The sequence below is a fragment of the Delphinapterus leucas genome, chromosome 3 (assembly GCF_059928025.1).
Source record: "Delphinapterus leucas isolate spDelLeu-1000000601 "Yukka" chromosome 3, BTC_Dleu_Yukka2, whole genome shotgun sequence".
NCBI classification, from domain to species: Eukaryota; Metazoa; Chordata; class Mammalia; order Artiodactyla; family Monodontidae; genus Delphinapterus; species Delphinapterus leucas.
In genome coordinates this window covers 15,864,531-16,152,888 of record NC_143131.1, presented here as the reverse complement: position 1 = coordinate 16,152,888, position 288,358 = coordinate 15,864,531, and the positions used below count along the sequence as shown (strand labels likewise).

General features: G+C 44.2%; 1 protein-coding gene across 7 annotated transcripts; it reads left to right on the top strand.

The window, feature by feature from the left end:
* Positions 1-53,230: 53,230 nt before the first annotated feature.
* Positions 53,231-271,311, top strand: MYO10 (myosin X). 7 transcript variants are annotated; one of them, XM_022581422.3, is made up of 41 exons: positions 53,232-53,744; positions 102,179-102,277; positions 151,636-151,794; positions 166,648-166,835; positions 176,313-176,447; positions 177,859-177,983; positions 178,470-178,483; positions 178,603-178,687; positions 179,480-179,583; positions 187,898-188,027; positions 189,374-189,492; positions 190,440-190,586; positions 191,644-191,744; positions 191,856-191,922; positions 192,441-192,533; positions 192,951-193,019; positions 193,962-194,044; positions 196,172-196,280; positions 198,639-198,719; positions 234,313-234,437; positions 234,530-234,644; positions 240,346-240,452; positions 241,518-241,751; positions 242,115-242,160; positions 242,902-243,768; positions 245,125-245,248; positions 248,731-248,974; positions 252,012-252,107; positions 254,878-254,971; positions 255,675-255,730; positions 257,328-257,470; positions 257,729-257,923; positions 258,994-259,151; positions 261,312-261,435; positions 261,861-262,158; positions 262,796-263,003; positions 263,693-263,829; positions 265,145-265,265; positions 265,684-266,136; positions 268,218-268,409; positions 269,837-271,311. In XM_022581422.3, exons 1-41 carry the CDS (start codon positions 53,724-53,726, stop codon positions 269,936-269,938), a joined length of 6,168 nt encoding a protein of 2,055 aa, XP_022437130.2. In that variant the 5' UTR covers positions 53,232-53,723; the 3' UTR covers positions 269,939-271,311. The 7 variants fall into 7 exon arrangements, with proteins under 7 accessions (XP_089764822.1, XP_022437130.2, XP_089764821.1 ...); XM_089908696.1 differs by lacking the exon at positions 151,636-151,794 and having other exon boundaries at positions 53,231-53,744; XM_089908695.1 differs by lacking the exons at positions 53,232-53,744; positions 102,179-102,277 and adding an exon at positions 127,860-131,816.
* Positions 271,312-288,358: the final 17,047 nt, after the last annotated feature.

The window sequence follows — 288,358 nt, the reverse complement described above, 5'->3', positions numbered from 1 at the left end:
CCATGCTCCATGTCTCTCTCTCTGCCTGGGGTGCCTTCCCCCATCTTCCTGTTCTAACAAACATGTACTGACCCTCCAAGACCCAGCTCAAGTGTAAACCCCTCCTACATGCCTTCCACAAGTCCCTCAGCCAAAATTAGTTGCTCCATTCTCATTTCTGTCAAACACTGTATAAATTCCTCTATTTTAAAACTCATGAGAGTTACGTGTATGCCTATCGTAAAACTCTGGGCCAGGAGTGTGCTGGAAAATATTTATCACAGAGTTCACCACCCAGCACCCCTCTGTATTCCCAGAAGCTAGCACGGAGCTAGAAAATGGTAGATGCCCAAAACTTCTAGGTTGCTCTCATTTTTTCCTAAAGTGGTCCCATTCAGGTTCAGCTTTTGGCCGGTTCACGAGGTAGAGAATAGGATTGTCTTCAGAAAATACTCTACTTTCCGTACTCCTTCTTTGCCTTGATGCTTTTACTCTTCCCAAGGCTCTTCCTGGCAGTAAAACTGATTCAATAAACTAATTCAAAGAAGACATTAATGAAAAGCTAGGTGTTAACAGTTAAAAATGTACATTAGTGGGGCTTCCCTGGTGGCGCAGTGGTTGAGAGTCTGCCTGCCGGTGCAGGGGACGTGGGTTCGTGCCCCGGTCCGGGAAGATCCCACATGCCGCGGAGCGGCTGGGCCCATGAGCCATGGCCGCTGAGCCTGCGCGTCCGGAGCCTGTGCTCCGCAATGGGAGAGGCCACAGCAGTGAGAGGCCCGTGTACCGCAAAAAAATAAAATAAAAAATAAATAAAAAGAAGAGGGCAAATGAAGATGTTAAAGAGGGCCGTGGCGGGTTGGGACCCAGGCATACCGATCGTGATTGGAAGCTGCGAAAGAACATAGTTTTATAGTTTCAGGCCTCGATTCCATTTACCCAATTTGGCTCCCCGTCTTAAAGGATCAGATATAAATGGATCCCAAACTGACACTACAGTCTCCCTGAAAGCTCTTCAAACTCTTCCTTTTACTCTCATTCAGCCTAATTGATAAATTACCATACTTTGGATATAGCACAGATGTTCAAAAATAACACAGCCCTGTCAATGCAGTTAAGCCTAAGAAAAGTTCATCAGGCAAGCCTTAAAAATGCAACTAAATGTGGAATATTCTTGTGTGGGAAAGGGTAAATTTAGCGTCTTTGCAAAGCTTGCCCTCTTGGCTGGAGTGGAAACAAGTAAACCAATATCAGCTCTTGAGAGTTCCCGTCTTCTTAGTTTTGCCGGTGCTCCCACGAATCAGGTAGCACGTACTATTATCCCCATTTGTCCAAATTGAAGTTTTACAATTTTTCCAGCATCAAACACCAAGGGCCCCAAATTGGAGCCCAGCTGATCAGTAGGAACCAGGAGAAGTCTGGAAGTCTTTTTCTCCTTGATGTGTCTTTTCTTTCTTCTATGTATGTATGTATGTATGCATTATGTATACGTGTATGTATGTGGCTGCGTCGGGTCTTAGTTGCAGCACGTAGGATCTTCGTTGCAGCACGTGGGCTTCTCTCCAGTTATGGCGCATGGGCTCCAGAGCGCCCGGGCTCAGTAGTTGCGGCGCACAGAGACGCACGGGCCTAGTTGCCCCACGGCATGTGGGATCTCAGTTCCCCGACCAGGGATCAAACTTGCATCCCCTGCATTGGAAGGCGGATTCTTAACCACTGGACCACAAGGGGGGCCCTCTCCTTGATGTGTCTTTTCTTGATGACATGTTTATTTAAAAAAAAGTTTCTCTTCATATTTCTTCCTCTTTGATTATTGTCTTAGATGATATTTAGTACTGCAACCATTTTCTTTTAATTACCAAGTAGTATCCATTGCATGGATATATCACAGTTTGCTTATTTATTCTCCTATGGATGAACACCTAGACTGTCTCAAGTTTTTGGTTATTATGAAAGGCACTGTGAATATACTTATATAAAATTTTTATAGACATATATTTTCACTTCTCTTGGATAAATATCTAGGCTTGGAATTTTGTTTGTAAATTAGATGTATGCTTAGTGTACAAGAAACTGTCAGATCTTTTCCCACAGTGCTTGTGTCATTTTACATTCCCTTCAAAAATGTATGTGAGTTCCAGTTGCTCCACAGTCTTTCCCCGACATCTGGCATTGTCGATCTTTTATATTTTAGCCATTGTGGTATATGTATAGTGGGACAGGTGATTTTTTTCTTTTTTTTTTTTCTTTTTGTGGTACGCGGGGCTCTCACTGCTGTGGCCTCTCCCGTTGTGGAGCACAGGCTCCGGACGTGCAGGCTCAGCGGCCATGGCTCACGGGCCCAGCCGCTCCACGGCATGTGGGATCTTCCCGGACAGGGGCACAAACCCGTGTCCCCCGCATCGGCAGGTGGACTCTCAACCTCTGTGCCACCAGGGAAGCCCTGGGACAGGTGATTTTTAAAAGCACTCATTTCTGTACTTTTTGTGTGGACCTTATTAACTACCCCATCTTAGTTGCAGGTTTCTGTAAAATTATCACTGGAAATGCTGAACATGGGGAAGAATAGTCCCATTCGAAGATAAACTCCATGAAAACAGGTATTTACAAAGCTAGCACATAATAGGAGCTTAATAATATTTGTTGAGTGATATGAATGAATAAGTGAATGATTGTACATACCCAGACTTACTGAAATAGGGACACAGAAAGACTGTATCTGTGAGCACATCTGTGTAATCCCCTTCCAGGCTCTTCCAAGTCATGCTGACAGCTGCTTTTCTTCTCCCTCTGGTGTATTTTTGTTACATCCAAAGAGTATAGTCTAGTGTAAAGACCATTCTCTTCTTTTTTTTTTATTGCCAGTGTCTGAACTGAAGTATCTAGGGGACCCTTCATCTACCTGGGTCTCATCAGCCTAATGTGTAAAACAAAGGGGAAGTTATCTTAAAGTTTTCTATCACTAAGGTAGAGTAATTCTGATTCCTTCCTCACTCCATCTAAAGTCAAGATTCCCATGACAGCCTTGCTTGTTTTTTCACCCTTTCCTTTGAGGATCTACACAATAGGGACTGGGACTCAGGATTTGCTAAGAGGTTTCTGCACATTGGGAAATTTATGTTAGAAAATAAATAACATTGGGGACATTTCTAGCTACCAAATAACCTTAACTCATGTTTTCTTTTGAGCTAAGCTCTTTCCTTCTTCATCAAATTTCACAGTTGAATGAAGGATGCCGTTTACTCAATATAAAAGAGGGCTTCCCTGGTGGCGCAGTGGTTGAGAGTCCGCCTGCCGATGCAGGGGACACGGGTTCGTGCCCCGGTCCGGGAAGCGGAGCGGCTGGGCCCGTGAGCCATGGCCGCTGAGCCTGCGCGTCCAGAGCCTGTGCTCCGCAACGGGAGAGGCCACAACAGTGAGGGGCCCATGTACCGCAGAAAACAACAACAACAAATATATATATAAAAGAAAATTACTTTTGGTCTTCTACTGCAATGAATAGATACTGTTATTTCTGGTAAGAGTTAATGGAATACTAATAAACCTGACATTTATTTTAAATGTTCCCAACCCTCTGCTCATGTCCCACAATTTGCTGCCTAATTCTAACCAGGGCAAAGTTTACAAATCCAATTACCTCATAAACAACGTTCAATTTGTAAGTTATCAGAAACCATCACAAGGGTTAAGTAAAAAAATGTTTTAGGCTTGCAAGTTCAAAGGGTAATATGAAGCAATAAAAGGGGTAGGTGATGTTTTTAAAACTGTGAGAAAAATATTAAGTATGTGAATAACGGCCATAGGCAAATTATCTTCAAAATACGTAAAAATGCTGCTTTAAAATGCATTTTCTTTGCAAAGATGGCAACCCGTGTTCCTGGAAGTTGGTAACAGGACTATTGGAGCTTTGGTTTTGAATGAGAGCCCTCCTGTCTGAATGAGCAGAGCAGAGCCCAAGGGGTAATTCTTACCTTTAAAATCAGAGAATGTGGGCAGTATCATACTAATGTTGTGAAATGTATTAAACCTTGCTTTTTGGCCTAGAAAATGATCAGTTTTTGTAACTTTTCTCTGAGTGATGAAGCAGAATGGGTGGTTTTAATCTTTTTGTATCCATAGGTTCTATTTGTATCCATTGGTTCTATTTGTATCCATTAAAATCAAGCTTGTTAATTGGATTCTCAAATCTTTTTTATCTTTACTAATTCTTTTGTTGCTTGATCAATCAACAATTGTTGAGAGTTTTAATTATTTTATTTAATTATACTTTACTTAATTATAATTAATTTTTAATGTAATTTAATAATTATTGAATTTTTTGGACAAATTATGGATACATACGTAAGATCCCTAAACATCCATCTTTGGGAAGATGGCTAATTATCTGCCCAAACCTGGGCTTCCTCTCATCATAACTTTGTTGCTGGGAAGTACTCGGGAACCAGGGACTAGGTGAAGCTGTACAATTAGAGCTCACCGATAGAATGTGAGCAGAGATAATATAAGTTTCTTCCTGCCCAAATTGGTAAGAAGCAGTGGACCTTCTCCTACTGCCACCTTCCCAATCTTCCAGCTTGATGGAGCTAAGCACAGGGACCTTGGAAGCCACATGATAAAGAAAGCAGACCTGCAAGATGTAAGGAGTCTAGTTCCCTGAATCATCTTTGGGGGAGAGACATCCACCGATCAGGAACACCCAATTTGAACTTGACACAAGTGAGGAAGAAACATATCATGACTGCGCCATTGCACATTTTGGAGTTTGTTTGTTATGACAGCTAGCATTATCCTTTCTAAAGCATTACTCCTATTTTAAGCCAAAATACATTACTGTCCCTAAAGGTACGAGCTTAATTTCTGATCCTAAAAGCAAATATTTCAGAACAGCAACAACAAAGCCATTTGTTAATTGCAAAAGTAATCATAAACAAATACATGTCTAATAAAAGAGTATTTATTTTTAAGATAATAACCACTCTGTCTTTCCTGTTGAGTCGTCTGTGAGACCCCAGAATGTTCTTTGTTCCCTCAAATTATTTTAGCATGACTTAATCTCACTAGTCATTCAATTCTCTACCATCATCTTTTCCAATATAAATACTCATGCTAAAGATATTCCTAATAAGTAGATCTCACAATTCCTCAATTTCCTCTTTAATAATGTTCATCTCCTTTCCATTGAAGATATTGGGTAAGACAGGTAACCACTCATTGCCAAGGGGGAAGGTGGTGGGGGAAGGGTGGATTGGGAGTTTGGGATTAATAGATGCAAACTGTTATATATAGAATGGATAAGCAACAAGGTCCTACTGTGTAGCACAGGGAACGATATTCAATATCCTGTGATAAACCATAATGGAAAAGAATATGAAAAAGAATGTGTATATGTGTATAAGTGAATCACTTTGTGGTACAGTAGAAATTAACAAAACATTGTAAATCAACTATAGTTCAATAAAATAAACTTTTTTAAAAAGGCAGGCAACCACTCAAATCCATCAGTCACCAAGACATTATACTCTAGTATTCTTTGCCTTCTCTTTTTCCCCTTCATCTTGTCCTGAGTATAGTATGTTCTATCATTATGAATTCTAGTCTTTCACCCCATCATTATTATCCACATCTATGCTTCCAATCATAAATGCTGAGCTTACAGCTCACCCCCATGGATATTTTACTAAATGCTAAGGATGAGATACTGAATACCCTGAGTCACAGGTCTCTAAAGGGGAAAGAGAGTTGCAATAAATATCCAGGATGAAGCAGTATTGGAGAAACGTTTCTATCCCCTTCTCCACCTCTTTCTTTCTTTCTTTCTACACGCAGGGAGGAGAAGTGCTTTATCCAGATGACCCCAAGTCCAGAGTCCTCTCCCCAGTCCTGTTCCCATGCTGGGGGCATGTATGACTCAGAGCCACAGGCCTGTTGTCTTTCTGGAAACAGACCTGGAGGTCCATGCCCACAGCTCACTGTCTCCGCTATGGAATCAGCATTGCTCCAAATGGGTCTGAGTTCTAGACTCAGGGGGCTGTGTTTATGCAGATTTAGGGTAGGGGTAGTAGGGTTTACTGAATAATTTCCTGAGTCAAGGTGGATCTAGCCTAATGCCCCAACAATGTATACCAGAAGTCTTGTACATGGAGGTAGAAGGTCCCTGATTCTCATCTAAGTCCTTGTCTGCTCAGGACCCCAAGCACAAAGAAGGACAAAGTATAAAACACAGACCCTGGTCTGAATATATAGCCTAGAGCAGATACGGATATAAAAATCAGTAGTTATATTAACGTGTGTGTGTGTCTGTGTGTTTATGTTAGATGTGATCATAGCATATGTATTAATTGCTATGGAAACAAAGAAAAAAGAGAGTGGATGAGATAAAACTCCCTTTGCCCAGGAATGAGTGGGAAATAGGAAAGAAGGAAAGATCAAGAGAGATTTCCAAGATGAATAATGTCTGTGATAAATCTTTGGAACATGAAAAAGTTAGCCAGCAAAAAAGTGAGATGGCTTATCTGGCAGAAGAACAGTATGTGCAAAATATGGAACCAAGAGAAATCATAGCACTTTCAGGAATTTTAAGTAGTTTGGATATGACAAGGGTATTGGACAGGGAGTGGTTAAAAAAAAAATCAAGATGAAGCGACAGAGGCCAATTCAGAGAGACCTTTAGGTCTTCCCTGGTGGCGCAGTGGTTGAGAGTCCGCCTGCCGATGCAGGGGACACGGGTTCGTTCCCCGGTCCGGGAAGATCCCACATGCCGCAGAGCGGCTGGGCCCATGAGCCATGGCCGCTGAGCCTGCGCGTCCGGAGCCTGTGCTCCGCAACGGGAGAGGCCACAACAGTGAGAGTCCCGCGTACCGCAAAAAAAAACACAGAGAGGCCTTTAGAACTAAATTTTTTCAAGTTTTGGTCTTGGATCGTTATTGGACTGTGGAATCAGTTTAGTGAGTCATGACAGTTTTCAAATGGACAACATCAGAGTATTTTTGCACTTAGTAAATTTAAATATTTTTTCGTGAAATTTGGGTAGGGAGGTTGGTACCTGTGAGTGTTTACTAACCCATTGTGTGAAATGCATTTGTCACCATACAGCTGTTGCTCTCCTCTGGGGGACCCCCCTCCCCAGTGAAAATGCCCACCGCAGTCCAGAAGTCCTAGTCCAAGACACACAGCTGCCAATCAGCTTGTTTGGTGCCTCACTCTATCTACCTAGCTAGCTATTTAGTGTATAAAAATAGTAATCACTATAATCTCTAGGGTATTTTAAAGATAAGCTTCTGTCCCTAATTCTGACTTATAACTCGGGGAGTATCTTTTAGTCACCAATAGATGAGCATCTCATCAATAATAATATCGTTCCTTTTCATAATTACGACCAATCAGTCCGTAGGTTAGCACAGGAAATTATTTAGATAGTGTTTTACTTAGGCACTTTAGTAATTTCTAAATCATTGTGCCTCACAATTGGACATATTTAAGTAGCCAAAGATCATCAGATTTTTGAAGAAAGTCTCTAAGACAAAGGCCAGTATCAACAAACGAAGAAGAAACAGAGACAATCCTGAGAACAGAATGAATTCTGTAAACGGCAATTAATATCCTTAGGAAGAGAAGAGAAGCTATTGTAACAGAGAAGAACAAACATGACTCCATACTGGATCTCTAACCCTTGTTCTCTGTTGCCTGTGCTTGGTCATTCTTTTGTTAAAGAATGTTGCCTATAGGCTGAAATATACAGGATTGCTCATTTTCAAGGCTCTGGCCTTTAAAGGTATAACACTTTTCCATTCATGTAGAGATAAAAAGTTGCAGAACAGAGAATAACATTTGTCTTGTTGGAGGTTTATAGGAACATCATGACCAGACCTATGTGGACAGCTGTAAGAATGAAGGATTCTGGCACCAAGAAGTCTGCAACAACCAGCCACACCCCCTACCCTTTTAGTATAAAAGAAGCCTGAATTCTAATTCAGGTAAAATGGTTCTTTGGGACACTAGTCCACAATCTTCTTGGTCTGCCGGCTTTCCAAATAAAGTTGCTGTTCCTTGCCCCAGCACCTCGTCTCTCAGTTTATTGACCCATCATGCAGCAGGCATTACGAGCTTGGACTCTGTAATGCTATCAATCCATTTTAAAAATAGAATCATTAGAGAAAGAAAAAGAGATGTTGGAAATGAAAAAGAGATTGGTGAAAAAACACTCAGGAGATGGGTTGAAAGATAAAGTTAAAAAATATCCCTAAACAAGAGAAATATCCCCAAAAGATTAACAATACTGAAACCACTACACATGTATAACTGGGATTGAACAATTAAATAAATGGGTGGCAGATGGTGGGAGCCAGGTTTCTCTCTGTTGGAGTGGGACGTTACAGACAAACAAGGGAAGGAGGCTAGAATAATCCATGTGGTACTGGATTAGAGTTGGAGGCATCAGTATGAACTCATGTTTAACTTCATATAAAGGTGGATACATGCAGAAATACTTATAGATGTACGTATATACAAGGGTTCAAATATGCACACACATTTCCTTGCTCTGTTGGCTGAGTGGACCACCTAGAAGCAATGACAGCCCAGTAGAGCAAGCACACCTCACATTTCTAGTGCCAAGATAAAAAAAGAATTCTTCAATTTAAAAAAATCATGCCGCTTAGAGAAATGACTGATTCTACGACTAGTACAGGGAATGTACAGGATGAAACTGGAGCATCTTATAGTGCTGGAAAATAGAAAGTGCTTTAAAAAGAACATGAAAAGTGGGGACTTCCCTGGTGGCATAGTGGTTAAGAATCCGCCTGCCAATACAGGGGACACAGGTTTGAGCCCTGGTCCGGGAAGATCCCACATGCCCCAGAGCAACTAAGCCCGTGAGCCACAACTACTGAGCCTGTGCTCTAGAGCCCGAGAGCCACAACTACTGAGCCCACGAGCCACAACCACTGAAACCTGCGCGCCCAGTGCCTGTGCTCCGCAACAAAAGAAGCCACAGCAAAGAGAAGCCCGCTCACTGCAATGAAGAGTAGGCCCCACTCGCCGCAACTAGAGAAAGCCCATGTGCAGCAACGAAGACCCAACACAGCCAAAAATAAATAAATAAAATAAATTTATTTTTAAAAAAAGAACATGAAAGGGGTATGTCAAAAGGACAGTAGCCAACTGAAAGAGGTCTCAATGACCAAAACTGAAACAATTCAAGTAACAAAATAAAGTAGTATTGGATTATAGTAAATAAATATCCATTAATATATACCGTTATAGATAGATAGATAGATAGATATAAATAGATAGTGGCTAAATCTCTCATGCAAAATTCCAAATAATTTATGTACATATTCCACCCCTTGGTATAGGTGGAGGAACATAATTACCCCTTAAGTTTAGGTGTCACAGAAGAACCTGCTTCCAGAGTATAATATGGAAGGGAGTAAATTTTTGTGTGTAGAAATCTTACATAAAAATCCCTCTGGGGCTTCCCTGGTGGCGCAGTGATTGGGAGTCCGCCTGCCGATGCGGGGGACACGGGTTCGTGCCCCGGTCCGGGAGGATACCACATGCCGCGGAGCGGCTGGGCCCGTGAGCCATGGCTGCTGAGCCTGCGTGTCCGGAGCCTGTGCTCCGCAACGGGAGAGGCCACAGCAGTGAGAGGCCCGAGTACCGCAAAAAAAAAATAAAAACCCTCTGTCCGTCCTGTCTTGCATCTATGGGTTTCCAGAACATTCTGCCCTACCCCTAATCTGATAACACTATCTCAGCCAGGTGATTAAGGTTAATATCAAGAGTAATAAATCATGTCCCTTCCAAGAACTCATAACTCCAGTCAAATCATGAGAGAAACATCATATGGATCCCAACTAAAGGACATTCTACAAAATACTCGATCAGTCAAGAGTCCTTGAGTCTGTCAAGAATATCAAAACAAAATAAGAAAAGTCTGAGAAGCTGTCACAGCCAAAGAGGAGCCTGAGGAGACATGATTTAACGTGATGTGGTGTCCTGGGTGGGACAGAAAAGTAATACTAGATAAAAAGCTAAGAAAATGTGAATCAAGTATGAACTTTAGTTAGTAATACCGACAATATTGGTTAATTAATTTTGACAAATGTACTATACTAACGTAAGATGTTATTGATAGGGCAAACCGAGCATGGAGTCTTTGTAAAGTCCTTAGTACTATCTTCAAAACTTTTATGTAAAGCTTAAAAAACCTTAAAATTAAAAGTTTATTTTTTAAAAACTCCTAGAATGTAGCACAAAATGGGAGAAAAACATCAAAGTAAATATTTAATGTTATTTCAAAAATTAAAATACACTGAATTAAAAAAAAAGTTATTGGATGTCTTACCCAATGCTTATATATAATTTAACATTTCCAGTGTCATATTTAAAATATGGGGTCTCTACTTTAGAATTCATATAAAAATTCTGCAATATATTCAGACAGAAGATTATGGGGGAAAAAAATATAAAATTTATGAGTTTTTTAAAAATCTAGCATCCTGCAGAGAAAGCATTAAAATTGAAAGCCTAGGAAAATATGACAACCAAACCCTCTGATCTAAATTAGGTGAGATGCATTAGACAAGGCTCAGGGCTTGGATTCTAGTTTGTGTGATCCTGGCTAACACTCTAGACACTTATAGACCTCAAGTTTCTCCAACTAAATAATGAGTAAGATTATCCTGAACAATCCCTAATGTCCCTTGGCCTTCTGATGGCCCACCAGTCTATCAAGTGTAATGGGAGAACCAAGAAGTACCTTGACCTAGCGCCCAAAATATTTAGGCTAGAAAGTGAAAAATAATCTACCAACCGTAAGAGTTGATTTGCTTGAATGCGACAATTTTTAAATGTCTTCAGTAATAATCTAGACACTTTATGACTTTGTATCCAAATGTTTTATCAGAAACAGAGAGGATTGGCTGACTGCATACACTGTTTTGTCCCTAAAAGCCCCAAAAGGAAATACATAGCAGAATTTTAGAAGGTTTCCAAATACCCACCCAAACCTTCACTTCTCAAGCAGCATTTGGAATTAGTCTAAAAGTATTTACCATTTTTGGGCTTCCCTGGTGGCGCAGTGGTTGAGAGTCCACCTGCCAATGCAAGGGACACGGGTTCACGCCCCGGTCCGGGAAGATCCCACATGCTGCGGAGCGGCTGGGCCCGTGAGCCATGGCCGCTGAGCCTGCGTGTCCGGAGCCTGTGCTCCGCAATGGGAGAGGCCACAGCAGTGAGAGGCCCGCGTACAGCAAAAAAAAAAAAAAAACAATTAAAAATAAATATAAAAATATTTACCATTTTTTACAGTGCCTTTGGTCTTCAATGTAAAGTGACCTGTAATATGGCATCTGACCCCATTTTGATGTTTGACCCCGACGGCTCTCACGTGCCACCACTCCCACTTTTCCTTCTTCCCCCACTTCCCATCTTGTCTAGCTGATGAGGAAGCCTAGGCGCTCCCCTTTCTGACACCAGTGGGAAGTTCAAACCACACAAGCTCTGGGACGCATGTGGAAATCCTCACCTCTGGCTATCTCCAAATATAGTAAAAAGCCAAGCTGGCCTCCTTTCCCTGCTCTCTGAAGCCCATTTATTTGTTTTTGTTTGTTTTGTTTTTTGCGGTACGCGGGCCTCTCACTGTTGTGGCCTCTCCAGTTGTGGAGCACAGGCTCCAGACGCGCAGGCTCAGCGGCCATGGCTCATGGGCCCAGCCGCTCCGCGGCATGTGGGATCTTCCCGGACCGGGGCACGAACCCGTGTCCCCTGCATCGGCAGGCGGACTCTCAACCACTGCGCCACCAGGGAAGCCCCTGAATCCCATTTTGAACCTGTTTGGGAGCCTGTCCTGCTCCCCGCAGAAAGCCTCACTATGTGAGCGATCCAACTTTTCCTACCCTCTTGGCGCTTGTGTGGTATCATCAGCCTTGGCCTCCCAACCAAACCTGGGGTGGGATTCCTTCAGGCCTCCACAGGATGAGCACAAGAGAGGGGGACTTTTTCTTTCTGTTTTCATGAAACGAACAAGTAAAACTCACTTTCCAGGTGATTCTGACTTACAATGACTGTGCCATCTCACAAATCATCCTGACAGGATTGTGACTAGAGGTAAAATACGATAGTTAAGTCATGTCTTTAGAAAGACGAGAAGCATCTGTTTGAAGTACCTAGTTGGGTTTTGCACAGGTTTATTTAGTTAGAACAAGAGTAAGATGGCAAGTCCATTTCTATCTGTTAATAAACAAACACTAGAAGGTTCGACAACGCTTGTGGACAATCTGTTCATAAAGTAGCTTATGATTCAATACAACCCATCCGTCCTGAGTGAAAAAATGTCCAAGGGTCTGATCATTTGACAGAAACTCTGACAAAGAAAGGATTAGATGAGGCTTTAACCCTCAGGATTTTTAAAATAGAAAAGAGCACAGCTGGCTTTTAGATCATCAGAGGGTGTACATTATTTAGCAACTCCTTTTATAACCGTTTGCGCTACAGGTGCAATAAGAGAATGCTAATTTTATCTGCCAGGGTATTTCCATTTTGTATACGTGTGTGTCATATGATTCTTTCTTAAAAGCCTCGTTTGAAAGCTTCAGTCAAGATGGTTCTGACGAGGTAGAACTGGGGCAAAATGCTTTTATTCTATCCCGGCACGAGTGGGGTGCTCTGCCGCGGACAGTAGAGAATTTTCTCATTAATATTTCTAAGCTCTGTAATGCTTCCATTTTCAGCTGGATTAAAAATAAAAGACGTCCTAATAGCCCCAACAAAGTATTTTTATCAGGGTAAGAGTAGTAAGTGGCTGAGGTAGCTCCACTGGGATTACTGTATTACATTCATGGAAAACCACCAATGCAACCCAGGCGACATTCAAGTTTGCCGTTAAAAGTAATATATAGTTGTCTTGTGCTGAGGTCAGACTAATCTGGATAAGAAAGAAAAATGCTCTAAAAAAATAAAAGAAAGAATGAAAAGAAAGACAATATTCCCCTTGTTGGCTTGTTCCTCAAGCTGGGGCCCGTTCAATACGCACACCCCACTGCTTCCTGCTGGCATGGTGGGAATCAATCTGTTCTTTGTAGATGTTAAGAAATTGTGGAGGCATTAAAAGGGGAAACACTGAATAGATCTAATGTAGTTGGAGACAAAGGATTTAAGTGATTTGGAGGGAGAGGGCAAGAGCAAAACTGGTCAGGATCTGGGGTGACCGGTCTCCCATTGGAAGGAGTCTGGGACTTTGAGGTCACACAAGGGTCCACCCAACAGCTCAGAGGTTACCCCTGTTTCTGCTACTGTTAATGTTTCATGTCACCAACCAAATGCAAACAACTGATTTCACTTGGGTCTAAGTTTAAAAGGGACTTTCACAAAACACCTAAAATGCAGTGCTTCTTAAATGTTTCATTTTTAATTAACCTTTGTGTGTGTCTGTGTAATTTACTCATCCTGCATGCAGTCATGGGAATATATTTTTCCTTTGCCTTTTAGGAAACTCAGGCTCTGTATACATCAGTGCTAAGGTGCACGCCTATTTTAGGTCTGAGGTACAAAATTGTTTTAATGATGACTTAACCGTGACTGTTTAAAAGTTTCATTCCATACTAGAGAATAAAACAGAGGATTTTCTTTTCTTTTTGAGTGAATGACCAAAGCATTATTTTGCTAAAGCCATAAAACTCAACTGTAAATCATGCCACGCAGTAAGTAGGTCACTGAAAACTAAAATGATATCAGATGTAGTCTAGGATTTCAGTTCAGCAAGATTATCTTTTTGTAATTGCTGTAAAAAAAAAAAAACCTACTTTTACTAAAAGCTTGGGGGAAAGTTAGAGTGTTTTTAAAGCTGTGTTATAAGCAGAAAGTTCTTCTTCTCATGCCAAGTATTTATAAAACCCCATCGGTTCACCTTCCTGCTTTAGTAAAGTTGTTTGCTGAATAGAATTTTACTGACATTAAGGGTTGTGGGTCTTATGGAACCACAGGGCCACTGTTAATATGGATTTTCAACCAGGCACTTGACTTGCCTTTCCTAGACCAACTCTATATACTATTAAGTAAGCAAATAATAAATGAAGGGAAATTACTCTCTATGGGATTCCAGCCAAAGAAGGAAAGATAGAATTAGAATAGGACCCCTTCACAACCTTTATGAATGAATAGCCCTAACCATTGACCATCAACGGCTGCAAACATCTCTAAAAGAGAGACCACCATCGGCCATGTGCCTTCGGAAGGATATGGCCCACACTCTCTGTGAAGTAATCTCGGCCCATCTACCCCCGCCGAAACAAAAACTGGACCTGAATCTGAAAAAGCCTTTAAATCTAACACGATATTTATAGGAAATAGAAGGAATAGAGGAAAATGAAGATGCAATTAGCAAAATCCCCCTATGCAATACTCTACAAGATAAACAACCCAGTTTTTTCAGCAAATAGATTATAAGGAATGAGAGAGAGAGAAATGGAGGGGGCACCTAATATGGATTAAGGGACAGTTAAGATTAAGAGACCCATTACAAGATACAACTTTTGCATTCTGATTCATTCAAACCAACTACAAAATAATGTGACATGTAGAGGACTATTATAATCGACCATGTATTATACTATAGTTAAGCAACCATTATTATTATTTGTAGGGGTAATAACAGTATTTTGTTTATAAGAGAGAGAGAGAACCCTAACCTTTTAGAGACACAGGTTGAAACACTTACTGATTTTTTTTTTTTTTTTTTTTTTTTTGCGGTACGCGGGCCTCTCACTGCTGTGGCCTCTCCCGTTACGGGGCACAGGCTCCGGACACGCAGGCTCAGCGGCCATGGCTCACGGGCCCAGCCGCTCCGCGGCATGTGGGATCTTCCCGCACCGGGGCACGAACCCGTGTCCCCTGCATCGGCAGGTGGACTCTCAACCACTGTGCCACTAGGGAAGCCCTGATTTTTTTTTTTTAAATCAAGTTTTATTTGACCAAACACATACTTGGGGGATTACTTCCAGGAATTTCCCCTGACTATTCCTCCCCACTCTCCCCAGCCCCTCCATCACATCTCAGTGATACCTTGTACATATCTCTATCTTTGCACCTACATATTGCATAGTAATCTCTTCAGGTAAGTGTCTTTGCCACTGGACTGAGCATGACAATAAGTCAAGTGATAACTGACTTGGTATCCCCAATGCCCGGCACATGGTGAATCTATAAGTGAGTGAATGCAGGAATGGTTCATTAAAACCAGTATTTTATTTTCGGCTTATACATGTGTATAGCAGCCGCGGAGGGTTTTTTTCCCTTCTTTTCCACTTTATTGAGGTGTAATTGACAACCAAAATTGTAATATATTTAACACGCACTTGATGATTTGATACAGTCACTGAGTTTTGAACTCTCCAATGCAGATACAAAAGGGTCTCTGAATCACAGGCAACAGACCTACCACACCAGCCTTCTCCCTCACTGTTTTAGCCATGTCTTCCTCTAAAGAAGCAATGATTAATGGTAATAACAACTAACTTTTACGGCCTAATTCCCACATGCCAGGCACTGTTCTGAGCACTTTACAGGTTTTAAATCATGTTTCATGGCAAACCTATGATGTGAGATCTATTGCAGTCATCCTCCTTTTAGAGATGACAAACCCGAGGCTCAGAGATGTGGGCAAATGCTTGAAGTCTCATCTTGTAAAAGGCAGACACGGGATTATTGCCAGGAAGTCTGGCTCCAGAATATCTTTGCTTGAGTATACTCGGCAGCATCCTTAAGATGACCAGATTCCTGCTAATCTAGTACCACAACTTCACAGAAAACAGCAACTCTTAGCCATGGCAGTTTCAAGCACCTGATTCATAAGTTATCATTTTACCCCAACCAGAAAACACTCAGAAATAAATGCAACCTCAGGAAGACAAATAGTATAGATCCTTATCAGAATAATTTGACTTTCTTCAGGTATTTACTTGAGTCAGTCAAGTTGTTTTACACTTGAGTCCAGATATTTTGCCCAGCTAGTTAAAGAGCATCTTTGCTCAGGGTGAGATCAGAAGTAGCACTGACCGCAATTGTAAGACACCCATCATCTGGCTGGGATCAAAAACAGATTCCCGATTTAGCTCTTCCCTTTCCACCTCTTGCCCCCATAGGGCTTTGCCTCCTTGTTTGGAACAATATCACAGTTAGTCAAGGTTACAAAAACACTGAACATTCCTCCCTCGTTGAAGGAATTGGGGGTTGGTCAAAAATCATTGTTGAATAAAATACACAAGATAGAGTGGGATAGAATTGACTTGACTCCCTTTTTTTTTCCCCAAGGAAGAAAGAGTCTAACTGACTCCAGGATTCTTGGCTCGGCCATTACTCAAGCCCCAAAGACTTCAGTTATCCAATGAGTCAGCGGCCTTCACCACACTTTAAATAAAGGCCTTCTATCTGATATTTTTCACATGTGTTTTACTCCCAATTGTGTACCCTATAAATGCTAAGCTGTTGAAATTTCTTTCTGCAGAGATAATGCCCCAACAGTAATTTCAGGAGGACTATTGCCTGTTCTCTGCTAAGGCTCAAACAACAAACGTTCCAGTTTATTCAACGGTAACATCCTGTAGCCAGTCCTAGAATTACTCCTTTTTTTTTCTTTCTTTTTTTGCCTTTATTTATTGTGGTAACGTATACATACATAAAACGTGCCATTGTAGCCATTTTTAACTGTGCAGTTCAGTGGTACTAGTATACTCCCTTTGTTGTGCAACCATCACCAATATCCATCTCCAGAACTTTTTTTATCTTCCCAAATGGAAACTCTGTGCGCATTAGACACCAACTCCCTACCCCCTGCCAAATCCCTAGCAATCACCAACCCACTTTCTGTCTCTATGAATTTGTCCTTTGCTTTTTTGATGGTTTCAGTAAATGTCATGATCATTGTAAGGGTAATGGGTTACTAGAGCAAGGAAGCCTCTATCTTTTTATACTTAATTTTCCATTTTTTCAACCTACAATTATTAAATTTGTAAATGCTGTCAGTTCTGATTCTGTGTCAGTCCACTGCCCACCAGACTGCCTGAGGTGCATTTTTATAGTTCTTAATATAATCAAATATTGGACAGGAAAGAGAAAGGGGCTCTGCTTAAAAGTATCCTAGAGAAATAAGTTCCACCACTGGTTTCCCAAAATTTTTTAAATGATGTGTATCTCGATGGCATCTCTCCACATGGACACAGCCATGGAGAATTAAGACTTTTCTGGGAATTCCCTGGCAGTCCAGTGGTTAAGACTCAGTACTTTCACTGCCGTGGGCCGGGGCTCAATCCCCGGTCGAGGAAATAAGATCTCACAAACCACGTGCCCCCCCCCAAAAAAATAAAATTTTCTAAGTTTGAGACAGTTGATTGATTACTCACTTAACAGGTTTTAAAATAAATAACATTTTCTCTTTCTCACGTGTCTTTGAACTAATACATCAGAAAACGGGCAAAATAGTGAACCTCAGAAGGGAAGAATCAGGGAGAAGCCAGTCAGAAATGAGCAACAACTTCTCAGCCCCCGAGGGCAAACGGAGAAGCAGAAAAAGAAATCGATTGCTCTGTGTTAAAGGCCAAGTGAACGGAAGGCGGCACCTGGATTCTAAGGCAGAGGGGGCGGGTCCCCGAGTCCATTGGCAGGTGAAGAGGTAGCCGGGTTAACATGTGTGACTTTGGGCTTGAAGAGCAAATTCCGTAAGAGTTATTTTTTTGTTCTCATACAAATAGGGGGTGAAAAAAAAGAGTCTGGATAGTCAAATCTATCCCAATCCCAAATCCCTCAACTCTGTAATAAAGTAGAAATAAAAAGGGGGTCAGGGGACTAGTGAGCAATGGGGGGGGTTCTTCAATGTGTTTTCAAGGGTCTAATTTACTTTTTTAAATTTCTGTTGAAATATAGTTGATTTACAATGTTGTGTTAGTTTCAGATGTACAGCAAAGTGATTCAGTTATACATATACATATATATCTATTCTTTTTTAGATTCTTTTCCATTATAGGTTATTGCAAGATATTGACTATAGTTCCCTGTGCTATACAGTAGGTGCTAGTTGGTTATCTATTTTATAGATAGTAGTCTGAATCTGTTAATCCCAAATTCCAAATTTATCCCTCCCACCCCCTTTCCTTTGTGTTAACCATAGGTTTGTTTTCTGTGTCTGTGAGTCTATTTCTGTTTTGTAAATAAGTGCATTTGTATCATTTTCTTAGATTCCACGTATAAGCGATATCATATGATACTTGTCTTCCTCTGTCTGCCTAACTTCACTTGGTGTGAGAATCTCTAGGTCCATCCAAATTGCTGCAAATGGCATTATCTCATTCTTTTTTTATGGCTGAGTAATATTCCATTGTGTATATTTACCACATTCAAGGGTCTAATTTAATAAAATGCCTTTTATTATCATTAGTGTCTTGTTTTTGAAAACGTCTCTCACCCCCAAATATCATTGGAGTGATACTACACATATTTTTAACATCTTTAAACAACCTTTCTATGTACTGTTTTATTAAACATATTTAATATCATTACATTACGTTCAGTATCACTTATACGTGGTGTGTGTGGGTATGAGTGTAGAGAGATCTAAAATGTGGATTAACAAATGAAACACTGCTTTTGGATATTACTCTCCCGGTAGGCAAAGTTATAAAGAAAAGGGATTTTTGCCTTGGTGAGATTCTCCTTAGGGTAAAAGGCCAAATATGGATCATTCAGTGGTCCCACAGCCCCTTCAATTTAGTCCTGAGAACATTCCTGATGGGGTAATTACAGAGAACTTTGTATGAGCACAGTTTCTGCTCACCATTCTACACGCTAATTATCCTTCCAGGGAGCAGGGTTTTGCCCAGAGGTTCCTCCGTCTAGACCCCCAGTCACTTTCCTCTGAGGAAAACATTCATCTCTTCCTTCCAGCCCAGGCCTAAACTGTGTTGAATTGTTATGCTAGAGGCTCTTGACAAGTCTACAAACAATTGTATTTGTGATGCGAGTTTATCCCTTGAAGGCAGACAGAAGAGATTTTCAGAGCTTTCAAACTCCTTTCAGTGACAACCCCCAAAAGCCCTTGGTCTTCAAAAGTGATCAAAATCTCAAAGAGTTTTATAGTAATTCTATCACCCAGAACCACTAAACACTTGCTGAAATAAAGCAGAATCTTGAGGAAAAAACCTACCAAACTAAAGGGATAAAAAGATGTGATGGGTCGGTGAACAAAAGCCTAGAGCCCTTAATTTTTTTAGACAAAACAACTGTAAAGCTCACGTCAAACATTTCCATTTTTCTTACATGCACTGGACACAGCCAGGCTTTTTCTGTCTTCTGAAAGTGTTTTTTCCCTTGCTTATCCTAACATCTAAATGTAACCTCAAAGAGAACACAGTATCTCAAGTCCCAAACATTGTTTCTCTGTTGGACCCACTTCTCTCTCCAGCTGAGAAGTTCATCGTATCCTAATTTAGTAGCTATTCTTTTTCACGTTGCAGTAAACATCATCATAGACACAAACACAAGTGGCAAGTAGTGAGAACGTCCCTGCCAGTAGTATCACAAGCACCCCGCTGGCAAACTTCCTTCCTCTGACTTCCTTCAGCATTTCAGGGATGTGTGAGCTTTTGCCATATGACAAAGCACACTGCCGTCTTTCATGGAGTAACATCCCTCTCGCTTTCCTGCTCCAACGACTGGGTCTGTGTCTGGACGCTGTGAGCCAGTGACCTGGACCAACAATTGGTTCGGGGATGAGTGTCCATTAGGGGAGAGAAGAGGTCGTTTGTAAAGGAAATCTGCTGGGGTAAGTGCGTTGCTCAGCAAGATGTAATGAGTATCCAATTCACACAGAGATCAATTGTTGTAATAGTTTATTGGCGAACAGAGCATTAACAGCTTTGGAAGGGAGGAGAAAATACGTCCTTTCTCCCTCCCAGCTATCTGGCAGCGAGCATCCTGACTTCTGGTTGGAGAGGATGGGGCACAGCCAAGGATTGTCTCCCATTGTCCTGGGTGTCGCAAAGCCCCCAGCCTGGGCTACAAGACAGAAAAGGGATTTCTAAGCAACACGGTACAAATTTTAAACCTTTTAGATTTTGTTATTCCATTCAACTGAAGCTCTTTAATAAGTAAAATATAACTACTTTTTTAAAGTTCCCTTCATGTGTATCTCAGGACACAAGTATAGCTAATTAAGTCTTCCCATATTTTAAAGTCTGATTTCTGCTCTTAACTGTAAATTCTTGGAGATAAGAGAATAAGACTAATTGGTCTGCACGGTCAGGGTCCTGGCAGAATCATTTGCACATAGTCGCCTCTGAATTAATCTATTTTTTGGTTTTGTTTGTTTGTTTGTTTGTTTGGGTTTGGGTTTTTTTTGGCCTCACATTGTGGCTTGCGGGATCTTAGTTCCCCAACCAGGGATTGAACCACTGGACTGCCAGGGAATTCCCTTGTTCTTTTTTTGAAAAAGCACATTTGAACCTTTTCATTTTCTTGTCCACTTGGTTCATTCCATTAATTTCCTCTTCAATTCCATAGTTCTCTCCTACCTCTGTTTCCTTGATTTCTTCCTCTTCGCACACTTCAACCCATCTCTCCCCTTTTCCTTCCAATGTTCATTTCATAGGTGTCTGTCTTGTAGCATTAACTCAGGCTTTCAGAACAGGTCTTGAAGTTATGATAGAACTAGCAGGTGCTTATTGAAGAAATTGATGAATGAATGAAATGGCCATTCCTTCAGGTAATCTGGGTCTGCTCCAGAGACTCAACACAGAAGAGTGAGAGGGGAAATGTAGTGGAAAAGTGAAAGAGAAATGGATTCTGTTGGGAGAGAAGACTGACCACTTCCCCTCTCTCCTGTTCTTCTTGACTAATGGGAAGAAGGGGACAGGCTTGTTGAAATAATTGACAAATCATGCCCAGCTGCAGGAAATGAGCAAACACATAAGAAAAAGTCCCTAAAAGAATAATGATGGGAAAAAAAATAGTCATATGCCAAGCAAAACTTACCAGCTCTCCAAGGAAAAACTCATTCATAAATTGGAACAAATGAGTGTCTACCTACTTAAAAAAATATAAGAGAAAGAGCCTTCCACGTGTAACCTGTACTACAAAGACCACAAACACTGCCATCAGACAAAAGACAGGGGAGGGAACATCTGTGAAACGCCACAGCTAAGCATCAAATCACTTCACACGGCCAAGAGGCCACCACCATACAGGTGCCTCCTGTATACATCCAACTCTCAGAACAGATATCAAAATATCCTATAATAAGAAACGTGAATGGTTCAACAAGGCAGCAGCATTCTATGCTGTACGAGGAAGAACATCTATCTCCTTTTCCTTTACTTGTCTCATTTGAACACAATGAATTTAATTTCATCATGGTGTCTTCCTGTCCTGGGCAATTCCACGTGTGGACCACACCAATGTACCAAGGTATCAAGGGTTATCTCTGTCCGTGTTGCTACATGTTTCAGCACCACACCCCATGTTAGTCGTAAAGCTCAACAGAGCACAAATCTATGCAGAGGTGACAGGCAAAATTCATTCTAGGAGGCTTGATTTTCCCTCCCACCAACTGTTAGCGTCATTGTGGTTCAACTGGTAGTAAGATCATTCCCTTCATCCACATTTCAAAAGAGGTCCCTGTAGGGAGGAATGAGGGCAGAAATGGCAAAAGGAAGAGGGAAGGGAAAGAAAGATCATGTATCTCCATTTTTTTTTAATGAAGAAACAAATGAGAAAACATAAAGTCCTTTTTTGAAATTCATCAATATAATTTCTTTCTTGGTAAGTAAAATTTAAAAATCAGTAACCATATGGCATTATACGTACTATTTTTTTCTTTTTAACAACTTATTCTTCTGTCATGTCCAAGACTTTGAACCATGGGCTCCATGCAATTCTTCAATTTTTTTTTTCCTGTTTTTTTCTTTCCTTAAATTTCTTAACCTGACTCAAACCACGTCAGCTTCACAGGTTTTCAGCTGATGATATAACTTCCAAAAAACAAACGTTGGTGGAAGGAATACACTTTTATCCACTACATTCATACCCCGGTCTAGACTCTTTACTGCTCTTCTGTTTCCTAAACTGTTTAAAGTAAATCTTAAGAGAAAAGTAAATATTCTCCAGAGCGACCCTACTCAGTCATTGGTGGTTAACTCATACTTTCTAAAACCCAGGTTTCCAAAGAGAAACAAAAGGTATTAGTCCCAAACCGTGTGGCTTTATTTTAAATAATTCCATTTTAGGCCATATTAAGCCCACTCATGGATCATTTTCTCTTCTCAAAATATCAAAGCACTTTATAGAGATGTACTAATTTAGCCTCATAAATCTTTTTTGAAGGTGAAAAAAATCACACTTGTTTACAGAAGGACAAAATTTCTGTTTTCTCCCTTTCTTTCTTTCCTTCTTTCCTTCCTCTTTCTTTCTTTCTTTCCCTTCCTTCCTTCCTTCATTCCCTCCTTCCTTCCTCCCCTCCCTCCCTCCCTTCCTTTTTTTCCAGTGGTAAAGCAAAGATGACAGCTCCAAACAGTGCAAAGTGTTGGAAACATGGTGATAAGACTACTCTTTACTCTCACTAGGAAATAGCCAGGCTGACCTATACCTTCTCTTCATGGAGAAAAGAGATACAGAAGGTTTCCCATGAAAACCACTCTGGTGCAGTGGGAGCCCCAGAGACACTGGACTCGCAGACTGAAACTCAGTCTGTTGGGTTCCCGCAGGACTTTCCTCTTTCTGTAATTGTCCAAATCTCAGCCTGCATTTGGCAATTTGGGGCCTTTCTTGCCATTGTGATTCTGGTAGACTCTATTTTCCTGCAAACTTCCAAGGCTTCCCATGCTTCCCAATTAAATGAAGTGTACCCAGATGGGGAGGGAGTGAATCTTTTAGAAAATAGATCAGTTCTCCCCTTATACCTTCTTTCTCTTTCCTCTACCTCTTGTCCTAAAATAATCCCATTTATCCTTTCGATGTTTTAGTGTCATTAAAATTCAAATGTTCCAATGAGGGGATGGGGGGCGTGGGGAGTTGCTGTTCACCAGGTACCAAGTTTCTGTCACGCAGGATGAAGTTCTAGAGATCGAATGAACGAGATGTGCATGCAGTTAACAATACTACATGGACACAACAATTTGTTAAGAGACTAGATCTCATGTTATCTGTTCTCACCACAATAAAAGAAAAGAGAGAAATTAATATGAAATGACTCAAAAAAGTTTCAAACAGAAAAAAAAGTCCTCTAAGAAGAGTTAATATGTTAAAGTGATTGGGGACCTTGGATAAAGGATCTAAGAGAAACAACAAAATAAGAGGAAATGCAAGCACATCTCATAAATTGTTTCAACATCTATGCTGAGAGATTAAAAGCAGGCAGAAAACAAAAGGCCTTTATGAAGGATTTAAGAGATAAATTGTATCCTGATCTACAACTGCAGTGTTGTTACAAAGGGTTCTTTAAATATTTCTGATGGGAATGAAGTGAATTATGGCTGACAAGTGGGGAAGGAGGAATGGAAAGGGCAGGAGGTTGGGTAAATAAAAACGGTGAATGTCCTTGTCAGCCAGCCATACCTGCCTCACCTCTTCAGTGAGGTTTTTCCTCTTTATTTAAGATTTGGGAGTTAATTATCCTTTGCATAATTTGTTTCTCACCTCAGTAGAATCTAGTTTAGAATTTCTGAACGTTCTGATTACCCCTACATTCTAAGCATTGTATTTTGAAAGGTATGAAATTATATGGGATTCTCATATAATTCATTAAAAGACATTACCATCCTCTGAAGTTTATAAAAAGCTCTCACCACTCATCATTCATCCATCCAGTCATTAGATGAGTTTTGATTCGGAACCAAACACAGCACCAGGCAGTGTGCTGTGGGCTGAATTACGTTGTAGACGGAGTCCTTTGTAAGGAGACTTGGGCCGAGTAAAATCCACACTATGTGACTTCTTTCAGACATCAGTGTTGTTCATAACTAACATTTCATGAGAACTAGCTAACTGCCAGGCCTGCATTCTATCATTTAAGCTTCACAAGTCCTCTGGGCAAAGAGCGCCCGTTATTCTACACTAGGAAAGAGGAAACTGAGGCCCTAAGCTGCTGAGCAATTGACCTAAGGCGCCAGAGGAGACTCACCCGCTGTGTCTGGCAGCTGCCACCCACCTCTTGGCAGAAATAGTGGAGAAAGGCTGGATCCCAGTTCTTCAGTTCTGCAATCCAGCTTTTTTTAAAGGCACCAACAGTAAAATATATGTGTAGAAAATCTGCTGGACCCCAACATGCACAGAGCCCCCCTCCCTGGTTCTGCTCCTACATGCTAATCCAGGGGTCAGAAAGCATTTTCTGTAAAGAGCTAGCTAGGACCATTTGGGGTTGTCCAGGCTCTATGATCTCTGCTGAAACTATTCAACTCTGTCTTTGGAGCTCCAGAAAGCAGCCATAGACAGTTCATAAATGAACGGGCATGGTTGGGTTCCAGTACCTTTATTTTTAAAACGGCCCATGGGCCTGCTTTAATCCACCCTCTTCTGGCAAGTTGTTCTTTCCTACAGGGTCTCCTTCAACGTCAAAATTCTTAACCTGGGGTCCTTAGGCTTCTAAACTCCCTGAAATCAATGGCAAAAATGTGTTTATAAATCTTTTTGTTTGCATGGGGATTTTTCAGGGGTAGGCTCCATAGCTCTCATCAGATTCTCAAATGTCCTAAGACTCAGAAAAGGTTAAACCTAGGTCCTCAGTTCCAATACTCGCTTCCGCCTACAGGGCCGGCTTCATGGCCTGCGAGGACCCTTAAAACCTGCTGTATTTTTACTGTTACTTTTCCCTTTGATTTCTGGGTACCACTCACACTAAACGATTACCTGGGCCCCCAAAACATGTGCACAACTTTCAAGTGTCTGAGCCTTTGCATATGCTTTTCAATCTGTTGGATGTGGACTTCTGAGATAATTTGATTCAATTCATGAACACCTATTTATGAAGCAGTTTCACACAGCCAGGCCATATGTCCTGGGAATAGAGAAACAGATCTTATGATTGAGTCATTTAGAAAAGCAAACATGCAGTTACCATTTCAGAGTAAAAAGTTGCTGTCTGAACCCTCAGGAGGGGTGCCTACCCCAGATTTGAGGGCATCAGGCCATGTTTCCTGAAGGAAATGCTGGTTAATGGGGACCTAAAGAATGCTTAGGATCCTATCTCTGGAGTCAGAAGTTTTTTGAACAAAGAGAAAGAGGGTGAGTGGAAGAGAAGTTACATGCAAACATTTGTAGACAAAACACAGGTGAGTCTGTGAGAACAGAGTACAGGATGGTGAGGGAAAGATTAGACCAGAGAGGTTGGATCACAAAGGATCTTGTGTGCAGATTAAGTGTTTGTTCTTTCTTACCAAGAAAATGAGAGGTCCTATGTGGTCGGCTGACCAGCAGCTTCACTGTAACCGGGAGCTGGTTAGAAATGAAATCATGGCCCCAGCTCAGAACTACTGAATCAAAATCTGCATTTCAGCACAGCCCTGGGTGATTCCTATGCACACAGAAGTTTGAAAAGCTCTTCTTTATCGCGGGTGAACTCCGTTCCCCGTTTCACCTGACCAGCTCCTACTCACCCAAGTTTCCCAAATGGCCCTCGGGTAACAATCCTTTGGTTGCTTTGTAATCAGATTCCTGGGCTTCTCCCTGGACCTTCTCATTCTTCAGGTCTGGGTTGGAATCAAAGAACCTGTTTTTCCAGAAGTGTTTCAGGATGATTATTACTTTAGGAGAGTTTGGGACCACACGAGCCCTGACCCCCAGCTCAGCAAAATGAATTACTTCCAGGTTCCTACGTTTCTTTATCCTCACTTGTATCACAGCATTAATGGGCTGCTCTATAATTATTTTGTTTACGTCTCTATTTTCCTTGGTAGACTCTGAAGTCTTCCCTTCTGATTTCCTTTTGTGTTGCCACTTCCCGGCACAGGGCCTTCAACTCAATCACTGCCCAAGTGCATCCACAAATAACAATAACCCCACATGACCCATCCTCTGGGCAGACCAAAGGTCAAAGGTGGCATTAAAACGAAAGTAGCTTCAGTTTTAACGAGCGATGTATCAGCAGGATCTTGATCTGAATATTCAAACCAAGGTCAGGAGAGTGTTCCTGTTACCAGTTAAGTTGAAACTCTTCCTCGCCCTAAAACTGGACACCTCATCTCCTCTTAACCGCTGATGATCAGGGCAACCCTTGCCTGCCTTCCTCCAGACCCCTGCCCTTCCTGCAGCCATCACACCCTGGAAATGCCTTCCTTCCACTGGCCTTTCAGGTCATCTAACAACTGCATTTGACCATTTGACCTTCTGTGACATCAAATGCCTCTAGGCGACCACAACTGCATGAAGAAGTTATTTCCTTCTATTTGTTCTAAATTGCCTTCTTAGCCAGTTAGCCTAATTTAAGGAATAACTTTTAAAGAAGAAATTAATTCAATCTTTTTGTTGTGGTGGGGATAAGGAGAGGCCAGGGGATATAAATGTTTTTATTTTATTATTATTATCTTTTTTTTTTTTTTGCTGTACCGCATGGCATGTGGGATCTTAATTCCCTGACCAGGGATCGAACCCGTGGCCCCTGCATTGGAAGCACGGAGTCTTAACCACTGGACCGCCAGAGAAGTCCCTAAATGTTTTTAAAATCCCCTCAGAATCCCTTATTTAGTTTTAAGTATTACACATATTTTTTTTCTGGGTATATAAATAATATGTGTCCATTTTGCAAATTTTGGAAAATAAAGAAAAATGTAAAGACTATAAATCTTACTACCTAGAATGTTATGGTTATATTATTTATTAATAGGATTTAGTTTCAAATAGTCACATTAGCATTTTCTCATATGTAAATCATTTTGTCATCTAAGCCTCCTGTAGCTAGATTCAAACGCAGGTCCTTGCAATGCTTCTGACGCCTGAAATATTACTGCTTCCCAGGCAGAAAAGTGATGTGAGGAACCCATACAGCCAAGACAACCTGTGGCTCCAATGGAAGGGAAGAGATGGGAACTACGCTCCCATAAGGAATTCTGACTTTGGCAATGAAATTGCTAGGAGGATTTGTCACTCCAACTCTGGGGTTAAGGAAGAAGCAGAAACACAGGAAGGACAGTATGAAACATCCAACTCACTTCCCAGATGTGATTGTCCTTGAAACAAATCTGTGTAAGTACTTCTTGGGACCCTTTTTCAACCATTTTCCTCGTTAACCAGTTCTGACTCCGAATTTCTCAAGTCTCTGAAATGTATTGGATTAGGTAAGTGATAGTGTACTCTCTGTTTAGTCTGACAGGGAAGAAAGCTCACAGGGTGATTCATCACTTTAATTAGTCCATGGGAGAGCTAGTTTTTGATTGGCAAGCTGAAATCTCTTCCCTAAGAGGATCCTCGAGAAAAGCCCAAAACGGGCTCTCTCGAGATTGGGTTTCTTAGGGGCTTCTTTCTTTTTCTTTAAGTGTCTGTGACTTTATTGTTTTATTTTTTAAGGGCCTTCATTCATTACAAAACATCTAAGTGATGAAGAATACAAAGATTAAACTATGAAATCATCTAACACCCAACACCTAGGCTCTGCTCTCCTGTCTAAGTTTATATTAAATGTCTATGCCAAGGTTCACTCCATCGAGTCAGGGATGTAGCCTATGTTCATGAAGGTTCCTGCAGGACTCAGCCCCACAGTTCAGTGATGAGCCCTGGAAAATGGAAAAGCTTGACATATCCTTTGCTCACTGCTACATTCTAGATCAGTAAGGTAGGGCCTTCGCTCCTGCTACCTTTCCCTTATCTTTCCCCTGGACCTACCCCCTCAGTCTTCTTCTCTCCAAATTGGGGAAGCTTGATGAGCATTTTTAGAGGCTGAACGAAACCACACCAGAGTCTTCTGTTCCCCTGCTTGGCATCCAACCCCATATTGTAGGTAATGACATGAGGCTATACCTTTTGCCTTGTTTGGCTATAGCTGAAGCTATAGAGTTGGTTGACATTATTATTCATTCATTTCACAAATATTTTATCTACCCACTACATGCCAGGTGATGAGCTAACAAGAGCATAAAAGAAGAAGGAAGAGATTATCAGGGCAGTATTTCAGAGAGTGTTAGTATTTAAGGTAGTGGATAATTAAGGAGCAAAGGATTCAGCTAGGGAGCTGGCTAAGAACTGAGATTCTCAGGCCCCACCTCTGTGACCCTGGCATTATTAACCAGTCCCCCTGGTGATTATGATGCGTGTGAGGGTCAGAGAAACATGATCTCAAAGGATGGCTGGAGGAGAAGGAGATAGTAAAAGAGACTGCAAAGGCATAGAGGAAAGAAGGAAGTCAGACTGTGAGAAGATCTAGCCTTAACTCTTAAGCTCTACAGTTGACCATGGGACTTAAAAATAGATGGGATAATTCACAGGGTTCACTCCAGAACTCACTGTCCTCCCCTTTGGACCACTTGAACCTCAGTTTACCTAAGGCAAAGCTTTATTCTCTAGGTCTTCTGTTTCAGCTCCTCCTTCTAAGACCTCTGAACGGGCACCTTCTTGCCTCCAGACATCTGGATTGACTTCTTCTAATCTGAACTACACATGTTCCCTTTACCAACCAGTGGGCCAATAATGAGCCTCTTACTGGCGTAGTCCCAGGACCTCCCACGCCTGGGAACAACGCTGTGGTCACTCATCCACTAGCTATCAGGACTAGATGCAGGAGAAAAGACAATCATGGAGGGGACGGGAGACGTCATTTATCAAAATCTTCTACCCAAAGCAGGATTCTCTCTGACCATATCCTTGACCAGTGGGTGATCCAGCAGCTTGGAATCTCCATCCAGTGGTACCAAGACAACCTGTTCTAATGTCGAACAAGCTTCACTCGTGTCATGAGCCAAACCCTCTAACTCACTGATCAAGTTCTGGCTTCTGTGTCCTCATAGAGCAGCCCCCACCCATGTCTGCGAGACCACCCTTGTATATGAAAGCTTCTGTTGTATTTTCTTTTTCAGGTTAAACCTCCTCAGCAGCTTCAGCCACTCTGAGTATGACGTGCTGTTGAGCCTCTTTATTATTCTGATTGTTTCATCTGGAAACAAAGGAACTTTGCTTTAGATTCTGCATTAGTGTTATGGGAGGATGGAATTATATGGATAACCCAGGTAAATTGCACAGAATAAAGTAAGTGCTCAATAAATGCTTTAATACTATGTAAGATTTCCCCTTGTATAGCAGGGCATGGAGATAAATAATCTATAAATTAATTTGCTGGTCAATAGTACATGAAAAAGGGGCACCTATTTTTAGGGCACCTAAACTCTTGTGGGAGATAAGGTAAACCATGATGAGTTAAGTATAATCCAGATGTTGTCTAGTCCTTGGGGAATTTGATTGTGACTCCCTTAGAAATGTGAGGTTGCGTGCCTTTGTATTTCTTTCTCCCAGACAGATGGCGTAGATTCAACATGACTTAGGTTGTAAAGATTAGACACATCTTGATTACTTTCTGTAGCATCACTTGGCTATCTTAATTGATAGGAGATTAAAAGAGGCAGATCATCAGAGAAACTCGGAGAAAATCACCATTTCTTTTAGTTTTCTGTATCGAGAAGACAACTTTTCCATGCAAGGATGTATTTAGAATTTCCAAAAGGAAAAAAGAAAAAAAAAGAAAAACTTCTAAGTCACTAATCCAAAATATTTGATATTCTTTTCCGAGTAACTTTTAAAGACAACAAACTTTTAAAATCTGTCAAAGGAGAGCAGGACTGTTATTTCTGTTACTGATATTATGTCTGGTATTTGTTGGCTTACTTGAATTGCCATAAAATATTTATGTGAAAAATATCTAGGGGCTTCCCTGGTGGCGCAGTGGTTGAGAGTCCGCCTGCCGATGCAGAGGACACGGGCTCGTGCCCCGGTCCGGGAAGATCCCACATGCCACGGAGCGGCTGGGCTCGTGAGCCATGGCCTCTGAGCCTGCGTGTCTGGAGCCTGTGCCCCGCAATAGGAGAGGCCACAGCAGTGAGAGGCTCGCGTACCGTAAAAAAAAAAAAAAAAAAAATCTAAAAGGCTGAGGCATGACAATTGAGTTTATTTTATTGATCAGTTTATCAAAATAAAGTCTTCGTAAATATCTATCAGACTGAAGTTTATACTGATTTTTTTTTAATATTTATGTATTTATTTATGGCTGCGTTGGGTCTTCCTTGCTGCACGTGGGCTTTCACTACTTGCGGCGAGCGGGGGCTACTCTTCGTTACGGTGCGCGGGCTTCTCATTGCGGTGGCTTCTGTTGTTGCGGAGCACAGGCACTAGGCACGCAGGCTTCAGTAGTTGTGGCTCGTGGGCTCTAGAGTGCAAGCTCAGTAGTTGTGGCCCACCGGCTTAGTTGCTCCGCGGCATGTGGGATCTTCCCGGACCAAGACTTGAACACGTGACCTCTGCGTTGGCAGGCGGATTCTTAACCACTTGCCACCAGGGAAGTCCCTATAATGATTTTTGAATGAACAAAAAAGTTATCTTTCATATGTCTTTCATAACATTATCGATGATATAGAGCCTATTATTATCCTTATTTTCATTTATAAGTCTTTTTTTGTGTGTGATATGTTATATTTAGTGAAAAAGGAAGCTCATCTGACTTGTCTGTCCATGTCTCTCCCTTCCCCCCTTCTCTCTTTAAAACAGGATATCTGTCATTCATTTGGTTTCGAGAATGCTGAGACAGTGTATAATGAAAGCCTGAGTATCCAGGCTCTTTCATCTGTGTGCTTATTTTCTGAAGTGCATTCCTTCACAAAATCATGGTCAACTCCACCCTTCCTAAAATAACACCATGGTACTTCAAGCTCTACCTCACCCCTCCCCACTACCCTAATTGCACATAAAACTACTGTTGTAGCATTTGAGAATAGGGGCTGTCAGGGCTGGCTACATAATTTATGGGGCCCGGTGCAAAACAAAAATGCACGACCTTTTGTTCAAAAAGCAAGAAAAAAAGTGCCACTGAAAGCACTAAAATAAAAAGCTTTTTCCTTTCTGTATTCTCTCTCTTGACTTGTCATGGTGGTTTTTTATTTGCTAGCTAATGTCATTTAAGTAAAGAAAAATTTAAAATGTACATTATTAGCAGGGATTTCACTGTCCCTCTTTTGACTGTACAATGCCAATCTTAAATAAAATATCAGAGCATTTGACTCATAAGCAGAATCACAGAAATCACACAATTCATATTTCATTGCTTGTACACACATCATATATATTTTATTCTTACAAGGATAGTGGAAATGCACAAAACTCACTGAACCGTTTTAATTTCACTTCTTGCTGCACACATGTTTGACCACCACTTTCTGTCTTTGAATTAATGATGAGTAAGGAAGGTTGAAAGGAAAAGTAACCAGGCTCTGCCCTGTTTTTCCCTTTCCTTCTATACCATCACTCTTAGCATTCGTAGTTGGTGAATAAGGGAAATAACATGAATAAGAAAGGATATGATACAGTTCCTTGGTGGTTGGTTTCTGCGTTCAAAGCAAAAAGAAGTGAAGCCACTTGGTATATCAGCAGCCCCTCACCCATTTTACCCAGTCAGAGAAAGTGAACACACTTACCTGGTGCTCATTTGGAGCCTCACTCAAGTCCCATGCAACCTGGTCCTCCAGAATTCTGTGCTCCTGGGGCAATCCGAACACTTTGCAAATGGAGCAGCAAGGAATGGCTGAGAACAGGGATGCTGGGCATTTCTCCATTGTCGTATCAGACTTCACTTACAAGACGCAAGTCCAAAGACAGAATCATTAAGAATTTCAGGAAGGTGACAGCAGAGGATGAACCTACGCATGGAGCCCTTCTCAGCACCAGGCCTTTCTGAGTGTGGGCTCCTGAGCATGGGGCCCTGTGAAATGGCACAGGTCATGTGCCCAAGAAGCTGGCTCTATGTGCTGTTATGTTGGAGCCCAGTGGCTGTTCTTGTGTAATAGGTGGCCTGTAGACAGTTAGCAGGGAGTTCAGCAGATGCTCAGAAGGCTAAACATAGAATTACCAAATGACCCAGAAAGTCTACTTCTGGGTCTCTATCCAAAAGAATTGAGAGTAGGGACTCAAACAGATACTTGTACGCCTATGTTCATTGAAGCACTGTTCGCTTCAGTGAAAAGCTGGAAACAAACGTCCATTGACGAATGAGTGGCTAAACAAATGTGGTATATATGTACCATGGAATATTATTCAGCCATAAAAATAAAGGAAGTTCTGATATATCACAACATAGATGAAACCTTGAAAACATTATCCTAAGTGAAATAAGACAGTCACACAAGGACAAATAACGTATGATTCTATTTGGACGAAATATCTATAATAGGCAAATTCCTAGAGAAAGTAGACTAGAGATTACAGGGGCTGGGGGAGGGGGAACGGAAGTTATTGGTTAATTGTTACAGAGTTTCTGTTGGGGAGTGATGAAAGCATTTTGGAAACAGATAATGGTGATAATTGTACAACATTGTGAAGGTACTTGATGTCAATGAATCGTACACTTAAAACTAGCTAAAATGGCAAATGTTATGTTATATATATTTTTCCACAATATTTTTTTTAAATGAATAGGAGCAAAACCCCAAACAATCCAATAAAAATTAATGGGCGAAGGAACTGGATAATTTTTCTGAAGAAGACCTACAAATGGCCAATAGGTACATGAAAAGGTGCTCAACATCACTAATCACCAGGGAATGCAACTCAAAACCATAAGGTGGTCTCACCTCACAAGTGTGGGTGAGAATGTGGAAAAAAGGGAACCCTTGTGCACTGTTGGTGGGAATAAAAATTGGTGGAGCCATTATGGAAAATAGTATGGAAGTTCCTCAAAAAATTAAAAATAGAACTACTATATGATCCAGAAATTCCACTTCTGGGTATTTAGCTGAAGGAAATGAAAACACTATGGTAAAGAGACATCTGTACCCCCAAGTTCATTGCAGCATTATTTACAATAGCTAAGATATGGAAACAACATCACTGTCCATTGACAGATGAATGGATAAATAAGATGTGGCATAAATATATATATACATGAATATTACTCAGCCATGAGAAAGAAAGAAATCTGCCCTCTGCAACAACATGGATGGATCTTGAGGGCATTATGCTAAGTGAAATAAGCCAGACAGAGAAAGACAAATACTACATGGTATCACTTACATGTGGCATCTTAAGAAAAAAAAAAAGGCAAATAACAGAGAGTAGAAAAGTAGATGCCAGGGGTTGGGTGGGGGTGAGGGAACTCGGGAGAGGTTGGTAAAAGGGTACAAAATTTTACCAACAAGTTGGATACAAACCTCCACCTACAATCTGGATCGTTCCGAGGGGCTAGCATAAAACTTGGTGACTATTGTTGATAACACCGTATTGTACACTTAAAATTTGCTACAAGAATAGAACTTAAATGTTCTCACACACATGCAAAAAAGATAAATATGTGAGGTGATGGGTGTGTTATTAATTAAGTAGATGATGGGGATCCTTTCACAATATGTGTGTGTATATATATATAAAATGACCATGATGTACACTTTAAGTATCTTATAAATTTATCAATTATACCTCAATAAAGATGAAATAACAGTAATAAAAATAAAATAAATACATAAAATTAAAATGAGTAGGAAATGAAGAGCCCAACATCTAACCTTTTTGGTCAATGCCTTTTGGTTTTTTGTTTTGGTTTTGGTTTTGGTCAATGCCTTTTGATCACAATCACCTTACCTCACAGGCTAATCTTCAGCTCTGTTACTGTTACTACATCACTCTGCTTGCTCCAAGTTAAACTTCATCCTCTTAATTATAGAGAGTGTGCAACAAATTTGTGAACCTGGATTGGAAGTCAATTTGGGGAGATCATTTCGATAGTTCACAGGATTCTCCGGAAAAGAGACCCAAGTGCCTAAAATAATGCTTTCTTAAATCTAGAGCAAGTTCACCTGTATCTACATACGAATCACCTGAGTAAACTGCTTAAATGTATTTTTAAAAAGCTCACCAGATAGTGTTGCCAAACAAGATACCAATATTGCAATGGGACCTACTCATACTAAAACATTATTTGTTTTTATCTGAAGTTCAAATTAACAGGGCGTCCTATGTTTTTATTTGCTAAATCTGGCAGCCTTATTCCTTGGTGATCTTGAGGCAGATGGGACACATCTGAACTGCCAGGTTTTCCCATGATGAAGCAGTTTTTAAGTCCTGAAAGCCTTTTGATGAGCAGGTGTGAGATTTTTGACAGTAGTGTCTCTCAAGTCCCTGAACATTCTATACTGCCAGTCACTCCCTGCTTGAGAGGGTCCTCTCTCTGACTTCCAAGAATCTTCCTGATTTCTTCCCGTCCTCAAGGCCTTCTCCTCCTCAGCCCTTCTCAGGGGCGGATCCTGGCTTTGTGGGACCCAGAGCTTATGCAACTTGCAGAACTCACTTCATAAAAAATAATACCCAATACGAGTACAACAGGAGGCCAAAAGTGAGAATTATGGAGAATGAACACAGAAATCACCACAAATTGCAAATTTAAAAAAACTTGTTATTAACGAACACTCATCTCTAAATAATGTTTTCCTACATTTTTTGTCGGCCTACCCTTTAATCACTTCTTCCAATGATAGGTTGTTTGGTAATAATATTTTCTATAGAGAGACTAAGAATGGTAATTCAGTCTTTCTCTAGCACGATGAATAGAATTTGCTTTTTATTATTGATAGTGTAGAAGAGTTTCTTTCCACTTCACAAAGAATAAATGGCAATGTCATGTACATTATTAGGATTATTGGAAATTTGTGCAGACTTTGTTCAAATTTCTTTTACATTGAGCTGGGAGATTTGGAAGAACTTTCCACAGACTTGCTTCATTTATTTCAAACTCAGTATTTCCTCTGCTTCTGGTGCTGGGCAGCATGGGGTCACAGTCACATCTTCATAACACCTCTGGTTTCACGTCCACAGGTTCCATCCCAGCAGAGTCAGCCATGTACAAGGCAGGAGTATCCTCTGATGCGATTCCTGCACTCAGCACGCATTCACTTAAAGACAAACAGAAAACATTCCCAAACACACAAAAATACATCTCATCTGTGATGGTTAATTTTAGGTGTCAACTTGGCTGAGCCATGGTGCCCAGATATTTGGTCAAACATTGTTCGGGGGCTTCCCTGGTGGCACAGTGGTTGAGAGTCCGCCTGCCGATGCAGGGGACGCGGGTTCGTGCCCCGGTTCGGGAAGATCCCACGTGCCGCGGAGCGGCTGGGCCTGTGAGCCATGGCCGCTGAGCCTGCGCATCTGGAGCCTGTGCTCTGCAACGGGAGAGGCCACAACAGTGGGAGGCCCGCGTACCACAAAAACAAACAAAACAAAACAAAAAAAACGTTGTTCGGGATATTTCTGTGCAGGTGTTTTTTGATCAGATTAACATTTAAATTGGTAAACTGAGTAAATAGGTTACCTTCCATAATGTGGATGGGCAACTGCAACCTCTGAAGACCTTGATAGAATGAAGGCTGAACTCCCCTGAGTAAGAAGCAGTTCTGCCAGCAGGCTGCCTTTGGACTCAGACTGCAAGCCTTCCCTGGGTTTCCAGCCTGTAGCCCACCCTGCAGATTTTGCACTTGCCAAGCCTGCACAATCATGTGAGCCAATTCCATAACATAAACCTCTCTCTCTCTCTCCTTGTCTCTCTTTCTCTCTTTCTCTCTCTCTCCATCTATATATGCACACACACACACACATAAACACGTGTATGTGTGTGCGTGTACACATTCTACTGAATCTGTTTCTCCGGAGAACACTAACACACCACTTAACTCCCCCTGACACACATTCCAAAAATGCTCCCACCACACCAGTGTCCCAGAATGTACAGCAGTGTGACAGAGTAGTCTCGGAGTGAAAACATACAACAGTCTTCAGCTTATAGCGGAATCGATTACAGTGAAAGTATCTCACAAAATGTTTACAAAACCCTGGAACCACAGGAACAGAGGGCCAAGGTCCCTCCCAGGCCTTAGAAGACACTGTACCAGGGAGAGGCCCTCGAGCTTAAGTTAGGTGAGCTCCTTGTTCAATTCCCCCCGGTCCTACCTGCAAGGTGGGGCCTCCACCTCTTCTCTGCAGCCCTCCTTCCTACTCAGCTCTCACTGTACAGTCTGGGTACTAATTCTCCCCCTGCCACCAACGCAAAGACAGCTCTCTGACTATACTTCCTCCCCTCTATCACCCTTTCCCTTTCAATGGGGCCATTCCCATCAGTATCCAAACCTGCATGGTTTCTCCATCTTAAAATAAAACCTCTCTTTTGTCTTTACTTTCCTCTCCAGGCACCTCTCCGTTTTTCCGCTTCCCTTTATAACAAAACTCCCAGCAGCTCTTTATTTAATGTCATCCTGTCTTCTTCGTCCACTGTCTCTTAAACCCATTCCAACTAGCTTTATAGAAAATAGAGGAACCAGAAGACCCCGAGAGCCTTGGACCCGCTGCACCAGCTGCAGACCGCTTACTATCTTATTTTAATGAGAGAAACAATAAGCTTCTGTCTCACCAAAGCCCTGATAGTTGGGATTTTCTATTTTATCATGTGTTCATGTACAGCTGGCCTTCATCAGTGGCAATCCTGACTATGTTGGGATGAGAGTGAATTCTGACCCAGAAGATTTGCCCTAAAAGGGCTCTACCTACTGTATGTGCTTAAAATGAATTTTTTGCTTGGGTTTTGCTGGGCACTTGGGTAATCTATTAGTTTGCTAGGGCCGCCACAACAAAGTTCCACAGACTGGATGGCTTAAACAACAATAATGGATTTTCTCGTAATTCTGGAAGCTAAAAGTCCATGATCGGGTTGTCAGCAAGGTTGGTTTCTTCTGAGGCCTCTCTCCTTGACTTGCAGATGGATGTCTTCTTGCTGTGTCCTCACGTGGTCTTTCTTCTGTGTGCCCACCTGTTACTGGTGTCTCGCTGTATCTCTAAGTTTCCTCTTCTTATAAAAACACAAGTCACATTGAATTAGGGCTCACCCTAAGACCTCATTTTACCCTAATCACCTTTTTCAAGCCCTGTCTCCAAATACAGTCATATTTCAAGATACTGGCAGTTAGGACTTCAACATATGAATTGGCGGTGGGGATGGGTGTCAGTGTTACATAATTCTGCCCATAACAGGGAGCGCACATTGAAAGTCTAAACCACCATAAGAGCTGTTTGTGTTTATGAGTTCCCACGAAAGTTCCTATTTTTCACCCCACGTCAAGGCCTTAATTGACACATTTTCTTGTCAGTACCTTTGATGAGAGTTGAGAAGTTTCAAGGCTGTGCATTTCTGAGGGGGTAGCCTTCGAGGAGTCATGTTTTATCCAAAAGTCTCAGCTGTAACTCAAGGCAGCCTTGTCTCCCATCCCTCTTTGGCATGGGGACTCACTTGCCATTGCGGTTTTTACCTTGCCTTTCTTTGGACCTTTGTGGATTACCTGTACCTTTTAAATTTTCTTTTAAAAACACCCTTTGGGGTTGGGGGGGAATAATTTTAGATTTATGGAGAAGCTGCAAAGAGAGTACAGATTGTTCCCTTTGTGTTAACATCCTATGTTACCTTGTACATTTGTCCAAAATGAAGAAACCAGCATTGGTACATTACTATTAAGTAAACTTTAGACTCTATTTGCATTTCAGTAGTTTTTCCACGGATGTCCCTTTTCTGTTCCAGGATCCCACATTACATTTAGTCCTCATGTCTCAGCCTCCTGGGTCTGTGACAGTTTCTGTCTTTCCTTGTTTTTGATGACAGTTTGAGGAATACTCATCAAGTATTTTTGTAGGATGTCTCTCAGTCTGGATAGACGTGAATTTTAAAGGCTGCCCATGGTGTTGTGCCCAACATAATAACGTGTTCATGGTGAGAGGTGCTATCTCTTTAACATGGTGCTGAAAGAGGAAGCCTCTGCCCTCTGATCCTACCCTTTGATTCTACAAGCTACCCAATACCCTGCAAATAAATTCCTTTCCCCTTAAGTTTGCCAGGGCTGGGTTTCTTGCTTAATTCAAAGAGCTCCATGACTAATTCACAAGCCATAATAGACCTCCCTGTCGCTGTTCTCACCCCTCCGCCCCATGTTTTTTTCTGGCAACACCAAATTAATATATTTTTAACATATTGAGATTCCTGCAAAACTCTTCATGGCTTTCTCCATTTGCATCATTCTCTGCACTTATTCAGATGCCAGTGTCCAGACCACTGGCATTTCATTTCTTCTGAATATTGTGTTCGGCTGCAATTTCTCTGTTTGCTCTGGGGCAGTGATCGGCATGAGAAAGTAGAGGCAGAAGGCGTCTAAACAGAACTCTGTGTCCCAGAGGCAAAGCAGCTGAAGAGGCGGTGGGATCATCTCCAATCAGGTAAGTGGCCAGGGGCAGAAAGGAGAAAGGTGTCGGGCACAAGGGCTCACAGGTGCTCCAGGCCAGGTCAGGGCTGTCCCCGCTGTGAAAACACAGCTGCCACTGCCTGGACAGGCGGGACAGCGGGCTCAACATGCTCTGGTCCACTGCCAATTGTAAGGTCAAGTGTGGAGCGAATGAAACTTGTCCCATCTGTTGTCTTAAAAAAAAGAGGGAAGGAAGTTAACTTTTTTTTTTTTAAAAAAGGGCTTCAAATGCTTGGCTTTTTATTTATTTATTTATTTTCGGCTGTGTTGGGTCTTCATTTCTGTGCGAGGGCTTTCTCTAGTTGTGGCAAGCGGGGGCCACTCTTCATCGCGGTGCACGGGCCTCTCACTATCGCGGCCTCTCTTGTTGCGGAGCACAGGCTCCAGACGCGCAGGCTCAGTAGTTGTGGCTCACAGGCCTAGTTGCTCCGCGGCATGTGGGATCTTCCCAGACCAGGGCTCAAACCCGTGTCCCCTGCATTAGCAGGCAGATTCTCAACCACTGCGCCACCAGGGAAGCCCGGACGTTAACATTGTTGAGCACCCACTACGTGTCAGGCCTCACTTTCTGCATCTTATTCAATCCCGGGAATTAGGGGGTAATTTCCCAGCCTCACACTAAGCAAATTGCCAAGTTCAAAGTTGTAGAGAGGTAGGGACTTCTCTACCTGGTGGTCTAGTGGTTAGGACTCTGTGCTTCCACTGCAGTGGGCATGGGTTCCATCCCTGGTGGGGGAACTAAGATCCTGCAGGCCACGTGATGCAGCCCCAAAAATCTAAAAATTAAGAAAAATAAAAATAAAACAAAATTGTTGAGAGGTAAAGCCTGATTTTGAACTCAGTTCTGTCTTATTCTGAAGTTCATGGTCTTTCCAGGGTGGGACAGAAAAAAAGAGCATAAGCTTGAGAGACCTCACCCAGCTGTGTGCCACTGCTCAACAGTGGGAAGGTGGGCAATGGCTTGAATTCTGAGTCCCAATTTGTTCCTGTCTAAAATGGGTAGAATGAAACCCCCCTTGCTGATTCGATAATGCAAGCAAAGCATTTAGAGCAGCGCTCAGTACAGACCAGCTCTTGTTAACCTACCTTAGCCCTTAGTGGTAATAAGAATGCTAGTAGTATTGGTGTTATGATTAGGCCGGGCCAATGTTAAAGTAAAAGTGCTTGTGATAACACTGCTATCACTCCTTCGTTATCATCTCTTCACTTATGCGACAGTGACAGACATTCCTCCGGTGCTTGAGATACAGCAGGAGATAAAATAAAGACACACCCCTGCTCTCAGGGAGCTGGCATTCTAATAGAGGAAGGCAGACAACAAAGACGTAAACACAGTAAACAAGGAAAGCAGGGATCAGCATATCTTTTTCTTTTCTTTTCTTTTTTTAAAATTTTCATTGGAGTAGAGTTGATTTACAATGTTGTGTTAGTTTCCGGTGTACAGCAAAGTGATTCAGTTATGCATATACATATATCCAATCTTCTTTTAGATCCTTTTCCCATATAGGCTATTACAGAGTATGGAGTAGAGCTCCCTGTGCTATACTGTAGGTCCTTATTAGTTATCCATGTTTTGTATAGTAGTGTGTATATGTCAATCCCCATTTCCCAATTTATCCCTTCCCCCCTTATCCCCTGGTAACCATAAGTTTGTTTTCTACATCTTTTATAGCACTTACTATGTACTAGGCACAGTTCTTGAAAGGGCCAAATCTAAATATTTTAGGCTCTGTGGGCCATAAGGTCTCTTACAACTACTCAATTCTTAGTGCAGAAGCAGCCACGGACAATCTGTCAGTAAATGGAGGTGGCTGGTTCTAATAAAACTGCATTTCAAGAACAGGTTTTGTGCCACGTTCGGCCCATGGACCATAATTTGCTGACCCCTGAGGAAAACAAAGAGAATGTAAGATAATTTCAAAGAGTGATAAAACACTATGAAGCAAGTAGGTGGAGCAACGTGATACAGTGTGACAGGTGTGTCAGTGCACAATTAGATGGGCTGGTCAGAGGACACCTGAGCTGAGCCCTGAACAAGGAGACAAGGCAGCCATGCAGAGTGAATGGGGTGATGTGAAGGTGAAGAGATATTGAAGGTACAGGAAACACACATGCAAAGGCCCTGAGGCAGGATCAAGCTCCAGAAGCCCAGTGTGGTCGCAGGGTCAGTCCTGCAGGGTTTTATCAGCCTGAAAGGCACTGGTATTTGATGCTAAGTGTAAAGGAGTCCCTTGTAGAGTTTAAGTGCAACGTAGTGTTGATTTACATTCTAAGATATCACTCTAGCTTCTGTGGAGCAGAGAAATCACTGGTGACACTGACAGTGGAGAGGAGGGACAGTTGAGGGAGGAGGTGCAAGAAGTCAGTGGGGGGCCCCAGGAGAGAGAATGCCTTGGGTATGTTTTGCTGTGAAGACCATGGGGTGGTAGCTGGAGGACGATGTGCCTTCACTGAGAGGTTTAGAGATGGGGCTACTAGAGCATGTTGTGAGCTGATCTGAAAGGCGTCGTAGGGAAGATGATGGTGGAGTGAGAAGGATGAGGAGAGTAAGGAAAGATGGGACCAGAGAGCATGAGGGGGAGGTGATGCTGTCTGGTGGGAGCAGAAGGTAAAGTGCAGGTAGAATGGTGGCCTCGAGAGAGAAGAAGGAGTCGTCCCCACCTGTTTGCAGCTGAGATCTCAGCGAGTGTGGGGTCCCCAGCCTAGTTCTTCTGCATCTTCTTCTCTTGATGCCTTCTCACTTGGACCTGACCCTGTGTCACCATGGAGACACTGCCTTTTCTCTCCTAAACCCTCTTGCCCTATGATTTACAGTTGACAGAATCTCTTCATCTCTTGCTCTCTGAAGGCTGCAATACTCTGGCTTTCAAGATAACAATGAGTTAACCCAGTACATTTATCAGAGCAAAGGAGCAAATCTCCTGCTCTCCCAGTTTACTAAGGAGCTGAGCCCCCGGAGGGCATCTGATTTGAAAACTCCATCCATCCTTCTTTCCATCGCACAATCTCCATCCTTCTTTATCTTCCTCTTGCATTCCCAAAATTCCCTTACCCCTCTTCTTCTTTTTTTTTTTTTAATGTTGAGCCTTCTTTTAATTTATTTATTTTTATTTTTTGCTGTGTTGGGTCTTCGTTTCTGTGCAAGGGCTTTCTCTAGTTGTGGCAAGCGGGGACCACTCTCCAACGCGGTGCACGGGCCTCTCACTGTCGTGGCCTCTCTTGTTGTGGAGCACAGGCTCCAGACGCGCAGGCTCAGTAGTTGTGGCTCACAGGCCTAGTTGCTCCGCGGCATGTGGGATCTTCCCAGACCAGGGCTCGAACCCGTGTCTCCTGCATTAGCAGGCAGATTCTCAGCCACTGCGCCACCAGGGAAGCCCTACCCCTCTTCTTGAAGATTCCAGTGAATACCCTCTCCTCTGTGATGGTTAACTACTGCTACAGCCATGGAGATTCCTCCTCCTGTCTCCCACAAACCTTTACCTTGTTAGCAATTATGCCAAGTTTTTGAACATGTGTGTGTCATCTCCTTAACCCGATGGAGATAATAAAAGCTGTTATGCATTACTTTAGTTTTTGAGTCTTAACACCCCCCCCCAAGGGAAGTGCAATAATTTATGAAATAGTAGATATAAACAGGGGTATGCTCATCCTGACTCATGAGAACAAATTGTTAAATTTTCAAAAATGTTGTGAGCCAGTTGTTAAACACAGCCATTAGTCAAAATTAAGTTATATGAACTTACAATTAAATAAATTATATTAAAACCCCAAAGAGTAACTACTCAACACTTACTGCTTACAAATTATTCTAGCACATTTTTACTCTTATCGATGCACTTGAAGTTAGTGATGTCTCTTGTATGGTGGAAATACTGAATAATGAGGCGCTTCTGTGGGGCTCTTCCCAGCTCCACATTCAGTGAATCCCTGAAATCAGACACGGTGTGAGCATTTACACCACAGAAATTGGCAAATGCTGTGGTGTAAATCAGGGCTACCCTTTGCATAGATAGGACTAGTCAAACATGGACTAGCAAACTACTAGTTGTAAACTAACTTAGCTTAACAACTACTAAATAGCTGTAAACTAACTTTGCCTCCTATAGCTCTACACATGCACTCTCTGCCCTAACCATCCTTGGTACCCTTTGCTGAACATGCTTTTCATACCTCTGGGCTTTTCCCTTTGCCTGGAATGTGTTTTCCTCTCTTCCTTACCTGGTAGAAGCCTGCTCATCCACTGAGCCCTGCTGCCAGTGCAGCTCTCCAGGAATTTTCTCCTGATTCCCTGTATTAGTTTGCTAGGGCTGTCATAACAAAATATCGCAGACAGGGTGACTTAAACGACAGAACTGATTTTCTTGCAGTTCTGGAGGCTAGGAGTCCAGATCAGGGTGTTGGCAGGGTTGGTTTCTTCTGAGGCCTCTCTCCTAGACTTGTAGATGGCTGCCTTCTTGCTGTGGCCTCATGTGATCTTTCTTCTGTGCAAGCATCCCTGGTGGCTCTTTTTGTGTCCAAATTTCCTCTTCTCTGAAGACACCAGTCATGCTGAATTAGAGCCCAACCTAATGGCCTCATTTTTTATTAATCACCTTTAAAGGCCCTCTCCAAATACGGTCAAATGCTGAGGCACTGGGAGTTAGGACATCAACATATGAATCTGGGGAGGGGGACATGATTCCGCCCATAACACTCACCCCGGTTTCACTTTTTATTTTAAAGGTCCCCTTTAAACTTTGTGTATGCTTCTACTATAGAAATTTCCAGTCATTTCAAAATTCTCTTTTAGTATCTCTCTGCAACTGGTCTATTGATTTCCTTAGAGACCCTGTCTTACTCATCTTTATATCTTCTAATACCTGACATCACAGATAAAAAAATGAACATTTAAAAAAAATAATTGAACAGACATAGAAAACAGAATTATGGTTACCAATGGGGAAGGGTACAGGGAGGGATAAATTAGGAGTTTGGGATTAACATATACATACTACTATATATAAAATAGATAACCAACAAGGACCTACTGTATAGCACAGGGAACTATACTGGAGCACAGGGAACTATCTTGTAATAACCTATAATGGAAAAGAATGTAAAAACAGACAAAATAATTGAAAGAAAGGAAGCATAGCACAGGGAACTCTACTCAATATTCTGTGATAAGCTATATGAGAAAAGAACCTGAAAAAGAATGAATATATATATATAACTGAATCACTTTGCTGTACATCTGAAACTAACACAACATTGTAAATCAACTATACTTCCATAAAATTAAAAAAAAAAGGAAGAATAAATGAAGTTCGGCTCTGATAAAAGAAATATACATTTTATTATTTTTCAAAATAAGAATAAATAACCTTATGATTATATAGGTATCAAAAAATTCAGGAAATATAGAAAAGGGTCAATAATAATTTTTGATTGCCCTGCCCTTGTTATCTAGAGATAACATCTATTAAACATTTTTGTTTTTTTTCTTTCTGTTCCCTAGTATCTAATTCGTTCCTTCTCCCAAGTAACAGTTTTTAGCTGGGTAAATAAAAGCCCAGAGTAAATATCACATTTCTCAGTAGTCCTCACAGCTGGTAACTAAGTTCTGGCCAACAGTGAGCAGGTGTGCTGTGTGACAACTCCTGGGAACCTGCGTAAGAGATCGTGGGCCTGCTCTTTGCCCCCTCCATCAGTCACTGCCCCCCACGGCCTCTTGCAGCCTAGGAAGCTGAGGCCGCCTTCTTGAACTGCGAGGCTGTGAGCCACCACGGCCCACTTCAGAGAGAGAGCTGGAAGGAGTCGGTGTCCTTGGAGACTTTATGGAACATCCCAACCCTCTGGGCTTTGTTTATGAGAGAAAAACAAACATGTCTGCTTATAGCCACCATTTGTTTTTCTTAAATTTCTATAGCCTACAGATGAAACATGTTATTTTGTAACTGTTACTTATTCCTATCACCACATCAATAAATATGGATATTATGGTGGATTAAAAATGGCCACAGAGGAGTACGCTTTGGTGGTTCCTAAAAAAGGGAAACCCAGAATTACCGTACGGCCCAGCAATTCCATCTCTAGAGATATACCCAAAAGAACTGAAAACAGGTATACAAGTATTCACAGAGCCACTATTCACAATAGCTATAACACGAAAAAACCCAAATGTCCATCAAGTGACAAATGGATACACAAAACGTGGTCTATCCATACAATGGAATATTACTCAGCCATAAAAAGGCATGAAGTACTGGTACAGGCTACAACATAGATGAACCTTGACAACATGATGCTAGGCCAGTCACAAAAGGTGCGCAAGCTTCCATTCATATGAAATTTCCAGAATAGGCAAATCCCTGGAGACAGACAGCAAATTAGTGATTGCCAGAAGCTGGGGATGGGTGCGAATCTGAGTGACTGCTTAATGGTGATGAAGTTTCTTTTTGAGGTGATGAAAATATTTTGGAACTAGATAGACAGCTGTAAACATTGTGAATGTATACTAAAAGCCACTGTATACTTTAAAATGGTGAATGTGGTGTTACGTATATTTTAACACTCTCCCCCCCTCCCCACTTCTCTCTCCAAAAAAGAAAAAAAAATAAAGATAAAAAGGCCACAGATGCTTTGCAGCTCCTTCCATCAAGAGAGCCTGGAATCTGGGATGGCCTTAGGTCAGGCTTTGACCCAAAAGTGGCAGAAGCAATGTCATGTGACTTCTATGCAAATCCTCAGAAGGTCTTACAGTTCTGTTCTTGCCTGAATGGAATTCTGAGTCCTCCACAGAGTGAAGAAAGACAAGGAAGAGAGCTGCCCGCTGTCCCAGCTGTCCCAGCGAGGCTCCTGCCCCAGGAGGAAGGCCATGTCCCATCACCAGCCACAGCTGGTACCCATTTGCCTGCAGCTGCCTCTGAGAGCCCAGGTGACAGCGGCAGTCAAGCCCAGTCGGGCCAGAGAATTGTGAGAAATAATAATAAGTCATTGCTGTCTGAAGCCATTTCGTTTTAGGGGGCTTGTCGTGCAGAAGCAGATAACTCACGCCAACAAGATATGTTGCTGGGCATTTACCAAATTTACCATAATTTACTCAACCGATCTCCTGCCAAGGGGCATTGAAGTTGTGTCCAGCTTTGTAACTATTCTAAACAACTCTATCCTGGACTTTTTTTATATAAACAATTTTCTGCACTTATCTGCTTTTTCCCTAATACTCTCAGCAGCTGTACACTTGCATTTAATGGAAACTAAGAAAAACAAATTCCAAAAATATTCTTCACTCATTTAAGAAGCAAAAGCAATAGTGGTGATTTCAGGTGATTTCAGGTGGGGAAATCAAAGCCATGCCAGGTTGCTAAAGAGAATTTATAGAGAGATGGCCCTGGGATGCATCCCATGAATTATACCCTCAAATTTCTCACTTGTAGGCCAGCCTTAGGCTGTTTTTTGGTACTGCTCTTCCCTTAGGATGTGGGGACCCCTGTGTATATAAATAACTTGATTTAAAAATATATTACAAAATGCATGAGCCCATGTAATGCACAGTGATTCCTCCATGAAAATTGACAATAATGAATCTTTCAGTATTTGTTTATTCCTCTGAGTGTACATAAAGATTCTTCTAGGGTCCGGGCACCAGCTCTTCCAATTCACATCCAGGAAACATATCCTCACGTTCTTGTTGTCAAATGTGCCATCCGTGGCTCATTTCTTATTTCTCATAATGAGAAAAGGATAGGGAAACTTCTTCACAGTGTCACGGCTGTTCAGAACCTGGTTGTTTTAAAACGATATAGAAATTCTGACCTCTGCAGTTTCTTCATGTCATTTATTTAGTGCTGTTGCATCATCGTTTATGACATCACATCATACATCCTGTGCCTGTGAAACTGGCTGCCAGTGACACTCTCAAAGGTTGTCACGGTGCTGTGTTGATGGTGGCCACAAATGCAAGTCCAACCCCGAGTATGCAAGAAAATGTGAGTGATAATTCATCTTGGCGTCATGCTACAATAACCACTGAGGATTTTATAGCAGAACCATTGAACAACACATCTTCCAATTAAATCTTCTCTTGAGCCCTTCAGGCTGCAATCAAGGCATTCTGAGCACACGGTCGATTTCAATGTTGACTGCACTTTGCTGTCCACACACCAACACCAACTGGGAGGCCAGGGAAGGGGACCATGAGTGCAGTGGGGAGAGTGGTTCCATTCATGCAAGAAATGTCCATCTCTCATCTGGCTCAAGTTAAGGTCCACCTACAGGAGTACAGCGACACCACACGGATTTGAGGCAAGTAAGGACATTGATAGCAAGGGCCGATTGACACTGCAGGGCAGCTGTCTAGAAAATCAAGGAGGAGATGGGTGCAGTTAACCCAGGAAGACTGCCTGACACGAGAAGCAGCGCCAGCGGAAGGACTACAATGACCCTCCTGCGTGCCAGGGGTGGAACGCACGCAGGGCAAAGACGGCTGCCACCTCCCCACTGCCCAACGATGCTGTAGGCTTGGGCAGTACCACTGCCGGTTGGAACACATAGGTGAGACCTGACCCAGGAGTCCACACACAGGCTAAGCCCAAGGTCACTGGGGGACTGTTGGCGAAGAGTACTGCAGTCCTCCTGTGTCCAAGGTGAATGAAAGTCACTCAAATCAGCTTGTCAGCATTATTCTGGTGGCCCAATTGCTCACAGTCCTGTGGAAAACACATTGCATTGGCCAGCAGGAAAATCTAGGCGGCTGTCTTCCTGGGACTGAGGTCCAGCCATTAGCTCCACGAACAACCCCATAAATGCCAGCTCTGGACTTCTGGGTGACACCATGTGCATGGTAGAGGGCTGGTGAGTACCCCAAAGGGGAAAGGCAGAGACTGAAGACCACATAGGACCTGATCTGGGTCCTCTCTGGATGGCACTGCTGGCCTCAGCCAATCCCAGGTACCAAATGGGACTTAGACCATTTTGAGAAAAGCACCCCCAAGGACAGGACTCCACTTTCCTCAGTCTAAGGGTGTCACTCCTCCAAAGGTATTGGCAAGTGGTAGAAAACAAAATCCACTTCAGAGAATTTAAGCAAGAGGAGATTATTAAACAGTATTACACAGCTTGCCATATCATTGGAAGGGCTGAAGGAATGAGCTTTAGGCTAAGCTTCCAGAAATAATTCTTAGAACCACAGCACAGAGGAGGCCTGCCTGGCCACAGGCTGCTTCACTTACCAACTTAAGAGCCCCACTAGGGCAGCCTAGGAGTGATGTCCCCACAGCTGACCACTAAAACATACCTTCTGCCCCCAGCTCTGCCACCAACACTGACGCTCTGAACCTCCCCTGTGTCCTCATGTAGTTTGTTCCCCAGGTTAAACCTTGAGTGGGTGCATCCAGTTGGTAGTACTGAAGTCACATGTTTGGCACAAAGGAAGCTTGAAGATTATCCATTGGGTTGGAGGGATTCCCAATGTGAGGACACTCTAAGCATGTGGATAGGACCATCAGAAGATACGGGTCAGCCCTGAATGATGGATATCAACTCCATCAAGATGACTGAATTAGGGTTATTCCATTCATATATATAGGGAAGTTGGTAAAAGTGAATGGAGGGCGAAGAAGGGTTAGTTTGGGAGCACGAGAGATGAGAAGGACCTCACCAGAAGAAATCGAACAGATGGTTGGAAACGTGGGGCTGGGACTTCTTTGAGCTTGAGTTATGGGTTTGGGAATCATTTATGAAGAGATGGCAGCTGAAGTACTGAGAATTAATGGCAAGAATGTGAGAGTGGAGAAGAGAATGCAGGCTTAGGATTGACCATATTTTGGAGGAGGGAGAGAGGAGGGGAGCCTGTAAAAATGACAGAGGAAGAGGTCAAAGAGATGGGAGAACCAAACAAATGCAGTGCTTTAAAGCTAGGTAGAACTGGCTACATAAAGCTAGGTAGAATGGGGCTCAAAGCAAAATGAAAAAGCAGGGCCCCTGGTTCAAAAATCATTAGAATTTTAAGACAACACAACAGAGTATTAAACCGAGCCCTGGGCCCCTTCTGAGCTTAGGGTCTTGTGCAACTAACTCTATAGCTGCACCCCTGTGAAGCTGGCCCCAAAGCTGAGAAATGAGAATTTCAAAAGAGGGGTGATGTCAAGGAGGATGAAATTTGAGAACAGGCTGTGGAATTTGATTATTTCAAGGTCATGGTGATCTTCAAGAGAATGGGGTTATGATCTCCACTCATAAGAGGCTGAAGGGTAAATTGCTTGGGATGAAGTGTAGACAGTGGAAAGCTAGGGGTCTGAAGGGAGATGGCCCAGTAGTTCAGGGAGCAATTGGGTTAAGAAGCAGCCATTCTCAAGTGGAATAGACACAATCACATTTATTGGCTCAGATAATGTGAGCAGGAAAGATTGAAGATGCAGGAAGAGGGGAATATGTGAGGGCACAGGGTCTGGAAGTGGTAAACATGTGATTAACAACAGAGATGGAGACATGGTAAACTTGAGAAAGTCATCCTGGGAGCTACTCTGTTCTAAGAGAGAGACTGTGAAGACAAAAAGAAATCAAAGAGAAAGGGAGGCGTCAAACGTACTCCAAGTGGGCAGAATATCATCATGGAGGGTTTCATGGATCTTTATACCATTTATTTATCACACCCAACAGGACCAGGACTCCACACTTTAAACGGAAATAGATTCATTTATGAAAACAACTCTGTGTTTGTGTGGGATATCAATTCAGAAAGCATTCTTGCTGTAGTGCGAAGTGATGGGGATTTACTTGGCATTGATTGTCCATTGAGGGCTCTCTGATTAGGTAAATTACATCTTAGCCGTAGCCCATTTTGTTTAGAAAAATGACTGCTAGCAAATCAGTTTTTCAGTATCTTATCCCTGCTTCATTTCGAAGTTTACTTTTTTGTACTTGTTTAATTCTACTACAGTGTGAAACATATCAGGTATTTTTCCCCCCGGAGTTTTATTCTTTCACAACTGTTTTAAGTTTCACATGAAAAAACAAAATGAAACAAAACTTCCTCAAGGGTTTTTGAATTGTAAGTTATGAGAAATAAAAGGAACACTTGTTTAAAAATTTAAAGAACACGAAGATTCCCTTAATATTTGCTTGTTCAAAAGGCAAAAACACGTGGATTTTTAAACGTCCAAGACTATAAGTGAACCGAAAGGAACTGCTGTTTAGTTAAGCATGGAAAACAGGATTTTAAGGTGGTGTCAGTTATTAACTTCTAATCTGTGTGAAAGAAACTCCAGAACTTTCTCTTCTCGTAACTGGTTATTAAACCATTAATCTGACTGGAGCAATTAGAGCGAGTGTTTTATAAAAACAAAGGTAATGAAGAAGACTCTATACACTAAGACACATCCAGATTAGGAACTGCCAGCAGCAACACAACAACAGCAAAGGAACTCAATTCGAAATCACAAAGGAAATTAAGACAAGCTGTGTCAACTGAAAACAAACAAACATGTGGTGGAAACAAAAACGCAAGAGGATCATAGTACTTATTCACATACATACCTGTACAGAAATCTCCCTTAAAGTGGGGAAATGGTCCCATCTATATACAAATAAATTTCTGTCACTTATGGGTTAAGTTTTGCAGCTAAATAAGAGAATGTAACTTGAGCTTTTTTTGTTTTATTTTGCAAATGTAACACTCCGTGAGCATGTTTGAGAAATAAGTAGAATAATTAAGAAGGAACTTTGGGGCTTCCCTGGTGGCGCAGTGGTTAAGAATCCTCCTGCCAATGCAGGCGACACAGGTTTGAGCCCTTGTCCGGGAAGATCCCACATGCCGCGGAGCAACTAAGCCCGTACGCCACAGCTACTGAGCCCGCGTGTACAACTACTGAAGCCCGTGCTCCACAACAAGAGAAGCCACCGCAATGAGAAGCCCACACACCGCAACGAAGAGTAGCCCCCGCTCAACGTAACTAGAGAAAATCCTGAGCGCAGCAACGGAGACCCAACACAGCCAAAAATAAAAAAATAAATTTTAAAAAAATTAAAAAAAGAAGGAACTTGGCTTCAGAGAAATGTGCCCATTCTCGCATTAACATTTGTGAGCCTCTGTCACTTCTCAGAGGGCATGGTTTAATGTTTTAGTCCAAACAGCTTTGACCATTGGGTAACACAGCTCCTTAAAAGGAAGCACTTACCTTTTCATTGCTTCCCCTTCTCTGTCCAATTTTGTCAAAGCCCTTGTAAATTTAACATATTCCTTTTAAACAACTGATTCCACCCCAAATACTTGAAAGTTTGATATCCTGTTTAGAATGCTTAAAACAACATGCGCTTTGCTGTTTGTTCAGCAAATAGAATCTTACTGCTACTGTTTATCTTTACAACTTTTCGAGACTGTACATTTATATGGAAAATCTGATGACTTCTGAAAACATAAAGTGATGACCCTCAAACATAGAATTGTCTACTTGGGTGATTACTAAAATGCAGATTCTTAGGCACCCAGCCCACCCTTGAGCTTCAGAGTCATGTGTTTTTTGCTTTTGCTTTTTGACAATTGTCCTAGGGGATTTTGATAAAGTGGTGTAAACTTTTAAAAGAAATATAATTCAGTAAAATTCAACCCTTATGTATTGGATCTGCCTCACAATTCTTTTGAGGCAGGTTGGGGGTATGTAATTATTCACCATATCTTCTTAATCAATAGGGAAGTAACTTTCAAAAATAGTCTATTTTTTTGAGCAGTTCTAACTTTACAGAAAAATTGAGGGTAAAGTGTCCCTATATCCCAGTTCCCTTCATTATTAACATGTTGTATTAGCGTGGTACATTTGTTACAACTGATGAGCCAGTATTGGAAAGTGACTTTGAAATGACCATGGCCAAGGCTGCCAGTGGCTGGGCTGATGCTGGGAACCAAGCCACACCCACATCCTCATTTGAACCAGCTGCCTGTACTTTCTCTCTTGAAAGATGTTCTATACAGATTAACACCATCATGACTGTAATTGCTCTGCGCCAGTATCTGAACACAGATGGCAGCAGGACTCATTTGACTAAGCACTATGGTGCCTGGGATGGTTGGTATTTATCCTGGCTCCATCTTAACTTTCCACGCAACCTGGGACACAATCTTTAATGGCTTACATGTGTAAACCTGTGAAACAGGGCAATCACAGAGCACATCATGAATTAATTTAACCTTGACTCTTTCCAAAGGGGAGTGGAGTGGGTACGACGATATTAACGCTGAAGAGCTGCTCTGAGATAGGTTACAAACATGCTTGAATTTTCACACAAGGATTAGGGGGATGATTCATTCATTCATTCAGTCAGTCTCTGAAACAGGCTGGGGATACCAATTTGAAAGCACAGTTCCCTCTCAAAGAGCTTCTATTCTCCCAACTGAAGATGGGTAGGACACCAACAAAAAGACCCTTGCAGAATATAGTTTTACTCCAACAAGATATAGTTTCCTCGGTAGTTGTAGGAATAAGCCACGCCCGGTGGTTAGGTGGAGCTGGAAGTGGCATGAGTAGCTGGACATCTCTGGGTAGGCTTCCCATGGAAGAAGATGTGACTTTCTGACTTGAGTCTTAAAGGATGGGAGCAGTTGGCAAATCCCCTAGAGAGAACTTTTCAAACCATTTGTGGTGAAGAACCAGTTGTTTTTGTTTCCGATCTGCCAGGTACCAATAGGAAAACCCTGCTGTGCCAGGTATGAGTCACCACGAGTCTGACAACACCCAAACTGGTTTATACTCGGTTCAAAGAGTCCACAGATCATGTGCTTGTATGTCGTGGCATTTTATAAATTGCTACAAAAGTTTCTAAACCTTTGCTCTCAATTTCTCTACTTGTTACAGACAGGCTCCAAACAGTTTGCAGAACAGCACAAGGCCAGGTGCCATCCTTTGAAGGCACCTGAAACTTGCTGGAAATGCAGATTATCAGCGCTCATCCCACTCAGTTCCAGTCTGCATTTTAACAAGATTCCCAGGTGATTCCTGTGCACGCGAAAGTTTGAGGACCTGCCCCAGAGAAACCAGGACTCAGTACCAGGGGGGTTTGATCCTTCATCCATCTCGCTTCCATTTGACTACCTGCTGCTTCCTTTAGGTCCAGGAAAAGTGCAATTGGCCACGTCCTCTTCCAGTTTACAAAACTACATTTTCCCACTGCGATGAAAACATCTTTTATCCTGGGTGCAGGAGAGAAACTCCACACGGGTAGGCAGCTTCCAGAAATTCTGATTAGCCTCCCTTCTCCGCTTTGATCTGGCCCAACAGCCGGGGCAGCTCCACGGACCGCGCTTCCGTCCCCGGGGTCGCTCATCTGCCGAGCTGCATTAATGAGATCCGCGTTGAGCCGGTTCCAGGGCGTGCTAAAGATCAAAGGCACACACACACACAAATCCCCCAACCCCTCCTCCTTGGTGACTATTTGGTCTTTCTCACCAGAGGGAAGAGTCAACTCCCCCGCCCGCACCTAGGTGGGGAGGCGGGGAGGAGCTGGGAGCCGCTGGGGCCCCGCCTTCCCCGCCCGTCCCGGAGCCTGCGGCGGCCCGAGGCGCAGGGTGGGCGGGGCCTGGGCGAAGATGGGGGCGGGGCGCGCCGGCCGCGCGAGGCCGAACCTTGCGGAAGCGCGGGGAGGGGTCGGCTGAGGGCTGGGCTCCTGCAGGGGGGGCGTGGTGTAGGGGCCGGGTGGGCCGGCTGAATGGGCGGAGCTAAGCCCTTGGAGGGGCGGGGCGATGCGAGCGAGTGGGCGGGGCCGTATGAGCGGGCTGGGAGGGCCGTGCTCTCCTGTCCGCAAGTCTCCGTGTGGCCGTGAGCCGGTGACCCTGGGCGCCCGAATACTCACCGGGGCGGCGCTCGAGCTGGGAGAGCCATTTCGGGCTCGCTTTGTGGCCGTTGTCCATCCTGCCCGCCCCGAGTGCCTCCGGCCGGAGCGCAGAGGGAGGGGGCGCACTCCCCAGCCCCCCGCCTCCCTCCCCCAGCCGGGGGGAAGAATGTGCCACCAGCTGTTCTCCGCTCGCGAGCGCGGCGCCCAGGAGTGAGGAACTTGGAGAAAGAGGAGACAAAGGCTGCAGTTGGGACGGATGAGTTAGAGACTTGGGTTTGGGCAAACAAAAGGTGCGAAAGACGAGAAGGGGAGAAGGAGATGGCAGCGGGGGAGCCCCGCGGGCTCGAGTTTCTGGGAGTCGCGCTGTGACACGCATGGTTTCCCCGGACCTTCTGCTGGGCTGACTTCCGCGAGCTGGGAGCCGGACTCGGGCGAGTTGGGGAGCGCACGGGAACAATGGACAACTTCTTCCCCGAGGTGAGTGCGCTCGCGGCCGGGAGGGCGGGCGCCGGCGTCCCGGGCCGGGCTGCTTTCCGTGAGCCGGGCGCGGGCTCCTTTCCTGCCCGGAGGGAGGGAGGTGCTCACCGCGCCGCGCGCACACACGCTACCGCGCGCACTTAGCCCTAGAGGGTGAAACTTTCTGGGAGTCGCCAGAAATCAAGCCCCGGGGAGTCTCCGGCTGAGTAATTCCTGGCGGAATTTATTTTGTCCCGCGCTCCCACTTGGCCCCGGGATGCAGCGAAGGTGAGCGTCCTTTGGCGGGGGTGGCTGGCTCACCGGGTGTCCCCGCGGCGACCCGCGCGAGGTGAGCTGGCGGACGAGGGGCCCGGCGGGGAGATGTGCCTGCCCGGCTGTCTGGGTGCAGGAAGCCCAATAAAACGTTCATCGAGGACTTGCCTTTCTCCAAGAAAGGTCTGGTCTGGAATTTCCTTTGCAAAACGTGCCGGCTTCCTGTGAGAGGGGTGCAAACACTTCCAGAGGAGACGCTTAATGAAGTGTGAGAAGGGAGAGACGAGGGTTTAATCGTTCACTATGTTCTCGGCCTGTCGGACCTTTGGGGTCTAGGTTCTAGTGCTCACCAAGAAGTGCTCTTCTAGGATCTGAGATCATTCCAGAGGGTGAGATCAAAAGATCATGTATTTGTGCTGACTGTCCCTGGCAGATTTGGAATTCGAATTTAAAGAAAATCTTTAAGAGCGAACATTGGTTAGTTTTGAAAGATTAAACTGATGCTCCTTTTAGGGTCATTGAGGGCGGGACACCACGGTTACTTGAAACCCTTGACTTGAGAACCCTTTTCTCTGGGATCGAGAGTTACCGTGGTTTCTTGGCTCCCTTTCCTTTCTTGGTTGTGTTTATTTAACAAATTCTATTTAAGTTTGAGGTTTGAAGTGGCTCAAAGTAAACTTAGTTGGCTTAATGAGTCTGATGTGTCTTTCATTGAAAGCCAGGGGATGTTTTGTAAATTTGGAACCTTCCAGCAAATTGGATTGGTGAGGGTTTGCCTCTATGTTGGCTGACTTGCTTTCTCAACTGGATTTATTATTTCAAGTCATTGTGCTTTCCGGATGCCCACTTACTTTAAATAGCCTGATGACTATTTATAGTGGCCAGAGTGGTATATTCTTGTGTAATAGTAATATCCCTTTTTTTTTTTTAAGTGGTGTCTCACAGGTGATATCCACATTCATGGTGAGAGGTGGACTGGAAAGGAATTCATCATTCATTAATATATATTTCTCCTTTTTTTAAAAAATGAGACCTATAATTGTGAGACTGGCATTTGCTAATCCATAGACCTTCGTTTTCATGCCTGTAAGAAGGCACCAGAACTTTCTGCAGGAGTTGCAGGTTAACCAGTGATGAAAGACCAGTGGGCTAGTTTAATTGCTTTCATCTGTAAGAAAACCTGAGGCTCTGCCTGCGGGACTCTAATTCTTAACTTTTTTTTGCGGGGGGAGGGAGACCTTTATTTTTCTCTTGTGTTGTGAGTTCTTTAGGAAATTTGATGAGACATAGAATTTGTATTCGATTTGTTGGGGTCCTCGTCCCCATGAAGCCTGTCTGTAGACTGCAGGGGGCCAGTGACCTCCCCTTTGGAAGAACTCTGCCCCCTAGTGGAAGTGGGGAGAACTGCAGGATAACATGGGGCAGCTGCAACCTCCTGCCCTGGTATCCTCCCACTGGACTTTGAAGTACTGTTTCTCCTTACATTATGCCTTGGTTCAGTGTAAGGAGACCTAGTTGTTGGATTTTATATCCATGATTAATATAATATTGAAGTTGGCCTTCAGAGATCTTCTCCATCCCCTGCCTTTCCTAGATGAAGAATCTTAATCCAAAGACGTTAAGTCACTTGCCCAAGGTTGAAGAGATTGTTATAGAACTCACAGCCTTTCTGCTCTGTTGCTGGTGACTTTAGTATTGGGGGACATTTTTATTCAAAGTTATACTTTTACTCTTGTGATGTATTTCTATTACAATGTTAATTTCTAATCAGAAATTAACTTCTGATTAATTTATTTCTAGTCAGTAGTAATTTCTAATCAGAGTTCCTCCCCTAACCATAATTACTTTGAATGGGAAGCCAGCAGGGCCAGAGAGGCTATACAGTGCTATCAATTGAAGACATACTCCTAACATAGATCCTGTCTCTATGGATCTCTCTATGGAGTAAGTGTGGAAGTGATATATTTCCAAGGACGGCAAAATTGTAAGGCCTCTTGTATCACGAAGTGGTGTCCTGTTCTTTGGTAACTTTTCCCATTGTGACTTAGGGATAATAACTTATTGCTTGTTGGACAGCAATTTGAAGCTAATGTTAACAATTGAAGAAAAATTGAATGAGGTGTCGCGTGTATTAGCTTTATGCGTGAACGGCCAAATAAGAAGGAAATGAGAGCTCCTTGTGACTCGCAGGTGCTATTTAAAGCTAGACCAGAGTTTCTCAATCTAGGTACCATTGACATTCTGGGTCAGTCAATTCTTTGGTGTGGGGGAACTGTCCTGTGTAGAGTAGGATGCTAAGCAGCATCCCTGGTCTCTACCCGCTAGATGCTACTAGCACCCCCAAGTTGTGACAACCAAAATGTCTGCAGACATTGCCAAATGGGCCACAGAGGACAAAATCATTCCCAGTTGAGACCCACTGAGTTAGACCCACGAAGCAGTTGCCTCGTGGAATTAATTCCCGTGCGTGTTGCAGGCACAGCTTTCTTGCCTACTTTACGTAGCATCAGGCATCTGACTGCCGATCACCTGGAAGCTTGTGAGGCTTGTGTCCGGAAGCTGATGGCTACTGACCTCAAAATGTACCCGGGGATTGGAGAAACTGAGCGCCCTACACTCCCCGAGTTGCAGTTTATTCACGGCCTTAGATCTTTATGACATCTCTCGAGTGAACTGTGTGCGCACTTCTTGGAAATTTGCTTTTTCAGCATTTAGAGGTAAGTTGTTAAAAAGTTACTTCACGAAGAACCTAAGGTTAGGTATGTCTGTAACCAGAAGCAATTTTTTTTTTTTTTTTTTGGCGTTACGCGGGCCTCTCACTGTTGTGGCCTCTCCCGTTGCGGAGCACAGGCTCCGGACGCGCAGGCTCAGCGGCCATGGCACACGGGCCCAGCCGCTCCGCGGCATGTGGGATCTTCCCAGACCGGGGCACGAACCCGTGTTCCCTGCATTGGCAGGTGGACTCTCAACCACGGCGCCACCAGGGAAGCCCACCAGAAGCAATTTTTAAAACAAACTGAAAAGGCTCAACCAGCAAAGTGGCAAGACGGCTGTGCAAACGTGTTGATGTTTTGAAGTGGCCGCTGTTTCCAAGTCCCCAGTGCTGGGTACAGTGCCTAGAATACTGGAGGGGCCAGTCAATGCCAGCTGGACACGTAAACGAGCGCGACTTCTCTGTCTTGTTTTAGGAACGGGAATGGCATGATGGCTGTTCAAGCGAAAGATCTTTTGAAGCTTATTAACTGGACATATATGAACACTTTGATTTTTCAGAAGTGTGTAAAATATACACAAGTAAGATACTCATAAACACATAAATACAAACATAAAGCAGGTATTAATGTTTTAAGCACTAAATTGTTAGTGGACAGCATTCCAGCTGTACCTGTTTCTTACAGCCTGGTTCACCCTGGGCTGGAACAAACGCACCTCTCCAGATGTTAAGTGGAAACACCTTCCTCATTTCCACTTAATTTGGGGTGGTGTCTTAATTTCGGTTGTTACCTGGAGTTCAAATAGTTTTTTAAGCTGGAACAAGTTCTTGAGCCTATTTTTCTCCCCTTTTTATAGTGTTTTGTTTGTTTCACATCTTACTGATATTTTTTGTCTTGCTAAAAGAAATAAGACTGTTGCTTTTGGCAGCTCCTTCCTCCCCCTCCCCCCAATCATCTCTCAAGGGCAGAAGGCAAGCACTGAGGACTTCCTTGTCCCACCACATCCTGCAGGCCACCCCTTTGACGACTGTAAAATGGAATCATCAGAACATTCCCTGGTGTCCCCTTTTCCCACAGCGGAGTCACAGTGCCTTGCCCTTTCTGCACACCCCGCAAGGATTCCTGTTGTCACTTTTGGGCCCTGCCATGTTGGGTGCAGCAAAGGCACGGAAGCAGCTGGGAGCAGGGAGCCCTGGTCTTCTGGGCGCTCACCTCTCCCCAGATCAGGCCCAGAGCAGTGTGGGTAGGGCCAGCACTGTTTAACCAGAGCTGTGCAGGGAGAGTGCCGAGTGTTTGTTTTTCCAGCTCTGCTGGCTTTTAAGTGAGGTCACCTTTAAGGACACAAGCCTTGAATGCGCTCTTCTATGGAGTGATGGGAAATAGGGTACCTCCTTATAAATGCGTTTCAAAATTTCAGAATAACTTCTACGTAATTCAGTAAGTCCCCTACATAACGAACGAGTCCCGTTCCCAGAGCACGTTCAAGTCCAATTTTGTTTTTAAGTCCAACAAAGTTAGCCTAGGTACCTAACACAGTTGGCTCCATAGTACTGTACTGTAATAGGTTTATAATACTTTTCACACAAATAATACATAAAAAAACAAACACAAAAAATAAAGAAAACATGTTAAATCTTACAGTCCAGTACCTTGAAAAGGACAGTAGTGCAGTACAACAGCTGGCATCCAGGGCTGGCATCGGGTGAACAGGCAAGAAGAGTTACTGACTGGAGGAGGGAGAGGAGGTGGGAGATGGTAGAGCTGAAGGATCGTCAGCAATAAGGGACGGAGGGCAAAGCTGCAGTTTCACTCGTGCCTGACATTGACGGAACACACATTCGCATCTTTGAAAGTTCGCAACTTGAAGGTTCGTGTGTAGGGGACTTACAGTCTCAGGTCATTGATTTGCAGGGCACGCTCAGGCAGGAGCAGCCAGTGAAGTCTACAGGAAGCTGGGCCACACTTCCCTGGGCCTGAACACCCCTGGGCGGGTTGAGAGCCTCCTCCCTAAGAGTAGAAGAGATGTGGCCTCTGGGAGGCTGGCTGTACCCTCCACACCTATGGGCTCTCAGCCAGGTTATCTGACCTTCCTGGGCTTCCTTTCTCTGTCTGTAAGTGAGCATAATAGTGTTGACCTTGCATGGTTATTAGAATTCGAGATAAGATTTACAAAGCTCTTGGCACCTGGTAAGTGAGTAACAATAAAAGGTTAGAGTAACTTAGAAATTAAGAATGAGTGGCCTTTGATGGTGACTGAAATCCCAGTACTCTATGGTGCAGGGAAATCTTGGTCTTCGAGCTGTTGCCAGTATCATTTCTGGTGCTAGATTGCACTTATTAATTTTCTCCCTTTGGACCAATATACTTCTGGCTGATTTTCCAGAATTCTGTCTAAAGCATGTCTAGATTGCTTATAAAGTCAAGCTCACGTTCTTAGTCCGGTTTCCAAGGCCTTCTGATCTTGCACCTCTCTTTAGTCTTTTCCCGCATGTGAATTCTATTCCAGAGGGTCTCTTACCAGCCCTCCTCCATACCTTCGCATGTGCCCTTCTCTCCGCTGATCGGGTGTCCTGCCTGTCTAGCTCCTTTTTGAAACCATCCCCCACAACTCTAGTTCATGGTCACTCCTCTCTTTCCTATGAACTTGACTCTACTTCTTTCTGTCCTGGTTGTGTTAGGAATTTACCCCTTTTAGCTAGAGGCTTTACTTATTTTGTTTTCCCTTCTCAGATGAACAGAGTCTTGAGAGGTTAAATAATCCGATTTATAAGTTTCATCACCTCGTTTGCACTCAAAGGTCCTTAAGGATGGGCTTCTATCCTTGTGTAGCTGTTATTTTCCTCTCGAGTACAGATTTTTTTGTGGTGGGAGGGGAGATGCTTCTAACTTTTTCCCTTGATTATGAAGCATTTTACAGTTCTTTGAAGACAGTAAAAAATATGTTTGCTGTTTATCGAGTGCTTATTGTGTGCAAGGCATGTTTCTGAGCACTTTCCATTCAGTAATTAATTTATTTAACAACCCTATGAGTAAGGCTCCATCGATGAGGAAAGTGAGGCAGAGAGAGGTTAAGTAACTGGCCCAAGGTCACACAGTTAGAAAGCGATGGCCAGGCTTTGAACCCACACAGGATGTCTCCGGAGGGTCTGTGCTCTTCACTGCCGCGCTTTACTCTCCTGGTGGTGACATTTGTCTTGTGCTTGCATCACTGTTTCTTTGATCAGGTGCGTAAGACCTTAGGCAGCTAGTGAATGATTTTTGAGTTGAAAACTGCACGGGGGTTTGGGAAAACAAGTGGCCCACGCCCCAGAAACACTGCAAACCCAGCAGGAAAATGTTCATCAGCTTTTGAACATGCCTCCAATTTTTATTTGCTGTGCCTTTTACTTAGGAAAGACAATTACCTTCTGTTTCCTTGTAAGATGTGGTTTCTAAAGCTGCCGGCCCCAACCTCATGAGGATGGTAGGGAGATTTAGGTGATAAGGCACTTAGAAAACTAGATTTTTGAGAAGTAGTTATTTTATTAAAAGAAAGGATAGGACTTATTTGTCTCCCTATTCTAAGTCTCAATTATCAGAGTATTCCTCTTGGAGGTTTTCTGATGGAATCTTCTCTTTCGATTAAAGATTCTGGCCGCCTTTCCAGAGTTTCTCTATATCCGTTGTTTTACTTGTTAGCTTATTAATGCTTGTGGGTGATCTTTGACAGGAGAGCGGAACATTTCTCATAGAGCATTCCTTGAATAAAACATTTTGCTACCTCACTAAAAGCTGTTTGGAAAATGTGTCCGCCGGGCTTAATATATGAAACTTGAGTCCCCAGTTTAAATCTAGCCCCTCGTGTCACATGACATCACATCATCTGACTCTGCCAGTTACAGGAAAAAGTGTTAGAGTTCTTGTGGCAAAGCCATGCCACATCTCTTGAAGCACAGCCAGAGCAGGGGAGGACCAGATGGCAGTTCGGCATTTCATAGTTCTATCTTCTCCCCAGCTTCAGTATCTACTCTTCAGATTGAAAATTGCCTCTGTAGAAAGGCATTTAAAATTGTGGTAATTAAAAGAAAAAAGAGAGGTTTATATTAGAAAAGGTCGGCAATGTTGAATTTTTGTATTTTGTGGTAGGGATGTTTATCTTTATTACCTGTCAGTGATTAAAGGGCAAGGTAAAATGAGATTTGGACGTTGGAATAGAAAGTAACTTTTTCACTTGGCCTCTTACCTAATACTGGGTCCCAAAAGAACTCCATAATTCTTTTAAGTGTCATTTTTGGGGGTCAGTTAATAACATGTAAGCAGTATCCATTGACAGTGATGTACATTGTGGAGAGAAGTGGACTTACCTCTGGGTAGAGTCTGTGTTCATGCTATCTACTTTGTGTATTAAAAGTCTTTTTAAAAGTTTTTCTGGTAGACTTCGTGCTCATGTGTGTGGCTACCATTGATTTTTGGGTTTTATCAGCTTCATAGGTACTTAAATTGGGTTGCTAGGAATATATGTAGAATTAGGAGTGTTCTTGCTTAAAAACAAAAGCTTTGATAAACATAGGTTTACAATATTACTTTTCCATGTCATTCTTACATTTTTTTCTTTCCTTAATCCTGCAAAGAGTATGTGCTAAGTCTAGAAAATTTAGAAAATGCCGTAAGCAAAGGACAAAACCTTTCTGTCCTACTCTTAATGTTTTGTGGTATATGCTTTCTTTGCCTCTGTATCTGTTTCTGTGAAAGCACACCTGTAATATTTTTCACTTAAGAGTTGCTTGAGAGGGCTTCCCTGGTGGCGCAGTGGTTAAGAATCTGCCTGCCAATACAGGGGACACGGGTTCAAGCCCTGGTCTGGGAAGAGCCGACATGCTGCGGAGCAGCTAAGCCCATGCACCACAACTACTGAGCCTGCGAGCCACAATTACTGAGCTCGCGTGCCCGTGTTCTGCAACAAGAGAAGCCACCGCAAGTAGAAGCCTGCATGCTGCAACTAGAGAAAGCCTGCGCTCAGCAACGAAGACCCAATGCAACCAAAAATAAAATAAATAAATTTAAAGGCGTTACTTGAGAAAAGCTTTAAATGGCAAGGATCTTGCATGTATACAGACGGGCCCCTGTGATTTTCAGGGCCGGGGACAGGAGTACAAATGCAAGCCCCATATCACATCTGTAAAATATTTAAGTTATAAATCAAGCTTCCAAACTGGTAAATAAGTGTCTTCTATTCTCCTACCTTGATAAATATACCTTCATTAGGACACAGTCGAAAAATGTCTAAAGCTATGGGTTTTATTGCCCAAAGTCAGACTATGAAAGATGAATGAAGATAATTATAGTTGCACATGTGTGGGTGTCCTATTGATGGACCAGTGATGTCTGCGTGAGTAATAGACATATACTCCATAGTAAATTTTCCATAGGTCTACTTTTCTTGCCCATATTTCAGCAGAATCACTAATTATATATGGTTACAGTCAAGATTTTCACAATAATTTATGTGTTACTGACAGTAACGCTAAAGTAAAAAACCTTTCTTGAGTCATTGTGGTTCTTTAATTAATTTCAGTTTGGGGATGCTTTGCTAAGGCAGCCAGTAGTTATTGGCATTGTCAACAAAATGCATACAGCAATATTTAGATTAAAAAAAGGAATAAGATAACGTATGATAGGTTATGGGTACTGCAGGAAGCACAAAATATTTTAATTTTATTGTATAAGTCATATCATTAATATTGTGAATTTCCACTGTTTCTTAAAATATTCCTCAAACTTTTCAATCCTGTGTATGTTATAAAGAAAACTGAAAACAGAAGTTAATTTGTTAAAAAATCTGTTTTCAGATGAGACTAAACCTTAATGCATCTCAGCCAGAAAATAGTCTACATATAAAAATGTGTGAATCTTTTTCTTCCTAGTCATGCAGATGTTTTTATTGCCTTATATTTTCTTAAAATACCAATTTTGTTGCCTGTTTCACATGTAGTTCCTGTTTGAAGAAATTTTTCTCTAAAATTTTTAAAAACACATTTTTTTAAAGTGAAGTGGCCAAATTAGGTTTTTGGGGGGGTTTGGAAGCTTTTGCTGAGATTAATAGTAAGCAATAGTTTATATCAAATAGTTGCTGTTACTGCAAGTTCAAAATTAATATAATATCATTTTCCACCAAAGACCGTGATTTACTCTTTATTTGAGGAACTTCTGTTTGTTTACCTTCTGTTTTCTTTGTGATGCACCGTGTACTGGTCTGAGTGGCCCTGCATTCTTCCTGGACATGTATCCCTATTTATGTGTCCGTTATAGGTGTTTCTAGGTGTTTGCTATTATAGAAAACAGGACACATACATTCTCGTACCCAGGTCATTGCAGGCTTCTCTGATTATTTCTTGGGGATAAAATTTTCCAGGAGTGGGGCTGTTTGTTCAAAGGGTTCGCACATTTTTACTTAGACTATTTGGCAGCAAAAGTTTTCTGAGAGGTGTCGGTGCAGATTACAGCAGGCACAGCTGAGACACCCTGTCATGATGTATTTATGGTAGCAGGGATTTTGTAACTTCTTATTAGAGTCTTAATGACATGCATTGTTTCACAGAGGAAACACATAATACTAGATTTCTGTATCCACTTGTTAGGTTCTTCTCTGAACCAGAGTGGAGGAAGGAGGCATTTTTCTGGCTTAATTACGTTGATTGGCATCTGACCCCCAGAAATCCCAGTGCTGGTACCTGATGTTCATTTAAGGCCAAAGCCTACACAAGGGACCTTGCTGTATACTGCCTGGGGAGCCATTGGCCATTTGTTTGGGGAATCGTTTGTATGGATTTTTCTTTTAATTCTTATTCCTTTGCATTGTAAGTATCCCTGTGAGTTAACCCTGGGCTACAACAGTTACTTGGTGGTGGTTCTAACTGTAGGGATTTAGGTAACGTACAACACTGTTGATGGGTGTGTGTTTGTGTCTGTGTGTGACTGGAAGGCTTATTATTTCTATTAATTACCCCTGGGAGATCTTTCCATGGACTTTGAAGTAGAAGTGTTGAGTTCTGGGTGAAAATAACACTCCACCTTTTACAACGTATACCACTGTCATTTAGTACAGGTTTGCTTCTGTTTATCTCTGCCCACATTTTGTTTTTTTAATGATGTACGCTAAGGGCCAAAGGGTATGTACAACCCTCCTGTAGCTTTCAGCCTCAGATTTTCAGAGGTGGGTAAGGGTGCCCTCTTTCTTTTTTTTTTTCTTTTTTTTCTTTTTGCGGTACGCGGGTCTCTCACTGTTGTGGCCTCTCCCGTTGCGGAGCACAGGCTCCGGACGCGCAGGCTCAGCGGCCATGGCTCACGGGCCCAGCCACTCCGCGGCATGTGGGATCTTCCCGGACTGGGGCACAAACCCGCGTCCCCTGCATCGGCAGGCGGACTCAACCACTGCGCCACCAGGGAAGCCCAAGGGTGCCTTCTTTCTAGGCCTTCTCAACCTTAGCACCCTTGACATTTCGGCCGGATCAGTCATTGTAACGCAGGGCTGTCCTGTGCTTTGTAGTGTGTTGAGTGGCATCCCCGGCCTCTGATCACCAGATGCAGTAGCACTCGCCTCCCTGAGTTGTGACAACGAAAAACATCTCCAGACATTGCAGATATGCCCTGGGGAGGAAGGGGGAGTAAAATCACTCCAGTGGAGAATCATTGTGCCATGGCCACACTTTTGTAGCCACAGCTTAAATTTGGATTACTCCCAAACTTTCTTCACCCTTCCTCATTTATGTCGATTCCTAATTGCTTTTCATCTCTTTGGGTGAAATGCACACATTTATCAGTGTTGAAATTTTATTCTCTTTAGGATCCAAACTCTCCCCGTGAGACTTGGACACTTAGAATCGGTTTCATCATCTAAGTTGTGTTGTTGCTTCTGGTGGGAATATTCACGTCCAGCTGTACCCTCTGCCCTAAAGCTTTTGTTGATCTCCCTCCTAGTGTTTTACTTCATATTCCTAAAGTCCTCTCCTTAGAGCATTAGGGAAATATTTATTATACCGAGTAATCAAACTAGCTGTTGTTTTCCACTAGGAAAAAAGGAGGTCATATTTTCTCAAAGTTTTGAGAACATGTTGAGGTAAGTTATATTTATTGCCCTCTCCCTATATATTTTATACAGTTTTATTCTGACACGTTTCGCTTTTTTTTTTAAAAGAAAGAAATACAGACTCAGATCTTGCCAAAATAGAAGAGACGTCCTGTGTACCTGTCACCCAGCTTCCCTGGGGGTGATATCTTCTATAACAATAGATAACAATAGTACAGTATCAAAACCAGGAAATTTTCATTGGTCCAGTTTACAGACCTTGTTCGGATTTTTACATCCACTCATCTGTATGTGCGCGTGTGTAGTTCTAGGCAGTGTTACCACACCTATAGATTCGTGCAACCACTAGCACATCCAGAATACACAACTCTCCCATGCTTCGTGCTGCCCCACGAGAAACAGTCCCACCCTCCCCCCAGTCCCTAGGAAGCACTGATCTGTTCTTCTCTATAATTTTGTCATTCAAGACGGTTATATAAATGGAATCAGTGTGTAAATTCTCTGAGATTGGCATGTTTCACTCGGCGCCCTTGAGACCCACCCGTGCTGTGTGCATCAATAGTTGCTTTCTATTGCTGCGTAGTATTCCAGGGTACTGGTTCTTTTTTTTTTTTTTTGCGGTACACGGGCCTCTCACTGCTGTGGCCTCTGCCGTTGCGGAGCACAGGCTCCGGACGCGCAGGCTCAGCGGCCATGGCTCACGGGCCCAGCCGCTCCGCGGCACGTGGGATCCTCCCGGACCGGGGCACGAACCCGCGTCCCCTGCATCAGTAGGCGGACTCCCAACCACTGCGCCACCAGGGAAGCCCCTGGTAGTCTTTTAATACCTGTGCTAACATCCATCATCATTCTGAGGCTAGCAGTTATTTGCGTAATACGCTACTCTGTCCCATGGCTGCTGAGAGCTCAGATTCTCGTGGCCCTCTTGTGTACTTATTGCAGTATATTTCAGTGCTGCTGTCAAAGAATGTTTTGACTGCGGACTCTGTCTCAAGCAGTTTGAGGTCGATTCAGTCGAACCCGGTGTATTTGAACCCTTGCTCACCATCCTACCTACCAGCAGATTCCTACTCGTGGTCTCTTTCCCCGAGACAGAAGCTGTGTGAAATCAGTGACTTTTGATGGCTAGGCTGTCGAGGTCAGAAACATGTGACAGCCCCACCTGGACCAGCCAGGCGAGCAGTGTTGGAGTTTGCTCCAGCCCAGACTTCTTGGGATGCGGAACAAGAATGCTACAGGAGGGCTTCCCTGGTGGCGCAGTGGTTGAGAGTCCGCCTGCCGATGCGGGGGACATGGGTCCGTGCCCCGGTCCGGGAAGATCCCACGTGCCGCGGAGTGGCTGGGCCCGTGAGCCATGGCCGCTGAGCCTGCGCATCCGGAGCCTGTGCTCTGCAACGGGAGAGGCCACAGCAGTGAGAGGCCCGCGTACCGCAAAAAAAAAGAATGCTACAAGATATTCCAGTCATCCACCAGTATCTTGGCAGGCCGGGATGGAAATGGAAGGGGGTTTCTTTGATGTAAGCCAAGACTTCCACGGCCAGGGAAAGTGTCCTGACTTGTCGGGTATGTGGTCGTGGCCACTCTGAGGGATCGTGGGTGGAAGGTGGAACAGACAAGGCCCAGCCTCCACCCTGCAGGCTGGGAGCCACAGAGCACAGAGCAGGGACGCACCCTCACTCTGGTCCTGGGTCTGGCCAGTTTGGGAGGAATGCCCAGTGCAGATGAGCCCAGGAGAGAGGGGAGCATTTCCCAGTTATTTCTTACTGGGCTCCTTCTTACAGCCTACTTCTTACTGCTTCTGGTCCCATGATTTGAAAAAAGAGTTTATCAGGCACAGGGGAGCAACACGTAGAGAGGTAAATCCCGTGGAAAGGAACTCCTGTTTTTAATCCCCCCCCCCCCCCGCCCCGCAGTGAGGGGCCACGTGACAGCTCCCCCAGTCCAAGGACACGCAGCCTGAACTCCCCTGACGCCTACTGCCAGCTTCTGAGCCAGCCCTCCACCTAGCTCTGCTGTCTCCACCCAGGATCCCTGACCTTGCTACCCTCTTCCTTTTGTAATTAAAATTTGAGCCGAGAATGAGCACGAGGTCCTAGAGAGACGCCCTGTGCTCTGCTCTTCGCCACCTAGGTTGTCTGTCACAGGGTTTCTCCACATATGAATTTTCTGTCATTGTAACTCCTGTTTTATATGAATAATGCCCACCTGCTCTTGTTTTTCTGCCAAGTATGTGTCTAGAGTATGACCAGTGAGTGTTTCAACAGCAAGTAGGTAAGCTGTTGCTTCTCAAGTGTAAAAGAGGGATTTTGTTTGTTTAAACTGGTTTATATATGAGATTAATATATATGTACATGTGTACCTATGCGCATGTGTGAATATCTGTAATATAGATACACATATACATATGTTACATATTCATATATAAAACATACATGTTCAGTTTAGCATCATGGTTGCTGACTGAGGCAGGCAGAACTGTTGGTGTGCGGACTGAAGTATCTTATACCAACCAAGGTCCTGTTGCCTAAGGGTTTTTGTCCACACCTAGTAGATGTATTGTTTGCTGTCCAGAAGCAGAATCTTTAAGAGGCAGTGTTTATGAACTGCTTACAGTTTTCTAAGAAGATGAAAGTTACAAGCAGCCTCCCCACTGTTTTAACACCCTACTTGCCTTATTAGAATGGGGTCATCAGAATACTGCCTTGTTAATCCTGATGAGTTTCCATAAGTTTTTCATTCCTTTGGGGATTCTCACAAAAGTAGATGCCAAGTTCAACTTCAAGGATATGAAGTCAGGTGCACACTGTAAATTCTGGCATTAATTTTCAGACCTTGAGAACCACTGAAATTCTTGGATGTGTCTCTTGGGAATGTAGCTTTTTCAGCTGTAACAATTTCCTTCTTGCCTTTGGGTAGGTCTGGTGGGCTAGCTTACTGTATTTTGGGTTCGAAAACCACGTTCACTTAAGGTTCTCTTTGAAAAGGCCAATGTGCCCTTTCTATAAATATTTTAAAGATGGAATCACCTGTTTTTCAAAGTATATATCAGAATAAAAAACATCTGATAAAATGAGCTCTTGGCTGTGAAGTGAAGAGGATTGGCTTTTGCCGTACAGTATTTTGGATAGCAAGTCAGGGACTCTTTGCATACGTTGTGAAGGGTAAATTGTGCATCTGTATTTTCACCATAGTTATTATTTTTCAGTATTTTACCATAAAAATTAAAACATGAATCATCAGTGTTAAGAGTAAAACAGGTAGCAAAAAGTGGTCTAGCTTGGCTGCCTTAGGCCTTGCCCTTTTGTGGATTGTATGCAGTGCTGAGAAAATGTGCTTCTGAAATTAAAATCTCTTTCAAGGAGTTCAGATGGCTCTTCACCGGGAATGTAACTTTATATTTATTCACTATTGTCTTTGAGATATCAGGTAGATTCCTTTTCCCTGAGGCACAGAGAACTAGGTTCCTTTACCCGGGGTTTATCACCAAATGATGGGGTCAGAAATATGACTTAGGTTGTGTCCTTTTGAGTCTCTTAAAATCCCCCTGGGCTCTTAAACCTCCACCGGATCCCTAAATGGGGATCTTTAGAGTTGGCCTGTGCATGTGAAACAAGGAAACAGGATATGTCAGAAGAATAAAAGGTCCCTTGAGGGTGTTCTTTTGCATTATTATAAAATGTTTGATGAAGTTGAATAGCTGTTCCCTCAAGGAAAGTAAGTTTTTGGAAGCTAATTTTAAAAAATGTCTTTTTCACACCCAGCTTAGGACAAAATTACCTTTTAAAGAGAAAAAAAATGTATATTCTAGCAGTGTATTCTAACTCAAGTCAGTGGTTTATTTGTCCAAGGAGAAAATACGATGTAGATTTAGGATTTAATATAGTGTGGGATTTTGGTGATAATTTGAATACATGGAATCTGCATCATGGCGTAGCCCTTGTGCTCTTTCCAGCCTCCACGCCGTCTGCATTTTCTTTTGTCCAGTTGTTTAACTTGCAAAAGTGTATTGATCACTCGCGTACCTTGGGCTGGGGCTGTGCTAAATTCTTGACATGGATTAATTCATTTAATCTGCCCCGTAGCCTTATACGGTTGGTACCAGTCTCATCTCCATTTTACATATGAAAATAGAGAGTCTTAGAGAAGTGAAGTAATTTGTTTAAGTTCACACAGCTGGGAAGTGGTGGAACCAGGGTTTGGACCCAAAGATATTCAGCTGTGTATGGAACTAGAAATGCAGCTGAACAGTAGTTTGTAGAGAAGGAGGTAAAGACAGAATCTGTGTGGAGAGCTTTGGGAATGTGTATTTGCTTCTCCATAGAGAGCAGACCAAAGTCACAAGATACAAGCCCCAGAAGAATTACCTAATTTGCCAGCGACTGCAACAGGGGATAGAAATTTTCCTATAATCAGACAAACCAAAGACATAGTCCTTCCGATTGCTTTTGTGATGGCAGCAACTGAACATTCATCCTGAGTGACAGGCATAGTAGGAGTTGTGTTTGGAGAGAAGATTTCAAAGAATAGCTTCACTGAAATATTTGTAGGTTTCTGGAGAGCATCTCTATGGAAGGCGAAGGTCACACTGAGTTTCCTAAGTCATTTTTCTTGGCTTTGGTCTGTTTCTGATAAACTCCAGATTCCCGTGAAGCAATGTTGAGAGAAGGCGTATTTGCTATGGAATCTGTGTGCAGTTTGTGAATCTTGCTTGTCATCTGTGGAGCTGATCGCTTTATGTCTGTCCTGTATATGTAGGTGGCACTCAGCTGACTGGTCATGGTTTAGGACTGTTCACATCTTCCTCAGCAGAAATAGATGAAAATGCTATTTCATTCAAGTTTAAGGATGTATTTTTTTCTTTTTTTGGTAATAGAGACTTTCTTCTTTTAGAGCAGTTTTAGGTTCACAGCTAGTGCTAAAACTTTAAAAAACCATTTTGGACATTGACCTTTCAACGGATGTGAGATTTTCTTTCTTTCTTTTTTTTTTTTTTTTTTTCCGGTACACGGGCCTCTCACTGTTGTGGCCTCTCCCGCTGCGGAGCACAGGCTCCGGACGCGCAGGCTCAGCGGCCATGGCTCACGGGCCCAGCCGCTCCGCGGCATGTGGGATCTTCCCGGACCAGGGCACGAACCCGTGTCCCCTGCATCGGCAGGCGGACTCTCAACCACTGCGCCACCAGGAAAGCCCATGATGTGAGATTTTTAAAAGATAATGGTTTACATCGAAATCAACTTTTCAAAGCTGTAATTCAGTTAAGGTGGTGATATGGTAGCTGCTAATGTTTTTCATTCCTAAGGAGATACAGATTTTGTAGTTTAAAAAAGAAAGTGCTAGCCTGGTTGAATCAGCAGATATGTTCTTGGTCATAAAGTGTACACTTTGGATGTTGCCAAGGGCTGGGTGCATCATTAGGGATGGAATTAGAAGTCTGTTTTATATAGAATAGTGATTCTCAACAGGGAGCGACTTTGGCTCCCCGGGGACATTTAGCAATGTTTGGAGACATTTTTGGTTGTTACCACTGATGGGAGGAGGGGGCTTACTGGCATCTAGTGGGTAGAAACCAGGGATGCTGCTAAACATCCTAGAAAGCACAGGACAGTCCCACACAACCCAAGTTGATTCAGTCCAAACGTCAACAGTGCCAAGGCTGGGAAATCCTGAGTTAGAAGATTGACTTGATTCTGTAACCCTTTTTTATTTTATTTTAATTTTCTGTGTTTTCTAAGTAAAATTTTTCCTGTCAAAGCAGCTTCTGTAGTGTAATTTTTAGGGATATGTGTTTGTGTATGATGCATTCGTCTGACTGTTATTTAATTTTAATATCTGAATTCTATTATAGCTTAGTAATCTATCTAGATCGATTGTTACATCTTAGTTATATTTATTCCAAAATTTTCTAAATAAAACATTTATACATATATATAAATCTATGTATTTATGTAGTGGGGTACAAAGTAATTTGTCTAGGCCTTCTTAACTATGAGCTTCCACTTATCCTAAAAAGCAAAGGAACAGGCCGTAGGACAAGTTTGGTCACAGAATATCAGGAAATGGATGTGTATATTTCTGAGATGGAAGAAAGCTAGCGGGGGCCAGCACTCAAGATCTGCCCCCTGGCTCTCTGACCTCTCCTGTCGTTTGTCAATTTCCAAGCACTTGGGGTAGCAACCCTGACAATGAAAGAGCCAGCTTCTTTGAACAGGATAAGTGAACCTTTACCAACAAATCCCACACCTTCTCTTTTCCGCTTCTCGCAATTTTGATGAGTGTGATTTTTATTTTCTTTCTGCTTAATTTTCACCCAGTATGTTGTTCTGTTGCAAGCCATAGTAATGAATCACTGAAAGCTTGGTAAAGGTAGTTGAATCAGCAGGCAGAACTTTTATTTGCTGGAAATCAGTGGAAGAACACTCACTGTTTCTCACCAAACCTTCAGGCAGGAGGGAGATTAGGTTGGGTTCATCTTACAATTCTTGGATTTAATTTGTGGTGTGGGAGTGAGTTTTTTGTAAATTTTTGGCTTAACGAGGTGTAAATGACATATAGAATTGTAAGATATTTAAAGTGTACATCCTACTAGGAGTGAGTTCTTTCCATGATTCTTCTCACCCTTTTCTCCCCTCTAGCTGGTGGACCAAAAAAGGAAATACTTATTTTCTATTCCTTCGTTGCTTTTTAACCTGTCAATGAGACATCCTTCTAGATGAATTTTAGTGTCATGCATGCTTTCTTTGTCGATTGGGCATCATTTAAATAAAAGGACTCCTCAGGGCTCTAAATGGGATGTTTAATTTGTCAGAACAAGAGTCCATACCACTATCCGCTAACATAACATTAATTTACTGAGTGGATAATTGGTTGCACATTAACTGCCCTGATGTGGAATTAAGGACTCTGGACGTGGTCCAGGATGGAAATCTGAGCTTGATATTGGTAATGAGGTTTCAGCGATGACATCATCACCGAGGCTTGGACTCACCACTCTGGAGCAAGCCATGCCTGGTAAGGGACATGTACCAAGGACTTATTCACCCGCTCGGTTAGTTCAGATTAATGATAAACTCAAGGATGGTGAGTGATTTCTTTGCTTCGGAGATCACTGCTCATTAAAGACCAGTGTTGATGGAATTCAGCCTGATTCAGTTGTGCCAGCAAGCCTGTGACTGACCTGGGATGCTTGTGAGACCAAGGCTGTGCTAAAGCCGGCATCTGGCTGTGGGTGGGATTCCCACCCGTCCTTACTGAGACCAAGACTCAATGGAGAGGGCACCAGAGGACACCAAGGAAATACAGCTGACCAGCTGATGCACCTTGAAAGGTCCCTCAGATTTATCTAGAAGCTATAAACCTCTAAAACTGACAATAAGAATAGAGGACATTTATGAGACACTTATTTGGTGCCATGTGCTCCGCTGAGCCTCTTATATCCATCACCTCATTGAACGCTCTGCGGGTTAGGAACTATTGTTAATTCCACGCAGAGTTGAACAACCTGTGGCTTAGAGAGGTTAAGTAACTAGTCAAGTCACGCAGCTAGTAGATGGGATTCCAGGTCTCTTGTCTGACTCCAGAGCCTGTGTGTTCGTTTCTCCTCTTCCAAGTTGATGTCTTGTGAGCTTATTACAGCTCTCCCAGCCAGGTGGATATTGCCAGTCTGGAAGACTGACTGTGGATTTTATCAAACGTTTGAACTTTTCCCAGGGCAGTAGGATCCCATGCTTGGCAGCAACTTTATTTCAAGGTTATTGTCATGGCTTGCGTATCTAGTTGAGGGTGTGTTTTGTCTAGGACTCCCTCAAATATAGGACGAGGCTGGGGCTCAGAACTCAATATTTGCAAATTGGCAAAATGAAAATAGTGGACTTGGCAGAAATAACGAGCCTACAGAATTAACAGTGACATAGTGGGCTTGTTGGGATATCACTGGTCCCAACGAGGAGATGGTCATGGACATTTTGATTTGCCCTTTTGCCAGCCACTGTCTGACAGCATAGCTTTACTGATGATGGATATTTAGGTTATCTCAAGAATGGGCCCTGCATGCTCCCTAGAGGATTCCAGCAAAAGCTCATGAAGGACCTTGGAAAGGTTGTCATGGGTCAGAATCACCTGGAGTGGCTGTGTGGCCAGCAGGTGGGATCAGTGGTGAGCCTTCTTGGCCAAGCTGCTCTCACGTTGGAATATTAAGGTCTTTATCCTTTATGTTGAGATCAGACAGAAGTTGCTAGTGTGCCTTTGCCTTTCCTGACTTAGCTTACTGCCCATCATGTTCCCAGGGACCTGCTTTTTTTCCGTAAGGAGCCCAGGCGAGCTGAGTGTGGTGTAACGTTTCTTGCCTTGACTGAGACGATATAAAAGTTTTCAGCCCTGAGGTGCAGAAAGTAACCCACATTATGGAGGTTACTCCTTCTCTGGTGTCTCTTCAGCAGCTGTGTCCCATGGCCTCCACTGCAGGTCTGGGCTTTGCTTTGCCTGTTGTATTTGGAGCTCTGCTTTTTCTGTCCTCATTTTTGAACTTTCATACATACATATGAATTGGAGCTCTAACTTGTCTTCACACACCTGCCCCTGGTTTGGCCACTGCTCAGGATTGATCGTGCTTCTGTGTGGGACCATCCCCTCCTGGTCTCCAGCCCTCACTCTGACTCGTTGCCCTCTGGGGTGTCTCAGTGATGACAGGTCTCTTCTTCCTCCTTCACCTGGAGTATCCACCCTACAGGTGTGGTTTCTCAAGAGATGACTTCATTCACAGACTTGTAAAGAAGAAGGTTCTCTGACACCAGGGGTGAAACTTGAAATTAATCATTCAATCTTGAGTTTCAGATGGCCGTGTGAGGAGAAGCAGAAAATCACAGTTTGAAATGTTCACAAGTAATTCATGGCACAAAGACCTGGAGTCCTTCCAGAGTTACCAAGCATACAGCTCCCTGCTCTCTTGCTAGTCAAAGAAGAGTTGATTGTTACCCAAGGTTTGGATCTTTTAAATTAATCGGCAAGAGTGTTAAGAAAATATTGATAACTGCTTGGACCTTTTAAAATTTGTTTTTAGCACCTTTCAATTCTGAATATGAAAACCGTTTGTTTTATAACTGGGAAGAGAGCAGTGACTTTTGAGATTTGGGTGAGGTTATCCAACAGAATAGAAGCACTGTGAGAAACGTAGGCTCCTTTTTGGTGAACTTTATGAAAACCAAAGGGAAGATAGAATCGGTTCTTTATTTTTTGAGGAATAAACAATTTTCTTCCATTCTAGTGTTCACTTGGCGGTTGGCCAGGAAGCGTGCCTACAGCTCAGGAATCATCCCAAACCTAACTAATGGAAAAAGTCTGACTTGCTGGAGGCTGAAATTCAATACTGAGGCGGTGACATGGCGGGTGTGTGTGTTAGTGGTGGGGCAGGGTGGTGGGTAAAAGACGTTGGAAGCCTTAACCCCTGGCAGCTATAAATGAATACTCACTCACTTGGGTGGCTAGAATTCATGCTTTTAAAAAGAGCTTTATTCTGCCATTTGGTCAGAATTAAGATATGATTTAATGTATTATGTCCAAAACTGGTCTAAAAACATACTCCTTTTCTTTTGATTTGAGCCAAGTTTAATTAAGAGCACTGCTCGACAAGCCCGTTAAATAATTGAAACATTTTCCTTCAAAATCTTACCCTTAGTGGAGGCATTATGTGCAAAATAATGCGTTTTCTAAAACGTGTATGGAGACCCAGACTACAGGAGGCACTACGTAAAAGGATTGCAGATTAGGGGCCGGCAGGTAAAAAAGTGAAATGATCCAGGTTGCGAGCTGTAGGGAGCAGTGGGGACTGTGGTTAGCTGAGCTCACAGACCTGAAAGAATTAAAGCTCCATCTTGCTAGGTCTTCTAGTTTTGTTCTTTTTTTTTGCCTTTTCATTTTTTTGAAAATAATTTTGTTGTTGTTGGGGTATAGTTGGTTTACAACGTTGTGTGAGTTTCTGCTGTACAGCCAAGTAGAGTTCCCTGTGCTATACAGCAGGTTCTCATTAGTTATCTGTTTGATACATAGTAGTGTATATATGTCAATCCCAATGTCCCAATTCATCCCAAACCCGCTTTCCCCCCTTGGTGTCCATACATTTGTTCTCTACATCTGTGTCTCTATTTCTGCCTTGCAAACTGGTTCATCTGTACCGTTTTCTAGATCCCACATATATGTGTTAATATACGATATTTGTTTTTCTCTTTCTGACTTACTTCACTCTGTATGACAGTCTCTGGGCCCATCCATGTCTCTACAAATGTAGGTCTTCTAGTTTTTTTTTTTTTTTCCATTTTTTTCATTTTATTTTTTTTGGCTGTGTTGGGTCTTAATTGTTGCGCGCTGGCTTTCTCTAGTTGCGGCGAGTGGGGGCTACTCTTCATTGTGGTGCATGGGCTTCTCATTGCAGTGGCTTGTCTTGCTGTGGAGCACGGGCTCTAGGCATGTAGGCTTCAGTAGTTGCAGGATGCAGGCTCAGTAGTTGCAGCATGGTGGCCGTAGAGCACAGGGGCTTCAGTAGTTGTGGTGCGCAGGCTCAGTAGTTGTGGCACACCGGCTTAGTTGCTCTGTGGTATGTGGGATCTTCCCAGACCAGGGATGGAACCCCTGTCCCCTGCATTGGCAGGCAGATACTTAACCACTGTGCCACCATGAGGGGTCCAGTCTTCTAGTTTTTAAAGAGAGACCAGATATGTAGATTTCTGTGAATTGTCCCAGTTTGTAAAATGTTGACAAGTAATGCTGTACATTTTGGTTTTCACCGAGTGGGCCAAGCACAACTTGACTGGGGCTTGTGTCCTCTACATAGTGAGGCAGTGATGTTTCTTAACTTTGGAGCAAAAGAAAGGACTAGAGTGGCCTCTATTTTCCTTTGGGTTAGTTTTAATTTGCTTTCTAAAAATATTTACTGTGTTGTGAAACCGTTTTGCAAGGGTGGTATCTAGGTTGAATTTCTGCATTTTCGGAATGGATCCCCCACGTGATTCAGTGTTTTGGGACTATTCTTTGTTTTACTTGGCTAAGCCAGGGTTAGAAGCTGGATAATCTTGTCTTTTGGGGTAAAACTTTATTTTTCAATTTTAAAAGTTTACTATTCTTTTTTTTTTGCCGAGATGAGAGGTTTGGAGGGTTGGATGCCATACCAAGATTCTGCCCCATCCCTCTTCATCTTTGCATTCATTCACCAAGACTGAGCACCTCCCCACAGAACGTAGTATAGAGGGAAGGCCGTGGAAGCACACCGCCTGGGTTTGGACGCTGTCCTCCTGCTTGCTGGGCGTGTGACCTTGGGCAGGTGCCTCGTGTTCCCACGTATAAACTGGTTTTGACCATCACCATTCAGTGCCTCATGCTCCTATTTGTAAAATGGGTTTGACCATAACTCTACTGTCTTAGCTCGGGCTGCCATCACCAAATACCACAGACTGGGTGGTTTAAACAACAGGCTTTTATTTTCTTATGTTTCTGGAGGCTAGAAGTCCGAGATTAAGGTACTGGCAGGTTTGGTTTCTGGTGAGGACTCTGTTCCCGCCTTGCAGAGGACCACCTTCTGGTTGTGCCCTCACATGGATGTGGGGAGAGAGAAAAAGAGCATGTGGGCATGAGCGAGGTCTCGTAGAAAGACACTGATCCTGTTGGCTTCACCCTTATGAGCTAATTTAACCCTCCAATAAAACCCCGAACCCATTAAACATTCATTCCCCATTCACCCCTCCCCCAGTCCCTGGAAACCACCAATTTGCTTTCTATCTCTATGGATTTGCCTATTCTGGATATGTCATTTAAATGGTATTGTACAATATGTGACCTTTAGTGTCTGACTTTTTTCACTTAGCATGTTTTTGAGTTTCATTCACTTGGTAGCATGTATCAGTACTTCATTCCATCTTACATCTGAGTAATATTCTAGTGTTGGCTCTGGTTTTATATAAATAAATGTGTATAAAACACATTGTATGAAAATGTATATTTATTGATAAATTTTATATATATGTAATATGTATATGTCTATACTTATTTATGTTGATTTCTGTCTGGCAGGAGGCCTGCATTTAGAGAGAAGGGAATGGATGTACTTCTGTGGCCTTGGAGCAGAGTGTCAGGGTGGCTTTAACACAGGTCCCACTTTGTCCCTCTATTTTCAATTGGTTTAACTAATAAACTTATTTTAAATGGTTTATCCATACCCCACACACCCCTGCCTACATACGCCAGAGGTAAAGGAGTCTTTAGAAAACATAATGGTAGCTTCATTCACAGGAGCCTGAGGCTCATACTTTGACCGTCAGTTTGCTCACATGTGTGATTTCACATGCATGATCACACAGTTGTATGTTGGTTTTATCATTCACCTTAAGTATTGCCAGCTGATAGGAATTTATAGCTTTTTTGCTTGAGATAATATTCAGAGGTGATTTTTGCTTTAGTTTTAAGAGATTCATCAATTTTTTACTCTTTAATAGTAGAGAGGTAAAGGTAAGATTTTATATTACATTTTATTTATTTATTTTTATTATTTTTTAAATTTATTTTATTTATTTATTTTTGGCTGTGTTGGGTCTTTGTTGCTGCATGCAGGCTTTCTCTAGCTGCAGCGAGTGGAGGCTACTCTTCGTTGCGGTGCACGGGCTTCTCATTGCAGTGGCCTCTCCCGTTGCAGAGCACAGGCTCCAGGCACACGGGCCTCAGTAGTTGCGTCACTTGGGCTCAGTAGCTGTGGCACGCGGGCTCTAGAGCGCAGGCTCAGTAGATGTGGCGCACGGGCTTAGTTGCTCTGCAGCATGTGGGATCTTCCCAGACCAGGTATTGAACCCATGTCCCCTGCATTGGCAGGTGGATTCTCAATCACTGCGCCACCAGGGAAGCCCCTATATTACATTTTAAAGTAATATTTAAAGCTTAGACAAATGAAGTCACACGTATGTTTGCTGCATCTTCTCAGCAGCTAAGATCTGGAAATGCCAAAGAATGGATTTCCCATATTTCTCCCACGGTAGACGCATTAAAAAGCAAAACCATAGGTATACTTTGCTTGCCTTTATCTACACTGACGTTGTCTATTCTGTGGGTGTTTTTTTAAAAAAGAGGGAGGCTATATCTCCATCTGTAAGCGTTGCAGCATAAAAGTCTTTTGATATTGTCTGCAGAATCCTTTTGGACATAGTGGCAGCACTTGGGCCTTACTTAGGGATGGATGAAATTGTCCTGTGGGTTTTCATTTTTCAGGAAATCACTCTAAATGAAAATACCATCAGCAATGATCAGATCATCAGGCTGAGTGATCAGTGGTCATTTCTTTAGTCCTCTCCGTAGCAGTTGATACTTTCTCCCTTGGTTTTCTCAGGCTGTTGTGTTTCCTGTGACCAACTCACTCTACTTCCGTTTCCTCTGTTGACTCATTTTCTGTCTCCCACTGGAGAGGCAGTGTAGTATACAGTAAGCCCCCTACATACGAATGACTTCCATTCCGAGATTGCGTTCGTAAGTCCAGTTTTGTTTGTAAGTCCAGCAAGGTTTGGCTAGGTACCCAACTAACACAGTCAGCTATATAGGACTGTACTGTAATAGGTTTATAATACTTTTCACACAAATAATACATAAAAAACACACACACACAAAAGAACATGTTTAATCTTACAGTACAGTACCTTGAAAAGTACAGTACAACAGCTGACATACAGGGACTGGCATGGAGGGAACAGGCAAGAAGAGTTACTGACTGGAGGGGGGGAGAGGAGGTGGGAGAGGGTAGAGCTGAAGGGTCATCAGCAACAGGAGACAGAGGACAAGCTGCAATTTCACTCATACCTGATGTTGATGGAACACACGTTCACATCTTTGAAAGTTCGCAACTTGAAGGTTCGTATGTAGGGAACATCCTGTAATTACAAGAGCACATGCCCTGGAATGACTTCTGTTTTGAATCCTGGCTCCACCATGTAATAAAGTTAAAAAGAGGCAAAGAGTAGAAGCAGAGGGAGTAAAGTTTAAGTGACTCTCAGAAATCATGATGGGTTCTTTTTTTTCTTTTTAATTAATATATTTATTTATTTTTGGCTGCGTTGAGTCTTCATTGCTGTGCACGGGCTTTCTCTAGTTGCGGTGAGTGGGGGCTACTCTTTGTTGTGGTGTGCCGGCTTCTCATTGCGGTGGCTTCTCTTATTGTGGAGCACGGGCTCTAGGTGTGCAGGCTTCAGTAGTTGTGGCACAGAGGCTCAGTAGTTGTGGCGCACGGGCTTAGTTGTTCCGCGGCATGTGGGATCTTCCTGGACCAGGGTTCGAGCCCATGTCCCCTGCATCAGTAGGCGGATTCTTAGCCACTGCACCACCAGGGAAGTACCTCATGGTGGGTTCTTGAATGTAGATAGTTTTCTCCACATTAGCCAAGGGGGTTGAGAGGGGAGGGGGTGAATCAGGAGACATGTCCGTGGAAGGCCTGGCAGGATCTGCAGCTTTCTGGCACTTCTTGGTTTGGGAGATGGGATGGGTGAGGATGTCAGCTTTGCACCTGGTGATGGTAGAGACCTTCAAGCTGGGGGCGGAGAAGGAGAAAGCCTGGAGAGATGATTTGAGGTGGATCGGGCCATGCTGGATTTTGATGTCCAGTCCTTTGTGGTTAACGAGTTAAAACCGCCGTCCGGTGGGATGTCAGTGGGCATTAAACAGTTTTCTTCCCTTTTGACCAGTGACTTTCAGTGGGGGTATTTTGGCCCCAGAGGACATTTGACAATGTTTACAGATCTTTGCTTGTTACAACTGGGGGTCGGGGTTATATAGCGAGTAGAGGCCAGTGATGTTGCTAAACTTCCTACCGTGCACAGGACAACCTCCCACAGTAAAGACTTGTCCGCCTCTGTTGTCAGTGTTGCTGACGTTGGGAAGCCTGCTTTAGGCCCCTCCTGAAGTAAGGGATGCCCGTTCCTTTAGTCTTCAGAGCAACCCGCCAGCTCTTCATCCAAGTCTGTAGTGGGGAGGGTTTGGGGGGGGTCCATTTGGAACCCTACCCCTCATTCCCACCAGGACGCCCTTTCAGAAGCCTGCCTGTGGCCCCGGGATGGGACAGCAGCGGTTCTGCCAGGCAGTGGGTACCCTCAGGGCCTGTAATGGATATGGGCCGTGTGTGAGAGACACTTAACCACTTCTGTGAAAAATGCCAAGATATCTCTGTTGCTTCTGACAGAGACCACAGTTGAGGATGTGTCTGTCCTAATCTAAGGGGGCTTTTTCCCCTTTTTTTTAAATTTGCCATGGAAGATATGGAACAGGAAATCGGACTCGACAACGGCTGGATTGTTCTCCCTCCTCAGATGTCACTTTGTTAACAAGTTACTCTTCACTTCCCCCAGCTCTCACGCCGGACCCGTGCATTGTCTGCGTGTGGGTCAGTGCGCAGGGTGATTTGCGTGCGAACGCTCCAGCCGGCCAGTTAATATCTTTGAAATCAGGAGTTAAATTTCTTAGTTCCATCCAGAGAAGGGAGTTTATTCTCTAAAGCAAGCAACAAATGATCACTTGGTGTCACTGGGTTCCTGGGAGCCATAAAACATATTTGAAAGTGGGTTGCGTCTAAAGTAATGCTGTCTTTTGCTGTGGGTGACCTCGGCAGAACTTTTGTGCTTGGTGGCCCTTGCCAATCAGTGGACCTGAAATAGGCCTGTGGCCCTGGCAGGTGGGGGGTTTTTGATTGTGGGAGAGCGGCTGGCCTTAGTGCAGGAGACCCTTTCCTTCGTCAGCCCTCTTCCCCCTGCCCTCCCTCTCTGTTGAGAGCCCTGGGACTCTGGCTCCAAGGTCAGTAACAGTTTGGGAGAAGAGGGTTTCCAGGTCAGTAAGGGAGATGATTATCCTCAGAGAACAACAGTGAGCTTTGCGGAATGAGACCAAACACGTGTATGAGGCTGAATACACTAAATCCGTTCTTGCAAGTGTTTCTTTCGGAGGGTTTGGAAGCCAAGCGTGTGTTGGTTTGCCGAAAGAGTCAAAACCATCTCTCGAAAAGGGGATTGAGACTGCCCTCCACAGCAAGCGTGATTCATTGCCTCATGTTGTATGTGTCAGATATGCAAGACTCATCTTGTTAACAGAGGCTCTGGGCCGTTCTCCCGGCAGTTCTGTGTTTTGAGTGATGGAGTGATGGTAAACTCAGCGTTCCCAGCTCGGCTTCTCTGTTGCAAATACTTCAGCTCCAGGAATACAGATCCCCCATTTAAACACACAATCCCCCTTTGTGTTTTTATCTGCCCTTCTTGTGTCATTTATCTCTCTCTGCATTTTATTATGGCTATTTTCTGTATTTACTAGTGTTGTTTCTGATTAGATTAAACTCTTGGAGAGCAGACTGTCTTTTATTCATTTTCAGGCTGTTGGGTCATTCTCTGAGCCAGGTACTGGGTGGGCTGCTTTTACTGATTCCCTTATTTAACCCCCTGTTTATCATTGGCATTTTGTAAAGTAGGAAACTGTGGCTCAGGAAAGCTAAGTGACAGGAGACACAGAATTATGTGGGATGCGAGGATGATGGACTTGCTTGGGTGTAAATCCTTTTATGGGACATAAGTTACATGTGAATAAAGCTGTTTTATCAAAAAAGAAAAAGCAAACCCGCTCCACCGCCTCTTAGCTCTGGGACCTTGGGCAGGTGTTTTTAATGGCTCTGTGCCTCGTTTCTCACATCTGTTAAATGAGGCATCATCCATTGCTCGCTTATAGGGTCGTTAGAGTTAAGCCAGTGGGCGCACGTGAAGTGCTTAGAATGGCGGCTGGCACGGGGTCAGGGTGTCCCGTTACTGTTTTTCTCCAAGGTTACGTGGTCAGTGGGGGGATTGGAGTCTGGTCTGCTGGATCCCGAAGCCCATGTCCCCGTCATTGAATCCTGTGACTTCCTGGCCCTGGCGTGGTGCCTTGTCAGCCAAGGGCTAGGTCAACATTTGCAGAGTGAATGAATGCATTTGGAATTTGGGTGGTGGTGGTGGTTCCCCAGGTACAATGAATTTGCTGAAAGGGGGAGAATCTACCTTGGGATTCATGAAGGAAATAGATCACCAGGTCAGAGTTCTCGAAAGTCCTTTTGCACACCTTCTCCTGGACTGAAAAAGCAAATGGCCTCTCAAATCAGTCATTTTAAATGTGGAGACTATGGCTTCATGATGGTCTGGCTCTAGAAGCTTCCAGGGAGCTAAGACATTGGGGGATGGGAATTCCGAGTGCCCTTCTGTGTCCAGAAAAGGAGTCTGGCCAGCCCTGGGGGGTAGCACCATAGAGCCGGTGGTGAACAGGCCAGGATGTGCTGTGTTTTTTAGGGTATAGCTATCACTTTTATTATTGGTTTCTACAAATGTGAACCCCAGAATCTGTATTACAAGCTTTCTCACCTATTTAAATGCTGTAGAGGTATGCTTAGGGCAACTAAGACACAGAAGGTCAAGGTCATCATTAATAAGGCAGGGCTGATAAAAAGCAAACATATTCTCCTCGCCCAGCGTCAAGATGGGTGGAGTCTGTGCCGAAGTCCACCATGTTCTTGGTCACTGTTAGAAGTCTATATCCTTCTGTCCTTCCTAGCACAGGTGGTGCCAGTCCTTCCATCTAGCAGGCAGGGCTGGTATCATGAGTCATTGATTTATGTACTGATTTCTCCGTCATGGGACAAAGGTGCAGCGAGCAGGCCAGGGCCTCCCAGGGTGGGTGAGGTTGATGCCCAGGCTAAAAGTGTGCATTGCTGGCAGGGCAGCGGGCAGAGACTCAGTGCAAGCTGGGTGGGACCTGAGAAGAATCCAGGCGAGGCTGAAGGGGGAGGAAGCGGCCAGAGCGTGCAATAGGCCATAGGTCGCAGGAGGGATTTTGTCAGCATGGAAGAGGCTTTAAGCAAGACAGGAAGGAGGGTTTGCCAGGATCACGCTGGTCCCAAGGCGGCTTGTAGACGGAAGAGGGCTAGGATTAGGTGTAGGGGACTAGGGCGGGGGTCGAGGTCAGGGTGGAGGTGGATTGGACATGGGGAAGTAGTGAGAACAAATGGCTTGGCCGGGTTGGACCAATGGCTTGGCTGGAGCGACCCCCCTGGGGTTTGAACAGCCAGTTTGCCTCTCAGAGCTGCTCCCCTCCTTCTCTGCTGGGTATTTGGGGAAATCTGCCAGTTTTTCTGCAGTCAGTCTTCAGATCCCCGCACACTGGGCTCCAGGGTAGTTTTTACCGTTCCTCAAGTACATTCCACTTTCTAATCTGGAGGTTTTCTAATGGAAACCCCAATTAAAAACACAGTTGCTTTGGACAACTCTTACTACATCCGCAAGACCTTTTCCTCTTTCTGTTACCCCATTCAACGTATCTGGTCATGGATGGGAGCAGAAGAGGGTAGTTTCAGGGTGAAAAGCACATACCTTCTGCTGCTTAATGTATAATTAATTGTCTAGTTTTATTTGTCTTAACTCTAAGCCACCAATAACTCAGATAATGAGCCGACATGTGCAATTACGAGTTCAAGAATTTAGAAAACGTAGCTGCTAAAATGGCTGTGGGTTTTGTATTACAGTAAACAGATATGTTTTTCTTCCTCCCTTTGGTTAAAAACAAGATGTCACGGGGCAGTTGGTGTACCCAGTCCCCCCAAGCCGTTTTAATCATCTTGTATACTGGGTGTGTGGAATTCACATTCTTAGAGCACTGCTGACTTACCGCATTCTTTTATTGTTATTTCAGAGGTTAGAGACAAAGATTGTTCTTTTATCTCCCCCAGGTGAATGTTGAACTAAGGCAGGTGAGTTTGGGGGCAGGTGAGGATGAGTAATTCATATTTACCTTTGCTGGTTGTCACTGGGACGTTGTATATATTCCCGAAAATGAGAAAAAGCAAATAAAAAGAAGATATTGCGTCCATGCCTTTGTACACACACCACCATCTTAGCTCACAAAGTTACATCTGTAGAGTCTAACAGAACTTCCTGGTCCAGTGCTGTAGCCACTAGCACACGGGGCTAGTGGGCACGTGGAAAATGTTCTGAACGGAGATGTGCACTGAGTGTAAAATATTCACCACACTTTGAGAATTAGTGCAGAAAAAAAGAATATAAAATTCTCCATTTTTATATTGATTATACGTTGACGTTAAAACATATAATCTCTGTGGGGTTAAGTAACAGATGTTATTTAACAGATATTATTAAAATCTCGCCTGTTTCTTTTTTTTTCCCCAAAGGTTCGTGATTGCTAGAAAATTTAAAACCCTATATGTGGCTTGCACCACTTTTGTTGGGGAGCGCTGGGCTAGAGAGACACTTACCCAGGAGGCAAGTAGGGTCCCTAGGGAACTGCCCTCCAGGGAGCAGGGAGCTCCTGGATATCTCTCCCGGGAGTCCTGGGAGCTGATTCTAGCCACTGTTACCTCCAAGGAGGACAGTACAACTTCCTCTGTGACTGCTCAGCTGCTCCAGACCTCCGCTGCCTGCCAGAAGTGCTTCTTGGAAGAATTCGGCTTATCTCCCAGTCTCTGATTGATGACAGCAAGAGGGCACACATACTTGCAGGTCAGCGCTTTCTTAGAACAACAAGAGTTCAAGGAGTTCTTGAGATGAATGGGGTCTGTGGAGTTGTATTGACACCTCTTCAAATGCTCGATGGCGTTTGGTGGGTCACCCTGATCGGGCTGAATTCTCGGTTAGCCACCAGGCACCTTTTGTCCTCACTGGTTTTCTATGATCCACTTGCATTTTAAACAAACCTCTTTGGTGGTGGATGGGGGTCCTTTTGCTCTTTCCAGTCAAATGAAGGAGTCTTTGAACCCTTTTGGCTCTGCCCTTCTAAATGATTGGATTTTGGAGCCCAAATACGATGTCCCCAGGAGAGCCATCACCGTCGCCTGGATCAGGGCAGTGGAGATGAGTGGTGATTTCTCTAGATTTCCAGTGTCTGTTGACAAGCTGCTGTGGCATTTGTAGGGGGGACAAAGAAGTTTGGATTGTACGACGTAAGAGGCCTTCGAGTTTGCCTGGTGCTAGTAAGAGAGAGCAGTACCTAGGCATTCTGTGGAAGTCTGGAAGGAAGATGCATTGCCGTTGGTGCAGCCGAGTTATGGTTAAACACGGATTTCCGTGGGTTTGTCCAGGGATGCTGGTTTCACGCACCAGTATGGCACTTTCAGTAATCTTGGAGTAGGATACTATGGTGTTTTATTGGTGGGCCAATACAATGGTGGTGGTACTGCAGAGTCCCTAATAATGCTAGTGAAGGACATTTGCTTACAAAGCGTACATTTTTAGGTAATGTTTAGCAAGCCAGTTTTGTTAGAGGTGCAGTTTTGTGAGAACTTCTCAAATGATTTTTAAATAACATGTTTGGAAATGACGTTCGGCTAAATAATTTCAAGACAAACACTTGGCTTGCAATGAGCGTACATTATTGGGGTAAATAAGAGCGGCGGAGACATACTTCGCGTGCATAGTACATTACTCCTGAGCAGTGCATTCTGCTTTGCGGGCAGGCTGTTCACCTTGTTACCTAACTTCCTTCCTTTGCCTTCCTTTTCTTCTCCTTTCTTCCCTCCCTGCCTCTCTTCCTTCCTGGTTTCGCTTGGATCTAATGCTTTCCCCTCTTGGGGCAGCTGTTCAGGTCAGTGGTTTAAGCTGGGTGTTGGACCCGTTTAAGCTGGAGTTTGCTTTGTGCAGGGGTCTACAAAGGGCATCAGGTGTTTCCTAGGAGTCAGAGGAGGTGTGGGGATGTCTGAATTGGTGAGCTTGCGATGGGGGGAGGAAGGAGCCCTCGTTTGTTTGGGTCCGCCCCCCGCGGAAGGCCTGGGCCCAGAGTCAGGGTGCGGTCCCACCCTTCCAGCTCTGCCCATCTGGAGTTAGTCCCTGGGTGCTGTGCAAGCTCCCATGGGCATTTGGTTCTGCTGTAAGGTCAGGGGACGAGAGCCTCCCTTCTGAACCCTTTCTGTCCCGTGATAGCTTATTGGATATTTGCTCGGCCTGACGTCTGAGTCCCGAGCTCCCTCTCCCGTAGTTGCGCTCTTGCCGTGAAGTAGAGGAGGGCTCCGTCTTGCAGAATGATGTGAGGCCAGGAGGAGGATGGCGGGAGGAGAGGCCGGGAGCTGGGCAGTGACCTGAAGCTGGCCTTAGGGGCAGAGTCCTGCCTCCGTGGAGCTGTTGCCTGGCCCCGCCTACCCCCATCCCGTGTCCACCCTGCTCCACAGGAGGGGCCCCTCTGTGTCAGGGGTTCACCCTGGCGGGTTTGCGTTGCACGCAGGCCCTCGCTGCCAGCCATGAATCGGGCTTTTTACTGAGCGGGGCAGTTGGTGTGTGTGTGTGGTGAGGCTTCAGGTGTGGCTAGAGTGATCTGGGGAGGACGGAGTCGGGCGGGACGGAGGAAGACCGGGCTGCCGGACTCCACTCCTAGGAAATTCCCTTTCGCCCCTCGCTGGGCAAGCAGCTCTTGGCTGGACTGAGCCTGTTGTTCTCACCGCTGGCCTGCGGGTAGTGAGAGGTTTCCTGGGAACGAGAAAGGGGGGCACAGGGCCTTCGCATTGGGCCAGGGCCGCTTTGGTGCTGGTGGGGCCTGGCATCCAGGGGTCCGGGAGGAAGCTCCCTTAGCGTCAGGACTCAGAGCTTCGAGTTACCCGCCCCAGTGGCCCTGGGCCGATTTGTTTGCAGGCTCCAGACTTCACCCATTCCCCTGCCCCCAGGCTTGGCTTATTCTTGTCCCCGCCCCCAGTAGGGTCTTAACTACAGCCCTGGCCCCTGCTTCTGCCCACCTATCAGTTCTACTCCAGGAGATCTTGAGAATTTCCAAGCTTTGAGTAACTCAGGAGTCTTAGGGACTGAGGTGGAATTAAAAGTTGATACCTCAAAGACTTGGCTGCTGGGTTTTTTTGTGTGTTTGTTTTCTAACAAATATAGTTGGAAAAAAGTGTACTGCATTGGAAAACAATGTAATTTGGCCCCCATTTTATTGGTAAGTGGGGAGGCTTCAGTGGTCTCTAGAGCCTGGTCGGTTAGAGTTTGAGACTTTTCTTTCTCGGACTAGAGGAAGGTGAACGCCTTCATTTTTCGGTGTGTGGAGCTGTTCATAGTTTACAGATGGTTTACAGAGCAGGTAGGCCAGTTGACAGTGTATCTTCGTCACCGGTCCTCAGCTAATTGGCAGGAAATTGGACCTTTCACCTTGAGACTCCCACTGGCCCGTGGCGGGGGGTCCTGTTCATCCTGCAGAATCCCGCTCCCGTGAGGCCTGGTTCCTTCGCCAGCGCCCCACATGCGGGTGCTCTGTGTGAGTCCCCAGATGAGCCCCGTGGCGTCAGGTCTGGACCGCAGGTTTCTGGAAGTCAGGTTTGCCTGTTACGAATCTTTGTCCTGTGTCTCTGGCCCAGCATCTTTTTTTTTTTTTTTTTTTTTTGACATCTTTATTGGAGTATAATTGCTTTACAATGGTGTGTTAGTTTCTGCTTTATAACAAAGTGAATCAGTTATACATATACATATGTTCCCATATCTCTTCCCTCTTGCGTCTCCCTCCCTCCCACCCTCCCTATCCCACCCCTCCAGGCGGTCACAAAGCACCAAGCTGATCTCCCTGTGCTATGCGGCTGCTTCCCACTAGCTATCTACCTTACGTTTTGTAGTGTATATATGTCCATGCCTCTCTCTCGCTTTGTCACAGCTTACCCTTCCCCCTCCCCATATCCTCAAGTCCATTCTCTAGTAGGTCTGTGTCTTTATTCCTGTCTTACCACTAGGTTCTTCATGACATTTTCTTTTCTTAAATTCCATATATATGTGTTAGCATACGGCGTTTGTCTTTCTCTTTCTGACTTACTTCACTCTGTATGACAGACTCTAAGTCCATCCGCCTCACTGCAAATAACTCAATTTCGTTTCTTTTTATGGCTGAGTAATATTCCATTGTATACATGTGCCACATCTTCTTTATCCATTCATCCGATGATGGACACTTAGGTTGTTTCCATCTCCGGGCTATTGTAAATAGAGCTGCAATGAACATTGTGGTACATGACTCTTTTTTTGAGTTATGGTTTTCTCAGGGTATATGCCCAGTAGTGGGATTGCTGTGGCCCAGCATCTGTGTTCAGTCAGTCGGTGACCGTGTCTCCCCGTGGAGAATTCCTGACTATCCCCTCACCTTCGTTCTCAGAGTTATAGCCTGTTTAATCTCCACAGTACCCTGGAGGGAGGGAGGGTTTATTTCTGTTCTTCTGAAGATGAGGAAACCGAGGGCTGTGGAGGTTAATTTGTCCCAGGCCACGTGGCTAAGAGGCAATAAAGCCAGGATTCCCATTCAGGCAGTTTGACTCCTGGATTTGAACCATCATTGGAAACCACTACACTCCAGGGTCACCTAAGACAGTCCCTGATGGAGGGACATTCTACGGAATACGTGACCTGTATTCCTCAAAACTGCCAAAGCCTTTAAACACTGTCACAGAGCAGAGAAGCCCTGAGGAGGCGTGAGGACTAAGTAGAATGTGCTGGATGGAATCCTGGGACAGGAAAAGGACGTCAGGGAAACACTGGTGTGAAATCCACATGAAGTGTTGGGTTGCATTCATAGTAATGCACCTGTGTTGGCTCCTTAGCTGTGATGAATGTTAACAGTTGGGGAAACCCAAGTGAAGGTGTGTGGGGACTGTCTGTATTAGCTTTGCAACTTCTTTGTAACATCTGGAGCTCTTCAGAAAATAAAAGGTTGACTTAACAACGGCAAAACCACCACAAACCCCACTGCCTTCTGCCGCCTCTCTGACCTGTCGTGTGCCAGGTGCCTGTGTGTCCTCCTCCTTGTCTTGTACCTGCCCTCCAACGGAGAGGCCTGTGTCCTTGGAGAAGAATCTCAGATTTCAGCCCAAGTTAGTGATGGAGGCATAACCTGGCATTGCCACTGGGCTGTTGGATATGCTGCCTTTTTAAGACAGCGTCTTTCTCTACCAAGATCTCTCTGGAACCCAAGAAGAGATGGAATGGGTTTTGGCACAGGAGAGAAATAATTTTATTTAGATAAAATCATGGTAGGTATCAAATGGAACAAACACAGGCACTTCGGTCACTTAGACTGTTTCCACCACCCTCAGCACCCCCATCACCTTCCTGATGGGTGTAGCCTGTCTTTGCAAGTTATTTTTAAGTGCTTCGTAGCTGGAAAGCAACTGAAGTTGTAGTTTTGGTGGTTGGGAGGAGAGGTCAGTTCCCGTGGTTATTTAAACTAGGCCTGTGTGTTTTTAGGTTCCGTAGCTTGGCATTCAGAGGAAAGTGAAATGAAAGCCATACGATGGCTGAAAGCCCTCCTGGGTGTGACCTGGGAGGTGCTGGCAGCAAGACCCCAAATATAGATACTGCCACGCTGTGTCAAGGGCCCTGTGCCTTTGGAGCACTTTGGTAAGCTGTCTCGTGTGATCTTGTGCTTGTACAACAGACACGTTAGATGACTCCTCAGTTTGCGTGGAGAAGTCTCAAGTAATTTACAGCTGTCCTGAGCTACAGGTAGTAGAGCTGGATTTGAGTCCACACCTTCTGAGGAAGCATCCAATGCGGTTTCTGTGGCCTCTTACTGACATCTTGAGTGACGCTGCATCTCTCTGTGAGCAGCACGGTTCCTGCAGATGCCACCATGTGTTCCCTGGGCAGTGCGCGGGGCCCTGAGATAGGATTTGGGATTCAGGGTGAATGAATACTTATCCCTCATCCAGTGTGTCTGGCCCTGTTCTAGGTGCTGGGAATTCACTGGCTAGTGAAACAAACCCACCACTGCCTCCTATAATACAGGTGATAAAATCCTAGTATAACATACATCACATCGTCAAAGCACTGAAATAACTCGTTTTGACGTTCTAGGGAAAACATATAAAACTTATGGTCGTTGACATGGGTGAGTGAATTGCATTCTAGACGTCTTCTGAAAGTCATGACATTTGTCTGCTGCAAAAATAATAGCTGCTATTCCTTTGCTTGTAAATGATGGAGACTCAGTAAAAACCAGTGTAAACTGGAAAGAGGAATCTCTTGGACCTGCATAATGAGGGAGGTCAGGGATGAAGATGGCCTTTGGGATAACTGGATCCAGGGAGTGAATGAAGTCAGGCGTGAGCCTGATTTTCTTGTAGCTGTTTGTCTCTCTCCCCCTCTCCTCTTTTTCATTTGTGAGATAATTCACATATAGAAGTGAGCCTTTTAAAGTATCCAATTCAGTGGTTTTTAGTGTATTCACTAAGTATACTAGTATAATATTCTCATATACGAACGCTCATATATACTAATAGCTGTGCAACCATCACCACTATCTAACTCCAGAACGTTTTCGTCACTCCATAAAGGGAACCGCACACCTGTTAGCAGTCACCCCCTGTTCCCAGTCCCTGCCTACACCTGCCCTAGGCTGCCAGCAATCTGCTTTCTGTCTCTTTGGCTTTACCTTCTAGACATTTCATGTACATGGAATCCTACAATATGTGGTCCTTGGTGACTGGCTGCTTTCACCTTGTGTAATGTTTTCAAGGCTCATCCATATTGTAATGTGTACCAGTTCTTCATCCTTTTTTATCGCCGAATAATACTCCGTTCTCTGAAGAGACCACATTTTTTAAAAAGTCTGTTCCTCAGTTTGTTTGTTTCCCTGTTTGAGCTGTTGTGAATAATGCTGCTGGGAACATTTATGTGCCGGTTTTCGTGTGGCCATATGTTTTCATTTCTCATGTGTATAGCTGGGAGTGGAATTCCTGGGTCGTATAGTAAACTATGTTTAACTTTTTGAGGACCTGTCAGACCGTTTCCCAGGGCAGCTGCACTATTTTACATTCTCACCAGCAGGGTATGAGGGTTCTAGTTTTTTCATGTTCTCAACAACACGTTACCTGTCACTTTGGGGCTGGATGATTTCTTGTGCAACTCTCAATTCAGGAAGTAGGATTTTATGAAAAAGATTAAATGTTTTTGAATTCAATAAAATCCTGCAAAGGAATTAAGGAGCATGTACGCAGCTGAAATGAGAAATAGCCGTTTCAAGTTTATTTACTTCCTACTGTGTTCTTGGGTCATTCGTTTTTATGAAGTAATGACAAACTCCTGAGTAAGTTTGTGTATTTTTTCTAAAAACAGATGGTAGCCAGAATACAGCCAGGATTTCATTAAGATTATCTTACCAGTTTTTTTTGTGTGTGTGTGTCTGTGTGTGTGTTTGAAAGAAAAGTATTCTTGTCAAGAATAGAAAAGGACAGAACTCTAGGAAATAAGAGGTAGAGGACGTCTGGTATTACGTTCCACGAGGAGTGAAAACATCTTGTAATGTTCTTTTATTGTCCCTTCTGTTCTATATCTCCTACTGTTTCCACTAAAAGGAAGAATGGAACGCAGTTCTGAAGCCTTTTGTTTTGTGTCCGTTAGAGAGGATTTCCAGTAGTTTTTGAGAGCTCTTAGAACAGTTGTATTCATTTTATAAAGTCTACAAGGCCCATTCCCATTTACCTGCTTCTCTTCCTTCTCTTATTCTCCTGCCCTTCCTGTTACCTAATTCCTTTCTTCAGAAGAAAGACTATATAGGAAGAGAGTATTAGAACAGGCATAGTTTTACCTCTAACATATAAATGGTTTAGAGCAGGAACGGTTTTATATACTGGTGAATCTTTTCAGAGTGCCTGGTACATACGTAGTAGGGGACTCAAAAGATGCTTGTGGAAAGCTGGCCGGGTGGGTGGGTGGATGGATTTATGGGTGAAGTGACTTATAGATTGAATAGATTTTAGGTGTGTTGGCTGATTCTTTGGGTCCATTTTCTGTTTTCTTTTAAACACATATGTGTTGGCTGTGTGATGATTGGTTAACTAAGAGATGGAATAATTTGGTTTTTTGTTCCTTGGATTGTCACATTCCTACACTGTCTGAGATTGTCTCAGAGGCTTGGAGATGTCTCGTTTCTTTCAGTGTCAAATTGTTTCTGGGATTATTTCTAGTCACTGTAGTTTGAAAGAATAACTGAAAAGCTGTTTGGAGGAGTTGTGAGGAAGGTAGAGAAAATTAGAATATAAAGCCGGGATGGAATCAGTTGGCAAGTTGGAACCCCATAATCAGGGGAATAAACTTTCTTTTAAAATTTATTTATTTGTTTTTATTTATTTATTTTTGGCTGCGTTGGGTCTTCGTTGCTGCACGCGGGCTTTCTCTAGTTGTGGTGAGGGGGGGCTACTCTTTGCTGTGGCGCACGGGCTTCTCATTGCGGTGGCTTCTCTTGTTGCGGAGCATGGGCTCTGGGCGCGCGGGCTTCAGCAGTTGTGGCTCGCGGGCTCTAGAGCGCAGGCTCAGTAGTTGTGGCTCACGGGCTTAGTTGCTCCGCGGCATGTGGGATCTTCCCGGACCAGGGCTCAAACCCATGTCCCGTGCATTGGCAGGTGGATTCTTAACCACTGTGCCTCCAGGGAAGTCCGAATAAACTCTTTAAAGAATTACAAGTTCATAAATAAAGTGTCTTGCCCGTGAGCATAATTTGTTTTTGTTTTGATTGGGAGCGGGGGATACCAATGTGTCTTTGTATCTTCACCTGGGCAACAGTGAACAAAGATTAGTTTATTGTTGGCAAAATCTTTTACTGTTTTCTTTCTTCTTTTTTCTGCCTTTCCGTCTCCTACTGCTCATGTACTCTTCATGTTATTTTCTGCATGGAAGCTACAGCTCATAGTGGTGACAGAGTTTGACCTTACAGGCGGACAGCGGGAAAGAATATGGGTGCCACACGATCCTTCTCACTGGGAACTCTCCAGGGGCACGGGACAGATTGTGAACTTTATAGTATTGAATGTAGGCAGTCTCAGTTTACAACCATACTGTTTTTTATGTGTTGATGGTTAGGTGTTTGGGACATGACACATCTTCCTCTGGGAATAGTGCTATAAACGATCTTTAGGCCCGTAGGCAGGCCCAAGAAATGATGTTGCCGTTGATGATGACGTAGCTGACAGCTACAAGCGCATTTCAGCTACAGAGAGCTGGAATATATTCCTTATATATATAAAAAAAAGCAGTGCCTTTAAAGACTTCTCTAGGCCAGTCTGGGGAGTTAACGCCACACTTCTCACACAGTCTTTGGGAGTGTTTGTGTGGGAGGGGTTATGCCTATGAGCTCTGAAGATGAGCGTCAGCAGTACATTTTCCCCTGGAATTTCATGGTGGCATCAGCTCTGATGGGTGTAGAACAGTTGTTCCTGGCGTTGCCTATTATAGAAAACAAACACCATCGCTGTTCCATAACCACAGTGAAATGGTACAAACTTGGGATCCTTACGCCGCATGCTTCTGACATTCTGGGCTGGGTGCTCACAGCCTCCTGTCATTACTTTTCCCTCCTCAGCAGTTGGTGGTGGGCCCGCACTACCTGAATTCTGCATCCTTTGAGCACTGAGCCTGAAACCGCCCAAGTTCCACTGGGCGCCAAGCAGTCCAGGGCTCTTTGGCATCTGAGGCAGTTGTGCAGAAAGGAGTGCCAGCCTCAGGTCTGAAGCCTCACAGTCACGAGGAGGAAGTGAGTCAGGGGATCACTCAGCCTCGGCGGCCCCATGCTCTGCCTGCTGCGTGGTGAGGAATGTACAGACCACCCGCTGCAGTAGGGATGCTGGGGACGGTGGCTGCCCAGCTGCTTCACTTTTTCCAGGTCCCCTCTCGAGGGGTGGCTGTCTCTGCAGGGGAGATGCCTTGGGCTCCACCTTTTCCTTTCATTTCTAAGTTTGTCTCCAGCCAGCAATGCTCCTTTGTCCCCACTGCTCGTGTTCACGCTGTATTTTTCATACTCACTCTGTACGCGTGATGATGCTTCACTTTGTTCTCACCTGCACCGTTTCCAAACATTCTGACAAGTTGTGCATTGAGGTTTTGCAAGGACTTGGGGTTGAAATCTCCCCTGAGGTGAAAGAGCACAGGGTTTGGAGAGGTTTCGTCTCTGCAGTTCCAGCTGTCTGCATAAAAACATTGTTAGTTCTAAACATGAAAAGTACATTTAAAAAAACCCAAAACAGCACAGTGGAAAGAGAGGAGAAAAAGGAGAGAGTCCCCCTAGTACTGCCGTCCAGCCGTCTGCCTCGGAGACCTCCTTCCTTCTGCTCGTCAGATATTTTGAATCACGTTGTACAGGCCCCTCCCTTCCCTGTGTAAGCACCCAGCCAAGGTCACCGGAAATTAGATCTGCCCCAGGTAGACCGTGTCTGGGCTGATCCTACTTTGGGAGGTTGTGGAAATTCCTCGAATTGAGACAGTGGAGTCTGCTTTCAGTTAATGGGTTTGAAAACTCCTTTAATTTGGCTGTGGCTCTAGAACTTTCTGTTACTCTAGACCAGTGGTTCCCAACTAGGACAGTCATCTCCGCTCAGCAAAAAACTACCTCACCCAAAATGTCAGTAGTGATGTGGTGGAAGAACCTGTGTTAGGACTCTGTATGTTATAAATGCCCTGTGTCCTTTGAGGTGGATTTGAGTGATAAGGATTGGAAAAAAATAGCATCTGTTCAGTTGATGAAAAGGTGTTCCTACTTCCAACAACAACAAAAATGACTATAAAAGAGATCTCACTTACATGGGAACATTTCCCCCACCAAAAAAACCCCCCTGAACTCATAGATGGAACAGATTGGTGGTTGCCAGACGTAGGGGGTGGGGGAATTGGGTGAAGGGGGTCAAATGGTACAAACTTACAGATATAAAATAAATCCTGGGGACCTAATGGACAGCATGGTGACTAGGGTTAATAATACCGTATGGTATGTTTGCTACTCTCTTAGCAAAGAGAGTAGATCTTAAAAGTTCTCATAGGGCTTCCCTGGTGGCGCAGTGGCTGAGAGTCCGCCTGCCGATGCAGGGGACACGGGTTCGTGCCCCGGTCCGGGAAGATCCCACATGCCGCGGAGCGGCTGGACCCGTGAGCCATGGCCGCTGAGCCTGCGCTTCCGGAGCCTGTGCTCCGCAACGGGAGAGGCCACAACAGTGAGAGGCCCGCGTACCGAAAAAAAAAAAGTTCTCATGAGAAAAAAAGAATTAACTATGTGCGGTGATGGATGTTGACTAGATTTACTGTGTTGATCACTTCTCAGTATATACAGATACCAAATCATTATGTTGTACACCTGGAACTAATATGTTACATGTCAGTTACACCTCAGTTTTTAAAATACTGTTTAAATCCTTGTACTAACACATTTTACCCACATCTCGTTTCTGGAATTCAGTATCTTCAAGAGCAGGGACCCTCATGTCCCAGCCTGTTACATTATACATCTTCTAAGCCAGGTTACTTCTTTACTAAGTCATTGCCGGCAAAAGAGGAGAACTTTCTTTTGGCTGATTAACTTACTGCAGGTTTAAATAACCATATAAATCTTTCCATTACAAATCTATTTGACCTCTTTGTCTTTAAAAAAAAAAAAAGAGCAGATCTCATTTCAGGAACAGTTTGTTACTTTATGGTGTAGGTTGTTAGACTCCTGAACCATGGTACTCAATGTGGGCCAAGTAAGCAGTTGTGGGAGAAAAATAAGTGCGGTGCCCCGTTCTGGGTCTAAGACTGAGTTGTGTGTTTGGCTAAAGAATGTTCTCTTTTCTGTGAATCTGTAATTAGAACATGCCACACAGCATGGTATTTAAAGTCCATCATCATTATCTCTTTTTAGGGTTGTTTTCCTACCTTATTTTTAAACTCATTTTTTCAAAGTTCAGGGAGGAGAATCATTCTTAAAATCAGAAGAGAAATGTAATAGTTTAAAAGAAAAAAACTATTTTTTAGAAATGGGGCAACAGTAAGTTGAAATCTATGGTAGAAGTTTTATCTTCTTAAATGAGGATCAGTAAACTTTCTGTGTAAAGGGTCAGAAGGTAAATATTTTAGGCTTTGCAGAGCTACGTCGTGTTTCCGTGGTAGCAGGGAGGAGGTAGGTACAACTTCTTGCCCAAGGAGGTACTGCAGTCACACACAGTTGGCCGGGGATTTATGATAATCTTCCAGGGAGGGGGGCCAGTGATTGAGACAGGGACGCCCTCTACCACAGCCTCACCTGGAGATGAGTTCGGACATGTCTCCTTGTAGCCTTGTAGTCTCCGAGGCCCCTTTGTCTACCTAATGAAGAGCGGAGAACTTAATGAACCCAACACCCATCTTCAGAGTTTTAACACAGCTCTTCCATGCAGTCATTATGGCTGTGCGTGTGTGTTTCTTGATACTGCAGTTGCTCAGTTATAGAGATATGATTGGGTTTTTCCCATTATGGAGCGGTTAAGAATGTTCATGTACCATTGAGAAGTACCTAGGCTGGGAGACAATTTTTTTAAATGATTTGCAGTGACCAAGGTATAATTACATACAATAAAAGTCACCCACTGTAGATTCACGGTTGAGTGGATTTTAGTGCATTTACACAGTTGTGCAGTCATCAGCACAGTCCAGTTTTAGAGTAGTTCCATCGACCCCCCAGAGTTCCTTTTTCCACGTGCAGGCAGCGTGCCCACCCCGACACCTAGCTCTGGGCATCTATTCATCTAGTTTCTGCATCGATGGATTTGCCTCTTCTCTACTTTTTTGTGTGTAGCTTCTTTCACTTAGCATAATGTTTTTGAGATTCATCCTTGTTGGTGATTCTGTGATTTGTTTCTTATTACTAAGACCTGTGTAGATTTATCGCATTTTGTTTCTGAACCAGTTGATGGACATCTGAGTGTGCGGACAAAAACATGTTGCCCTCCATTCCCGTAAAAAAGTGAACGTCCCCACCATCAGCCACTGCAGTCGCCCCCGACGGTGCCCCCTGAGTGGAATTCAGGGTGGAGAAAAATAGGATCTTGACCCTAGATAGTTAAGATGGATATCTAAGGAATCATTTCAATGAGCCCAGACTCTTGCATCTTCCCACACATAGAAAAACACTAAAATCATTAACTTGAGATGTTGGGTTTTGTGCTTAGCAGTCATCTTTTGATGTTTGACCACTTTTTGTTTTTTTTTTTTTCCAGCACAAACCCTATATATCCTGGCTCCTCCCTTACCTGTTTGCAACTGTTAACTCGGAACTGTCCGGGAGGCTGGCTCCCAGGCTGAAGTCCTCCATAAGGTCCCCGAATAAAACGTAACTCACAACTTTTAGGTTGTGCATTTTTTTTCTGTCGACAAGTGACTTCTAGTATATGGCTATTATGAATAATGCCGCTACGAATGTTTGCTTACAAGGCTTTTTAGAAAAAAATTTTTTTTTTTTTGAGAAGGTAGATATCTGGGAGTTGAATTCTTGGGACATACGGTGAGATTATGTTTTGATTTTTAAGAAACCACCAAACCGTTTTCCAAGGTGGACATAACATTTTACATCACCGCCAGTTTCTCCACATTGTCACCAGCACTTGGTATGGTCAGTCTTTTTTTTATTAGAGCCAGGAAATCATTTGTTGGCAATGGAAACCTTATTTTTGAAGGGATGGTATTTCTCGCCGCCTTATAGGATTGCTCTAAAGATCAAAGAGATGGGAATTTTCTGTGCAAGTGCTTTGTCTTGTAAACCTATTACTGCTGATTATGTGCAGAAAAAGTTTTTAGAAGTTGAATTTAACACATACCTGTCTCAGATTAAGATGAAAACGTCCCAAGTTTTAATAAAACATCTATTTTATGATCAAACTTGTTCCACCTACTTTTAAAGGCATATCTTTGCTCCAATTGTGAGTTTTCTCCATCAGCTAGGAGCTTTCTCCATATGCCTGCATTGTACATTAAATTATCAGTCTTATTTAACAGTGAGAGAATATAATGGTTTGCATATGGTGGGCACATTCTTCTTCCCCACTCAAACTTGGATGGTCTGGTAAATGTCTTTCTGTGATTTCGTTTTCAGATGCTTGTGGGTGGCCTCTTTCCTGGACCTGGGCATATGTGTTCTATTCTAATGGAATGGAAGCAGAAAGTTTGGGGGGTGAGAGAAACCACCCAGAACAATCTATGTAAAAATATCCATTTCACCAGTTTTACCTTGCAATTCTGATTCTGTGAAAATTGCCTGTTTAAACTTTTTCAAAGAACAAAGGGAGCGTTTCGAATGCATTTCCCTTCCTATCTGGGGAAGATACCGCTGTAGGTTTAGGAAAACTGGCCAGTGGGGCTCTAGATTTGAAATCTGGGCCGGATTTTGTAAAACTTGTTTGTTAGCGGCTCTTCACACCTGTTGAGAAAGACCTTTGGACTAAGGAGGTTGAGCTGTGTGTTTGATCATGTAGGAAGGACTGTGTCAACAAGGGCTTGGTCATACTTTCAAATGAGAAGGTGAAAAGAACCACAAGAAAACTCAAGTAAAAGAAACTGCATGCAGTGTACCCCCTGGGAGTTGGGAGGTTTATATTAATTCTGGTGACAGTTTATATTAATTCAGTAATGTTTCATAACATAATGTTTATTCATACTAAATAGACAGTTTTGATACTTGGTCAACAGGGACATGAAATCCTTTTTGATCAAAGCAAAGCAGGTGATGGTCATAGCAAACAAAGCTTTGGATTCAGGATTCTGGGATGGAGGTCCACTGTGAGTTATTTTATGATTTTACCTAATGAGTAAAAGTTTTTACCTTATGAGTTTGAAAATTTCCATTTAAGTGAGTGTGTGTGTGTGTGTTTATGAGTGTACATGGAGGTATTTGAAAGCTTTCAACGTTGCAGTCTCTGACATGTGAATTTTAAAAAGGATGAAAAAGTAGTTCAGGCGCTTGGAAGTCTCTTTCTAGAACATTACAAATACTGCAGTTTTGGTGTGGAATGATGATATTTGAAAGAGAGCAGTCTTAGAGATGCCTGTAGTAAACGTCCTTTTTGGAAAGGAGCTGTTTGCTAATAAAGAAATCGGGACTGACAAACAGTCGTGTCTTTCTTTCTGGACGTTACCTGTGTCTCAGCCCAAAGTGGGAATCGGAGGTCTGTGACTGACCTGTGCAGGCATGGCAACTAGGCCGTGTTGGTGTTACGTGCGTTCTTTAAATAAGACAGTTCAGGGTTTATAGAGAAACACTTCATACTCATTTTTGATGCTGTTTTCCATCTTTATCATGGAGGATTTCAACCCCTCTACGGAGGGAGGGTTGAAGAAGTTTGCAGTTAACAACTTAAAATTCCCACAATAAAGAGAAAGGGGATACCCATGTGGAGGTGCTTGTGTAGAGTTGTAGCGGGGATGCTGGAAGAGTCACAGAACTCATAAGGGAAACGGGAGCCGGTGCCGTTTTAACCTTGGGCTCCAGCCACCTTGATCTTCTTGGCGGAAACGCTTGTGGAACCTCATGCACATGTGGCCCTGCCTCTGGGTCCCTCTCCTTCCAGAGCCCCAAGGTCTAGCTTGCTGACCCCAAATGCTTTCATTGAACTCAAGGGTGACTCACGAGGGATCCTGAGTCACAGTGGTGACAACAAACGATTTAGGTCCTGGCTGGTGTATTTTAAGCAGGATCATCATTGGCACTGAGAGAGTAACTTGTAAGTTGGATTTTTATATATTAACTTTTCCCTTTTAGAAGGAGTTGCATGTGATAACCGAACACTTAAAGGGACCTTTGTGTGTTAGCTGTTGACTGACCTATTAGTGCATTTTATTTATTTCTGAATTACTTTAAGGAGTCGGTGTGATGTGTGCAAAGAGCATGGAATTAGGAATTGGAAAGATTTGAGACCTGGCTTGGTCACCAGCTGTGTGACATTAGGTAAGGACTTAAGCTCTGAACTTCAGTTTCGGGGCAGGGATTCCTTTCTTACCAAGGATTAGGTTAGTATTGGTATTATTGAGGCTCTTAGCATGTGACTGTGACACCTCATGGGCACTCCGTTACTGGCGGCTACTATCTGCGCTCTTAGTAACACAACTTATAAAGCAGCGTTAACTGATGAGTATATTTAGTTTACGTTTATGTTGCTTTTCTCCTGCCATCTCTCTGTGTTGAGAGTGATAGTAGTCCCTTAAACGAGAAGTTGAATGTATAACCAATATATTTTTAATATTTCACGTAACATTTCAAATCAAAACAGAAATTAGGGCTTCCCTGGTGGCGCAGTGGTTGGGAGTCCGCCTGCCGATGCGGGGGACGCGGGTTCGTGCCCCGGTCCGGGAGGATCCCACGTGCCGCGGAGCGGCTGGGCCCGTGAGCCATGGCCGCTGAGCCTGCGCGTCCGGAGCCTGAGCTCCGCAACGGGAGAGGCCACAGCGGTGAGAGGCCCGCGTACAGCAAAAAAACAAACAAACAAAAAAAAAAACCCAGAAATTAAGCAGATCAATGAAATGAGGTTGAAAGTTCTAGAAAAGAAGTTTCTGTGCTATTTCAAGTGATAATTTTGGGATTAAATTTCCACTCTTTCATTTTTGTTGGAGTTGATGAAATTGTTGAGCAGAGTAGAAATAACATAATGAGATACTAAAGCGATTTCAGCACATTGGGTATACATAAGTCATAAAGATAATTCTCTTTTAAAAATAAGTATTTGTTTATTGAAGTGTAGTTGATTTAGAATATTGTGTTAGTTGCAGGTGTATAGCATAGGGATTTACTAGTTTTGCAGATTATATTCCATTATAGGTTAATGGATATTATGTAAGACAATGGATATGATTCCCTGTGCTATAGAGTATATCCTTGTTGCTTATCTATTTTATGTATAATAGTTTGTATTTGTGAATCCCATACCCCTAATTTGTCCCGCTTCCCTCCCTTTGGTAACCACTAGTTTGTCTTCTGTATCTGTGAGTCTGTTCCTGTTTTGCATATACATTCACTTGTGTTATTTTTTTAGATTCCACATATAAGTGATATCATACAGTATTTGTCTTTCTCTGTCTTACTTCACTAAGCGTAATTTATCTGGGTCCATCCACGTTGCTGCAAATGGCAGTATTTCATTATTGTTTATGGCTGAGTAATTTTCACACACACACACACACACACACACACACACATCTTCTTTACCCGGTTGTCTGTCGGTGGGCACTTGGGTTGCTTCCCTGTCTGGCTGTTGTAAATAGTGCTGCAATGAACACTGGGGGTGAGTGTTTCTTTTGGAACTAATGTTTTTGTTTTTTCTGGATATATACCCAGGAGTGGAATTGCTGGATCATGTGGTAGTTCAACTTTTAGTTTTTTAAGGAACCTCCGTACTGTTTGCATAGTGGCTGCACCAATTTACATTCCCATCACCATGTACAAGAATTCCCATAAAGATAACTCTTTATAATTTGACCATTGAACACCCAATAATTTCTTCAAACTTTTTTTTTATCACTTGTCCTTGAAAACAAACAGTTTTCATGTTGCAAAATCAAAGAAAGAGGAGATTCAGCATTGAAAGGCTAAGTATTATGGTTGTCATTTTATTTGCCCAGTGGAGAAATAAAAAAGGGAAATGAAATCAATGACAAAAAATTGTGCCCCAGGTTAAAACAGTAGGATCTGGAAGTTGTTATCTGTTGGAATATCATCGCAAACTTTGTGGTGCATTTGGTGTCTGGTGGAATCCTACCAAAATTCACACCAGTGGATTGGGTTGTGATATTTACTAAAAAATCATCCCTCTCTTGGAGAGTCTAGTTGACACGTGGATTTGGTCCAAGTAGGAAGTCAGTAGAGTGTCCTGATGCCCTCCAAGTGGGCAAGTGCATGGGGCTTGGACCTGGGAAGATGGAGCCTGAAGGTCCCAAAGAGATCTTGACTTGGGGTGAAGCAGTGTGGTGACCTGGTTAAACTTGTGGTTTCTGGATGTGTGATGCTGGGCAAGTTTCTTTACCTCTAGGCCTCCACTTCTCCATTTGTAAAATGGGATGATAATGGTGCTTGCCTTAAAGCGTGTATGTGAAGATATAATCCATATAAATCAATTGCATTTTAATTAATTAATTTTTTGGTTTTGGCTGTGTTGGGTCTTCATTGCTGCACGCGGGCTTCCTCTGTTTGCGGTGAGCGGGGGCTACTTTTCGTTGCAGTGCACGGGCTTCTCATTGCGGTGGCTTCTCTTGTTGCGGAGCACAGGCTCTAGGCACGCAGGCTCAGTAGTTGTGGCGCACGGGCTCAGTTGCTCCACGGCATGTGGGATCTTTCCGGACCAGGGCTCGATCCCGTGTCCCCTGCATTGGCAGGTGGATTCTTAACTACTGCGCCACCAGGGAAGTCCCTCAGTTGCATTTTAGTGCTATTTTCTCTGTCCTTTCTCTGTCTGGTGGGACTCTGTCTCAGTCACACTTGTACATGTGTAAGGCTGTGGGTGATGCTTTCTTTGAAGATTCATTCCTTGCTTATTTGAGAAAGATGTTTGCTTTTCAAAAGGTGATTTTTAAGGAATGTAGTAGTCATAGTAATTTTAAGAGTGGTGTTTTGCCACAAAATGCAATCCAAACTCATAGTTAAACCGTTTGTTTTGTTTACAGGGAACACGGGTCTGGCTGAGAGAAAATGGCCAGCATTTTCCAAGTACCGTAAATTCCTGTGCAGAGGGCGTCATTGTCTTCCGGACGGACTATGGTCAGGTGAGCAGAGTCCCTGCGGCTTCGTGACATCCGTGTTCTGCTTCCTTGGGTGACCCTACGTAAGGGCACGTGTGCTTATTCTCCTCGCCCTTCATACCTTAAACATCTTTTCTAAGGGATACAACAGAATCCCAAAAGGAATGTGTAATGCACACCTCGAGTGTGTGAGCGACACAATAAAAAATTCTCCCAAATCGAAATCAAAGTGTTCTAACTAGTACTGGACAGAAGAGCACTACACTTGGCTGGTTTCCTTCCTGGGGATCAAGAAGAATCAGAAGTATAGGGTGCAAGCAATTTGAGAAAAAATTCAGATATATCAATATTTCCCGATTGGATTCATGACCACGTTCCCTTAAAATTCATCAACTTTCCTAGTGTTGGAAGTACTGGCCTGCCAGTGAGACTGTAGCAGTGTCCTGGTCCCTGTAAGGACAAGATGCACCAAACCACCTAACCTGAGCCTCTTCACCTTGTGAAGGAACTGAAGAAGCTCTTTCTGTTTGTGGGAACCACTGCTCCAGGGTCCCTATTCTTCAGTGTAAAACAAGTGAAAAGCCATATCACTGAAAACAAATACCTGAATCCAGAAACTGGCCCACTGCTTATATTTGGACAATGGTGAAAGGAGCCCAGTTTCTCCATTTTATAAGGAAACCAATTAAAAATTTTTTAAATTGAAATATAGTTAATTTACAATGTTGTGTTAGTTTCAGGTGTATAGCACAGTGATTCAGTCATATAGAAATTTTTTTTCAGATTCTTTTCCATTGTAGGTTATTACAAGATACTGAGTAGAGCTCGCTGTGCTACACAGTAGGTCCTTGTTGGTTACCTATCTTATATATAGTCGTGTGTGTCTTTAATCCCAAGGAATTTTAATTTTAGAAATGGGTACCTCCCACAGAGACACATATTAAAATTGAAGACATAAAGGACTAAAATGACATCATATGCCAGTATTTCAAACTCTCAGTTGCTGAATTTTGTTTGCAAGTTGTGTTGAGAACAAAATCTTCAAGGTCAGTGTTGTATAGTTTGAGCTGATGGGCTACTTGGTTATCAAAACCTTGAGCAGAGATGATCCTCTTGGTGGTACGTTCCTCATTTCTTGACTTAATAAGCAGTTATGCTTCTGGGCTATTTTGCAATTTCTCAGTTACTTTTTCATCCGAGAGTCTTGAATGGTGCTTCAGTATTTGTCTGGTGGTGAAGATATAGCTGTGATGTGCAATGGAGAGGGGGTGGGTGGGTGCAGGGAGAGGGGAGCAAAGAGACCACTGGGAATCCAGTGTCTCCCAGTCACTGATGCCCAGTCTGGTCTCTTTCCCATCAGCTTCTCGGGTAGTGTGATGAAAGCTGTAAACTAAGAACCAAGTGACCCGGCCAGCATTTTTCTTTCTTGCCTTCACTCCTCCCCTCTTGCCATCTCACTTTCCCCAGATGAGAATTGTTTCTTTCAGGCCTTGTCAAGATGACAATAAAAAAGGGAAAACAATATTTAAACCGTGTACCTGACTTGACAGAACTTAATGGGGAATTCTTTTCTTTTTTGGTCGACTTATTTTTTTGTTTGTTTGTTTTTGTCCTCATAACTATTTTTATTACATTACAATAATTAGGTCGACTTATGTTTTAATCCGAAAGATACTTTACTTTTTTTCCCTTTTTTTCCTCTTAAGAAAAATTGTGATAAAAACCACATAACGTTAAAATTCCCATCTTAACCACGTTGAAGTGTACAGTTCAGTAGTGTTAAGTCCGTTCCCGTTGTCGGGCAGTAGATCTCTAGAACTTTTTCATCTTGTAATACTGAGACTCTGTACCTAGCAAACGCTTAATTCCCCATCTCACCTCCCCCAGCACTTGGTAACCACCTTTCTACTTTCTGTCTCTATGATCTTGACTCCTTTAGATACTTATATGAGTGGAATCATAACAGCATTTGTCCTTTTCTGTTACTGGCTTATTTGGCTTAACGGAGTGTCTTGGAGATTCTGAAGATGCTATCAAACTTCGCTTTGCTCCGCAGAGGCGTCACAGCAATTCTAGCAGCCTGTTAGTGCTACTTACTGTCGGTGTCGCGTGGTCAGCAGTCTGTGTCCTGTGACACCATTGCCAGCTGGTCAATGGGCAGCCCTCCGTGAGGCATGGAAAGGGTTGGTCAGGTCAGCAATTCTCTTCCTTCTTGACGGTACTTACGGATTGTGGCTTTAGAAAGAACTAAACCAGAAAAGCCTATACTTAAACGTGGAAACAACTCCCAAATTTGACTTCGAGTCTTCAATCAGGCATCAAATTCTTGGTCTTACACTGTCCACTCTGTCATTCCCAAGTATGACAACTATAATTAGCTTGGCGACCCATGTAGGAAATACGGGGTTTAAAATGTGACAAAAGTGAGGCAGGTTGGAAAGACATGGATCAGGAGCTGGCAGTGGCCAGAAGACTTTTGTTTCTCTCTTTTCTGACCTACTCCTTCCTCTCTTGACATTACAGATTCCCTGTGGAACATACAGGCGTAGCCACCAAGGGTTAGAAGTTCATTACCTGGTTCTGGTCCCCAGGACAGGCACACCTGCTGTTTATCTGATAGAGATTTCTGAAGGAATCAGGGTCAGAGATGTAGAGCATGACCTTGTCCTGATCCAACCCGTGATAACTTTTCAAAGTATGGGCTAATTTCAGCCCAATTTGGTATGTTGTTAAAGGGTGTTAGGATATTGGTGTTTCTACAGAAAGGGAGAATGGGGAGTTATTTAATGGGTCCAGAGTTTTAGTTTGGGAAGATGACAAAGTTCTGAAGATGCATCATGGTGATGGTTGCACAACGATGTGAGTGTGCTTGATGCCACTGAACTGTACACTTAAAATTTGCCGTTGTCATCCTTTTTATGTCAGTGTGTACATCTCACCACCATAGAAAACAAAAGATATCAGTGTTTGAGGTCAAATGGTAACGGGTAAAAGCTGTCAAGTGGGTATTGTTCTGTATCTTTATAAACAGTTCTAGTACAGTTTTTATGTTACCAAAATAGGACCGCTCAGAATCTGTGAACAGCTTCCAAACTAGTAGTTGAACTTCCCTTTGGTTTACTGTACAGGAGTCACCTGGGGGTCTTGTTTCGGATGCAGCTTCTGATCGGCAGGTCTGGGCTGGGGGCTGAGAGTCTGCATTTCTCACCAGCTACCTGGTGGTATGGATGCTGCGGGTCCGTGTTTGAGTCGGAGAACTGCCTTAGGGTCGTAGTTACTACAGTGAAGAGCAGGAAGTACTCTCAATCCCCTCCGTGGACCACCCGTGCTACTGTTTCCGACGAAGCAAACGTAAGGAAGAGAGCTTGAGGCAGCGGTGGAAAATTTTCCCTAGGCCCTGAGAAGCTTTCCCTTCCTCTGTGTGCATTCCATCCCTCCCCCCACCCCACCCCCAATTCCAGCAGTCATTTCACCTCAAGCGTGGCCAGGGATTGTGCTGACTGCGGCGAAATAGTGCTCAGGTGGATTAAAAAGCAGTTTTCGAAATCCTGTTGCGTGTCGGAAACCAAGCGGAGCCACAAGTAACTAAAATCCTAAAATGAGGTCACGAGGACAGGGGGTAGATAGGAGATAATGTGGTGTTGTTTTTTGGTGAGAGCCCTAAAGGGCCCATTTTCTTATTTCATTCGGTCTCTGAGGGTTTTGCACATTTGCTCAGCTATTCTTCTTTCGCCAAGGAGATAGTTTTATATTAATCTAAAATTCCATCCCACACCAAAATTTAAACTGCTGTAGGTTGGTCCCAGGAGTGCAGGGGACCAAAACGTTCCCATTTGACTCATAACTTACGTTATACTCGCTGTGAAGTATTTGCCGATGGGAAAAGAAAAGTGCGAGTGACATGCTAACACACTTTGAAAAAATGCATAGCTGTGGCTTCTGGAGCACGAAGCACGTGGGTAGGTCAGCACGTGCTCTGCAAGTTAGAAATGACTTGTCTTCTTGCACGTGAAGCCTTGGACAGAGTTGTAGAAGAGCACCATGCTTTTGTGGCTCTGCAGGGTCCATATTTGGCTAAAAGATCGACTCTGGTGAAAAGGGTAGGATGGAAGTTGGCACTGAATGTTTTTGTCTTTTCTAAAACGTTCACCAGGCACTTGGGTGATCACTGAAGCACCCTTTTGGAACATTGTAGAATTGACTAATGAGTTTTAAATTAGATTTTTAACTTTGAGAGTCAACTATTTTATTATCCTTCCTGAAAAGAGCCTAATTTGCTCGCTCTGAAATAGCTTAGAGTGATATCAATTTACCTAATGGTATTTTAAGGGGTAGTTTTTTAACTTACCCCAGTCTTACTCTCTGCAACCATCCTCTTGGGTTTTCTGTTTGCATTGTCCCTCTGTGGGGTCTTCTGAAATATTTTACTGGCTGGAGAATTAATCATCCCAATCTACAAGTAAATGCCCTCCTCCGTGCCCTTCTCTTATTTGCACCAAGTATAATTAGACTCGGTTTTAAAAGTTATTCTTCTCATTTTATTAATCCACAAAAAGGCCGTTAGATTGCCTGGTTCTTTCAAGTCATCGCCACCCTCCAAGATAGTCAGAATTCCTCAGGCCACACAGGAAACATAACCCTCATTATTTATAATCACATCTCCCATTTAAAGCCATCTCTAACCTTTTAGGTTTGACCTTCACTTTGACTTGTTGGAATTAATACTGTGGGCCCAATTTTGTCGAACTTGATGATGGGTTAGTGTAGTGATTTTTCATTGCATTTTTGGTTATTTTTCATACACTTTCTGCTCTGTCCAGCTGCTTTTCTTTGCTTTTTTTTACCCCTTCACTTTGCCCCCATTGATTGGTGTCTTTTTGTGTCCCTTGAATGTCATATGGATGTGGCAGCTTTTTGACCTCTCTGCATCCCGTACGGGTCCACTCCTGGGTCACAGAGAAATCTCCCGCAAGCCTGTTGAGTGCTGGAAAATTGACCGTGGCACAGCCCGGAATGTCTCCCATTTCAGAGCTCCGAATGTTACCCTGCAACCCCCCTGATGGTCAGGAATCAGACAGCTAGAACTGAGTGATTTCATCTTGCGTTGGGAACAGGTCAGATCTGACTTCTCAAGGGAAATGTGGAGCCTGGAGCTTTTAACTGAGTTGAGAATGTCATCTGAGAGGAAGCTGGCTGCGCACGCTGGCCCCCGAGAGCCCAGGAATGCCAGCCCTTTTCAGCAGCCACAGAAGCTGCCTTCCTGGCTTCACTGGCAAAGCCAGCTGTTGGCAGAGACAGGTGCCGGCGTAAAGAGGTCTCCCCCGCCAGCTCCTTCTCTGTGAGCGGATGCGGAGTGAGCGAGCAGCCGTTGACATGGCCCCCCAAGTCGTGTAGGGCCCCCACAGGGCAGCTCCCGTGAATGGTGGTGGCAGGCGGGGGGAAACCAGCAGGGAGACGGCTAAACTTACAAAGATGGAGGGAAGGAGTTTGAGGGGACGACGTTAATGATGCAGAAGTGGTGTCATTAGGATACTGTGACTCTCAGAGCCCAATTCTTGAACAACAGGACAGAGTCTTTGTAGTCAACTGGCCTGCACATAATTCCCTTGCTTTTATGTTGTTTAAAAAACAAAAAGCAGGGCTTCCCTGGTGGCGCAGTGGTTAAGAATCCGCCTACCAATGGAGGGGACACGGGTTCGAGCCCTGGTCCGGGAAGATCCCACATGCCGCAGAGCAACTGGGCCCGTGTGCCACAACTACTGAAGCCCACGTGCCGCAACTACTGAAGCCCGTGTTCTACAGCTGCTGAAGCCCGCATGGCTGGAGCCCATGCTCCGCAACAAGAGAAGCCACCGCAATGAGAAGCCTATGCACTGCAGCGAAGAGTAGCCCCCGCTCGCCGCAACTAGAGAAAGCCCGCACGCAGCAACGAAGACCCAACGCAGCCAGAAATAAATAAATAAAATAAATAAATTTAAAACAAACAAAAAACCAAAAAGTATATTCTGTCCCCTTTTCAATCTTTCTTCTCCTTTTTGGTAAAGAGAAACAGTCTTATATTAATGCACTTATTTGGGGGAAACTTTACCCATTTTTTCCTCAAAAGGAGAGAAACAAATTATATTTTCGCTCCCTGTAGCCTCTCAAGTGTCAGGTATCCCTGGTGTTGCAGTCGGTGCTTCCAGCCAAATTAACCTGTGGGTTCCGTTGAACCATAGGAAGGCGCCATCTCTGTAGGATGGGGGAGCTGAAAAGGCAGTTTCCTGTGGTTATGCCTAAGAGTATGTTAATGGCCCTCTATTTTAATTGTGTGTTTTAGCTTATCGATATGTGTTTGATTTAAAGGTAGAAGTTTTGGCATACAGTAAAGTTTAACAAAGTAGTTTTTTTGCAGTCCAGTTGAGAGGCAAAGCATATCCCTAAAATAGTATATACAGCCCTGGCTTTTGGGGTACCACTGCCATATTAAATTCTGTTGTGTGTATGTCTGTGTGTGTGTTAACAGCTATGACATTGTATTCCTTTTGGGGTTTTCAACTTTTTGGATGGGTGTGTAAAATATTTGCTATGATTGATCTCTCCTGCAAAGGTCCAAAAATTTTTTAAAACTTTTAACAATTTTTGGAATGGAAGTATATAGTTAATTTACAATGTTGTGTTAGTTTCAGGTATATAGCAAAGTGATTCAGTTATACATATGTATAAATATCTATTCTTTTTCAGATTCTTTTCCATTATAGGTTATTACAAGATATTGAATATAGTTCCCTGTGCTATACAGTAGGTCCTTGTTGTCTTTTTTTTTTTTTTTTTTGCGGTACGCGGGCCTCTCACTGTTGTGGCCTCTCCCGTTGCGGAGCACAGGCTCCGGACGTGCAGGCTCAGCGGCCATGGCTCATGGGCCCAGCCGCTCCGCGGCATGTGGGATCTTCCCGGACCGGGGCACGAACCCGTGTCCCCTGCATCGGCAGGCGGACTCCCAACCACTGCGCCACCAGGGAAGCCCTCCTTGTTGTCTATTTTATATACAGTACTTTGTTAATGCAAAGCTCCTAATTTATCCCTCTCCTCGCTCCCTTTCCCTTTGGTAACTATAAATTTGTTTTCTATGTCTGTGAGTCTATTTCTGTTTTGTAAATAAGTTCATTTGTGTCATTTTTTTGATTCCACATGTAAGTGATATCACATGATTTTTGTCTTTCTCTGTCTCACTTACTTCAACAAATGTCCAAATTTGAGTTGAAAGAAAAATGAATGGATAAATATACAATTTATTTTTTTGAACTGGAATTTGGGCTTTCTTGTGTGTGTTTATTTGTAGTAAATATAAATTACATAGAATTGACTACTTTAAATGTTTTTAAGTGTACAGTTCAGTGGCATTAATTACATTCATAATGTGTGCAGCCATCACCACTATTTCCAAAACCTTTTCATCACTCCAAACAGAAACTCTGTAAGCATTAAGCGCTAACTCCCTATGCAATTTGTTGTTAAACTACTTTCTTCTTGGATACCTTTTGTTGTGCTGCTTCTAGGTATACAAGCACGTTAGAAACTCTGGTTTGTATTCTTTGTTAAGGAATAGACACTGTCAAGAAAGAAGTGGTGTAGACCTAGCTCAAGAGTCCAAGGATGGAGAATTGAATGTTGACTTAGATCTGCTGACCACCGATGGGCATTTGGCGCTGACCTTGTGATGTGTGCATGGGGGTGGATGGTGCTGCCCCTGTGGGTGGGTGAAGCACAGCCATCCAGAAAGCCAGAGGAAAGAGGGACATGCTTTTGACAAGTGGCAGATAATTTTTTAAAAAATCAGATGTATGCGATTTCCTTTGTTAACTTCAGTATGGGTCCATCTGTTATTCTTGGAATTCACTTCCGTCAAAACAGTGCAGCTGTACTAAGCTGGGAAACTCTTAAATTCCTGTGCTTTTCTCACATTTTGCTATTTCATCCTGGAAACACCCGTCTCTGAAATGGATATTAAACACCAGCCCGTGGAGTTGCTTAGAGTCAGAAGTCTATACTCTAGAGACTGAACATCACTGGGGCTTTGTCTTGCTATAAAGACCAAGTAGACTGCAGTTTGTCCAACTTCCTTGGTTTAGAGTGAAAAAATTGTTTGTAGGCCTGAAAGCCACGTGATTGACTATCTAGATCTCTTCCAAGAATCTGGTTTGGCATCTAGTGGCTCAAAGATGGAAAGTCAAATAATTTTCACTCTGGGAGTATAGGAAAAAAACAGTCTGACTGTTGGTGCACTGAGCTCCAGGCAAAAACATGTGCATATTTGTAAATCTGCATGTGCGGACACTTGCTTATTGTAACTTGGGAAGAGGTGGTCACTCTAGCCAACTGAGGGCTTGTCTTTCCCTTTCGAGAACTTGGGTCCTGCGGAGATGTGCCTGGCCTTCCCCACCTTCATTCAGGGACGAATGCCTGGATGAAGACCTTTTCACAGAGGCCTTTTCAACCTCTCCATCCAAGAGGGCCACTACCTTGACATTGTATCATCTGTAATTATTTGATTTTTTTTTTTTTCCTGTGTCTCCTCACCGAGCTCTCTGAGAATGGACACATTGCTGTGTCCTTAGCTCCTAGAAGCAGAGCGTGGCCCGTGAAGGCACTTAAATGCTGAATGCGTGGTGAAGCTCCATTTGTAGTCAGCACGGAGCCAAGCAAGTTATTAGAATGATGTGTACTCTGTTGAGACTGTTATCATATAACGTTTTAATAAAGAAATCACAAGTCTGAACGGACCACAAGGGACAGAAGAAAAAGCCTCCTGTCACAAGAGTCCTGTTGGGAGTTTCGCTGTGTTATTTCTATCTAAACCACCCTTAGGCCATAAGACCAGAGCAAAATAAAGAGCATTGAAGATAATTAAAGGGAATTTCTTTTTCAAAGGAATGATTTCACTTGATAGACTCCAAAAACATACAAACTGCCCTTTCATTTTTCAAGGGGGAGTAGGTGGGTGTTGAGCTTGGTGCAGACTATTTCTCCAAAGTTTGGCATTTTGAAACCTGAGATGATAATTCTATATACTTCAACATCTACACTGAAACAGGAAGCAGTTTACCGTGACAAACCCGACAAGATCCACTGGTGTTCTGAGGAGCGTGGGCTGTGTCAGGTGTCGCCGACCTTAGCTTGCCAAGGGTGCACACCACTTCTGTCACCTGCCCTATTCCCAGCACCTCTGAAAAATTCACCGGTGAGACCTTAAGATTCCCCTGTCTCTGGGGCCTGTCTCCCTGCTCCTTTAAGTAAATCCAGCTTAAGTGGATTGGGAATCCAGTTTATTTCTGACCCTTGCTTTCAGGACAGGCTTTTGCCTTCCCACCAAGCCTTTGGACTGGTCAGCTGGGCCCCTCCCTGTCTGGCATCCCCCTGGGCGGGTGGATGGGAGGGAGGGGTTGGATCTCTGTTCACAGTATTTACTGGCCCCAGTGAGCCTCTAGCTGACCACACACACAGTGATTATGCAGGAGAGAACAGATGACTTCTGCCCTGGGTCATGACCTTCTGGGGCTTCCTGCCCTTGGTTGGGCCAACTTGTTGACTTTCTCCTTTGTGGATATGTCTCGACTTTGGCCTCCTCTTTCCTTCCTGGGTCCATTGAATGAGCCTCCTCTTTCCATCCCTTAGGCGTGCCTATTTATTTGGATCCCAGCCTGCCTCTGGCCTGCCTGTGTGTCCCATCTTCGGTCCACTGCTGGATTCCAGGCTCTGCTCTGGGTAGCTCAGCCGACTTTTGCCTCTGGGAGCCTGTGGTATACCCAGCCTCTTCCTGCAACCCCCAGGAATCCTGGTCCTGCATTGCTAGTGTCCGGGCACAAAGAGAAGGGCTGATGTTTTGTTCCTTTGGACCCGTGGTTGCTTTCAGTTTTGTAGTTAGTTTAGCAAATCAAATTGCTCATACTTGAAGGTAAGCAGGAGACTACCTTGCATTCTCGATACCCGTGAATACTGAAAATAGTCAGCACATTAATGCTGGATACCAAGCTCAGACCAGGTGGTAACTTACTACTGGGGGAGGTGATGCCGAAAACTGATTAAATCAAGACTCAATTTTTCTTTTTTTTTTTTAAGGCTTTACTACTATACCTTTATTATAAGTGTCATTTTGTGAAAAATGTATGTGAAGACTGTGAAGACAAAAACAGTTCAGAAAATTATCTATGGGAATCAGACGTGGCACCACTGAATGCTGTGTGCAATTTCAGTAGAAAATGCCGAGGCAATTTATTAGAACAGATTCAGGCAGTCGTTGGGTGTGACTGAGATTCAGCCCATTTCAGAAGTTCAGTTATAGGCCTGTTATTTGGAACCAGTTTTCTGGAAGACTCAGTGATATGCACCGGGAATTGGTTACCCAGTCTGTCTACAAAGACCTATTGGGGTCCCCGCACTGCAAGACTTGGGATGGTGTGAAAGTCCTCTCTTGCCTGATTCCAACTTTAGCTGTATGTTGAGTTCCACCCAGGCTGCCACTATGATGAGACTAGGGAACCACATTCTCCCACGGTCACCTCCCTGGGAGCTGTGGGAAACGGGGGCACCCCATTTCTAAGCTGTGTCCTCCTCATGAGGGTTGGCGTTTAGGATGGGTAAAGGGAAGAGAGTGCCGTTTGCTGGTGACATCTCTCTGCGAGGCACCATGTTGCTGCATATTCCTTCCGTTTGTCCTATTTAATCCTCAACTCCCCTAGGAAGGCGTGGTCAGCCGTACTTACTGACACAGAGATTGATCTTCCGTGAAATAGCATTTCCAAGAGCCCACACTTGGTCAGTGATGAGTTAGTAGAGGTGGGGTTTGGATCCAGATTTGATCGACTTTTCACTTGATCATGTTACTTCCTCCAGAGAAGTGTGAGGTAGGACAGGGTGAGGCCAGTGATGGGGGTCGTTGCCTGTTTACCTTCTCAGGCCCCGTGACTGCCCGTCCTGACTGTTGCCCTGAGTTCATTTCTTTTCCCTCTTCAGGCCCCTGGGATTGAGTGTCCTTGTCTCCTTTCTGGTCACGACCTTTGCTTTCTCTTGAAGTTACTCTTGAAGATCGGTAGGTTGCACCGGTGGTACCACCTTCCCAATTTCCTCTTCCTTTGTGATGGCTTTTTGCTTTTATTATGTTTTATTGCTCCAGGGAAATAGATGGATCGGCGAAAATCCCCCTTTTTAAAATTGTAATGTTTCATCGTCTTGTGTTCACAATCTCGTTTCCATGCTGCTGCTTCTGCCGGGGTTAGTTCTCAACCCTGGCTGCCCATTAAATTCACTGGGAAGCTTTTACCAAGAGCCTTGGCCCTGCCCCAAAACAATGAAATCAGAATCTCAGCTGGGACTCAGGCCCTGTGTGTTTTTAGAAAGCTTCCTGGGTACCACTTAATAAGCAGTCAAGTTCAGAACTATTTCGTAGACCAAATGAGCATCCTATTGAAATAGTCCATTAAAAGTTGTTGAAAAAGCACAATTTTGGCATACTGGGCTTGGAAAACGCTCATGTTACCCACGATTTCTAGGCCTTCACTTTTTCTTACATAGCTTCTTTTCTGGACACTTAGATGGTTCTGTGGAATGTCTCCAATGCCCACAGTATCTTGGAGAACTCAGTTCCCTCTGTCCGTCCAGCTGTCCACTGGGGCCTTGTCTCCAAGGGACCCTGGAGTGCCCCCGTCTCCCTCTTTCTCCAGGGAGTTGACCTGTTCTTGGTCTTTCCATCTCCACCTCTCTAGTCCCACCCTCTCTAGTTGGATACTCTGTTTGAGTGGGACATTTGGGTTCAAACGTCCCAAACGCTAGTGCGGTGTTGGTCCGTGTGTGATTCTCCGACTGGCTGCTTCATAATTAGTCATCAGGGCCCTCGTGAAAGATGCAGCTTCCTTGGTCCTCTTTCCCATCTGCCAAGTCCACGTCTCTGTGCAGGTGGTCCAGGGGGCTGTAGTTTAACAAGGTTCCCAGGTGATGCCTTTCATGGTGAAATTGGAGAACCACAGACTCAGCGTGTACTGTGACGTGAGATAAATTCTCCCCGTCTCATTTGCTGTTTACTTCAAATTGTGCTGCTCCCTGCCCTGTGAGGCCCGGGGCTCCGGGGAGGACCTGTCCTTCCTGACGCTGTGACCCTGCAGACAGGTTTCGTTCTTTCCTTGTCCGCATCTTCCTCACGCCTGCAGTCCTGCCTCCTTTCCTTTCTGTGTCTGGAACAGAACCTGGCGTTTGGGCACCTCTCCTGGCTGTGAGGCACTGTGAAGGTTTCTCTAATTTGTACTGGGAGAAATCCCAGCGCTAAAGCAGTTTCCTGGAATCCCTCCGCATGGAGGCTGTCAGTGATGGTCTTTGTGTTCCAACAATTCAGTGAAGTTATATTGGTTTCTGAGGGAACCTTACCTGTTTCTACCTCAAGGCAAGAGGGAGGCGGTTGGGGTCTGAAGGAAGGATAAGGCCCTGGGGTGAAAGCAAGGCCTGGGGAGGGGGAGGGGCTGGGATGTAAAGGCAGAGGCAGTAAGGGGCCTGTTTCCTGCACCCCTCCAGCCCTGCACTCGCCCTGTGGCTTGGACAGCCCCACGTGGGCTGGATGAGATGCAGAGCCAAGGAGGGATGGGTGAGTGGCAAGCAGCTGCCCCACACTGGAGAGGACAGGGGCTTATTTCCAACCAGTGGGTGCCTGCCTCTTCTGCTAACTTCTGCCTAAGGAGTGTCTGTTACTCAGACCTGAAGCGAAAGCGTGACTGACTTCCAGCTTTTATTTCAGACTGATTGCGCTGCCTTTTTAAGGTAAGGATTCAAACTACACAGGCATGTGGGAGGCATGGTGCCCGGGGAGGGGGCCCCGTGACCTTTCCAAGGTGATGGGTACGTTCAGTATACTGCTCTGTGTGGGTCGTCAGGCTGTCTGTTTGTGCTGTGTGCAAATGAAACCTCGGTGTTTTTCTAAAAAGTAGCATCTAGCTTGTTTGAAGGCAGCTGTTTGTATTGAAGTTACATATGTCGTGAACACAGCATGACTGAACTCAGTAAAGCTGATGTAATTACTCCAGTGTTGAACTGAAGCAGCAGTGGCAAACCATGGCCTGTGCCCAATGCCTGTTTCCATACAGCTTACAAGCCAAGAATGGTTTTTCCATTTTTAAATGTTTGGAGAAACATGAAAAGAATGATATTTTATGACACATGAAAATTATAAGGAAGTCAAATTTAAGGAAGTTTTATTGGACACAGCCATGCCCATTAATTGGTTTATCTAAGACTGAGTTCAAGCTACAGTGGCACAGTCAGGAGCCAGAAAGCCTCAAGTTAACCATCTGGCCCTTTGCAGAAAACGTTTGCTAAACCTGATCTAAAGGATCATTTTCCCCAGTTACTTCTGATGTGATGTTTAGTGCTGCAGGGGCCCTTCCAGTGCTTCCCAGTCCTGGCTACACATCGGAGTCACTGGAGGGGTTACTAATTGGGATGCTTCGGCCCCTACACCCAGCCCAGTGGTACAGCCTCTCTGGAGGTGAGCCCAGGACCCAGCGGTACGGCCTCTCCGGAGGTGAGCCCGGGACCCAGCGGTACGGCCTCTCCGGAGGTGAGCCCGGGCCCCAGCGGTACGGCCTCTCCGGAGATGAGCCCAGGAATCTGTACTTGCTACCAGTGCAGCCAGCCACAGGATTCTGTGCTGTGAAGCCCCAGCTAGTAGATGGATTCGTTGCAAAGCTCCATCATTTTGTTTTCCCTAGGAGGGGAAATACCTTCCCCCAGAGGACAAAGATTGACAGTGGCAAAACCCACGTGTCCTGCTACCAGGAACCCTACCTGTAGGGTAGTGGCCCTCAGACTGGAACAGGCATCAGAATCCCCTGGAGGGGCTTGTTAAACCACTGACTCCTGGGCCTCAACCCAGAGGTTCCGGTTCAGCGAGTCTCAGGTGGGGCCTGACCATTTGCATTTCTACAAGCTCCCAGGTGCTACTGATGCTGCTTGGTGTGGTATGCACACTCTGAGGACCAGCATATAGGGCTTGGCAGGCTGTACGTGGGGGGTTTCCTTTAAAATCCATGTTCTAAATACAAGCATCTTACACACAGCCTTCCCCCCAAAGCATGTTCTGGAGAAACACAGACGGTCGCAGTCCAAGTACCTTTTTCGACTGCTGCAGCCATAAAGGACTCATTCTTGAACAGTGTCCTGTCAGCAACTGTCTGGTGATCTTAGTTTTAAATACTAACACCTGTCAGTGGTTTAATCTGTAATTGTATTTTTTTCTGTGTTAGTGGAGAGCCACGCCCAGGCACAGCAAAAATAAGAAAAGCCTGTGTTTTGTGTTAATTACGTCTCATCACATATCTAAGGAAGGTTGACTCATGGAAGTATTTCCAAGAATGAATTGATTGTGCTTACACACTTTCGGAGGTTGCTGTGTAAAGTTGGACACTTAATGCTTATTTTTAATACTGAAGAGTAGTTAAATTGTTAACTTACTGTTTGCCATGCTAGGCAATCATATCGCCCTCATTTTCTAAGTGAGGTGTCAAAGCTGGAGAAGGAAGGAGAGCGATTTTCATGTTTAGGAGCTGCTGTTAGAACTCCCAAGCTCTTGATTATTCTTAGGTTTAATATACTGTTTTCTCCCATTGCCTGTGCCATCCTGGACTGACATTGGACTGGTAACCAGAGAGGGGGCCAGGACTAGGGTAAGGCGAGTGGGGTACGGAGGGTGCAGATGTAGAGAAGCACCACGCAGGGTCATTGCAGGTGCTGAAGCTGATTTGCACAAGCCCCAGGATTGGTGCATCCTTGAATTGTACATGCCGGGCACCTGCCTCACCCTAGTGCCAGCCCTGATCAGAACCTAGGAGTTTAAGCAAGGCTCCCTAAGAAAGAGGCCCATCTGTAGAATCAAATGCCCTTCTTCCCCTCCCTTTGCTTAAATGATTCATTGATACTTTTAAAATATTCTGAGAAAAGACTCATTTTGAACAGTCCTTTCTTTGATATTTGTTTTCAAACATCTGCGTCCGTACATCTTAGTGAACTTGTTTAAGATTAAATTACTGCAATACGGACTGCCGTGTGGAATATGATGGTTTTGATTATTCACATGAATTTTTGAGGGAAAAAATGTCCCCAAAGGGTTTCCTAGATGAAGCCTTTATAGCAGACTTGTGCAGTCTCCCATAAAATTCTAACATTACATTTGTAAATTCAGCACATGGCCTGTATTAGAAGTTCCACATGCAGTGGCTTCATTTCAGAGGTTTGAGTCTGTCATTAATCTAGCTGCTCTTTGGGTGTTCCAAATGGCTCTTGTAATACTTTTGAAATAATTAATAGTATTTCTAAATCTTCCAGTGAGGGTAAGCGAGTAGCTAGCCCTTGAGAACTGAGCAAGTATTTTTGTCTTCTGGAATGATCCTCTGTTCTGAAATGCATCCATCTTCCTGCCCTGTCAGAGTTCACAGTGGGCTTGCTCTAAGCATCTGATTTTGCTCTTGCAAAGGGAGATGATGACATGTTTACTGGGTGATGCTGAGAACCCCTCTCTCCTGTGACCATGGGCTAGAGCATATGCTGTCCCCAGTTTCAGGAAGCTTTTGTTAACAGAGGACTCAAAACAGATCAGGCCACCGGGGAATGTTGCCAGCATGCCTTTGTGGAGGGCAAATCCTGTCCGAATAACCTAATTTCCTTTTCTGAGCAGCAGTAAACCAGGGAGATGAAAATTGCAGATTTTTCAACCTTAGCGATTATTTTTTTCTGATTTAAAAACATCCAAAATTTAAAATTTAAAGATTGTTTATTTCAAACATTTATGGAACTTTATTTTTTTTCCCCCTTCACCAAAGGACCTTAACTTGGCTTAGAAAATAGTACCATGGGTCTCATAAACATTCACTGGAGACAGCACTAGAGAGAGTAGGTGTCAGCACCCCAATCCCCATACTTCTTTTGGATGCCTCTCATTTGGGACACTCTCTGAAATGATAAGATGATGTAAATACCATAGAGAAAGTAATTTCTGCCTTTTGAGGAAAGTCATACTCAAAGATATCCATTATTGGCTCATTGCTGTCTTTGATGGAGATTTTAAAACAGTTCGCAGATGTTACTTTAGCTACAAGAGCAAAAGAGGCTGTAGTCACATTTTAGCACCTAGACTATGATTAGTTAATAACTTTCAGAAGTTTGAGCTGTGGTCTGAAATGGAAAGAATAGACTTTTTTTCTTTTAACAGCTGAATATGGATAATTCACATCCCATACAATTCACTCACTTAGAGTATACAGTTCAGTGCCTTTTATTATATTTATAGAGTTTAACCAACACCACAAACAATTCTGGAACATTTTTATTACCCAGAAAAGAAACCCTGCACCCCTTAGCTGTCGCCCCTAAACCTTCCCACCCCACGTTACCCCCCCCCAACCCCCTGGCCCTAAGCAACTACAGCTACTCTGTCTCTATTATCTGCCTATTCTATACATTTAATTTCAGCGGAATCATGCAGGCTTTTATGGCTGGCGCCTTGCACTTAGCGTAATGTTTTCAAGGTTCATGTATGTCAGAGCAAATACTTCATTCCTTTTTATTGCTGAATAATATTCCATGGTATATGGTTATGCCACATTTTATTTAAAAGGAATAGTTTTTTAAAGCTAAGTACAAAAGAAAAATATAAAAGAAAAAGAATGGCTAGCCATGTATAGCCACTTTTTGTAGGGTTCATAATGGGTCACATATGAATATTTCTGAAGGTGATATTTTGATGTGTAAGCCCGAAGTCAGAATAATCATTCAGAGCAGTGAGATAAAAAGGAGAAGTGTTTAAAAAAAGAGTTTAGATGTTGGTACTATTCCTACTTATCGTCTCATATGTGAAAATGGGCACCTCTTTTTCCCCATAGTTTGGAGAAGATGGAAAGATGATTAAAGCTCAGAGAACAGGATTCAGAGAAACAGCCCGGGAAGTGGGTTGTTTAGCCCGGAGGAGGCTGGGATCCTTAGGTAGTGTGGACCAGCTTTTCTCTCTCACTGGGAAGAATGGACCTCAGCTTGGATGGGAGGACTGATGGCACAGGGACGGACATCCTGAAACTGAGGACCTCCAGGACAGGATGGTCTGCCCTGCAGAAGGTGGCTCACTTAGCCTTGAGAAAAAAGTGTTGGCCTCTTCTCTGTTTGGAAAAATAGTAATGCCATAGGTCTTGGACCTCGGATTGCCAGGGGTCATTTCCTCCTGCCTCTACCGTCCAAGCAGGTGAGAGATTGTCATGACTGTTTCCTTGTACAGGTGAGACGGTGTCACCATCCTGACCTCAGAGGGGTGGACAGCGGTCACTGCAGGCTGCTCAACATTCAACAGCGTCGTCCAAGTGTAGCAGTTTTTCAAGAGAGAAGATGTAACTTTAAGAAATGACTTAGGGCTTCCCTGGTGGCGCAGTGATTCAGAGTCCGCCTGCCGATGCAGGGGACGCGGGTTCGCGCCCCGGTCCGGGAAGATCCCACATGCCGCGGAGCGGCTGGGCCCCTGAGCCATGGCCGCTGAGGCTGCGCGTCCGGAGCCTGTGCTCCACAGCGGGAGAGGCCACAACAGTGAGAGGCCTGCATACCGCAAAAAAAAAAAAAAAAAAAAAAGAAATGACTTAAATAGTGAATCATTTATAATGAGTTTTTGAGATTCCCTATAAGTGGCATCTCCAGTCATCCCCATTTCATTTCGAGTTCTCCCCTCACTGGTCCCCATGGGTACCATTGTTGTTCTTCAGCTCCTCAGTGGTTGCCTGGCAAAGGCTTTGGAGGAATTCCTGGAAGAACTTCCTAGGGGGCTTACACAGGTCATTTTAACCCAAGCATTTATTGGGTGTCTGCTGAACACGGGAAACTGGGGGAAGGAAAGGACTTAGGGGATCCTCTTGTTTTGGCTGTCATTTTCCGTATGAGTAGACTTGGCCCAGAGTGCTTTGGATCAAGGTCACCTGAGAGGGAAACAGAAAGCACTGGCAGCAAAGAGGGCCTCTCAGATGTGGTCCAGGCCTCACTTGGTTCTGCGGGCCTGTCTTCTGCTTGAGGGCGGTGAGGCCTGGAGAGCAACAGAACCTGAGGAGTGATGCTAACCGTTCAGTAGTTGGCCAGCTGGAATCACAACAGGGATTCACAAACCATTAAGAAATTCGATTAGTGTCTGAAAGCCAGAGGCGAGTGATTTGATTTTTTTTGATACCTGCTGCCCAGTAATGCCTTCTGAATGAATGTATTTAGGATAAACCTGAAAATCAGACCCTAACGAATGAGTTAATTTACATATGCATGGAGTGAAGGACTGTTTCTGTACATCCATGATTAAGCCAGTGTGCATAGTCATTTGTGGACAGCCGTAAATAAATATCATGTGTGACCTAGAATCTGTATTTTTTGTTACCTGGTGACTTTTTAAATCTATACCCTCAACTGTATTGCCCTTTTAATATGCCTAAAGTTATATGTAGACTTTGTTTATTTTCCTTTTTTTAAATTGAAGTATAGTTGATTTACAGTGTCATGTTAGTTTCAGGTGTACAGCTATGTGATTCAGTTATACATATGTGTGTATGTATACATTCTTTTTCAGATTCTTTTCCCTTACGGCTCATTACAAAATATTGAGTATAGTTCCCTGTGCTATGTAGTAGGTCCTTGCTGATTCTCTATTTTTTTAATAAATTTATTTATTTAATTTATTTATTTTTGGCTGCGTTGGGTCTTCGTTGCTGCGCGTGGGCTTTCTCTAGCTGCAGAGAGCAGGGGCTACTCTTCGTTGCGGTGCATGGGCTTCTCATTGCGGTGGCTTCTCTTGTTCCAGAGCACAGACTCTAGGCACGCGGGCTTCAGTAGTTGTGGCTCGTGGGCTCTAGAGCGCAGACTCAGTAGTTGTGGTGCACGGGCTTAGTTGCTCCGCGACATGTGCAATCTTCCTGGACCAGGGCTTGAACCCGTGTCCCCTGCATTGGCAGGCGGATTCTTAACCACTGCGCCACCGGGGAAGCCCCTGACTCTCTATTTTATATATAGTAGTGTGTATATGTTAATCCCAACCTTCTAGTTTTTCCCTACCCCGACTTCTCCCTTTGGTAACCATAAGTTTGTTTTCTATGTCTGTGGGTTATGTAGACTTTATAGAGCTTGTTCAGTGCATCTATATGTGTGTCTCTGTCCATCCATCCATTCTAACCAACAATTAGCAAATCTTTTCTATTTCCACAACCAAATTAACCAGTAATATCATGTTTATATATTAATTGATACTTCTAATTTTTTCCCTAAGTTCACATTATTTGGTGTGATCTTCCCAGAGGACCCAATTCAGCAAATAGAAGAAAAATCATGATCACAGGTTGCAAATCTGAACAGCCTCTAAAGGTCACTATCTCACATTATTACTGTGAGCACTAAATAATGTGTGGCAGTGTTCCGTAAGATTGATATTTATATAATTCTCTACAGTTTGAATCCTAACTCAATTTGATCCTAACAACCATGTGACCCAAATTTCTAATTTTTGAAGTATCATTCATAAAGATATGTTTGTTGTCACTTCTCTGTTACGTAGACAGAAGCAATTTCGGGGCTTGTCAGTTCCTGGGACCTGACTTTCCAATACAGAAAGAAGCTAGGCGACTGGAGGTGAGATTCCTAAGGGGTCACCGCCTCTGGGTTTAAGTATATAACTTTTTCTTAAAAAATATGAAGTCATACGGGGAAACAGAAAATCGCCGGGACATAATGGCTACTTTTTTATTCTCTCCCTGAAAGACTTCAAGTTCAGAAATGTAAAATTGACCCCAGGGTAGAGATAAAGTTTTTATGCTGTCTACGGTTTAGTGAAAAGCCATTTTACTCGGCAGGAAAAACCCAGGGTGAATTATTTACCACCTCACTTCCTCCCAGCAGCTTTTAGAGTGCTTGCTAGAAGGTGTCAGAGTTGCTATTAGGTTGAGCTTACCGATATGGGGCCTTTTCCTCATCTTTCTCCCTGCCAATGTCCATTCCCGTTCTTAGGCTCTTTAACTGAGAATTTATTTTATTTTGCTTTCTAAAATTCTTTAAAAAAAAAAAAAGCAAAAAACCCCCAAAAAACTTAAGCAGCTGGGGGTTGGAGTGTCAGGTTTAATACTTCAAGCCAGTATAAATAAGAAATAGCAGAATGAATTCACGATGCTCTTTGATAAAAACATCTTTCCTACAATTGCTGGGCTAGGCAGAATGGACTCATATGCAGAAGGGATATCAGCAGAGAACAATTTTTTACTTGCCTAAAAGCATTTCTCTTTGTCTTATAGAAATTCCGGGTCTAAAATTGCCGTTAGGATCCGACTTGCTGAATAAATAGTTTAAATGTCAGTCTTCTCGGTTACTCTGTATAAAGAGAGTCTGAGCCATCTGGGCTTCTTGTGCTTTTATTATGCTGGCTGTAAAGACAGAGCAAAATGGCTTTTTGTTTTTAGGTTAAGGCAGATGTACGCAGCCTGCCATCTTGATTTCTTTTGTATGGGTTGGCATATATTTTAGACGCTTTGAAATGTTGGAAAGATTTCAGACCAAGTTGGGGAAGAAAAAAAATAGTTTTTTTTTCCCATGACCAAGTTTGCTAGTTCAAATATTTTGTGAACAAGTGTCTTCTGAGGTAGGTACATTTATTTAACACCACTGGATGTTTCTCTAAATTTGCTGTTCATCTGGTTTTTTTTGCCAGATGTTTAACTTATGTCTGAAACATGCAACCAGGATTTGGTTTCAGTGTAGACAAGAAAAGGAAGCCAGAACCTGAAATACTTTGGTCTTGTATCAATGTGCCGTGGGATAACGTTTTCCCTCCCAACCCCAAACCCTGCAACAGTCTCTAAATGTAGCCTCATAATTCAGCCTTTTTTCTTTGCGGACTTGTGCTTTTATAGGGGTGTGCTTTTTTCTGGTGGCATAGAAAAAGACACTCTTTAATGATACAAATTTAGTTGTAACTGACTTTTCTATGAATGTTTTTCTTAAGACTAGTCTTAAACTTAGAAGCTGTCTTTTGAATTTATTTTAGTTACCTGTGGAAAAGCCATTGTGTTTAAAAAAAAATAGGTGGGGCAGCGGATTGTATCTCTACTGTTGTCCAGCAGCAGATAAGGTTGTAGCAATCAGTAAAGGCACATAATGTGAAGATTATGGCCTGAAGCTATTTTTCAGTTATCAGAATGGAAGGAGAAGACTGCTTTAGAGGTAATGCAAAGACTTTAAGGACTGCAAATAGTTGCTATTTTAACCTTCCTGAGTAATAATCATATTTCTAAATGTAGTTGGAAAACCTCATATGCCTCTAAGATATGCTGATGGCCTAGGCACAACTGAAGAAGAGCCATGGTCTCTACCCTCGAGGACTTACACCTACTTACCTAGTTGCCAAGGTAACTGTGACCGGTAATGTTGGTGATGATGCTGATGTAGACTGGCCTCTTGGGTTGTCTGGAGGAGAGACTGGTCCTTATGTACGTAGCTGGTAGGTATCAACTCCTATCAGCAGTATTAGCTACTAGTGTTTCCCAAAGACTTAACTAGGGAACACCAGTCATAAATGATATTGGGAGAAGCAGGTGGGTGGGGGGAGGTTAAAGGTTTGGAAAGGTGACATTATTTTTCAGAAATGAACAGCATGCATTTAATTTTAATTTCTGTAGTAAAGAAATTAAGTGCAGAAAGAAATAAAGACATTAAGAAAGTGTTTCATTCTTTTTTTTTAATAAATTAATTTTATTTCTTTATTTTTTGGCTGCATTGGGCCTTTGTTGCTGTGCGCGAGCTTTCTCTAGTTGCGGCGAGCGGGGGCTGCTCTTTGTTGCGGTGCGTGGGCTTCTCGTTGCGGTGGCTTCTCTTGTTGCGGAGCACGGGCTCTAGGCGTGCAGGCTCAGTAGTTGTGGCTCGCGGGCTCTAGAGCGCAGGCTCATAGTTGTGGCGCACGGGCTTAGTAGCTCCGCGGCATGTGGGATCTTCCTGGAGCAGGGCTCGAACCCGTGTCCCCTGCATTGGCAGGTGGATTCTTAACCACTGCGTCACCAGGGAAGCCCCATGAAGAGGTGTATTTTAGATTGAATACAAACTTGGTGACAAAGAGCAGAGTTGCAGCTATGACTCTGCCACCAACTGAATGGACAGTTAGTAAAATGGTAACACTTAACCTTTCAGGGTTGGTTTGAGGAATAGAGAGGGAGCGTGCGAGTGTTAGGGATGTGCTGACATCATATGTACTTAGTACCTGTCACGTATTAATGAAGCATCACTACAAAGGCAACCCTACACAGTGAAGATGATCTTCCCCACCTTTTAATACCACTGGCTAATTATAAACCTCTTTGTGGCCACCCAACTTCTTGTCATCCTGTTTTAGCTACTTTTGACAGCAAAGAACCAGGATAATACAGGCGCGAGAAGATGATCAGTGAAACCTGTGCTCTTTTGTGATGATCAAAATCTGGGAGGGTTTCTTTTTATGATAATGGACTCTCTGGAGCCAGGTGTTAGCCTTTATGGTGAGGTGTGGGAGGGAAGGAAGAAAAGACACTTGACAGGTCCATCCAGAACATTTTGTCTCACACCCAGAAATGACCATCATCCTTCCATGATTTCAAGGTGGTTTTCAGAGTTGCAAAAAACTTGGTGTGTAGGAAGCTTCATCCAAATCCGGTTGAATCTTATGACACCACAACTAATGTTATAATTAGTCCTCTAAAAGCCTGACTTTCTGTTTGGCCTCATTTTACTTGGAAAACAAAATCCATATACGACCCACGAAGACTTTGCTATGATTGGTCCGCATTCTATGTTTCCCAGTGGCCAGATCCAGTAGCTTAGTGGTTCTCAGGCCTTTGGAGTCCTGCATCCAGATATTCTAGGAGACCAGCAAAGAGTTATCCCATCTTTTATATTGTCAGGTAAGGGCACTTAATAACTCTTCGCCCATCATTTTAATTTTGAAAGACAATTTTAACACACCGAAAACAGGAAGGACAAAATTTCAGGCTAAAAGACAACAGCTTTTTAAATGGAAGAAATTAAGCTTTATGAAAAACTCATTCTGTTGTCTTATATATCTCACTTAGCAGCCTCAGTTAAGCGTTTGACATTCCCCACTACAATTAATTCAACAATAGGGGTCTTTCACCTAATGGGAGGAACTGTACTTCCAACTCCAGGTTTGTAATTTCTGGGCTTTGTCTCAGTGAGAGGTTTAGTGTTGTAGCAGGCACTTTAAATCATTCTCATCCCTTTTGCTTAAAGATGAGGTTTTTGATCATTTTAACATACCTAGTTAAGTCTTCAGTTCTAGGTTTTGTAGGATAATTAATTCAAAGAAGGAAATATATATATATATATATATATATATATATATATATATATATATATATATATATGGTCCTCTGTTTTGGATGAAAACTTACAGGAGAATTTACAAATTTTACAGACTATGTGAGGAGGGGTCTGCCCCCAATTTCTTAACTGTGGTTTCTGTGAAACTTTCAGAGTTGTGCAGACCTTGATTTAAGAACCATTGATTGAGAATAATGTAGTCAGTATAACACGTGTTCTTAATGTCGTTATAACTTTCACCTGATTTCACAGTTGGGTTGACATTAGTTTTAAGGACAAAAACTAATACACAAGGTGAAACAGAATTAATGGTTGAGTGTGGATTAGGTTCTAGGATCCTGTTTATACCAGTTTTGTGTTCTAATAACGCTGTAAGACCACGCATCCTTTTCTTTTCAAAAAAACAACTCGACATTTAGTTCTGGTAGATTAATTTAACCAGCAGAAAGATAAACTGAGTAAATTTTCTTGTTTCATTTTTTAATATTCTGCATTTCATATCATAATTACTTTCATAACTACACATTTGCCTGTTTTGATTGGCTCTTTTTTTTGTAGCACAATTAGACAGAGTTGTTGGAAAAGATGTGTGGATAAGTCTTGGAGTCATTGGATATAATCTTTATTTTCAGGAATCATTTTCTGTTCACTTACATTTTCTGTTCACTTACTCTGAGCACTTACTGTTCACTAAGGTGCTCTGAGACTGGAAAAACAAAACTATGACAATTAAAGATCTGTGTTAATATGTGGTGGGGATCTGATAGGAATGAAATGTGTGTTTCTTCAATTTATGTAAAATACTCAGGGCCCAGTTGACCAACCCTGAATCAGATAAAGAATTATTCAAATGAAAAAAGTGGATAAAAGTTGCTGGGAAGAAAATGGTTTTCTGGTAATATGATATGAACGAGTCATTTTAAGGATTCAGGGGGTAACCTGGGTGGAAACATGGAACACAGTGGTTTTTTCTTTGAGGGGAGGAGGGAACAGAAAAGTGAGTGGATTGTGATTTGTGACTAGTTTAGTAGCTGATTCATCGAGTGACTTAGGACAATGCACTTTTTCCCTGTTGTGTGTGAGGCTTTTTGTTTGTTGGGATAAATTACAATGAAGTAATATGGGTTATTTGAAGCTCTTATGTAACCAGGTAATTATTATTTACTGGTGTCGTCACTTAACCTTCCTAGCTTAACTTGTTCAAACAAGTTTTGATGCTTTAAATGAACCTCAGAAGACCTAGAAGCTTTTTGGTTGTGTTTAGCTTCCTATTTCCCGTGACCATTTCACTCCTTTAAAAGAAGAAAATCTGTAATTTTACCCACCACTACGTACTTGATGTGCCAAGTCCAAGTACTTTGCATAGACGTTTTTAAGATACTGTTTCTTTTAAACTTGGTTTTTAGCAATGGGCAGGCGACAGTGACTGTTTTAATATTATTTAGAAAGTTAGATAAAGGAGTTCTAGGACCTTAGGGAAACAAACGAAACAACATTTTGAAACGGGAAACTATAACATGCACTGGGGGTACACGAGCCTTACTTGTTTCATAGTCTGACATATTCTGATAGGTGGACTTTTCGGCTACCAGCCCTGCCCGTCACATACTAACTGTGTGACTTTAGCCAAGTTAATTGGGATCTCTGGGTCTCAGTTTTCTCATTTATAAAATTGGGGGTAGAATAGCACCTTCCCAGAGGACTGACTGCCAGACAGAATATAAGCACCTGCCTGGTCATCTAGTTAAGAATTGCTGTAATTGTATATGCATGTGTGTATGTGTACTCATGCATATACGTGTGTATAGATGTGCACACACAGGTTGTGGAAATGTTGGGGGTAGGTCATTGCCTTAGAAATTTAAAAGGGGAGGGTGGAGTGGGGAGCACGCTTTAAGCTGGAGCACGGGGGAGGTTTTGTGATGTGTGGAGGTGGGTGCTGCCCTGGGCCAGCTGTGTGTGGTTTCAGCCCGCTGCCAGGACTGGAGGCACTGGCCTCATAAATGAGTAGCCGTGGGCTCAGGGTACAAGGGGGACAGGAGGAAGCGGGGCAAGCGGAACCAGAGTCCACAGCAGGATTTCCAAAGAAACAAGCCTTTGACAGTGCAGGGCTGAGCCGACGGGAGCAGTCAGACATCATCTATTGGCAGCAGTGATGCCTAAGCTCCCAGGTCCTTTCGACCTGTGCGTGGTAGCCACCTGTCTGATGCTCACACAGCCCTATAACGGAGGAGGGGGTGTTTTTACCGACTTTGGACAGATTAGGAAGGTAATGGATTGACTCACGTCAGGTCATATCACCGAAGTGACAGGATCCCTGTGAGGAGGTGATTTCCCTGGTGGAGTTCCTCTCCCTCTGCCTGGAGCCCCTGCACCTTTTAAAGGCACTTTCAGGATAAGTTTCCCCACCTGCCCCTTCCCGTGACTGGCTCTCGGCACCCTTTCTCATCCGTCTTTTATCTCCTCGGCTTCCTGCATGGGGCCGGGCATGGAGGCAATGCACTTTGAACAAAAGAGCTTTTTGCGAAAGGCAGGTGAGCAGACGCCTTAGACCCCCATCTCAGTCAACACATGGCATCAGAAACGACACTTATGGGGTGTCCCTGGTGGCACAGTGGTTAAGAATCCACCTGCCAATGCAGGAGACACAGGTTCGAGCCCTGGTCCAGAAGATCCCACGTGCCGTGGAGCAACTAAGCCCATGCACCACAACTACTGAGCCCACGAGCCACAACTACTGAAGCCCGCATGCCTAGAGCCCGTGCTCCGCAGCAAGAGAAGCCACCGCAATGAGAAGCCCGTGCACCGCAACGAAGAGTAGCCCCTGCTCGCCGCAACTAGAGAAAGCCCGCGTGCAGCAACGAAGACCCAATGCAGCCAAAAATAAATAAATAAAATAAATTTTAAAAAAAGAAAAAGAAATGACACTTATTTACACTTTGACAGGTGTGGGGACACATTTTCGAAAGGGTACAGATACTTGTGAAGGATTTTCTGTAAGACGCTGTTTTCTAAGGGCTTACTTTATACTGTGAAACCAAGAATGTACTGGCCACCTGATCTTCTGTTTATCACGTAGTAATACTGCTACATAGCAATCCCCCAAAAGATTAGTCTCATGGCTTCTCTGATTCAGTCTGCTTTGCCTAGTTATCAGATACTGTGCTCATCTCAGCAGGAAACGTTACGGCTGAGCCTGGGTGTGAGCTAATATGTACTGGACCAGTGAAAAACCTCCAAGCCCGAGCCCGCCAGACTCTGGAATAATGAGGCCAGGACAAAGAGATCATGGGCTTTAATTATTAGACACACTTACGAAAAGCTTATTAATGAAAAATAGTTTGTGCGAAGAGTTGGCATAGGATTCAGCTTCCATTGTTAAAAGTTCAAATAGAGCGTGGTTTTGTTGGAGAGTCTGAATTAATGATTAAGTGTCTCAGACCACAAAGGCTCCTCCGTTTTGATGGTCTGTGGAGCTGGTGAATTGTAACTGTCCTTTCTATCTTGGAGAAATCTGAAAAATTAAAATATTTTCAAATGGAAATGAACCTTCAGCTCTGCTATTTCATGCTTACTCACACATAATTTAAAGGGTATTAAATTCATGGAGGCAAATTTCAGTGTCAGTAGAAGGAAGGACATTTTAAGCCATTTTTCTAAAATCTGGAAAATCTGTCTTGACTGTTGAGTTTTAGCTTGCTTAACAGAACTGTTCACGTTGCTAATAATTTGTTCCTACCTTTTGTACAGAAGTATTGTCTCCATTTTAATAGGCTTAGCTCAACCCACAATATAATTACCCATAATAATTCTTCTAACACACAATGAAAAGACCTTAACAACTTTAAAACTGAATTCATTTGAAAACTTGCATTGTTTCTTAATAATATATTTTTTTGCGGGGGTGAGGGGCTGTTTTTAGGGATATGTAAGCACCTTCTAAACATTTTTAAATCACCTCTTTTATTTTTTAAACAAAGATAGCTCTCCCTATGTTGAAACCCTTCCCCCCCCACCCCATATATTGGTTTTAAGTTTATTTGTAGCAGCCAGATCTTTAAAATAAGGGCTTAGAGCCTATTTTTTGTTGTACCATATTGGCAACTTATAACACCTCCTCTGAAGACATGTAAACACTATACATTTGATGTAGTTTACAGTGTGTCAGGAGCAGCTGTGTCAGGAGCAGCTCTGTCCCTGGAGTGGTAAGTACTAGACCACAGCCTTTTTCACAAGGGCTTCTATGAACAGAAGCAAATGTTGCCAGTGAAACGTAAAGCAAAGGGTCTCTTAGGGCAGGTGCGCTTGCTTAGGCTCTTCTGTTTTAATTTTTCTTTTTAATCACTGGGCCACAGCCTGTCAGTAGGAATCCTGCCCAGAGATTGCCAGAGCTTGCTAGATTGTTCACCCCAGGTCCTTCTCATCTCCTTCATGCATGTACACGTCTGCCCATCTTTTACCTGGCCACCCGGGCTCCTACCTTCTTCCTTCCTTTCCCACTACACTTGGAATTAAAGTACACAGATCACCTCTTGTGACTGTAATGAAGTGGGTTGCCAAAGTGAAGGGCATAGGGGAACACAGACATGAACCTTGGTCTTACAGGTAATGTTGAACGTGGGGGGTTGTTTATTTATGTATTTATTTTTTACTACGTAGTTGCTGAATTGCTACCAGAATCTCTGAAATCTTCCTCCTCACATTTAAAAAAAAATAAATTTATTTATTTATTCTTGGCTGCATTGGGTCTTTGTTGCTGAGTGCGGGCTTTCTCTAGTTGCAGCAAGCGGAGGCTCAGTAGTTGTGGCTCACAGGCCCTAGAATGCGTGGGCTTCAGTAGTTGTGCTACGTGGGCTCAGTAGTTGTGGCGCACGGGCTTAGTTACTCCGCGGCATGTGGGATCTTTCCGGACCAGGGCTTGAACCTGTGTCCCCTGCATTAGCAGGTGGATTCTTAACTACTGTGCCACTAGGGAAGTCCCCTCCTCACTTTTTTATTTCCCTGAAGTGTCCTACTAAATCACCCAAGCATGTAAATCCTGAAACCCTTCTTCTTCCCTAATATTCAGCTGGTTAATATCCTATAGATTCTGTCCTGCTGACAGTGCCCTGTCTGTTCATGGTGACTGTTTCATGGGCCCTTTTCCTGGGTTCTCTCTCCCCACCCAGTCACCTGGGGGTGCCTCAGTAGAACATCAGTAATAATGATGTTCAGCACGTGTGGACCATGGCTGAGTGCTGCACCAAGCTCTTTTTAACTGTTATTTCAGTGTCCCAGGAGCCTTCTGGTCCAGGGATCTCCAGGGTCGCGTCAGGCACGTGGCATGAGCTTTCAGACTGTGCTCCAGGGTCGAGGAGAGACCGTGGTCTCGGGTGCTCTTCAGTGGTTCTCAGTTCTCAGCTAAGAACCCGTGTGGTTCTCTTCGTAAGCTGATTGCAGAAACCTCCACTGCAAACCTCTACCCAGGCAGACTGTCTGGGGCCGGGGCCAGGTGTACCTGTATCCACCACATACACCTGTATATGCCCCATGTGGCCACAGTGAAGATGCCCATGCTTTATGGAGCTTGAGTGCCTTCCTGACGGGGGCGTTATGGCATTTGGAAGTGTGTGGAGTTCTGTCCTGTTACCCCTGAAACCGAGGCCAGAGGCATTTAGGGGCTGGGGCCTGGGGGACCCAGAATGTGAACAGCAAAGGGCTCTCCTGTCTGAATGGTGGACAGGCACTTTACCTTGGACGAGGTGTGCATGGCAAGGCCCCTTGTTAGTGTTGCAGTGCTCTTACACAAGCAGGTGTAAAACCAGACAGGGACGGGTTGGTGGCAAGATGGTGGAGATGTGCCTGGAGAACAGCTGGCAGGGAACAGGGGGTGGGAAGGAGCAGGGCGCACCCAGGGACAGTGGCCAGGCCAGTCCGGTGTGAGGGGGACGTGGGCGTCCTCAGCCTGTTCCTTCCTGGCTCCGTCCCTTCCCTCCTCTGCTCTCTTCCTGGCCCTGCCCCTCCAGACTGCCTGGGGCTCAGCTGCACTGCTCCGTGCTCAGCTCTGAGCCTCTGATTTTTATGGGTTGGGTCCACTTGTCGTGCTCTGGCTGACCTTCCTCGTTCCGGGACTGCTGGTTTTACCGAGTTCCAGCCCTTGGTTCCCATTTGGTGCCTGGTGGTCAGCATGGTGTCAGAGGGGCTCCAGCTGGTGAGTTTCAGCGTTTGAGGGGGGCTCGGTGTGCCCAAGAGGGAAGGGCACCGATGTATATGGAGTGTCTGCGTGTGTCACCGTCGGGGCCAAGTGCTTAACTCAAGTATTTTTTTTACTTTTTTATTTTTATCTTTATTTTTTAAAATATATAGCTCTATCCTCTTTATGTTTTAAAACACCTCTGTGTGTGATGTATATGCATAGAAAAAAATCAGGAAAGAGAAAGCTTTCATATTTTATTTTTTTAACTTTTTTGGAAATAATTTCAATCTTAAAGGAAGTTGCAAGAATAACAACAGTACAACAAACACCCACATATCCTTTACATAGGTTCACACATTAGCATTTTACTCTACTTGCTTTATTGTTTGCTGTTTCTCTTCCATATACATCTAGATCTACATGTATTCACACAGACACACACAAATGATATATATACATAACATTTTTCTGAACGATTCAAGAGTAAGTTACTTGCATAAAGCCCTTCACCCCCAAATATTTCAGTGAGGATTTCCTCTAAATAATAATATTCTCTTACATTTACACAGTAGTGTTTTCAACTTCAGGAAATTTAATATACAATATTTTTATCCAAACAAACAGCCATAAGCAAACTTCTTAGTTGACCTGATAATTTCCTAGGTAGCATTAATTCTTTTTTTTGAATTCTATTTAATTATTTTTTTATACAGCAGGTTCTTATTAGTTATCCATTTTATACATATTGGTATATATATGTCAATCCCAATCTCCTAATTCATCTCACCACCACCCTCCCCCCGCTTTCCCCCCTTGGTGTCCATACGTTTGTTCTCTACATCTGTGTCTCAATTTCTGCCCTGCAAACTGTTCATCTGTACCATTTTTCTACATTCCACATATATATGTTAATATACAATATTTGTTTTTCTCTTTCTGACTTACTTCACTCTGTATGACAGTCTCTAGATCCATCCAGGTCTCTACAAATGACCCAGTTTCGTTCCTTTTTATGGCTGAGTAATATTCCATTGTATGTATGTACCACATCTTCTTTATCCATTCGTCTGTTGACGGGCATTTAGGTTGCTTCCATGACCTGGCTATTGTAAATCGTGCTGCAATGAACATTGGGGTGCATGTGTCTTTTTGAATTACGGTTTTCTCAGGGTATATGCCCAGTAGTGGGATTGCTGGGTTGTATGGTAGTTCTGTTTTTAGTTTTTTAAGGAACCTCCATGCTGTTTTCCATAGTGGCTGTATCAATTTATATTCCCACCAACAGTGCAGGAGGGTTCCCTTCTCTCCACACCCTCTCCAGCATTTGTTGTTTGTAGATTTTTTGATGATGGCCATTCTGACTTATGTGAGGTGATACCTCATTGTAGTTTTGATTTGCATTTCTCTAATAATTACTGATGTTGAGCAGCTTTTCATGTGCTTCTTGGCCATCTGTATGTCTTCTTTGGAGAAATGTCTACTTAGGTCTTCTGCCCATTTTTGGATTGGGTTGCTTGTTTTTTTAATATTGAGCTGCATTAGCTGTTTATAAATTTTGGAGATTAATCCCTTGTCCGTTGATTCGTTGGCAAATATTTTCTCCCATTCTGAGGGTTGTCTTGTCGTCTTGCTTATGATTTCCTTTGCTGTGCAAAGGTCTGAAGTTTCATTAGGTCCCATTTGTTTATTTTTGTTTTTATTTCCACTACTCTAGGAGGTGGATCAAAAAAGATCTTGCTGTGATTTATGTCAGAGTGTTCTTCCTGTGTTTTCCTCTAAGACTTTTATAGTATCCGGTCTTATATTTAGGTCTCTAATCCATTTTGAGTTTATTTTTGTGTATGGTGTTAGGGAGTGTTCTAATATCATTCTTTTACATGTAGCTGTCCAGTTTTCCCAGCACCACTTATTGAAGAGACTGTCTTTTCTCCGTTATATATCCTTGCCTCCTTTGTCTTAGATTAGTTGACCATAGGTGCGTGGGTTTATCTCTGGGCTTTCTATCCTGTTCCATTGATCTATATTTCTGTTTTTGTGCCAGTACCATACTGTCTTGATTACTGTAGCTTTGTAGTATAGTCTGAAGTCTGGGGGCTTGAGTGCTCCAGCTCTGTTTTTTTCCCTCAAGACTGCTTTGGCTATTTGGGGTGCTTTGTGTCTCCATACAAATTTTAAGACTTTTTTGTTCTAGTTGTGTAAAAAATGCCATTGGTAATTTGATAGGGATTGCATTGAATCTGCAGATTGTTTTGGGTAGTATAGTCATTTTCACAGTGTTGATTCTTCCAATCCAAGAACATGGTATACCTCGCCATCTGTTGTTATTATCTTTAATTTCTTTCATTAGTGTCTTATAGTTTTCTGCATACAGGTCTTTTGTCTCCCTAGGTAGATTTATTCCTAGGTATTTTATTCTTTTTGTTGCAGTGGCACATGGGGGTGTTTCGTTAATTTCTTTCAGATGTTTCATTACTAGTGTATAGGAATGCAAGAGATTTCTGTGCATTAATTTTGTATCTTGCAACTTTACTAGATTCATTGATTAGCTCTAGTAGTTTTCTGGTGGCATCCTTAGGATTCTCTATGTATAGTATCACGTCATCTGCAAACAGTGAGAGTTTTACTTCTTCTTTTCCCATTTGTATTCCTTTTATTTCTTTTTCTTCTCTGATTGTTGTGGCTAGGACTTCCAAAACGATGTTGATTAATAGTGGTGAGAGTGGACATTCTTGTCTTGCTCCTGATCTTAGAGGAAATGCTTTCAATTTTTCACCATTGAGAATGATGTTTGCTGTGAGTTTGTCATATATGGCCTTTATTATGTTGAGACAGGCTCTCTCTGTGCCCACTTTCTGGAGAGTTTTTATCATAAATGGGTGTTGAATTTTGTGAAAAGCTTTTTCTGCATCTATTGATATGATCATGTGGTTTTTGTTCTTCAGTTTGTTAATATGGTGTATCACATTGATTGATTTGCATATATTGAAAAACGCTTGCATCCCTGGGATAAATCCCACTTGATCATGGTGTATGATCCTTTTAACGTGTTGTTGGATTCTGTTTGCTGTTATTTTGCTGTGAATTTTTGCATCTATATTCATCAGTGATATCGGTCTGTAATTTTCTTTTTTTGTAGTATCTTTGTCTGGTTTTGGTATCAGGGTGATGGTGGCCTCATAGAATGAGTTTGGGAGTGTTCCTCCCTTTGTAATTTTTTGGAAGAGTTTGAGAAGGATGGGTGTTAGCTCTTCTCTAAATGTTTCATAGAATTCACCTGTGAAGCCATCTGGTCCTGGACTTGCTGGAAAAATTTTAATCACAGTTTCAATTTCAGTGCTTGTGATTGGCCTGTTCATACTTTCTATTTCTTCCTGGTTCAGTCTTGGAAATTTACATCTTTCTAAGAATTCGTCCATTTCTTCCGGGTTGTCCATTTTATTGGCATGGAGTTGCTTGTAGTAGTCTCTTAGGATGCTTTGTATTTCTGCGATGTCTTATGTAACTTCTCCTTGTTCATTTCTAATTTTATTGATTTGAGTCCTCCCCCTCTTTTTCTTGATGAGTCTGGCTAATGGTTTATCAATTGTGTTTATCTTCTCAAAGAACCAGCTTTTAGTTTTATTGACCTTTGCTATTGTTTTCTTTGTTTCTATTTCATTTATTTCTGCTCTGATCTTTATGATTTCTTTCCTTATACTAACTTTGGGGTTTGTTTGTCTTCTTTCTCTAGTTCCTTTAGGCATTGGGTTAGATTGTTTATTTGAGATTTTTCTTGTTTCTTGAGGTAGGCTTGTATTGCTCTAAACTTCCCTCTTAGAACTGCTTTTGCTGCATCCCATAGGTTTTGGATTGTCGTGTTTTCATTGTCATTTGTCTCTAGGTATTTTTTGATTTCCTCTTTGATTTCTTCAGTGGTCTCTTGGTTATTTAGTAACATATTGTTTAGCCTCCATGTGTTTGTGTTTTTTACATTTTTTTCCCTGTAATTGATTTCTAATCTCATAGCATTGTGGTCAGAAAAGATGCTTGATATGATTTCAGTTTTCTTAAATTTACTGAGACTTGATTTGTGACCCAAGATATGATCTATCCTGGAGAATGCTCCATGTACACTTGAGAAGAAAGTGTCATCTGCTGTTTTGGGATGGAATATCCTATAAATATCAATTAAATCTATCTGGTCTATTGTGTTATTTAAAGCTTGTGTTTCCTTATTAATTTTCTGTTTGAATGATCTGTCCATTGGTGTAAGTGAGGTGTTAAAGTCCCCCACTATTATTGTGTTACTGTCAATTTCCTCTTTTATAGCTGTTAGCAGTTGCCTTATGTATTGAGGTGCTCCTATGTTGGGTGCATATATATTTATAATTGTTATATCTTCTTCTTGGATTGATCCCTTGATCAGTATGTAGTGTCCTTCCTTGTCTCTTGTAACATTCTTTATTTTAAAGTCTATTTTACCTGATATGAGTATTGCTACTCCAGCTTTCTTTTGATTTTCATTTGCATGGAATATCTTTTTCCATCCCCTCACTTTCAGTCTGTGTGTGTTCCTAGGTCTGAAGTGGGTCTGTTGTAGAGAGCATATATATGGGTCTTGTTTTTGTATCCATTCAGTGAGCCTGTGTCTTTTGGTTGGAACATTTAATCCATTCATGTTTAAGGTAATTATCGATATGTATGTTCCTGTTACCATTTTCTCAATTGTTATGGGTCTGTTTTTGTAGGTCCTTCTCTTGTGTTTCCCACTTAGAGAAGTTCCTTTAGCATTTGTTGTAGAGCTGGTTTGGTGGTGCTGAATTCTCTTAGCTTTTGCTTGTCTGTAAAGCTTTTGACTTCTCCATCGAATCTGAATGAGATCTTTGCCGGGTAGAGTAAACTTGGTTGAAGGTTCTTCCCTTTCATCACTTTAAATAAATATGTCATGCCACTCCCTTCTGGCTTGTAGAGTTTCTGCTGAGAAATCAGCTGTTTACCTTATGGGAGTTCCCTTGTATGTTTTTTGTTGTTTTTCCCTTGCTGCTTTCAATAATTTTCCTTTGTCTTTAATTTTTGCCAACTTGATTACTATGTGTCTCAGTGTGTTTCTCCTTGCGTTTGTCCTGCCTGGGACTCTGTGCGCTTCATGGACTTGGGTGGCTATTTCCTTTCCCATATTAGGGAAGTTTTCAACTATAATCTCTTCAAATATTTTCTCTGGTCTTTTCTCTCTCTCTTCTCCTTCTGGCACCCCTATAATGTGAATGTTGTTGTGTTTAATGTTGTCCCGGTGGACTCTTAGGCCGTCTTCATTTCTTTTCATTCTTTTTTCTTTTTCTGTTCCATAGCAGTGAATTCCACCATTCTTTCTTCCAGGTCACTTATCCGTTCTTCTGCCTTAGTTATTCTGCTATTGATTCCTTCTAGTGTAGTTTTCATTTCAGTTATTGTATTGTTCATCTCTGTTCTTCAGTTCTTCTAGGTCTTTGTTAAACATTTCTTGCATCTTCTCAGTCTTTGCCTCCATTCTTTTTCTGATGTCCTGGATCATCTTCACTATCATTATTCTGAATTCTTTTTCTGGAAGGTTGCATATCTCCATTTAGTTGTTTTTCTGGGGTTTTATCTTGTTCCTTCATCTGCTACATAGCCCTCTGCCTTTTCATCTTGTCTGTCTTTCTGTGAATGTGGTTTTTGTTCCACAGGCTACAAGATTGTAGCTCTTCTTGCTTCTGCTGTCTGCCCTCTGGTGGATTAGGCTATCTAAGAGGCTTGTGCAGGTTTCCTGTTTGGAGAGACTGGTGGTGGGTAGAGCTGGCTGTTGCTCTGGTGGGCAGAGCTCAGTAAAACTTTAATCCGCTTGTCTGCTGATGGGTGGGGCTGGGTTCCCTCCCTGTTGGTTGGTTGGCCTGATGTGACCCAGCGCTGGAAGCTACCTGGGCTCTTTGGTGGGGCTAATGGCAGACTCTGGGAGGGCTCATGCCAAGGAGCACTCCCCAGAACTTCAGCTGCCAGTGTCCTTGTCCCCATGGTGAGACAGAGCCACCCCCCACCTCTGCAGGAGACCCACCAACACTAGCAGGTAGGTCTGGTTCAGTCTCCTATGGGATCACTGCTCCTTCCCCTGGGTCCCAATGTGCAAACTACTTTGTGTGTGCCCTCCAAGAGTGGAGTCTCTGTTTCCCCCAGTCCTGTTGAAGTCCTGTAATCAAATCCCAGTAGCCTTCAAAGTCTGATTCTCTAGGAATTTCTCTTCCTGTTGCCAGATCCCCAGGTTGGGAAGCCTGACATGGGGCTCAGAACCTTCACTCCAGTGCGTGGAGTTCTGTTTTATAACTGTTCTCCAGTTTGTCGAGTATTTTTTTTTTAAAAAAACAACAATTTGAGGTATGATTCACCTCCCGTAGATGATACCCATTTAAAGTGTACAGTTCACTGGTTTTAAGTAGATTCACAGGGTTGTACAGTCATCACCACAATCAGTTTTAGAACATTTTTACCACCCAGAAGGAAACCTCAGACCCATGAGCGGTCGCTCCCCATTTCCCCTCCCATCCTCCCCAGTGCCTGGCAACCACTACTCTACTTCCTGTCTTGGGATTTGCTTATTCTGGACATTTGCTATAAATGGGATCATATAACGTATGGCCTTTTGGGTCTGACCTCTTTCACTTGGCAAAATGCTTTCAAGGTTCACCCGTGTTTGCATTTATCAGTACTTCATCCCTTTTTCTTGCTGAATAGTATTCCATTGTATAGGTGTACCACATGGTGTTTACCCACCCATCTGTTGATAAGACATTGGATTGTTTTTGCTTTTTGGCATATAGAAGTAATGCTGCTAGGAACATTTGCGTATAACTTTCTTCCATGGACATTTGTTTTCATTTCTCTTGGGCCTCTACCTAGGTGTGGAATTGGTGGGACAGATGGTAACTTTGCCCTATTGGACAACTCTGAAGCAGCTGCACCACTTTACACTCCCTCCAGCAGTGTGTTAACTCACATACTTTGAACAGGAGCATATACAGCTATCAAGTCATTTCTAGGGCAAATCTCGGGGCCTTTGAGGGAATTGGCTGCTCTGAGTTTGATGCAACTTCTCACTTTTCAGATGTCCATGAGGTGAGAGGCTGTCACTTGGTGAATTTTCGTCATCATGTTCTTACCAGTTTCCATCTGCTCTTCTCCATTATCTTAGCCCCTGGGAGGTAGATGAAGGTGGATTGGCATGGATGGGCGAAGCCTGAGTATCGTAGGCGTGTTGTAGTGAAAGGGGGAGTGGGGGTCAAGCTTGCAGTGTTGGGGTCTCTGCATCTGTGAGAAGGAGCTGCTCTCTGATGGGAATATGGACCATTTGGGAGTGAGTGAGACGGGGTGGGGGCCCCTTTGTCTTTGTACTGTGTTTTGACTCTGTAACGTTCTAAAACTGAAACTTGAAGAGATACTAGCTTTTATAAGGATACTGCCAAGGTTTTAGAAGGATATTGCCAGAAAGGAAGGATGTCCAAACTCTTTTTGGGAGAGCTCAGTGGCGGATGGGAAGCTATACAGAGAGTGATGTTATTGACAGAAACATGGCCACGCTTATCCCGCATAACCTTTGCTCTTCAGATTAAGATTTCAGCCAGATTCCCGTCATTTTCTGTAAGCCTCAGGTGCTCCGGCTTTTTAGATATTCAGACCACATTTCTAGCAGAAGATGTGCAGGGCTTCTATACCTTTTTGCATTCACAGACATTTACAGAGAAACAAGAATGCCTTGTTGATACTTTTCAGGGGAAGACAAACAAGCACTATTCTTTTTAGCCCCTTATTTTGTTCATGTATTTTAGTACATGGAAAAATACTTCAGTACCTAGTATTAATTTTTCTTATTAATTACACTTTTTAAAAGAGATCCTTGCCATCTTAGTGACCTATATTTTATTCAGTCTTTTTCTGGCCTCTGCCTCCTTGTAATCCTTTCAGTAATTCAAGTAGCATTTTGCTGACATTTCTAGAGATTTCCTTGGTGGTGGTGGGGTTTGGCACAGAGGGAAAGCGTGGGAGTTCACTATTCCATGTTCTAAGCTGTTGTGCTTTGTTTGTGGCCTTTCCTGTTATCTCCTGGATGGTGTGTTTTCTCCTAGTTTTGTACCATCAGTTTGAGCCAAGCTGACCTCTTGCCGCTTCGTAGATATTTTACCAAACCAGCAGCCAAAAATGACTTCTGGTTTCAGTCTAGAACCTGGAGTCATTTCGATTCTGTTTTTGTTCACTGGATTAACAAATCCTTTGCATGGTATCTCTTAATTCTTACTTGACACTAGGAAATGAGTGGCACACAAAAAAACAGAATGCTTAAAGATCGGATTCGTAAAATTGATGCTGACTCTGTTTTGAAACTCCAAGATGTATGGGTATTTGGCTCAAATAGGCTTTTTTCATTTCACTTAAGAGCAGCCAAGGAATTACTGTCATATTATTTAGTTTAAAGGCAGTTTCAAGACAGCCAATAAATGAAAAACGTTCACTTACAACTCAGCCTTTGGAGTTAGGTTTTAGGTGACAGACGCAAGGTGCTCAGTATATGACCTCAGCATCCTAGAAGGGCAGCTGGTACTCATCCCTTTAATGGACAGTTAGTAAGTAGCCACTGGTGCCAGATGTTTGACTAGGCAGTGAGGACCCAGAGGTTTTCATGAGGCCCAGTCCAGGTCCAGTACAAGGATGGCAGCTCACTCCCAGCTGCTGTACACATCACGATTTGCCCTCCTTCACTGGCCCATCTGCAGCCCCAGATCCTCAACATGGTAGCCCAGGAAATCAGTCACTTCCACCCAGGAGCTGAAAGTTTGGCTATGCCCGGTTCCTAGGCAGAGGTAGGAGAGGGGAGATTACAGCATAAGGTGGTGACAGGAGAGGGTTCTGTCCAAGGTGCTGTGGAAGAGAAGGACACTGCAGTCAGGTGGGGCACAGTGGCTGAGGTTGGGAAGAGGGGTGACCTGGAGGAATGCAGGACAGACCCCAAGAGGGTTGTCCGTGGTGTGGAAAGCAGGGAAAGGAGGCCAGAGACTGATGCGGCTGGAGAAGCAGCAGGAGCCCCTCAGGAAAGGCATTGTAGGGAAACCACAGTAAGATTATTGCTTATCCTGGAAGTGACTGGGAACAAACCGTGAGAGAGTTTCAATCAGGGCGCGATCAGATTACATCACTGGTAACAGTACCTAACAACGGAAATATCTGAGTCGCTCACTCAGTACCAAGAATTGTATCAAATCCTTTATGGGCATTGTCTGACTCCTTTTTCTCCCGAACACTCTATGAGATGTAGGTATTATTATTATCCTCGTTTTGTAGCTGGTGCAGCTGAGGGTGAGAAAGCAGAGTCACCGGAGCAAGTTGAGATTGCTCGGCCAATCGACAGCAGAGTAGGGCTCAAATCCATCCAAGTCTATGCTGTTCAGACCTGAGTGGCGTTCCCTTCAAGGTCCTAGTCGATCCCAGTTTGGGAAACACCGGCCAAAGAAACCAAAGTTTCATCTCTGGAAGTTTCTTTCCATTCTGAGTTATCAGTGCCTGGAAAAATTGTCATTAAAAGTAGTAAAAACATTTTTTTAATCATTAAAGTTAAAACTCAAAACTTTTCTTAGCCTCCAAATTGAGAACCGCTGGATTTATACCGCAGGAGCCTGGAGGCAGAGAAACTGGTTAGGAAGCAGTTACTGGGGTCCAGGTGGAACGTGAGTGGTGAGAGCTGAGGCAGGAGGAGGGAGTGGAGAGACGATGGAATCCAGGTGGCCTCAGTCAATTGCCAGGACTTGGAAGGTAGGCATGGTGGCCAGCGAAGGGGAGGGATTTTAGGTGGACTTCGGTTTCTCGCTTGGGAGGCCGGCAATGAGAGTGTCATTCCTGACGTGGAGGAGGTCTGTTTATGTTTTGGGGGTTTTTTTGAGGTGCTTTTGACACTTCAGGGTGGTTTGGAGTTACAGGAATGGAGATTCTATACCAGAATTCAAGTTAGGGGTCTGGACTTGTAACCGGGGAAAAGGGATCAGAAAGGGGCTCTTGAATTAGCACAAGGACTAGGACATTAGGACAGAAGTAAAGGAACTTCAGAAGCGAGAGCTGGTCAACCATTTGTCTCAAGAATTGGGGTTCCTGGGCTTTCCTCCCTTTCCTGCTTCTTGCTTTGTAGAGTTTCTCTGGGCTGAAACTGACTATGTGTAAAATAGGTGGGTTAGGAAAGCCCTTTCTAATAGCTGGTGACCCTTGGGGGAGGTTGATGATTTCATTTTGGTTTTTGTTGTTGTTTTGAAAGCAGTTCTATAATATTCATTTTTAAAAGATTCATTGAATTAATTATATGTGTCCAGATATGCTCATTGATAATGATTTTGATGGGACTGAGGTTTCTCTTTAAGCCTAGAAATGTTTAAAAACTTTAGAAAACAGGGAAAGTCATAGAAAAGTACAAGAAAACACCTACAAGCTTGTGACCCATTATTGGAGTTCTGATATATTTTCTTCTAGGCTTTTTGCGTGTATTTTAAAACTATTTTTTTAATTAAGTTTTTTGTTTTGAGACCACTGTAGATCCACGTGCATTTGTAAGCACTAGTTCAGACAGATCCCATGTTACCCTTTTACCTGGTTTCCCTCGATGATAACATCTTGCAAAACTGGACCACAGTATCGCAACCAGGGTATCGGATAGTTGAGGTACAGAACCTTTGGATCCAGCAGGCTACCCCACGCCCCACCCACCCGTCTTAGCCTCCAGCCACATCAGTCTGGCCTTCATTTGCTCTAATTGGCTCATTTCAAGAATGCCAACCTGGGACTGGCTTTTTCAGCTTTCGCCTGTTACAGATAAAGCTGCCCTGAACATTCACGTGTAAATTTTTTGTGCCGACGTAAGCTTTCATTTATTCAGAACAAATGCCCAAGACTACAGTTGCTGGTGTGTGTGTGTGGGTATGTGTATGCCTCTGTGCTTGCCCTTGTGTGTGTTTAAAAAAATAAACCTAGGATTGTACCGTACGTGTGCACAGTATAATTTCATCATAAATTTACCTTAGTATACCTCTATCATGAAAACACATTAGAAAATAGTTATCTTTTTCTTAACACTGAATTCAGCGTGGAAAGGCTAGCTTGAGGAACGTGAAGACCGTCCTTTTCAGGGTAGGTTGGGCCCGCCTGGTGGTGGCAACAATGAGAAAGCTTTAGAAGACATAACCTAGCACAGCTGGAACAAGCGTGATTTTACTTTGCACAGAAGATTTTCCTAAACTTTTCTGTTACGGAAAAAAAAAAGTAATAGAGTTTAGCATTTAAAAGAAATCTGTACAGGGACTTCCCTGGCGGCCCAGTGGTTAAGACTCTGCACTGTCAGTGCAGGGGGCACGGGTTCGATCCCTGGTCGGGGCACTAAGATCCCACATGCTGCACGGTGTGGCCAATAAATAAATGAAATAAATCTGTACATAATTCTTCTATAAAATCACAATTCCTAATGTGTATAAGTGCCGATTTGAGATCTTATTTTCCCTAATATGCAGATACTCTAGGATGTTCTTTTGTGTGTGCGTGTTTGTGTACTAGTCATTCCTTCCAACCATGCCAGCTCACTATGACCGTTAACCTTTTTCTTTGCGGTTCGCCAAGGAGGGGTCAGGGCCAGTGTATCATCTGGGCCTTCCTTCGGGGCTGGTACAAGTGAGCGAGCTGCTTTTCGCACTGCTGGCGGTGTAGCAAGGCTCTGCGTGTCCATGGGCAGATGCGCCGTCCACAGGTTAGCTTCCGGGGTGTCTTAGGCTTCTTGGACCCTTAATCCCCTCCGTCTGCCTGCATGCTCTGCAGTGTCCTCGGGGAGTTCAGGCTCAGTGGTTAAGACTGACTGTTAGTGACTGTTAGCTGGAGCCTCCTGACTTTGTTGGGTTGGACGTTTCACCGCTGATGCTTTTGGCAGTGGTATTTGTGCATGTGAGAGCAGGAAGACACCCTCCATTTGGGGGACGGCAGTGTGTGGAGCGATCGCTCCCAGTGCTGATTCAGACACTGCTTTCACATGGAGTTTCTAGAAAGTTGGCCTCCTTGAATTGCATTTTGTAGTGAGATTGTTCTTTAACCTTCGTCTCTCGAACAGCAGTCTCAGTGTCACATTTGGTACTGACTTGTCCGTGATGATGCATAGGTACAAGCGTCTGCCCCCCTTAGCTGCTTACGTAGCCCTCGGTCCCTTAGGTCCGAGGCCAAGTGCCACTGCTGCGCACAGAGCCCCCGCCTCAGCCGCCCTCTGCTACGCGGATGCCCAGTGCTGTGTCTCAGCTTTGTATCGGCTCTTGCCTGGCTGTGGTCTGTCCCACGTGGCCAGTTCCCATCCGACCCTGGGACTTTCCTCTGTGACAGACCCCACCGTGTGGTTAGGATTGCCTGTTTACTTTTCTGATCCCTCGTTGGTCAGTAAGCTGTTTGAAGGAGGCCATTTAATTCATCATTGTATTCCTGGGCTCCAGCTCACAGCCCGGCACGAATGACGGAGGGAGCTGGACAGAGTAAATCAATGAAAAATCACAGAATAAGTGAGGGATTAAAACCAGCATGCTGGGAGGGCGGTACACAGTGTGCTTCCCCCTCCCCCTCTCCACTCCTGCTCTCCTTCAAAGGGCCAGGGTTCTTAACCATTGACTCCATTGAACGTGCCAGGGATTGCCAACCAGTTAGTGGCAGAGCTGGAATTCAAAAGGCTGCCTCTGACCTAGCGTCCCCCTAAAGTGGGATGCACCTTTTCCATGATCCCAAGGAACTGAATGCTAGCTGTGCTGTGTGCTATGGGGTAGGTTTCCTAACTTCTCTGAATCTTCTTGAATTGATTCTTTAAGAAATGAGCAATGGCATGTCCTCCCCTGCTGAGGATCAAATGTGCCTGACGCATGCAGCCAGTGCTCAATGAGTACCAGTGCCCTCTGTCCACCCCTCTTTGCTATTTTGGTGTTATACCCGAATGTCATGCCATACTGGGCATTGAAAACCCACTGACAATTTAAATGACTTAATCTCACAACCCGTTTGAGTCTCTGAAAAAGAAAATAATCTTTGTTTTATCTATAATTAGAAGTCAGTTATCTCACAAACTCAAGGGGGAGGTTAACGTCACAGAACCTTTATTTATATAATGATCATTTTACCCCCCTGTGCCATGTAATTAAGATGACAAATTTGAGCTGAAAGCAAAGCACTGGTGCCATTTCCCCCCACACACACACTAGGAGAGTACACGTGTAGCATTTTGCCTTTGATTAGATTCTAATGGAAATTTCTAGTGGACTTCACATTTTTGTGTTCCAGATACTTTCTCCAGTCTGCTGGGGCAGCAGCAAAACAGGCCAAGGCAGAGTTTCAGTGAAGTAGGTGGCTTCCTTCTGCAGCCTGTCCTAAGAGTATAGCCAATGAGGGTTGGAGTCTGTGAAGCTTGACATGAGGAAGCTTGTTTTTGGTTTACATGATCGCTCACTTTGGCCACACGTCAGGAGGCAAAGGTCTTAACCCTTCTCGTCGATCATGCTTTAATTTATGAGCCAGTAAACGAAAGAAAGATGGAAAGAAAACTAAGAGAGTCCTCCGCCCTGAAACAATGTGGAGTTCCGGAGAAAATCTAAACAAGGCCAGCTAGGTTTGTGCAAAGGGATTAAAATGGAAGAAGAAAGCATTGTGTCAAACAGTTTTCAGCAGATACCGTGCTGATCATCGTAAGGAACGTAGAACTGAATGAGCCGCTCCCCCTGCCCGCCATCTCCCGCCCCTCACAGCTGGTGTTCAGGCCCTTGTTTGAAGAGCAGGGGTCCCCCTGTCTCTAAGACTCTGGATTCTTTGCTTAGAGAATGTTCTGCGTTGTTCCTTACACCATGACCCCCTTACAGGAATTGCTCCCTTTTACTAAGCCCTTGTTGGTGCCAATTGCTGTGACTTTTACTTACATTATGTTCTGTAGCTTTCACAGTAATTCTGTGAGTAAGGATTATTATCATCATTTTTCTTTATTAGTGCGGAAAATCATGGGCCAGGGAAGTTAAGTGTGTGGCTCATCGTTCCTGAGCTATAAAAGCATAGATCTAGGAGAACGGAGTCCAGCCAGGTCTGACTCCAAGGCCATGTTTTGGTCATTACCCGACTCTGCTTCTCCTTGTGTGTATACCATTTTGAAGGCCAGGATCTTTCATTCAGCATTTACTGAGTCTGTATCGTGGACCGAGGCTGGGCACTGAGGAACAAGATAGGCCTGCTTCCTGCCTTTGTAGAATTTTCAAACTGAGTTTTCACGATAGTGAGGTGTGAAGTCAGTTCAGAGGGCCACAACTGATGTTTAAAAGAAATAGAAAATATTGGGATGCACCAAACATTGTGGTGTCTTACGAAACTCGTATGAAACTCTGCGTATGGTAGTTTACGGTGTAAAACAAATTTTTCTCGGTAGGTTGTGGTCCAAAGAGTTGAAAGATACTGACCAGAGGTCTCAGAGTTGGGAGGGGAGATGGTTTTGAAACGAGGAAGATAATAGGTTAGATGAGTGACTACAAACTGGCATAGGAGCTATGAAGACAGCACACGTGATAGAATAAGGAGGAAGGTGGCAGGGTGTCCTTCAGACAAGACCCCTGGTGCCTTCTGAGAGGGTAACGTTTGGGCGGAGACGTCCAGGAGGAGAGTAATGGGATGTCAGTGGCCCAGAACAGCAGGTACAAGAACCCTGGGTCAGGGAGACAGAGGTGGAAATAGTGTGGACCATATTGTCTGACTATAATGTAGTACAATTAGAAAATAATGACATCTGTAACTCTACAAAACAGAAATAGAGTTGCAGATGTAGAAAATAAACGTACGGTTACCAGAGGGTAAGGGGGGGAGGGGTAAATTGGAGGATTGGGATTGACATATCCACACTACTATATATAGAATAAATAACTGATAAGAACCTACTGTAGAGCACAGGGAATACTACTCAATACTCTGTAATGGCCTATATGGGAAAAGAATCTAAAAAAGAGTGGATATGTGTATAACAGGTTTACTTTGCTGTACACCTGAAACTAATATAGCATTGTAAATCAACTATACTCCAATAAAAATTTAAGAAAGAAGAAAATAATAAAAAATATAAGCAAACCCCATTGCCTAGCAACCATCATCATCTTTATCACCATCACCCTTCCTAACTTGGGTCAAATACGAATCAAAAACTAAATTATATAATATTGTCGTGCTGACCTTTGATTTACCTCTATTAAATGTTTTTATTTTTAAAATTGTTTCCAAAAGATTCGTCTTTATTTTATGAAAGGTTTTGCTTATGGCATTGGCTGACTCATCAATTTTTCCTGGTATGTACCTAGACATCTGGTTGGATGGCATACCAGGGCATTCCTAGACTGGAGTATCTCCACCTTGGCTTCCTGACATTTGGGCTGGATAATTCTTTGATGTTTATAGCAGCATTCCTGGCTTTTACTGACTGGATGCCGGCATCCTTTCCCCCTCCCACAGTTGTGACAACCAAAAATGTTTACAAAACTTGCCAACTGCGCCCTGGGGGGCAAAGTTGAGAACTGCGCTAGAAGAAATGCCAGGCTCACGGGAGATGAAGCTGCCCAGATTGAGAATACCCTCTATCCCGTCCGTCCATCAGGAGAGGACATGACGAGGGTTTTTGGTGGTTTTTTTTTTCATTCTCTTTAATCAGAAAAGTTACATTTTTATGACTGGGGGTTCCTAACGAATTGTAATATGGGAAATCTGTGTGTATCACTATAGACAATAAAAACTCTCATGTGAGCGTGATAGGGGTTTCCTGCCATATTTGTACTATCCTAAAATTAGAATAAAAGGGGAGGGCTTCCCTGGTGGCGCAGTGGTTGAGAGTCCGCCTGGCGATGCAGGGGACACGGGTTCGCGCCCTGGTCCGGGAAGATCCCACATGCCGCGGAGCGGCTGGGCCCGTGAGCCATGGCCGCTGAGCCTGCGCGTCCGGAGCCTGTGCTCCGCAACGGGAGAGGCCACAACAGTGAGAGGCCCGCGTACCGCAAAAAAAAATAAAAAATAAAATAAAAGGAGATTGATAATGGCTCAGCTGTTTTTTTAATCTAATTAATTGACTTCATGCCTTTTCATTTTTTCATACAGAAGTGGACCCAGCATTGGGCAGACCTTCTCTCAGTTGTTTTTCCAGTCGTGTTGATTGGTGGCCCTTGCTCTGCTGCCACACTTAATCCAGTCTGTCTTGTGACCAGTGGCTTGTATTTCTATAACAGGAGCTATTTGTTCTGAGGCCCCATTTTTTTCTAAATTGATTTCCTGTCTATTAATCGTCTATATTTTGCTCCTTTGCTTAACCGTACCACCGTTCTTCTAGTATATGCCCCGTCAAAGTCACTCAGTTTATTTTGAGGTGGGCTTTGAGGAATTCATTTTGTTATTGTGTTTTGGCTGTTGGTTGTTTCCAAAAATTTCCTGTAAAAAGAATTCCACTCTTTAAACCTAGAAGTTTCTTTTTCGCTGTTTGGGGATTCTCTTGTGCAGCTAGGACGCTGTTCGTCGTTGCCTAGGAATGACTGTTGGTAGTTCGGGGGGCTCTCCTGAAAAATTCTTGAATAAGATTGTGAGTCTTATTAATCCTTTGAAATATTTCCAAATTAGGTGTTTATTCAACCAATATGCTTTAACACAGTGAATGCAGGGGGCTGTCTCCATCCCGTACTTCCTTAGTGTTCCTACTTTGATGTTACGTGATCGGTGAGGTGTCCTCAAACACTTAACATAAAGTAACCCCTCTGGGTGCTTAATCACCTTACACTCATTTATGTCTTCGTAGCTGTTCATCACCATCTGCACGATGCTATATATTTACTTGTGCATTTCTGTTTTTTCCTCCCCTTTACTGGAATGTAAGCTGTATTCCCGATGCTTAGAACATACCAGTGAATAGTTGCTTGAATGTGTGGATTTTCTTCGTTAATTTATCGGACACTTGTCAGCGTGCCAGGCACCACTGTGAAATCTTTACAGATATTAGCCCATCACTGAATGCGTGGTTCTCCCTGCCTTTGCTTCACAAATACATTTTCTCTGCTATCCCATTGTTCTTTGAAATAATCAGCTTCGAGCAGCTGCAGGCCTCTGTCTTGGCATGATGGTTCTATCTTTTCTGTTCCCAGCCTCTTGTTTTTGTAACTGTTATCTTCCGTCATGATTCTGTCTCCCTGAGGTCAGAAGGAGTAGTGCAAGTTCTCTTGATTTTCCCATCCCTGGAATGCCCATGTGCCCACATCTGTGTGTGCCTAGAAACATACGAGGAAGTCGAATGTACAAAGGTGGGGACTCTATTTACAGTTTTAGCCATTTTTGCAGAGACCAGGTGCCCAGCTCTGAGTTGCTTACTTGGACTCATGCATTGCCTTGCTGTTCCCAGAGCGTTAAAAAAGACAATGAGGGCTTCCCTGGTGGCGCAGCGGTTGGGAGTCCGCCTGCCGATGCAGGGGACGCGGGTTCGTGCCCCGGTCCGCGAAGATCCTACATGCTGCGGAGCGGCTGGGCTCGTGAGCCGTGGCCGCTGAGCCTGCGCGTCCGGAGCCTGTGCTCTGCAGCGGGAGAGGCCACAACAGTGAGAGGCCCGCGTACCGCAAAAAAAAAAAAAAAAAAGAGAGACAATGAAATGTTTACATATGACGTAAGTATTTAGTCATTATGTAAATCTTTAGTGGCAGTTGTAGGGTGTGTATGGTTATTTCCAAAAAGCAGAATCACTAGAAATACAGACAACAATTGTAATATTCTAAATTATTTCTATCCTCCAATTCTGGAATTCTCAGTATACTCAGAGACAGTGAGTAGGAAAAGCGTTCACGATGGGAAGGACTTGCTGATGTGGAGTGAGTCTGCAGGGGCTTGAGCAGGAGGTAGTTGTGCTGGTGCCCTGTCGTCTTCCCTACAAGAAAATTGTCCTGGGGAACTTGTGGAACTGCCTTGCCCTCGTGTTGGCAGGAGTGCTGAGCCGGCAGGGTGAGGAGGTCCCCCCTGGTGCTGAGTGCAGAGGGTGACACGACACTGCTCTGCACCCCTCAGCTGGCCACGGGCTAGCCTCACGGTCACCGTAGGGGAAAAACCCAAGTACACTGCTCAGTTGTAGTGTTTCTGGAAAACCTGCCCGGATTGGCCCCATAGGCATAGAGCGAGCTGGGGAAGGGCAGAGAGTTTCAGCCGTTCACTTCTGGCAGTTTCCAGGCTACTCTCAGCCTAAATCTGTTTCTTTAATTTTCTTCCATGGTGTTGATGAGTTAAAGTGAAGGGCTGGTGTCCTAAGTGTTCCTACACTCTGGAATTTCCTGCACATTTTTCTTTAATACCTGGTTATCCTGGCTGTGGCACAGCCCACGTTGCACGCACTCCCTCAGTGGCCACAGGCCTGTCCTACCCTGTGGGGCGCTTACGTGGCACAGTGGCCCCCTTGCCGGGAGGCGGGAACCACACATCTCCTGGCGGATGTCTGTGCCCTGGAGGCAGCTGGGGAAAGTGGCTGGGCCTCAGAAGAGATGTCTGGGGTCTGCCCTGGCCTCAAGCAGTTTCTCAGGACTGGTTTTGACTGACTCTTGTGGTTCATGTGGCAGAAACGCCACGGCTGATGTTTTCATTTTTCTCTGGAAAAATAAGACATGCCACCTTTTGTGGCTTGTGGAAACCATTGGGTTGGTACTTCTGCCTTTCATAGCGTGTCATTCCCTTTTTCAGTAACATACCGTTTGTTGCCATGAAGGCAACTGGTTGATATTTTAAAATAGAGCTCCCTGACCTGCAGATAGCATTCAGAAAAGTTGTGTTGTGTGTATGTGGACACGTGAGCACGTGTGCTTATGGAGACTGCATTTTTCGTGTTATTTACATGTTGCTTTTACATCTTGGTGCTTGTATTTCAAGGATGAATACAGTAAAAGTATACAATGAATAAATAGGAGGTAGCCTCCATCACTGAATGATTGTTTTATGTACAGGAGTTTGTAAAACTGGTCAAACTGGTCAGTGGATGGAGCTCACTGGATGTGATTAATCCTCGACCCAACCAGTGGTGATGAAAGAGCCCTGTGTAGATTTTAGAAACACATGCACATTCTGTGATCAGCCCTACAGTATCAGAGTTGTCTTGTGTACACGCTACGACACGTATGCAGCACTCACCATTGGTGTCTGGAATTTAAAGGAAGACAGGCTGTTAAGCAGGCAAACCGATTGTATGTTACATTTGAGAGGATCTGTTTTGCCTGAAGATCACGTGAAGGCTGTATATCTCAGTTGAGAGGGGATCATGTCCAAGGATATTTTTCAGACATTCCTGAGGAGATGTGTTTCAATGTCCGAACACATGTACAGACTATATGGTGAATTTATGTAACACTTAAATTGAAGGGCTTTATTAAGAAGCTTTGAAATATAGCACATGGTCCTTTGAATACATTATATAGTGAAATCAAATTGCTTTCTGAAAGCGTGGTCAGCCAGCTTCTTAACTGTTACTGCTTTATGTCAGTGGTACAAAAGTGAACTGAAAATTTATCATTTCTGTGATTCCCAAAGGATGTTTAGTACTTGAACTATTCACGTCTTCTAGGAACATCTAATGTCAATTTTCAAAATAACTGCTACCTTTAAAAATAGGTAGGTGGCATAAAGGAAGTGAAAGAGTTCTCTGCAGTCTGTTTTTTGCTGGTGGATTCTGGATCTTTTTGCTGGTACTGTACTGAGGTCGTATTGTAAGTTGGGGGAAACGTCGTGGAAACTGTTCATCGCTGATAACTAAACCGTTGAACTCCTTCCCCCCCACCAGGTCTTCACATACAAGCAGAGCACAATTACACACCAGAAGGTGATGGCTATGGACCCCATGGATGAGCAGGGCGTGGATGACATGGCCACCTTGACCGAGCTCCACGGGGGTGCCATCATGCATAACCTGTACCAGCGCTACAAGAGAAACCAAATCTATGTAAGTTCCACTTGCATGTCCTTAAAAAATCCCTCCAGTTCGGTTTTTTTTTTTTTTTGGTCCTGCAATGCGGCATGTGGGATCTCAGTTCCCCCAGTTCCCCGACCAGGGATCGAGCCCACACCCCCTGCGGTGGAAGCGTGGAGTCTTAACCACTGGACCACCAGGGAAGTTACCTAAATCCCTCCAGTTTGAGTCAATGTTTATTTTTGTCTTCAGAGAGTATTTCCTTTAGAGAACCTCTAGTTAATCTAAGTAAAATTATGTTTTCAGGTGTTTTGCCAAATTAGAGGCTGGATCCATAAATCATGTTCTCATGTCGATTGCCTTGATTTCATGAGGGGGATAACTTTATGTCGAAGGGTAATGTGACCCCCTTCTTCTTGTGAGTGCATTCTCTCCGTAAGTGTTCTGTTTCATAAAGACGTCACGCAGACTGGTTTGACTTCCTCAATTAAGGGCTGGGGGAAAATGTGGCTTTGCAAACAAGCAGAGCTCAAGCTTTTTTTCTCATTTTCTTGATTTCTGTCCCTTTATGGATTTTCACTTTTTTTTTCTGGCTCTGGAGCCCGTCTGGGGGATATTTATTTATTATTTTTATACAGTTTTTAAAGGTTTCTTTCCATTTACGGTTATCACAAAATATTGGCTGTGTTCCCCGTGTTGTACAGTACATCCTTGAGCCTACCTTACAACCAATAGTTTGTACCTTCCACTCCCCCCACCCCTATATTGCATCTTACCCCCTCCTCACTGGTAACCACTAGTGCTTTGTATCTGTGAGTCTGCTTCTTGTATGTTATATTCACTAGTTTGTCGTATTTTTTAGATTCCACATATAAGTGATATCATACAGTATTTGTCTTTCTCTGTCTTATTTCACTTAGCATAATGCCTTCCAAGTCCATCCATGTTGCTGCAAATGGTAAAATTTCATTCTATTTTATGGCTGAGTAGTATTCCATTGTATGTATGTATGTACCACATCCTCTTTATCCATTCATCTGTTGATGGACACTTAGGTTGCCTCCATATCTTGGCAGTTGTAAATAATGCTGTGAACATTGGGGTGCATGTATCTTTTTGAATTAGTGTTTTTGTTTTTTGGGGATTATATACCCAGGAATGGAATTGCTGGGTCATGTGGAAGTTCTGCTTTTAGTTTTTTTTTTTTTTGAGAAACCACAGTACTGTTTTCCACAGTGGCTGCACCAATTTACATTCCCATCAACAGTGTATGAAGGTTCCGGGCTTCCCTGGTGGCGCAGTGGTTAAGAATCTTCCTGCCAGTGCAGGGGACATGGGTTCGAGCCCTGGTCTGGGAGGATCCCACATGCCGCAGAGCAGCTGGGCCCATGTGCCACGACTGCTGAGCCTGCGCTATAGAGACTGCGAGCCACAACTACCGAGGCCCGCGTGCCTAGAGCCCGTGCTCCGCAGCAAGAGAAGCCACCGCAGTGAGAAGCCCATGCACAGCGGCGAGGAGTGGCCCCTGCTCACCGCAGCTGGAGAGGGCCCGCTAGCAGCAATGAAGACCCAGTGCAGCCAAAAATAAATAAATAAATAAAACAAAACCAAAAAAACCCAGTGTATGAAGGTTCTATGTAGGGGGATATTTGGGTTCAAGGGAACCCGTCTTATTTGTGGGATTGCTATTTTGATTGGAGGCATGTCCTTGTATAAAAGGCAGTCGTGCACATGTTCCCCTTAATTGTTATGAAGTATGACTGTGCTTATCTTATAAAAGTAATATCTAAAAATCACTTCTATAATAATCCCTTTTTGACATTAAAATACATAAATTACTTTATCTGTCAAGAATGATTGACCAACAGATTTTCTCTTTTCCATCTGCCTGTTAGTCTTTATAGTAACCTGGGCAACTGCTTATAGGTGTTTATTTTTCAAGTCGCGTTCAAATTCATACAGTTTTTTTTTTTAAAAAACACCAAATTTTAATACTGTAAAAACCCTTGATGTTTTAGTAATTTTTGTTCTTCAGGAGTTAATGTTTAATTTTGGCAGTATGCCTGTGATTATGGTGAATAACGATATCACCCTTTGCAATAGCTAGCAGGTGCTGAGACTCAAGGCCCTCTCCGTATTGGGGTTCCTCTCATTTATCCTCCCTTAGACCAGGAGAGGAGAATTGGGAAAGAGGAGGAATTTGATATTTGTGGGTTTAATGTGAAATTTTCCTCAGCTTTAAAGAAAGGATGTTTATTTGCCTTGTTTTTAGATTGGAAAAGTGTCATTTTTGTCAGAGTGACCTAATGTTTGCCAAATGCCTTCAAACAGCCCTGCCTAGAGAAATTCAGTCGCGTTCTAGTCCTCTGACTGGCTGCGCTTATGTTAAGTCCGTATATTACAGCATTTTCCATATGCTCTTCAGAAAAGGTAGCATTCATACACGTTTACGTAAAAATGGCTGTGTATTCCATTCTGCACACGTGCTCGCAGAACACACGTGCATTTACTCCCCTCTGTCTGCATCTCAGAAGCCTCCTCCTTTCCACCTCTACCGGTGTCCAGGGATCCGTGTACCGTGCCTGCGTTATTAGCATTAAGTATTTGACACTGCCCTGTAACTTTGTTTACACAGCAGTTTCCTCGCTTGGTTGGTCAAGGACCTGTTTTGTCTTTTTTGAGCCAAGGACAGTGCAAGGCACCTGGCAGTGGTGCGATAAATGTTTGTAAAACAAATGCCACTCCTATTAGAAATAACATAGTTGATGATAAAGGTGAAGCTAGATTTAAATTTTCTTTATTGGTATCTGTCCTTTACAAGTGAATATTTCAGAACTCATATTCTTCTGTCTTTAGATGCAAGTTATTGTTACACATTTAGTAGTCAAGAAAAAGTAAGTCAATTAGCGGGAAAAAAAAACTACCGAAGAGGCTTAAAAGGCAGAGCCCTTTAAAAGTCTGTTCCCCAGCCCCACCATGATGATGTTGTAAACCTGACAGCTTAAACTGCCCAGTAAACCACGTGAATAGGATCTTGGTCTTTTTTCCTGGGATGAAGACCTTTTCCCTCCCCTTTGAGGGAAAAACACAGGAGTTTTTTGTACATTCAGTTTACAGCTCAGTTCAGTTCAGTTCATTATACCCTTATATGCCTTCCTTTCAGGACCTAGATAATTGTATTATTATCCATATAGCAGCCACCTCGATTTTCATTGCTGAAGCTGTTTGCAGTGGGTGCTGGTACCTACCAGACTCTGCCCCAACGAGACAAAACCACCACCTTTGAGGAAAGCACAGTCTTTTCACCTCTTATCCCAGCTCTGAGTGGTGCTTGTCCGTATCTTCAAAAGAGGGAAAAAATGACTTATAACAGAGGTGCTGTATTAGTTTTCTTTTGCTGGCTTAACAAATTACCATAACTGTCTTGCAGTTCCGTAGGTCAGTCTGAAGGGGTCTCACCAGACTAAAATCCAGGTGTTCCTTTCTGGAGCCCCTAGGGGAGGGTCTGTTTCCTGCTCTTACCTGGTGTTGGCAGAGTTCAGCTCCTTGTGGTTGTAGGACTGAGGTCCTCATTTTCTTGCTGGCTTTCTGCTGATTCCGAGCTGCTAGAGGCCCCCTTCCTTCACATTCAAAGGCAGCAACCCTGGATCTAGTCCTCATGCTTCAAATCTCTTCCTCCTTTCTCCTCATGTCTGACTGCAGCCAAGAAAGGTTCTCAGGTTTTAAAGATTCGTTCGATTAGATTGGGTTCACCTGGATAATCCCCAGTCTCAGAGCTTACAACTTGAACGTATCTTCAGAGTCCCTTTGCCTGCAACATCACGTAGTCTCAGGTTCTGGGAATTAGGTGGACATCTTGGTGGGGCGGAGAGTGGTGCGCTACTCTGCCTGCCATAGGCGCCCTCCTTTGAGTCCTGTTATTGACAAGGGACTCCTGGTGTCTCCCCCGCCACCCTGGATCTTGCATTATTTGTTGGCTTTCTGGTCCGAGCAGCACGGGGTGCTGGTAAGCAGACCCATCTCCAGGTAGAGGAGTCTGTTGTTTTGTGCTAAGAAGGACCATTAACTCTTTTTCTCCTTGAGGAACACCCTTGTTGTCTGAGGACACTACCGGACCCCAGTAAAATATTTCTTCTAGCCGTTAGCATCCTCCGTTCAAGTGTGGGTAGAGAGCTATGAAGGGGTAAAGCACTCAGTAGACAAACCAAAGTTGAGCCCACTTTTCTCTACTCACCTCCTCTTGGGCTCTATAGTAACCATTTAATTTTTCTATGGCAATTAAAGAAAAGTTTTTTAAAGGTCAGATATCATAACCACCCCACCCCACCCCCATCTGACAGGGCTGTTTTACAATAAAATGGCAAGTGAAAGCACTTGGGGAACTTTGCTGACCTTTGTACCTCTCTCCCCATCTTTCTCATCTAATACCACCAGGTCTTTATTTGGAAAGTTCCTGCCTGGGACTTGGCGCTGCTCCTTCCAGGCAGAGGCTGTGCAGACCTCCGTGTCTGTAAATCTCCATGACTCCAGCCTTGCCGCTGGTCCTGTTTGGCTCTCACACCCGGGTTAGAGCAGCTCTGCTCTTTGCCTTGCATGAGCCCCTGCCTCATGCCCTAAATACTGGATTCCCTTCCTAGAAAGCCAGGCTCTCATGTCTAACACTCCACCTCGTCAGCTTTTCTCATCCTCTGGCGACTTCCCAGATGAGAACTCTGCTCAACACTTCAGCTCCCGACCTGGGACCCCACCCCAGACTTCCACCCTGAGCCTCTTATCTGTGAGCTTCCTGGCACCTTGGAGAGGGTCCCGTGAGTCCCACCCTCCTGTGTCTCTTCCCACCATTGATGAGACCTGGTGGAGACAAGTACCCACACCTGTAAGTCCCTAAAGGCTCGGAGAGGAGGGGTATGTGTCGTACAGAGAGATAAGAGATGGGGAGAGGAAACAAATACGTGGGTGAGAAAGCCGGAGCTGGCCGTGCAGAGCCCTGTGGAGAGGGCGGCAATAATGATACTGCAAAGGAGGGATGAGAGTTGATCAGTAGGAAAGGCTGGTGAGACGCCATCCATGAAGGTGGAGAGATGAGGGTGCATTTGGTGCGATGGCCTCACTAAACTGGGAGAAGGTTCCTTTGCTGATGGAATCTGGTGTGTGTTGGGGAACATGAAATAATTAGTGGGATAGGTAGGCTGGAGTCAGGACAACTTTAAAAGCACTGGTTCTCAACCAGGTGATGTGACCCCCAGGGGATATTTGGCACTCTCTGGAGGCATTTCCGGTTGCCGTAGTAGAGATGCTGATGGTACCTAGTAGGCAGAGGCCAGGCATCTGCTAAACATCCCAAGGTGCACAGGACGGCCCCACCACAAAGAGTTATCTGGCCCAAGATGTCAGTCATGCCGAGAAACCCTACCTTACTTAAAGCTAGGCAGCAGCGTTTGGGCTTGGTGGTAAAGAGGCTACACTGTCCTTGTTAAAGGCTTTTGAAGAGAGAATTTCCTGAGAAAAAATTTAGAAGGGTTGATAGGGAAGTGATGTGGTATAGTCTATAGAGGGTAGATTGGCTGGGAGAGTGTGGCAATAATTCAGAGGTGTAGAGATGAGGGTTTTGGACCAGGGTAGAGATGGCGGTGAGCGAGAGGAAGTTAGATATGAGACGTGTGGCGGAGGAGGTGAAGTAGCAGGGCTGGCGGTGATGACGCCCAGCCTTGTCAAGCCCTGATGGCCCTGAGCGCAGTGCTGGCAGCTCCGCCAGGAGAGGAGAGTGGGAGAGATGAGCTGGCTTCTGGGTGCCTGTTGCATTGTATTCTCTGGAGCCCGGATCATTTCAGATTCTGTACCCAGCATCTACGCACCACGTGGACCAGAGCAGCTGAGGTTTCTGTTGTATTGACTGTCAGCTCCAGGTCCACAGTGGGGGAACAGCCAAGCTGGCTCCGTGGTGTGGCAGTTTTGTTTCCTGCCCAGTGGAAGAGAAACACGTTGTCTCCGTCATAAGGTTCATCCTGCTGTGGGTCAGTTGCGTGGGCGAGCCTCCTGTCCCAGCCTCTAAGGAATGGCTGGAAATACATCAGGGTGAGGCCGCAGGGAGCCTTGGGGCTCGGCTGCAATTATGGGCTGGGGGGGGGGGGCTCCAGAGGAAGCCCTGCTCTGTTCCACCCACCTCATGGGTCCATTTGTTGGTCTTGCCGAACAAACGGGGCAGAGCTGAGAGTCGTAAGAGCCCATTTGAAGAAGTGGGGCTGTGTCGAAAGATAACTGCTGATGTAAGCACAGAAGATGCTTCACAGCTCATGTATTTTTAGGTGTTTCAAAAATACACTCCTCTGGTTAGGTGGCCTTCCAGACCGAATCTGTAAATGCGTTTGACGTTGTTCCTGAATTAACTTCGAAGCCTGCAAAAGGTGTTGGCAGGCAGCAGCCAGCTGGAGACGACGTGTGGATTGCAAGTGAGTTCACCTGGGCTGCCTGCGGTGTTCACGCCGGGCAGGGCAGGCTGTGGAGTTCACTGTTGCAGGCCTGCAAGTCTAAAGCTGAGATTCATTTCCTTGAGTTCAGTCTTCCCAGAGAAGAGTTTTGGGGGTTGTTTTCCGTCCCTTTCCAAAGCCAGTGTCAAGTAACAGCGCGCCTCTCATAGATGGCCCGAAGGCCGGATGGCCAGCAGGCTTGGCGTTTGTCTCATACCAGGAACAGCGGAATACAGTGTGGTTTGTCAGGGTGTTTTTTTTTTCACATGAAGTCAAGACTGGTGTTGCCAAAAGATGATTGTAACCATCTGTCTGACTCTGTGTATTTTTAAACTTGACCAAACATTTATGCTGTTGAGTTGCCATTTCTACATCGGCACATGATGGTGGCAATTAGGAACTCTGTTTTTGTTAATTTTTTTTCCCCTTTCCTGCCTCTTTTGGGTCAGATTCCTTTCAACAGGGAGGGAATATGAGTCAGAAATTCACTCAGATTAAATGGAAATGTCATTTCTAAATATAAGAGCTTGAATTTAGTAAAATCTTGAGTTATCGGTTGTGATCAAGTTTTCTTTTCAACCAACTTGCACGCTTAACGGTTTTAATTGTTTCATTGGACAGGGATGGCAAGTAATTTTGTCAGGGAGAAGGTGGCTGTAGAGCACGAGAATGCAGTTAAAACAGGAACCTGTTTGGTGGATTGGTTGCGAATTTGTGTGCCCCTAATATATCTATGTTCATTCAGCCCTGCCTGTGTGCCAGGCTGCGTGAGAGACTCCAAGGATGCAAAATTCATCTTGCTCGTGCTAATTGTTTCTTGAAAGACTGAATAAATGAAAGGCACTGTCCCACCAGGACCTCCTAGCTTATTGATGAATGCAGACACAGCAAGCCTTTGACAGTAGCCCGGGGTGACAGTGAGTGTGATAAAAGTGCTGGGAACACAAAGCATGAGCGTCGCAGGAAGAGGTACGAGGGGGTCAGAAAATAATTTCCAGCTGAGGCACTAACCGTGCCGAGTTTTGAAGGAATTCCTGGAGGAATTCATCCAAGAGGGAGGGTGGCTCATTCCTGGCAGAAGATCAGCACGAGCACAGATTTCAAATAACGTGGTGCATTTGTCCAGCTGCAGGACATCCAAGATGCTGCAGTGAAGGTTGCGTGCAGCTGGCTGGCAAGATGGTCAAGAGCAGGTGAAGAAGGGCACTGTGTGTGAGTTAGTGACCTTGAATTCATTTATGAAGGCTGGTAGGGGACAGTGTCAGAGGTGAGTTTGGGGAAAACTCAGTCTGGCTGCAGGTGATGGATGAGTCCAGCAGGTATAACCGGTCTAGGAGGAGAGGTGACCAGCAAACCAGATGGGAAATGATGGGATTCCAAACCAATCCTGGGGGAGCTGGAGTATGAAACATACTAAGAGGTGGAATCTAGGTGTTCGCTTGGGATTGGGGGCGGGCAGCAGGCTGACGTTTATAGGATGACTGCTAGGTTTCTGGATCAACCATTTGGGTAGACCACGGTGCCATCTGCGAAGATGTGACTGTGTGAGAAGAGGCAGGTGTTTGGGGGAGCTCAGCCTTGTCCATGTTGAGTTTGGGCTTAGGGGCATCCAAGTGGAGATGCCCAAGCAGGCCGCTGAGTATACAGATCTGCAATTTAAAACTGAAGCTGCATTCAAGGTAGAGATCTGGGGAAGTAAGTCATGGCTATGTTTAGCTGTGATGATCGAGAGAGAAGGAAAGAGGAGAATGGTGGGTGGGGAGTAAATCTGGCTAGCGGTTCCCGCTTTTTTTTGTTTTTAATTTATTTATTTTATTTATTTTATTTTTGGCTGTGTTGGGTCTTCGTTGCTGCACGTGGACTTTTCTCTGGTTGTGGCGAGCAGGGGCTACTCTTCGTTGCGGTGCACAGGCTTCTCATTGCGGTGGCTTCTCTAGTTGAGGAGCACGGGCTCTAGGCGTGCGGGCTTCAGTAGTTGTGGCACACGGGCTCAGTAATTGTGGCTCACGGGCTCTAGAGCGTAGGCTCGGTAGTTGTGGTGCACAGGCTTAGTTGCTCCACGGCATGTGGGATCTTCCTGGCCCAGGGTTCGAACCCGTGTCCCCTGCATTGGCAGGTGGATTCTTAACCACTGTGCCACCAGGGAAGCCCGGTTCCCGCTTCTTAACAAGTCCTTCCCTTTAGAAGAGTTGTGGCACTGACTTGAACCAGTTTCCCTAGTGCCTTTCAGATTACTTGATCTCCATCCAGCTTTTCAGACCCACATGATGAAAAGCCATTGTAGTCTTGTTTTCATTAACAAAAACTGTAATACATGCCTGTGACTTACATAATACTTTCACATGGTGATGAGGTGGGGTAACAGAGGACGTGCTATTATTACTGATTGGAATCTCGAGCCTAGAGGGGTTAAGCAGTGTACCAGGGAAGGTAGGTCCAGGGTGAGGACTTCAAGTCTTCTAACTTGACCAAATCTTGCTGTCTCCATCATTTCTTCCTGTGTTGGAATAGTGACTTCCCAACGGTAACATGGATCCTCCGTTTCTACCAGCAGAGTGCATCTGAGGCCACTGGGTCACTGTTAGTGTTCTTAGTTATACTCAATTGTTTTTGGTGGGGGACTAGATACAGGTATTATACCCTTATGCCTTTTGAAAACCTTGAATTGGTAGATTCTGCACTGAAGCAATGCAGCGCATTTCTCCCAGTGTTTCATAGCAATAGGCACTGCAGCTGTTCCAGGTTATTAAAATGGGCAAGGAAATGTATTTTTTTTGTGAGTTATGTGGAACTTTTCTGACTAGAAAAAAATTTTTACGTGCTTCAAAATAGAATATACTTTCTATTTCTGAAAAGCCGTTAAGATGACCAGGAGATTTATTCTCATGGAATTTGGAATCCAGTATGAGGAAACCAGCACCTGGCCCCTCCTGGTGTTTGAGAGTTGCACGTATCCAGAGTTCCAAAGTGCATGGCGTTATCACGGTGGTTTGGGGGGCAGTAATAAGAAATACCTTTTTAGAGAGTGACCAATGGTACGAGCATGGAACACACTGTTGTCTCACAACTCTTAGGATTCCTTACTGCATTGTATCTTTGCCTCACTTGGTACTTAACTTACAGCTCGGCTCTTCTACACCCTCCATTCCCAGTTTCCATATTTACTTACATTACATGTTGAACTTTCCTTATTATTCCGCACATCTCTTACCCATGCAGCCTTTGTTTTAATGACAAAATAATCCATGCAGAGTGGTATGTTCAGGGGAGGGGGAGAAAAGATAGAGGTGCCCCAGCTGTAATTATTTTTGCTGATAGACCTCAACCATTTCAACTAATTTGAATAAACCATTAGGAACTGTGACTCTTGATGCCACGTTGTTTTACACATTCCTTTTAGGGAGATTCAGAAGTACCATTTGGCACGAATATGGGCACAAACAATGAAAACTCAGTGAGTTAAGTAGCTGAAGCGGTCCCCACTCCTGGAACTGTTAGGAGAATAATTCATTAGGACTTGGGTGCTCAGACTCTTTTCCTGAATATTCCTGTGGGTCGGCCCTGAAGACTGTGGGAGCTATTTGAAGAGTTTTATGCAGGAGAGTTTTTGTTTTCAGATGTTCATTTGTCACTTGTGAAGCTGGGATTGAACATGCAAGACCGAGTGGGAGATCAGTGGGAAAGGAGGCTTTCGGGGACATCTGAGCAAGTGAGGCCAGGGCGGTGGAGATGGAGAAAAAGGGGGTTGACTCTAGAGTTAATTGAAAGTGGGGTGTACAGCACATGGAGACAGTGGCCACTGTCAACGTGGCTGGAGAGTCTGGGACGATTCCATGCTGTACATAGGTGAGTGGGGAAGGGCGTCATCACAGACCCGAGGGCAGCACCCCACAACCAGGATCCAGGATCCTGCCCTCACCTTCACTCACTGGCTCTGTTCCTTCCTCTGTCAGAAGAGGCAGAAGCGTGGCCTCTGCGCTGCCCACAGGTCAACGTTATGTCGGAGCAATTGAGGGTGTGCGGCAGTGTGTCTGCATAGGTCAGCTTGTCCTCTGTGTCCCACAGTTCTGAAATGTCAGTAAAGCTGTTTTGGAAACCTGTAGACTTAATTGTCATTTAAAATCTGGGGACAAGCCTGTTAAGAAATGACTCAGGTCATTAGTGAGAAGGTGAAACAGTAAAACGTGTGCCTTCGTGTTCTAAGAGCCTAATTTATGTCTGGAACTAAGTGGAGGTGCTTACAGTAGGAGACATTTTTAACTCTAAATGAGGCAAGGTTTCCTATAATCTTAAAAAATAACTATTAAAAAATTGGATTATTTCTCCATACCAGCCAAACACACATTTTATGTATTCTTTAGTTGTTTTTTTTTTTTTAAAGGAGAGATATCAGGTTATTGAGTTTGGGCTCAAATTCAGTCCGGTTTTTTGCTGTCCCTGTTGGCACATGTGAGTCCATTGGTTGAAGTTACTGTCAGCTACAAATTATATAAGATGGCGACTCAACAGTGGAACAGCCTTTAGACGTGTTGGAATGATTTTTGAGCCAGAAACCCTTGCTGGGCATCAGCTCACAGGCCACCAGCTCCCACTGCGCGGCAGTGACCGGGCTCGGTCTGGGAAGGTACGTGATGCGTTAGCGGGTCCACCCGGCGTGACCGCCAGCAGAATCCTTGCCACTCTAGGGGCTGCCTTAGTGCTGACCGTCTGCTGTTCAGAGAGGCCAGCTTCATTCCTCTGGAATCCCCGGGGAGTGGGTGCGAGGCAGACGTGTGTCATCTGTAACTGCCACGCCACCGACCACATTGTCCTTCTGAAACACACCTTCCAGCTACTTCATTGGGCCAAGTGCGATGTGAATTACTCAAAAGCGAAACTAGGCGTTAAGACTGTTGTGGATGTTCTGTCTTCATCTTTGCTAACAAGCCTTGGGTGTCCTGCCCCCATACGAAATCCACGTCATGCACGCTGTCAGGGCGAGTGGTACCTTAAGCCAGCAGTCCCTCACCTTTTTGGCACCGGGGACCGGTTTCGTGGAAGACAGTTTTTCCCCGGACGGGGATGGGGCGGGGGGTGATGGTGCAGGCGGTAATGTGAGTGATGGGGGTGGTAGATGAAGCTTCACCTGGCGCTCACCTCCTGCCTTGTGGCCTGGTTCTTAACAGGCTGCAGACCGGTTTCGGTCCACGGCCCGGGGCTGGGGGGACCCCTGCCCTAAGCCATGCTGGGAGACTAGTCCCCCAAACAGGAAGGGGTAGCATGCCTACGAGGTTTTGACCAAAATAATCACTTTCAAAGGAAAGCTTTTAGTAAAAGGTTATGATGTTTTTCATGAGTGAATCAATACATTTTTAAAAAGTCTCATCTCAGAATTTTACGACCACCATACACATAGGTTATGAATGGGGAGTGCAAAAATTTTCGCGATTTAGGCATGTTATTTTCTTAAAAAGATATGTTCGTGATGGATTACTCTTCTAACATTACTTAAATTTAATAGTCAAGTTGATGCCCTGACGGGCTTTTCTGTTTTACTTGTAGCTGAGAAAGGAGATCGGCAGCACGCCTACCTATCTGTATAAAGACGGACGGCACTGACTGTCTTGACTTCTGCCAAAGTAGGAAAAAGAACATGTTTCACAGGAAAATGGACAGTCTTGATATTTCACAGAATAACAATAATCATGCATACAACTACTGGAAAGGTAGAAATAGGCCTGACGTTTTAGACCAACCAGAGGAAGTGGCCAGACACCCAGAGCCTCAAGCATCACGTACCTGCCTGCCTCACCTGTGCAAACAGTCGATGTAAAAGAAGCCACGAGCACCTGTGGCCAAGGTGTTGATGGAGGGTGTCTGGCATCCTCCAGGGAACCATGTGGTTCTCTGCTCTCCTTTAGAAGTAGGACCCTTTCCTTCCCCAGAGGACAAAGCTTCCACCTTTCTTTCTGGCCACATCCTCCCCATGGTGCTATGACAGGGAAAAGTGGCCTCTCTAGAGAGTGGAGGTTTCCAAAGACCTGAACATTCATACATGAAAGCTCCACGTCTTTTAATTTTTTTTAAATTGAAGTGAAATTTATATAACAGAAAACTAAACACTTTAAAGTAAATTCAGTGGCATTTAGTACATTCCGTGTTGTACAACCAGCACCTCTGTCTAGTTCCAAAATGTTCTCATCACCCAAATGGAAACCTTGTACTTGCAAAGCAGTCACCCCCGAGTCCTGCCTCGCCCCACCCTCCCCTCTGCCCATGGTGACTACCACCAAGCTTTCTGTCTCTGTGGATTTACCTGCTCTGGAGGTGTGAACATCTGTATCTCGCTTCTTTGACTTAGTGTCGTGTTTTCAAGGTTCATCTACATTGTAGCCTGTATCAGTACTTCATTTCCTTTGCACAACTGAATAATATTCCATTGTGTGGATGTGTACCGCATCTTGTTTACCCATCTGTCTGACGACGTGCATTTGGGTTGTGTCCACCTTCAGGCTCTTGCGAATGATGCTGCTATGTATTTGTTGGAGGACCAGCTTTTAATTCTTTTGGGTGCATACCTAGGAGTAGAATTGTTGGGTCATATAGTAATAACTCTTTAACCTTTTTAACCTTGTTTTGGTTCAAAATGTTTCCAAAACATGTTATAGACCTCCTTACATTTGAAAACAGTTAAGACGGGACACACGATACTTGATGTTCCTGGCAGTCACTGTGCATATAAATGATTACAAATTGCTATAATACGGTACAGATGCACTCAGGATGTTCAGACTTTCTGTCCAGTGTTTCTTGCTTTTCTTGTGCTGTGCTGTGTTGCCACCCCCTGCCAGTGAATGTGAAGAGAAGGCTCTGGAATTAGGTTGCCTGCATTCACATCTCACCTCTACCACTTACTGGCTATGTGGCCGAATGCAAAATTTTATCACTCTGCCTCAAATTCCTCCTCTGAAAAGTAGGTGTAGTAACACTGTGAACCTCCTAGGGTTATTGTGAGTGGCGAAAGGGTCAGGCCCTGTTCATTAGTCTGCTCGGGCTGCCATGACAAAAGACCACCGACTGACTGGCTGGCTGAAACAACAGACATTTATTTTCTCACAGGTCTGGAGGCTCAAAAGTTTGAGATCAAGGTGTCAGCAGGGTTGGTTTCTCCCGAGGGCTCCTTCCTTGGCTTGCAGACAGCCTCCTTCTTCCTGTTTCTTCACATAGTCTTCCTGTGCACATACATACGTCCCCAGTGTTTCTTGGTGTATCCAAATGCCGTCTTCATATGAGGACGAGATTAGGGCCCACCTGAACAGCCTCATTTTAATTTAATCATCTCTTTAAAGGTCCTGTCTACAGGTATACTTGCATTTGGAGGTACTGGGGGTTAGGGCTTCAGTGTGTGAATTGGGGGAGGGGGCTGAGTCAGCCCATAGCTCTCCATCAAGCCCGTGGTGCAGTGTATGCACCACAGAAGCTGGCAGGTAGGTGGTGACGGCTGCAGGGTCCTACCCCCACCCCTTCTCATCTGCTGCTTCACTTGTGTCTGACAATCAAACTTCGTTAGCCCTTCTTGAAGAAGGACAAATGAGTAGTTTATGTCCATATGGAGGAGGCATGAGGCATTTTGCTTTACTAACTCTGTAGCCTCTGTTTCGCTGCTCTGAAGATTTTGCTTAATTTCTGGCCTGGATTTGGTTCCAGAAAAGATAAGATTTCCAGTGAGCTATTTTCCAGATAAGTTACATGGCACTTCCCGCGGTGTTTGAGATTACTGAAAGAATACCTAGCGCTTCCAAAGTGGTCTTGTTGCTTTTTAAAAGCTGAAGATATGTAACATAAAGTTTACCATCGTGACTGTTTTTCAGTGTACTAAATACTTCTGCAATGTTGTGCAACCGTAGCCACTGTCTACCTCCAGAGCTTTCTCACCGTCCCAGACAGAAACCCTGTACCCATTAAGCAGTAACTCTTCATCCACCACCCCGCCCTGTTTCTCTTAATTCTTTAATCCTGCCATTTCCTAATAGCCACTAGATGAGAATCGGAGTCAGGAGATCACTGGGGAATAGGGATCTGGGCCTCACTGTGTCACCATCCTCTCTCTGGTTTACCTTTCACTGCAGTGCTCTTTGAAATGGCTTCATTCCTTTGCAAAAGATTTGTCCCCAAAGGTAAAGGAAGAATGTGTGAGTGGGGCTCAGGAGTCACTGGTCCCCTTAACGTACACTCGGCGGATTCTGGTAAAGCTCAGACAGCGGCTCCGGTGTGAGAGGTGGCATCTCTTCCCCTCCAGGCGTGGACCACGCTGAGCTGCTTCTGTCTCTGCCCAGCGTGGGTGGGGGTGAGATCCTGTGCCCACCCACTCCCCGCCCCCCCCAGCCCCGAGTGCCACCTGTAACCCGGGTCCCTGTGTCCCCACCCCCTGTCCTCGCAGACCTACATCGGCTCCATCATCGCCTCTGTGAACCCCTACAAGACCATCGCCGGCCTGTACTCACGGGACGCCATGGAGCGCTACAGCAGGTGCCACCTGGGCGAGCTGCCCCCGCACGTCTTCGCCATCGCCAACGAGTGCTACCGCTGCCTGTGGAAGCGCCACGACAACCAGTGCGTCCTCATCAGGTAACCCAGCCAGCAGCCACCACAGACACGGAGCCTGCTTAGCTTAGCGCATCAACCCCCAGATTTCTCAGATGGAGTTTTCCCTTTTGAATAGGCCGACAACTACAGCTTCCAAAAGACACGAGTTATTCTTTGGTTTATTTCAGTGGTCAGACATGGTCCTTCTATTGACTTATGGAAACATTGCATAGTTCTTCCAAATTTTAAATGTTTTATATATTCTAGAGCACTCATCAGAATGCTTGTCTGTTGCAGCAAGGTCTTGGTTTTTGCCAGTATGAGAAGATTACCCTAGAATCTCCCAAATTTAAGAATTTTTAATGATTTTAATTGGGTGTTCCTAAAGTTGACCTTTGAATTAGCCACAGAAGTGGGACTTACTATGTTATATGTTGAGGGAATGATAGAAAGGCATTTTTCTCAACCACTGTGCCACCAGGGAAGCCCCTGTGTTCTTCTTATTGGCAATATTTACCCATTACTCTTGTTCGGGGGTCCTTCGTTTGTAATCAATCAGAATTATATGAATATGGAAGGTAGAACACGTTCATATTGTCTCTCCCTGCCTCCCTCTATCACCTACTTTCTTTAAGGGAAGGGAAGCACCTGGGCAGATACATTCTCTCCTCTTTATTACCTTAACGGTGCTCATGCACTGGGCTGTAGAAACAACTTGGATAGAGGGACTGTCCATTTATGCATTTCAGTAAATATGAATCATTGTAACTTGCAGTTAATCAAAAATGAAGCTAACGCTTAGTATAAAAACAGAGTTTTTAAGAGTCACCTTCCCGGGCCTCCCTGGCGGCGCAGTGGTTGAAAGTCCGCCTGCCGATGCAGGGGACACGGGTTCATGCCCCGTCCAGGACGATCCCACATGCCTCGGAGCGGCTGGGCCCGCGAGCCATGGCCACAGAGCCTGTGCGTCTGGAGCCTGTGCTCCGCAACGGGAGAGGCCACAACAGTGAGAGGTCCGCGTACCGCAAAAAAAAAAAAAAAAAAGAGTCACCTTCCCAATTAACTTGCCTTATGACTAGAGCACTATTTGTGGGCTCTTTTAGATGACTTCACTGAAGTTCAGGAGTTAGAATTTAAGATCAGTATTTCAGCATACAGAATATAGTTTGATAAGATTAACAGAAAGAGTTTAATCTATTTTAGGAAGATCAAGTTGTTTTCCACACTTAGGTACCTAAATATTTGCCATCGATAATTGGCTGTGTTTATTACTTTCAGTGGAAAAAATGAGAGCATGACTCATATATCACTTGCTAGACAGAGCAGTTTGGGAAGAAAGTGAAAAATCAAATGAGATCATTGTGCATATATATGTGTGTGTAATAATACGGAAAGGGGTTGGCATGTTCCTGCCAAAGACTATGGCATTTAAAAAGAAGGCGGGGCTAGCCGGGAGTGAGAAGGAAGAGGGGACCCCAAACAAAAAGCTCTCATTGTGTAATGCTGATGTGAAAAGAGTAACTGTATTTATCTAAAGTAACTCAGGAAACAGCGTCTTTAAGAATAGATTTCTCATTAAAATGTGTTTTGGTTTTTAATAGACGTCTTGCAGTTTTTTTTAGTGGGGCTTGGGGCTGCGGGAATTAAGAGAAAATTGAGTATAAAAATAGAAATTGTAGGGTACAGTAGCCCTATTTAGATTTCCTCAGGCATGATCTGCCCCCTGGTGGTACAACGTGTTACTACTTTCAAAACTTTCACGCTAATTACCTATGAAACCAGAAAATAAGCCTATTTGGAATTAGGCAGGGACCACATAGATCAGTTTTTCTCTCACTTTACCAGCCTGTGTCACTGCTAGTCTCGTGGATTCTAGTCCAAGCGTTTTTTGTTGGTCTCACTTTCAAGAGTTTCCCTCTCTTAAGCTCTTTATTTTACCCTTCTTGTGTACGTTTAAGCCAATGCTTATGCTGTTGTAGTTTCTAAAATATAAATATATGTTTAAAACTTCCATGAGCTTTTTTTAAATCTAACTGACAAGGTCAGATTTTGATCTAGTACATTTTAAGTGAATATCAATTTGGGGCAGGCAGAGTTTAGTCTATTTAGTTTAGTCTGTTTTTCTCTTTTCAGTATGTATGAACTTTTAATGTAGTGTCGGCAAGGCCTGTGGTTAATTCATCTGTGCAACTCATTGACCAGGACAGTGTCTGATAGGAGGGCCAGCATCCAACAGCTGTCAGTCAAAGGATGGGTGGGCGGAACAGCTGTTGGTTTAGGACCTCTGCTTGCTTTGCAGAAGTTTTGGTTTTCCGAAATTGGAGTGATTTTTTCCTTAACTATGTCTTTTATATTCTGGAATAATAATTGGGTGTTTGGTCTTTTTCTATTCTAGTAGTATTTTAGAAATAACTGAATTGGAATAGTGAACAAAACTTGCATCCTGTGTCAGAAGGGCACCAGCCAGAATAAGGCATGGGGCCTGCCTCACGCTCATATCAAATGGTAGTTTACCTTGTTAAAAAAGAAAAGACCCAATCACTGCCCTTTAGGAACTTTTGTTCTGATGGGAAGAAACTGATGTAAATAAGTAATTTCAATACAGCCTGCCTAATGCTAAAATAGAAATGTGTACATGGTTGTTCAGAGAAGATGGCAATAGATGCTCAGCAAGGAATCGAAAATATATCTCAGAGAACGTGACATGTGATCATGAGTCCATTGGTACGTGGGAACAGCAGCAGGCACAGAGGGGACCCTGGAAGGGCACAGAAGCACTTGCAAAAACGTGTGGAAGAACAAGGAACGTATGCAAATAGAAGGTACGCCTGTAAGGTATGGGATCTGCTAAGGACATGAAGGAACTGGTGTTCGAAAGGCAAGGAGGGAACTGCCATTCATTGAGAAAGACCAGAAGCCTTCCCTGGGGGAGCCGAGGCTCGGAGCTGTTGAGGGACCTGCCAAGGAGACTGAGCGTGAGCTACAGGCACAGGACATGAACTTCTGTCTCCCTGTGTTAGTTTCGGAACAGAGTCCCACTTCCTGGTGCAGGGGCTCACCTTATGGGCTTTTTCCTGGTGCAGGGGCTCACCTTATGGGCTTTGCCCTGCTTGCTAAGACCTGCGGACCGAATCCTCTAGGCAGTAGAGAAGTTTCCAAAGTCTTGTAGCAAGCAGTGGAGTGATTAGTATATACTTTGAGAAAATCACGTGAATCAGGGCACTCTGATTCACAGGATGGAGAATGTCAGGTGTCAGCAGAGGTATCCTGTAAAGGGCCAGGGAGGACATACATATTTTCGGCTCCGTGGCTGAGATTGGCTCCATTACAACTACTCGACTCTGCCCTTGGAGTGCGGAAGTGCTCGTAGATAGAGCGCACGTGAACCGCCAGGCTGTGTTCCAATAAAACTTTATTTATAAAAACACGCAGAAGGGCAGACTTGGGGGCCACAGTTGGCCGATACCTGCACTGGAGGGGAGACTAGCCTGCGGGGTGGATAAAGGGTCCTGTTGCCATCGGAGGCCCTTTCCTTCAGGTGTGTTTTGATCCTTCCTCCCTGCTTTCCTGGGCACTTCGCTCCACCTTTGAGCCTCACTGCCCCTGATTCTTGGCCTCTTCTTTTCTACTGGATCATTGGCATTATCACTCAAAAATTTCTAGTATGCGTCTGCGTGACTCCCCAGACTTCAGTGCCTCCCCTGCCGACTTCTCCTCTGAGTTCCACACGTGTGTCCAGGCACCCTGAGGCATCATCGCGGAGGTGTCTGATGGGCATCTCGGGGGTGGCACCTCGTCAGTCCATCCTGAGTTTCTCCCAGAAACATGTTCCTCCTCTCATGCTTCTCAGTCTTAGCAAGTGGACTCTCCATCCTACCAGGTCCGAAGCCTGAGATCCGGAAGTCATTCTTGGATCTAGAAGAGTCACCCGGCCCCCAACAATTAAGGTCAAATTACCTACGGTAAACTGTACCAATCTCATATATCCAGTTCGATGAGTATTGACAAACGTGAACCGCTGTGTTACCAGCGCCCATGCAAGGGACCTGGGTTCTGTCCCTGGTCCAGGAAGATCCCACATGCAAGCTCCCTGGGCTCTCCTGAGTCATCCCCCCCGCTTCCCTGTCACTTACCAACCACCCAGACCAGGGCTGTCAGCCGTCCCTCCCTCCTCCCTCCACCATCTGTTTGGGGGCTGCTGGCTTCTCCTCTTTGCTGCCCCCTCCCCTTACCCTCTGCCCTCACTTCCTGCTTCCTCTCTTGTCTCCCTCGATCCACCCTCCTCACTCCATACTCCTCACCGGGTGATTTGATTCTTTAAAACCTTGACCCCGATCATGACGTTCTCCTGCTTAAAAACTGTCTTGAGACTTTTCCATTCTGCCTACGAAAAATTCTCAGAACTTTTAATATGGCCTCTGAAGCCTCGTATCAGTGCTTTGATTATTTTTCTTTCCCTTTTTCATTTTCACGATTTAAAAAGTTTTTTTTTTTAACGGTATCAACTCATTTTGGTTCATCTGGGTGAACATGTTTTCTCTGAAGCCCATGTTTGTGTTTGTGGTCATGTTGGCGCCAAGGGTTAAGACTGTAACTTCCACAGGCTAATGAGAAAAATGCAGGACTGGATATGTAAGTGATGTGTTCACTGTAAGTGAAGGTGAATTAACATCATGATTGCTGTATGAGTTAATGTTTTATCGAGGCTGGAATAAAGGAACCAGGTGGAATACGTGACTCATCACAGCGCCCGTGGTGGGAGAGCCTACCAGGCTCATAAGAGAAGCAGTGGACAGTCACAGTGCAAGGAGCGCTTCAGTTTGAGCAAAACAGCATTAACCAGGGGGTTAGGTTAGTCTTGTTAATTTGGATTTTATTGGTGTTATATTTTGTTTGTATTTAATTATGTAATTTATTCTGGCTTTATAGTTCTGTGATATGGTAAGCAAAGGAATATATACTTAGTCATTATATCATTATAATGCTATAATATACATGCTGTATTATCACATAGCGTGTATAATCAGGCTCACCAAGCAATCAACTCAGTTCTGTCACTGTCCACCAGGAGACAGCGTCAGATCCCCCAGGTTGTTAAGGGCTCAGTCCTACAAGACTGCCATTCCCTCCACTTCAGATGCCAGTCATGTTGTCACCTGTGCTTCTGACCAACCAGCTCTAGGTTGGAGCTTCCAATGACCCCCTCCTTGGGTTTGATTAATTTGCTAGAGCACCACACAGAACTCAAACATTTTTACTTCCTAGATCACCGCTGTACTATAAAAGGATATAACTCAGGAACCACCGGATGGAAGAGATGCACACGGCATGGTGTGGGAAGGGTGGGGGAGCTTCCCTGCCCCCTCCAGGGAGCCGCTGTTTACCTCCACATGCGCACCAACCCAGAAGCTCTCTGAACCCTGTCCTTTTGGGGTTTATGGAGGCTTCATTACCTAGGCTTGACCGATTGATGAAATCATTGGCCATTGGCAATGAAACTCCCTCTGCAGCCTCTCTCCCCTCCCCTATTGAAAAGAACCAGTTCCATACTTGACTGGAGAACAGTGGCCTCTGAGTGGGACCCCAGCCCCTTCCCTTTCCTTCCCGATTGGCTGTGCAGGCTGCTCTCCCTTCCCCCAAGGCTCCAAGCCCTTTCCTCAAGCAGGAAAGGGAGGGTCTCCCTCCCCTCCCGCCTCCTTTCCCCATCCTTCAGTTTTCACCCACTTAACTCCTGTGCGTGTCTCTGCATTTCAGTCTAAATGTCATTCCCCCAGAAAGGCGTTCGCTGAACCTGAGCCCTCCATCTAAATTATGAATCCTCCCATCTCCTGAGATGTATACTTGACAGCATCAACTGTAATTTGTGATTCTTTGATGTCTCCTGCTGCTGCTGCTGGGTCATAAATACTGTCCGTGACCATTTGTTTCAGGAGTGTGTTCCCAGCCCTCAGTGCAGCCTGACACATAGTAGGCACACGGATACTTAGGGAAGGAAGGAATACCTGCAGAGATGCTCTTTCTTCATTGCTTTAAAGATCACGTTTTGTGACCCTCAGTATATGTTTTCATGAGGAATGTTAAAGTCGCAGGCAGGGGAGGGGAGGAAGAAGAGGAGAGTTAAATAAAAGTGAGGCCTGTTACCTTGACGTTAATGTCTGGGGACATCTGGCATATTTCTGGGTTTTAACGATTTGTGAGTTATTTATATTCTTTGCCTTATTCATGCCACACTTCCACAACCTCGTATATACAGTCACCTTTTTCATCTCCTGGTGCAGTCCTATCTGAATTATGTGACATTGCTTTCAGGAGTAGTACTTCCCAACCCTGGCCTCATAGTAGAATCATCTGGAAATTTTTTAAAAATACTGATGACTGAATTCTACCCCTACAGGTTCGGATCAGGGAGACAGTGGGTAATTCTCATGTCCAGCCAAGTTTGAGAACTACTGTTGTACAAATCCGAGTTTCATTTTTGTTTCAAGTTTTACTTACGTATCAAAAAAGATGTACTTAAAGAAGATGCTTGAAGGAAATTTGCTACAATGAGAAAAAAAAGTGGGCTGAAGCTGGTGGTAGATCAGTCTCCTTGACGGGTGAAGGACAATGCAAATCTTGGGTTTTCTTCTCCTTGACGAGTCTGTGCTGTCCAATTTGAACAGCTTTTTCTCCACGGCTGTGTAATTACCGTGTTCGTCAGAGTAGACTAATTGCTGTGCTAATTGCTGTAACATCCCCCAAATCTCAGAGGCATAACACAGGAGTGGCTTATTTCTTGCTATTTCACAGCCCCACGTGGGAAGGTGATTTTTTTAAGCCACACATCGCTTTGTTTTGGAGATGTGCCACCCTGAGGGCACCCAAACGGCAGGCCTGGAAGGCGGGGAGCCCAGAGGACCATGAGGGTGTTTAGCCACCCGACGTGGAAATAGCGGATACCCCCCTTGCTCACTTCAGCCGCCTTCTGGTTGAGTTGGCCACGTTCGGTCCTGGTTACCGATCGCTGCCCTTCCTGGAAGGGAGGTTGAAATGCCATCCACCTCTGAGTGCTGGAGGATACAGAGGTGGGTTTGGGGACCGTGTAAACCATGACTTCTGCCTCACACGGTATAACTAGAGAACGTCTCCCTTTCAGTTTTGTTTGTTTTAACAAAATTTAACTGCTAGGTAGATGGGATATATATTTTTAAGTATCGAGAGTTATTTAAATCTCTTCTTGCAAATTTCTCTTAGCTTCTGCTACTCATTCAGTGCCCCCTTGCTGAATGTCTCCTCTGTGCCAGCTCCCAGGCTAGGCAGGTGCCAGCTACACAGAGATGAATGCTCAGCCCCGCCCTGGGAAGATTCTGGTTGCTGATAACAGAAAAGCTCACCAGAGCTGGCGTCACTTGCTGGGCCTTGATTATCTCAGACGGCAAGGCAGGGGCGGGGTCAGGGTTGTGGGTTCAGCCACTCCCACTGGGCGCGTCTCTGATTGTCTTGCCTTTTGCTTTCCAATCTCAAGATAGCTGTGGATTCCCAAGTATTTGTCGTCTGCAGCCAGAGGGACGTTCTATCTGTGTGTGTGTGTGTGTGTGTGTGTGTGTGTGTGTGTGTGTGTGTGTGTGTGTGTGTGTGTGTGTGTGTGTGTGTGTGTGTGTGTGTGTGTGTGTGTGTGCGCGCGCATGCGTGCATACCTCCCCAGGAGCCTCAGCACACTTGACGTTAAGTCTCTTTGGCTGGCATCCTGACACCTGCCCACGGCCAACCACCTTATCACCTGCGCAGGGAATGGAATTACCGTGATTGGCCTCGATCAGTGGAGATTCCCCTGGGCCTGCAGTGGACGGTGTCACCTCTGAGTCATTTCCTCTCCTTTATTACATGTGCTTAATCATTCACCGTGTTATCTGCACAATTCCTCTTTCATAACCTCCTAGCTCTTGACACTCAACGGGGGTGCTGTGTTAGAACTTGTGGAGGCCTCATCTGTTTATCTCCCCCCTTGAGCAGTTATGAACCTGTTACCCTGTGATAGTGTTGGTTTTCACGTACCGTTACTTATGCCGTGGGTTCACTTTTCTCGTAAGTTATTTGCCCTTTTACTACTTCTGTTCTCCCTGTGGTACCGAGCAGGGTGCCTTACACAAAATTGATTGGGTCTCTCCTTCCAAATCTCTCATCTCCATCTCTTCCCTTTCATCTCCAGCCTGGTTGTATTTGTCCATGGCCTGACCACGACATGCCTAGATCATAACAGCAGCTGGTCTCCCTGAGGGACCCGCAGTCCTGGAGCACGACTTCAGAGCTGTGTTCCTCACGGGTGACCTTGATGGGCTTGGCCTTCACCTTCTGTCTCCTGTGGTGGCCTCAGAACCATCGACCTCGATCCTTTTGCCCTTTCTTTGCCCACTCTGGTCTCGGTCCAGTTGACCAAACCAGAATCCCACCCCTGTAGACCTCCCGCAGCTCCTCTGGCCTCTCTGCTTTCGTTCACAGGGTCATCTGACCCCGAATCCTTCCGCTTTCCTCTTTGCCTAGCTGACGTTTGCCGGTCCTTTGTGACACAACTCAGATCCCATGAACTCCTCTCATTTGCCCTGCCCCCCACTCTCCCCAGCTCCAGGGCCTCGAGGTTGCTTTGTTCACTTTTCATTAATCATTGCTGAAGCAGCATCTCTGCAGGACGCTGGATTGCTGACAGACCTGCTGTTCAATTCTGACCCGGGCCCTTAGCCGCTGCCTGCCTCATGGGATTATTATGGGAATAAAGTGCCCAAGTGTGGGTCGAGTACCTGCAGGTTCATTCCCTTGTCCCCTCAATATTTACGAATGATTGCATTTTTGTGCGTATTTACCAGAAAGTTACCACTAACATGTTCGTTCATTTAACGGATGCTTACTGAGTGTCTGCCACCAGCCAGGCACTGTTGAGGGGTCTGTGACACTTTAGTAAACAAAACCCCAATCCCGGCCTTTGCAGAGCTTACCTGCCACGAAAGGCACCGTCCCTCTTATTACCTGAGCTTCGTGAAGGTGGTACCTCTGTTTAGCTTGTAGGCTGAGGGAGTCATTGGCAACACAGAGGCCGTGCAGCTGCCAGGAGGAGGGACTCTTCTCTGTAACTCAGCACTTTGAGCTCTTTCCCACTGTTCAGGAGCTGTACAGAGTGAAGTACGTCAGAAAGAGAAAAAAAATAGTGTATATTAATGCATACATGTGGAACCTAGAAAAATGGCACAGGTGAACCGGTTTGCAGGGCAGAAATAGAGACACAGATGCAGAGAAGAAACGTATGGACACCAAGGGGGGAATGCGGAGGGGGCTGGTGGTGGTGGGATGAACTGGGAGATTGGGATTGACATGTATACACTAATATGTATAAAATGGATAACTAGTAAGAACCTGCTGTGTAAAAAATAAAATTCAAAAAAAAAAGTTGCTCTGTGGACGAATTGGACTGACACTGGCCAAGCTGGGGTTTTTTTTTGTTGTTGTTGTTTTAATTAGAAGCACAAATTTCTGCATGTTGTCTTTCAGTGGTGAAAGCGGGGCAGGTAAGACCGAAAGCACTAAGTTGATCCTCAAGTTTTTATCAGCCATCAGTCAGCAGTCTCTGGACTTGTCCTCGAAGGAGAAGACATCGTGTGTTGAACAAGCCATTCTTGAGAGCAGGTATTTGGCCATCGTGTTTCCCGTTTCCAACTAATAGGCTTCACTTTCCTCACCGTTTGGCTTATTTAAGGAAGAGTTGAAACTCGGGGCGCTCTCTTCTCTTTTTCTTGACTTGGCTTTCACGATTCCTCAAGGAAAAGTCTCCACACACACACAGCGATTTCTAATGACCTGAGCCCCCATCGCTGCACCGTGTTTGAGTTGGTGGCTGAGTGAGTGAGGCACATTCGGCAGCTGCCTCTTACCTGGCAGCCCTTGGCTGGCTGTTGGGAGGCCTCGTTATCGGCAGAAATTCCAGCCTCCGTCCACCACATCACAGAGGGCTTAGCGGTCAAATCTTTGGAGGCATCTTATGAGCACAATGGCACTGTATAGCCTCTCATGTTGCAGAACAATGCCACATCGATGGCAGTGACCTCAGAGCTTTGAAAGAGGGCCATGGTGCAGTAGCCTCTGAAATTCTAATGAAAACGTGTAATTGCCCTGTGTCTGATTGGTGCCTTGTAAGGTTTTAGAACCAGTAGGGACTTTTCAGGTCCTATTACTTAGAAATTAGTCCAGGAGGCAGCAGACTTCAGCCTGACGCTGGTATCCTGCAGCCTGTTTGGGTTTTGTTTTTTTTAGCCTTCAAAATTTATTTTTTAAATTGTGCTAAAATGCACATAACAAAAAATGTATAGCTTTCAATAGTTTTCGGTGCACGGCTTAGTGGCGTGAAATACACTCACATTGGTGTGCGGCAATCGCCACCATCCGTCTCTAGACCGTTTTCATCTTCCTCCTGCGGCCCGTTTTGATAAATAAAACTTTATAGGAACACGGTTACCCTCGTTTGCGTATTGTTTACAGCTGCTTTCCAGCTGTAGCGGCAGAGCTGAGCAGCTGCATCAGAGGCCGCATGGCCCACTAAACCAAAAGTGTTTACTATCTGATCCTCTACAGAAAAAGATGGCTGACCCCTGACCTAGTCTGACCACATTTTACGGTCGGAGGAGACCCAAGGGAGTTGTATGTTCCCCCCGGGACGTACAACAAATGGGTGAAATTTCCAGGGCTGGGACTTTTTCACTTCCTAGAATTCAAGCGGGGGCTTTTCCTGTGCAACCCCTGGCTCGCGTATATAAGCTGATCTGTATGGGGACCAGCCATCGTGGTCTCCTTGACTCTCTGTAGCATCCCCTGCCCGCACACCCAGCTGCGAGTTCTCTGCCCCGAGATGGATGCTCATTATAAACCCATTTCAGCAAGTGCTGGGAAAATCTGGCTCTTCTGAAATAAACATGATCGCCAGAGGTCCCTTTGATTTCAGATTTTTCTTGCAGTTGTCTGCTTTGCCGTCGGTGAGGACTGTCGTTGCCAGTTTTAGATGGACCCTAATTAACACCGGCTGCTGTCCTGGCTTCTTTCACAGCCCCATCATGGAAGCCTTCGGCAACGCCAAGACTGTGTATAACAACAACTCCAGTCGCTTCGGGAAGTTTGTTCAGCTGAACATCTGCCAGAAGGGAAATATCCAGGGCGGGAGAATCGTAGATTGTATCCTGTTTCGTTAAGCTTTTGGTCTATAGTACTATGACTCTCTAGTGGAAACTGTTCTTGCTTATCCTAAGGACAGATAACAGGATATGAAACGTTTCTTTCTGGTTCTACCTAGTCACTGCTCCAGTATTACTGTTCCTGACCTGTTAATTATCCTAGGAGATAAAGAACCATCTTTCTTTGGGGAAGTTCTGATATCATGTCCCTTATCTGCAAATTTGGACTCCTAACCAGACATATATTTGTTGTTTGAAATCAATTCTTTAACTAGTGTGATACTTCCTGGGTACATGTGTCATGCCTGAAATTGGATTTTGATGAAACAGTCTGTATCGTTTGCTTACCTTTTGCACCGGAAGTCTCAATGTCCAACACACAGGAAATTGTAATTACTTGGGCAACAAAGAATAGAAAACTAAAGACTAATTGAGCCTCGTGTATCCTTGTTTTGTTCCTTGACTTACCATTGCTTATCACATGAAGATTTATTAGAAAAAGTAAGTAAACGTGATTTAATTCACATTATCTCTCACAGTAACTGTTTTCGGCAATTACCGGCTCATGGTCATTAAGCAGAGGAAACATCTCTGAACAGAAATCTGATTTCTCTTCACAGAACCGAGTAGTAAGGCAAAATCCCGGGGAAAGGAATTATCACATATTCTATGCACTGCTGGCAGGGCTAGAGCGTGAAGAGAAAGGTGAGTGATGGGACAGCTGCAGAGACATATGTGCTCACAGCTCATTTTGCCTTTAAACCCATCTGTGGATGAGGAGACATCTGTTTGGACTTTGTTGTTCTTCCACCAATTGAAACGAAAAGTGTGAGATGACCAAAGACACTGAGTTCATTTAGAGCCAGATAACGTAGGGGGAAAATCATCAATAGAGAAATCGTGAATTTTTTTGGTTTGTTTTGGAATCTTAGTTCTTTTCTGATTTAAAGAATATTTGTGAAAAATACATAATGTGGGCTTCCCTGGTGGTGCAGTGGTTGGGAGTCTGCCTGCCGATGCAGGGGACATGGGTTCGTGCCCCCGTCCGGGAGGATACCACATGCCGTGGAGCCGCTGAGCCTGTGCACCCGGAGCCCGTGCTCCGCAACGGGAGAGGCCACAAGGGTGAGAGGCCCACATACCGAAAAAAAAAAAACAAAAAACAAAACATAATGTATTACAACTGGTTTTACTTTTAAGTCACACCCAAATAACGCTAATTTCTAAACATTTGATTTTTAAAAAACCAATCAACACAGGATCCTCATCAGTTACTTTTTTCAGTAACATTTTCTTCCATCCCATAGAATTTAATAATTCTGATTTCCCTAGATGATGATTGAGAGGGAATGTTTTAGTCTTAATAGTGGACCATTAGGAGCATAGAATTATTTTTGTACTTTAAAAAATAAAGTTGCAAAGTGAAAACTCTTTTAAATTATGTCTTACCCTGGCCAGTCAAATACTGATGTTGTGTTTTTCTTTTTCTTTTTGTAGAAGAATTTTATTTATCTGTGCCAGAAAACTACCACTACTTGAATCAATCTGGATGTGTAGGAGACAAGACAATCAGTGACCAGGAATCCTTTAGGGAAGTTATTGTAAGTTACTTTCCTATTTTCCTTTATTAAAGGTGACAGAAAAAGTGACAGCTTTCATTTCTGCTTCAAAAACATTTTTTTAATAAAAAAAGAAATCACATTTGTACCGCTGTGCGAGAATAGGTCCTTTCTTCTTGTTCCAAGTCATGGAAGGGAATCCTCTCTCTTTAGAAGATGGGTGAATGTCTGACATTCAGGACAGATGGGTGGTTGGCTTGGAATAGCGGTCAGAAAAGCAAAACAAAAAAATCACAGGTTTGGGACTGGAGCAAGCAGATCCTCTGTTTCAGGGCTTACAATTAAAAAAATTTTTGAATAATTGGTTCTACAGTTAAAAAGAAATCTGTCAACAGTTAGACCAGGTGACTGTTTGGGTCTCATCCTGTTCTCATAGCCTCATCCTGGTAACCGATTCTGATCACACAGAAGTAGTCATTTTAAGACTCTGCAGTGTGGACCTGTGCGGTTTCCTGCAGTTCTCAGATTTCCTGGGACTTTGTCATAAAGTGACTGCATTTAGGAAGCCTGGTCATCGAGCATTATTAACAGCCCCACCTGATTGAGTGGGGCTGGTAGATTTCATCAGCGTGGTCTCAGTTCCTTTGCCAGAGTCATTAGTTCAGCATTTGGAGTCAGCGGATCTAGAATTGATCCATCATAAATGCAGCTAACACCGACTGAGGGCCTACTCTGCAGACTTACCATCTCCCTGCTTCTAACGACCCTGTGAGGGTAGAACTATGATTGTCTATGTTCTGTGACTCAGAGAGGTTGGTGACCAGTCTAACCACACACAGCACCTAATAGAGCCTGTATCTAGGCAAAGTCTAACTAACTCCAAATCCCACACTCTAACCAGGAGGCAGGTAGGTAGTCACTGCTTTACGTGCACCCAGATTTGTCTTTCTAGTTGTTGTCGACAACTTGGTTCTATATCCCCATTTACTTTTCTAGATTGTTCTTAAGAATGCCTCGTGGAATGGAATCAAAGTATATTTTTAAATGGATATATATCACGCATCATTTCCCCACATCTAATGTATGTATCCTTAAACTGAAAATGAAATTAAAAACAGATGAGGCTATAATATCGTGATCATCTTCCCCTCAGCCTTTCTTTTAAAGATGTCCCATTCTGCCATTTATAACGTAGAGCGGTGTCTCTGTCATCTCTCATTCCTTCATCCTATTAACAAAAAGCCTCCTGCTGACAGCGCCTTTTGCTGTGTACCTACCCTAGGCGGCATGGGATTTGACCCTGCAAATTGGACTTTAAGAGATGTTTAAGTATTTAAAATTTTCTTTCTCAATTTTATTTTGGCATCCTGGACTTCTTTAACTACACGAGCTTTCTCCATTTACTTTGTGATGGAAGGTGTTTTTTTGCAGTGGTAGACAGACTCCCAGTTATTCAAGTTGCAGTGTCGCTGCAGGGCCATACTGACTAGCTCACTGGCCCCAGTGAGCCAGTGGGCAGCGAGGCCCTCCCTCGTACTGGGAGTGACTGGAGAGAGGGTACTCTGATGGCTTCCTCCTGGGGCATTGTTTTCTGATCCAGAATTGTTTGCTCTTTCTGGTAGCTACAGAAAGGAAGCTTGTGGAGCTTGGCCTGTTTTCAGTGATTGCTAACTTTTATTTTTAAATTGAAATGATAGGTTTTGGCATTTGAAATTTGGTCCTACCATGAAAAGACATGTCATCTAGAAAGGAAGAAAAATTTACACATGAAGTTGACATAGTGAATGTACACATCAGACTTATAAGAAGTCTATTTATAGATACTTAAATATTTACTTTGCAATTACTTTTTAGTGTCCATATATATAATCCCTACATTCTGCTGAAGAAATAAAGACGATTGAAATAGATTATGCTATGTTGTTTTATCATGTAATTTGTCTTTATTTTCTTCCAAAATCAAATACCATTTAAATTTGTATCTTCATACTTTAATTCCATAAAGCTCCTTTTCCCAGAGGTTTTGAGATTAAAGGAAGGGAAAGGACCACATTCTATTGGGACTCAAGGACATTTGTTTGAAGAATGTGTTAAAATGTTAACGGAGAGAGATTATTTCTGTGAATTACATATGAAAATGTCACCTCTGGTATTTTCAGCTACTAAAAAGAAAAAAGTATTCCTTTCTATCAACTTTAATGTCAGTATACTCTGGCAATAGGACCTTTTAAGAATTTTGCTTATTTCATTAAGAATTCATGTATTTTTAGAATTCCTTATTGATACCAACTGACATTAATATAAATATGTACCTGTGAGGGATCCTGAGCCATTTTAAGGAGCCTAGTTTTTCCTGGGGCAGAGATGGTGAACATATGCTAAATTTCATAGCCATTTTTTTGCAGCCTTCCAAGTTCCACTATAAATTGTTGAGTCAGGATGAAGCTATTTCAAGTCAGTAACAAGGAATTTATTTTTACTGCCTGTGTTTGACCCACCAGAATGATGGCTGATGAAGTGCGTGGGGGAGTAACAAGAGTCTTTGATGAGTGATAATCTCTTCATTCTTTGACTCCACAAATATTGAATGTTAATGGCGTGCCTGGCCATGGACCAGGACTGGGGTTTCCTTTTAGGTCTTACTGGGTGTCCATTTAGGTCTTACTGGGTGTACCCATCTAGGTCTTACTGGGTGTACCCATGGATTTTTGTTGGTGTGAGCCCATGCATCCATAAGTTGACTCCTCGTGAGTCAGATATTATAAAGATTTAAAGGGCTCTCAGCCATAAGAAAGGAACAATATAATGCCATTCGCAGCAACATGGATGGACCTAGAGGTTGTCATACTGAGTGAAGTAAGTCAGACAGAGAAAGACAAATACCACATGATATCGCTTATATGTGGAATCTTTAAAAAGGCTGCAAGTGAACTTATCTACAAAACAGAAATAGAGTTACAGATGTAGAAAATAAACTTACGGTTACCAGGGCGTGTTGGGGGGAGGGATAAATTGGGAGATTGGGATTGACATATACACACTACTATATATAAAATAACTAATAAGGACCTACTGTATAGCACAGGGAACTCTACTCAATACTCTGTAATGGCCTATATGGGAAAAGAATCTAAAAAAGAGTGGGTATATGTATAACTGATTCACTTTGCTGTACACCTAAACTAACACAACATTGTAAATCAACTATACCCCAGTAAAAATTAAAAATAAATAAATAAAGGGCTGACTTTATACCTCAGTTTTGCCACAGTTAAAAACTTCAGTCTCGGGCTTCCCTGGTGGCGCGGTGGTTAAGAATCCGCCTTTAGGGCTTTCCTGGCGGCACAGTGGTTGAGAATCTGCCTGCCAATACAGGGGACATGGGTTTGAGCCCTGGTCCAGGAAGATCCCACATGCCGCGGAGCAACTAAGCCCATGCGCCACAATTACTGAGCCTGCGCTCTAGAGCCCACGAGCCACAACTACTGAGCCCATGTGCCACAACCACTGAAGCCTGCGCACCTAGAGCCCATGATCCACAACAGAGAAGCCACCGCAATGAGAAGCCCGTGCACCGCAACAAAGAGTAGTCCCCGCTCACCTAGAGAAAGTCTGCGTGGAGCAACGAAGACCCAATGCAGCCTAATATAAAATAAATAAATTTAAAAGATAATAATAAAATTAAAAAAATTTTAAAACCTCAGTCTCGTTCAGTGTTGGAAAATATGAGAGTAGAAGCAAATTTTATATTATAAAATAACATCATCTTGCCTAATATAAAATTACACAATGAATTACCAAAGAACTTAACTTGTGATTTACTGTGCCCAGAACAAGCCTCCTCTCCCCCCATTTTATTCATTTCACTTGTTCGTGACTCACCTGAGGTCCCTTGGCTCCCTTGGATGACGATCCCCACCTCACCGCTGAGACCCTGAGTGGATGTACCTTTTGTATCTGAAATCCGTCCCTCTTCCCTGTTTGTTTCTAGCGTGAAAAGCCTGGCTTCCTTTCTTTCATCCTTAACGGCTGGGATTGTATCATGTATTTGTCGTCACCACCCCACCACGCACACAGTCACCTGTTTTCTATGTGCTTAATGCTTAATAAAGACTTTATTGAAAACATTTTGTATAACTTTGTGCCAGTTTTATAACTAAATTGCCATTTAGCGCTTCTGAACTGTGCTGAGAATTTCCCAGGGTTATTTTTTTTTTGAGTCTTGAGCCATATTGTTGAGAAAACATAATTATAAGGAGGCTTAACAACAGTGTAAACCAACTATATTTCAATAAAATTTTTTTTTTAAAAAAGAAGGCTTAAAGGGGCTACTCTTGCCAAAGGGGTGGAGACTGCTACTAAAAAGACTGTAAAATAGGACAGTGGGAGACAATGAAAGGAGACTCTTGCTGGCGCTGGTGGTAATTGTTTGCAGCCATTAAATTACCCCATGGTCTCATTAATGCAGTTGCCACTTGTCACCACACTCCTGACTAATTAACTAATTCACTTAGAGTTAAACTTGAAAGTGAAGAAGTTACAAATTGGTTCATACAGTGAGCCCATTTTATTCACTTGCTTTCATATCTCCGTATGAAATCTTCGTATGTATTTTCAGAACTTAACCAAGAATTTTTTTCACAGATTATCTTTTGATATTTTTCATTCTACAGTTTGAAATTGTCTACTACTGGGAACTTATTTTTTGAAGATCTTTTTTTTTTTTTTTAACACACGTATAGAGGAGATTTTTTTTTTTTTTTTAGTTGAAGTGTAGTTGATTTACAATGTTGTGTTAGTTTCTGGTGTACAGCAAAGTGATTCAGTTGTACATATATATTGTTTTTTGTGTTTTCCATTATGGTTTATTACAGGATATTGAAGATGGTTCCCTGTGCTGTACAGTAGGACCTTGTTTATCTATTAGTTTGTATCTACTAATCCCAAGCTCCCACTCCAACCCTCCCCCATGCCCTCCCCCCTTCCCCCCACCCATGGCAACCACGAGCCTATGGAAGATCTTACTTCTTTAGTGTTATATAGAGTCCAGGCAGGTGACTTAACAGTGAAAATTTTCATTTCTGTGGTCATCCTAAAATGAGCTTAGAAAATTTTTATAAATTAGTGTTGAATACGTCTTGTGATACATGAGGAAAACTTTAGTCATAGAAAGGGAAAATATTAACTTTTTCACAGCATAGGTGCTTTATAATTATTTTGCTGAGGTCTGATTTGGTCCTTACCAGTGTTTTAAAAGTCTTGAGCATAATAAATAATCTGTATTTCTTAGCCATATTTCTTTGCTTTTAGAAGAAGTAAATTTTTTTTTTTTTTGCGTTACGCGGGCCTCTCACTGTTGTGGCCTCTCCCGTTGCGGAACACAGGCTCCAGATGCACAGGCTCAGCGGCCATGGCTCACGGGCCCAGCCGCTCCGCGGCATGTGGGATCTTCCCAGACCGGGGCACGAACCCGTGTCCCCTGCATCGGCAGGCGGACTCTCAACCACTGCGCCACCAGGGAATCCCAGAATAAGTAAATTTGAATAATTATTTTCCCGTAGGCTTTTAAAGATTGATAAGCACTAGGCTAATAGTTCCTCTTCTTTGTGTCAGTTTCTGTCTGAACCCATGAAATGATAGTCTTCTCTACCTTGGTTAAACAATTCATTGTCTTTTAATTTTTTGTAGGCAATTTTATTGCATTATAATGTACCTATAATAAAATGCCCTCATGGAAAGTGTATAAAGTGAATTTTTAATTTATGCACCCATATACCCACAACCACAGTCAAACCGAAGGACAGTTTTACACCCTAAAAGTTGCTTGTCTCCCTTCCTAGACAATCCCAGCCCCAGCCCCTGCCTTGGGAAACCTAGGAAAGTGTGTCTTTCCTAGAGTTTCCTGTAAATGAAATCATACAGAATCTATTCTCCTGTGTCTAGCTTCTTTCACTCATCCAAACCACACATCACTCAATTATTCTTTTTCTGGTGAGTAGTGTTCCACTGAATAGACAGCAATCTATTTACCCATTGATCCATTAAGAGACTCGGTTGTTACAGTAAAAACATGTCAACAGCATTAAAAGACATCATCGAATGCAGTGTCCATTAACCTACCAGCAGTAACATGGCAACCATTTTTAATTTTGTAGATTTTCTTCCCAGATGATTTTCTTGAAAAAATTAGTTACAAAAACAATTTTTTACTTTTTGCATACAGCTATCATAAATATCGTTTCTATATAATGTTCATAATTTCCTTTAAAAACTATATACTGTTCTAACAAGTTCATTGGCTATATTGGACTTGTCTGATTGTAGGAGAGCTAGATTTTTTTTTCTCTCTGAAAGTGTTGTTAAGAAAACACTGTAGTGAATATTTTACAAAACTTTCTTTCCTGTTGAGATTTTCCTCAGAACAAATCCCCAGTGTTGCAGTGAAGGGAGATTACACAGGAGATGGGCTTTCTAAGGACATAAAAAGAAAAAAAGCATAGAGCTGGATAGACAGTAAGTTCCTAGACTTTGGGTTCATCAGGCCTGACTTTGAATCTTGGTTGTGTAACCCTGAGAAAGTTAAGTAACTTCTCTGAACATTATGAGATTATGCACATATGTGGCCCAGCACAATGCTGCCCCATTATCTTGTTTTCCAAAAAGATTATACTAACTTATACTACCAGTGACCAGTGCATGTATACCTCACTTTCACCCATTTTATCATTCAGAAAAATTTTTGCTAATTTAATAGAAGTTATCTCATTTTCTTCAATTTGTGCATATTGGATTTCTAGGAAGGAAAACATTTCTCTGTGGATTTGCATTTCCTCTTACGAGAAGTGCCTATTTTATTTTCATTGCTCATGTGTCTCTTAATATAGCTATTGCTCCTTGCCTTACAATTTTTTTTTTTTAATTCTGTTTCCCTGTCTGTTGTTTTTGCCCTTTGTTTCTGGCTTTGTTTTTTTCCTTGTAAAGAAATTAAACTCTTCACATTTTAAAATCTCCAGTCATTTCCTTTTGCAGTTTCTATGGCTTCAAAGTGCTGTGTGGCTTCCTTCTTCACATCTCCCGTGGTCATTGTAACAATTATGGTCCGAGTTCTCTTTGTAGCTTATGTTCATCAGTATAGCCCGCGATTCTGTCCTCAGTTGTGTGCGCACGCGTGTGTGCGGTGTGTGTGTGTTGGAGGGGGCTATTTAGCTCTTTTTCTGATGGCTCCCAAGTCATAAGAGAAAATGGGCAAATCTTAGATCTGATTCAGAAGATGCCTGGCTTCAGCTTAGATACTTGTTGGGGATCAAAACCCCTGTAGGTGCCTGTTTATTTTTATTTTTCCCAAATCAGCATTATGTTAACTTCCATTTAGTATCCAGAGGCCAAAATAAGACTTGAAAAATCCTTTGGAGAAATGGAGAAGAGCGATGTGATGACTTTCCAGGGAAGACAGATCTAGATCCACTCAGGTTTTCCATCAGCATCTTTTATAAAAGGAACAGTAGACTCTCCTATCTGTCCAGCCTCTGATAGAGAATTTCATTCCACCTACTGGGGTCCCTGCTCATTTAAAATTATGACAAGTCCCCAAAGTTTACACTAGAGGAGTCTCATGAAGTATCCCCCCCACCGTTTTTTATGTGTAAAATAATAAATGTTCCATTACATTTTGATACATATAGAAAAAGTATTTCTTTGTCACCATCATTACTGTGACTCTCTGGGGTAATTCTTTTGTGGCATGAATAGGAGTCTTGTATGTAAGGCAGGTATTTACTTTTATCTTACTGATTGGGTTATTTCTAAGTATTCTACAATTCTTTCTTAATGTCATGCTTTTCTTTTATGTGTACCTGTGTAAAGTCATTTATCATTTGAAAGTGAGGAGGCGGGACTTCCCTGGTGGCGCAGTGGTTAAGAATCCGCCTGCCAATGCAGGGGACACAGGTTCGAGCCCTGGTCCAGGAAGATCTCACATGCCGCGGAGCAACTAAGCCTGTGCACCACAACTGCTGAGCCTGCGCTGTAGAGCCCGCGAGCCACAACTACTGAGCCTGCGTGCCACAACTACTGAAGCCCATGTGCCTAGCTCCCGTGCTCCGCAACAAGAGAAGCCACTGCAATGAGAAGCCTGCTTGCTGCAACTAGAGAAAGCCCACGTGCAGCGACAAAGACCCAACGCAGCCAAAAATGAATGAATTAATAAATTTTTTAAAAATCTTAAAAAAAGTGAGGGGGCATACATCTATTTCTTGCTTTCTTGCCTTGAGAATAATACTTAATAACTTTACTGAGAAAGGAGCATTTTTCATTTTCTTTAGTATGAAAACATTAAAAATTAAATATTTTCTTCTAGATGGCAATGGAGGTAATGCAGTTTAGCAAGGAAGAAGTTCGGGAAGTTTTGAGGTTGCTTGCTGGTATATTGCATCTTGGGAACATAGAATTTATCACTGCTGGTGGAGCACAAGTTTCCTTCAAAACAGGTAAGATTGTTCCTCCCTTCTTTACTTCCTTGACTTTTGCCTCATAGGAAACATAGATCTAAAATCCTTACTATCTGGTCTTTAACAGAAGAAATTTTTCGAGCCCTTGAATAAGAGCTACAGAGCTTTGTATCTGATGTGAACGGTCAGCTAATAAAGGGTCAAAGCATCTGACAAGTGATTACTGGCTGTGTTCTCATGTTTACTAAGAAAGAAGGACAGTGGGCCCAATAAGAGGAAATAGGAGCGACAAGAATTGGATGTAGGAGAAATGTTATGAATCAGGCATAAGTGTTGCCATAGCTATTCATGGTTATTGAAGGCCGCCATGGTGGAATGGTTAAGACCATTAGTTTTCAAGCCAGAATGATTGGTTCATAGCCCAGCTCTGCCACAAGCTGTTTCCTTGGGTTACTTATCCCTTCAGTACTTGTGACTTCTCATCTGTGAAGTGCACGACAGAGGTGTGTTGTCCAGATTGAGTTAATAGACACATAACAATATCAGTTATCATTTTCCTGGAGTGATTTATTTTTTAAACTTTTCTGATAGACGCAATGGATAAGGGCATGGAGGCTGGGAATTGGATGAGTTGAAGTTGAAAGTAGCCCTAGAGTTGCCCAGGGCTGCAGGCCTGTTGTTCTCAAACGTTTGCTCCCAGTGCCTCTTAATAACTTTAAAATCACAGAGAATTCCGAAGAGCTTTTGTTCCTGTGGGTCATATCTGGTGATGTTTACTGCATTACAAATTAAAACAGAGGCAGTTTAAAAAAAATAAATTTGCTCTAAAATAACCATAATAAACCCATTGCATATAATACAATAAATACCATCATTTTCTTTGAAAGACCATCTTCCAAAACAAACCAAAACAAATCGGTGAAGAGTGACATTGTCTAACGATTTTGTAAATTTTTACAATATCTGATGTAACAGAGGACAGCTGGATTCTCCTGCTTCTGCCTTCAGTTTGTTGGGCTACCTCATGTCATGTAGCCTCTGGAATATTCTTCTGTATACTGGTGAGGGAATGAGAGTGAAAAATCAAATAACATCTTAGTCTTATTATTGAAATAGTTATGACCTTGCAAACCTCTTGGAGGTCTTGGGGAACCCGTCTCGGGGTCTTTGGACCATACTCGGTCCAAGCACCAGGTTCTTTGCTGTAAACCTAAGACTTATTAAAGGAGTGAATAACCTACCAGAAGAATGTGTGTCCTATAGGTCTTGCCTGAGGGACTTAGGAATATTCTCTGCTTTACTGTGTCGCTCTGTGGAGTTGGCTTTGCACCCATTCGGGGTCCCATGGCCTGTGTGTCCACGTTTGCCTTGTCCTTCCTCCCCAGCCTTGGGCAGGTCTGCAGAGTTACTTGGGCTGGACCCGGCACAGCTCACAGACTCCTTGACCCAGAGATCCATGTCCCTCCGGGGGGAGGAGATCCTGACGCCTCTCAACGTTCAACAGGTAGGCGTGTGGCCCTCAAAGCAACTTTTAAAGATGCTCCTGGGTCTGCAGATCTGTGGCTTTGATTCGAATAAGTAGCTGCAGTGAACCATTTGAATGAGTTTGGCTCAGGATCAAAATAAAGAAGACATCCACACTGAGGGGGGTACACAAAGTGGTTCAGTTGTCTTCTTAGAGACAGTGTAGCAGAGTCATTAGGAGAAAGGGGCCTGATGGACATTTCCCGAGTTTGAGTCTTGCCTCTTCGACTTATTATATATTGTTCTTGGGAAATTTATTCACTGTGCCTCAGTTTCCTCCTCTGTAAGACAAGGATAATAATACCGAATTCATAGGATTCTAGTAAGGATGATAATAAAAATATATATGCTAAATGCTTCATGCCTGGTGCAGAGTAAGAATTACATAAACATTAGCTGTAATAATAATAATTATTATTATTAATGAAAACAGTGCAACAGTATGTTGTATTACTTATTTTTGCTTCTGCTACTGCTTTGAGCCTCTTACATGCGCTAGCCCATCTCACAGCTGTTTCTTGACTGGGTAAGTAGAAACGCTAAGCATGCCGTGAAGAAAACTTTTATGTGTACAGAGTGAAATATGAGAAGATGATAATGAGAGAGGTCAGGTCTTAATTATTGTTTGAAACCTGATAAAATTTGTAGCTGTGGGTTCAGATCCTTTCTTACAACTCAGTCTATAAAGTTGAATTCGAAAACCTGACTTCAAGGACTTCTTGGTGAATCGTGCTGTAAAGTGAATAAGCAGGCTCCAGGTTACCCTTTCTTTAGACAGCTGTGTTATCCTAGACGGTATTGGCTTACTTGACATGGGGTGCACAGATGTTGAGTGAGTGTGTCTCCCGAGTGGGACAGGGATGGACTTGCCTGTCTGGGCTGCCCGGGGTCATCTGGGCACCGTGGCCCTGTCTCCTCTCCCCACAGGCAGCAGACAGCAGGGACTCCTTGGCCATGGCGCTTTACGCACGCTGCTTCGAGTGGGTGATCAAGAAGATCAACGGCAGGATCAAAGGCAAAGATGACTTCAAATCTGTCGGCATCCTTGACATCTTTGGATTTGAAAACTTTGAGGTATGCTTCCAGCGAGTGGGATAATCTTAAGCAAGCCTCTTGAAACGAACATTGATATGTTTCTCTGCAGATTTTTTTTTTTTTTTTTTCTGGTACGCGGACCTCTCACTGTTGTGGCCTCTTCCGCTGCGGAGCACAGGCTCCGGACGCGCAGGCTCAGCGGCCATGGCTCACGGGCCCAGCCGCTCCGCGGCATGTGGGATCTTCCCGGACCGGGGCACGAACCCGTGTCCCCTGCATCGGCAGGCGGACTCCCAACAACTGCGCCACCAGGGAAGCCCTTTTTTTGCCTTTTTAAAAAAATGTTTTATTGGAGTATAGTCGATTTACAATGTTATGTTAGTTTCTGCTGTACAGCAAAGTGAATCAGTTATACATATACATCTATCCACTCTTTTTTAGATTCTTTTCCCATATAGGTCATTACAGAGTGTTGAGTGGTGTTCCCTGTGCTCTACAGTAGGTCCTTACTAGTTATCTGTTTTATATATAGTAGTGTGTATATGTCAATCCCAATCTCCCAATTTATCCTTCCCCGCCTTTCCCCCATGGTTACCATAAGATTGTTTTCTACATCTATGACTATTTCTGTTTTGTAGATAAGTTCATTTGTACCATTTTTTTTTTAGATTCTACATATAAGTGATATCATGATATTTGTCTTTCTCTGTCTGACTTACTTCACTCAGTATGACAACCTCTAGGTCCATCCATGTTGCTGCAGATGGCATTATTTCTTTTTTTTATGGCTGAGTAATATTCCGTTGTATATATGTACCACATCTTCTTTATCCATTCCTCTGTTGATGGACGCGTAGGTTGCTTCCATGTCCTGGCTATTATACGTAGTGCTGCAGTGAACATTGGGGTGCATGTATCTTTTTGAATTACAGTCTTCTCTGGATATACGCACAGGAGTGGGACTGCAGGATTGTATGGTAGCTCTATTTTTAGTTTTTTAAGGAACCTCCATACCTTTCTCCATCGTGGCTTGTTTGGCCTTTTTATGTAATAGTCAGGGCTCTAAAGACACTTGTTGAATGGTTTCCTCCCTTAGGTGAATCACTTTGAGCAGTTCAATATAAACTATGCAAACGAGAAACTTCAGGAGTATTTCAACAAGCATATCTTTTCTTTAGAACAACTGGAATATAGCAGGTAAGCACTCATCAAATTCCATTTCAAATTTTTTAAGAAAATGAGCCCCTCCATTGGATAGTTTTGAAGCTATATTTGACTACAACCTGGCCCTTTTTAATCTTTGCACAGAGAAGGCTTAGTGTGGGAAGACATTGACTGGATAGACAATGGAGAATGCCTGGACTTGATTGAGAAGGTAACACACTGTTGAAGAATTGGTAACAGTCCCAAGGGTGTCCAGCTGGGCTGATTCATATTTATGGGAACAAAACAGCTTGTACTAACACGCACATCAAAGATGTGAATGTTTAGAGCACAGTGGACCGTTTGGAAACATACATGTAAATGTGCAAGGTTGCATTTAAATACTTGGCTGCTTCAAACCCATTGTCTCGTTGAAGTCAATATTTTAAGGATCAACAGTGTGCAAATTGGCTTCCCATAGATTTTAAGTCGTCATCAAAAACTTTGCAGTTCCGATAGTGGATTGGCCAGTTGTAAAAGTTTTGTCCACCAAATTGCAGGGGGTTCAGTTTTTTTAGTGTGGAATGAACTAGATTTCTTAATAGTGTGTCTTTCTGAATTTTTCAATCTGAGAAGTTATTATGCCCTTTTGACCACTTACTTGATAGAGAGCAGAGAGGAAAGGAGCTGTAAAAATAAACAGAGCCAAAAACTTCTAATTCATATTTAACCTTTTTTCCCCTCTTCTAGAAACTTGGTCTCCTAGCCCTTATCAATGAAGAAAGCCATTTTCCTCAAGCCACAGACGGCACCTTATTGGAGAAGTTACACACTCAGCATGCTGTATGTCCAAACCTGCCAATTCCTCCTTGTGTCTGAATAGCACATCTGTGGATTAAGATGTGACACATGACAGATTTCGGTGCTGTTGACCCTACTGTGCCTCCCACAGTGAAATGTTTTTCCGCAAACGAAAGTTTTTCTCTGCTGTAACTCAATGGAAATAAGCCAAAGGCATAGACTGTAGGCTGCTTGTCAGAATATGCCCATGTTTAGCTAGTGTATAAAATTTAACATTTTTAACCTAATGTAATGACACAGACCGGAATTGCCTGGCTTCGATGAAGTGCATCACACGATGTGTCCTAAACCCCTGATAGGTCGTGGGTTTTGCAGTTGTTTTCACCGTCAGTTATAGTTATACTGTCAGGAAATCAGTGAGTGAAATTAGGCATTTCTATTTGTTTTGTTGTTTTTTAGAATAACCACTTTTACGTGAAGCCCAGAGTTGCAGTCAACAATTTTGGAGTGAAACACTATGCTGGAGAGGTAACTCCCTTTTTTTTTTTTAAATTTATTTTATTGATGGATAATTGATTTACAGTGTTGTGTTAATTTCTGCTGTACAGCAAAGTGATTCCGTTATTATATTCTTTTTCCATTATGGTTTATCACAGGATATTGAATATAGTTCTCTGTGCTCTACAGTAGGACCTTGTTTATTCATTCTATATATAATAGTTTGCATCTGCTAATCCCAAACTTCCAATGCAACCCTCTCCCCCTCCCCCCTCCCCCCTCCCCCTTGGCAACCACAAGTCTGTTCTCTAAGTCTGTGAGTCTGTTTCTGTTTCGTAGATAAGTTCGTTTGTGTCATATTTTAGATTCCACATATAAGGGATATCATATGGTATTTGTCTTTCTCTTTGTGACCTCACTTAGTATGATAATCTCTAGGTCCATCCATGTTGCTGCAAATGGCATTATTTCATTCTTTTACTACAAATAGTTGAGTAGTATTCCATTGTATACATGTACCACATCTTCTTTATCCATTCCTCTGTCAATGAATGTCTAGTTTGCTTGCGTGTCTTGGCTATCGTAAATAGTGCTGCTGTGAACATAGGGGGTGCGTGTATCTTTTGAACTAGAGTTTTGTCTGGATGTGTGCCCAGGAGTGGGATTGCTGGATCACTTGGCAACTCTCTTGTTAGTTTTTTGAGGAACCTCCGTACTGTTTTGTGTAGTGGCTGCATCACCTTAGTGTAGGAGGGTTCCCTTTTCTCCACACCCTTGGAGAGGTAACTTCTTAGTCAAGATCCTTGCTGATACTTGCCCATTTGGTATTTAGAGAATAGTAATTTCAGAAGCCAATCATAAATATATTGAGCTAACATCTTGTCGTGGACCCAGCTTTTAAAGGGGATGCTTATGGCCCGAAGTGATTCTTTTGATCGGTTCCGCCTTCTCTTGTTTATTTTGGAAAACCAGGTGCAGTATGACGTGCGGGGCATCTTGGAGAAGAACAGAGATACCTTCAGGGATGATCTTCTCAACTTGCTGAGGGAAAGCCGGTGCGTCAGTCTTCTCCCCGAGATGTCAGACTGATGTTTGTCAGATGCTTTTAATTCACGAATACAGAAAAAATTAATGTGTGGGCAGTTGGTTTATCATCTTCTTCCCCGGGCAGTATTTCATCAAGAAAGTGATCCGAGAGATAGAAAATGGTACCAGCGGTAGTGACTACCATTTAATGAGGTAGCGTTGGAATAGTAAATCCATCATGTTATGCGGGTGAGGAAATTAAGACTTAACAGTGATTAAGTGACTTGCCCGAGATCCCTCAACTAGATTTGATCTGGTCTGCTTGGCCCAGGGACCGAAGATTTTAACCAGTAGGACCTACTGTCTTCATAGCAAGCTTAGAGCTGTGCGTTAAATTGACTTCAGCCTCGGGTGTGTAGGACCCTATGTCTCTCATTAGTGTAAGGGGTATCGAGAGAAATAAACAAGTATTATTCAGCTAAAATGATAGATTAATTACCCATTCGTTTATTCATTCATGAATTGTAAATTCACATCATTAAGTCAGTAGTTAAGGAAAGCATGCTGAAAGTTTTAGTGATTAGTTTAGCTATTTGTATGTATTAAACCAGGAGCCTTCCTATTTTTAGGAGCCTTTGTGAGAGAGAAAGGAGGAAAACAACCCTTGCCTTAAAGTTGTCAATACCTGTATCAGATCCAGCGTGAGTCTCTAACACACATATTTAATATCTAAGGAGGGAAAGCACAATTACTAAAAAGCTGGAATACTTCTGGAAATGAAAGTATTAGGTGACCACCCTGTCACTTAGAATTGGGGTGAAGGGAACCCCTCTAAAGTGTCAGCTTAGAAGCTCAGGGTGGAAGTGTTTGATCTTTCAACTTGTTTTAACCCTCTTTTATGAGGATTCCCTAATTACAACCTTGTCAGCTATTTTTATTTTTAGATAAGTTTTCAGGCCTGTAAAAATGGCGACGTTTTAAAAATACCATAGCAGGTTACCTATCTCTCAAAGCAGATTTAAAGTGATACATTTAAATAAAAGCAGTGTCTTGAGGTTACCTGGAACATTTTGTTGTGAAAAAGAGCACAGGCCTGGAGACCCGCGAGATGGCCTTTCCCTGGTTGCCGCTGTCATGACGTCAAGTGGTTGTGGAAGTGGGGTGAAGAACGTTGTTTCAGCCCCAGGTTTCTCTCTGTAGAAGGAGGGGCTTGGCCTATTTGCTGCACCTGCTCTCTTTTGCCTTTGGCATCTGTGACGTTTTAATGGGTAAAACTTCAAAGCACAGAGAAGTTCAAAGAGCGAGAATGAAACATCACCCTGGGATGCAAGTGAGAAAGGGTCAAGCAGAAGAGAAGTGATGAGGGAAGTGCTGGCGTTGTCCCCCTGAGGGGCGTGGATGCCCGACCGCCTCATTCCTGGTCCCCGCGAAGGCACCCCCACACACACACACCCCACCCCGGTTTTATAGCCCAGAGCATCTTCCGTGCAAGGAAGATAAAAAAAAACTTCTGAGAAGCCTTTTACTCTCAGTAGTGGCAGTAGATTTTACAGAACTTTTAAATAATAATAACAACAAACATCAGCACTTAGGATGTGCCAGGCACCATGCTCAGCCTTTTGCCTTCGTTTCCTCATTTCATTCTCACCCCAGCTGTATAGAATAAATCCTAAAGTGGCCCCCATTTTCCAGATGAAAAAACAGGCCTAGAGAGAGGCAAGCATCGTGTCTAAGTCACACAACTAGGAAGTGGCGGGGGGGGGGGGCTCACTCCAGAGTTAGCATCTTTCCACCTGTTACCTGGTCGCATCTTCGCCACCCTGCGGTGCACGAGACAAACCCCTCCCTTCCACAGGGCGTGGAGGCTGCAGAAGCTCTGCAGAGCTCAGCGGTCCTAAGTGGCTTGTCGCCCTGAGTCATCTTCATCCCAATCCCCTTCTCTTCTGCAAGACTCTGGTGCTCCGGAGCGGCCACGTCTGTTTTCAGTGCCTAAAGCTCTTTGGGAGTGGTTGGTGTGAAATCTTTGGACACTGTCTTAGCTCTTCCAGGCCTTGGTGTGTTATTTTCAGTGGGGAAATGCATTGTGATTACAGTAATCCAGCACCTAATAACTGGGTGTGCACCCCTCACGGCCCTCCTGCTCTCCGCTCACACAGATTCGACTTCATCTACGACCTCTTTGAACACGTTTCAAGCCGCACGAACCAGGATACCTTGAAATGTGGAAGCAAACATCGGCGGCCCACGGTCAGCTCGCAATTCAAGGTTAGTCTACGCTGCTAGCCTGGACGGATCCATCTTTATTGTGATTTTAAGGATTGAAAATAGGAAATGGGTATCTGTGAGGTCTATGAAAGTGTTTATTTTTTTTTTTTTTCTATCATCCTTTTAAACCAGTCAGGGCTCTAGGAAGAAAATATACTTTTCTTTTTTTCTGAGCCAGATGAAAAAAAAAATGTAGATTTTTTTTTTTTTTTTTTGTCAAAAATAAATAGCTACTTATTCTAAGCTTACGAAATAGTAAGTCTTCATAAGAAGGACTGTTTGGTCATTTGGGATCACTCTGATTTGTATTTAAAGACTCATGTGCATATAAAGTATCTTTCTTCCTGTGTCTGGATTGTTTTTATTTTTCCCAGGTATGTTTACAGTATCATAACTAGGAAGAATAACCAAGTGCATGGTTAAACAAGATCAGTGTTATTTACCTTGTCCAGATGTCTAGAATTCAGGGAAAATAAGAAACATTCTTACGTGCATTTTAAGTATGTAAGCCTTTTAGGTAGTTTAGAGGCAGATAACATGAAGACCATTTCTCTAACTTAACTGTTCTGCTTTACCCCCAAATCTTAGCATGAGGGGGAGCTGGAGGCATGTCAGTCAACAGACCTTTATTAAATTTGCCCTCTGGGAGGCTCTCTTCCATTTAGTTAATCAAAGTTGGATGCTTTCGAGGCGGTGGGCGAGTTCTGTGTTAAGGTCTGTTTACAGCATGGTTGGGGATGAGCTGGACCCACAGCACCACGGCTGACAGTGCTGGGCAGGTGTGACCCTTACAGGATACAATAATAATAATAGCTGTCGTTTATTATACACCCTCTGTGTTCCAGTCATTGGGCTAATCACTTTATATATGCTGCCTTGTTCACTTCTCCCATATTCTTAGAAGTACGTATTACTGTCCCCACTTTATAGATGAGGAAGCTGAGGTTTAGAGAATGGAGGCTTGCTCAGTCCCTCTGAGGACTGAAGCTAGGATTTGAATTGAACCTGGGTCGGTCTGACTCTAAACCCTAGGCTCTTAATCATCCAGCAGCGTTGTTACATTGTCTTTTTCTAGGTCATTGTTGCCTGGAGTTGTCTTGGAAGGCTTTGTGGATTTTTGGGACTTAAATTGGACTAGGAATCAAGGAAATGGAAGAGAGTGGGCAGGGCTTCCAGGCAGAGACAAAAGGCAAGAGGCGGACTCCTGAGTCAGGAATGTGAGACCTGTTCCCAGAGGACGGGACACCGTGTAGAAGTTAAATGGGTACCATACCAGAGTATGAAGGGCCATGAATTCCAGGACCTTCTGTCATCTGTGAGAAATCCTAAAGCTTTCTGAGCACAGAAGTAACTAATCAATGTAGTAGACAACCTAGTTTCTTCAACAGTAAAATTGTAAGAAGAAAGAAACAGACAAATGGAGACGGAGGGAAAACCAACGGATTAAAATAGACTGAATAGATATAGCAACCAAGTACACTACCACGGGGACCTTATTTGCATTCTGATTTCAAAGAATACGCTATTTTAAAATTATGAAATTCGAGACAGTTGAGTATTTTAAAATGAAACTTGAGCTAGTTGCACCTTTTCACATTGATATTAAGGAATTTGTGTTAAATCTTTTCAGGAATGATATTATGGTTACCTCTATGTTTTAAAGTTTTTAGCTTTTGATAATACATAGTGAAATATTGAGGAATGAAATAACACAATGTCTGGGATTTGCTTCTCTACTAGAAGTGGGCGTAATGTGTACGGGGACAGGGATGAGATGAGGTGAGATGAGCCGGCAGCCGAAGCTGATAATGGGTACCCATTACATGCTCTGTCTGCTTTGGTAAATGTTAAAAAATCTTCACAATTAAAAAAAACCTAAAGAAAAGACAGTAGTATTACAGAAGATTGATCTGCCTGGTGATTTGAAGGAAGAATGAGAGATTTTAGCTCAAAGACCAGTGAGATACTGGTATAAGCTGTCATTTTGATGGAAATAATTAATTAAGAGGAACAACCAGTGGAGAGTGGATACTTCTCAGGTTTTCTGTATAAACATTGAAATATCCCAGGGTGGTTTTTTTGCTGGTTAACAGAACAGATTTTTTTCTTTCTTTTTTTTTTTTTTTAATGATACTATGTCAAGGAAGTAATAAATGAGTTTTGTATATGTAAAATAACTTCTATGACAATTATAATACCTTTGTTTTATTAGAATGACATGATTAAAAATGAAAATGCTATTATTCCTCAGATTTATATTGTTTTCTTTTTCTTCTTCCTGATGAGTGCCTAGGGTGCTGAGAAATTTAAAGACATAATAAGAGACTAAATCAACATATACTTTTTCCTTTCTAATAGGACTCCCTGCATTCCTTAATGGCAACGCTAAGCTCCTCTAATCCTTTCTTTGTTCGCTGTATCAAGCCAAACATGCAGAAGGTAAGATTTACAACCAGACTGACACTGTCTTATTTAAGGACACCGCCTCCTGGTGTGGTGACTCAGAGATTTGGTTTCTCCAAAGTCCTTTCATTATAGATGGTTGGAAATGTATATGACATTATTATAACATAATATTCACTGGAAAAAAAATCCCTTTGTCTTTTGGGCCTATTTGTCTGCTTTTGAATGATGCCATTATGCTTTAGAGAAATCTGGTTTAAAAGAAAACATTGTGAAGCCTTCGCATTTTTATTTTAAGCATTGGTTTGAAATTCTTGGGCAAGCTCCAGAATGGGATATGCCTTCTTTGGAAGAAATGACTGGTGTGTTTTTTGTTGTGGTAGAGCTCTTTTTCATTTTATTTTCTTTTGCTTTATTGTTAAACATGACAGAGTGTCTGTATTCTAAGTAGTAATGATGGATTTTAAGGACTTTTACTCGTTGGTTGTAACTAACTAGAAGACTCCTGTCGTCGGAGGAAGTTTTTGTGTCTAAGCTCTTGGTTTTAGCTTTTTAATGCCATATCCCGATCAGAAACCATGTGAGTTCTATACAGAGAATCTATCTGAACAAAAAAGATATAGTATTAGGTGAATGCAGCTGTTAAGGCTAAATGGGCAACTTGCCGTGAAGTGCTGTTAAAAAACTGAAATTATTTCGATTTGGCAAACATCTGCTCTTAGTTACCCCTGTGAAGAAAGGAAATCCCCCAACAAAATAATAATGTCAAGGGCCTCTCATGTGGAAGAACTAGATGCTATCCTCATAAGGATTAAGATAAGGAATCTGACCTGAACTGTTTCCCCTGAGACTGTTAGGTTCCATAATGCCGCTGTCAGTAACTTTGCTGATGCTAAATCTTATTTTTATTTTGTTTACCAGTTACCTCTGACTTAATATTACGGCGATTCCTCACTTAGAGTTTAAGGGTTTTTTAATAAGAACCACAGTGTTGAATTCTGTCTTCTAGAAAGGCAAAACTCAATGAGGGGAGAATAATCCGTTTGGTTTGTTACCTTACTCTGAGGTGTGATGGGGAGAGTTTGGCATCTGTGTGGCGTAAAGTAGCTGAGACTGGGGTTCTGTAGATCTGTGATGACTCGGTGTGCATCGGTTCTGGTAGTTGACATAGTAACTCATCGTTCCATTTCTCAAATTTATAGTAAAATGTTTTAGGTTATCACAAAAAAACAGCAACTAAGTTAACAATACATAGCTTGTGTTGACATAATGTTGGAAATTAATAGTTAAACCATAACCATGTACCACGTCAGCTGGCTTATATCCACCTGCTGTGCTTTATAAAACCCCAATGGGCAGGATCTACAAGATGATGTAAATGGGCTTTGCGTTTGGGGTCTCCATTCACAGGAGCTGTGTAACCTTTGCCAGTGTTTCTTCTTTTTACAACAGGGGTAATAATACCATCACTTAAAGATGCATGTTTTCCCCCAGTTTAAGGTCTTGGGTACTGAGATGCATCTTGCAGCTTTTTGGCGAACCACAGTTTAAGTGGGAACTCTCTTCTGTCTTCTTAGTGGTGCAGTAATTGTGCAGTTTTACAGCCACTGGCACCTTAGATTCAAAGAAATGGAGGGGACCTGCCGGTGCTTATTTATAAGGATAGAAATTTGAATTTTAAAATCTCAGTCCTCCATGTTTTTGTTTTCTCTCTTGGGTGGCACGGACTTAGTTTTTCCTTTAAATCGTAATCACTTTTGAAATTAGGCCTGCTTGAAAACACATCAACAGCCAGAATGTTGAAGAAATTGCCTCTTTTTGATGTTTATTTTTCCTTGCTGGGACTTGGTCGTGCCTAATTGCTTTGGTGTTTGCATTTTAAAAAATGACCCAAGCCCATCTCTGGTTCCATTTCTGTTGGCTCACAGCCCTTTTCACCTCCTGACCCGTGGCAGGCACTGATTAATAACGTGCCGGCAGATGGGCTGAAGAAGACTTTGGAAAGCGTCTTGGTGCCATTTTCAAGGCACCCAGCAAGTCAGACATGAGAACTGACTTGTCTGAGGCCTAAGATGTAGGTGTGGTATTAAGTGCGAAGGGGCTGATTAGACTATAGAAATAGTGAATTACAACTCGCTTAGCAGTCATTTAGTTCCATTGCAAATACTGGAGTGTTACTGGTGATGGTATATGAAATGTATGTAAACAACCCTCATTTAGAGTTTCTTATGACATTTCTTTTGTCCAAAGATAGATGCTTCTAGAAATCTCACAGGGAAAATCTTGCTTGCCTTTACCCAGAGATGGGGAATGTGTATTTCCAGTCTGCACCTCATGCCCTCGTCAGGTCAGATGTTCATCACGGGGGCTTGAGAGGATGTATTCAGATGTACGTATATGGAGGTGTTTTGTACATCATTCAGGCATGTAGATCATGGATCTGGGCAGCTTCTAGAGGTTTCTTTTGGCAATTCTGTGACCCAAAAGGCATAAGAATAAGGGCTGTAAAGCCTGTGGCCTGGAGAACTGGGGCCTTAGAAAAAGTGGAGTAGTGGCTTGGTGCTTTTAGGAGCCTGTGCAGCACATCCAAGGCTCCCGTGGTGGCCTGGCGAGTGTGTGCACATGGCCCCCTGGGCCCCAGGCCTGTGGTACAGGCTGCCTCCTCTCCTTGGCAAGTGTGTGAGACTCAGGATGGGCACTTGGGCCCCAAGCATCTAGAAATCCTTTTGTGGGAATATTATGGGTTTTCGTTATTTGGGATTTTTATGTTTTGCTTTGAAAAGCTGATGTAAGCGGGGAGAACATAACTGACATGCTGGAACAGTTATGTCAATTCAACTGTTATAGTATGTGGACTTTTTCTTTTTGTGAACGATTTGTAGCTAATCTTGAGCGTTGCGAAGAAGACACTTCACTAACGTTGCTGAGAAGTGCTCCTGGCACTAAGTTATGAAGAAAATAAAGGCATACCTCTTGGTAGGGGCCGGCCTGCAGCCAGTTCTTTGCCTCAGATGGCACTGAAGGATACAGTCCTCCCCTCGGCTTAGAACTTCCAGTTTACAAAGGGCAAGCTTCTCCATCAGACGGTTTTTGGTGGGTGACGTGGCCTCATAACTTTTTTCTGTTGTGGTTTGCTTTAGGCAGTAGTGTTTCTGGCCAGAAGTGGCCAAACCAACCCCAGGAGATTTCTATATCGAAGAAAACCTGCTTTGCCTCCTGAGAATCTCTCCCCAAGGGTGTCCCGTGATCTCTGCCTTCTCTCCCTGCCTGGTGCAAATAACTTCTAGTCAGAGAAGTCTGTTATTAACATTCCTCAGAAAACCCCTGAGGAGCTGCAGGACAGAATGAAAGAAGGGGACAGACGGATAAGTATCAGCAGAGCCGTCGGGGCGTGAGAACTGGTTGTCTGCGCTTCCCGGCCCCGAGTGCGAGGCCGGGCCCACTTGCTGCAGGGGCAGAGCAGGGCTGTCGTGTGCAGCTTGCCTGGCTGGCTCTCCTCTCTCTTCTTCTGTGGGTTGGATGTGAGAAGCTCCCGGGTTCTAGGGGGAAGCATCCTTGACTCCTGCAGGGTCATCTTTGAGCTTTGACCCAGCATAAGTGCATCCTCAAAGATTCTGTGAGGTCTTCTCCAAAAAGGCAGGATATGGGTCCCCTGAGTGGCCCTGACCCTGGGAGCTGCTGGGGGAAGGCTTCTAGCAGAGGTGGCTGCAGGTGGTCAGGTTTATCTAAGGGAAGAGTGAGGAAGAGGGGTGTCCGTGCCTAGGGGAGAGCGGAGACCAGGCCTCCCAGGAGGGAAGCCGTGCGGTCTGTGCGCCGGACTGCAGTGGTATTTGCCGGAAAATGGAACATCGAGCAAGAGAATGAAGCTGGAGACACAGGACTGGCCTGGCTGTGGGCATCTTGTCTTAAAGCACTGTCTCCAGGCCCCGAGACGTGAGGACTGTGAAGCATGTCACACCGAAGTCGTCTTTAAGAGACTTCAGAGGAGGCCAGTGCTTTCCTCTTAAATGACTCCTGCTGACCTGTGTCCGTCTCTTTCATGGGGCCACTGCTGACACCAGACTAGGTCCCTCTTTTACACAACGCTCAGGACCACACATGAAGTGAGGACGCTGTGCTGGCATTACAGAAACACGAGCCTTTTGTTTCCAGGGGCATCATGATTTGATTAATGGCTTCACGAATCAAGCACATTTAATCCTGGGGACTCATATTGTGTGTGATCCAGGTCCTGCCTGCCACTTTTTTCCCTGTCTTTTTTTTTTTTTTTAAACAGAGGCCAAACATTTCTTTAAGTAATTCTGATGATACTGTAGCATATTTCCTACCTTGAATTATTTTTGTCTTATTTTATTCTTCCTAGATCTTTTTCTCTCATTTAATTCATCTTATTTCTCTTGAGCCTTACTGAAACTTTATTCCAATGACCCTTTACGTTTCTTTTTAGGCTTTGGTGTCTCTACCTCAGTGCTGTTTTCTGAATAAGGTATTCCACAAATACGGAAGACCTTGACCAAGTACAACTTTGCAGGGCCTGCCTCTGCCATCTTTGTGCCCCGCTGTGTAGCTCAGCCAGCATCCAGGCTGTCATATGTGCTCAGTAAACGTTGAATCAAATTGCTCATAAAAGGACACCATGGAGTTGCTCATGGTGTGTGAGTACTTGACTTTGCCAAAGATGAAGACTTAACGCACTATCTTGAATCCTTACTGCTATGCGTTCCATTTTGGTCTGTTTAATTGTTTTTGGATCATCTTCGATTTGTATAGTTGGAAGTTACCCTAGGGATACACCACTAGGTCAGTATTAGAGTGATGTCCTTACTGTGATCCAGTCTTTCTATGTTAATGTGTTATCTCTCCCTCTCCCAGCTGACCCCCTTCTCAGACATGGCGCCTCCCCCAGCCCCCCGCCAAACCTCCAGGGTTTGGAGCCCTTTTGCAACAGCCAAGCACAGCACTGGAGACTCACTCACAAACACTTTGAGCTGGGCTGGGTGCTTCATACTCGAGCACTCAGATCTCTAAGTGGGGTCCCCCTAGGGAATGTGTTCGCTGCCATGATTGGGCAAGGAGGTCTGGATGTGCAAATCTGCCAGATAACAAGGGTTTAACCTAGAAGGTTAAACACTGGATTTTAGCATTTTGATTGATCTTTCTGGAATTGTACATCATTCAGTCCAAACATCTATTACTGTATTGAATCAAAGACTCCCATGGTTGTAAAGGGCACCGTTATTTATACATCACTGTGGAAGCAGAAGCTCTACCTAGTTAACCAGGGCACGATGCTGTCTTATCTCCAGGCACTTGCTTTTTAATTTGCAAGAATGAAGTGGAGGTCATTCGTCCACCACAAATCCTTGCTTCACTGATAACACAGTTACACCTTGTCACCCTGTTTCCAGGCCTTTCTGCAGATAAAATAACTTTCTGTTTCACCGATGACTCTAGAGAGGAGTATTTAGACTACATTTAAAGGACAGCTGGACTCAGTGCAAGTACTTCCAATAGTGCCTGTGATTTTCAAAGACAATGAAAAGCTGTGATGAAATCCATGCACATCCGTGTATGGAATTACAGCATGGTGGTCAGCAAGTCACAGACACATTCAGGCAATTTGAGAGGGGAACATATTTGCGTTAAGAATTGATGAAATATGGTCGGTTTATCCCCTTTCAATGAGACACAAAAGGATCATCCTCCCTCTTCCTAAATAATTCCCAGGAACAGAGAATATACTCTTTCCTTACACCTAAAGGCGCCCTGTTGTCTTTTTTAAAACTCTTACTATTTATGGGAAAGGTTGTACTTGTACTGAATGAAATCTGCATTTCCGCATCTTCCATTCACTGGTTTTCATCAGTGCATAGGTGGCCCTGCGCCACTCCCGCTGAGACATGGGGTGCAAGGTACCCTGGGTCTAGCGAGCTCTGATACACAGAGGCCCCGCCCATGTGGGAAGGCTATTGCTCAGGTGCAGGGCCCCTGAAGCATTGGGATGAAATCGAAATAGATCAAAGGTGTGTGACTGGGTATCTGTCCAGCCTGTTGTCGCTGAGCAGTTGTGTGACCTTGGGATTGTTTCCTTTGCTCCAAAGTATGTAAAGTCATGGAGCCTGCTTAGGGGAGCAGCTGTAGGTATTAAATGAGGTGACAGGGACATGAAACAGCTACGCTGCAGTGTATGAAGCAGTCCATACTTGCGTTACGTGTTCGGGTTGGAAAATATGCTCACTTCATCCTCACAAGGTTAACCCCCAGTTTAAGCTGAATCAAGGAAAAGCTAAGACTACTGCCAGACATTTTCCTTTTCGAGTTTAGTTTTAAATCTCATACCCTTGGCAGATTGTTGTAACGAGCTGCTGCTTTTTTTTTCTTTTTCTTTTTTTAATTTCCTTTAGCCTTTTTTTTTTTTTTTTTTTTCCGGTACGCGGGCCTCTCACTGTTGTGGCCATGGCTCATGGGCCCAGCTGCTCCGCGGCATGTGGGATCTTCCCGGACTGGGGCACGAACCCGTGTCCCCTGCATTGGCAGGCGGACTCTCAACCACTGCGCCACCAGGGAAGCCCTCCTTTAGTCTTTGACATGGTTATGGGATGAACATTTTAATTTCCTTTTTTAAAAAAACTAATAGACCTTCTTTTTTAGAATATTTTAAAATTTACAGAAAATTTGAGCGTTAGTGTGGTACATTTGTTATCATTAGTGAACCAGTATTGATCTATTATTATTAAAATCTGAAGTTAACATTAAAGTTCACCGTGTCATATGATTGAGTTTTGACAAATGATACCGTTGTGATGTGTCAAAGTGCTAAATGTTCATAATCTGTTCACAACACAGTGAACAGTTTTTTCCAGTAAAATTTTTTAAGAATAGGATAGTTTCTGATTGCCTGGCCAAAGGGTGAAGATTGAGAATGAAGTTTCTGTGGCACACAACCTGAATGACACTGCTTTATAGAGAAGAGACTGGTGAAAAAGTGGGGGAGGAGAGAGCGCATAGGAGAGCCGGGAGCGAGGAGTTTTTAGAACTGTCTGGACTGTCAGACTCTCAGTCCTCCCCAAATATACTTAGTCTTAACAACCTTTGGAGATGATTCCACTTGCTCTGCATCCTTGCTGGAAAATGCCCACTTGGCATTCAGTAACCTTCCATAATTCTTCCTGGCTTTCTGACTGCCACTCCTGTTGCCTCTTCTCCAGTAACTGGAGCATTCTTTGCCAGCTTCTTTGACTTTTGAGAACATCACCTACCCACAACCTAAAAAAAAGGCAGCTCTGCCTTTCCAGGAAATTTTAGTAGAGGAAGCATTAAAGCTACCATTCTTCTCGCTAAACAAAACAATCCCGCTAAACCCCTCAGTGGTCACTTGAATCCTGTTTACCGAGTTGTCATGGCAACTATTCAGGAGCGCTATGCAAAGACCAGGATAAATAGCCAGAAATGAAACTGGGCTCAAGGGAGGGGTGTTGTTCTCAGGGTGGACTTTCCAAGATCACAACTAAATTGCTTGGTTTTGTCCTGGGGCGCTTTTCCTTTTTAATATTAGTCATCTTTGAAAATTCAGGGTCTTTGCACCTTCAAATGACTTTGCACGTTTGTTGGTGCATGCAAGGTGATTCGTTTGCTCCGACGGTCAAAAGTATCTTCGGCAGTTGCTATCCCGCCAGCCTCACCAGACTGGACTTCTTTCAGAAGAATCAGGAATTAAGCAAGCAGAGCCCAAGACACCACATAAAAGACTGGGAACAGCAGTGAGCTGAAGAAAGCCCGTTTTTGTGTCTGTCGGCTCAGATGCTTGTAGCCCGGACTGCTAAAGATGCAGCCATTTACAGTGGACAAAAGCTGAAGGGGGCAAAAGAAACCCAAGGTAGGGGTTTTTCTCTTATTTGCACTGCTTAAAAGTTTCACAGTGATCGCAGTACCGTAGACTTTTGTAGAGGAGTTTTTTAAGCCTGAGGAAAACAGGTTTTTGCCGTCTCTCTGAGTACCGGAAGTGTTTAGTTTCTAAACAAATGGGTAAGTGCTGATTTTGATTGCATGTACAAGTTTGAACTACTAATGCTTTGTAAAAACAAAAGACATAACCTCTTGGATAAGGCATTGATAACGCAGTATATTTTTTGGTACGGAATTCATCTTGTGTAGGGAAAATCATGTTTAATATTAGGTTGCACGGGGAAATGGTGAGTGGTCGTTTCTTTTGTTTGAATTTGTCATGTCAAAGAATTTCCCTTTAAAAAATTATATGCTACAGTTTTGCAGCTTTTTCTTGCCCTGTGCTTTCTACCAACCTTTAAAGAAATCTGCACAAGAATCGCCATCTTTATAAGTTGTATTATAAACTGTTTGATACACAAGTATGGAACTGGGAAAAGTTACAGGAATTGAATGGTGATTTGTTTAATATCATGTGCTTGTTTCACACAAGCGTAAACTTGCCGATATTTTGCAATCTGCCCGGGAGAAACCTGATGAGACACATTTTGCTGAGATCCTCTGGTTCCCCAGAGTAGAAGTCCCTGAAGAAAGAACATAATAAAGAGCGTCTGAAATGCTAATCTCTGCTTCTACTGCCACTTGAATGTGTTCAGCTGATTTCTATTCAGTTGCTAAAAGTGCCCTTTAAGGGAATAAGTGTTTTAAATGTGAAGGTGGTCTTTCATATTAAATTGAGTTACATTTAAAAGAAACGAATAATAATGTGGCTGGCTGCCACTTAGCCAGATCTGCTTTCCCCGAAATAAATTTCTAGTGCCAAGGGAAAACCGAATGTTAGAACATTTTATTTTTACCATCAGTTTTTTCAATCTTAAGGGTAATTAATCTGACATAAAATTAATAGCCATCATAAGAGAAAGATGAAGTGTAAGTCATCTTCAGGAAAGTGCCACATATTTCTGACTCTTTCATCGTGTGGTACTTCTGGGTTTTCTCAACTGTATTTCTGTGCTTAAACATATAGATCCCCAGTTCCAGAATCCTCTTGTTCTTTGCAGTGAGGGAATACATCCACTCTCAGATGAGTAATATTTCACTCTCTCTGATGAGCACCATGGCATGGTGAAGGGTATGTTTGCAAAGGCACCCCAGACTGCCCTGCTTGCTTCCCACCTGGGAGGCGGCATCTGCCAAGATGGGTAAATATTTTCCCTGCACCCACTGTGAAGGGTAGCCACACCACCTCCCTGCAGCCCTCTGGCTGTACATTTTTTGGCTCATCTTGATGAACTTCTAGAATAGCATCCAGTCAGAACAGCAGCCCAGTCCAACATTTGAGCCATTCCCAGTCCCAGACCACCTATCAGTCATAGGCAAACTGCGATCTTGTGTGTGTGTGTGTGTGTGTGTGTGTGTGTGTGTGTGTGTTTTCTAGCCTAAGTGGCTCCGTATTAATGTTTTTGCCGGCAGCCCCCTTAATGTGAGATTTCTGTTTGTGACTTTGCTGTAAAACTCACCACTGCTCACCCAGCATCTGTATGAAGGATCGATTCTAAACGCTGCGTTTCCCCTCAATGACTGGAGCAAAGGGTCCGGGTTTTGGAGACCAGAGAATGGGTACTGGGGGAAGATTGCAGTGTGGTGCTTGGGCTCAGAGTCTGAACGTCCCTGGCTTTTCTCAGACTTGGAGAAAGCTCTCTGCCTTCACCCGCTCCCCAGCATTTCCCTGTGTTGGCCTTTGACCCTGGGGAGTTCCCCTGTTCCTTCCTCAGGCCAGCTCTTTCCCTTATACTCAAAAATACTACTACAGTGAATAGTAGCTATTTATTAACCATCATTACAATAGTTACTAGGTTTTGCCTGCATCCCTCCCCAGTATAAAGGCAATACTTACTGCTTATAAAAGATTTGGAAAATATGCAAAATACAAAGAAAAAAAACTCTTTAATTTACAGTTACCTATAATTTTACTACCAAGAGACAATCCTGCTTACATTTTGTTGTATATATACCTTTTCCTTTAAATTGGGATCATAGTCTACCTCAATTATGTAACTTACTTTTTTTTAATCAGTGTTTTTTATTGAAGTATAGTTGATGTACAGTGTTGTGTTAATCTCTGCAGTACAGCATAGTGATTCACTTATACACATATACACATTCTTTTTCATCTTCTTTTCCATGATGGTTTATCTCAGGATATTGAATGTAGTTCTCTGTGCTCTACAGTAGGACCTTGTTTATGCATTCTATATATAAAAGCTTCCATCTGCTAACCCCAACTTCCCACTCCACCCTTCCCCAAACCCCCTCCCCGTTGGCAAACACCAGTCTGTTCTCTGTCTGTGATTCTGTTTCTGTTTCATAGAAAGGTTCATTTGTGTCGTATCTTCGATTCCACATAAAAGTGATATGGTATTTGTCTTTCTGTTTCTGCCTTACTTCACTTAGTATGATAATCTCTAGTTGCATCCATGTTGCTGCAAATGGCATTATTTTGTTCTTTTTATGGCTGAGTAGTATTCCATTGTATATATATATATACACTGCATCTTCTTTATTCATTCATCTGTCAATGGACATTTAAGTTGTTCCTGTGTCTTAGCCATTGTTAATGGTGCTGCTATTAACGTAGGGGTAATAGCAGCAGAACGTAGGGGTGCGTGTATCTTTTTGAATTATAGTTTTGTCTGGACATATGCCCGGGAGTGGAGTTGCTGGATCATATGGTAATTCTGTTTTTATTAACATATCTTAAAGCATTCCCGTGCTTTTTTTCATGACTGTATACACTTGTCAGTGGCTGTGCTTTAAGTCAAATTTCTATTATTGGATTATTTCCTTTATTATTGTAAACAGTGATGCTTACTGTATTATTCATGTGTGTAAATATTTGTGCTCATTTAAGGCTGTTTCCTTAAGGTAAGTTCTCAGAAGTTTATTTGCTAAAATCAGAGTATGCACATTGTTATGACTTTGATGTATACATACACACATGGACAGCTTGGCCTTCATTAAAGCCAACAACAGGAAAAGCTTTTGCAATGTATAACAGGGGATTCAGAGCCTTACTATATAAAGAGCCCTCACAAATCAATAAGAAAATAACAAATATTTTAGTAGAAAAATGGGAAAAACACTTGAACAAGAAATTTGCAAAAGGTGTAATACAAATGAAAAATAACCTGACAACGTCAATAGTATAATCAAAGAAATAAAACTTAAAATAGTGAGATAGTCTTGCCAATGTGAAGATTGGATGAGTTTTTGGTTTTCCGTTTTCAATAACATGTTTCAGGGGTCTGTGAATATTTGAGGAAACTCCCATTCATGTACTTTGCCACTGGGAGTTTAAATTGTTGCAGCCTTTCTGAAGGACAGTCTCATCCTGTCTTCCTGATTTAACTTTTCTTGCCTCCCCTGGGACCATAGTCCATCAGTTTTTCTCTCTTGGGCTGTAAAGGGTTCCTTCTCCCAGGATCCTATCTCCTTGCTGATACTTTCATTGTATTTAAATATATGTATTTATTTATTTATGTAAAAGAAAGGGGAGGTGGGAGTGAATAGGAGCTTGACCGGGTTCCCCTTAGAGCAGTCTTCTTTTCACTGCTGAACATTTCTAAAAAGAGTCCGTACCTGTTTTCTTATTTCTGAGGCTATGCCATCCAAGCTGCCTCTGCCTCTCTCCTGCTGAAAGCTTCCAGGTAGAGTTTTTCTTTGCCCTGCCCTCCTAATCTCCACCTCCCACCCCCAGGGCTGTGGCATCACCTTCCACCTCCTCCTTCCTGGCACTTCTCTGACCAAGCCTCCTCCCCTTCCCTTTGCCCTCCCCCTCCCTCTCTTGACTGGTTCCCTGGGTGCTGCCCTCACCTCCTCACCTGTGCTGTTCCCAAAGAAACGCTCACTTCTCTCCTTCTGCTCTCAGCCCAGGTGAGTACCTTTCTGCTGTGTTCTCCCAGCCTGAAACCCTCCTCTAAGCTTTGGCCTCATAGCCCAGCTTTGTAACCTACCTTTTTCCTGGGTCTGTGCTTGGCCAGCACTTCAAACTGAAATGTGTCCATGATTAAATTTCACATCCTTTTCCTTCCACCTCCTTGTTTAACATTTTTTAAATTTATCGGGTTAGGGCAGAGTGTCTCAACCTTGGCACTGTTGACGTTTTGGGCAGGACATTTCTTTGCTGAGGGGCACTGTCCTGTGCATTATAGGACGTGTAGCAACAGCCCTGCCTTCTCCCCATAGATGCCAGTCCCACCCCCCCTCCCCCAAATGTTTATAGACACCTCCAGATGTCCCCCAGAGGGTGAAATTGCCCCTGGTTGGAAGTCACTGGGTTAAGGTGTCAACGCTGATTATTTCTTGGGTTTATCCTTATTTTTCCGTTGCTCTTGGTAAAAAATGGCATCTACAACTTAATTTTTATTATAGCACTTGTTATGGCTTTGAACTTTGTTTTAACTGATGAATATACAGTGAAAATAATATCCTTTAACATTTTTCACAGGTATTGAATCATTAAATGAAACATATATTACTGTTTTCTTTCCTAGTAAGTAGTATTAGAAAATTTAAAATTTGGGGGGGTGGGTGGAGTGCCCTGGATATCAGCATATCCTGCAGGATTGCGTAATCGCTCTGTGCTATCCACTTTCTCAGATGAATGGATGTCCTAGTTTCAGCCACTGTGAAAGGATAAAACAGCTCATTAAAGTGTGCCAGATGCTTCGTTTGCCAGTATTTCACTAAAAAGGGAATACTGTTTAGCTTTAAGAATTCTGTAATAGACTCAAAAAGTTTGCCATTACGAAATGAAAGTGTCCCTGTTAAAAATGTGTGAAAATTTCACCAGTGAACAATGTTTTAGATACTATTTAATGTTTTTTTCAAAAGTCTCTTTAGATACAAGAAAATGAACTTTGAACATGCACAGTAAGTTTGAGTTACTGAGATTTCAGCCTCTGAGCTTTAGGCACAGGACAAGGGTTTGCATATGAAGTCTGTCAGGCATCCCTTGATGTTGTTTTCAGTGCGACAGTTTAAATAAGGTTGTTACATATATAAGTAGCAGACAGTTTAAATAAGGTTGTTACACTATGTAAGTAGAGGACTGAGGCCAATTTTGCTGAGCTGGAAAGACAAACCCCACCAGATTATTCGAGCCACATGTAAAGAATCTTGAATATGTTGATTGCAGCTTGAGAACTGGCAGAAGGGAAATTAGCCTGACTTGACTTCTTTTCTTTTTTTTCTCTTTTCCTTTTTCTTTTGTTTTGCTATTAACTCTGAAAAGTTGGCCTCTGTATTTGATTCAGTGCCTTCATTACATCAATTCCAATAAAGCTTGGACTGTTCAGTTTACATTGAACCGTGGGTACACACAGTGGCAGCCCTGAGAGCCATTTGGTTGGAGGCACCTTGCAAATTAGGGAAATGAGGTCCTGTGTGGAGGTGGAAGGGCAGGTCGGACCTGGTGGTGGTGTCACGTGATTGGGATTTCCCGGGTTCAGACACAACCTGTTAGTGCCGGGGCTGGGTATCAAAGGTGCAGAAAGGTACAAAAAACTGCAAATCTCTGTGGAACTGACCATCTCTTGGACCAGCCATTGTCTGTAGCCTCCTTGCATCAGCAGATGGGCCACTTCTGCTCAGGAACGCCTGCTGTGTCTGGAGCTGTGCTCGGGGCATTTCCTGGTTTACACAAACCTGGAGCTCTGCCAGTGTTGACAGAGTTAAAGCCTTTCCCTTCTCGTGATCAATTAAAAAAAAAAAAATTAACTACAATACAATTGCCACTTGTTCTGCATTACTCACCTTGCCTGCTCAGAGCACATCCACTCTCCCTGTTACAACATGTTGGTATAAAGTATTTTAACGATTGAGAAAGCGGTTTGGGAATAATCGAAGGGCCTTTAGCCACTGGCTTGGGTACTCAGGCTTTTCTGTTCTTGGTTCTGCTTTGATAAACTAGCCTAAAACCCGGACTGCACTCTTTTGGGGACTGTAAACTGCCAAGGATGCAGAGCCAGAGAGGGTGTAGGCAGAGACGAATAGACCTAACTGACATACAGGGATAGATGAAGCAACACTCTTTGGTTGACCATTAACCATATTCAGGGCTTGGGTGCAAAAATATAGGAAGAAATGAACTGGTGCATAGGTCGTGCCTAAATCATTTCCGTTTCAGTTAATAAATCACGGACTGGCCTCGGATCATAGTTGACGATGCCAAAACGTTGATGGGGGAAAAAGGTGGAGACAGACCCAGGAGGACTTTTGAGACCGTTCACCAGTGTACAATGTATCACAGTAGTGTTTCTAAACAACACTGATCCCACCTGGCCTGGTCCCATGGTCTTGTGGCCTAAAACACAGAATTTAACCTCTAATGCAAACCTCATCCCAGCAGCCCAGTGACTCTGTAGCAGTCATTTAACCTGGGCTTGTTTTTCTACATATTCCAAGGCTAATGGCATAAGGTTTCATAGTTCTCAAAGGACAAATTGATTGTATTGCTGTTTGTTAGCGAATACGGCAATCTGTCCTTCAGACACTATATAGTAAACAGATTGATAAAACAGGTTAATCTTTTCACCGTTTCTGGATTAAAATGATTAGCGAAGATGTGTCAGGAGGCTGCGTACTGTGGTGGACTGGGGGGAGTCTTATAGGAAACGCTGGGCTCACTGTCGGTCGCCAGCCACGTGACATTGGTCTGCCGACTCAAGTTTGCTTATTGATGGGGTGAGGACAGACGTCACCCATTTTTAGCGTGGTTACGAGGTTAACTGTGATCATGTCTGTAAAACTTCTAGCTCAGACTCTGGCACACACCTGCCACTGATGGTCGTGGTGGCTGATAAATAATAATGAACATATTTGTCGCCCTGGAAAGAGGCAGCGTATGTGCGTTGGTGTGGCCCTTCCATTACTGACTGTGACGGTCCCAACATAAAGAGGCGTTCGTTTCTTCTTGAACTTATTCACCACTTACTAACTCAGCACCACATCCTCCAATAGAATTTATGAAGCATATGCGTCCATTTGGGGGTAGATGTGTTTAAAAACAAATTCATGGAAAAAGTATTATGAGAACCCTGAAAAGTATACTTTAAATCTAAGAATGGGAAACATGGTAACTGTTAATAAGTAAATTGGATTACTAAAGGATGTGCAGGAAATAATGTTAGTCTAAAGACAGATGAGAAAGAGTGTATTATTGTCATATTTATGTTTTCTGTTTCCTGTGTCTTCCTTGGATCTCCTCATTGGGTCCTTTCCCCAAGTAGAAGGCCAAGAGGGGCATCCAGATTGAAGCATCTTGAGTCACATGATTCAGAAGCCTGTGGTCTGGCTCTGCGATGCTGGGGCTCCAGCATGAACCAGTCCTGTCCAGGCCCCAGGGATGGGAATAACCTGGCCTTTGGGCATCGCCTGACCTCCCGTTTCCTAGCAACTTCCAACTGCTCAGCGGAATATTTTGTGGCGTTCCTAATTTATACTTAACAGATATTGGCTGTGTCTAAGGCTGGCTAATTTCCCATTATGACTTGCAGACAACCAGTTTAATACATGAATAAGCAAGAGAAAGGACTCCTAGGAAGCTGCACTCCCCATGTCCCCTTCTCACCAAACCCTCATTTTCCTTTGGGAAAGTAGAATTTACCAAGGACGTGCCAATACGATGCCACTTCTCTCAGAGAAGACCGTGTGGAACAGTTTTCAAGTAAAGTTCTCCATTTGACTTTTTTCTGTTAGCCCAGCCTGTATTGATGAATATTTATAAATCAGCTACATCCATTACCAAAGAGGTGGCTCTTTCCTTAGTGAATTCTTTTAAGCAAACGTAGACTGGTAGCTTCTGCTCAGTTTCTTCCTGTACAAATGGGGTGGTGAGATGGGGTGATTTCTCAAACTCCTTCCAGCTCTCAACTAACAGGAATCTGGTGAAATCATATTTTTTCTAATATTTGACATTTCTGGGCTTAGGCTCAAATTTTCCCGAGGTGCCATTTTTATTTTCCTACTTTTTATGACAGTTCAAATTCTTTGGTCCCAATATGGCTTTTTATTTATTTGCCTCTAAAAAAACATTGTTCCCCTCTGCATCCTCATTTTTTAAAAAGAACAGGTTTTTTTGCAACTAAGTATGGTGAATGACCTCTGGTCTCCAGGGGGTCAGAAGTTTTTTTTGTCTCGGAAGTTCAAATACCTTCAAGCAAGAAACCATAGAAGTATATGCTCTGGATTATTATCTGTACGCTGAGTAACGCTGCCATGATGGCATGTCTTAGTACCTACTGATGTAGCATTGTAAAAGTCATAACTCTGGCCGAGTATTACAGATCTCAGTGTGACACGTTTTCCTGGACGTAGGTGACTGTCTGCCTACTGGACACCATCCTCTCTTGCTTTCCTCCTCACCCCCTGCCGTACATTTTCGTCCTTAGCATCCTTGTCACATCGACATGACCTTGGTGATGGTATAAACCACCGGGTAAGTTTCACAGCTATTTTAGCATTTTCATGACTGATTTGAGCCTCCTTGCCAGCATCTACAGAGAGCGACAGCTGCCTCCCTAATTTGTATTTCTCAGCATGGTTTTTCACAGCGAGTCTGAATAAAAGGGGACTGTGACCTGTTCAGTAATGGTGGATGGAGAAGTAGAAATAGAACAGCAGTGAATAGAGAGAGATTCAAGTTTAGTTTAGCAAGATAAAAAGCGTTTAATTACATTCGTTAGATAAAATGGCAACAGATTATACCCAAGAGGGAGGCTGTTCTGTGAGGATTTCCAGACGGGGTTTGCGCTAAGGTTTGGACCTTCTGTTGTTGGCTTTACCACGGTTTGTGGTCTGATTTAGGACAAACCTTTAGTCCTTCCCTCCCTCCCCACTTTTTCTGTGTTTTTCTGAGGTTGTCTTTCAACACATATTAACTGACAGGGTGATCTTTTTTTTTTTTTTTTTTTTGCGGTACGCGGCCCTCTCACTGCTGTGGCCTCTCCCGTTGCGGAGCACAGGCTCCGGACTCGCAGGCTCAGCGGCCATGGCTCACGGGCCCAGCCGCTCCACGGCATGTGGGATCTTCCCGGACCGGGGCACGAACCTGCGTCCCCTGCATCGGCAGGCGGACTCTCAACCACTGCACCACCAGGGAAGCCCTCAATTTTTTTTTTAAATCTTGATCTACGAACCCCTAATTTTACATGTATGTGGCCTATTCAGAATTTAAATTTGCCCTCCAACCGGCCGTCTCGTCCGTCCATTATTTTTACTCCCTCGTCGAGTGAACATGTTGCTTTTCTTCGCATAGACCTCAGTCCCTTAGTTTCTCTTGATCGTGAACCTGTGTTGGGATTTCATTATCTTCTTGCCTCAGTTGGATTCGTTGGTGGGCCCACATATTTTAAAGAGTGCTCAAACCATCACATGGCCAGCTTCGAATGATCACAAGCTGAGCCCGGACACGAAACAATGTCCCAGGTCTGGGAGGAGGCGTGAGCCATTTAGTCATGAACTTGTGGCGTCTGTAAGGTCCCTTGGCTCGCTGACCTCGCCTCCCTGCAGATGGACAGCCTCATCTTGGGTGATGCTCTTGTCCTCCTCTTTCTCAGACTCCATGGTTTGCCGGACAGTATTGAGAAGGGTGCTCCGGTGGATTCTAGGGCACGTTTGTGCCAGCCTCGGAGGAGCAGACCTCCCTGCTCTCGCCTCCCTCCCTCGAAGCCTTCCCACACCCCTAGCGTGATGTCAGCTTCCCACTTCTGCGTTTGACCTCACCTTGAGAACCAGCCGGGGCCTGAGAACATCGGCTCTTAGCCAGCTTGCCCGCCCTCCTCCTCCGCAGCATCCTGTCTCCCCCACTTTGTCAGGTCTTCGCTACACTTTGAGAACCACCTTCCTGGCACCACCCTGTCCCGGGCCTCCTGCCTACTTGGCCGCTTCCAATGAGGCCGCCACCTAGCGGTTCTCACCGTGGCCATGGAACCTGGGTCCATGCATTCTGTCTTTGATTCTGTCTTCCCTGACCTAGATTTGAACTTGACCACAACCCTGGGATGTCTGTCTGGCTTTGACACAACACACCAGCTCATGTCGCCACTGCTGACCTCTGCTCCATTGCTCATTTGCCTTCTGAGTGTTTTTGCGGCGGACGGTGTTAACTGCTGTAGAGTATTAAGCCATACATCAGCCTCGCGTTTTCACCATGGATCTTGATCTCTCTGGAGTCTGAGCCCGTTCCTCACTGGCGCCCCCTCCTTCCTAGGGGTGATCCTTCCCTTCCTCCACAGGACCTCGTCCAACTACCAAGAGACCACACAGGTGTGTCACACACACACACATGATACCCTTGATGTCCCTTTGGGCAGACCCCAACTCTTCAGTGACAGGACACAAAATAACTTGGCCAACAGTGACCTACACAGCATACAAATACATAAGGATCGCATTTTAGAAGAAGCGTTTGTTTAGAGGCTTCACAATATTACGGCTTCACAGCGATGCATCTGCAATTCCCTTGGTCCTTCCTCAAGGTTGCAAAATGGCTGCCATAGTGGCAGCCATCACATCCTCACAGAACGTCCTTATTCAGTTCTTTCAACAGATGGTTTTTGAGGATCTGTTGTACTCTTGGGATGCGTCTCTGAATAAAGCAAACAAAGACTTTGGCCTCTTGGAGTAAGCATTACCTCTGAAAGGAATCAGGGCTGGGCCAAAAGGAATGGCTCTCCTTTTATTAGGAAGAAGAAAAAAAATAAATCTCAGTAGATTTACCTCACATCTCCCTGGTGCTGGCTTCTCTGCTTGGTTCTAGGGCCAGCCTGGGGCCTGTGGCTGAGCCTCACTCCACGGGAAGTTAAGAGTGAATATCTGGCAAAGGTGAATGGGTTTGCAGAGTTGACTTAGAATGATCTCACTCCCAGGACAGCTGCCCTGAGTACAGTGGGAGTTCCATTAACAAGGGAGGCTTCACGGGCCCCACTGGAGAATAAAACTTGAGACGAGGAGTGGAGGGGATGAAGCTGGAAATGCAGAAAGACAAATGTTTGGATTTTATCTTGTGTACAGTTCCGAGGACTTTTTTAACAGAGATGTGATATCAGATGTTCTGAATAGGCACTTTATGCTTGTAACAGTTTTGAGAAAGGATTTAGATAAGTACACTTCCCTTATCTGTTGAGCCTGATTTGATGTTAAACAATAGAAAGGGGAATAAGTCTAGTCCTTCATGCAAAATTGATAATACTGTAATAACGGCAGGTTTGTGTACACATGATTATCAAGAAGTTTCTTAGGATTACCCAAAATTGACATTGGTACCTCCTAAAGCAGCACCTCTCAAATTATATATAGCAAGAGAGAACTTCTCTTTATTCTTGCCAATTCGTTGTGGACTGGTGCCTTTTTTTTTTTTTAAATACCACGCCACGTGGCATGCAGGATCTCAGTTCCCCAGCAGGGATCAAACCCGTGCCCCCTGCAGTAGAAATGCAGCATCCCACCCACTGGACCGCCAGGGAAGTCCAGACTGGTACTTTTGAAAAATAGAATAAAAATGATGTGGCCATGTCATCTTGCTGTAGAAGTTCTTAAATGCTTACTCCCACTTTCCGTGTCCATCTCCTCATGGCCTGGCACCTGTCACAGGCCACACTTGGAGTCATGCCCACCTGGTTTTCCTACAAGAAGGAAGAGCCCAGAATCTAGACAGAGGTCCTAGTGCTCGCCAGTCACGTGACCTTGGGCACAGCACACAAGTTGTATCCGATTCGCCTCCTCCATGCATGTGATGGAATAATCTTCCTGGCTTGCCCGCTTGCCTTAATAGGGTTCTTTCAGATTCAATTAAGGTAACGAAGATCCTTTGTACAGAGTCACCCATATTTAAATAATAGATACCATTGTTTGCTGCTTCTCGAGTTTAATTTAGGAGGGAAACCATCTCTTCTTTTCAGTGGTGAGAATTGAACGCCAGCTCCACTGTTAGCGATCCAGGGGGGGTCTCATTTTTGCAGGAACACACTGCTTTCTGTCTTCCCCACGTGAGTGGCAGAGGGCACCGGGGGGCCTCATCCCCATGAGGGGTCTGATGTGCAGGCACGAAGACCAGGAACTTCCTGCAGGGTTTGCTGGGAATTCATGGCCCAGAGCGAGGCAGAGCGGGGGTGTCTGCCTGCTTCCCTTGTATGCAGGGGAGGAGAGGAAACCCAGCAGTGAGCAATATTCAACATGCACAGCCAGCGGGAGGAAGGGCGGTCAGAGCAGCAGGTGCAGGGCCGGTTGTTAAAGGCAGGAAACCGGAAAGGCATAAGAATGGAAGAAAGAAGCCATGGAGGAGGCCTGTATTCTTCTAACTCTTGTAACTCAATTTGGTCGAAGCGCTCGACCAAATGTTAATACGTGTGGTTTTCAGGACATTTATGCGGTTTGGAAACAAGTTTGTGACATGGCCACAATGGCAGCTAAGATTCAAAAGAGGAAGTGTCCCACGGACCCACTTAAGGTGCTCGGGCCAAACATTGGGAGCTGTTAGGCACATAGCCTTTGTAAGCATTTACTTGCCAAGTTTGGGGGAAAAAACATCACAATGTCTGTGTTCCCATTCTGGCCTGTTCAATCTAACTTTGTTACAACTTCCCCCAGTGGTGCTCTGTTTCTGGGTGCTGAAGATTCTGGGTTCACTGCCTTGTTAAAGATAAAACAGGGCTTCCCTGGTGGCGCAGTGGTTGAGAGTCCGCCTGCCGATGCAGGGGATGCAGGTTCGTGCCCCGGTCCGGGAAGATCCCACATGCTGTGGAGCGGCTGGGCCCGTGAGCCATGGCTGCTGAGCCTGCGCGTCCGGAGCCTGTGCTCCGCAACGGGAGAGGCCACGACAGTGAGAGGCCAATTAAATAAAACAAATGTGATGCCCCCGGAATATTCTGGAGTGACTTTGGAAACAAAACATAAATTCATTCGGAAAATGAAATTAACATATCTTGTTTGAGAGTCATTGTGTTGATATTTCACACTTTATTTGAAGTTAATGGAAATTCTTCTCGTCTCATTTCTTTGTTTAGTCATTGGCCTCAGGAAAACTCTTCATGAGGTCTCTTCTGTTTCACGTTATTTGTGGGAGTGTTGGTTTTCACCTTTGAACAATGGGTAATGTTTTCAATGAGAAGAAGTATGTGTTATTTGTCTCTTTAAGCCGTGTATTAAAATAGTCTGACAGTTCATTTATGTAAAAGATGCTCCAAGTTTCAAACAAATGCAAGTAGAATATAGTATCAAGCTGTCCAAGTCCTTATAGAGCAGAGGTTCAGCCTAATTTCTTAGGGCAGCACTACCCAGTAGAAGTAAGATGTGAGTCATGTATGTAATTAAAATTTTTCCAGTAGCCACCCTTAAAAAAAATTTTTGTGAAATTAGGCTTTAGCCCAACAAATCCGAAATGTTATTTCAACATGTAATAAATTTCACAATTATTGACGTATTTTTTATTTTATTTCCATATTGATTTCTCGAAATCTGGTGTATAAAATTACCTTTGGAACACAGTTCAGTTCAGTTCACTATTTGAGTGCGCCATTTCCCTGGCTTTCATTCCCCAGCTCAGGTTGGCAAACTTCTTCTGTAATTGACAAGATAGGAAATATTTTGGGCTTTGCCACTGCCGTGTGAAAGCAGTTACAATGCATGGCAGTGTTCCAATAAAACTTTATTTACAAAACAGATGGCAGCCCAGATGTGGCTCCAAGGCTGCTCTTTGCCAGCCCCTACTCTAACTGGATGTATTGTCTCATTTGTGTTTCCATCTTCAGAAGTTGATTTCTGTTTTGGCTTAAAGTCTGCTACCAAGATAGCTATTGTGATGAATTTCATTCAGGAATATTTAGGGCAAATGTATCAGGAAACAAACTCCATTGTTAAACAATGAATACTCTGGAGCTACAGGAACTTCCCACCCCGCCTCCTGAACTTGCACCTTGCAGAGGAGCAGCGTAGCTAGTGGCTTTAATGCAGACTTGACCCTCACTCTCCCCTGGCTCTGTCTCAGAGGAGCTTCGTGACCCTAGATAAGTTAATTAACCTCTCTGTGCCTCAGGTTACGCATCAGTAAAACGGGAATGAGGATGATCGCTACCTCAGAGTTGCCAAAGTTCAAGGAAAGCTAGCATTACAAAGTGAGCATGGTGCGTGGCACCTAGTCCTTGGCACATGTGAGCCTTCATTCTTACTGCTGCCATGACTGCTGCTGCTGCTAGTCTGTTACTACTAATAGTAGTAGTTCTGCTGCTACTACCACCACCACCCTAGAGATCCATAAACTGTCTAATCCGGGCACCAGAACAGATGCACATCAGCCACCCACAGACGCTCATAGCATCTACTCACACGAAGTCTCTTTGGGCTTGAACTTGTGGGTAAGTAGAGGAGTCACAGCATTCTAGGGAAGCTTTGGCAGAAGCTGCAGAGATTCTGATGTTGGAAGAAGTAAGTACCTGTTGTTCCTCTGTCTCGGTAACTGCGGTGTGATGTGGCTCAGATCAGTCGTTCTTTGGACCTGTTTAATGAAGATGCTGATAGCTGCCCTGCCCACCTCACAGGGCGGCAGAGATGAACACGTGACATCTGGTCTATACAGTGCTGTGCAAATGTCAGCTAATAGCATTTCCCAAATGGCTGCCTCTCCTCACCTTATATCACAAATTTAATTTGATCATCATGGACTGATTTAACTCATAGGGTGGCTGTAAGGGTTACGAGAGATACATGTAGAGCGGAAATGGGTCACTGTTCCATGAATAGGTAGCTGCTGTTTTTATTAAACACACCACTTTTTATCATAAGCCATCCCTTTAGGTTTCTAGCCATTATTTGGACTAGAAATACTCTTAAATGACCTTGTTATACAGTGTGGCAGATAAACTCCCCAAATTCCATGGTCTAACATGCTGGAACGTAATAGAAAATTGGCAGAATTAAATTGCAAGTTATTCTTCTCGTCAGTAATTAGTTTCTGACTGATTGATTAAAATGTCAAACTGATGTTGACACAATATAAACAGGGAGTCCACAGTGTCACCCTTTCATAGAACAAGAGCCTGTCTCACATATAAGGCATCTCAGTAATCACCTTTCCTTAGAGGTAGAGGCTGGGCAGAGATAGAGGAGGTTATAAAGCTTCACACTGCGGTGATCGCCTTCCTATTCTGTGGGGGGCTCCTAACCGTTGGCACCAAAAGTACAGAACTGCATCCACCATGAAACAGAGGGGGTCAGGGATGGAGCCAGGGATGTGTTGACAGGAAATTTCCTGGTGTGGGGACTCCAGGGTTCCACTTTATTTCCTTTCATTCAGTAAAAGCTGAATAGAAAACAGCAAAGGGTAGAACCAACCTAAATGTCCCTCCCTAGGGAGCTGCTTAGACACATTCTAGTAATGACAGTGTGCTGCTGCGAAAAGACACGGGAGATCTGTGTGTCCTCACGGGGAATTCTCCAGGATGATCTTAGGCAAATAGAGCAAAACGTCAAACATGTCTTTGCTTTTTTTTTTAAAAAAAAAAAAAATGAAGCTTGTATTTATTTGTATGTGCATGCATGCATCTGTATACATGCACACACAGTCCTACATTTATACATGCATAGAATACGTCTGGAAGAAAACACAGGAAACTGGCAGGGGTGGTTTTCTCCAGGAGAGCTGTGGGGTTTTCATTACATATATTCTCTATATTTTTGATTTAAAAAAAAAAAAACCTTTGCATGCATTATTCTTTCATTTAATGATAATGGAGAAAACAAGGCTTTACTTGTATCTCCCAATGTCTTTTACATCTGTCCTCATTAAATACTATGCTGAAAAGTGCCTTCAGTGCATCTTGACCTGAACTCTTTCCCATAGAAACACATTCCAGTTGTGTCATATGAACAACTGAAAAAAATAGGCGGGTATTGAGCTGTGTTTTCGGCTTGTTCTCTAGAAACACATTTTGAAGACTGCTTGGACCTTGTGACTGGTATGCTTTAGAGTTGAGGTTAAGCCAGCATTAGAGTTGGGTTTTTCTGCTGCTGTTCTCATGAAAGTAAATCAACTCTAGTTGGGTAGAATTAGTTTCGTTAAGGTTTTCTTCCACCATCCATCTATTTAATTGTTCCATTCCAGTGTAAACATATAGTGGTATCAGTATCGCGACTCCTTTTGCCTCTAAGTCTTAGACTGAATAGAATCCATGTCCAAAGCTACTTTAGTTGCAGGTTTTCCCCCCAGTCCTTCCCTGTGATGTTGTTTCATACATTTGTAATACATTTAGATTCTTTTGTGACAATCTGAGTTATTTCCTGGGATGATCCTACAGGGTTCATTCTTTTGCTGTAAAGTTCTGCGGATTTTGACAAATGTATCATGTCACGGAGCCACCGTTATGGTATCATATGGAATAGTTTCCCCAACCTAGAATTTTCCTCTTCTTTATTCAGCCCTCCCCCAGGTCCTGGCAACCACTCATTTTTCTACCATCTCTATAGCTTTGCCTTATTCAGAGTATCGTGCAATTGGAATCACATACGTACACTTAGCACTATGTATATAAGGTTCCTCTGTGTCTTTTGAGGGCTTGACAGCTTTTGTTTTTAAAAAAAAAATCTGAATAATATTCAGTTGAATGAATGTACCCCAGTTTCTTTTCCATTCACCTATGGAAGGACATGATGATTGCTTCCAGCTCTTGATGGTTATGAATAAACCTGTTATAAACATTCACGTGTATGTTTTTGTGTGAATATAAGTGTTCAACGCAGTTGGGTAAATACAGTCAGCCCTCCCGATCCAAGGGTTTCACATCCGGGAATTCAACCAAGCTCAGATCAAAAATATTCAGGAGAAAAATTTCCAGAAAGTTCCAAAAAGAAAAACATGAATTTGTCACATGCCGGCAACTCTTTACATAGCAGTTACATTATATTTATATAGCTCTCTAGGTAGCATTTACATTGTATTAGGTATTATAAGTAACCTAGAGACGAAGTATACAGGAGGATGTGCATAGGTTATATGCAAATACTACACCATTTAATATAAGGGACTTGAACGTATGTGGATTTTGGTATACATGGAGGGTGGGGTCCTGGATCCAGTCCCCTGTAGGTACAGAGGAATGACTGTACCTACGAGTGTGATTGCTGGATTATATGTTAAGACTATGTCTAGCTTTGTAAGAAGCTATCTTCCAAATGGGCTGCATCGTGTTGCATTCAGCCAGCTGTGAGTTAAGGTTCCTGTTGTTCCATATCCTTGTCAGCACTTGGTATTAGTCAGTTTTCTGGATTTTACCGTTCTAATAGGTGTGCAGTGGCATATCATTGTTTTCATTTGCAGTTTCCTGAGATACCTGATGTTGAGTGTGTTTCCATATGCTTCTTAGTCATCCCTATAGATTCTTTGATGGTGTCTCTGATCAGATCTTCTACCTTTTTAAAAAATTGGGTTGTTTTTTTGTATTGTCAACTTGTAAGTGTTCTTTGCGTATTTTGATTACAGTCTTTCTCAGCTATGTATTTTTCAAACATTTTCCCAGTGTATTGCTTGTCTTTTCATTGTCTTAACAATGTCTTTCACAGAGAAGTTAATTTTAATGAAATCGAACTTAGCGGTTTTTCCTTTCTTGTACTGTGCTTTTGATATTGTTTCTAAGTTATCACCAAACAAGTACATTGAAACAGCTGTAAACAGGACCACCCTTTCATTTATGCAATACAGTAGGATAAGTGGGTGCCTATCTGAGGTGTCGAGTCCAGTGGTCAGCAATGTCAGAAATTCATAAGATTCAGCTCCTGCCCAAAGGAATTTATACTCTTATGAAGGTTCACATGGATATGTCTAATGGATATTAAAAAAAAATTGTGAGAAGTAGATTCACAGGCATAGGAAACAAACTTACGGTTACTAAAGGGGAAAAGGGAGGGGGATGAATTAGGAGTTTGGGATTAGCCAATACACATGATTATATATCAAATAACGAGGACCTACTGCATAGCATAGGGAACTATATTCAGTGTCTAGTAATAACCTATAATAGAAAAGAATCTGAAAAAGAAATATATATGTAAATATATATATGGCAAACGGAATCACTTCGCTATACAGCTGAAACAAACACAGCAGTGTAAATCAACTATACTTCAATTTAAAAAAAAATATGACACGAGGAACAGCATGGTCAGGGTCACAGATTGCACCAGTTGGATACATCCAGAACAATTTTATTGAGGAGGGAGTATTTGAGAAACCCCTAAAATATCCATGAAACTCAACAGTTAGAGACAACGGGAGGACATTTCAGGTGGAGAAGTTGGCTTCAGCCGAGATGAGACAGGAAGTGAAGGTTTTAGTCAGAAAACAGCTAGAGTTATCTCTAATTTGACTAAAACGTGGAGGGTGTGTGTGGGTGTATTGACTGGAGAGGTAGATTGGAGCTTACTGCGGGCGGCCTCCCGTGTGAAATTGAAGCCCTTGTCTTAGTTTGGGGTGCGCTGTAAGTTCAGGAGCAGGGAGGGGGTATAATAGGGCTAAGGCTGTGCCTTAGGAAGGTTTCATGTACGCATATTTATGTTCAAAGTTTTCTTCCCATTAAGTAGTTGGGGTTTGTGTGGACCTGAGGTGTGGACCACAGCTTCCACCTATAACAGAGCTTGAAGTTCCTTGCTTTTCAACTGTGCTGGGAAGGGTGTGGTTTGAAGGCTGTACTGGGTGAGTGAGAAATTTCCACGCTCTGTAATCTGACCCCCCGGGACTGACCAATAGCTCTAACCAGTTACTTAACCATGATGCTTCCCCTTCCTCGCCTGGGAGGGGGATGCGTTTGCCTCTTTTCTCAAAATGTGGAACTTAGCAAGTGGCAACAACTGTGTCAAATGTTGAACTGCCCCGGAGAGAAATGACTGATGTGAGACAAAGACCCTTTGTCTCTAGTTTAATTGGCTTTTGTTTACTTCCTTTTCAAGGTCAGGAAAGTTATACTGCTGCTTTAGTAACCATGCTTTTGAAAACCGTTCAAAGCATGATAAACTCATGCTGTTTATTAACTGCTTTTGAGAATTTGATGTAACACAGACAGCAAATAAAGATGGAGAGGCCTCACGTCTTAATTTTTTGTTAAGTTGTTAATTAGTAGGGAGTGAGGACAGGAGTCTTGTGGCCACTCAGTGTAAGGTTGGGCATGATATCTTATAAGTGTAACATAACTGACTTGGTAAACTCTAATGTAATTTTTAATTCTTAAAGTTGATGAAGGGTTATCAGGCTTCTAAAGGTGTGTTTGCTTGTTTGTGTTTAAAGCTGAATTAGGGTAAAGGCATATCCCATGATCATAATGCAAATACAAATATTCCTAATATATTAAATAGTCTCTGTAATCCTGGCGTCTCTCACTCCACAATGTTTACTTAGCAAAATGAAGAATCATGTAATGGTTTTACCCAAGAATCAACTTATTTTACATTTCTTGGGATGCTGGATACTAATCCTCCACGATACGGACTGTGTAATAAGTCCCTCCAATGCAGAGCTAGTATGTAGGTAGATAAAGTTTACGGTATTTCACAGAGGAAGACAGTCAGGGGCCATTAAAAAACACAATGAGAAAAGTAGAACTCTTTCATTTTAATTAATTTTAGAATGTTATACCACTCACTTTGAGAAACAATCTACCAGTGTTGGGTTGGAGGTAAATCTTATCGATATCAAGTTTTAAAAAATTATTTTTGTATTAGGCTACTAAGTTAGGGCAATAAAACAAGTGTTGGCATAATGCTCAGATCCCACGTCTGGTTACTCTGTGCTCTGAGGACCCGTATGGCCAGGCCCAGGGCTTGCTTCCATATTACATTCCAAGCAGATTGGAGCCAAAGAGAACCTGCATTTGCCGGTCAGAGCAGGGGCTGGGTTTGCTCTGGGTCATCCCATACAGTTGCCTCTGGTTGCTCAGTTAATGGAAGGTTCTTAATAAATACTTTTGATTGATGAAAACAGTAAGTAATGTTTACTTTTACCTCATCTCTAAGACATTGGGATCCTATCAAGTGGCTAGTTTTTAGACTTTGAATAAATTAAGCGTCTTCTTAAAAGGGAGAGAAGGACCACTTCTGGAAATAAATTGTAGCCTGTGTTCAGAAGCGCCCGCATGAATTATCGAGTTGCGTTTATTATTAAAGCAAAAGCAGTCGTCATTAAATACGTTGTCACCTGCGGGCTCCTTCCACGGGACGGAGTTCAACGTGTTCTGAGTGTGTTCTTCTGTCCACTGTGGTGTATCGGCTCTTCTCGAGCGCCTGTCCTTGGCAGGTGGTATCCAGGGAGGAGAGGCAGGTGGAGTTGCAACCACAAGTGAGTCAAGGAACATTTGAATTCTGTCAGTCCTCTGACGCTGAGACACAAAGTAACGGTGTTGTCAGCCTTTCGTTGTCTGTGTTAATGGGACCAGTGACTGGAGACGGATCTGCACAGAGTTTGCTATTTGATTTCCCAAAAGTTGTCCTCTGTTCACTAGTTGTTTCTGTGTATAGATATTTGGCTGAACTCACAGTGCAGTGTGCCGGTTTCTGTTCTACATTGCCGTGGCCCTTAGAATTGTGATTTTTTATATCACCTGTATTTACACCAGGTCAGCACCTGACAGGTTGTCCCTAAGGCCCCCTCCTTAGTGTTAAAATTTTTAGAAAATGTCTCCATGTGCCCAAAAGACCGAATGTTCTGGAAATGCTACAGTATAGGGTGCGTTCTCTGCCCGGATTTCATTGCAATCTTTTCCCTAAAGAAGTTTCTAGCTCACTCCTTTGAGAATTACATCCTCTGGAAATATGCCTCCGGTTTTATAACATGTCAGTAGAAAAATATGGTTCGTATCAAGTTTGATTCACATACTAGTTTTCAGGAATGCAAAGTTCTTTGAGCTTTAATTGTTTGATTTAAGCAAATATTAACTGGTTTGAACAAGTCATTTAGCCTTGCTCACTTCCAGTTTCCTTATCCGCAAAATGCAATAATATTACTCATCTAACCCACCCATCGGGTTTCTGCCTTCGAGTGCTGTATGAGTTGAAGGATTGCTGTGGGTACCTCGCACATACAAACAAGAGGACTTGGTTCCTGCAAGGCTGCTAAACAAGCATTTGAAATTCTATGTGTATAATCATCAGTAGATCTTTGAGGTTAGAATAATAAAATTCTTCTTTTTAAAAATTATTAATGTTTTTAAGATTATGTATTTTATGGTTGCCGTCTTAGACTATAAAATAATATAGGCTCCTTAAAGGAATTGAGAATCTGTTGATTAACATCTATGAAAAATGATTCAAAGATTAAGGCAAAATAAAATACCTGGTTGACAGAAGTTAGTATTGAGAAGGAAACTTAACTTTGAGCTTCCTGTCAGCCAAGGCAAAAAGGGTAATACAATGCATTTTCTACTGTGTGTTCTCTTTTAATCACTGTATCTATTTTCAGTTTATTTTGTCTTGCCTTAATTCCTCTTTGGCACAAGGTGCGTAAGTAAGTTACCGTGAGTTATAATAGTCATCAATTTATGAATGTAGAGTCAGATTAAGCATGTCATTTCTTCTAGAGAGAATAGTTTTCTCCCCTGATATCAAATTTTTAAAAAAATTGCTCTCATAGATCCATGTTAAGTGATATTACATAACAGTGGATGACAGCAGAGTGAAATAAGAGTCACTTCTGTGCCAGTCCTGCGTCCTTGTCCAGCTTGTGTCTCTTCTCTTCAGGAGACTCTGAGGCATGGAGAGGGTCTGACCTCAGCAGTAGAGCCGGATTTCCCACCACCCGCTGACTCGGTTTCTAGTCAATGTAATGCTTAATCAGAGTGTGTCTGACTTTGGCCGTCAGAGGATAGCTCCTTCTCTCTGCAGTCCTGGCTGGCCCCTGCCAGCACCCCCTGACCTCGGCGTGGCAGGCTGCATTCCCACCCCACCCCCTGTCCCTGGACTCTTCTCAGGGCTTCTCCATTGGTTTCTGTGAGACCTCAAATGCTGAAAAGCATTAGAACTTCAAGGGTCCACAGGTAATTAACTATTCTATTTCCTTTAATTAAACAAACGCAGATTGAATGTCCTCTTACCGTGGACAGGTGACTATTTCCAGGTCCACCATCACACTTCTTATTGTCTCTATGCAGTATTTTTTTTTTTTTTTTGTGGTACGCGGGCCTCTCACCGCTGCGGCCTCTCCCGCTGCGGAGCACAGGCTCCGGACGCGCAGGCCCAGCGGCCATGGCTCACGGGCCCAGCCGCTCCGCGGCATGTGGGATCCTCCCGGACCGGGGCACGAACCCGCATTCCCTGCATCGGCAGGTGGACTCCCAACCACTGCGCCACCAGGGAAGCCCTCTATGCTGTATTTTTGAAATTATGGAAGGCTAGGTAATGTTTGGGGTAATCATATTCATTAACACATAAATGCATTTTTCTTTCCTTTGTTGTTGTAAAACACCTCCCCTGTCTTGTGTCCCTGTTTGCCAGCACGTCTGTTGCCCTTTATTTAGATTTTTAGCTGCAGAAGCTTGGGCTTACCCATAATTGATTTTTGTGGAGGGCTTAGCATGCTCTGTTACCAGTCATTTGTTTTGTCTAGGCATTCTGAAATCTTATTTTTTCAGATTGTAGAGGAGAAAGTTCTAATTTTTTTTTTTTAGAATTAAATTACCTGAAGCTAAAAATATTTAACCCTGTCTCCAGGATACAAACTCTCTTGCATCCGTCTCTTTTTGTCCATTTTAAATGCCTCCGTGTCAGTCTGGCTTTTACAATACCTTTTTTTCCTAAGCTTTATTGAGCTATAAATCACATACCATGCAACTGACTCATTTGAAGTGTACAATTCAATGGTTTTTCATAGATTCACAGAGATGTGCAACCATCACCACAGACACTTAAAACATTTTCATTACCTCAAAAAGAAATCTCCTTAGGGGACTTCCCTGGTGGCACAGTGGTTGGGAATCCGCCTGCCAATGCAGGGAACACGGTTTGATCCCTGGTCCGGGAAGATCCCACATGCCGTGGAGCAACTAAGCCCGTGCGCCACAACTACTGAGCCTGTGCTCTAGAGCCCGCGTGTCACAACTACTGAAGCCCGCATGCCTAGAGCCCATGCTCTGCAACAAGAGAAGCCACCGCAACAAGAAGCCCATGCACCACAACGAAGAGTAGTCCCCGCTCGCTGCAACTAGAGAAAGCCCACGCAGCAACGAAGACCCAACGCAGCCAAAAATAAAGAAATAAATTTATAAAAAAAGAAATGCCCTACTTCTTGGCTGTCCCCGCTCTGTCTCCCCATCCCCTCCACCAGCCCTTAGCAGCCACCACTCTACCTTCTGTCTCCGTAGATTTCCTGTCCTGGACGTCTCACATGAATGGAATCACGTAACACGTGGTGTTTCGTAACTGGCTTCGTTCACTTAGTATAATGTTCTCAAGGCTCATCCATGTTGCAGCATGTAGCAGCGCTTCATTTTTTTACGGCCAGTAATATTCCGTTTTATGGATAGACCATTTTGTTTGTCTTCTCATCGGTTGATGGACGTTTGGGTCGTTTGCACTTTAAGGTTCCCTTACAGCAGCTTCGCCCCTGATCTCCCTGCTTCTCTGCCTCTGTGTCCACGCTGTTCAAAGTAGGACCTCTACAGTCCATTCTGTACCTGATTTTTTTTTTTACTTTGTAAAAAAAAAAAAAAAAAGTGTCTTCAAAGATATATAGCCAAATAGAAATTTTTCATATTGTACATACGTGATTATTTCCTTCTTTTAGTGCCGTCTCATTTTCCCCCCTTTTTTCTCAGCTGTCTCTTCTTCCCACCACCCATAGTAGTGCCCCCCACTCATTAACAGCCCGGCATGTCTCCTCCTATCCTTTTCTGCACATTGTGTATCTAAATGTGTATATTCACACACATGTACATACATAGAGCAGGTGTTTTATTTGATGGGGTCATTGTTATACATACTTTTCTGCATCTTCTTTTTCTCACCTTTCAAAAAGGCTTGAGAGTTACCTGGGGCATCTTTAATTTGGTCTTATTTTGTAATGGCCGCCTAACACTTCATGATGGGCATGATATCAAAATAGACCCAGCCATGCCTCTGGTCTTGTTTCCAGTTTTGCTGCTACCAACACGGGGATCCTTCTACAGCACAGGTCTGCCCCCGGCGGGCAGCTCGCGATCCTGGAAACAGTGGCATCAAACTTGAGTGCCGTGTCCACCAACAGCTCAGGTCCCCGTCCACCTCCGCGTTCCATCCCGGACTGAACTACTGAACATGCCAGGTTCTCTTTCCACCTCTTGGCTTTGGTTTGTGCTGTGTTCTCTGTGTAGAATGTCCCTTCCCCTCCAGCAGTGAGTAGGAGTTGTGAGAGCCCAAACTCTGGGTCAGACCTGGGTTCAAATTCACGTGACACCCATACCCCCTCAGTACTTTTCTTTGTCCCGTGTTCCCAAGGAACGTAACTTTAATTTTTAGTATGGTTTTGTAGTAGGCCGTCTACCAAATAAGTAGTGATGTTTGGCATACCTGTCACCCTCCTAAATTTCAGTGTCCTTGGAAACAGAATCAGCCCTGTGAGGCTATGCAAGTGAGGGTCAGAGGGTATAAGGGAAATCTCTGTACCTTCCTCTCAATTTTGCTGTGAACCTAAAACCGCTCTTTAAAAAAATTAGCCTTAAAAAAAAAAGCTGTGGAGACAGTAAAACGATTAGTGGTTGCCAGCTGTTGGGGAGGTAGAAGTGAACAGATGAAGCACAGGATTTTTAGGGCAGCAAAACCACTCTGTGCGACGCTCTGATGATGGACACGTGTCATTACATAGTCATCAAAGCCCATAGAATGTACAGCACCAAGAGTGAACCCTGACGTCAGATATGCACTTGGGGTGATTAGGATGTGTCATGTGGGTCCATCAGTTGTAATGAACGTCCTACTCTGGTGAGGGGTTTTGATTTAAGACAAAAAAGAATCCAGCCCCCGCCTTTCGTTTCCCCCGAAAGCATGAATCACAAAACCTCGGCGCATAGTAGGTGTTTAATCATTTATATTCAGTAAACGGATCAAGACCAGACTCCTGGGACTATAATTGCCCCGGTTTATGACTGTTACTTCCCAAATCCTCCCTTGCTGTCGGCCATCAAAACTTCACAGTTAGGACACTGCCGGCAGTCTTTGGAGGGAGGACCTCCAGTTCTGGAAAACGAGTTACCAGTACAGACTGGAGTGCATTAGCTGAAGTTTTGAAAGGCCACATGCCTTTGAGCTGTGACTTGTCCACCCTCCGGCTGTGTCATCTTTGAACATTAAATTCACCAGAAAGAAAAGGAAGTTGAGACCCACCAATGGAAATACAGGTCTACTCCCCTCGTGATTGCCCTGTGTGTTGCCCAGGGCGACAATCTGCGAACAGATCCCCCTTCCCCCGGTTAAATTTCTGTGAAGGGGCAGAAACACAATCACAATGGGAGCCTGGAAAGAGTGGCCACTCCTGGTGGCTCCCTCCCACCCTCCCTCCCCTCCCCAGGCTGTATGAAATCCTACAACCACACCACACTAATTAGCCCGAGAATGGAAGGGGTTGTCATGGCGACCGAGCACTTTTTAAAGCACAGGAATGGTGTTCATTATTGTTCAGTGTCTTTAGCTGTGGCGAAAAGGTCAGTGTGGCAGTTGTTTTCCATATGAATTTTGGCCTGAGAGCCAAACCGAAGGTGGAATGTTCCTCGGAGGGACTGGAAGATGGTAAGTGCCGCTGGACTTTTTGGATGGGGTGTCCCTTTAGTAATATTTTTCAGAGTGTTTTAATAACTAGTGCCAAACTAAGGAATTGTACGGACTTTGTTAAGTAGAGATTGAAAGAAAAGGAGCAAGGAAAAAAGTATGGGTCAGGAACAGTGAAAGTTTGAGAGAGATTTAGAGAGGTTTTTCTTTTTTAAATTTAACAAGTCTTTGAGCATCAAATGAATAAATATGAAATTCGTAGCTTTCTCTATGAATTAACAAAGTTAACTAAGTCTGATGCCTTATTCAGTGTTTGTTTTATATTAGCTCTCTACAGGTCGTTGTGGATCGCTACTGTTCAGATTATATTCCCAAATAAATCTAACAGGAGCATTTTAACCAAATACCCTCAGAACAGTTGCCTCTCTCTCTGTGTTTCAATCCGAAGATAAGGGAAAGGAGTTATCAAGGCTAATTTTTTCATGCTTTTATTTTATTCTTTCTCGTCCAGGGATATTTGAAATAATTAAGACCAGAAACCAGTGAGCCCCAGTTCTTTGGATATTCGCCCTTATTTATTGGCGAGACTCCGGTAGAATACTGCTGAGTAGAGACATCTGACCCCAGTGTTTGTAGGAGAAATTAAATATGAGACAAGTCATCCTGCTGGATATGATGGCAGCTTTTCCATCAAACGCTGCAAGGGAGATTTACAGAGCATTCTTCAGATTTATTTTTTTGCTAGCTTGGAAAGCGTACAGAATAACATGGCTTTCAGCCTGATTTTGTGTTAATGACTGGCTGTGTTTTTAAGGCTCGCAAATTTAAGCCACTTACCGTCTTTGCACTTTTTAACAATGTACTTGTGTTCTATGGCACTATTTTTCAGTCATTTTGTACACAGTTGTGTAAGATAAGAAAATACGAATTAATTAAAGGGAATGGGGTGTTCGGATTAAAACACAAATCACTGCCCAAAAAGCTGTGAGTGGGAAATGGCATACTTTTGGGCTTTACCCTGAAAGACTATTGTCCTGTCAGCAACACCAGTTTGTTTGGCAACTGAACAGATAAGAGAATATGGTTCAGAATGTTAAGTCTTGGCTTGATTTCCTCTGTCTTTTGTTTGTATGTTCTGGGATTAATTTATTTAGTGACCATAGCATGGAGCTCGATAAATGGGGTTTCTGACTAGAAATTGAGAAAATTAATTTTTTTTTTCATTTTTGTCTGTTTTCTCCACTTACAAGCTCTCCTTTTCCTCCCCAGCCCCTAACCCCGCCCCCAGCCCTCACTGGATCACTGCATTCTTCAGCTAAAAAAAATGCCTGGAAATTGAATTTTGAAAAGTAAATAAAGTGATATTTGCATGACACTTAAGATTCTTTGGAAAACATAGCATTAAAAATGGTGGTCCGTTTATGATATTTGTAAAATAATCAGAAATTTGAACCTGGATATTGATATCAGTGAATTATTGGTATCTTTTAAGATAGTGTTGTGGTTCTATTTAAAAAAATGATACTGGAACACTTCCCTGGCGGTCCAGTGGTCCACACTTCCACTGCAGGGGGCACGGGTTCCATCCCTGGTCAGGGAACTGATCCCTCATGCCGCAAAGCACAGCCCAAAAATTAAAAAGTAAAAGTGATACTGATATATTTACAAATGAGAGTGTGTACTGTCTGGGACTTGCTTCAAAAAAAATCCAAGGTCAGGGAGTAAGTGGGCTAAGGATGGGGGGGCAGCAATGACATGGGTGCTGGCTGTTACAACTAGGCTATGGGTATGTGGGGTGGGGTTTGTTTTCTGTTTTGTATATTTGTGTAGGTTCAAAATGTGTGTGTGTAAAACCATGGCGGGGGGGGGGGTGTGCGGTCTTGTTAACGTCATCTTCTCACCTCTTGGCATGTTTTAGATGCCCGACCAGTTTGAACAGGCAGTTGTGGTCAACCAGCTGCGGTACTCCGGGATGCTGGAGACAGTCAGGATCCGGAAAGCTGGGTATGCTGTCCGAAGACCCTTCCAGGATTTTTACAAAAGGCAAGACAGAGCTGCAGAGACCCTCTTTCTTTGCAGAGGGGCTGGGGAAAGGATTTTAGCACAAGGTGACGCTGGGCATTCTTCTTTTGCAGATATAAGGTGCTGACGAGGAACGTGGCTCTGCCCGAGGACGTGAGGGGCAAGTGCACGGCCCTGCTGCAGCTCTATGACGCCTCCAACAGCGAGTGGCAGCTGGGGAAGACGAAGGTAAAATTTCGGAGAAAGAACGACCGTCCCATCAACCCCCTGAGAGATGTTTGAGTTCGGTGTTCTGTGATGACTGCTAGCCAACTGTTTTTCCAATGTTGGGAGGATACGCATGGTATCATGCTAGCCGTACTCTTTGTCCTCCCAACGTGAGTCTTTTATCTGAAGTCCTTGATTTTCAGGGACTGTGTTCTTGGGGACACATTGAAGCATCGGATCCTAAGTGCGTGTGTTTTCATTCAGTCAGTCAACAAATGTTGGCTGATGGGCAACTCAGTGCCAGGGAAGAACTGGGCAGCCTCTGGCATCTAAGAAGTGATACCCCAGACCCTTCTAACTTTGCATTATAAGAATAGAATACTGAATGTTCTCCCTGCATCACAGGAGCTGTTGTGTGGGAGACCAGCAAGTAGTCCGAAATCCGGCAGGTTACCCAAAGTCCAGTCTGGAAAGCCAAGTTGAAATCCATTTTTTTAAACATGCAGGTGTGACTGAGGCCTTTACCCCTTAGCTGAGTGATAAGCAGTCTGGCCTCAACAGCAAAACTTAGCCATAAAATTGGCAGTATGACCTCTTCTCCCTGTATCAGGAACTTCCAGAGCTCTCATTTGGGGTTCCATTCTCCTTCTGCCACCCACCTCCAGGGTCTTATCACACAGGAGAGGCAGAAATGCAGGCAGCTGGGGGTCAGCCTTTGAGTGTATGGTTGTCTTCAAAAGTAAGAAGTGTTCCTCAAGCCTCATCCTCCTGACTCTACAAGTAGGAATGAAGCAGCAGAGAAATATTTTAAAGTTTCTGCTTACATTATGTTTTTAACCTAGGAGTTTCTTTGTTTAAAAAAAGAAAGAGGAGGAAGAGGGAAACAGAGACACACATCTTGCAGTTTGACTGTCTTCATCTCAGAGCTTCTCTGACAAAATACCATAGACAGGGTGGCTTAAGCACAGACATTTATTTCACACAGTTCTGGAGGCTGGAATTCTGAGATCAGGGTGCCAGCATGGTCAGGTTCTGGTGAAGGTCTCCTTCCCGGTTTATAGACAGCTGCCTTCTTACTGTGTCCTGACACGGTGGAGAGTGAGTTCTGGTCTCTCTTCCTCCTCTTATAAGGGCACTAATCCTATCATGGGGCCCCACCCTCCTAAACGTAATTACTTCCTAAAGGCCTGACTTTCAAATACCATCACATTGGGGGTTAGGGCTGCAGCATAAGAATTGGGGGTGGGGGGGGTGGCCAACATTCAGTCTATAACATTGATGTGAGATTAATGGCAAGTATTTAGGCATCACCTGGAGCCCACTTAGCAAAGGAAAGTGTATAATGAACATACTCTTCTTCTCTTGAAGGATTTCAGCTGGCCAGGGATTTAAGATGCAAACATCTAGCAAGGTAGAGATGGCATGCAGAGGTATTATATTAGTTATCTATTGCTGTGCAACAGACAGCCATAAACTTAGCAGCTTTAACAACACACACCAATTACCTCATGGTATCTATGGGTCAGGGGTCCAGGCACAGCTTAGCTGGTCCTCTGTCAGGGTCTCAGAGTGTCAGCTGGGGCTGCATTCCCTTCTGGAGCTTGGGGTCCTCTTCCAAGCTCACGTGGCTCTAGAATGCCATTCTTTGCAGTTGTAGGACTGAGGCTGCAGTCCCACTGGACCCTCTTTTCCTGCTGGCTGCCCCCTGGGGCCACTCTCAGCTTCTAGAGGTCCCCCCACAGTTTCTAACCACCTGACCCCCTCCCACACCCTCCCACTTCTTCAGGGCCAGCAGGAGACACTCCTGCTCCAGTCTCCTAAGGTGGAGTCTTATATGATGTAACATATCCATAAGAGTGATATCCCATCACCTTTGCCATGTTCTAGAAGAAAGTCACGGGTTCCACCCACACTAATAGGATTAAACAAGGGTGTATGTAACTCATTGGGGGTCACCTTGGGGTGTGTCGTCCCAGGTGTATAGGTCTCTTTACCTGGAATTCTCCACCCTCCCCTCCAACCCGTTTAGCCAACTCCTCCTTCAAGTCTCTGCTTAGATGCAGGCTTTGACAGGAGTCCTATTTGACATTCTTCACTGCACCCTGAACCAAAACTCATCCCTAAACTGGGCTAAGCCCCCTCCTCTGTCATTGACATCTTTCTGTTTTCTGCCCTGTTGTAACACTTAACATGCTGTCATGTTTTCTTGGTATTGCCTGGTGACTTGTCTACAATCACCCAATAGAGAATGTAGAGTTCATTGTTCGTTCTTCTACACAACACAATGCACGTAGTAGGAGTTCACATAGTAGGAGCTCAGTCAGTGTCTGTTAAATGCTAAAAAACTATAAAGTGATGGCACAAGATGTTGTATGTTGAGTCACTCAAAGGACTTTCTAAAGAAGTTGGTTCAAGTGGAGCTCTTGGCAGTATAATATAGTCTGCTCTGATTTTTTTAATTAAAAAGGTATTACATTCTCTATAAACTGATATCCTCCTCCTGTCTCACTGCCTTATACCATGGAATAACATCAAAGATGATTGACTCACCCAGCCAATACCGGTCTCTTTTCTGAGCTCTGAAAAAATCAATCCAACTTCATTTACAACTTTAGGTGGAAATCAGGCCCCAGCAAGACTTAGAACTGGGTGTAGCACAGGGATACGGAGACATAAAGACATGGGCATTGCCCCCGGTTTACTAAGTTTCTGGGAGATAAGTCATCCCATACAACTGATAAATTATGCAGTGTGATCTCTTGAAGGAATAAGGACACACCTCCAGGAGAGAGCTCACTGTGAATTGACATGATCAGAAGAGTATTCAAGAAAAGGAAATCTTTAAAGAGGAGTTAAATTTTAATTGGTGACACATTGGAAGCAGAAGTGGGATGGAAGCTTATCATTTCACATAAATATTAGGAAGTAAATGGAAACATGAGAGCATTTGAATTGTATCCACTAAATAGCCTTGACCTTGACCAACATTTGACTTCATTATACACTTAATTATACTCTAGCAGTGTTTCAGTCAGTGTTGCCGCCAGAGGTCTTTGCATTTAAAACCTTGAACCTCTAAAAAATATCTAGATCTTCTGGTAAAGAAGTTTCTGTCAACACTTACATGACAGAGGGAAATGTGGGCAGCGCTGTAGTCAGCAAATTAAACATGGCGCCAGGTCTGAATTCACTGGCTTAAAACACATCTGGTCTTTGGAAAGCAAGGATTCTTATCTGCTGGGGAAGCATCCCTAAAGAAGCTAGGAGGCCTGTCCAAGCCTCTGGAACAGCCCGAGCAGGAGATCCTGCTGTACTCCCCTGCTGAGAAGCCAAGTTTAGGGAGACGGAGGTGAGCAGCTGCTCCCCTCTTTCTTCCTGGTTTTGCCTTTCCCCTCTACCTTGTGACTCCGGCACGTTTTGCTTTTCTGGTCCGTGGACTACATTGCCAGACCTTATTTCTTCTCTGGCAATAAATCCTGCAAGAGGTATTCTATAAAGACATTTTACTGGAATAATCCATAGGCTCTTGAGCTCTCTAAGCAAATGATAGGAAAAGCCATGAGAAACTATTCGTATTGGATATTGAGTCAAGGTTAGCCGAGCAGCCCCCTGAGTGGGCACTGCCCCTTCCTAAGCTGCTTGATGATGCCTGACGAGGCCGGTGCCTCCGCTCACAGCAGCTGGATCCTGCTGACTCGACCTTGGCTGCATCCTGGGAACATGGCAACGTGGCAGTGGACACCACTGGGCTGGAAGATCTGGCATCACTTTCTGTGTGTTGTTGCATAAATTCAGGGTGGATGTTCTCAATGAAGCCAAGTCAGGTCTCTAAAGCATTTTACTCCGTTTGCCCTTCGGGTTATGGAAAGAATCTATTGATAGATAAAGATGCGGAAGTAAATCTAATAGGCAGAGCATAGAGCTCTCTTTGATGGACATGAAACTAAGGCAGGTATTTCTCTGCCTCTGATTCCAACCAAGACAGTCCCTTGACTTCTGATAAGGTGTGAGACGCTCTTTCCTTCATAAAGCTTCCTATTTGTTCGTCTGATAAATGTACTGCTCGTTGGCATCGATGCTTTTGTGTTACGATGTCACCACCACCATCACCACTCTTGTTCAAGATTTGACTTCATTACTTTTTCTTTTAAACACTAACCAGAGCAACAGCGTTAGACTAAGATCCTTAATATCAAAAAATCGTCTCAAAGAGAAGTTTAAATATTTCTTCGAAGTCCAGTCTTGATGAAAACTGCTTCATATTTCTGAAAACTTTTTCTCATTGCTGAACTAACAAGCTTTATGCTCGTAGCTGCTGTTTCTTACATTAAACTTTTTTTTTTTTTGCTCAAGATGCAGCCTCTTTATGCATTAGCAGAGCATATTAATTGCAATTATAGGAAGAGCATTGTATGAAAAGCTTTTCCGAGAGAATTATTTGGTGGGAGAGTTTGACAAATGCTCGGGAACCCACAGCAGGAGTAGGTAAGGCTTCTGTGAGTCACATGATGGTGGGATTCTTTATTTGCTTTTCTGCCCAAATGTCTTGGAAGAGCCAGGGCAGAGAGTCTGGAAAAATGTGCCATCAGGAGGACCTAATACATCATCATAGGCCAGAATGACTCACTGAAGCATAAATTGAGAAATCATGAGTGAGGGCGTGTGTCGTTTAACCAGCCCCCGACCAGTGCCTCCAGCTGACCGTTAACAGAAAAGCATAAGAAAAAATTTGTTTGTTTTTAGGAGATAATTCAGGCATCACATTGGAAATTACAAAATTAAAAGCTACCACGATTGAGGGAGGGTCTCAGTATTTTCATACCTTTTCAAATATTAGGAATTCTGATACGAATGCCAATTAGCAGACACACTTAGGCTTAGATAAATGGTAAGCGCAGGATTGAGGTGCCCACGGGCAGAAACAGGCCAGCAAATAGTTACAATCTCTTTGTCCCGATTCTACTGATACTTTTCTTGCCATGGCTGAACCGAGGTAACTTAAATGATTCAGTTCTCATTGCAAACAGTTTATAGAATTACATTCTTAAATGTCAGTTTGTTTATGTGCATTATTTTTTGAGGCCAAGACGCTTTGGTCGTAATCATTTGACAGGCATGAAGGGAGCGTTTCCACGTGACGGCGAAGTAACATTTTACAAATTTCTTGGATTTTTTCCCCCTCCCTTTCTTTCTTTTGTCCTTGCTTTTCTTCTTCTCGTCCTCCCTTTCTTCCCCCCCTTGCCCCCTCCCTCTCTTCTTAACGTGGGGAGTCTCTCTAGATATCTTCTTATGTAGACTTACTGTAGTACTGGTGCTGGCCCATGAGCTATTTGTCCCAGCCCACAGTGAGATAAGGATTTATAAACGTGATGGCAATTTCACAGCCCTCTTATGCCTGTTGAACTAGGAATAACTGGAAAAACGGGACTTGGATTTTATATACCGCTTTGTTTTTTTCTTTCCAGTAATCTATTGTTTACTATATTTTACAAAGGTCTTAGTCCGTGACAGATGGGAAGTTTAAAAAAAATAAAATAAAGAAAAAAATCCTCTCCCCACCAGGAATTTGAGATTCCCTGTGCTGGACACCAGGGCTGTTTGTGTTTGGAGCAAATCAGAGAATGAAAAAAGCCTTACCCACCAAAGACACAGCTGACTCAGCAATGCCTTACCGCTGCCTGCCGCACTCTGTGGATGTGACATGTTGCTCTCTCCTGGGCAGGTCTTCCTTCGCGAGTCCTTGGAGCAGAAACTGGAGAAGCGGCGGGAGGAGGAGCTGACGCGGGCGGCCATGGTGATCCGGGCCCACGTCTTGGGCTACTTGGCACGGTAAGAAGTGCGCGGACGGGCTTCCCTGGTGACGCAGTGGTTGAGAGTACGCCTGCCGATGCAGGGGACACAGGTTCATGCCCCGGTCCGGGAAGATCCCACATGCCGCGGAGCGGCTGGGCCCGTGAGCCATGGCCGCGGAGCCTGTGCTCCGCAACAGGAGAGGCCGCAACAGCGAGAGGCCCGCGTACCGCAAAAAAAAAAAAAAAAAAAAAAAAAGTGCACGGACGGGAGGGGGCGTCCCCCGTGTGTGTCACCAGGTGGGGTGGCCCTGGCCACATGCTTTCATTTAAAATAGACCTGGATGGGTTCGGATCAGGACCAGGCTAAGGAGAGTCCCAGGGCAGTGCTCGTAACTAGCATTGCCAGCACCAAGTTAGCTTGACCTGGGCAGGAAATGGGAAAAGGGGCTCCTGATGTCTCAGGGCAGCGACATCAGGGGACTGGGCGACATATTTAAACATTTCCCTAGTTCCTCTGGGTCACATACTGAAGCCACAGGCAGCTCGCCTGTTGACTTTGGTGTCATCCCATTGGGTCCACAGTGGCCCCCTCTCCAGGGTGTGCCGAATGAGGCAGGTTCTTTTCCTGTGCATCTGAGTTCTTTCCTCCTCTGCGGACCTGCGGGCCACCCGAACCCTTGCTCGTCACAGTACGTTACATTTTCTCAAGTACACAGCCGTCCTGCTGTGGCAAATCCTTTGCTTTTTTTCCTCATAAGAACAGGAAAATATATCACATCTCTTGGTTCTGTTTACAACCCAACTTCCTGCCAGGACTTTTCAAAGTCAGTATTAGGAGTGATGTGTTTATTTAGCCAACATGATGATAGGGTCTTGCTTGAGTTTCGTTTGTTGTTATTCTTTTGTTTTTCTTCTGTTTTGTTTTGCCCACAAGGGCCTCCTTGTCGGCTCCCTATATAATGAGTCTCTGTTATGAGCGGATCAGCCCCAAACGAGGTCCTGCTGTCTAGTCTTGTAACATTAACGTAAACTCATGTAAAGAGCTCGAAGCCTCATTACCTCCACAGTTATTCTGTTGTGCTGTTTCTGTTCTCATTTTCAGAAAGCAATACAAGAAGGTCCTTTATTGTGTAGTGATTATACAGAAGAATTACAGAGCATTCCTTCTGAGGAGGAGGTTTTTGCACCTGAAAAAAGCAGCCGTGGTTTTCCAGAAGCAACTCCGAGGTCAGATTGCCCGCAGAGTTTACAAACAGCTGCTGGCAGAGAAACGGGCAGAGGAGGAAAAGAGGAGACGGGCGGAAGAAGAAAAGAGGAAGCGGGAGGAGGAGGAAAGGTATGGGACCTTTCTTGGCTTGGATGAAACAGACCGGAGGACACCTCTGGCGTTTTTATGCTCTATATCCAGCTTCGCAGCAGGAATTCCCAGTGGATGCCATGGAACCTGCTGTTTGAAACAATAACGCTTGGTGGCTCAGATAAAATTCCTTAGCAGCGTTGAAGACCCAGTTTTGTGGTATTTTTATTCATGCAGAGAATAGGTATATTGCCAAAGGAAGAGACCCTATCCCTCCTTCACACTTCTAAGTTGTCTTTTGCAAAGCTTCTGTTAAAAAGTTCGCTCTCTGAAAAGCGGGTGTCGGATTTTTTTCATTGCTTTCGTTTATTTTCACTGTCTTTTTTTCTTGACTGTTTTCAGAGAAAGAGAGAGGGAACGAAGAGAAGCTGAGCTCCGCGCCCAACAGGTGAAGAATGCCGCGACAACATGACATCTTGTCTGTTACCTTCCCAGTTCAAACACTTTGCCTCAGTGATTTGGAACTAAAGTAAAGATGTAGGGAGAAGGATTCAAAGCTAAAATAAATATACAGGAGGAAGAATTTTAGAGGAGATGTTTATGCTGCAATTTCTAACCCATTACAATTGGGTAAAAGTGTGTGAACGTCTTGAGGTTTCAGTGTGAATCACGGCAGCATGATAGCTCTAGACCAGTACAATCACTGTATTAGTTTGCTCGGGCTGCTATAACAAAAGTAGCACAGCCTGGGCAGATTAAACAACAGAAACTGATTGTCTCACAATTCTGGAGGCTAAAGGTTCAAGATCAAGGTGTTGGCAGGGTTGGTTTCTTCTTAAGCCTCTCTCTGTAACTTGCTGTGTCCTCACGTGGTCTTGCACCTGCGTACCTGCTTCCCCAGTGCCCTGTGCGTGTGTCCCAATCCCCTCTTCTTTATAAGGACACCAGTCAGTTGGGTTAGAGCCCTACCTCACGGCTTCGTTGTAACTTCATCGCCTCTTTAAAGGCCCTGCTCCAAATCCAGACATATCCCGAGGGGACTGGGGGTTGGGGCCTCACATAGCGATTTGGGGGAGGGAGGGATGCAGTTCAGCCCCCGGCAAGCACATCTCATCCCAAAGGAGGGTCGCTGCCTGCACTCTCCATAGTGTCACTTCCTGACCTGACCCCTTCCTTCCTCTGTGTCCAGGAGGAAGCAGCGAGGAAGCAGCGGGAACAGGAAGCCTTGCAGAAGAGTCAGAGGGAGGCCGAGCTGACCCGGGAGCTGGAGAAGCAGAAGGAGAACAAGCAGGTGGAAGAGATCCTGCGCCTGGAGAAGGAAATCGAGGACCTGCAGCGCGTGAAGGAACGCCAGGAGCTGTCCTTGACCGAGGCCTCCCTGCAGAAGCTGCAGCAGCTGCGGGACGAGGAGCTGCGGCGGCTGGAGGACGAAGCCTGCCGCGCTGCCCAGGAGTTCCTGGAGTCGCTCAACTTCGACGAGATCGACGAGTGCGTCCGCAACATCGAGCGCTCCCTGTCAGTGGGGAGCGGGTCTGTGGGCGTGCGGGCCGACCTGGCGGAGGGTGCCTGCGGCGAGAAGCCCAGCTTCAACTTCAGCCAGCCCTACCCAGAGGAGGAGGTGGACGAGGGCTTCGAGGCCGACGACGACGCTTTCAAGGAGTCGCCCAACCCCAGCGAGCACGGCCACTCGGACCAGCGCACCAGTGGCATCCGGACCAGCGACGAATCCTCGGAGGAGGACCCCTACATGAACGACACCGTGGTGCCCACCAGCCCCGACCCCGACAGCACCGTGCTGCTGGCCCCCTCGGAGCACGACTCCTCCTCCGGGGAGCCCACCTACTGCATGCCCCAGACCCCTGGGGGCCTGCCCTCCCCGGACGGCGACTACAACTACGACCAGGACGACTACGAGGACGGGGCCGTCACCTCCGGCAGCAGCGTGACCTTCTCCAACTCCTACAGCAGCCAGTGGTCCCCAGACTACCGATGCTCCGTGGGCACCTACAACAGCTCGGGGGCCTACCGGTTCAGCTCGGAGGGGGCCCAGTCCTCGGTGAGTACCCACTGTCCTCCCGGGGCCCCGATTTGCCCGCATTGCGGTGGAAGTTGTCTGCCATCCTCGCCCCCGTTGCACTATCCCTTGGATGAAGACATCCCGCCTAGAACGGGCCAGGATTCCAAAGTCAGGCTCTTAAGGCTGGCCTTAAACCCCTGTCTCTTGCCGAAAGCGATCGTCATACAATTAAGTGGAACTTGGTGCCTGTTGGAGGTTGAACGCAAAACCCAGAACTGCATCTTGCCCAAAGCCTAAGAAAACTGGAGGCTCTGGCTGTGTCTGTGCTGGCTTTGCAGCAGGTTGAGAAATGAGACCCGCCCTAAACTGGAACGAGACTTGCCAGGGGCACTTCAGAGACCTTTCCTGACGGTAGCTTCACCCGCCCGCTGCAGGACGTGATGTATATTTTTCTGGTTGTAAGGGAGGAACCTTTAAGGGCTTGAACGTGCTCTTTCCAGCTTCTGGATTTATTTATAGTTTACTTTTATTTCTTCCCGTTGTCCGTGCGTCAAATACTCCCTTGCCTTTCTAAGCCTTGAAGATATTTGTATTTATTTGTTTGTTTATTTATTTAAGAATATATTTTTAAAACTAATTTATTTAATTTTGGCTGTCTTGGGTCTTCGTTGCTGCACGCGGGCTTTCTCTAGTTGTGGCGAGCGGGGGCTACTCTTCGTTGCGGTGCACAGGCTTCTCATCGCAGTGGCTTCTCTTGTTGCAGAGCATGGGCTCTAGGCGCACAGGCTTCAGTAGCTGTGGCACACAGTCTCAGTAGTTGTGGCTCATGGGCTCTAGAGCGCAGGCTCATTAGTTGTGGCACGCGAGCTTAGTTGCTCCGCAGCATGTGGGATCTTCCCGGACCAGGGCTCTAGAGCGCAGGCTCAGTAGTTGTGGCGTGCGAGCTTAGTTGCTCCGCAGCATGTGGGATCTTCCCGGACCAGGGCTCGAACCCGTGTCCCGTACGTTGGCAGGGAGATTCTTACCTGCTTCGCCGCCAGGGAAGTCCTTAAAGACATTTTTAGCACAGTAACTTAAAGGGAATTAACTCTTGGATGGTTTGATTAAAATTGTACGCTTAAACAGCAGCGTTGTACTTTGAATACATAGCCTTGGGATTAAAATATGTCTCACGTGTTACGTATCAGGTCAACTGACGGTTTGACACCAGAAGGCAGTATTTTGTAATTCTGAATTCTTTTGATGACCACACTCCGTTGCACTGTGACGAAGCAGCGTGTTGCTTCTTTGTCCGTTGTTTTTACTTTTTCAGTGTTGACCTGTGCTGGGCATTTCCTTTGCTTGTTTTCTGTCCTTTTTGCTCACTGTTGGCTCTCTCTGTCTCTCCTGGTCCAGTTTGAAGATAGTGAAGAGGACTTCGACTCTCGGTTTGATACGGACGATGAACTTTCATACCGGCGGGACTCTGTGTACAGCTGTGTCACGCTGCCTTACTTCCACAGCTTCCTGTACATGAAAGGTATGACCTGCAGCCACCCTGGTGCCTGGGTTAGGGGGTGAAGTGATGGGAAGCTGAGGCTGAAGGAGGGGGGCTGAGAAAGTTATCCCACATACCCCTTACCTGGTGTGAGGTCCTCTTAGGTGGATGGAGGATGCCGTGGTGGTGTGATGTGGGGGACCCTACTGGACCATATGCAGCATTAGGACAAAGGGTCTGCAACCACTGTCACCGCTTTCAGTCCCTCTCTCCCTGTTGCCTCCATGTCTGTCTCATATCTGTGCTCTTTTCCTTCCTTCTTCCTTCCTTCCTTCCTTCCTTCCTCCCTCCCTCCCTCCCTCCCTCCCTCCCTCCCTCCCTCCCTCCCTCCCTCCCTCCCTTCCTTTCCACATCGTTTCCTCTCTCTCTTTCTCACACATACATACAAACACACATGTATGTTGCTACTGGGGTTAGTGCAGCCCATTACCATGATGAAGCTGCATTCTTCCCTCCCACAGGAGTATTCGACACCCTTATACATGGGAAAGTAAAGATCTGAGAGAGGATCACCCCTGGCTTAAACTGCCTGTGACGCCTACTGTCTATCTCTTGCTCACGATAAGAATTTTTAATTATATTTTTGCATTGCTGGGAAACTTCGAATGTACTGTACTGAACCTTAATACTTGGGGACCTTGAAGCATCCTCCTTCTGGAAAAGTACTTAATCAGGACCTTGTACCCATGCCTTATTCATGTTCTTGACCTTGACTTCCAAATCAGGGACAGGAATCATGAGAAACCATAATCAGCACCAATTTTTGGTAGGAGTTTTATGCGGGTCATCTAAAGAGCGGATTGGTTTCTCACACGGCCCTCGACTCCATGAGGGGAGAGAGGCCAAATCTTGGGGATGGGGCAGAGATAACAGGATCCATTGTCCCCAGATGGTTCAAGTTTTTAATGTTTTCTCTGAGCCTTTTCTTCACTTTCTTTTCTGCTGCCATCTTTCTTTCTTCCCTTTTCCTTTTCTTCTTCCCCCATGAAAACCTTTTTATTCTGGGTTCCCTTTCCCTGTTTCTTCTGTTCTTGGCCTTTGCTTCTCTCTTCTGTTGGCATATTTATCTTTTCTCGTATCTCTTTTGCCCTCCTTAATATTTTTTTCTCTTCATCTTTGTCTTCTCCTTTTCATTTTTTTTCCCCCCCGTCTTCAATGTCTGTCTAACTGCTAACATCATTCATTTGCTTTTCAAAGTTCTGCTATTCTTAGCCTCAGATCCCCCAGGTGCTCACAGAAACCCCTCCAGGTTTATTTTTGGGGGAGAGCTTCCTATTGGCCAGAGTCACTGGTTGATGGGAATTCTTGTAGGAGCGTTGGAATGAAAAAGATTGAGAAATTCTAACCGAATAATCGAGTGTTCATTGGATGAAGGAAAAAATGTAATCACAGATCAGAACCTAATAACCCAATAAGTATCTAATCGTAGCATTTTAAGATTTTCTCATGCATTTCTCAGAATAAATAAAGCTTTTTATTATTCATATATTTTCCTCTCCCCCTAGTTAATCTAGTTCCCTAATTTAGCTCAAAAATTCCCTGTAAATCACTCTTATTTATAATATATGGCATTCTTTTATTGTATAATTGTCTGATTAAAACAAATAAGATTAGGAAAAAGTAAAGATACATTCAGAGCGCTAAAATCCCAAGATTAAAGCATTAAGAGCTCAAGAAGGTAAGCAAGTGAAGTTTTGGCACACTCATCTCTTAATAAAACAGAGTTATTGTGTAACTGCGTCACCACTTAATCTCTGATACATTACCATTTAATGTTTAATAAAGCCTTAAAGTTGTGACCAAAAGTTTCAAAGAAACCAATGATAAGGAAAATCTAACCAACCACCAGATTCTATTTTGTGAGCGTAGATGAGTTTGCACCAGCCTACTACTACTAAAGGTGTTTACAGTCACGAAACTAAGAGCGTTGATCAAATTCTCTAGATGAAATACGAAGGGAACACCCGGAATTGGGGGGGGCAGGGCTGGGGGTGAGTCCCATCAATAACGTAAGAGCAGCGGAGTGACTGGTGGGTGAGGGCTCTTGGGATGACTGTTGTAATCTGTGTCTTTGAAACAGCTGTGAATAACCTTTATCATCCAAAGACGATAAGATAATAGGATAACTTTGTACTACAGTTTCCTCTTGGCTTGTTTTGAGAAACCGAGATTAAAGCCACAAATCAAGAAAGAAAAAAAAACAGTTTCCTTCTGGTACCCCCTGGCAAGTTTGCTGTTTGTTAGGAAACGGCTCTGGCGCTTGGTGTGATCACAAAGGCTTCTCAGCTAGGTGAGCAGGAAGTGCTGTAGATACGAGAAAGGGCAGCGGTCTGTAAAGGCCAGCAAAGCAAGTGCGCCTTGCACTGCAAAGAGAAACCAGTGTTGTCTTTGCGTCTTCTGTTCCACTGTGAAGTTGAGATCTGTAATCATTGAAGCAACCACTGAAAAGATTAATCTTAGAAGGTCTGTTTTAAATTTATTTCTAATCTGTAAAAGGAAGGCATTTTCTTTATACTTACTTTCAGTATCCACGTTTAAATGTTCTTTATTTTTATTATTGGCTGATCAAAAAAATAACTTGTGGACACTTGATAATTAGTGAAGTAGATGCAGTATTTATTCTTCAGTGGGTTCGTTGAAGCAGATTTTTGAATCATGGTTGTAAGATGTCACTCTTTGAGCATCCTTGGGGAATCTAGAATAACAAATAAAATTATCCTGCTAGAAGAGTATTAGAAATATATTCTGTATAGAAATAATGTCTGTATATCCTTGTCTAATCTGTCTCCACCAAAAAAAGTTTTCCACTAAATAAATTACAGCTAAATTCTCATTTTTAAGGTACTGTCACAGTTTGGTTTGGAGTCTTACTTTGTTTCATATTCTAAATTTATACCTTATACAAAGAAGCCATTTTCAGATGATAATGCTTTTCTTTTCCGATGTAAGTTAGGGTTTATTGCTAAACTCTGGAGTCACTGATAAATTTTGTTCCTCACACTGACTAAACAAGGAAGGAATGTGTCAACTTTGACACATTTTAAACTCATTTCCCCTTCCTACGGTGTTTGGACAGAAGCATGATCCATCCATATGGAAGCGGTTCTCCCCCGCCTCCCGTCCGTGGTCCTCCCGTCCGTGGTCCTGCCTCAACCCGGGGTTAGAGTATCAGTCCCTGACTGGTCTTGCTTTTAAGCCCCTCACCAGGATTTCTCAGCTAAGTGAGTAGGAGCTGCTTTGGAGAAAAGGAAGCGTTCTTGTGTAATCCAGCCAAGCCAGTGTGACACCTGCCCAGTGCCCCCTGAACACGACCCAGCAGTGCGCTCACCCATCATCGGTGGGTGTCTGAGGGCGGGTCATTTGTTGCAAAGTTAAGGATGGGCTGGACCTGAAGACCTACTGATCTTATGATCCAATATGACGGATTTTCTTAAACCCCTTCCTACCCAACCCTGGGGAGACAGGTGGCCTCATGAACACCTGGAAACGCCGCTGGTGCGTCCTCAAGGACGAAACCTTCCTGTGGTTCCGCTCCAAGCAGGAGGCCCTCAAGCAAGGCTGGCTGCACAAGAAGGGTGGCGGCTCCTCCACGCTGTCCAGGAGAAACTGGAAGAAGCGCTGGTTCGTCCTCCGCCAGGCCAAGCTGATGTACTTTGAGAATGACAGCGAGGAAAAGCTCAAGGGCACCGTGGAAGTCCGGACAGCCAAGTATGTTGATGAGCCCTGGCCAGGGCTGCTGACCGGGGCTCGGGGCTGCTTCATCAATTAAGTCCCTGCCTAAAAGCTGTCTGGGGCAAGTTCTTTGAAGCAGTAGATTGTAAGAGGTACTCGGTGCGTCCTCATCATTCCTTTCAGTGAGTTGAATTATTAGGAAATCAGGGAAATAAAACTTCGTCTGTGAAATTCACTTTTTGTGAACTTTCAGACATTCAGCTCTGGGTTATAAGATGCTAGTTGGACATAAAACTAGCTCTTTGGAAATGTCATTGGCGGTACACAGGAATCGTGGTGTGGGCATTGAGCCACTGGTTGAGCATCTTGTCATCCTTTTATGGGTCGATCTATCACTTTTAATTCTTCTCCAAGCCCAGCTGTAGCCAACAGATGGCTAAATTGGGAGCAGACGGCCAGTCGGGAGGTGTGTGAAATGAATCATTTGTCTTCCACCTTTGTCGGGTATACTAGCCTCTCCATACCCAACAATGAGAGCAGCAGAGCTGGTGTTTGAATCCAACACACCGCCTTTTTCTGCCACTTTTTTTTTTTTGGCCATGCCGCTCAGCTTGTGGGATCTTAGGTCCCTGGCCTCAGATTGGACCCAGGCCCACGGCAGTGAAAGTGCTGAGTCCTAGCCACTGGACCTCTGGGGAATTCTATTTTGCCACCTTCTTATAGAACCAAAGGATTGAACCACTGAGGGCCTATTTGTTAAAAATTAAGTAAGGTTTTCAGAAAATGTTGGGAACTGAGGGGCAGCTTGTTTTCTTGGGTAATTAGATACTAAGCATAAAATTCATTTTGGTGTGGCCACACTCCACTCAAACTGAGCAACCATACATTTTCAGCACATGGGTAAAAATAAGCTTTGAGAGACCAAATTAACTCCTGAAGTCGTAGACCTGAAAACGACATATGGTTCCTGCTCAACCAGCATTAGAAACTTTAGAAAATGATTCATTGGAAAGTGGAAAGTTTACTCAAGGGAAGAAAGTCTTCTTTGTATTTAATTTTAAGGCCAAATTGTGAAGTGCAGACAGCAGAGTATCAGACTTTTCAAGGCTGCCCCTTTGAGGTTCCTTAGGAAACCATGCTCCGTAGTCAGATGAGTTTGTGGGAGTTTGCGTCTGAGTCCTACAAGTTTCAGCAGCATGGCATAGCTCTGTACCTCCTGCAGTCCTCCCCTGGCCCTGCATACCGTGTTGGTCCTCTCTTCACCCTGGAGGAGGGGGGCCACGGGTGCCAGGAGGCTGAGAGAGAGAATTGTGATGGTGAATTTCACCCGTGTATTTTTGGATGTCCCTTTTGCTACTCACTCTGTAGCAAACACGTGCTTAATGAAGCCCTTTTCTCCAGGTGTTCTGTGAAAATTACAGAGGTAAGGAAGTGTTAGCCCTTCCTCAGCTGTTGGTCACATTCTGTAGAGAAAAGGCAATGAGTTGTTAAGCTTTCACCATCGTTAAGAGTTTTTTATTTATTTTATGTTTTGAAGTTTATTATAGAAAAAATATATTTTTTATTATAGAAAATTTCAATCATAGGCAAGCGTCGGTAGGAGACTGGAATGAGATCTGTGTGTCCATTTCCCATCTTTCAGTGGTTGCCCACCGATGGCCAGTGGTGTTTCATCTGTGACCCTACCCAGCACTGCCCCCCTACAAGCTACATTCTTTAAAGCAAGTCCTGACGTCATACAATCTCACTTGTAAATATTTAGTACACACTGAAGGATCAAGACCTTTTTTAATATATAGTCACAATATCATGATCACATTTAAAAAAGAACATGAGCTCCTTCTACCGTCCACACTCTGGTCATTGTTCAAATTTCCCCAGTTATCTTATACATGGCGGTGATAGTGTTCTTGTTGGTTTGGGTTGGTTTCTTTTTTCAAATCAGAATCCAAATAAGGTTCATAATTTTTAATTGGATGACAGATTGCTCAAGTCTCTTTCAATTTATACACCACCCCCTTCATCTTTCCTTTCACTCACCATCTATTGTTAAAGCTCCCACCTCCTTTATCCTGTCATTTCCAGACTGTTTTCGGCGCCCTGGCAGTATCATCACTCCCCCATTTCCAGGGAAGCTTTTTATAAATGCGAGTCCCTGGGCTCCACCCTAGGAAGCCCCACCTGGGTTTTCTGAACGTTTCCCAGGATTCTGACGGACCGCTGCGGTTCAGAGCCACGACACCCCGTCGTTTTACACGCAAGGTAGCTGAGTTCTCAGGAGGCGGAGTGGCTGGTCCAGGATGACGTGGTCTGGACAGTTTTCCCCTGGGGATTATTGTCCTACTCCAGAGGCTCCCGTGCTTATCACCCACCCCCACCGCCAACCGGGGCCACCTCTCTCCTTCCACTCCCAGGAGGCATCACAGACTCCTCTCTGAATTTTGATCTTCTTGGTTTTTTAAAAAATATTTTATCTCATCTCAGTGATTCTAGCTAAAAAGTCATACAATCTTTTTTTTTTCTAACCAGACTGCTTAATATCGCAGTTGTAAAGTAAATGTTTTGCTGTGAACAGCTGTACTACTTCAGCTGACAAAGCAAGCTGGCTGTATCCCCAGCACATTTCTTCACAAAATAGATCACCACCTCTGGTCCCATCCGAACAGCTGCTTGTGTTTTACCCTGATCTTAACCTGCTCCCCTGAGTTTAAACCTCCAGTGTTGTTTAGAGAGTGTTAGGATGAGATCAAGATGGGATTGAGATCTAGAAACACACACACACACACACACACACACACACACACACACACACACACACACACACACACACACACACACACACACACACACACACACACACACACACACACACACACACACACACACACACACACACACACACACCGCCTTTCTGGAGAGAGAAAAGCCTGCCTCCCCCTAGAGGCCACAAGGGTCTTCATCGTTTCAGAAGTGTCGGTATCTGATTTTTCAGTTACAGTGAAATTTCTTTTCTTGCCCCTTATTAAGAATTCTGTGTTCCTAATTTGCATTTGGTGCTTGTGTCCCTTTGCAGGGAGATCATAGATAACACCAGCAAAGAAAACGGGATTGACATCATTATGACTGATAGGACCTTCCACCTGATCGCCGAATCCCCAGAAGACGCCAGGTGAGGCGCTGTGCTGTCGACTTGGTCATAACTACATCCTCGCTCCTGTGCAGGCCCGGACATCACACGGATCACTCTTGAGCCTACTGGTGCTGAAAAGATTTTAGTTGATTTTCTAGTTGGGTTTTTCTCTTAGGATGGTTGAAGAACTGAGAGTCGGAAGAGATGGATGTACTTGTCTCCTGGGGACTCTCACTGGGCACTGTGTTCCATACAGTAAGCACACAGATTTCCAGCTTCACATGCCACTGGAGAGACCCCTTGTTATTTACACTCAGGCTTTTATTGTCACCAGCAGCATATGTAAATTGTGCTGCTACACACAGTTGAAAGCCACCCTCTGGAAGCTTCTGAGCTTTGAAAGGGAGCAGCTTCTGTTTGCTTAAGGGTTGAAAAAACAGGAACATTAACCCTTGGCTGTTCAAATAAATGCTAGGACTGTGGCGTTGGGAGGGTGCTTAAGGCCTTGATAGTGAAGAATTCTGTCGGCTGGAAGAGATAGTTAACACTTAGGGAACTTACTATATTGCAGGCAGTGTTCCAAAATGCTTCACGTATGTTAACTCATTTCATTCTCACAACAACCCTATAGAGGGTATCACCGTTATCCAGTTTTACAGAATAGGAGACTGAGGTACAGAGAAAAGGTAGTATAATCTGTAAAGTAACGCACGGTCAATTCTATTGAGTGGAGGCACGAAGCTTCTTAAGGAGCTTAGATTTTTGACTGAGCTCGGAGGACAGTGGTGTCCCTCATTGGCTGGGGCAAGTTGTCCGACTTTTCTGGACCTTGGTTTCCATCGTAGTGCTGAGATGTGGTACAAAATTAAGAAGAGCTGGTGTGTGCTTCTCTGTGTGATGCATGGCAGGGTCACGCAGTGGGGCATCTGTCTCTGTTCCTGCTGCCCTGGGGGTGTATAGGGTCACGTTGGAGATGCCTGTCATCCACTCTGAGCAACGCCAGAAAATACCTTCTGATTTATGAGGCTGAGATCCTTTGGCCTGTCTTCATCAGTTTGCAGCTCAGAAAAATCACTAGAATCTTCTAGCGAGTTCTCGGGGCCTTTACGACCGACCCCGTGCCCTTTGAATGTTTCTGTGTTGATATAACACCATGGTAGCAGCATTAAGGGCAAAGAAAATAATTCTTCCCATGGGAACAAACTAAAACCCCACTTGGATCCATAAATTATGACACAAGCTGGAAAAACAAGCAGACCTGGAATTAGAGCCCCATCATTCCATCTGGGACTCCTAGAGACCACGTGTGGTTTTTTGTGGTCCAGGGAATGCCCACAGCTTTTACAGCTGAATTATAGGCCCAGCTGTCCTGTCTGTTTTGTGCCATAATGAACCTGCTAGATTTAACATTTGGAATATTTTAGCCAAGGACTTTTTGCCCTGACCAGTGGAACACATTTTTTAAAATTCCTTTTCAGATTTCAAGTTGCACTTGATTTAAGGGGAGAGATTTGTATTAAGGAGGTCACCTGTATAGATGGAAAGCACAGCAGATTTTATGTGGCTGTGTGTGTGTGTCTGATCCCATGTGGCCTGCATTTTGAAGGTTTGTGTTGTTCAGTATCTGATTTTGGATATTTTTGAGCTTTATAAAGCAATGACTGAAGTCTTGCCTTTGGGTTAACCAGAAGTGATGAACCAATTCATATCAAGATGTTTCCCTTGGTCTCCCTACGAGTCTGTATATGTTGAGTATTTTCAAGCTCTTGGTTACATCTTGCTCCTTCAGGAATCACAGGAGATAGATTTTAGTGCTTTGCTGTAAGTATCTTACATAACTTACCTTTAAATATAGGTATTAATTTTTTACTTAAATATCCCATTGGGTACCAAGTACTTTCTCCTATGCCTTAGTTATAGGAGTGTGTATACGTGTCTGATTAGCCCCCTCCAGGAGAAGGATGTCCTAGCATCTCTCTCACATTTGGTACCTCTCACTTTAGTTGCTTAATAAACGATGGATGGATGAACTGACACAGACGGATGGATATTCATGGTCATTTTCCTCAAGCACGTATTGTGTTTCTAGTTACATCATGACTTTTGTTCTGCTTGACTTTCCTGGAGTTGACATGTTTGCTTTTATTATCTGATTCTAATGTGGCTGCAAGTGAGAAAACTCATTTGAAGTGAAGATAGAAGAGTTCTCTGGTCAAAATAATTTTCTACTTTCTACTCCAGGCAGTTGTTTTCTATTTCCAGCTCTCCTGTGGTTTTATTCACTTAAGTTGAAATCCTATCAGGTGGTTGGAAACCCCACCTGGAAATGAGCAGGGGAAATAGACATCCAGTGGCCACCCTGAGATGATGCTCTTACGTTGGGCTTCTTACCTCGGAATTTAAAATTGAGAAGGCACTTGAATGTTCCCTAGGTTATAAATAATATCTTCAGTAAAGATCCTTGATCTAAGTGCGTGGGTAGAACTGAGGATTTCATTTTTTGCTGTCAATTTCTCTAGGAACTTACCCTCATCATTATTAAATGTCTACGAAGGTCCTTGGGGCCAGAGGGAACGGGTCTTCCCACTGATCTGAAGTTGCATCAGATGGTACTTAAAGGCACCTGGGCTCTTTCTTCTAACTTCGCTCCTCGGTATTATGAAACCCACACGTACCCGTGAGGAGTAGACATATTAAAAGAAAGTTGCTCAGAGGGGATGTCGTTTCCCCAGAGGATGTGGAGAAGGGTGTCACTGTATTGCATGCAGAGGTTGGCCACCCCTTCACTGTTGCTCTCTCCTCCCCACAGCCAGTGGTTTAGCGTGCTGAGTCAGGTCCACGCATCCACGGACCAGGAGATTCGGGAGATGCACGATGAACAGGCAAACCCGCAGAACGCCGTGGTGCGTGAGCCTGGGTGGGGTGTGGAGGGAGGCGTCCTGCCAGAGGGGACTGGGAATTTGTAGACAGTCTTTTTTTTGTTTTTTTAAATAAGAAATAGTATAATAATTAAAGAGAGAAACGGGAACATCTTGGTTAAAAATCATATAGAAAAACAGAGTAAATTATAGAAGATTGTAAGTAGTAATAGATTACTATTCTCCCACCTCAAAAAAAATTCCAATTTTTATGAAACCGTGGAAGCCCGTTACACTTTTCTCCAAAGGATATAGTGAATTCCAAATTGTATTCTTCCTGACATCACTCTATCCCAGGCACGTAAACAGAGCCACAAAATCATATTTCAGAGATAGTTTGACTTTCTCACAATTATAAAATTTGATGATAGATCATAGTGTAAATCAGAAAAGTTGTATGATTGAAAGAAGTTTGTAAACACCCTTCACTGAAAGTATTTTAGGAACAAGACAGAAAGATTCGTTTACACTTTATTTAATGAATGGACTGTAGATTTTGCCCTGTCTAGAGGCTGTCTGTGCTGAATGAAGGGGGACGTTTCCTTAGATAACTACTGTTTTGCAGTGAACACACAAAGAAGGAGGCTTTTTCGTTTGCCTGTTTAGAGAGTCATCATCTAGGGGTGTTATCATGATGTGTGCTCTACTTGAATGGTTCTCAGTGTTTCTGCTTTTCACTTCTTTCCAGGGCACTCTGGATGTGGGGCTGATTGATTCTGTGTGCGCCTCGGACAGCCCTGATAGGTAAGCTCAGGTGTGACTCTTAACAAAAGTAACTGCTGGACACCTGCGTGCGCCCACAGGCTCTATGCTCTGGGCTGGGGAATGACTCTAGGCTGTGTGTTCCCACCTGGTCAACCCCAGCAATCAGAGACTTCCTTCTTGGTACCCAGTTTGACCTCATCCGCAGTCTTCCTCTCTGGGTGTCTTTGGAGTGCGGCGGGTTGGAGGGGTCAGGAGTAGGGAAGACCTTGGAAACCTAATTTAGACAGTCATGCAGGGACAGACTTGGGACTCATGCAGGATGAAAATGCCTGTATCCCGGCACAGGGGTGGGTGTAGTTCCCCTTTCTAAAATTTAATAATGAATTTGAAAAGGATTTTGATGGTAATTTATATGTGGAATATTAATAAATTAAACCACAAACATTTATTTTCCTTGACATGCCTACCTTACCTGTGCCCTTAAAATAGCATGTGTTTGGTTCTGTTTTTTGAAGGCAGATCATCCTCGGTGACGGTCTCGGGGGTCTCTGTACCCAGTGACCTTCGTCTTTCCCATCTCTATTTTGCTTTGCAGCTTGGGAATTCTGAGTACGGATCAAAATTGACTTCTGCCTTCAATGACATAGCTTTAGAGAGAGAATAGAAATGTATTCAAATTGACAACAAGAATAGTGTCTCCTGGACCGAGTGAGAATTCCGGGATGTCCATCGCCCCACCGTTGACCAAGGCTCTCCTGAACCATAGATTCTTTGTTTCTACTAGTCACCCTACACCTTCTCATACCTGGCTCAGGAACCTTTAACACGTGTGTGTCATGTCAGTAATTAAAGCCCAGATGCTTGTTCTGACAGTCAAGTTCTGATCTGCGTCTCTCTCCTCCTAAACCCCTACATCAGGCAGGCTGGGCACGTGACGATCCATGGGAGAACCTTCCATCCCTACCCAGGCTTTTCTCTCTTCCTCAAGTGCTCACCTTTTTTCCTTCCCAACTACAGAAAAATCTTGTTTAAGAGCCTATGAGAGACTCAGGGCATTGCCAGCTAAAAAGAGATGCAGGAGAAAGTAAATTTCCATTATTAGGTTATCCCTGCCTGGGAAATGCACCCTTGTCAGATTGCGTTGAAGGGATGGACCCAGGTGGCTCTTTGTACCAGGCATAATCAAGCGGATGAGATGTTCCACTTACACCTATTTACTGACCTCCTGTTACTGGTATCTGACATTGCATTACCCACCCACAGAAATATTATCCAAAGCCATACCCAGAGGCAGGAAGAAATTTACTTTGGAGAGGCATCAAAAAAAAATTTTCCCTCGCGGTCACCTTAGTTAGCCTTCCTGGAACTGAATTTCATCTGGAAAGTTCAGCATTAAGAAATGTTTTCCCTTCCAGGACCTTCAGAATGTGTTGCTCCAGGTTTAAAGGTTAATGAGGCATAAAATAAATCCTACAGAAATGAGCAAGGTTTGCCTTAACGTAAAATACACATAGCACTGCCGTTTTTATCCCTGTGACCCATAAGCTGGGGAAAAGGCATTTTGTCTTGGGTCAGACGGAGGTGGTGATTTCAGTGGAGCTAAGAGGTTTTGCTTCCTTCTCGCCCCACTGCTCAGACCCAACTCATTTGTGATCATCACGGCCAACCGGGTGCTTCACTGCAACGCAGACACGCCGGAGGAGATGCACCACTGGATAACACTGCTGCAGAGATCCAAGGGGGACACCAGAGTGGAGGGCCAGGAATTTATAGTGAGAGGTGATGCCACCGACGCTTTTTTTACTTGGAGTCCTGTTTTCATTTACACGGATATCTGCCACGTTTCCATTTTGAGCCACTTTTCTGAGTAATTTTGCCTCTTGACATGGTTTAAAATCATCAAATAAGAAATGATCGTGGCCGTTTGTAGCAGATATATAGAAATCTGACCCATTTGTAAGCCAGGTGCAGATGGTTACCTGGTATGTGAAGTTTCTCATCCTAGTTTTGAGCTGACACTTCATTCTTTCTTTCCAGGGTGGTTGCACAAAGAAGTGAAAAACAGTCCGAAGATGTCTTCACTGAAACTGAAGAAACGGTGGTTTGTGCTAACCCACAACTCCTTGGATTACTACAAGAGCTCGGAGAAGAATGCTCTGAAGTTGGGTACCCTGGTCCTCAACAGCCTCTGTTCAGTCGTCCCGCCGGACGAGAAGATCTTCAAAGAGACAGGTAAGCGGTGTGGTGTGCTCAGGACTGGCTGGGCCTGAGACATGGCCTCTCCAGTCATAGGAGGTGTGGGTTTGCTCGGAGCGAAGGAGTGAGCTTCCTACCTGGGGTGCTTACGTTCCCCACCCCCACAAAAAAAAATCTCTTTTGCTGATTTATCTTTTGAGGCTGTCCGTGGTTAGCTATGTGAACACTTGATATGTAAACCATAGTAAAGGGGTCCTGATTTATTGGGTTGCAGAAAGATTCTTCTAAGGGCAAGGAGATGTAAACAGACAGAAGTTCTCCTACAGGAAGCCTTATTTTTCTATGCCTGTGTTTTTGTCTTTCTCACCGTTGTACCGTGAGAGTCATAATGCAGCTTAAAAAAGGTAAACCCTGACTGTCGGTGAACATAACCTAGCATAATAAAAAGCGGTCACGTAAGATTTTTTTTTTCCCTTTCGATATTACAAAAGGTGTTTCTAGGTTGTTTATTTTGATTTTTTGTTGCTAGTCGTGATTTTGTGCTTTTGAAATAGAGTTCCTCCGTTCCAAAAACTACTCATGTATTTTTTTACTGTAGTCACTGCATTCCATTTTCGGCTGGTGTCTGAACATCTGGACTGCTTGCTTGACACAATGGTTTCTTTTGAAGGGAGAATCTAAAGGCAAGGAAGACAAGGAACAGGAAGGGAAAAAGAGAGTCAGCAATCTGAGGGGAGAGTTTTCACTCTTGTTCCAGAGCCTTGAACTGGACTTTAGTTTACGCCTGTTCCTTCTTTGAGAGCAGGCGTTACTAATTATATATTTATCATAATTCTGGGCTTATCATTTTAATGTTTGTCTTCCCTTCGTAACTGTAAATTCCACGTGTCTTTGGGTACCTAGTGCAGGGCAGGGCACGTGGAGGAAATCAGCAAGTAGCTATTGAATTAATAAAGGGGCTCAGGTGGAGATGGCCTGGGTGCTGGACTTCTGGGACTCCGGTACGGGGACAGTACCCTGGTCCCCCAGGTTCATGTGTGTGTGTGTGTGTGTGTGTGTGTGTGTGCGTGTGTGCGTGTGTGCGCGCACGCGCGTTGCTGTTGCAGGCTACTGGAACGTCACCGTGTACGGACGCAAGCACTGCTATCGGCTCTATACCAAGCTGCTCAACGAGGCTACCAGGTGGTCCAGCGCCATTCAAAACGTGACGGACACCAAGGCCCCGATCGACACCCCAACCCAGCAGCTGATTCAGGATATCAAGGTGAGAGCGAGGGAGCCCAGCTCATAGTGAGTCACAGTAGCTCACAGATTCTCACCACGGGAACATCAAGACGTTTCTGTAATCAAAACTAACTCTTAGTTAATTTTGTGTTCGTGTATATCCTGGCTTTTAAAAATCTAAATGCTAGACTGCATTTAGAAAATGCAAAAATTGACGTCAAGTTGAAATTTGACACTAAAATTATCTTGTCTCTGGGGAGGTGTTACGGATCGCCACTGAGGCAAACCTGATTGTAGAGTTGTGTAGGCGGAGGGACAGTGGTCTGTAATTTGGGGTGTGGGGCTCCCCAGTCACAGGGACGTGGTGTGATCTGTGTTGGGGACAACCTGCATGTCACAGGTTCCACTTGAGCCCAGGCTGGGGACCTTCTAGAAGTAACACAATAATTCTACTTTCACTGCAGTTTCTAGATCACACAAGTGGATTCACTAAGAGGCCACATGGGTCTAGAAAGCTTGGAATCCTTATCAGGTGCCCCCAAACTCACAGAAGCAGCTCCCAGGTCTCTGGACCGGCACTGAACTTGTTCAGCTGTAATTCCCTGCTTATAAAGATTAGTGGCTGTGAGTGTATATCGAATGAATGAACAAGCAAACGAATGAACCATTAAATGGCAGCCACGAACAAGGATCACGGCGCTCATTTTCCAGGCATGGAAACGGAGACATGGGATATTCTGGTTGCATTGCTCACTTAGCTGGTCAGCCCCTGATGCAGACGCAGGTCAAGGGAATTATTTTTATTCTGTTCCTCCAAGTTATCCATGTAGGCAGGTTCCCTACGCAAAGGAAAGAGCCAGAGCTGTGACAGAAAAGATGCCAGAATGATAGTGAGGCGGGTACTTATTTACTGATGTACATCAAAGGAAGTAAGCTAATTAGATCCAGGAGGCAAACCGCGCCTTTTGTAAAGGTGGGAGAGGGTCTCATATATCGGTAGTATATTATTAACCACCAAATTCAAGTCAGCCTCTTGATTCCAAAATGACATGTTTTCTGGGTGTTTGGAGCCAAATTCCTGCAGGTCAGTTATCCTACAAACTGTAGAGCTGTCCATGGAGCCCGAGGAGCTTGAAACTAATAATGTCATTTCTAGTCTTAAAAAAATGAATTTGTTGAAGCTTTCTTGTGAAAAAGGAGAGAAAAAAAGCACATATCAGCTGAACTTCCTCTTCAAAGCTATATCTTATTTACCCGTATATTTACTAAGTCATTGGAAATCAGACGTTAAAGAGTAAATAGAGTTTTAAATGTTGAAACAGTGCTTCTTAAGAAATGAGACAAATATATTTACTAATTCACATTTGAAATCAGACATTAAAAGAGTAAATAGAATTTTTGGATATGAAGCAATGCTTCTTAAGAAATGAGACAGGTTGCCCTAAATAAGTCCATACCAATTTTTTAAGTGATTAAAACATATTTCTTTCTGGTTTTCAATTGGGTATTATTGAAAAAGTTTCATAGCAGAAATGAACTTGCCACGATAGAATGATTCATTGCCTCTCCTCCAACTTTTCTGTTGATTTAAAGTTCTAAAAGTAACTTTGGCTTTTTCAGATCCCAAATTAATGCTTTAGGAACATAAATACATGATGAAATTCTCTGAGAGGAGCTCTTAAATTTCAGGAGTGAGAAAGGAGGCCCAAGGAAGAACAGTCTCGCTGATAATGTATTAACGCGTCATTTTCAGGGGGAGGATACAAAAGACCAATGAGAGAGCTAGCAAAATGTGTTTTTAAAATGAATTATAGACGAGGATGACATGATTTGGCCAAATGATTTATGGCTAAATAATTAGCAAGAAAAGTTTAATTTTTTTCAGTATATATAATTTCCAGAGAGAAGATTTTTCAATAACATGGGAAAATATGCAAATCAAAGAAAGAGAATGAGCTGTGTAAGAAAAATGTGTGTGTGTGTGTGTGTGTGAGTGATTTGTCATCAAGCGTGGCTTGCGGGTATCTTCATGCTTGAGATGATTAATGCTGGATTCCCACCTCCATCCCTAGACTACAGGTGTTTTGTGACTTGTGAAAAACATTCTCGTTCAGGAGGATGCAGATGGCTTTGTCCTTTTACATGTACGTTTCTTACGATAAGCTCGTGGGCTTTCCCTAACGGCTCTGTTCTTCTCAAGGAGAACTGCCTGAACGCGGACGTGGTGGAGCAGATCTATAAGCGGAACCCTATCCTGCGCCACACCCACCGGCCCCTGCACTCCCCACTCCTGCCCCTGCCCTACGGAGACATCAACCTCAACCGTGAGTCCCGAATTCCTCCTGGGCCCGGGACACTGTGCTGTGGTTTCCCTGTTAACTCTTTAGCTCTATCATATTAGCGTTAGTTGGTTATAGTGATGTCCGTGTTGTTGTATTAAAAAACATGCCAGCACGCCCCAGGAGCGCAGAGTACCCTTAATCTATTGGAGAACCAGATCCTAAACAGTTGTCTTGCATGTCAAATGCGGAACCTGCTTGGCAGCAGACCAGCTTTTCAGTAAGTATTATTGCACAGTAAAATAGTTCAGTTGCTTGTGTGCCTCTGTTTGGCTGTTCGAGTGTCCAGAGCAGGTGGTGGGCACTGCATCCTGAAGTAGCTCTGGTCCCCATTCCTGCCTCTGGTCTGCTGCTCAGATTGTACCTTCTCCAAAGCCTCGTGTCACTCGTGTTTGTTGTGCTTCTCCTAGTGCTCAAAGACAAAGGCTACACGACCCTTCAGGATGAAGCCATCAAGATATTCAATTCCCTGCAGCAGCTGGAGTCCATGTCTGACCCTACTCCCATCATCCAGGGCATCCTCCAGACGGGGCACGACCTCCGCCCTCTGCGAGACGAGCTCTACTGTCAGCTCATCAAACAGACCAACAAGGTGCCCCATCCGGGCAGTGTGGGCAACCTGTGCAGCTGGCAGATCCTAACCTGCCTGAGCTGCACCTTCCTGCCCAGCCGGGGGATCCTCAAGTACCTCAAGTTCCACCTGAGAAGGTACGAGTGGCCCGGGCGGCGCTGCTCACGTTGGGAGTGCGGTGGACACAGTTCAGATAAGTTGGACCTGGAACAGAAGGCACCTTGTGTGGGTCGGGCTCCTAGGTCACCCGAGCTGACTTACGGGGCACAGACGACCTTTTTCCCTCTAAGCCACACGGGGCTGATCCAGGGACAGGTCCCTTTGGGTGTAGTGTCCTGAAGTGTAGGACGTTGATAAATTTAATTACCACTACTCTGTATGGACAGGGAAAAAAGAAAACAAGCTTGGATATTTGTTCCAGATCGAACAGGTAGAGGCTGTCTGATTCAGCTTCTGCTTAACTGTGGAAAAAGAATTTTCATGGCAGTAGTATGAGGCACGTGGCCCTTTCAAATCTAATAGCTCTGCAGAGGTCAGCTAGTAGCAGAAGCTGCTCCCGGGCATACTTGGGCTCTTTGGTCTTTGGATTTTCTCTCTCTCTTCTTTTTCTTTTTGGTCCTGAAACAGCACAGGGCGAGCTAGGGAAGCGGCTAGCGTTTGCTCTGCACTGGGACCCCATTCACCGTGTTGGTCTGCAGCACGTTGAAGCCGCCCGGTTCCCCGTAGCCAGCCGTCCTCAGATCTTGCAATTAACAGTTAGTGTTTGGCTCCTAGGATACGGGAACAGTTTCCAGGAACCGAGATGGAAAAATACGCCCTCTTCATTTACGAATCTCTCAAGAAAACCAAATGCAGAGAGTTTGTGCCTTCCCGAGATGAAATCGAAGCGCTGATCCATCGGCAGGAGATGACGTCCACAGTGTATTGCCACGGCGGTGGCTCCTGCAAGATCACCATCAGCTCCCACACCACAGCCGGGGAGGTGAGGGAGAGGCCCAGCTGCCCACGTGCTTACTTATGTCAGGAAAACTGGGCGCAGTTAGGCTGACTGTCGTGCACAGTTGCGGCTGGCATGGTGCAGCTGCTCAGTAACCAAGGAAACAGACGTAATCCTGCTAATCCAAGAAGCAGTCGATACCTAGTAGAGATTGCGGACCTGACTCAGATACGTCTGCTCTGACAAGGGTTTAGCCTCTCACTTCTGCAGTGTTTTTCTTTTTGCCACACAAATATCTAGCATGTTGGGTGAACATGTTTTCATTTTTCCTTCTTTTTTTCAATTTAAACTTAGTACCATAAAACCAATTGGCTAAAAGGAATAGTGCGGTAAAACCCGGAAAAGCTGGTGTAGCAGAGATGTCAGTGGAAATTGCTATGAGTTTGTGAATTTATCAGGCAAACGGGCTTTAGTTTTCATATGCTTACGGGTTTGCAAGAAACCGGCCGGCATCTGCCCCTAGCTGTGGGCAAAATAACCTGTGTTCTCTTTGGCAAGGAAGAGAGAGAACTGATTTCGAGAGAACCGGGGAAAACAGCGCCTTGGAGATTCCGTACACAACAGTGTTGGGAGGTTGCTTGGACCCTCACTTTTGCTGGCAGCTCCCCCTGGGTTCTGATGAAGGCATATTCTAGAAGCACAGCTTCAGAAGCTGAAGTCCCCGTGTCTTCCAGGTGGTGGAGAAGCTGATCCGAGGCCTGGCCATGGAGGACAGCAGAAACATGTTTGCGCTCTTTGAGTACAACGGACACGTCGATAAAGCCGTCGAAAGCCGGACCATTGTAGCAGATGTATTAGCAAAGTTTGAAAAGTAAGTTCCTTCTCCCTGAAGTGCCAGCCGATTAGAGGCAGGAGGGTTTGAACTTTGATTCCATTTTTGGCTTCAGGGTACCTTTGAGTTCATCTCATTTTACCTGTGTTAAAGCATATATTTAATTTCTCATCTCTCTCTGCTGCCTATTTCCCTTGATTCCTAGATAGAGCCACTGTCTCAAATAGGATTCACCCCGTCATTGATCCTCTACCCCATTCTTCTCTCCGTGCCCTGCTGTCACCCTCATCTTGGAATTTTCTGATTCTCAGATTTTAACTTGTCATTAGCTTTGAAGCTGGACGAGTGGACAGAAGCCAACTTATAAACTCTTCAGACTGCATTTTGTATCTCTTGGACCTACAATATTCACATCCCCCAAGTAACACAAAAGATATTCCTCCTTTAGCATGATGCCAGTACCAATGACGAGACTCCAGCAGGGCTGGGCCCTGCCCCTCCCCAGCTGCATAAGGGGGCAGGAGTAGCTTTAACTAAGAAATTGGGCTTGCCTGGTGGCGCAGTGGTTGAGAGTCCGCCTGCCGATGCAGGGGACGCGGGTTCGTGCCCCGGTCCGGGAAGATCCCACATGCTGCGGAACGGCTGGGCCCGTGAGCCATGGCCACTGAGCCTGCGCGTCCGGAGCCTGTGCTCCACAACGGGAGAGGCCACAACAGTGAGAGGCCCGCGTACCGCAAAAAAAAAAAAAAGAAAAAAAAAAGAAATGTGTCAGGGGACCAAGAGGTTTAGAACAGCCCCAAACTTACAAGTCCCAGAGGAAGTGACCTCCTCTCCTCAAGGTGGGCCTGGTCTAAGGGCTTTGTTGGAAATAAACCAAAATGCGATGGAGGGGGAGAGGGATATTCCTACTTTCTGTTAACATAGCCTCCCAAATGTTCATGTCAATTTTTATAAATATTATTATAGTTTGCGAGTCGGCAAAGGGAATGAAGGAATAGGCTTTGTTTCTTTGCTTTCTATGTGTAGCTAGGACTAACCAGACTGGGACACTCGGGGAAATACTTGTTAGCTCGGTTTACCTGAAGGCTGCCTGTTTGTTGTCTTAAAGTAAAACTAGGATGAAAGTGTGTTTTTCACCTCTGGGGAAATAAAATTAGCAGGGAACTCTGGTAAGCTTCACGCTGGCTCTATTTTCTCTCCCACCATCCCCATCTCCACCCTCTCTGTTATCTGAGCACAGACAGGATGTCTGAATCCTTGCCAAGAATACACCATATGCAGTGAACTCCCTGTGGGTCACCCATGGCCCATTTCTCATTTTGCTTTCTGAGTCTCTCTCAACTTCCGTCTGTAGGCTGGCTGCCACATCAGAGGTGGGTGACCAGCCCTGGAAATTCTACTTCAAACTTTACTGCTTCCTGGACACAGACAACGTGCCAGAAGACAGCGTGGAATTTGCGTTCATGTTTGAACAGGTACATGGAGCTCTTAGGCTCCTTTGCAGACAAGCAGGGGTGAAACCCGTTCATACCCCTCGTACGTTAACTGCTAGTTCTTGGAAATCACACGTGGCAGTAGAATTCCCAGCGTGGACAGGTTCAGCTGCTCTTTCATTCATTTGTAGAAGGAAACTTCTACACGTATTATATGAACTCCTGGGCCAGGAACTGTTCTAGTTGGGACAGGGGAGAGGGTACGGGGGGAGCAATAAGAAATAAGATAGATATACGTGTTCAGTGGTATCCATGCGACGGAGAACCTTAAGGCGGCACGGGAGGGTTAGGGTACAACTTTAAGGAAGGTGGCCTTTGGTGGAACAAGGGAGCAAGCCAGGCGGGCGTGGTGTCGCACAGCCATGCCTGGCCCATAGCGCCACTGACCGCCTTGTTACAGGCCCACGAAGCCGTCGTCCACGGCCACTACCCGGCCCCCGAGGAAAACCTGCAGGTCCTGGCTGCCCTGCGGCTGCAGTACCTGCAGGGGGATTACACGCCCCACGCCCCAGTGCCACCCCTGGAGGAGGTCTACTCGCTGCAGAGACTCAAGGCCCGCATCAGCCAGTCCACCAAGAGCTTCACACCGTGTGAGCGGCTGGAGAAGCGCCGCACGAGCTTCTTGGAGGGGACGCTGCGCCGGAGCTTCCGGACGGGGGCGGCAGTGCGGCAGAGGGCAGAGGAGGGGCAGATGCTGGACATGTGGGTCAAGGAGGAGGTCTCGTCTGCGCGGGCCAGCATCGTCGGCAAGTGGAAGAAGTTTCAGGGGATGAGCCAGGAGCAGGCCATGGCCAAGTACATGGCCTTGATCAAGGAGTGGCCTGGATACGGGTCGACGCTCTTTGATGTGGAGGTGAGAGCTGCCTGCTGCTTCTCGGACCGGGTTGCACTGGGGCCTGTGCAACCACCACGGTCAGGTTCCTGGGGAAGGGAGGACCTGGTGGAACACTTGGCTCTCTCACCCTCTCTCTTTAGAGCCCCCAAATTTTACCCTTCACACCCGCCACACACCCAAAGTTTTCTTCCTCCTTTACAGTAAATGCTCTCGTAATGTTAAAAGTGAGTGGAAAATTAAGGTGTCATCTATTCTTAAATAATTTCTGATTCTTTCTTATTCAAGCTATAGCCCCAACGAAAAAGTGCTGGTAAAAATCTGCATTAAAGTTTAAAAAAAATTTTTTTTTAGAACTGTGTCCATGAAATTAGAAATTTTGGATATCCTTGAATTTTACATTTATATCTTTTTCCCATGACTGTTTGAAGGGAAGAATTTCTGTTTCACAATTTGAATTTGGCTAAACTCACATCAACCCAGTACTGATTCATATCCTTTTTTTTTTTTAACATCTTTATTGGAGTATAATTGCTTTACAATGGTGTGTTAGTTTCTGCTTTATAACAAAGTGAATCAGCTAAACATATACATATGTTCCCATATCTCCTCCCTTTTGCGTCTCCCTCCCACCCTCCCTATCCCACCCCTCTAGGTGGTCACGAAGCACCGAGCTGATCTCCCTGTGCTATGCGGCTGCTTCCCACTAGCTAGCTATTTTACGTTTGGTAGTGTATATACGTCCATGCCACTCTCTCACTTTGTCACAGCTTACCCTTCCCCCTCCCCATATCCTCAAGTCCATGCTCTCGAGTGAAGTAAGTCAGAAAGAGAAAAACATATACCATGTGCTAACACATATATATGGAATGTAAGAAAAAAAAAGGTCATGAAGAACCTAGGGGTAAGACGGGAATAAAGACACAGACCTTTTTTTTTTTTAAGTAGACCATTTATGGAAAGAAAATCTTACTAATGATTGAGATCAAGGCTTGGCAAACTGCAGCCCGTGGGCCAAATCCTGCCTGCCTCCTTTTTTGTAAAAAAAAGTTTTATTGCCACACAGCAGGGCTCACTCCTTTACATATTTTTCTCTGGCTGCTTTTACACTGAAATGGCAGAGCTGAGTACATGTGACAGAGACCACAAAGCCTAAAACATTCACTGTCTGTCCTCTAACAGATAAGTTTGCCAACGCTTGGTCTAGATAAGCCAGCCCTTGGTTTGTTTTTCTTATGATCATAATGGTTCAGCATGTTATCTGATGACTTTTAAATGAAGCTCTGTAAAAATCTAAATGTTGATCATATATTCCAAGATCCTTTCATGACTTTTCATTGGATGCTCTCTTTGGGTTGGTTGGCTGGTTGATTGATTCAGTTACATTTGTTTTTAAGTATAAATCAGATGCTTTGTACAGGTACCTCCTGTTTTGTGTCACCAGTGTGTACCCCTCCTGATTCCCATGGCCCTGTGTTGTCATCCCCTACAGCCAGCCCGGCTCTTATTTTCCTCCACTGACCCATGCAGGAAGGTCTGTTGTTAAACCAATGAGATCGACCACCATACACACTTAAGGTCATTGCGGCTCCTTCTCACGAGACGTGTTTTCCAAGAGGAGCCCAAACCGCTCAGCACAGATTGGGAGAATTTCCCTCTGTGATCCTAGGTTTTGTATTTGAAGAATAATCATCCAAAACAGGAAGGGGAGGCAGAACTAGAGATAGAAGAGAGTAGCCCTGGCTCGGGCTGCTTGATTCGCTGGGGAATCGCTGTCAAGTTCCACGGCTACGGCCACCTCCGCGTAGCTAATCCAGATGGCCAGGAGAGTGATGATGTTGAGAGGTGGAGAGTCCAAGCAAGGTGTTGGATTTACCAAGTAGGATTCCCCAAATGCACAGGATTGATCAGCTGGTCAGAAATCCATCAAGGCCGCCAAAGAGCCACCATTTCTCATATCTTGTATTTCAATGCCCCCAGCATAAGGACACGCTGCAAGCACTCAGCATTCTTTGCAGAGTGCTGGACTCAAAGCCTCTCTTGTGGTTTCTGTGTTCTGTTTCTAACTTTTATGATCTCTTGCCCTAACTCTTGCCCCGCAGTGCAAGGAAGGAGGCTTTCCCCAGGACCTCTGGCTGGGCGTCAGCGCAGACGCCGTGTCTGTCTACAAGCGCGGGGAGGGGAGACCGTTGGAAGTCTTCCAGTACGAGCACATTCTCTCCTTCGGGGCCCCCCTGGCCAACACGTACAAGATCGTCGTCGATGAGAGGGAGCTGCTCTTTGAAACCAGCGAGGTAAGAGGCAAATCTTTCATCCGTGGCCTTGACAAAATAGGAAAACCGCACCCCGTTTCCTGATGCCTTTGACCAAGTAATTTTATTTGGATGTTTCGCTTTTAAGATATAGGAAGATACAGCATGGTGCGCCTTCCCCAGCTGCAGGTTTCTCACAGGCCAAAATCTGACAGCCCCACATTTGTTCTGTGTACCTCTGCAACAGAGAAATCTGGTTCCCTTGTACCCTTGTAGGAAAAGAAGAGAAAGGGAAGTGATGTAGAGGTCCTATATATATATATATACACATACATATATATAGCTTGGCAATAAAGCCTTGTGAAACTTACTAGACGAGGTGGCAGTGGATCACAGCTGTGAGACGTGGGTATGGCAGTGTCCACGGAGCCGGAGGGAGCGAACGGTAGAGTGTCCTGGACAGAGCTAATTCTAGCTGACAGAAAACACCTCTATATATTTGTGCCATCCCGCTCCAAAGCGTAAAATGTAGTGATAATAATAACGATCATACAAGAAGCCTGTTGAGGTCTCCACATAGGGAGCTGCTAACAAGCAAAGGTGGGAAATGGGCAGGAGTCACACGCTGCCCGTTTGGCTGTTGGTGTACAGTGATGGAGAGGAGATGCTGTGCAGGAGGGTGGAAAGAGGTGGGGCTTTGACTGGGGGGCCCCAGGCGCCAGGCTGCCGGGTTTGCACAACTCCAGTAAACAGCGCGGAACTGCCATGGGCTCTCGGTGTGTTATGTGTAACAACAGTGCTTTTACAAACAGTGTGGGGTGGGATTGGAAGGGAAGAGAGATCAGGGAAATGGGAGCCAGTTAGGATGCCTTCACGGGGACGCAGGCCAGCCATCAGGAGGGACGGGCCAGAAGGGGAGGCAGTGAACGCACCATGAAATAGCTACTGCTGGACTCTCAGAACTGGCAGGGAACAGAACGGGCACACGAGGCTCTGCCAGCTCCTCGGGCCTCAGCTCTGTGTCTCCAGCTGCATCACGAGGTTTTGACCAGCACGATAGGATGCAACCTTTAAAAGCTGTGATTGTGGGCTCTGTCGTGTACCTGTACCTTCAGTGGGGACGGTGACCCCAGCCCTGATCCTACCCACACACTGTAGTGTCATCTGCTGGGGGGCTTTCTGTCTTGCAAAATCTGACAGTTTTACGTCAGGCAACCACCAGGTGGCACACGTCATACGTGGAAAGGCCACGAGTCCCCCTTCTACCCAACGAGGAATAGGGAAAAGCAGCTCTAACTCTTGGCTTCCTACACAGCCTGCGCCGTGGATTCGCACGGCAGGCTGGTGGCTTTTGCTGGGAGGACGGGCCCCCGCCTGCGCGCACTGGGCAGAGGATGTCTGGTTGTTAGCCTGGGTCCCCTGGCCCCTCAGAAACTTGTGACCGTGGGCCGATTCTGCTCCCCCGGCAGGTGGTAGACGTGGCCAAGCTCATGAAAGCCTACATCAGCATGATCGTGAAGAAGCGCTACAGCACCTCGCGCTCCGTGAGCAGCCAGGGCAGCTCCAGGTGAAGGTGGCCGTGGGTCCACGTGAATTGAGCATCTCCACGTGCCGCCCCCTCGGCCCCAGCCGGCTCCTGCGCCTGCAGCCCAAGGCGAGGCTGCCCAGGCTTTCCAGAAGCCCCTCGTCGGAGGGCGGTGTCTCGGGGGACCTTTCATCCTGTCCACTCCAGTGATCAGTGTCTCAAGCTGTCGACCCAGTTTCCAAAGCTTTACTTCTTTTAGACGACACATGCCTTAAAAAGAGAGGAAACGAAACCCACGCTGCCACCAAAGCAGCCAGAAGTGCCTTAACTTGTGGAACCGACACTAATCCACCTTAACTGTGCTACTGAAGAGAAATGCTTTCCCTCCCTTTTAGGGAAGACTTGCTAAGCTTGAGGGGGGTGGAGGGGGGGCGTTGATCCATCTATTCTGCACTAACCTCCCAGCTTGATTTCCCCCGGGAAGGAAGGTGAGGGAGTGGGGAGGGGGGACGGAGGGAGAGCAAGAGGACGACGGTCTATTTTAGTTGGAGCGCTGCTGGCAGCCTTCCTCATTGGACGTATATTAACTTTTTCTGTTTCATCTTTTAAGTGCATGTGCCTGCCCGTGCACGCATGTGTCCATAAACCCATCACTTTCATCATTGTTCATGAGCATTGAAAGCAAAGGGAAAGAGGATGTGCAATGGCGTAACGTCTGTATATTTTAATAGTTCAGAGCGAGAGTCGTCAGCTGTTACTTTACAAGGTGGTTTTATTAACAACCCGGAATCCTGGAGTTTCCTGTCTTTGCTGTATTCCGAAAGCCACATTTTGACTCCAGTTTTGTTTCACGTGTAGCAAAGTCTGCAATCTCTGTCTGCTGTGTTACAAACAGATACGCAGTCTACAGATAACTGTATTTATAAACCACTCTTAAACAGCTGGCTCCAAGGCTGTTTTTAGAACCGTATGAAGGCATTTTGGAGTCATTAGTTTCTATGAGATTTAAGTTAAAAAATGTTTCTTGGAAGGTTAGCTCGTATCACTCTGGGTAGGTTGCAACATAACCATGTTGGAATATGGGGGAAAGATGCTACCTTCCTTGAAAGCATAACACATGAGTGGATCTTTAAAGGACCCTGACGTTCAATGCTGAGGTTTTAATAAAATACACACCTATTTTATCCCACGTGTATAATGGTGGTCTGAACAAGGCCCCTGTAAATAAATGAGCATTTATGACCAGAAGAAAAATAATCTGGTCTTGGACTTCTATTTTTATACAGAGAAGTTGTAAAGACTTAGGCCAACTAAGTCTACCCACAAAGAAAAAGGAAAGTTGCCTTACCCCTATGGACAGCCATGCGGAATCATTGTTTGTTGGCTCAAGAAAGTCTGACAATAAAAGATATTAGTTAACGTGCAGTGTAATTTCTTTATGGGGCAGCTCTAAATACCATATGGACTTTGTTTTTGCTGGGTTTTGGTTTTAATGCTTTGGGCTTCAAAGGGTTGAAGCTGTATGTTTCATGCACTTGATCACCAGGTCTAAAAGCAAACACATATAGACATCTCAGCTGCTTTTTTAGACACAGAGCGTGACTCCAAGAAAGCTGAGAAGGTAAAAGACCAGGTTCGATGAAATCACAGAAGTCTAAGGACTTGAATTGTGGGTGTCGGAGCGCCCCCTGTAGCTGAGCCCCAAGATGCCTGATGGTGAAATCATGGTCCTGCATCCACTGGCAGCCCTTATCGCTGTGAGCACAATACAGGGGGAGCTTGTTTAGCGACCCATTTACCCAAAGAACTAGCCGGGGACGTGGGTCTCACCTGCACGGGCTCCTCGGCCGGATACAGCACGTGAACAGTCCCCTCTGTCCCTCTCTAAGCGCTGTGTGTCCATGTGTCTGTGTGTCCGGGAGACCCCTCTTCCCACTCCACAGGGACTGGGAGACGACCTGAAGCCAGGGGCTGCCCCAGCACCTGTGGCCTCGAGGTGACGAGAGGGAAGGTGAGCTAAGACTCGGATATTTTCTTGTCCTTGTTTTCATTTCAGGCCCTGCGAGCAGCTGGCAGAAGTGCCTTTCCCACTGCCCACCACTCAGGATTCCCTCTGTAACTTCTCACACCCCGCAAGGCTGCCCCGCACCCCCAATTACAGATGAGGAATTAGGCAGAGAAAAGCAAAGCAACTCCGCTAAGGCGTTGCAGCAACACCAGAGCTAGGACCCAGGTCTCTTTACACAAAGGCCTTTCCTCGTCAACAGCTTCATTGTAACATTTTATTTAGAAACAATTATAGATTCACAGGAAGTTGCCATGAAAGTAAAGAGAGGCCTGTACACCCTTCACCGGGTGTGTCCCCAGTGGTAACATCTTACACAACCGCAGAAAATACCACAACTAAGAAACTACCACTGACTTTTCTTCCATCCACAGAGTTTATTCTGATATCACCAGATTGACACGTACTCGTTTGTGGGTGAGATTAATAGGTTTGAACCGGGCCCGTGGAGCAATTTTGAGCCCGCTTATTGCAGAGAAAGGCATCAATATGAAACATGGCATCGCTGCAGACTTAGAAACCTAGTTGTTTTTTCATTTGTCTTCATTTTTAATTCTTTTGAAAGAGGATACACATAGGTGAGGTTTTTTTTAATTCAAACAGTGGGAGTAAAGTGACTTTTCCTCCCAGCCATGATCCCCGGTTTACCCATTTTCCTTCCCCAGAAACAGCTATTTTTACCATTTTCTGGAATATCGTTCCAGAAATGTTTCGAGCATACACTCACATAAATATTCCCATCCCCTTCCCTTTTAAAAAATACATAAAAGCATAAATTCTTTTGCACCTTGCTTTTTTCCCCAGAATATTTTAGATGTGATTCCACGTGATACCTCTAGAGGCGCCTAATCCTTTTTGTGTGCTAGACAGCTTTGGAGAGAGGAAAGAAAAAAGAGGCCCCTTGATTTCTCTCTTAAAATAGTTCAGAAATGTAAGAAAGCAAACTCTTATTTATAAGACTTTATACTCAGCACCTTAAGTTGAGATCACATATACACTTATAGTAAAATTCTGTATTTAATCTATCTCATCCATTGGGATCTTTGATATATTCTAGAAGTACGTGTATGTCTACTGGGTATAAAATTACGTGCTCTAGAGAGCATGAAAATCCTCACCCACCAAAGCTTACTATCTAATAGGGACCAAAACAAGTGCACGGAAAACTAAATTTAACCAGCACCCTTATGCCTGTTTTGTACAATTGACCAGAGAAGCATCATTGACATGAGGGGAAATATTGGACCTGGATTCGAGATTTGGCATTGCGATTTTCGGAGTATATAATTTTGATCTTTTAGGTCAGGGGTCAGGAAACTACAGCCCAAAGGCCAACCAGCTTTTTTTTTTTTTTTTTTTTTTTTTTTGCTGTACACAGGCCTCTCACTGCTGTGGCCTCTCCCGTTGCGGAGCACAGGCTCCGGACGCGCAGGCTCAGCAGCCATGGCTCACAGGCCCAGCCACTCCGCGGCCTGTGGGATCTTCCCGGACCGGGGCACGAACCCATGTCCCCTGCATCGCAGGCGGACCCTCAACCACTGCGCCACCAGGGAAGCCCCCCAACCAGCTTTTTAAAATAAAGTTTTATTGGAACAGATCTCTACCTGTTGATTTGTGCGGTGTCTAGAGGTGTGATTGCCCTGCAACAGCAGAGTTGACCATTTGTGACAGGACCTCCTGCAAAGCTGAACGTATTTACTCTCTGGGCCTTTGTAGAGTTTGTAGACCCCTGTTTTAGATGATTATACAAGTATACCATCTCCTTTATAACCAATCGTTGGCTCTAGAATTTTGATTCCACACGTTAGGCAAGGAATATAGTCTGCAGGTTGGAGATGGTTGCTTTGTGTTTCTTGTCAGCTATATTGAATGACCTCCCTGATTTCCCTCCGTGCATTTCTCATCATAGATTGGCTTAGCATCACCTCTCGTTTCTACTTGATCAGTTCCCAGATTTTGACTAGAGCTTCTCCAGGACAGAAACTGTCTTCCCCACACACACCCCAAGAAAGCCAGCGTGGTGCCTGCCGGGAGCATCACGGGCTGAGCTTAGCCAGACATAGTGAACGAGTCCCAGCCTCAGCTCTCGAGAAGTTCTGGAGATCAGACAAATGCAGGTGAAAACGCTAAATGCCCACCCAAGGTCACACAGCAGGGGGCAGGCGAATTTCAGGAAGTAGTGTTCCAGGGGCCCAAAGCAGGTAGGTGGATGTGGCTGGGATGGGGGGTGGGGGAACCCGAGGGGAAGAGGTGGGGCACCTTGAGCTGGTCTTGCCCTGCGGCAGGGGGTAAGGATTCCTGGGAGCATGAGCACGGGGGGTGGAGGTGTCAGGGCAAGGGTCAGAAGCCATGCCGCGGCCCCCTTTGCCCCAACCCCAGATGGCATCTTCACTGGTCTCTAGGCTTCCACCCTTGGTACCCTTCACCTCCCTCCCTGACCTGTGTAGGCTGTTCTCCACAGACCAGATGCCCAGAGGTGTCTTTATCAAACATAAATCCAAAATATCCCTCTTCTACTTAAAACTCTCCTGTAACCTTCTAACCAAAAGATGCATCTCTACTATACGCCCTGTGTTTTCTGCCCCACTTGTCTCCGGCCTTGTCTCATGCACGCTCTACCTCACCCATGTTTCAGCCCATAAGCTGGCTCTGACTTAGCAGCACGTATCTCGGCCCTGCTTTCATTTTGCCCCCCTTTTGTCAGTCCCCCAACTTAGAGCATCCGCTGCTCGGCAGTGGGAAGGCGACCCTGACATTTCCTGCTGAGACCCAGTGTCTGTGCTCAGGATGACAAGAGCTGTAATTCCCAGGCACCCGGAGCTCTGGTAGCAGTTCATTTACGGGCTCCCCAGGGGAAAACAGTCCCACCTGGTAATGTTTGCTGATTCTCATGGTGGCAATATTCCCACCATGGCTGACTTCAAGCTCCAAGGTGACGTCACTGAACGCAGAGTTGACACGCACGGTCGTCTCTCCAAAGCTGGCAGAAGCTGGGTCCTGCGCCCCATGGAAAGGACACATCAATAATAACGTTTCAGTAAAAATCAACATCTTATTCAGAGGAAAACCTCTGAAGGAAGTAAAAAAGAAGGCGCTTAGAAAGCCTGAAGCATTTTGAGTGAGGGAAGATTACGTGGAAAAGTAAATATGTTTTCAGAGGATGTAATCGTTGCCTATCTTTAGTTTTCCCAAGAACTTTTATTTTCTCTTCCAAGTAATAACAGGATCGAGTTGATTAGCAGTTTGCGACACAAACAGGGTCTACTGCCTCTGAGGCATCCAGACGTTTGCTCGGTGGGAACCAATTGCTAGTTCTCACCGTTCCCTCCTGACACGCCAGGAAAGAAAATGAATAATTCCTATAACTCTGATCTCTTGGCGGAATTGTTCTTTGTAAGTTTACTTAGTGACTTGACACTGAGGAAATTTAATAGGCCTCTTGATTAGAGATAAGAAAACCCCAAGGATCAACACCAACCAGAACATAATTTAATTAACTTTAATTTACTAAGTATTTACTAAATTCTTTCTGTTTGAATAAAAAAAGCAAAACACCATCTCAGTGGGGTTTGCAAAGGAAACCCAAGAACTGTCTTAAGTTGCTTGGAGCCCAGCTGGAGATAAAATATATAAATATATGAAATAGGAAGTCGATTTGTATCTGAGCAAGAGTATATGGACCATTGCATATGTGTTGAAAGGTCCAGAAAACAAGAATGCTAGGAGGAGGGTTTTCAAAGGTGAATATCGAGCCGAAAAATGCATGTTCGTGATGTGTAGTCCGAACTCATGCCCGTGGAACAACGAATGAAGAAATTCCATGAGGCAGAAGGGAGCAAAGTGTGGATTTCTAAGTAATTCCTTCTTATGCTCTCCTTTCACTGTGTTTTTCCCTCGACCATCTCTCTGATGTGACTGGCATTAGTTACATTTGCTCAGCACGTATTACGGTGCCTGGTACACCACGACCATCATCTTATTGTGTCCTCCCAGTGACCAGGATGTAGGTGTTGGCAAACCTATTGTACGTTGAGGATATTGGGATTTAGAAAGTAATTTATTTAACTAGCTGTAACAGCTTTGCTGTGGTAACAAGTCACTCCAAAATCCAGTGGCTGAAACAACAGTCCTTTATTGAGGGCATGATTCTATAGGTGGGCAGTTTGAGCTGGGCTCAGCTGGGCAGTTCCCTGCTGGGCTCACCCATGACTGCAGGCCAGCTGCACAAAGATCACCTTTGTTGATCTTACCTTGGCTTCCTCCTGTGTCTGGGGCCTCAGATGGGATGGCTGAGCTCTGCTCCGTGGGATCTCTCATCCCCCGCTTAGCTGGCATTGGCGGATTCACACGGCATTTGGCAAGGTCTCAAGAAAGCTAGGAGGGACAGGCAAAGTCTCGTGAGGCTTAGGTTTAAAACAGGCACGTGGTTAATTCTGCCACATTCTGTTGGCTAAAGCAAGACCCAGTGCCAGACCAGAACCAAGAGATGGGGAAACAAACTCCATGGCTTAATGGAAGCTCTGCAGAGTCACTCAACCAGAGGTTGGGGAACTGTGGCTATTTTTGTAACCTGCCACACTGGCTGAAAAATCACAAAACTACAGTGGACAGAGCATTCAAACCCGGGTTCGTCTGACTCTGAAATCTCGCTCTTATCACAAAGCTATGTTAAGATCCAAATACTTCCTCTCTGTTTCTTTATAGCGCCACACGCATCCTCTGTGGCCTAGTTTACCACCATCCCACTACCGGCTTCCTCTAATTAGACATGCACTGTTAATGTAAACAGACACATGCCCATACTACTCCCTTTTCCAAATGTCTTCTATTTTTCTCTTGCCTGAGATGAACTTTCTCCCCGCTCATATTTTCTTCATCGGTGGCAACCTAGATTTTAATTCCTCCACAGAGCTCCCTGTTGCAGAGACAGCTAACAATTCCCCACTCATCTGTCCATTCGCTCCTTTTACCGTCGGATGCTAAGCTACAGAACACATTTCCCAGCCGCTGGCTTTAAATCACCCTTCATGCAAAAACCCACTCCCTCCCTCTCAAGACTCATCAGTCTTACCTACCGAGGCATCAGGTTCAGGCTGGAGGCCCAGGACCTTGTCATCGAAATCAGGCTCTGGTGTGAATGAGGCTCCGTGGGTGTGGTCCCAAGTACAGCTCGTTGATTAAATTCTTGCTTACTGGAAGATCTGTGCGCTAAAGAGACAAGTCTTCTGTTCTTTACATACAATAATGGGACTGGCATACAATAACAGCTATGGACACTAATTTTAAAAAGAGGGAAATGGGGCTTCCCTGGTGGCGCAGTGGTTGAGAGTCCGCCTGCCGATGCAGGGGACACGGGTTCGTGCCCCGGTCCGGGAAGATCCCACATGCCGCGGAGCGACTGGGCCCGTGAGCCATGGCCACTGAGCCTGCGCGTCCGGAGCCTGTGCTCCGCAACGGGAGAGGCCACAACAGTGAGAGGCCTGCGTACCGCCAAAAAAAAAAAGAGGGAAATGGGAGGCACATAATAGTCACTAATCCACGGCATTTATGGAAAAAGAAGGATGACTCGGAGGGTATACCCAAGAACCCATGGAGAATGATTCCTAGTTAGTGGAACTGAGTCCTAATCGTGGAACTGGCAACATATGTTCAGCTGGATTTCAGAAATGCATGAAGGAGAAATGTCGATAATTGGGGCCAGAGGACCAATCATGGTGGCTTTAAACGCATCCACAAATTCTCTGATAACCCTCCCATGAGAAGGTGGAGTCTGATTCTCCTCTCTTTCTAACAAATAGAATGTGACAGAAGGGACAGCGTTCAACTTCCAAAGCCAAGTCATGAGAATGGACACAACGGCTTTTGTTTGACTCTCTCGGAACATGTGCTTCTGGAGCCCCGACAGCCACCGTGCTGGAGAGACAATGTGTGGAGAAGCTTGGGGAGAAAGATGCCTGCGGCACCAAGCGTCAGCTAATCCTACAAACAAAAATATATTGGAGATAGGAGGAAACTGGTTTATAACCCAATTTATTACACAGGTGAGGAAGGTAGATTCATCACTTTTAATTTCATGGCCCTTCCTCTTCAACGATGCTTAGTGTAAAGAAAAATCTAATTACTAAAATGAAACAAGATACATCCTTTGACGACAAAGAAAGTCCCATTTACTGGTTAGTAGGAAGCCTCTGCTGAAATGTTTATTTTGTCTTTTAAACCATCTGGCCTTCTGTTGCTTGGTAGAACCAGGAATTTTTTAAAAGTAAATTTCTGCTGCTGTTCACCCAGAGCATGCTACCTAGAATCATCCATGTGAGATGGCAAGTTGATACCTGCCATTAAGGTCACCTCTCCTTCCCCAGCTTCTGCACAAATGACTCTTTGTCATTCAGGCCTCGGTTTAAGTGTCAACTCCCTAGAAAAGCCTTTCTTCACCACCAAATATAAGATGGCTAGACTTTATTGCATCACTGGCCACTAAATGATATTTTCTTGTTTAATTGTCTATTGTCTGTCTTCCCCAGTTAGAATGTAAGCTCCGTGAGAGCAGAAATCTTTTCGTATTTATTACTGTGACTCTGTTAACTAGAACCGTGTCTGAACATAGTAGATGCTCAGTAATTATTTCTTGAATAAATGAAGGAATAAATGTTGACTTTCAATGGGGGAGGGGGCACCGCAGCTGAGATTCCCTGGAGAACAGAGCCCAAGGCAGAGATTAACTGCCGATGCTTGGGAAGTGCAATCCCAGGGCAGCAAGGATAAGCCAGTGAGGCAGAGAAGGACGGGAAGCAACGCAAAGGACCGTATCACCGTGCCCACTGCAGTTTCCCATGAGCCACCAAGAGACCCAGCCAGGCGTTCAGCAGGAACCTCTCTGTGGCCACATGGGGCGTCTCTGCACAGGCTCTCCAGGGAATTCCTGCCCCAGAGCACTCCTCCAGGGGGAGAAAAAAAAAAAAAAATGTCTCTTCCTGGCTAGGTCCTGCCTTTTTGTTCCCATGTGTTGAATTTCACTATGTGGGGAGTCAGCTCCCTCACCTTTCCATGTCATCTGGTGCCTTTTTCTTTTTTAATATTTCTTTATTTATTATTTAATTTGTTTGCACTGGGACTTAGTTGCAGCACGCGGGATCTTTTAGTTGCAGCATGCGGACTCCTTAGCTGCGGCATGCCTGCGGGATTTAGTTCCCTGACCTGGGATCGAACCCGGGGCCCCTGCGTTGGGAGTGTGGAGTCTCACTCACTGGACCACCAGTGATGCCTTTAAAAGCCACGTGGGAATCCACATCCCCCATGGTGGCAGGCCGAACAATGGGCCCCAAAGATATCCTCATCCTAACCCCTGCGACCTGTTCGGTTACCTTGTACAGCAAAAAAGACTTGGCAGATGTGATGAAATTGAGGATTTTGAGATTATTCTGGGTTATCCGCGTGGGTCCAATGTAATCACGTGTCATGAGGAGGCAGGAGATCAGATTCAGCAGTAGCAGATGAGAAGGAAGCAAGAGGTCGTAGTGAGGCAAACAAGGGGTCACAAGCCAAGGAATGCCAGCAGCCTCTGGAAGCTGGGAGAGGCATGGAGTGGATTCTCCCTTGGAGCCCTCAGAAGGAAGCAGCCCTGCCGACACCTTGATGTAGCCCCGTGAGCCTCATTCCAGATGTCTGCCCTCCAGAACTGTAAGAAAATAAACGTGTGTTGTTTTAAACTACTGAGTTTGCGGTAACTTGTTCTAGCAGCGATAGGAAACTAACACACATGCACTATAGGGGGGGCACTTCCTCTAAATCTGTGTCAGGAGGATCCAAAGGCCTCAGACACACAGCCCGTCAGCCTCAAGGGGTGGAAAAGTGTGGGCCTGCAGGGTGACTGTCAGCCAGCTCGATGCTGAGAGCCTGGGTGATGGGCAAGGCCAGGGCACCTGAGGAGGTACATGACAAACACAATACAGGGATAGGTATTTAAAATGACGGCTTGTATTAAGACGTTGAGGACAGAGGAAAGATACACATGCTGATTGCATTCATATTGCATTTTATTATACTTCATTTCCAGTTACGGTGAAGAATAGCTGCCTAGCTCTGTAAAACACCCCTGGGCCTCTCAGAGGGAATTTGATACTGTCCCGTAATCTGTATCTGAGTCACACCATCACAAACATACCTTCAAATCTGGTAAAAATCTACTGAGGCAGAAACAATTTTATTTAATGTAGATTTGATATAGAATTTATAGAGAGCATGTGTTAGGGTAACTTTAGCAAACAAGCTCCTACATTTGTTTTTGGGTTTTTTTGCGGTGTGCGGACCTCTCGCTGTTGTGGCCTCTCCCGTTGCGGAGCACAGGCTCCGGATGCGCAGGCTCAGCGGCCATGGCGGCTCATGGGCCCAGCTGCTCTGCGGCACGTGGGATCTTCCCGGACCGGGGCACGAACCCGTGTCCCCTGCATCGGCAGGCGGACTCTCAACCACTGCGCCACCAGGGAAGCCCCGAACTCCTACATTTGGACTAACACTATTAAAGGTGATTTCTTGCTTATGTAACAGTCCAATATGGGCATCATGTTAGGAAGTTCTGCTCCTGTGGTTATTCCGGGGTCCAGGCTGACGCAGGCTATGCCTTCTTCCACATTTACCTTCCAAGGTCACCTTCGGCAGAAACAGATGGCACAGAAGGAGCAGTTGATTGGATAAGGTCGTACACCTCTTAACCTACTCGGCCTAGACGTGTTATCACTTCCGCTTATAATCCTCTAGCAAGATCTAGCCACGTAGCATTACTTCTATGCAGGGGATGCCGGGAAATGTAGTTCCAGGCTTTTCAGTAACAACTGTATTTTATATAACGGGAGACTGAAACTTTGGTGGACAGCTGCCCCTCTGGACCAGAACTATTCATGAAGACTCTTTCCCCCCGAATATGGAAAACTCTTCCCGCAGCCAAAAAAAGGACACTCAAGGGAATTAACTCAAAATCCGATTAGTTACTGAATCCCCAGGAGCAAGACAGATGGGTAGCCAATGAGAGATTGCTCAACTGAGCAATGAAAATAAGTCAAGGAGGTATGATCAGAAGGCCAAGAGGCTACCATCCCAATAAAAAGTCATCATCACTTGTCCAACTTCCGGACCTGAGCCAGTGTTTTGGACCCAGGTCCACTGATTGAAGAAAAGACTGTGTCCGCAGGAGGCAAGCCACAAGTGTATGTGGTCCTGGGTCTCCTAATCCTTCGGCAACTGAACTCTGAAGGTTACCCTAGTATTTTGATGACTACTGGGCAAGGTGTTTTAGCAGACATTAATACCTAGAGACACTAATCACCATCACGGGCCTCTGAGAGAGCACAGGAATATTGGGTCTGGCCTAGAAATGGAGACCTGGCCCAGACCCAACTTACAGCGGGTCCACTGTGTCTGTGGCCCCAGCTGGTGGCCATTTCCCGAGACCCCAAGTGCTTGGTAGTTGTACAACTTCACACTGGTCCCTTGGCTTAGGGGAAGACTACCAGAGCGCAGAGGGCCAAGGAGAATTCTCTGCAATGAATCCCTCCATGACCAGGACAGCGAGTCAAAACTGACATGGCGTCTCGGGGAAAATGGCAGGAATCACTGTCATCCCTAAAGAACTAGAGGATTCAGGGTGAGGCCCCCATCATGTTGCCTTTTAATGCACAAGTCTGGACTCTGTGAAAACCAAGTCAACCAAGCATCATCCCAATTGCTGTGCCAGATGTGGCCTCACTGCCAGGTCAGAACAGCTTGGCCTCAGTGCGTGTTGTGTGTGATTTAACATTCATTCTTCCTTGAGACCCTGTTTTTTGAACTAATTTCAGGTGAACCGAAATCAGAATATACAACTGTATGTCTGAAGATACACGCTATTTAGGAAAGGGTTAATGTTTTCAAGGAGAGCTATATAAGTAAAACCTAATAAATGACTATCTATAATAATAAGTTATCCATGTGGTACTTATTTGGCAAACTCAGTAATTCAGAACATGGCCAAAAACCTGTGAGGAAGTAAAACCTGGCCTCGTAGCAGTAACTAATAATTGTTCATCGCCCAGATGCACTCTGCTCTCCTTGTTTCTTGAGCACGTCAGGCTGGTTCTAGCTTCAGGATCTTTTCACTTGCTGTTCCCTCCATCCGGCATGCCCCTGCCTCCAGAACTTCACATGACTAGGTGTCTTACTTTATTTTAGGTCTCCGCTCAAAAGTCACTTTCCTGACCACCCTGTCCGTTAAAGCCCCCTCTTCTGAGTTAATTCTCTCTCTCTTTACCCTGTTCTGATTTTCTTCACTGCACTTAGCACAGGTTAGAATGTTAGGCTAATGGTCACTTCCTAATGAATTCCATGCTCTCATGTTGTCCCCTCTCACGACGATTCGGGGCTTAGCCATATGATTTTGCCTTGGCCATTGGGACATTAGAAAGGGTGACCCAAGCAGAGGCCTGATAAGTGCTTGACCAATAGGAGATTGCCCTCATGGAACCCCAACTGCCAAGTGAGGAGCCTGAACTAGCCTGCTGGAGAGGCCACAGGGGGACAACTGAGACATATCAGCTGACAGCCCCAGCCAAATGCTGTGCAGGATCTGCCAACTGATGTCAAAAGCATAAGTGAACCCAACACCATAGCATGGATCTCAGACATGCCGCTCCAGCTGGTCTCTCCCCAGTTGCCAACCCATGGAATCATGAGCAAATAAAAGCTGTTTGAGGCCACCAAGTTTCCGGATGGTTTGTTAGGCAGCAGTAAATTATACCTATCGCTATTTGAAATGATATATCTATGCGAAGATTTGCTCATTGCCTGCCAACCCTTCTAAAATTTAAGCTCTATGAGGATAGGAATTTTATCTTGGGTACACTATGGTCCCCCTGTCTGTCTGGCCCATAGAGGCACCCAGAAGACATCTGTTGTTGAATGAATGAACAGTCTCTCATGGTCTAGCCTCATCTGGTCCTATGGCTTCCAGTAAGATCTCTAAATTTGGCCCATTGGAAAGATCTGTCCCTGTGCATCTGTTCCAATTGACCACACAACATGACCAACTGAAATTCAACATTTTCCAAACTGATGTTATTTTTCTCCTCAAATATGTCTCCAGCCTTTCTCCTCTATTCCGTAATTTAGTAATGGCACAAAAATATAACCAGTCTTTTAAGGGGCTGGGATGATGGTTAATTTTATGTGTCAACTTGGCCAGGCTTTGGTGCCCAGTTGTTTTATCAAATACCTCTAGATGGTGCTGTGAAGTTATTTTTTTAGGGGTGATTCACATTTAAATCAGTAGACTTTGAGCAAAGCAGACTGCCCTCCATAATGTGGGTGGGCCTCATCCAATCAGTTGAAGGCCTTAAGAGAAAAGCGTGAAATGCCCTAAGGAGGACAGAATTCTGTCTCCAGACTGCCTGCAGATTCAAGACCGAACATCAACTCCTGTGGGAATTCCCAGCCTCCCAGACCACCCTGCAGGCTTCGGACTTGCTTGTGTCCACAACTGCATGAGCCAATTCCTTAAATCCCCCTCCCCCTTTTCCCTGTACACACACACACACACACACACACACACACACACACACACGTTCTGTTGGTTCTGTTTCACTGGAGAACCCTAATACAGGGGTTGTCTTGGACCACCTCCTCTCCCTCACTTCCCAACAGTCATTCAGTCACCAGAGCCGACTGATGCTGTATACGACATGTCTCCTGCACCTGCCCTTTCTCTGTCTCCACCTCCCCTGTCTTGGTTTAGGCTCTTAGCATCTCTCGCCTGTGCTATTACAAAAGTCCATTAACCAGTCTCTCTCCCTCATCTTCTCCCAATTCACCTGCCACTTCACCACCAGGGTTATCTTTCTGCGATAAGAATCGGATCACGTCACTTACTTCCAAAGCTTCCCCATCACCTACAGGATGCAACTCAAACTCCTCAGTGTAACATGAAATGTCTTGATCAACTAGCTTGACTCCCAGCTCCATCTCTCTTACTCCTTAATAAATACCCCAAATTCTAGCTATATTTAACTACCTGTGGATCCCCAAACATGTCATGATCCCTTCACACCTTCATGCTTTTGTATATTTTGTTCCATTTTCTTGGAATGTCTACCAATCTGTTTTGAAAACATTCTGACCTCCTCTTCACATCCTAGCTCAGAGCTACTCTTTGTTCTGAAGCTGTCCCTGGATGCTTGGGCATAATTTTTAGACAGTGATAAAGATCTTTTCATAAATCTTGTTTTATTATATTGGCATTAATGTATGTGTCTGTATTTCTCAAAAGACAAGGGGCTCTTTGATGGCAGGGACTTTGTCTTATTCATAATTAGATCCCTAGTCCTAGTCTTTTGTTTAGCTCATAATAACCACTCAAAACATGTTGAGTCCCTGTTTATGTGTTCGATTTTAAGCCCTTTGAAGGCAGAAACCATGTTGTTGTTTATCTTTGTATCACTCATGGTACCTCTCATAGGATCTTGTATATAGTTGATGTTCAATATAAGAAGATTGAATTACATAGATAAGCTACAGTTCTCTAGAGAAAGCAGAAATATTTCATTTCCTGTTGCTATGATTCCCATGCTCTGTTGTCACAGTAATTTTAAGTCAAGCAAGAGTTCTTGGAAAAGAGAAATTATCAAAGGTCATAGTCTCGGGCAAAAGGAACCAGAAGAGATCTGTGTTTAAAAAATATATATATATATATATATATATATGTAAACGTTCTCTATTTCCTATTCTCTCATACAGTCTTCTAAAAAACATCTGTTTGAAAATGTTCAAACCCACAGGAAAGTTGAAAGAACAGACCAACGAACACCCAGATACCCCTCACATAGATTCACCAGCGTCTTGCTGCACCCATTTCCTCTATCGCTCTATTTATATCTCTCTCTCTATATATATATATACACACTTCCGTTTTGCTGAAAGCAGATGGCTGCTCTTCTGGCATTTCACACCTAAATGGTGCATATTGCATCACTCAGAAGGAGGATATTCTCTCACACCACCATAACATCATTATCATACCTAAGAAAAGCAGTATTGATTCAACAAGATCACCTACTATGCAGTCTGGACTCAAATTACCCTAATTTTCCCTCCAAATGTCCTTGATAACTATTTTTTTGGACCCAGAATCCAATCAATTTTCACACATTGACTTGGCTGTTATATTTCTTTATTCTCCTCAGTCTCTTCCTCTGTTTTTTTGTTGTTAAATTTATTTATTTTATTTTTGGCTGCGTTGGGTCTTCGTCGCTGTGCGTGGGTTTTCTCTACTTGTGGCGAGCGGGGGCTACTCTTCGTTGCAGTGTGTGGGCTTCTCATTGAGGTGACTTCTCTTGTTGCGGAGCATGGGCTCTAGGCTCACGGGCTTCAGTAGTTGTGGCTCGCGAGCTCTAGAGTGCAGGCTCAGTAGTTGTGGCGCACGGGCTTAGTTGCTCTGCGGCATGTGGGATCTTCCTGGAGCAGGGCTCGAACCTGTGTCCCCTGCGTTGGCAGACGGATTCTTAACCATTGCACCACCAGGGAAGTCCCTATTCTTTTTGATCCTTAAAGTTTCCCAGATTTGGTCAGTGGAATCCCTTTCAAGCTGGCTTCTGTGTCCTTTTGATATGAACTATTAAATTGTCTTTGAACTTATCTTTGCTTTCCAGCATGCAACACCTTCCTGACTCAGACCTACTATCAGCCAATTCTCTAAGGACCCTTGGTTCTTTTTGGTAGAAAATAGTTAGAAACCAACACCTGCTCCCTAAGTGAGCTTTTTGCCATGGGGTATTATTGATTCAGGCTCTTCATAGTTACTGATAGCTCCAGTTAAAATCCTACACCACAACCCTTGATGATCTGTACTTGGGGCTCTTCTGCAAAGGATGGGCTTCTCACCTGAGGTTGCAGCAAAAGGACACCGAAGGAGAGATTCCCTTGCCAGTCAGCTAGTTGTAGCCCAGGGTGGCTGCCTGCCAGGCTTCTCAGAGCGGGCAAACTTTTGTACAGAAAGGGGAGGATCTCTCACAAGGGAGGGCAATGAACATTACCCAAATGAGCATTATCAAAACATCCACCTGGGACCCAATACTTACCTACCTGGGGATTTTTTAACATAAAATCAGCTTTTGAAGATTTTCTACTTAGGAATAAATTAAGGACAAAGCTGCTTTTGTAGTTTTCTTGAAGCAAATGACATCTTTCCAACTGAAAGCTACTTGACCAATTACCCCTGGAGAAAGGTCCCCCTTATTTCCTCTGAACAGAGTTCTCGGTAGAGTGTTGTGGTTAAGCCACCCCTGTGGGGGAGACTGCTTTCTGATTCATCACACTGCAGAGGGTTCTGTGAATTTCTATTAGTACACAAACTTTGGAATCTGTTGCCACTGCAATTTTTTTTTTTTTTTTTTTGCAGTGCGCGGGCCTCTCACTGTCGTGGCCTCTCCCGTTGCGGAGCACAGGCTCCGGACGCACAGGCTCAGCGGCCATGGCTCACGGGCCCAGCCGCTCCGCGGCACGTGGGATCCTCCCGGACCGGGGCACGAACACGTGTCCGCTGCATCGGCAGGCGGACTCTCAACCACTGCGCCACCAGGGAAGCCCGCCACTGCAATTTTTGCACGTGGTACATCTTCCTGTGAGATACTGGGTGATGATTACAAAATGGCTGGACATAGTATCCAGATTCCCACGGAGATATCCCCACTCCGGGTCTCGACTATAGTTATCTCAAGTCATTTCCACAACAGTCTTGAGACTCAGGTATTATTCCTGTTTTAAAAGATGAGGAAACCAAGACTCGGAGAGTCTGTGTTAGAACACAAAGCCAGAGAGCCACTATATTTAACTGATGCTAAAGTGTCGTAGATTTTAAGGCATATTTCATTCCCAGGTATGTTAAAATGTGGGGGGGAAAAGGTGTGTTTTAGGATCAATAAAACATAATGGTTAGTGCCTGGACACTAGGATCTACAATCAAATTCAGATCTTCATGAATTTGAAACCCATGCTCCTTGCACTTGGGGAAGGATTTCCGGACAAGGATCGGGCTGAGTTGCAGAGAGAGAAGCTAGGGCTGGAGAAGACGGGAAAAAGTTTAACTGTGTCAGCAAAGCCATGAATGTGAGGGCTTGCTTGGGGTGTGGACTCGGTGAAGAGTTAATCTGACTGGTGAAGAGTTCATCTGACGATAGTCAAGTGTCCAGATTAGCGAGCAGCTAATCTGCCTAAGAAGAAATACGACTTTTAGAGATGACCCAGGACTTTAGAAGGTGTCTTGTGATTTTGATTTAGCGGTTCTACGTGACTGGACATCGTTGGAAGCATTTGGGTGGGTGTCCCATGTTGAGAGCTGTGTTTTAGAGGAGACGTGTATGGTGTGGATCGGAAGAGACGGAAGCACGGGGCTACTGCAATTTAGACAGGCAGCAAGTGACAAAGCTTGGACAGGGAAGGTGGCTCTATTTTGAGAAGAAGCGTTCTCAGTGGCTAGTGACAGATGAGAGATGGATGGGGAGCCTGTATGATTTATCATCCAAACTCGACACCTTTGAGAAAGAAAACGAAGTGCTATTAATAACCACGCCGGGGCCTTCCCTGGTGGCGCAGTGGTTAAGAATCTGCCTGCCAGTGCAGGGAACACGGGTTCGAGCCCTGGTCCGGGAAGATCCCACATGCCGCGGAGCACGGTGAGCCACAACTACTGAAGCCCACGTGCCTAGAGCCCGTGCTCCGCAACAAGAGAAGCCACCGCAACGAGAAGCCCGCACACTGCGATGAAGAGTAGCCCCCGCTCATCGCCAACTAGAGAAAGCCCGCGCGCAGCAACGAAGACCCAACGCAGCCCAAAATAAATAAATAAATTTATTAAAAAAAAATAACCATGCCAGACAATAGGCATAAGCCAGGACTGTCGTGGGCGACCCTGACATATGGTCGCTCCACACAGAGAAAGGAGTGACCAGAATCAAAACTCACTCCGGTATTTCTTGCCCTGGGGACTGTGGGTTACTGTGGTTTCCCGGGGCAGTTGTTAAAGCTCCTTCTTGTGCCAGGGTGGAGGCTGTCTTTGTGATCCACCCCTGTCTTCCCCAACAGGGCTTGTGAGGAATCAGACAGCCCCACACAGGATGGGTTAAGAAACAAGCTTAACTCATAAGGAACAGGGACCCACTGGGGGTAGACATTCCCGAAGGAGTCTCTTCCCTCCAACTCTGTCACCTCCCTTCCTTATAGGGCAAGAGCAAGAACTACCTCATCAGTGGGAGAAAAAACGGTCTATAGGTGCACTGGATGTCAGCGGTTGGCAGAGTCTGGGAAATCCAGCGGCCCAGCACCTGGGGAGCTTGAGGCCACTGAGCCTGTGGGACCCTGAGTTCATATGCATCTTCTCCCTGG

Excerpts from the sequence above, each read along its gene's own strand:
- MYO10 (XM_089908693.1), top strand. The coding sequence starts at position 149,071 with ATGCCCATGTGCCCACATCTGTGTGTGCCTAGAAACATACGAGGAAGT. Across the intron at positions 190,587-191,643 it reads TTGGATTTGAAAACTTTGAG|GTGAATCACTTTGAGCAGTT; the intron begins GTATGCTTCCAG and ends TTCCTCCCTTAG. Across the intron at positions 243,769-245,124 it reads CGGAGGGGGCCCAGTCCTCG|TTTGAAGATAGTGAAGAGGA; the intron begins GTGAGTACCCAC and ends CTCCTGGTCCAG.